The sequence below is a fragment of the Lissotriton helveticus genome, chromosome 11 (assembly GCF_964261635.1).
Source record: "Lissotriton helveticus chromosome 11, aLisHel1.1, whole genome shotgun sequence".
NCBI lineage: Eukaryota > Metazoa > Chordata > Amphibia > Caudata > Salamandridae > Lissotriton > Lissotriton helveticus.
The window spans coordinates 589,325,179-589,613,536 of record NC_136072.1 but is presented as its reverse complement, the minus strand read 5'-3'; the positions used below and the strand labels follow the sequence as shown (position 1 = coordinate 589,613,536).

General features: G+C 46.3%; 1 protein-coding gene across 5 annotated transcripts; it reads left to right on the top strand.

Moving 5' to 3' along the window:
• Window positions 1–111,231: 111,231 nt before the first annotated feature.
• On the top strand, window positions 111,232–279,081 carry LOC144790972 (outer mitochondrial transmembrane helix translocase-like). 5 transcript variants are annotated; one of them, XM_078665593.1, is made up of 14 exons: window positions 111,232–111,464; window positions 121,362–121,413; window positions 122,205–122,258; window positions 131,069–131,120; window positions 164,748–164,799; window positions 192,684–192,894; window positions 250,546–250,644; window positions 250,971–251,091; window positions 253,041–253,241; window positions 256,037–256,143; window positions 264,715–264,804; window positions 267,004–267,054; window positions 276,938–277,113; window positions 277,574–279,081. In XM_078665593.1, the coding sequence occupies exons 6-14, from the start codon at window positions 192,721–192,723 to the stop codon at window positions 277,689–277,691; spliced, it is 1,137 nt and encodes a 378-aa protein (XP_078521719.1). In that variant the 5' UTR covers window positions 111,232–111,464; window positions 121,362–121,413; window positions 122,205–122,258; window positions 131,069–131,120; window positions 164,748–164,799; window positions 192,684–192,720; the 3' UTR covers window positions 277,692–279,081. The 5 variants fall into 5 exon arrangements, with proteins under 5 accessions (XP_078521719.1, XP_078521717.1, XP_078521720.1 ...); XM_078665594.1 differs by lacking the exon at window positions 111,232–111,464 and adding an exon at window positions 111,698–111,825; XM_078665591.1 differs by lacking the exon at window positions 122,205–122,258.
• The last annotated feature ends 9,277 nt before the right edge of the window (window positions 279,082–288,358 follow it).

Here is a 288,358-nt window from a genome sequence, read left to right as displayed (position 1 = left end):
AGCCATGTCCACGCCTCATCAGGGGTCTGGAAGAATTGGGTCGTCCCGTCCAGGATCACCCGTAGTCTGGCCGGGAAGAGTAGCGAGTACTGGATACCTTCATTTCTGAGTTCTTTCTTCACAGCCAAAAAGGACGCCCTGTTCCTCTGGACCTCTTGGGTGTAGTCCGGGAAGAGCGTGACCGGGCTATTGTCTATTTTGAAGGGGCCCACCGAGCGTGCTCTCTGAATCAGGAAATCACGATCTTTGTAGTGCAGGAGTCTGATCACCATCGGGCGCGGAGGGCGCCCCAGCATGGGCGGGCGATTCGGGACTCTGTGTGCCCGCTCCAGGGAGAAGAACGGAGACAAGCCCTCCGGAGCCACAACTGTTTGCAGCCAGTTCTCCATGTAGGCCACGGCATCGTCCCCTTCAATTTTTTCCGGCAGGCCCACCACCCGGATGTTGTTCCTCCGGTTACGGCTTTCTGAATCCTCCGCCCGTTTCTCCAGCGTCTCCAGCCTTTCTAGGATATCAGTCAGTTTGCGTTCCGCAGTGACCACCGCCGGCTTCAGTTCCGAGAGCAGTTGTGCATTGTCCTTAACCTTGTCTGACAGTTTCACATGATCCGCCCTCAGCAATCCCAGTCCCGTAGCCACCTGGGCAATGTCCTGGTGAAGGGAGTCCTTGGTTGCTGCAATCGCTGCCAATATGCCATCCAGCCGCGCGTTCAATCGTTGTTCTTGCGCCGAAGTCTCCAGTGCCTCAGGCGGGCCTCCGACCGTTTCCGGCGTAGCTGGCTGGGCACCTCCCCTCTCCACACACACTGCACCGCCTTTGGTAGCCATCAGGGCTGCTGCAGTTTACACCCCTGGGCAGCCCCAGAGCGATCGGTCAAGCCAATGGTCCCTCCGCCGGGTGGCCGCCCCCAGAGTCTCTCCTCCGGTCTGGGAGCCCTGGTGTCCGTTTAGGGGATGAGCACCGCTTCTAGTGGGTGGGTCGGCTCTCTGTCCAGGGCTTCCCTCACACGATCTGGAGGGCTCCCCTCGGCCCAGTTGCACCGTCGTCCAATGCCTCCCCCCGCGCCAGGTCCAACAGGCGCTAGAGCAGGGCGTCGATTCCCTCTCCTCAGGCGCTCAGGGCAGGGCCCAGGTGTCCCTCCCCCACCATGCAGTGAGGTCTGCCCCGTCTGCCACCTCCGGGTCGGTTCTGCACAGGCCACGCAATCTTGCTAGTTCGTGTGCCGATCTGTGCTCAGCGACCCACTGGTCCTGCCCAGCCAAGCTGTGTCGACCCCCTCTAAGCTCCCGATCACCGCTCCTGGGCCGGGGTCCTCCTCGTGCTATCGCCGCCGCCGTGCTGCTGCCAGCCCCACTCCTCAGCACTCGGCCGAGCCCCAGGGTCCCAGTGCCGCTTCAGGTCTCCGGCACCGCAGTAGACTGCTCCCCGACGTCGCGGCCGCCAGCACCAGCCGCGGGGGGATGGGCTCTCCTCCAGCAACCCTCGGGACCGCCGGCTTCCTTTCCGTGCTCCCTCCGCAGCCTCTCCTTACCGCACAGCAATGGGCAGCGCCCGCCGGAGTCCTCCGTGCGCCTCCCACGCCGCACCTCAGCCGAGACCCTCCGCTCTCCGCAGCTCAGCTACCGCTGCTCGGGGTGATCGCCATCTTGGGTTCTTTGTCTGCCTTCCCGGTGGACGCTACGAGCCGGTCGCCTCTCCGTTCCTGGCGACCTGCTGATCCTCGGATCTCGCCCTCTTGTCGTCCGGTGACTGAGGCTCGGTGCTCGAGCTTTCTGCCCGCCCAGAAGCGCGGGGATCCAGGATAAATATGGGATCAGGCACGGAGCTGTGGGCTCACGCCGCCATCCCAGTCGGCGTCCAAGCCACGCCCCGTCCCCCACCTCCTGATATCATAACATTCCAGTCCATCGCATCCTCCTCCAGCTTTTCATCTCTCCTGACTCTCGTCATCCGAATTAACTCCACTACTGCCCACTCCCGCAGATATTTGGCCTAGCTCTATATTGCTGGGGGGTCTTGGACACATCCACCCGATTGCAATTCTTCGCTTGGCTAGTACTAACCCAGCTGCAAAAATTTCCTTGGGAGTTTTTTGCTTTAGGTCTAGGGAAGAGCCCAAGCAATATCTCCCTAACGGAGTTGGGTATCTGCCACCTAGTGATTGTAAGCTATCTGCCACTGCCCTCCAGTAAGTATGTAGTACTCGTGGAGTCAGATAGGTTTGGTGTACTATATTGTACTGTGTAAGCTTAAACCTGGCATTAGAGCTGATTAGCCTGACCTCTTCATGTACTCTCCCCCACTCATGTACCGTTAAGGGCACGTCCAATGTTGCGTCCCATTTAGCCTGAACTGGGAGGAGGTTGGCGGCAATGTCCCCACTGAGTGCCTAGTAAATGGGAGGGACTAATCTATGTTCTCCCGCCAAAGTTACAATAGCCTGCAATGTATTCGAAGTAGGCGGTTCCTGTGGAAACATTGGCCACAGGTCACAGGCCACCGCTGATATATTTGCGTATTGAAGGTACTGTCCCCTACCCAGCTCAAATGCGGATTCCACATCCTCCCTAGTAAGGAACTGTTGGGCAGAGTATAGGTCCCCCAACTCACGGCAGCCCCCTTCCGTCCATTTAATAATGGACATGTTACAACTTATCCTTTTAAATGTTACTACATGCCATAGTGGGGCATCGGGAGCATAAGTTGCCCCTTTCACCACTGTTTTTATTGCCACCTCCCAAATTGTGGTGACATGCCGGACGATGTAAGGAAGCCGGTCGGACACCTTTGACCCAGACATAAGAAGTTCAGGGAGGTGGTCCCCCAATGTGTACCCGTCAGTAATAGTTTCTCCCAATTATTGTGTTTGTCTAACCACTGCACAGCATACTGGAACTGCGCTGCCATATAATAAAGGCCAGTCGAGGTACCTCAAGTCCCCCCTGCTCCCACGTCCTCTGTAATGTGTCCAACTTCACCCTTTTCCTTTTAGTTCCCCACAACAGTTCCACCAACAGGCGGTCCAGGTGTCGAAAATACGGCTGAGGTATTTGATAGATTGGCATAACATAAAGACAGCGTGGACTTACCCATCAAGGAAATCGGCAGTTCATGCCAAAACGCAATCGAGTTTTGGATACCCTTCACACACATCCCCATGTTTCACTCCAGATAATCGTCCTCCATGTGCGCCAATCTGATCCCCAGATAGCGTACTTCATCCCTGACCCAGGTCATATTCAGCGGGAGCAATTCACATTCCTCCAACCCGGCCAGGCATCCCATAGGGAAGAGCTTAGACTTCCCCCGGTTGAGGCGCAACCCGAGATCTCCCCAAAACCGGTCAGCGTCCCCAGCAGCACAGGAACTGACTCTCCAGGATGTCTAATGTAAACCAACGTATCGTCTGGTGTACATGGACATCACATGCGTAGTATCCACCAACTGAATTCCTCAGTCCTGCATCTTAGGTCTAAGGGTGATCACCAGGGGCTCCATCGCAAGAGCGAATAAAAAGTGGCGACAAGGGACAGCCCTGTCGGGTACCCCTCCAGAGCTCAAAGCTGCTAGACACTTGGTTTTGCAGGCACACCCTAGCTGTAGGTCGAGTGTATGATATCTTCATCCATTTTATGTATTTCTCCCCTAAGCCCATCTTATTAAGGACCTCCCATATATAATTCCAATTGACAGAGTCGAAGGCAGGCTGAATATCCAGAAGACACAGGGCCCAATCCTCCTCCCCCAGGTGCGGTGCGTGCCATATGTGTGCAAGTCTACGCAAATTCTGTGTGGTGTTTTGTCCGTGGACAAAACCGGCTTGGTCCTGGTGGACCAATAGGGCCACATACGGCATAAGACGTGGTGCCAGTACGCTGCTCAGTATCTTTTCATCAATGTTCAGAAGAGAGATAGGCTTGTAAGAGGCAGGGGATGGGGCTCCCTATCCGGCCTGGTGATCATAGACACCAGCGCCTCCTTCATAGTATTTGGGAGTTCCCCCGGGCCAATCTGCAGATTTTAATAAGTTGAAAAGTTAGTAAAACGCAGCAATACATGTTGCTACACAGGGAAGGCACTTCTCAAAGGTTGACGGGTCACCTTTCGGTTGCTTTTTGCTGTATTTGGGTGTCAAACTGTTACTAATGAGGTAAAACCTTTGCCCTGAAAATGTTAAATGTCAAAATAAAATCAGGTAATATGATCACAAAATGTGCAGCCTAATTTTCCCTTTCTTGCTGCTTAATTTAGTCAAACATGATGTTTAATTTAGTCCTCCCTGACGCCTATTTCCAGTGGTCCAATACCTAATCTATCATACCTACATTACTATCATACATCCCAGTTTACCATGCCTAGTATGTCTAACCACCATACCTACCTCTTCTAGCATATTTAATCTCCTCCCATGCCTTTTATACCTATCATACCTCATCTGTCATACCTACACCATCTAACATTTCTAATCTAAAATACCTATCTGCTATACCCAGAAAGCCTACGTACCATACCTTCCATAACTACTGTAAATTTCTACAATACCTAATCAATCATAATGACCCTACCTCCCATACCTAACATTCCTACCTACCTTACATACCAAACCTACATACCGTACCTAATTACCTACAATATACATACCACCCATGCCATGCCTACTTACCTAAATATAAAACTATCTACCATACCTAACTTTCCATACTTACCACAGCTACCATGCTTATGTCCCCACCTTACCTATAATGAATTACCTACCATGTCTAGGCTACTTGCTATGCCTAACGTGCCACACCTAGCATACCAGAATTAAACCTGCCTCTACCTCTCCAGTGCTTATATCGCACATGTTCCCTTATCGATTGGTTTTGTGAGAAGACACATATTAAGCATATGGGACCTTTCCCAGTGTCCTAAGTTTCTGGAGCCTGCATCAAGAAATTGCTGAGTGCAGCTCTTTAGAGGCATGGAAATGTGAAAAACGTTCATTCAAAATATCGAGAGCTATTGCCTTTCCTAGCCCTTGTCAATTTGTAACTGGGTCTACTCACTTGGCCAGCCACACCATCATAGGGATTTTTGCACATTCTTCATTAGTCAAGGCTTCCGCTAGTTACACTCCACTTGTAAACAAAGGGTTGCTTACGTTCACTGAAAGATGCGATGCTGCCATAAAGAAGAAGTTGAGCCTCCATAATGCGTTTAAAAAATATTTTTGTATACAGAGCCTTCCGCCAAATATCTGGAATTCAGGTGGGATAAAAGGGACAAAAGCCTGGTGAACAAACAGCTATCTGCCTTTATTGCAGAACATCAGAAGTATGACAGGAGACCAGTCTTTCTCCTACCTGGAACGCCCTCTCCCAGGACTTCAGAGTAGCCACCATGCTCACATCGTTCCGCCAAAAAACGGAAGGCCTAGCTTTTCGACTGATGCCCCTGACCTCCCACACCTACTCAGTGCCTGGATACCCTCACAGGTGATCAGTTCGCACTCTACAAATACATTTGCATTACATTACATAATTTGCTTAATGCCCATCGATCTGGTTTCTTTCGCTGAATGGGTCCTGAAAGTGTGCCGGTTGGTACCACACATTACATTGGTTAAATACTAGATTCCAGAGGATCAGCAGCTCTTATTCTCTTAGATAGATCTTTTGTCTGCCTTCAACAAGGTGTCTCATGAAATCCTCTTTTCTTTTCAACAGATTTTATTGAAGGTTTTGAAAATAATGGAGAGGCTTACAATTAAGGTAGCATCACCTCATAGGCCTTCACAAAGGTCAGACATCTCCATGGTATGTAACATAATAGACTAGAACCTAAACAATCAACAAAAGCCCAATTCTCCCCCCCACCCCTTTCCCCCTATATGAGTCAGTTCTAACATATATCAAAATGGTATTTAGTGCAAGCGCATCTCAGGCTAGTGCTAGCTGCGCACCAAACGCAATTGGAGGGAGATGCTCATAATCTGGGGTCATCTGGAATAAAAGGATAACCAAGGTATTGAAGGCTGGGAGAGTCGGCAATGGCCCCCTGGGGTGTGATCTCTCATATCTAGATCTGGGTCCCTCAATGACTCCAATAATGTCTCCCAAGCATGCGCTATGTCCATGGAGTAGATACCCCTCTTAGCTACCCTCAGCAACATCTCCCCTCCGTATCCTGCCCATTTCTCTAGCTCCTTTCACCACTCTGTTATTCTAAACCTTCTAGGGGCTTTCCAATTTCTTGTGTGTGATCTCCCGTTTTGCCAGGACAAAGGCCAAGTCCTGAAACCTACTAGTCACCGTCATCCTGGCAGTATAAGGGAAACAATGTAGCATGGAATGTCCCACTGTGCAAGGGAACTCTCTGGAAATCATATTCGCTTCCACTTCTGTGACCTCTCCCCAATCAGGTTTTAATGTAGTGCAGTCCAAAACCATGTGTCGGAACTCTGCTCCTATCAATCTGCATCTCGGGCAGGCCGCCTCTAATGTATGAAAGTATTTATTGATATGGCCTGGGGTCATGTACGCTCTATGTAGGGAAAAATAGGGAATTCATTTAAATCGGGCATTCCTGAAGACTTTTGGTACCCTTGTTTAAAATGTTGCCTAATCTGTTTCTGGAATGGGGATCTCCAGGTCTTCCTCCCCCAGAGCCTTCAGGGCTTCCAGTGGCTGTAATGTAACTCCCCGAATCGCCTGTACAGGCAAGTGACTGCCTTCACAGTGCCTGCCGCCCTTATCATGTAATGACATGTATTGTAGAGGTGTGGTTCAGATATCTTGGATTTCCAATGTGTTCAAATCACTCCTGTCACCGCCCTATGCAGTAAAAAGTGGCCCTGGGAAAGATCAAATTCATTACCAAGTTTAGTTTATTCGGACCATTGGTCCACAAACAATACATATCTTAGTAAAAAATACATCTAAAAGAACATTTCATTAACACACATAAATACATCCTAAAAACATGTTCAATCTAAAAACCCACTGTTACCTAAATTGCAGGTAAACTATTTGCTAAAACTCATTAAAAGGTATAAAAATATGCCTTTACTCTTTGCATAAATTTCCCCATAGCCACGGCAATATCTAGATGGGTCATTTCAGTCATCAGGGTCACAGCTTGGGCCCTTGTTTTAATCTCATATTTCTTAAATATTGGTTTTAAGAACATAATACGTAAATCCAGGAACTTCAGGCAATCAAATAAAATATGTAGCAGATCACATTGGGTGCCCAAGGGACAGGTGCATCTTCCCGTCTTATCAATCATTGCACACTTTACCAATTTGTTTATATAACAAGGGTTTACCCCAATTCTTACCCTCAAAACCTCATTTCGTAATATGCAATCCAGTAGCCTATCAATGTAGGGGAAGCATTGATCATTTTTCCATGCAACAGTCATAAAACGAACGGAGGTTTTATTTGCAAGATAATTTTGGTCCTGTGCATGAGATAATTCCTTCCCCAACAACCTAAGTGTCTTCTTATCAGTGTTAACCACAGAGATAGTGGGGCACACATAAACCTCCTTCTTATTGCATAGCTTTGTCATAATCACCCTAATCTCTCTTGCCCATTTTAGTTCGCTATTCTGTATTTCGTTTTTACACCATTGAGATAATTTGGTGTTTAGGGGTTTTCCAATTTCTTGTGTATTATCTCCCGCTTTGCCAGGACGAAGGCCAAGTCCTGAAACCTACTAGTCACCGTCATCCTGGCAGTATAAGGGAAACAATGTAGTATGCAATGTCCCACTGTGCAAGGGAACTCCCTGGAAATCATATTCGCTTCCACTTCTGTGACCTCTCCCCAATCAGGTTTTAATGTAGTGCAGTCCAAAACCATGTGTCGGAACTCTGCTCCTATCAATCTGCATCTCGGGCAGGCCGCCTCTAATGTATGAAAGTATTTATTGATATGGCCTGGGGTCATGTACGCTCTATGTAGGGAAAAATAGGGAATCCATTTAAATCGGGCATTCCTGAAGACTTTTGGTACCCTTGTTTAAAATGTTGCCCGATCTGTTTCTGGAATGGGGATCTCCAGGTCTTCCTCCCCCCGAGCCTTCAGGGCTTCCAGTGGCTGTAATGTAGCTCCCTGAATCGCCTGTACAGGCAAGTGACTGCCTTCACAGTGCCCGCCGCCCTTATCATGTAATGACATGTATTGTTGGGGTGTGGTTCAGATATCTTGGATTTCCAATGCGTTCAAATCACTCCTGTCACCGCCCTATGCAGTAAAAAGTGGCCCTGGGAAAGATCAAATTCATTACCAAACTCTTCAATTGGAAGAAGTTCCCCAGCGCGAAAAAGATCACCCATCTTCTAAGCTCCCACCTCTACCCACTGGTTCAGGCCCTCCCAGCTCCCACCATGAGGTAGGCTGTGTAATATCTTCAAGGGGATGGCTGGTGAGTAGGGGATCCGAGTGAGTGTTTTTTGTAAGCATTGGGTGCAGCAACGCTGTACTACCTTAAATTCCTGCATACCATCGTTTGAGGATGGCAGGGTTCTCAGGAAGGTTCCTGTGTGCTTTGGGAGTACAGGGACAAATACTATGCTTCCCAGGCATTGTCTTCTTGCAAGCTATTATGTATACCATTGGAGTTGGGACACCAAATAATAGGACTTGAATTCTGGTGCCCATTGCGATGGCTGAACACTTGGTTTAGTAGGTCTGGCCTCTCCAGCATTTATGCAGTGCTACCCCTTCCTTTGCCGTAATGTGTCTCTCTTGTAATAGTACAATGTGTATCCCCGTTCGATTTAAATAAGAGAATACCTTGTAGCTCTTTGCCATCGACTGCATCCCCTTGATGTTCCAGGTTAGCAGTTTATAAGTTGCAAGCGCATTAGTTCAAGAATATTACGGTCACCCGGCCTTAATTGGCCTGTGTTGTAACTTCCTTTGGTTCCTCCCTTCCCCTGTTCTCCCCCCCTCCTTGTACACATAGTGGTTCATCCCAGCTGTCAACTGAGAGGCAGCCTCAGAACGTTGGTGAGAGAGACTGTCCGCCCAGCCGGGAGCACCTGATGCATTTTGTACTCATTAAACTGGTATAATTATTCACCGCTTTAAGTGTGTTTACTACACTTTTTCTGGCGACGAGGGTCAAGGAGCTGAGCCAGGGTCAGCGTGGTGACCCCCCCCTGGATGAGATTCTGCTGGGACGGATCGTACGTTCATCTTACCTGGTGATGGAACTTCGCTTTGAAACTCCCAATTGCTGTGCTGTCTTCTAGGCGCCACTGCTTCGACATTTTGAAGCACTTGACAGGAGAGAAGCAAAGGATTGGTGGATGCGGTACTACGGCTTTCTTCTGACTCTCTGAGGTGAGCCGTGTGTGCTGAGTTAATCCGGAGGCATTTTCTAACGCTCCTCTCAGTGTTCACGGAGCAGATTCAAGCGCTGATTCCTCTGGTACATTTCTGGCGTCCGCTGATTATTAGTGCCCTGTGTTTCCCTGTGAGGAGGAGGTCTTCGTGTTTCCAATGAGCCTTGTGACTGTGTTGGTGGGCGCTGGAAAGGAAGCGGAGCGCCCCGTGTGAGTAGCGCAGCCTCACCGCGCCTCTTCTTGACTGTTTGCTGGGATGGAAGCGGAGCGCCCCGGGTGAGCAGCGCAGCCCTATCGCGTCTCTCCTCTGCTGTTCGCTCCGAGTTTACAGCGGGAGTCCCTATGGTGCTGTTTCATTAATATGTACCCGCTTCAGCTGTTAAAGGTGAACTAACTATTTGAGAGACTTTTCCTTCATCGTTGGGTTTCGTTTCGATCCCTTCTGAGGTAACAAAGTTCCTCCCAGGAAGTTCCTGCCTACCTCCGAGCCTTGTGGGTATTGAAGAAGCAGAAAGAGGACTTGATTTGTTTTTGTGAAGGGACAGCCAGTAATTATATCCTTTGTGATCTCTCTGTGGGGTATTAATTTCCTATGTTTATATTTAAGACCTTTTACTTGAAAAATCCTTACTGGTCAAATTTAACTCTTTCCCTCCTCATTCATTTTCTGGTGGTTTTCAGTCATCTCTTTTACAATATTATTTAGTGTCATTTTGTGCATGGCCATGGCAGGGGCAGGAATGAGCCAACCTCCACCATTTCTAAATGACCTAGGGGAGCCCGAAATACCATGGAAGAGATGGGAAGGGATTTTCAAGTCCTATCTCATAGCAATAGGAGGGGGAAATTATAACAATGTCAGAAAACAGCACATTTTGTTACACAATTTAGGCATACATGGAAGAAAAGTGTTTGAGGATATAACTGGCAGATTAGTTGATGATGAACAGGAAGAAGTTGAAGGGGTAAATGTATATGATTATACCTTGATGAAATTAGAGGAACACTTTAAAATTAAAATAAATGTTGTTCTGGAGAGACACAAATTCTACAAAAGAGCACAGAAGAAAGATGAAAAAGTGATCAATTATGTAGCTGTTCTTAGGGGTTTAGCAGCTACGTGTGATTTTGGGGTGCTTACTGATTCTATGATAAGGGATCAGATTGTGAGGTGCACGAATGATCCTAGAATACAGGAGGAACTCCTTACTAGGAACCCTGATCTGGAGGAAACTTTGAGCATAGCTAAAGGGTTGGAGCATACAGCCATGTGTATGAAGGAGATGAAAATACATGAGGGGGCAATTAGAGAAAAAGGGGAAAGCAAAGTATCTAATGAAGGGGAAACTATTTGTAAGGTGGGAGAGAAGGCCAAGGGTGATCAGCGCAGCAACCCACCGGGATTACTTTGTTACAAATGTGGTAGCCCTAGTCATTTAGCGAATAACTGGAAATGTCCTGCCAGGAACACTCTGTGCAGGAAGTGTAATAAACGAGGGCATTTCTCCCAGGTGTGTAAAAACTTCAACCAGAAAGTACATATGGTGGAAAATGTTGAAATTGTAGATGAGAGAGAAAAAACGTATATATTCCAGGTGGGGGATGAGGAAGAAAATGAATGTAATGTTTATCCCACATGTGAAATTGTTTTAGATGGTAAGAAGTTTGTTGCTTATGCAGATTCATGCTCTCCTTACACTCTTATTGACAAAATGGAATTTGATGAGAAGTTTGCAGGTCAAGGAGTAGTATTAGAGAAGGCAGACATAAATCCCGTTGGATACTTCAAGGAGCGCATACCGCTTGAGGGTATGACAAAAATGATAATATCCTTTAAAGACAGGCACACGGTGGGGAAGGTGTATGTCTCCATGAGAGGCTCTAATCTGCTGGGATGGAAAGATCAGAAGAAACTGGGCATCAAGCTAGATCCCAACAACAAAGAACAAGTGCTTTTAGTGGAACCAACCAGTGTAGCAGAAGATGTCACTGAAGAATTTAAGGAGGTGTTTAGTGAGGACTTAGGGGTGTTAAAGAACTATGTGCATAAGATCACTCTCAAGGAGGACTCTAAACCAGTGATACACAAAACACGCTCCATACCTCTACGCATGAGAGAGCCATTGAAAATCGAGTTAGACAAATTGGTCAGACAAGGAGTGATTAAAGAAATAGAAACATCTTCATGGTTGGCCCCGATTGTTCTCACGACCAAGGATGGAGGAAAGAACATTAGGTTGTGTGTAGATCTAAGAGACTTGAATGCGAATATCCTGATTGACCGGTACCCACTCCCCAGAATAGGAGAAATGTTGACAACCATACAGGGTGCCAGGTACTTCAGTGTGTTGGATTTGTCTTCGGCATACTATCAGGTTGTGCTACATCCGGTATCACAGAACCTGACGGCGTTTACCACCCCATTTGGTAACTATAAATTTCTACGGATGCCTTTCGGTTTGGCCTCGGCGGCAGCAGCCTTTCAAAGGGTGATGCAACACGTCCTTAAGAATTGCTGTAAGACTATGTGTTTCCAGGATGATATACTGATCTATGGTTCTGACGTGGAAGAACATAATGAGAACTTAAGAGAGGTGCTAAAAAGACTTAAGGAGGTTGGATTCACCACCAGATTGAGTAAATGCAAACTGGGTGTGAGTTCAGTGGATTATCTGGGCCATACTATCTCTGAGGAAGGGATCAAACCAAAATGTGATTTGGTCAATGCTGTTAGAGATGCCCCTACACCCACAAACAAAGAGGAAGTGTTGTCATTTTTTGGACTAGCTGAATACATGGCCAAGTTCATTAAAGACTTTGCTGGCAGGACACATGCCATGAGAGAATTGGTCAAGAAGGACAACAACTTTGAGTGGGGTGACAAACAAGAAGTGGCTTTCAGAGATATAAAGAATGCCATAATTCAGGCACCTTTCATAGGCAAATTTGATCAGGAAAAAGAAATAATAATAACCACGGATGCGAGTAACAAGGGAATTGGAGCAACCCTATCACAAAGAGGAGATAAGCAACTTAGGGTAATTGCCTTTGCATCAAGAACACTCACATCTCCAGAAACTAACTATTCGACAGTGGAAAAGGAAGCTCTTGCCGTATACTGGGCAATCAAACATTTCAAATTTTATGTGTGGGGAGCACCATTCGAGGTGCACACGGATCACAAACCGTTGGTCCCTTCGTTTTCTAAGAAGAACATGGAAGAAATGACCCCGCGCATTGCCAAATGGGTTTTGGGTCTTCAGGGTTATAATTTCCGAGCGGTGTATATCCCTGGACAACAGAACAGAGCTCCAGTTAGTAGCGTGACAGAAGAGGAAAAAGTGGAAGACACAATCCTGGAGATAAGCGTAGCAGCTGTAATGAAGGAAGATTGGGACAATCATATGGAAAAAGATGAGACTTTGAAGAAAGTGAAGAAGCACATAACCATGGGCTGGCCGAAGAAGTGCAAAGAATTGGAAAGGGAGATCCAACCGTTTTGGAATGTGAGAGAAGATCTCTCGGTGGAGGCGAACTATATTCTGAAATCTGGAAAACTAGTTCCCCCGGTGGGAGTGAGACAGCATGTCATCGCTCTAGCCCATGAGGGTCATCTGGGCAGAAGCCTTTGCAAATCTCGATTAAGAGCAGACTATTGGTTCCCTGAGATGGACCGAGAAATGGAAGAGAAAGTGCGTGACTGTTATGCATGCAGCATCAGTGATAAATCCAAGGTTACCAAGCACTCACCCTTGATACCAGTGGAAGTACCCCTGGCCCCTTGGAGAAAACTGGGATTTGATATCACGGGACCCATTCATGGGAAAGGCCCACAAGACTGGTACCTATTAGTACTCATAGATTACTATTCCAACTGGATTACTCACAAGTTTGTAGTGAACATTAGTACAAAGTCCGTTATTGGTTTCTTGAAGGAGGTGTTCTCGAGAGAGGGGATACCAGCAACACTTGTAACGGACAATGGTGTCCAGCTGACATCTGACGAAATGAAGGAATTCTTGAGAGACTGTTCTATTTCCCATATCCGCACGCCGTTGTACTGTCCCAAAGCCAAGGGCAAGGTGGAAAGGGCGAACCGTCTACTTAAGGAGAGCATCAAATTAGCAGGAAAGTCGGGAAAAAATATAGAAGTTGCGGTAATGGAGACATTATGGGCTTATCATACTACCCCCAACTCCACCACAGAACGATCCCCTTTCGAGCTAATGAGAGGAAGAAAAGCAGGTTCCAAGTTGTCCCCGCAGTGGATGGGAAAAGACTCTCTCACAGAGGTGGATTTGGAAGAGATGAAGAGGAGAATTGAAGACAAGCAGGACAAGTACAAAGAGTGGTACGACAGGAAGTGGGGGGTGAAGGAAAAGAATCTTAGCAGAGGACAGTTGGTGTACATCAGGAGACCAGACAGAATGGGCAAAAGTGAGGACAGGTTCTTTGCCCCAGGAAGGATAAGGGAGGTCAAGAGTAATGTCGTAGTTATGCAGGATGGTAGAGTATGGAGTCAAGATAGAGTAGTTCCTGTCACCTCCAAGAGTGATCAGTCGAGGGTGGTTGGTGCTCAGCCAGGTGACAGAGCTGATATTCAGGGGCAACGTAGGGAAAGTCACAGGAAGAAGACCGCTCCGTCCTGGCATAGGCAGTATAGCATGAAATGATTCTATTTTTATTAGTAAAGTTCTATTCAGCATTGCTAGTGCCTATTCTTTGTACACAAATGTTTTGCCTCATGTTTCTATACCAAGCATGTTATTGTATTATTGTCCGCTCCTCGGATTAATGTTTCCCCTTGTTCCTTTCCCCTTCTCCTTTAGGGAGGAAGATGTGTTGTAACTTCCTTTGGTTCCTCCCTTCCCCTGTTCTCCCCCCCTCCTTGTACACATAGTGGTTCATCCCAGCTGTCAACTGAGAGGCAGCCTCAGAACGTTGGTGAGAGAGACTGTCGGCCCAGCCGGGAGCACCTGATGCATTTTGTACTCATTAAACTGGTATAATTATTCACCGCTTTAAGTGTGATTACTACAGCCTGCTCCAACACCTGGAGCGCAGTACCATGGCATCCTTTTGCCGCTTGCACCTTAATAAAAGGAAATAACACTTGACTCATGTAAACCTGTGTAATCAACTTAAAACATTCATCCCAACTCCCATTCCCCAGGACAAGTAGGCAACTACCTTTCATCCAAACAATCAGTCAAAAAATCACTTGCAGGAGAACCCACGTGTACCTCAAAAAGAGGGGTGTGACAAAGTTGTGGGTTCCATTAGGGTTCCCCGCCAAAGCTCAAAAAATCATAAAAATGTCACTCGACCTGAAGGTCTAGTCACTTTAATAATCAACTTGCCCTAACTGTAATGTACTTGACCCATGAACTACTCTGTCTTATGGAGCCCCTTTTTCTTTATTATCACATAAGTTAGCACCTTCAAATATGCTCATTATTTCTGCTGTACAAAAAAATATATTTTTATTTACTGGACCAAATGTTTGCGCCATGTATAACAAGAATTGAGCCCATAAAAATGGTACACATGGCCCCTGGCTTGCCTCTTAGTTCACTAACAGCATTGTCAGGGCAGGAGCTGTAATAATTCCCAGTTCATGTTTAAAAACTTACATTTCATAAATATATTACTAAAGCATGATGTTGTAGTGCAGTTGTTTACAGATAACATATTTTCCATTGAAATGGCCACAAAACCTTCCCACTAACATGTAGTTTTACTGATTATAGCGCATAAACAATGTTTGGAAATTGGGTTTCAGCAAAAATTAGTAAACTGTTTTAAATTGTTTTGATCCTATAAAAATATTTTTTTTACCACAGAATTACAAAATGGGTCTTCATAACCAGTTAAATATATTTGAAATGTTTGAGCAGTTCACTTAGCTGTTTCAGTGATGTGTTAGAAAAAAAGTCTGACATCTTACAGCCTTTCATTTAACATGCTTTGCACAGTTCAATTGTCCTACAGTTTATTTTACAAAATCCTTTAACTTCAGAAAGAGAAATAAATGTAGGAAGACAAACTGACTTTTGACCTCTGTCTCTGAAAGCCAGGAAATGTGACAGGATAACAAGATTTAAAGGCATTTTATTGCTCTTTAACTTTGTGAGCAATAAAGATGCCTATAAATCTTGTTATTTTGTTACATTTGCTATGCTTTGAGGTCAAAAGTCAGATTATTTTACTACATTTACTTTTTGTTCTGTAACTGAGATTAGGGGATTTTCAGCTGCCAGAAAGGGCGAGTAGTCTCTAAAAATATCTCACCCTGAATATTTCTTGCTTGCCCCCATCCAGCTTTCGTCCAGAATAAACGGAGTAAATTCCCGGGGCCCAGGCAATTGCATTAACACTCATTCAATTCTCAACGCAAACATCGTGGCAGATTATCACTTTCAGTCAGCAATGGAGCCAGTCTGATAGGATAAGATTATCTCATCTGATGTCCCCGATGTCACCTTTGGCATGCCATTGTCTGATTCACTACAGGAGCTGTGTTTGTGGTCTGAGTCCTGAATCTGAGTACCATTATCCTCATTGGTGTTAGACTGGGGGCTTCTCCCACCTCCACTGAACGATGCCACCACTTCCACTTTCCTCCGTCACTCCTGTTGATGGAGTAGCCATGCACTGTTTTCTGCATTTGAAAGAGACAATTAGTTGTAGCTTCTTTACCTTAGAATTACCCCGAGGCGTCAGACTGAATCCGGCGAATTGTTTTCGTCAACGGTACCTCTGCACGTCAAAAGGTGGCTTCGGTTGGCTACATGTTCGTATTTGGCGTCGGGATGGCGTCGCGGAAGCTACTTACACGCTGCCCTATCGCTCGGACGTCAGTTCTTTCTTTTTCCACGCCAGCCAGCGCAGATCCGGAGAGAGCGGTTCCTCCAGTCACTTTTTGACTGACTGTTTCTCGACTTTTGTCAACACCTTTTTTTAGTTCATCGACTCCTGCTGCATGAGGGATGCCCTGTTTCAAGGCTTGCGGTTCCTGCCGAAAGCTGAAGTCGGTGACGGATCCGCACCGCGTGTGCCTGTGGTGCCTGGAATGCGACCACGACCCAAAGTCGTGTTCAGACTGCAGGACCATGAATCCGTCTTTGTGGGAGCGATTACGAAAGCTTCTCGAGGTCCGGCAATCTGCTCCGTGCTATTCGAGGTCCCGGTCGTGTGGGAGGTTGAGGGACCGGTTGCGGAGCCACCACCACCACCACCACTCGTCCTCGAAGTCTTCGCAATCCTCCGGTAAGTCGAAGCACGAGAAGAAGTTGAACTTCGACTTCTCCCTATCCGTCGGCAAATGCAATGAGGGATGCGGCAGGTGCCCCTCCCGCGGCTCCGTGTTTGGAGCCCGAAGGGTCGCCTCCGAGTTTCGCTACCTTCCTGGGACCTGGAGCGACCCCTGCCTAGCTTTGAGCTTTTTACAAAGCGATGCATGCCATCTTTGGCCAGCCCGACTCTGCTCGCATGCCTCAGGACCCCGTGGACTCGGATGGGGGTCCTGGGCCTTTAATGGCGGCGGCTCTGGCCTCGGCACCACAGGGTCCCCTTGATCCAGGCCTAGATCCGGATCAGCGCCGGTCAACCTCATAACAACTCCCCTGGCGCCGAATCCATTGGCACCACGTCCGCTGCCGACGCCGGGTGTGTCCCCAGCTGGCTGCGACCCCGGCCTCCACCTTGATGTGGACACAGAGCCAGACCGGCGTCGACTGACGCTGGATCAGGCGCCGACGGGTACTTTTGTTCCCCAGTTCACCCCATGTGTGTTTAGGCCAGATTGGCAACCAGAGAAGGGTGAAGAGGACTGGGAGTGGTATGGTGACCCTTTAACTAACCAATTGGAGTACGACCCGGACTGGAGAGAGGAGTTTGGGGAAGCCAGTGGTCTGGATACCTCCCCAGACCTTTGCATGTTGTCTCCTCCAAACGTGGCTACGGAGGAGGGAGCTTTTTTCGCAGTGGTGTTGCGTAGGGCGGCCAAGGCTCTCAAACTCGAGCTACCTACGGTGTCAGTCAGGACTAACCGCCTGACAGAGGTGCTTCAACCGGCAGCAAGCTCTTCGGAGCCCCTGCTGCCGTTTAGTGAAGCCCTAATGGACATCCTTCTGGGCACCTGGTCCAGGCCTAGCACAGGGGCTTCTGTGGATAGGATGATTGCCTGACGCCACTGCCCGGCTCCGGGCGACCCCACTTTCCTTTCCCAACACCTCACCCCTGAGAGCTTGGTGGTCCAAGCCTCCACGTCCAAAGGCGCATTCCCTTCTGCACCACCTGATAGGGGATCCAAAAAGCTGGACCATCTTGGGAAGAAGATGTTTTCATCCTCCAGCCTGAGACTGTGGTCAGTAAACATGTCTGTTGGGCCATTACACACACTCTGGTTGGGATAGGGTAGCACAGGTGCTGCCCCAGTGCCCGGAGGAGGCCCGGGCCGCGCTCTCCCATGCAGTCGCTTAGGGGAGAGATGCAGCTAACTTTACTATATGCTGTGGACTGGACACCGCCGACTCGCTGGGCAGGACGATTTCAACGTCGGAAGCCTTCCGACGCTACGCCTGGCTGAGGGCGACTGGTTTTTCCGGGGATGTCCAAGCTACCCTGATGGACATGCCCTTTGATGGCCATCATCTCTTCGGTGACAAAGCAGACAATGCGCTAGAGCGCTTCAAGGACTCTCGGGCTTTGGCCTCTCCACCACTCGTCCTGCGCAGTCTTCTTTTAGCCCCTTTAGTGGCTATGGAAGGAGTGCCCCATCACGTCCCGCCCAGAGCCACACGCTGGCGCAAGCTGTCCAGCCCCTGGCAGCCGGAGACGTGGGGCCCACCGTCGTGGGTCTGGGAGCCAGCGAGCGGGCCAGTCCACCACCGCCCCCTCTGCAGCAGCCTTCAAACCCTCCTAGTCTGACCTTTCAGTGCCACAAATCGCCAGTGGGCGGCAGGATTCGCCATCACCTCTCCCACTGGTCAGACAGGTGAGTTTTGCAGATAGTCCGAAGGGACTACTCCCTCTCCTTTGAGACTACCGCCCCAGCCATGCCACCTCAGTACCATCGCATGTCGGAGGATCATCTGGCCTGTCTCCAACAGGAAGTTGCAGCTCTCCTGGCCAAGGGAGCCATCGAGCGAGTTCCTGCCTCAGAAGTTAGTCGTGGTTGCTATTCTCACTACTTTCTGGTGCCCAAGAAGGACAAAGGCCTGCGTCCTATCTTGGATCTCAGGAATGTCAACTGCTGCCTCCGGAAGGAGAAGTTAAAAATGTTGACGCTAGCTCAGGTTCTGACCGCCCTCTACTCTGGATGGTAGCGTTGGACTTGTAGGACGCTTATTTTCACATTCCCGTCCTGCTGACCCACCAGCGTTACCTGCGGTTCACGGTAGGCCACGAGCACTTACGTTTACAGTGCTCCCCTTTGGCCTTACCAGCGCCCCTTGGGAGATCACGGAGGTGATGGCGGTGGTCGCGGCTCATCTGCGCAGATCAGGGGTTCCAGGCTTCCCCTATCTCAACAACTGGTTGTTGAAGGCGGGCTCACCCCAGGTAGTCGTCTTCCAACTCCAGACTATGGCGGACCTCCTGCACTAGCTGGGGATCACTATAAACGTGCCAAAGTCACACCTGATTCCCTCTCAGAAGATCCTTTTCATCGGAGCGGTTCTGGACACGACGCAGTTTCTGGCTTATCCTCCTGAGCAGTGAGTCTGGTATATTCGTGCTATGATTCCGATCTTTCAGCCTCTATCCCGGATTTCGGTCAGAATGACCCTGAGGCTGCTGGGCCTCATGGCCTCCTGCATCCTGCTGGTGGATCATGCCAGGTGGCACATGCTGGGTCAGCAGTGTAACTGGAAGTTCCAGTGGGCACAGCATCAGGGGAATCTGTCCAATTGCATTCAGATCTCAGAGGGCACCGCACGTCAATTGTAGTGGTGGCTAACGAACCAGGATTGGGTCAACAGCAGATCCCTCACCCTTCCCACACCGGAGTTCACAGTGGTGACGGATGCATCACTGCTGGGGTGGAGAAGCCACTTGGGAGAGGTGGAGATCAGAGGCCCCTGGTCGAGTCTGGGCTCCATATCAACCTTCTGGAGCTTCGGGCGATTCGTCTTGCACTAAAGGCATTCCTTCCCTCTTTCCGGGGAAGAGTGGTGCAGGTGTTAATGGACAACACCTCCGCCATAGGGTACTGCAACAAGCAGGGCGTGGTGGGGTAGTGGACTCTATGTCAAGAGGCTCTCCGTCTCTGGACATGGCTGGGACATCAGGTTATATCCCTGGTGGTTCAACACCTGGGAGGTTCTTTGAACACCAGGGTGGACAAACTCAGCCTCTGGTGCATGATGGATCACGAATGGCATCTTCACTCGGAGGAGGCGCTAGGGCTTTTTCAGCAGTGGGGAGAGAGTTGGTTAGATCTATTTGCCACTGAAGAGAACGTGCAAGGTCGGCAATTCTGCACGTTGGAATTTCCAAGACCTCACTCGCTAGGCAACGCTTTTCGTCGCAAGTAGCGTTGCGGTCTTCTATACGCCTTTCCGCCTATACCACTTCTGCACATAGTACTGAAGATGATCAAGCGCAACTGGGCCCAAGTCAGCCTTGTGGCTCCAGATTGGGAACGAAGAGTCTGGTGTCCTGAGCTGTTACCCATAGCCATTGACTGTCCGTTGCCTCTTCGGGAGGATCTTCTGTCACAGCAGAAGTGGCCAGTCATCCACCCAAACCTGTTCAACCTTCACCTTCTTGCCTGGATATTGAGCAGCGACAGTTGACAGCCTTCGACCTTCCTCCCGAGGTCTGTGATGTTATCTTGGCAGCCAGGAGTCCCTCCATGAAGACGGTATACGCCGGCGGATGGAACAAATTTGTGGCATGTGCAAAGGTTGTGGATCCCCTTTCTGCCGCTCTTTCTTAGGTTCTCTTGTTCTTCCTGTCTTTGGCCCAGCATGGCTCTGCTCCGGGCACTCTAAAGGGCTACCTCACAGCCATTTCAGCCTTTCTTAGGCTTCTTGATCAGCCTTCTCTTTTCTAGTTCCCTGTTGTAACTCGCTTCCTTAAGGGCATTACTCATCTTTTCCCTCCTGTAATGCCTCAGTGGGACTTGAACTTGGTTCTTACTTACCTCATGTGCGCTCCCTTTGAGCCGCTTCATTACTGTCCTCTCAGACTTCTTACTTTAAAGACTGCCTTTCTGGTTGCGATCACTTCTGCTCGTAGGGTGGGTGAGCTCCAGCCTCTTTCTTCAAAACCTCCTCTTCTGGCGATTCGTCCGGACAAGGTTGGCTAAGAACTAGGCCTTCCTTTCTTCCCTAGGTGGTTACTTCTTTCCACATTGTTCAAACCTTCACTTTTACCCACCTTCTTTCCGCCTCCGCATCCTTGTAAGGAGGAAGAGAGGCTCCACTGTCTGGATCCAAAACGTGCGCTATCATTCTGTCTGGATTGCACTAAACAATTCGGGGTGGATGGCCAGCTCTTTGTCGGCTACGTTGGGCGCCAAAAAGGTCAGGCCGTGCACCATCTCTAGGTGGGTCATTTTGTGCATCAAAACTTGCTATTCCTTGGCAAAGAAGAAGCCTCCAGTGGGGCTTCGCGCCCATTCCACAAGGGTGACAGCAGCTACTACTGCGCTTTGGGACATGGTGTTCCTCTCAATGACATCTGTCAGGCAGCTACGTGGGCATCTCTGCACACATTTACAAAGCACTACTGCCTGGACAGCCAAGTCCGGAGGGACGGCTTCTTTGGCCATTCTGTTCTGCAGGACTTTCTGGTGTGAACTTGGTTTGCAGACCCACCTCCGGGGTTGGTATTGCTGAAGTATCCATTCTAAGGTAAGGAATCTATAACTAATTGTCTCTATCATGTGAACAAGTTACTTACCTTCGGTAACAATATATCTGTAAGAGATATAGATTAGTTATAGATTCCTTACCGCCTGCCCATCCTCCCGCTCTGCAAACTGACTTCTAGGGTTAAGGACTTCCTTTCAGGGCCCTAGTTCCAGTGGTCAGTGTCTTGCATGGCTTTGCGCTTCTGGTGTGGAATGTCGTGTATAAGAACTGATGCCAACATGCAAGGGCGGCGTCTAAGTAGCTGCCGCAACGTCATGCTGGCGACCACGACACCAACGATGAACGTGAAGCCGACCGACGCCACCTTTCAACGTGCAGAGGTACTACTGACAAAAAAATCTCTGGATCCAGTCTGACTCACCTTGAGTTAACACTAGTAGCCGAGCCGGGAACAACATTACATACGACACATTCATCTGCCTGAGTTTGGCTCTGGCTTCCCAAAATTTGCATCTGAGTTGCCGTTCCTCCCTAGAAAAATCAGGGAAAATCTGGACCACACTATTCTCCACTGTGAGTTTGTTATGCAGCCTGGCTTGGTGAGGGATAAGGTCCTGGTCTTTATAGTATAGCTGTCTGGCTACCACTGGGTGCGGTGGAGCCCCCGGGAGTGGAGGGCTTTCCGGAACTCTGTGTGTTAGTTCTAGGGCAAAGAATGGCGAGAGGCCCTCAGTTGCGACTTCTTCTCAGACCTACTTCTCCAGATAGTCCACCATGCTTTCCACTTTTTCTGGAAGACCCACAACACGTATATTGTTGTGGCTTGATCTGTTTTCAGCATTCTCCGTACAAGCCTCCAGGTTCTGAATTTTGGCCTCATTGTTGCCACTTGCCCGTCTAGTCGGCAAGTGCAGGAGGTATCTCCGTCAATGTGCGACGATGGGCCGCTCTCAGGAGACCCATATTTGCAACCATTGTGTCCATCTTGTCTTCTAGTGCTTCCCTAGAGGCAGTAATTACAAGCATAATGTCTTGAAGAGAGGGGCTCACCTGCAGGCAGGTCTGCCCTGTTGCTCTTTCTGGGGGTCAATTCCCTCTACTGTCACTGTCCCTCCCATTTCGGAGTCTCGCTACCTGGAGGACTTCCTCATCACAATCACTCAATAGACCAATGTATGTCTCTCAGATCACTGGACACTGGGTATGGTATCTGTGTAAGGCCCAGGTGGCCAATAAACCCAGTTTTGTGGTGCCTGCCAGGAGCCAGGGAGCCACCACCAGTCGGATATCCCCAGTCCAGACTATGAGGGGTGTGCAAGCCCGATCATAGTGCAAATCCCAGCCATCCACAGCCTCCCAAGTGGGGCCCCTCTTCTACGCTACATTCCAATAGGGATTCGTACTCACGGCTTGTGCACAATTTGTCTTGTCATCTGCCATCCTCAGTTCTCTCTCCTCCAGGCACCAGGCCGCCTTCTGTTCCTCCGCAGGCACGTATTCAGCAGGGCAGGAGGGGAAACAGATGGTGCCAAAGTCCAAAGAGCATGGCAGAGCGTGCAGTGCTCCGTAAGGCCACAACGAGGTCCCACAGCAAGCAGCCAGAGAACTTCATAAACACTCTGCACTGTTCTCAATGGGTGCCCCACTAGCTAGTTGGAGTTCATAGGGAGCCTCCCCCTGTCCCAAGCCATAGGCCCAGTCCGCAGGCCGTCTTTCTTGTGTTGCCTGTCTCCTCTGAGGAGGCTGTGACAGCTCTCTGCCCCTCTGCCACGCCAGTATTTCCCCTCGAAGGGAGTCACTCAGCAGCAGTGGATGTCTCCTTTAACAGTGCTGTACCCCCAGCAGTTCCCGCTGCCTCTTACTGTCTCAGCTGTTGCCCTGGGGCCCAGTCTCCGTGTCAGGCGGGCTCCGCCACGGGCGATGAGAATCTACTGGCCTCCCACTCCCAGATGCAAATGGAGCAGCTCTCCTTACCAGAGTATTGCAGGCGATCACAACTCCGATGCGCTCCCCTGTCCGGCCCGCATTGTTGCGACTCTGTCAACCCAGCTACCTCCACCGGCCCTCGGGTCCCAGTGTTGCGGCAGTGAAAACATAGTCTCCGGGCCCCAGCAAGGGTCCCGAGCAGGTCAGGAGTGGGTCTGCGCAGTGCTTAAAGGTGCCCAAGCCAGGCCTTCACTCAGTACTCCTTTTCAGAGCACCGCCGCTCTCAAGCACAGTTCCACAGCTGCAGCTGCCATTTTGTGTGCTGCCCTGCCGCTCCACAGGGCCGGGTGCAGGACAGGAATACACCCCCTGAGTGCTCAGCAAGCAAGACTTAAGGCGCTTGAGCGTACTCGCTTCTTGTTCATCCTTCTGCGGTCCCCAGGGTCTGGATTTCGGGCAGGATGATGCTGGATAGGGGTCAATTCCTGCAGGAGCACCTGATATTGCTGCCTATAAGCCATTGATGGTTGGCCACGCCCCCCTCCTGAAATCCTCTCAGATAGGCTCACGGATATCGACATAAAAGACATAACCTGGTCCTGGCTCTCCTGGCCAAAGTAGCCTTGTTGGCTTAATTTCGCTCATCCTTCAAGTCCAGTAACTACGGGGTCCCTCAAGGAGCATTACTGAGTCCTATGCTGTTCAATATTTATTTTTCCCTGTTAGCTGATCTTATTTTATTGACCTTTGGCTTTCTTTGGATTCTATGCAACAGCTCAATCTTTGATTTAACGGTACTCAAGACAATTTACAGGACCAGTCTAAAAAGCATACCTATGCTTAGTAGCTAATGGGATCAATTTTAATTCTCAGGCTGAACATACAGAAAAGTATAAAATGATTATCTTTGGGTACTCTTCAGCCTAGTCCTCAAACTGGGGACCTCACAGTCCAGTACCTACTTGGTTATCGTTTTTGATGAACATTAACTTTCAAGGCACACATAGAGAAGCTTGCCTAGACCTTTTTCTTTATGATGAAAATCATTTAAAAATCATCCCCTTTCTTCTTAACTCCTCTTGTAAATCTCAGTTTTCAGCTCTCATGATTGTAAGGGTGGAATAGAGCAACTCTCTTTTTGGCAGACTACCAACATATCTCACCAGAAGACTACAGCCAGCAGAAAGCGGCCACTCCCGTCATTCTCGGCCTCAAACAGTATCTCCTCCCATCTCAAACCATTACACTGGGTTCCTAACCACAAACAATGTCTCTTTAAAGCCTTGTGATTCTGTCACAAAACGTTGACTCTCTTTACTCTGTACACCTCTGTTGGGGTTCCTCGGTCCAGTTCCTTCCACCAGGTCTGTGTTTCTAAAATTTGGTAGGTTCACCTGGGAGGTTGCACCTTCTCTTTGGTGACTGTCAAGGCAATGAGCACCCTTACTCAGAACCTTTGTGCTGAAAGCCTTCTAATCAAATTCCAGAAACTATTCAAAATGTATCTGTTCCTGGTCATTTCCTTTTTCTTAGGTGTCGTATCGTATGGCAGTCTTTTTCTCCATTGGTGATAGTACCAGGACACCTTCTTCCTGGGTAATCACATGATTTATAAAACTCTCATCAATTCATTCATTCATTTTGCTGTGGTTTATTGTTATGAAAATGGTTACGTTTTCAGTACCAGCACACCTTCTTCCTGGGTAATCACATGATGAATAAAACTCTCATCCATTCATTTATTCATTTTGCTTTGGTTTATTGTTATGAAAATCCTTACTTTTTTTGCGTTGTCAGCTCTTGGTAGCCCTTTCAACACACGTGGCTCACTTACAGTGCTTTTTTCTCCTGCACAGTCATTAGATTCTGTAAATAATCTCTTTAAATAATGTTTTGGAATATTTTTTTTGAAATATGTTGATGGGGATCCAATGGGAAACTATAATCATTGTTTTCGCTTTCTGCACTGTCACTAAAGATAAAGAAAGATCTCTTTAAGAGATGTTTTTGGATAGCTTCATTGGGACATATTATTATATTTGAGGAAGAACAGTTCCTGCTGATCATTTAATCCCTGGTTTAAGGCTGCTTATAAATAAATTTAAAAAAGGGAGGAAGGATAAATAATTGTTTAGTAGATATACGCCTCAATTACAAGTGGCTTGTAAATTACAATGGGCCCAGTAACAGGGTTTTTGTGTTTTTTTCACATTGAGATTTCACCTGCAGAGAGCAGCCAATAACAAGGGGCAAACATGCTTGAATCAGCATGGAAAAGGATTCTCACATTTATTCCTTAAAAGTGTGTAAAAAATGTTATTACATCTACCCTGGATTTACTGGGACCTGCACCCTGTAATGGAAATTCCGGGGCAAGGAAATAACTAGGATCAGCCTGTAACATCTGTAATCCGTCATAGTCTGCACCCTTTGCACACACTTTGCACTGCTAGCAAATAGAGACAGTGTGCTGTGAGTGTTCGGCCATAAAATAGTGGCAAAAAGCAAGGTTTTTGTATATTTATTGAAAGACGTAGTATTGCTTGAACAGGAAAGTTAGGGAAAAATATATATAGAAAAAAGAATACAGTGTTCTCCTGCTCCTCCTCTTGTCTTTCTCGCGGTTACGATGAGAGGTGTATAGAGACAGAGAGAGACCTTCTAGTTCTGATTTCCAATTCTCTCTTCCTTTGCTGGTGTATGCGGCCAGACTGGTTCTTTGGCGACCCCACCTCAGAAGAAGAGGAAGTAATGGTTTGGTATGTTTTTTCCTCTTCCCTTTTATCTTTATATTGTTCTTATACCTCTTAATCAGTAAAAACCTTGGGCCGTTTCTGGGTTTGAAGATAGTTTAGGGCCCTACTTCCCCAAGCGTTCCCACTTTTCTGTATAATTTGGGCAAAGAAAGCAAACAACATAAAGAATAGCTATCTACTTACTCCTGCATACTCCTCAACACTCCCTCACTGAACATTCCATCGAAATTTGGTATCTGCTACGGGCACATACACTGGACCTCCTCTTCCTGACCAAAACCTGACGGACTACCTCGTCAGCCCCATCATTGCCATGGCAATCCCTCCCCATATACAACATTGGACAGGACAAACAGATCGCTTTCATCTTCAAAGAATCCATCTAATGGTCTACTACCTCAGAAAGCACCACTTGCAACATGGAACACGTGGCCTTCAAACTCCTCATCAGTACCAACTACACCCTAAGCGCTATTCTCGTCTACAACCAGCCCGCTTCTCACACAGCCAGCCGGGACATGCATGAACTTCGCCAGCATCATCACGTATTTCATCTCCCCCCTGATCCTCAACTCCAGCGCCTTCAGCCTCCTCAGCGACCTAGACTTCCACCAGGAAGACCTCACTGATTCCAACACAACCAAACTCCTCGAGGACCTGCCCTACCTTGGACCCACCCAGTGTGTGGATGGCCACGTACATGCCACTAGACACCTACTGCACCCCATCTTTACCAGTTTCTGAGACACCACAGTAGACAAGCCCACATGAATCACCTGGATGACCACGCCCTCGTCAACTTCAGCATATTCTTCCTACACCACTCCAGGAACACCATCACCAAATCTTCACAACTGGACTGGAACAAGATCCTAGAAGCATCCTAATCTTTCAATCTCCTACACCACTTACCTCCAAACTACAACAACCTTCCCAAATCCATCTGCAACTTTAATACCTGGTTCACCGCCTGCGTAGAAACGCTGGCTCCTCTGAAATTTACAAGAACCAGACCACAAGCAAGCTGGTACATGGAAGAGCTCAGGCTCACCAAATGCCACTGCAAGCAATTTGAAAGCAGATGGAAACAGAGTTAGGACAACACTGACATACTAATCCACCCTCAGATGAAATCATCAGCAAATCCAAGTCACCAATGTTCCACGCTCACTGACTGCATCAAAAGCAGCACCAAGGGTGCCAATGAAATCTTTGTCATAGTGAAAGGCTTCACCTTTCTGGCAGCAAGCTGCTCCAGAATATCCCCACCTCCTTCTCAGAACTTCTGCACCAAGCTGTCCGTTTTTTTCAGCAATAAGATCGTCAGCATCTACGATAACTTTGAGCCCTAGCCAGACCCTTCCACCCTTGCAGCCCTCCTGCTCAACTCAACCGTCACCCAGAGGACCACCCTGACTACCTAGCCCACCATCCCCACTCAAGAAACCGCAACAACTATGCAGTCAATGCCCTCTCCACATTTTTATCAAAACACAGGACCCCTTCAGTGCAAAACCCTCACTTCAATCCTGAATGACTCAGTCATCTCAGCCACCTACCCGGATGCCTGGAAATATGCCACACTTCTTCGCCTCCTCAAGCAGCCCTCAGTAGACCTGAAGATGCTAGCCAGTTACTAACCAATCTTTCTGCTTCCCTACCCAACAAAAGTCATGGAAAATATGATAAACAAATGTCACCCACCTTAACAACAGCCACCTCCTCAACATCACTCAATCAGATTTCAGGCACAACCACAGTACACAGGATGCCTTTGTCGCTACCATGGACGACATCCGGATGATCATGGATAGAGGTGACACCATAGCCCTCACCCGATGGATATTTCCGTAGCCTTTGACACAGTCTCCCACCCCATCCTTCTCCAACGACTGCCTATAGCCAGCATCCAAGGACCAACACTTTGATGGGTTTGTTTCTTTCTGATGGGATGTACCCAGTAGGTCACCCTGGCCCCCTTCACCTCAGGCACAATCATACTCCTCTGCGGAGGTCCACAAGGATCCTCATTCAGTCTCTGTTCAATGCCTACATGATCCTATTCGCCAGCATCATCTGCACCCATTGAATTAATATCATATCCCTATGCTGAAGACACCTAGCTCATATTCTCGCTCTCCACTAAAATGCCAAAGACTTGGACAGTTTCTCTACCTGCATCAACAAAGTCATTAGGTGGATGAAAACCAACTGCTTCAAGCTCAACACAGACAAGATGGAAGTAGTGATCACTATTAGATACACTTGCTCTCAAACTCCACCTGGAGGCCTGCTGAACTCAGACCCATATCCCTCCCAGCAACCCATGCAAAGAACCTTGGAATAACAATCGACAACCAACCTGCCATGACCCGTAAAGTGAATACAGTCTCCGTCTCCTGCTTTCACACACCCAAGATGCTCAAGAAGATCTTCAAATGGCTTTCCACCAACACTCACAGTACCATTACCCAAGCACATATCACCAGCAAGCTGGACTACGGCAACACACTCTGACGAAATCAACGCTCAACTGATCAGAAGACTCCAGACCATACAAAACTCAATAGACAGACTCTGCGTCAACTTCTCACCTCGCACTCTCATCACCCTGCACATCATAGAGCTCCACTGGCTCCCAATCCACAAACAAGCACTCATCAGAATCCACACGCATGTACAAAGCCTTACACAACATTGGCCCCACTTACCTCAACTGCATACATTTTTACAAACTAACCAAACACCTCAGTTCAGTCGGACTCCTACTCTCACACAACCCATAAATATGCAGAACCAGATTCAGCGGTTAGGCCTTCTCCTACCTCTCTCTTAAAATAATCTGCCCCTGCACATCATAGCTACCTCCTCAGTTCTTAAATTCCACAGGAAACTGAAGACCTGAGTCTTCATCTAGCCACAGCCCTGGCTTGACCTATACAGCTCCAGCTTCTGCACCAGGATACCCTACAGGGTGAATCATGCGCTATACAAATACACATAACATTCACAACACAACTATCACCTTGTCTCAGATTCTCAGTTAACAAGCAAAGAGTTACTCATTGTTCTCTCTGAGGTATTTGTAAATGTGTGTCCCTCTTCCCATGCCCTTCTCACTCACCACTCTCCCTCAGCATTTTATTTTAGCATCAGGGCTTAACTTTGCCAAGCATCTGTTGCTCCGTTGACCCCACCCCCAATTCCACCCCTCTGGGGTTTAACTGTAGGATAAAGGAAGTGGGACCAGCCGTGCACTCACGCATCCACCTGGCAAAACCATGCTCTTTCTGGAACGCAGTGGGAGACTGACCTCTCTGGTACTTTTTGCAGCTGGCAGGTGTTCTGCACTAATGGTTTGCTTCTGCCTTTATTCTCTTTCTCTGGCTTTACCCACCTCCACTTGGGCCATGCCACTCTCTTTTGCTCAGCTTTCTTTTTTTGTTCTGTACTTTGTCTTCCTGCTGTGTCCTCTGGTCGGTCCCTGCCTCCTCGGACTTCATGTACCTGTGAGGAAGTTGTTGCCTTTGTGTTAGACTCCCTATGTCCTTTGTATATTTCAGTTTCTCCATTTTCTTCTGCAGGTTGCATGTTGGTATAGGAGACAGGGTAAACCCTTACGGTAAGTTAGTGTTTCCTCACATTTCTCGCCCCTTAACCCCTTCCGTTCAGAAAGAGTGTTCGAATATCTTGAGAGGAAGTCCGCATTAGTGTGTTCCTTGCCTTTTCTATGTCTGACCTCAAACATTTAGGTTTGTAGGGACAAAACCCACCGTAATATTCTGCAATAGTTTCGTTTATTAAAAGTCATCCAATTAAGTCAGGCATGATTGGTGTACAATATGAAATTCTGTCCCTCTAAATACCATCATAGCTTTTCTTAAGCCCGCTTGAAACACTCTGTTCCAGTAGTGGGATATTTTTGTTCCCTTGTGTAAGAAGTTAGGTTATTGGTGGAAAGGGGTGGAAGCCCCACTCAGGCAACAACCACAATCCTTCTTAGAGTGAACCATAGAAGTCACTGAATTAACTTCTGCCTAACCCTCCGGTAGCTTGGCACAAAAGCAGTCAGGCTTCACTTAGAGGTAATGCATGTATGTAGCACACAAGCAGTAATAAAGTGAAAACACAACACAAGGAAAATTCCAGACCAATTTAGAAAAGTGGTGTAGATTTTAATAAATATGGTGGTACCAGAACAACTAAAATCCAATCAGTAGAATTAGAGACATGCATTCTCTCCCAGGTCTCACTGGAGCTTCAAATTTGTGGCCTTCACAGAGGGCAGAGTCTTGGCACGAAAGGGCTCGTTTGTGGTCATGGGGAGCCCAAACTTGAGGATTTTCACCTTTCCTTGCAGAGATGTACGTCTGATGTTAGCAAAGGGTCCAGGGCCTGGGGAGGTACCTGTTGAGAATCAGGGACTCACTCCAGAAGACACCAGCAGGGCTCAGGCAGCTCCATTTGCAGGTCCAGGTAGGTCCAGTGCAGTAGGCCGGTTGGGCAGTTGCATGGGAGGTCTCTGAAGCTTCTTGTGTTTCTGTAGTTCATACATGAGACTAGCCAACTGACCCTTGGAGCCACTCTGGGTTCGTCTAGTCTTCCTTTTCAGATTACAAGGATGTCCTCACGCAGCAGGGCAATCCTTTGGCAGCAAGGCTGGGCTTGTTCTGTAATGTCCACAGGTCCAGGAGTGTTCTGAAGAGGGACTCTGAAGGTTCAATATTTATATCTGCTGCTAGCCTTTGGAGGGGCTCCCGGTCCTACCCCCACATATGCTTCTGGAAAGTTCTTCCCCTGTGAAGGCTCCAAACTGTCTGGGGGTAACAAAAGGCCTGATGTCTTGTTCCTCACCCTTGTAAATATGAGAACCTCAGTAATCCTAAATAGCAGAAAACAGTGTTAAAATGGAAATAGGTCTTGACAACATGTACTTGTTCAGTAGCACATCCACCTCAATCGAAGCAACCCAAACTTCAGCCAGTTAGATGGAAGTTCCAGCTTTCCTACTGCACCCCCCTCCCAGAGGTCACCATAGTTCAGATTCTTATCACACATCATGTGTGAGGAAGCCCCCAAGCAGAGCTCTGCTTTAACCTCTCAGTGACTTTATCCTGTTAATATATCTGGTCTACCCTATGACTGAAGCAGCCCTTCCTTCAGCTTTCAGAGTAGTTGGTTGTTTCTTATTGTGAATCCCTTTTTTTCTGGGCCAGTGAGACCTTTCATTTTTTTGTTACCAGTTGTCCACCATGACTGAAAGAAACAATACATTCGTAATCAAATCCTGCTCTATCTATCTGGGGGAGGAGCCAAGCTCGCGTCCGAGATGGCCGCGTTTTAGCTCGGCTCCGTTTGCTTTCCTGTTTGGAGCATCTATCCTGTCTATATCCTGCCCCGGGAAGGATTCTTTGATACGCTGTGGATCTAAGGCGATTTACAGGCACTTACCATCTATTCCGGTTGTCTCTGGGTGCCGTGGATCCTGAACTGCACCCTTGCTCGCTTCGGGGCCTCCGGAGCGGGCTGGCCTGAGTCTCCTCGGCGGCGCCCGGACGGGGCGGAGCACTGTGGCCGGCCCTTGATGGCGCAGTGGGCTCGGTCGAAGAGGCCGTTGTGCAGATAGGCCGGTCGCGGCTTTCTGGCCTGGTCAGGCGGTCCCGCGGCCTGGGGTGGAAGCGCTGCCTTCCGTTGACGGGGCTGACCGTATATGTGGCTTGTCCCCCCTTTGTTCTCCGGTCCGGCCATTTTGAGTCCCTCCGCCCGGACTCGGAGAACGGGGCCGGTGGCATTGGGGAGCCCGCGACCCTCCTTCTTCTGGTGGCCCCCTTTCCTGCTTTGGACGTGCCTCTGCTGATGGTTGGCTGAACTCTGTTTGCCTTGCTGCGGCCCGGACGGGGGTCGAGGATCGCCGCGGCCCCGCCGGGCTTCCAAGATGGCGGCCGACCCTGTATATCTCAGCCGGGCCGAGACGGGCGGCGGTGGTCTGCCGCATGGCACGGAAGCCGGATACTGTAAAGGTGTTCCTACACTTGCCGACATCCTCACCGCCCTACGCTCCTGGGGTGATCCTGTGGCCGCACCCGCCGTTAACCTGGAGGAGGCTCGTTTTGCTGGGCCGTCTGAGCCCCCCCTGGCGTGTGCGGCTCCGTCGCTGCTGGGTGCGACTGGAACTGTCCTGGAAATCATGGGCCCGGTGGCTGCCGCCTCTGTGGATGTGCGGGGTTCCGCTGCCCTCCATCGTGCTGTGCTCTCTCCTGTGCTGTGGGTCAGTGGGCCGGATCCCGTCCGGACCGGTCTCGATGGTTCTTCCTGTCCTTCTTCGCCTCGGATGGCCGAACGTAGATCCTGTGCTGACTCCGCTGGGTCGGCTTTCCTTAGACTATCTTCGGAACTGTGCCTGCATTGTCTACGACGGTCTCTGACTTTTCCGGATCATCCGGGTTGTACTCGAAACATCTTATGCGGATTGACGTTTAACCTCCCTGTTATCTGCCTCCTGTTCCTCGTGGTCTGGTTCTTCGTGAGGCGGACTACTACAGAATTGGAAAAACAAGGACAGGGTTGAGACGAACTTGCCTTTGTGGACTGTTGTCTTGTAATGGTTGGATGATCTGCTTGTAACGGTATGACTATGTCTGATTTTTGTCGTGTTCCTGGTATATATCCTTAGAGTTTTTGTCTTCCCGAGGGCTCTGCATTTTTTCGGACGGGAGGGTGGGAGCTGACGATTCTGTTTTATGGCCCTCTCCCGTGTTTTTTCCTCCCTTATCCCTTCTTCTCCCCTTTTTGTCTTTATGGTTCCATCTTGCTTTAGTTCTTCTATATTTCGGGTTCTGATTAGGGCGAAAGGCACGCTGCTGGGGGGTAGGCCATAGCCTTCTGCAGGGGTGCAGGGTGGGCTTGCGGGGTGGGGGGGGGGGGTCTGTCACTTTGGGGGTTTTTCCCCCCCCCATTTTTCTCCCTTTTTTGGTTCTATGGCTCTTATGTATTCTCTTTTTCGGGACGCAGTCTCAGCATGTGTCCCCCTGGGGGGGGGGGGGTTTTATGCACGGGCCTTCCGGTCTTACGGTGACTATGGCTCACTACGTATTCTTGCTCCGGTTACCACTGGTTCCGTATACCGGTCTGTAGTTTCCTGTTTTGTTTGCCATGGGACGCATGCTTGAGGAGGCGTTCTTCTCTTCTCCTTTTGTCCCTCTCTCCCTCTTTTTTCCTTCCCTTCCTCCCCCTTTTGTGGGGGGGGGGTTTCCTTTTCCCCTGGGTTGTGGTGACGGAGGGCTTTATATGATAGGCTTTCTTCCAATTCTGTCTGTTATGATATGTTCCTGCTGTGGTGGGTGGGCGCTGAACGGCGAACGCAACTGCTTCTTACGGTGGGACTCCCGTTCTGCCTTTACCGATACGTATTTGTTCATATTGACTTATCCTGTATTTTATACTGCTGCTTGTTCGCGGCCCACCACGGCCCTCCGAGACTTACTGCCTGTCATTATCCTGTTATTCCCGTTCCTATATTAGAAAATCAACCTTCTCGTATCCTGCCCATGTTGGATGCTCTATGGCTTTTAGCCTTTGCTTCCTGTATAGTCTGTTGTGATATCCTGTTGGCGCTTCTGTACTATTGAATGTGTTCCTTACATGTGGTGGCCGGCCCGCTGGGTTGTGGGCCCGTATTTGTGAGCCCTATCTGTACAATAAAGGTTTTAAAAAAAAAAAATAAAAAAAAAGAAATCCTGCTCTATCTGAGGACTTAAAAAGATTTATGATGTATATTGATGATCCACTTGACCAGTAGATTTACTACCTTTAGCCTACTGACAAGGGTTTACACTGTGATATATGTAAGACTTTTCCTTCTACGACTCTGAAGCACAGGGAGAGGAGATTGGCAATATATCCCCTTGAGAGTAATAAAAAATACCCTTTTAAGGGGAATGCACCCTAATTATGGGATGATTCAGTGAAAAGTGCTCCACCAAGCAGTTCCACAAAGGCAGTGCAAAAAAAGAGACATGTAGAGTTCCCTGAGTTGGATATATTTAATAAAGCACCAGCAGATACCTCCTTACTGAAAGAACTCAAAATTTGGTGGAAAAGCACTCCAGGGGGGAACAACACTTCTCGGCCCTAAATAATGCACACAAATCTCATTACTCTGATGTAAAAACATTATTTAAGAAGAGAGGACCTATGCAGTTGACAGAAATCACCTTGTCGACAATAACCATGAAAACGGCATCAGCACTATCGACATCGACACTGGTGACGATGACACAGTGGACTACGACACCATATACGAACACTCCAAAAATATAACCCGCTTCCTCTTGTGACATCAGTACCATCGATGTGGACAGCAATTACGACGGTGTCTGCAGCCTGCTGTGAGGACCCGGTAGGGGCAACCGGGAGCAGAATTCTCCGCCCAGATGGCAGCCGATTAGAGGTGAGGGGCAGGCCCAACCGTGGAGATTAACTGCGGACAGAGCGGAAGAAGCTGCGCGCTGAGGCACTGCAAACCCCCTGCGCCACGAGCAGTGACGAGTGGTTGCTGATCTCCCCTTTCCAGCAAGGACCACCGAATCACAGAGCAAGTTCCCCGGAGTGCTGGTGAGTGGGGATCACAGGGCGCGGTACACATGGCGGAGTGATGAGCGCCATTATGAAAGAGGACCTGGGAGGGCAGCAAAGATCCCCTGAACAAGGCCAGAGGCAGCGCCACACCGGCAAAGAACACAGAATGTCTGGGCAGAGGACTGGGGGAAACTGGTAGGGGCCCAAAATGGCCTGCCAGCCACAAGCCTTCTGCCTGACCTTAAGATGGCACCTGCTGGAGACAAAGTAAAGCAAATAGAGGGCAGGGGCTGACCTGTGATCACGGAATAGAATCAGATTCACTACGAAGCAGCATAACACAGGCGAGAATAAATGCAGGGCATCTCCTCACTCACTCACTTGAAATAAATATTGGTCAGCATTCTCCTCCTGGGAAAGACAAGACCGTTCTGAGCCCTAGATGGGGACAATAGGACCTCATGGTGCAGGAGCGGGAGGTGCCGGATAACGGGAAGCCACAAAAGTGGGACAAATTCACGAGCCAGGGGGCGGAACAACCTTAATGCCAGGGAAATGTCCAGGAACAGGCCTTAGGCGATCATTCAAGACCTACCTAGAGGAACTCAAGGTGACAGCACGCAATACCCATAAGAGCAGGCAGAACAGCCCTGTGTAATGGCACCGTAAGGGGGCCACATAGCCAGTGGACACTAAACCGGCGGATAGGCCAGAACGCTGTTAAAGGCACATGGGTGCGATAGAGAGTTTCTCTATACCGCCCAAAAAACAACAGAGCAACAGAGTCTCCACATACTTCACCCCCACAGTCACTAAAGAGACACAGCCAACTACAGGAGGGGAGAATGACATGGCGCAATACAACAAAGACCTACTTGCCTCACTGAGGGAATTCAAACAGGAATTAAGGGAGGAACTCAGGGCGGACATGACCAAGTCCCTTGATTCGCTGAAGGCTGATCTCAGTGGAAGGCTAATCACACTTCAACAGGAAGTCGATTCGGTGGGCACCAGGGTGATGGACATAGAGACCAAAACTACAGACCTCGAACAACGTACGGACCAGATAGAAACTACCACGAAAGATCTACAAACCCAACTACAAGAGGTACTGCTGAAAAACGAAGACTTGGAGAACCGATCAAGACGCGACAACATCAGAATCCTCAACCTGGAAGAAGGAGGAGAAGGGCCCGATCTTGAGGCCTTCATAATGGGACTCTTCACTGAAACACTGGGAATAACATCAACGTAAAGCTGGAAAGAGTACATAGGGTGGGGAGGCCTAACCAAGGAGAGAAACGTCGAACACAAGATATCCTGGTGAAACTACACTCGTTTAAAACCAAAGAGGCCATACTGCAAGCTGCCAGAAAAGTGGACACTGTGAGGTTCTCCTGCGGTCTGTATCAAGATATAGCACCAGCGACCCTCATGCGCTGCCAACAATTCAAGCCCATCATGGAGAAACGTAGGCGCGATAATATTAGATATCGCTGGACCTATCCCTTTGGCCTGGGCTTTGATTACTGAAACAAGCCACGCCACATCATCGAGGTCAAGGAGGCACTCGCTCTTCTGGGTCTTCCGATGCTGGAGGATGACGCTGGAATGGACCACCAGGACCAACTAGGTAGTTCACAATCAGGTGCAGGGAAAAGCACTCCTTAGCAAACCCGCTGACCCCCCAGAGCACAGAGGAAACAAGGACTTTCCAAGGTACCCTGAGAGGCCTCACACTACTGGTTACCCATCAAGAGAAGACACGAACATTTCAAATCCCCAAGAAACACAGATGGCAACTGACACCGTTCCGTCAGCACAGAGATGCAAGGGATCGTTGACTCTACAATTCCCCAAGACCTGGTTAATACACGTACTGGCATAGTCTACGCTTAGCTAATTGAAACACATCAATGGAGGGTGCTAACAGGTCTCAATTCAGAGGAAAATAACTTATCTTCTTAATTAGCCTCTTTACAGGAACCTCAGCAGTGGACAGGGGTCCAACTCGCCTCAAATGTTTAATAGATACCACAATGGTGGACTGAACTGGGGACAAGTTAACTGTATTATGGTTTGATTTTCTTTTTTTTCCTTTTTTCAGGGGCCTGGGCGATAGGGGTGATACGGGGGAACGAAGAAGAGTAACAAACAATGGAGACACATGCCGGAGAATCCTGGAGGGGACAGAAGGGGTTGGGGGGGAAAGGGGGAGAACGGAAAGAAAGGGGCATACAAGCGCTAGCAAATAGTTTCATACCGTCACTATGGTGATCACTATGCTTTCATGGAACGTTAGAGATATGAATGCTCCCTCCAAATGTCAGAAAATCTGGAAATACCTCACAGACCAACACTACGATATAGTGGCCCTTCAAGAGACCCACCTCAAGAGATCCGAAGATCATAGGCTAAAGCACAAGGCACACCCGCTGGTATATAAATCCTTATCCTCCACAAAACACAACGGAGTGGCCCTCTTCTTCCACTCCTTTCTCCAGTTCCGACCGGAAGACTACAAAACTGATATGGACGGGAGGGTGGTACTAGTGAAGGGCCGTATTCGGGGAAAACTATGTACAAAAGCATTTGTATATGCGCCCAACACTAACCAGGCGACTTTCGTACACAACACCCTGTCCCTATTGGGGGGATTTTCAGCGGGAGACATAATCCACAATATCTCTTTTACTATTGAGATTACCATCCATCTCCTTTATCCACACCGCTGTATGTTCCATGCCCTTGGCTATCTGTATGGCCTCTTCTAGAGTGGGGTCCTTTATTAAAAGCTTCTACTTCACTCTTTTACTATTTGTGTATCTCACTATTTTATCTCTAATCAGAGAATCCATTAGCTGTTCAAATAGACATGATATAGCCCAGCCGCTGAACGCAGCTACATAAGAAAAATGTCTTCATCCATCCTTTGTGTCCTAGAAAAAAAGTATGGCTTTCAAGGACAACATTAGTCTTTGGGGTACATTGCAAATCTAACATCTGCAATGACATTTCATATACATTATTCAGCTGTCCATCACCCATCCCCAATGATATTTCTGACAAGTGTTCATACAACCTCATTCCCTCAGTTCCCAAGTGATGTAGCAAAATAGCTTGTCTTATAACTGGCCTATTCTTATCACAGCCTCTTGCTCAAATATAATCCAAAAATATGATTTTCCATTGTTTCCAGGGCACAGGATAATCACCTGGCAGTAGAAATTGTGGGGGAGATGCCATGCTTTGATCAGTCATTTTCCTGCAAGAAAATACTCAAATAATCTAAAATAATAATCTCATATAATAAGTTGAAACAACAAGCTACAATAACAATCTAACATAAAAACGTTGGATGGGTTCTCATGTAATCTTCTTTCTATTTCCCTTCATCTGTTGCTCATCAGGGCCATTCCTCTAATTTCCGAAAGAGGAAACAGTAATCAGAAGTAGGAGAAAAGCTTCAGCTTCACAAAAAGGAAACAGTCATCCACAGAAAGGCTTCAGTTTCACATGATTTATCACACGAGTACACCTCTTTTTTCCCTTTTATTTTCCTTTGTAGTGCCAGACGCATGTAATCGTTATTTAAATCAGCAGCCTTAGCCAGATGGATTGACACAGTCAGAGTGGTGGAGACCGCATGTGGCTTCCGTGCTTGGCTTACAGTTAATATTCTTGGGGCCTGCAGTCAGCCTTAGCAGTTGCTTTAATCAGCCACTGATGCGATGATGCACTCAGGGCAGCGGGGCAGGAATCAGGATGCGGCTTCCTAGCCCACTTACGCGGTGTATCTACGGGGCCTGCAGTACGTACCTCACTGGGGCCACGCATGCCTACTATTAAGCACAGCACTAAATGGAGCATCGCGGCTTAGAAACACGTGCTTGGCCATCAAATGTTCACAGGTCTTTTGTCATACTCTTGTGCGGCGCAAGGGTAACTTTATATTTTATCTTCTAGGCAGTGCCAATATAATATGATCTTTACCTTCTAAGTAAGTAGGATATTCAGCTTTCCTTCTCAGGCCTCCCATAACTGTAGCAGGTCGCCAGGTTGTAGTAATTTGTCCAAAACACATAGATTCTCCTACTTTTCATATTTATTCAACTCCAGGGTTGGAGATGTGGTACGTCTGCCCTCCTACACAGACTGCTTTTCATCCCCCTGTAAAGCTGCACACAGTTTCTTGGTGTACAATTTTGTTTAATATTCAACCCATCTCCAGCACATGATCAACCTCCTCTCCTCCCTCAGCTTTCTCCAACCAACTCCCCACCATTCCAAACGGTGTCACTATTACATGCCCATAGTTCTATCCACTATGTAGTCTTACAACTCTACATTGGTGTTTTCTTGTTCAAACCATTGAGGTTCTAATTCACAAAGGTAAACTTAGACCTGAACTAAGATGAATCTGAAGTCTAAGGGCCCTATTCACAAAGGTAAACTTAGGCGAGTTTTGGTGGTATGGGTAATATGGTATAGGCGCCAATAGGTGGTTTCACTCAATATTTGTAAGGTGAGGTTCCAAGTGGTGACGTTGATGTAAGAGAATGTGTCCATGAAGGTGGGTAAGGGCCCAGTTCCGGCCGACAATGTAGTCAAACAACCCAATCAACAACCAACTTCCCCCCTCCCCCAACCCCCCGCTCCCCTGCCTCCCGTACCCCTCCCCCGGTGTGGTCAATAGGTAGCTGTCAAGCGTTATGAGGTAGATATACAGTGTGAATTTTAGGTTGAGGTCTCTGTGTCCCGCCCGAGTTCACCTGCCAGGCGAAGCACCCTGAGGTATTTTGGGCATGTGAGTTCGTTAAATTCATCCGACAGGAGAGAGACCAAGGGCTGCCACGTGTCCAGGAAGGTGTCCCGTGTCTGAGTGAGGGAGGCTTGTATCCGCTCCATGCCCATTGTGTACCAAAGCCTGTGAAGCCACCCCGTGTGCGTGGGTGTTCTCTTGGTGCCCCATAGTGATGGGATATGTTGTGTGGCTGCCCCCATTGCCAACCCCATCTGCTTCCCTCTGAGTGACTTGAGGGGGAATGTGATTGCGTTGGGGAGACCTAACAGTGCATATGCTGGAAATTGGGGGACCTCCGTCTCAAAGTGCTTATCTATGTCACGTAGCACCTGTTTCCAGTACTCCTTCACGTCCGCATATTCCCACAGTATGTGAGTAAGGGTTCCTATTTGGCCGCACCCTCTCCAGCATGTCGGGTCCCTGCGCGGATTGCTTTGGTGTAATCGTGCAGGTGTCAGGTGCCAGTAATATGCTATCTTTACTGCTGATTCTTTGCTAGCCACGTTTCGGGCAGTGTGGTGGGCCCTGAAGTAAATGTCCTGCCACTCTTTGTCCGTAAAGGAGCGATTCAGTTCTCGCTCCCATCGCTTTTGGCCCGCGGAGCGCAAGGTTGATGGGGGCCGGCCGAGCAACTTGTAAAGGTCCGTGATCACCTGTTTATCCGTCCTTTTTGTGTGGAGCCATTTTTTATAAGCTGTGAGATGTCTGCTCACGTGGGGCAACACCTCTCTTGCGGTAAGCCAGTACCTGATCTGGAAGTATTGGAAATGCCGAATCTGGGGGAGCGTGTAGAAGTCTTGTAGGGTGTGTATTTGCATGAAGCCGTCAAGGTCGAAAAGATGACCAGCCGAATTGCACTCCGATGACCTCCATTGTGGGAACGATCCGGGGACCCTGCCTGGCCTAAAGGCCGGATTATCAAACAGGGGCGTCATCGGGGATGGAAAGGTGGTGAGGCCATGTGTAACCGCTACCTTGTCCCATACTTGCATCACTGTTCGGGTGATGGGCGATCTCTTAAGGTACGAGGGCCTGTCGGTGCGTTTTAAGAATGGAACCTTCCACAAGGACATTTGGCCCATTGCTCAGTCCTGAAATAGCCATCGTTTTTCTGATTCAGGTCGGCTCCACTCCAGAAGGTACCGGAGTTGCGTTGCTTGGAAGTAGCGAAGTAGGTCGGGAACCCCTAGGCCGCCCTCTGACGTGGCGCGCTTGATCAGGTCCCTGCGAAGACGCGGTCTTTTACCAGCCCAGACGAATTGTCTTATGCTGTCTTGTAGTTTCTTGAGTAGTCCTATCGGCGGTGTCACCGGGATGGTTTGAAACAAGTACAAGACTTTTGGTAAACAATGACATTTTGATTGCCGCTACTCGCCCCAGCCAAGAGAGTGTCTGCTGACGCCACCGCGTCAGATCATCCTGCAGTTCAGTGAGCAGTGTTGAGTAATTTTGTTCGACCGTTTGAGCCGTGCTTGGTGTCAGGGATATACCCAGGTATGGCAACGACATCCGGGATGATAGGCCTCCGTAACACCGCGGACAGCGCTTAGCCGTGCGGGCGTTCCGCCCCAAAGGTAGGATCACTGATTTCTGGACATTCATCTTGAAACCCGACACTTTTCCATCTCCGTCAGGAATGCCGGTACCGACCTCGCGGGATCCTCTACAGCCGCGAGGATATCGTCCGCGTAAAGACTTATGGTCTGCGGCTCCCCGCCAAACGGAATACCGACAATGGCCAGGCTATCCCTGACCTTCTGCGCGAAGGGTTCGATGTATAACGCAAACAGCAGGGGCGAGAGTGGGCACCCCTGCCTGGTGCCCCTTTGGATGTCAAATGGCCGAGAGCGCACCCCGTTAACTCTGATCGTCGCTTGGGGGGCCGCGTAGCAACTAGCGACCCATGTGCGGAATCAGGCCCCCATCCCGAACCGCGCCAATACTGCGTCAAGATACCCCAAATCCACCCTATCGAACGCTTTTTCCGCATCTACCGATAGGAGGGCTGCATCCGAGTCGTTGAAGTGGGCCTTGTCGATGACGTGGAGCAGGCGTTTGGTATTGTCCGCGCATTGCCTGTTTGAGATGAATCCCGCTTGGTCTGGCTCGATGATGCCTGGCAGACAGGGACCCAGTCGCGCCGCCAGTATGCCAGTGAATAGTTTGAGGTCCAGGTTAAGGAGCGAAATGTGCCTATAGGAATCGCAGTGAGACAAATCCATGCCCGGCTTGGGAAGGACCACGATGTCGGCCTCCAACATGTCCTGGGGAATAGAGCCTTTACCTTGGAAGGAGTTAAACAGTCTGGCTAATAGCGGTGCCAATAGGGGGCAGAAGGCTTTGTAAAAGCTCGCCGAGAAGCCATCAGGTCCCGGAGCTTTGAGCGGCTTAAGGCGCGCGATCACTGAGATAACTTCTTCCATTCTGATAGGCGCATCCAGAGAGCCCCGATTAGCATCATTGAGAGGTGTGATTGCCGCCTACTCTAGGTAGGCCTCTACAGCCCCCTGTTCGGGAGGGGCTCTGCCGCGTATAGGGAGGCATAAAATGCCCGAAACACCTCTGCGATCTGGTCGTCCCCCTGGGTTGTTTGCCCCTCTTGGGTTTGAATGGAGGAGACTTTGGAGCGTAGGGTCTTGGCCTTGAGTCGGGTTGCGAGCCCTGTTCTATCGCCACCTACGTAATACGTGTGGCGTAAGCGAAGAGCCGTATATTCTGCTCTGTCCAGGTCTAGGCTCACCAGCTGGGCACTAGCTGCTTTAAGCTGCCGCCAGATCCTGGGGGCCCCGGTTCTGCTGTGAGCCCGTTCCAACTCAAGCACCTGCGCAGAAAGGGACTGTCGCCTGTCTCTACGTTCCCTGGCTTACGATGCGGCCACTGTGATTAAGTCTCCCCGCACCACTGCCTTAAGCGCCCCCCACACCGCTGTCAGTGGGACCTCAGGGGTATCGTTCATGCGCAGGTATTCTGTAATGCGGTCGTGGAGCTGTTGCGTGACCCCTGTGCGCTGCAAGAGGGTTTCTTTGAGGCGCCATCTGCCTCTCTGCATCGCGATTCGTGGGACTCGCATGTGTGTCATGAGAGCGTCGTGGTGGGAGAGTGCTGCCGGAAGAACCTCGATGTCTTCAACCAGAGGGGCCAATTCTGTGATCCCAAAGAAGTGATAAAGTCAAGCATATGTGTGGTGTACGTCTGAATAAAAGGTGTAACCCGGAGTGGTGGGGTGATGTCTTCTCCATAGGTCTACAAACCCCCTATCCGCTAGCCACTGGCCCCCTTTCACAGAGATCGCACCTGTAAACCCAAATTGGTGGCCTGACCTGTCCCTGTTGGAGTCCATCACTAAGTTAGTGTCTCCACCCACCAGTGTGGATTTCGTATTGGATGCTAATGCGTCTGCTAGGGCTCCTTTAAGAAATGGTTCTTGTTTAGAGTTTGGAGCATAAAGTGACCCCACGACCACCGCTAACCCACCTATCTGGATGTTGTAAGCTAGGAATCTCCCTTTAATTTCAGCCACTTTGTCTCCTACCTGCCCCTTGTATTGTCGCGCCACTAGAAGGGCTACTCCAGCCCTTTTCTCAGGTGTTGAAGAGTAGTATTGGAACAGGAAGGCCCTGGAGCGCATCCTGTGCCAGTCTTTGGGGAGCAGGTGAGTTTCTTGAAGTAGGCACACTTCTGCCTCAGAATTCTCTAGGTAGGACAAGACGGCCCTGCGTTTGATGGGGTTGTTAAGCCCCTTAACATTCAAGGTAAGAACCCTTAGCGTGGAGTCCGCCATACGTGGAAGGTGTAAGGGTTGCAGTGTATGTCAGGAGGTCTCCGGACTCCCACTGTTACCCTGTCTCGGATGTACCACACCAGGAGTTCCCCCCTTTCCCCAGAACTGTCCCTCCCCGAACACCCTCCTCCCCCCCCAGTCCACCCCCCCAGCAACCCCCTTCCCCAACCCCAACTGATTGAATCCTAACCAAATCATAGTCCTAGGCCTATCCATTTACAGTTCAGGCCTCTGGAGTCCTTACGTGTTGGAGTATGTGGCGGTGGCAACCTTTGTCCCCCCCCTTGTCCCCTCCCAGACCCGTGGACCTTGAAACAAAGGATAAGAAACCCCTGCACTGACTTGCAGAGAGGTAAGCATCCAAGGCACACCGAGTGTCCTGTGTTCTCAGTCGGAGGGCGCCGTGTCCCTAGAGACCTCCACAATGGCCTCCGCCTGCGCTTGTGCCACTGTTGTTGGATCCGGCTTGAGGGACAGCTTCGGCGAGCGACGACGGCCCACCCGCTGCCATCCGCTGTTGGAGGACCTCGGCGAGTCCCTGTTCGAGGGGCGGTCTGTGGGATCTCCCAAATTCTTATTGTCTTCTTTGTCTATGCCCAGCACGGCGCAGGTGTCGCTGAAAGAGCGAAGAGGGAGATATCATTCCCCTCTGCCTGAAGTGGCACGCCCCGGACCCGTATGTTATTTCTTCGAGAGCGGTTCTCCAGGTCTTCTGCGTGCGCTTGTAAATCTACTTGTTGTTCTCGGAGACGCACCACCTCCTGCTGTAGCTGCTCTATCTCTTCACTCCTAGTGTGGTCAGCCTCCTCCACGGCGGCCACTCGTTCACCCAGGCCGTCCACCTCCTTCCGTATGTCCCAAAATTCGCTCGCCATGTCCTGCTTTAGGGTGTGGAAGTCGTCTCTCAGTGTGTTAAAGAGAGATTCTAAAAACAACTTAGTGATAGGGGCTTCATCCTCCTCATGCCCCGTGGCGCCCTTCGCCGTTGCCATGGTCCCTGGGCTCTTTTCACCTTTTTGGGCGCCTTTTGACAGCAGGTCCGTGATTGTTCGCCCCCCTTTTCGTGACCCTGAAGACATGTTGATTGGGTCCACCGGCCCCAAGGGCCGCAGGCACTTTCCACCACCAAGAGGCGATCCGTGCAGACACAGCCACCTAGCTGCGCATGGGAGCCAAAGAAGCTGCACACCTCCCGTCAGGCAAGAGAGGGACAAAAGTGTAGTCTCCTGATGCTTTTAGGGACCGGGCCCCGTCGCTTGCCTGCGCCGCAACATCCGTGATGACCAGAGAGTGGCGAGAGAGGCGTGCGACCAGAGAAACAGTCCCAGGCAACGTGGTCCCCGTGCGTTAGACCCGTGGCCCTGCGCCCGTTCCAGTGCTGCCGCGCCAGAAGCCACTGACCTGCGACCAACTGACCATTGGCACCTCTAGCTTCTGCACTATGCGTTAGTCACTTCCTGCAGGTCATGCGGCCCGGTGCTTTCCCTGTAGATGTGACTCAGCTCTGTCACAGCGAGGTCCTCCCCCGGCAGGCCGGGAAGCCTGGGGCTAGATTTCGGGACTCCAGTTGGGTGCCACGTGGTCTTCAAGATATCGCCCCACTGCCGGGCGCTAGTGCGTCATGCCCTCGCCCCCGGACGGGGCCCGCAGTGTTGAGCCGCCTCCTTGGGATGTCGGCGGGAGCCGGTCCGCTGGTGGTCGCAGCCCGTGTCTCTCTGGGCTGAAGACGGAGCTCCGCAGGTAGGCCTCCGAGCCTGGGGCTCGATTTTCGCTTCTCGGCTGCTATGCCTGACGCCTTCGCCGCCGCGGCTTACGGGCCTCCACGCCGGCCCCCCTCACCACACAGAGCTCTCCCGTCACCCCCCACGTGCAGCCGCAGGTCGTGGAGCAGCGGGGATCCGCTTATGGGGCAATGACTCACTGCGGGTCCGGGCGCCGGGTTCTCTGCCTTGCTCCCTCCGTGTGGGCGCTTCCACCCGGGTGCCGCGGGGACCTCCCGCCGATCGGCCGCTCCTCAGGCACAGCCGCCGCCGGTGTGTCTGGTGGCGGATCTCGCGTCCAGGCCTCGAGGCGTATCACAGTCCCCGTACCTCCGGCAGGGATCAACAACCGTTATTCGGGGACCTCGGCCGCCATTTTCCGAAGGGCAGGCCGCGGGGAGATGTTCCGAAGGGCAGGCCGCGGGGAGATCAAATGGTGTTCCGCGGCCGTAGGCAAGCTTTCACTTGCCTCTCCCGCCGGACCAGGCCAGGTAGTCCGGTTTCATAGGGCCCCGCTGATTCTGTTTGGGGGTTTTTAAGTGCTAATAAAGGGCCGGGGAGAGGAAACGGGACGGGAGCTTCACTAACACACGTCCATCCCGGTCACCAGCTTAGCCACGCCCCTCATTCTGCCATTTCTTAATGTGAGAATTACAAATAACAATTTTCGCTTTAAAATAAATTTTGTAATGCATGCATAAATACAAGGGCAGGCATATGAATGTTTCTTTTGCAGACATAAGCTTTTCGCCCGTTCAAACATGGAGTTTGTTTTTCCTACCGCTCACGTGATCACGCGCCTCAGAAGTGATCCAGCGGGACAATTTATCAGGACGCTCTCTAAGCAATGCCGGCACTCGCACTCGAGGAGACTGACGTGGGGCACGAGTACGCGGAACGGCGGCTAATTTTCAAAAGTAAGGACTGTGAGGTTTCGTTTTTGGTCATGCCATGTTAGTGCGCGGTTTTGTGGGTTTTGGCCATCAAATAGGGAGTATCTCGGGTGAGAAACCCCGTTTATAAGCCAGGTCGTTTTTGTTTTGTTTTCCCCTTATAGATTCGGGAGCATATATACAGAGCAACTGAAGCTATCCTGTATTTGCCCAGCAGAGTATATTGATAGTTTTGGAGTTCACCCCACGCCACAGGAGTAATGTGGCATGGAATTATCGCCACATTGGAAGTATGTATATAGGCAGTTTCGAAGGCTCATGTACAAAGTACAGCAGTTTGTGTGACCATGCGGAATTTGAGCAATAGAAAACGACACAAGCATATGTTTTTGTGTGTTTTGTTCACAGACTGCAATACAGTGAAACCGTCTGGTTGGTTTGTCTTAGATTGAGATACAACTACAAAAAAAATTCTCATTTAAGAGGTCTTTGAATTTGGAGAGTAAGGTGGTGTTTTTCATGTTTTGTCACTGGGTGACAGAGTGATGTTTTCTCTTGACAATGATACATATAGAACTACATTGCATCACATAACCTACCTATGTCAGGTGCACTGGGGATTTCGGACAAAAAATGGACGTAATTATATAATCCTTTTCCTACTTTATGTTGACACCTCAATTGAAATGTCACTACAATTACTGTATACATGTGATAGAGCGCGCAGGTCACCCGACTATAAATTTACCATACTCACCTGGGCCCATAATCAATTACACATTCCTTAAGTCAGGTAACCCACGCTCTACATACCAGATATTTTACCTACTAGGTCCTATACCATTGACTTACCAATCCTTGTCACTGGTACCTGTAACCTATTGGATCAGGGAGTTAGTTTAAATTAGGTAGCAAATAACATATGCACTCATATAATAACCACAGACTCGGGAAAGTTTTAAACTCTTTAAGAAATTAAGAAACCTCCAGCAGTGTCAGTTGATAACCGATCTACTACTGTTGACAATTTGCAGATTCTGTGTGTGTTCAGAAACCTCCAGCAGTGTCAGTTGATAACCGATCTACTACTGTTGACAATTTGCAGATTCTGTGTGTATTCAGAGCCACTCCCACTGTAGGTATCAATGCACTAAATATATCACCTACAATTTCACCAAAACTAGCTCTTTTACTACGCACTAATCCATTAGTTTCTTCATTGTTTCCAGTGATTTTATCCACATGATATATCTTTGGGAAGACTATTCCAAAATAACAACTCCCATACCAGTGATCTGGCAATTTGTAATAAGCCTTGTTCCCACATATAAAATAGACTCCAGGAAACACAGGTTCAGTTCCATCTTTGAAACCCCAACCCCCAATTACCTTATAATTGTGTTCACACTCACTGGAACCAATGAATATATTTTTATAACAACTAGTACTTTCTCTGTGGAGACAGAGTTTCCCCTTCCTTTCGAAATCCAGCATTAGCCCCACCATTTGAGGTGTTCCCTATACTTTCAGCCCATTTAGGAATTTTATGATTCTTGTAATTTGCGTTTCTTTGGAAATTCTCTCTCCTTTCTCAACCATATTTAAACATATTTTCTCTTTTTCTTGTAATAAACATAAACATGTTAGATTATTATTGTGTGCATCAGCTATATCTATTGCACCTATAGTTAGAAAATATTCACTCATGTAGCGTGCTACATTTCTAGTAGTATGTACAGGGTTCAGGTTTCTACGTATATGAAGTTCAGAAAATATCACATCTAAATTAGAATAATAACACTGTAAAGGTCCTTTCTTATAGAATAAACTAGCTAAAACACTACAGGAAATTCCATATGTTAGTGGCAAATGGTGATATGTAACACCTTCAGCTACCGAAGTAGGCCGTTTCATACAAACATAGCAATCTTCTATCTCCATAGCTTCTACATAATGTACTAATAGGTTTGCAAAAACATTCAAATATGTTCTGGTTTTAATTCTCGTATAATGCAGTCCTTCCTCATCTGGTGCTTCTAAGAATACCTTCTGTTGTCTAATGTTAAGTGCCTTTTCTTGTGTATCTACTCTTTTCGGTGTATCTTTTGTTTGTAACTCTTCTGTATCTAGTGGCAGTTGTTCCTTAGTGTTAACTTTTGTCTCTTTACTCATCATGTAAGGAATAGCTATTGTTAGTCCTATCCAAACTATAAGTACTATTGCTATACTACATAAACATACTCTACAGCATGTCTTTAAACAATTTCTTTTCGGTCTTCCATTAACAGCCATTTCTGACTAAAGGAGATTCAACCCCTCTTTGTAACTTTTACTCAGTTTCTTTACCCTGTGTGAATTTCAGGTTGGTCTCACTTCTTCGTCAGTTTGATCAGTAATCAATTCTTCATCACTTTCATCACTTATTTCCAGATTCTGAAAATCTTCCAAAACGATGTAGGTCCACTCTGGGCCTTTGTATTTATTATTCAGTCTCTTTAATCTGGGACTTCTCCTTCTGGGTTGTATTACAGTTTGATCAGCTTGACTTGACATTTCATTTACTTGTTCAGGTTCTTCATCAATTGTTTTAAACGCAGTCTCAGTCTTTTGACAAACCTAGGCCATTTGTCTCCTTTTCTGAGTCTTTTAGCTGGCACTGTGTCTTGGCTCTCTTCAAATGTTCTTTTATTTTCATTCAGTTGTGGCACATCTATTTCAATGCTGTCTTCTGTTTCCTTCTCTAATTGGCTAGGTCAAGGTCTTATTTCTGTTTCTTCTGCCTGGTCACTAATCTGACCTTGTTCAGGTAGCTGCTGAATTTGGCTTTTGTTTGTTTCACCTTCTTTGTCCTGAACACGATTTTCTACTCCCGTCTGGTCCTGCTCAAGCTCTTCGGACCCATGATTTTCTTCTGCTTGAGCCTCCGCCCTAATTTCTATCTGTCCCTTTTCAGGCTCAGGAGTTCTTGGTGGAGTGTCGATTACCTGATCTTTCCCTGTCTGGTCATCCTCAGAGTCACTTTGGACTTGGATTTCTATGATCTGAGTACCTTCTTCTACACCTGTCTCGTCCTCACTATCATTCTGTCTATCTAGATATGTTTGGCTTCTTGTTCTCACATATTCTGCAGGTATGTTGATTACTGGAATCCAATCATCTTGACTGGTGCTCGGTTGTTCCTCTTCAGCTACTTCAGGATCGATATCTTGAGACCCCTCAGCAGCACAACCTTCAGCCTCAGTTTCATCAGGTTCAGTCACCTTTTTCGTATGACTGGCATGAATCCAGTGTGGAACTCCTGCACACTTTACAGCTGTGGTGGTAACCAAAATTACTTGTCGTGGTTTTCCCCACCTCGGTGCAAGGCAAGTTTTTCGAGTATGTTTCTTTAACACTACCCAATCACCTGGGTTCAGGTCATGTGCTGGAGTTGTTGGTCTGGCGACAGCGTCTTCCACAACCTGGTGAGGGATAGAACGCACTTGGTCAGCCAGTTCTTTGCAGTACTCCAGTACTAGATCATCAGATATGCTTAGCAGTTTGTGTCCTGGCACCCATGCTTGCCGCATTGCTCTTCCCATCAGTATTTCATGGGCACTCAAGCCTGTGTTCCGGTCTGGAATACTTCTGAGTCCCATTAGAACAAGTGGCAAAGCATCTGGCCACTCCAATCGAGTTGACTCATACATCTTTCCCAATCTTGACTTGATAGTGCCATTCAATTGTTCTACCACTCCAGAAGCCTCTGGGCGATATGCACAGAGCAGTTTTTGCTTAATTTTGAATGCTTCACAAATTAGCACCATTATTTCACTATTAAAATGTTTTCCTCTGTCTGATTCAATTGTTACTGGAAAACCGAAACGTGGTATAAGCTCTCTAAGTAAAAGCTTAGCTACAGTGATGCTATCGTTCCTGCGTGTGGGGTAAGCTTCCACCCATTTTGAAAACAGGCAGACAATGACAAGTATGTATTTTAGTCCTCGACAAGGGGGTAACTGAATGAAATCAATCTCGAATAAAAGGACCTTCTGCCTTCCCAATTTTTCCTGCTAACACTACTGTTTTCTTCCCTGGGTTCATTTGTTGACAAACCAAACTCCTCTGGCAGAGTGCCTCTGCTATGTTCCTGAATTTCGCAATGAACCATGACTGTCTGAACAGTCGTATCATAGCATCTCTTCCCAAATGGGAATCTCCATGAATCAACCTAGCCATAAGAGCAAGCAGACAGTCGGGTAACACTGCCGTTTCATCAAGATAAACAATGACACCATCCTCAGCCCTTCTCTGACAACCTATTTTCCTCCATTGTTCCATTTCTTTCGGTTCTGCTGCATTCTGCAAATCTCTCACTTCTTCCCACGTATTCACACCTTCCAGCAACATAAGTTGGCAGCTGTTTCCGCCCACCTAAACCTTTTTATTAACAGCCATCTTATATTTTGCACGGATCACTGAAATATTATCGACGGTCACATTATCGACTAGCAAAAATATCGTTGAAAAATTATCGACTACAAAAATATCGACTTTGTATACTTATTACACCAACTACTAAAATATCGACTCAAAAATATCGAGTATTTACAATATCGAGTACATAAATATCGCCTTAATAAATATCGACTACAAATATATCGTTGTTCATGAAATTACCCCTAACACTACAAAAATATCGACTACTAAAATATAGAGTACTAAAATATCGTTACAAAAAAAATATCGAGTTCTTTTTTGTACCCTTTCATGTCTAAAATACCATATTAATCGTCTATAAAAGTCATTGCTCTATACAAAAAACATTTTACATATAATACCTGTTACTTTTATAACATTCCTATTTATCTACATTTGCTATACATTCTATTAAATGCGTTCTATCTTGTGGAAAATATTCTTTACATTTAACTAACATTTTCATTATTTTTTACCACTTACACATCTATTTTATTTAACAACTAACTTGCTTTAATGCGGAAATCACCACATACCACCATTCTCACATCAACAAACATACCAATTAACAAAAAAAAATTCAAACTAGCCTATACAATCCTTCCTTTCATCCTACAACCAATCAAATCAAAGCACACAAAATACACATACTATAAAAGGGATACATGCATTATACCATTTGCTGCTGCTAACTCTATAGAAAGAAGATGCCAACACTCTGAAGATTTTGTTCCTGAACAAACATCTTTAAAGATCCAGCTCACTAGCTAATTAATCAAGTAAGTTACAGTGCATTATGTAGAAATCTAAATTAGTAGTGTACTAATTTACTTATATCTCCTAACTCTTGCACTTATTTAATTTTTATCTCCTCCTACATTTCTGATAGAAACTACTACAAATAAATTCATAATACATGCTCCTATTTCTTCACCTGGAAAATCAGAAAGTAAGTATATATTAATGCTCTGTTATACACCAACTGCTGTTTTTAAACACTATTTCACAAGATTCATTCTTTATTTTAAACATTTTATTCACAGATATTCAGAGAATTTCCTATTTCAACACTACAAATGTATAAAACTAGACTAATTAAACATGTAAGTATATATGTTTTTGTTAGTAAACCCCCAATATTACAAATGCTATTTTCTAAACAACATATCTTGCATATTACATCTTCCCTACAGATCCAATAATAACATCCAACATCAACTATACCAAAAGACAAGACTACCCTTGTAAAAAATGTAAGTATACTTGTAATTGGTCTAAATCTTCAGAAAAAAACGAAAACTATGTTCTTAACACCATGTTATGTATTTTATATTTTCTCTACAGATATTCTGAATACATCATACATCTATTCTAACTACAGCAAACAAAACTACTTATTTAGAAGTTAGTATACTTTTAAATATTTCCAATTTCCCAACAGTTCCAAAAGATTTTAATAATATTTTACATTTATTTATTCTATCTTCTCTACAGATCTGAACTTTACTACCTTGATCTACTCCACCAAATACTACAAGTCAACTATTTAAACAAGTAAGTATATGTAATGTTCACATAAAATGTAGTACTAAGCAAAATTAAAAACTGCTTTTTCCTAGGAAAAACGTTTGATATGTGTAAACATTAACTTAGCATTTCTATATGTTCATACCAACAGTAAATAAAGAAATACATACAAGAAAATCCTTCAAAATACAGTTCTGCATTTGTGATTACTACTTTTAGTAACTGTAAGTATAAATACATCATTAATTATGTTAGCACCACAAAGTGAAATATATGTTTTTTGATTTTGTTTCTTTCTACTCTTTCCTAGAACAAGTAAAACAAAATGACAGAAGGTGCAGAATTTGTTATGTCACAGAAAAATAAATTACTGTTATGTTATATGGGTTATGTTTATAATCAGGAAAGACAAAGTGGTAGAAAAGTTTTCTGGAAATGTACAAAATATTACTCAAACAAATGTTATGGAAGGGCTACTACTGAGGAAACTAATGTGTTATTTACCAGGGAACACAATCATCCCCCCAATGTCACAGAAATTGAAATAAGAGATGCTTTAGAAAGTATAAAAACTGCTAGCACACAAAGTGATAAACCAACAACACAAATCCTTAAGGAAGAACTGTTAAAAGTCCCAGCCCATGCTTCCGGTCAACTACCCTCTATTGACTCCCTAAAACGCACAATTGCATACACTAAAAGACACACTTCCACAACCCCACCCAACCCTACTACTTTTAAGGAAATTATTATTTCACCAGAAATGTCCATCACACACAATAAAGACAAATTTATCCTTTTTGACAATGAAAGCAGTACAAACAGAATCATAATGTTTGCAACTGCAAGTAATTTAAGAAAAATCCAACAGTGTCCCCAATGGATGATGGATGGAACATTTAAACCATGTCCAAAACCTTTTTATCAACTATATTCCATCCACGGTTTATACCATAACTATAACATCCCTTTCATTTACTGTTTGCTACCAAACAAACAGCAAAACACTTACACAGAAATATTAAATGTTCTCAAAAATGAAATCAATAATTATTTTCCAGAAAAAATAATTATTGATTTCGAATTAGCTATGATTAATAGCATTTTGAGAACATTTCCCCACACAGCAATCCAGGGTTGCTACTATCATTTCAATCAAAGCATATGGAGACATCTCCAGAAATCAACTTTAAGTATTCTATACTCAACAGATAGCACCTTTGCCTATCAAATTAAAAAATTGATAGCACTGGCCTACGTTCCTGTTACCGATGTAGCGGAACACTACAATTTATTAATTGACAGCACATATTACAAGAGGAATGAAGAAAAACTAACCCCATTACTGGACTATTTCGAAGATACTTGGGTGGGAAGGTTGCACAGATCTGGACATCGACGCCAACCCAAATTCCAAATCCCTTGGTGGAATGTCTATCTTAGTACTTTAAACCAAGAGGCTAAAACAAACAACAGTGTAGAAGGGTGGCATAATGCTTTCCAAGCTACCACAAGCAAAGCCAGACCCACATTCCATAACCTACTAGAAGCTTTGAAAAAAGAACAAAGCTATCAAGAACTAAGAATGGAACAATCTGTGACCCAAATTGGTCCAAAACTAACAAAACAAACTAAACAAATGTTGCGACTACTGCAAAGTCAAGTCACACTATATCCTACAACTAGAGGATTAGAATACCTGTCAATAATAGCTAAAAGCCTACTATAAAAATGTCTACAAAAGATACTAATGTCTTCTTACAATAATGGTACATAAAAAATCATAATTTTTTTTAAATAATTATAAATAATACATATTTGTTTAACAAACTTATCAAAAATTTGGACATTATTTCTGAACAAATATGCAATATTTATAATTACATTACACATACACATTACATTAAGTTCAACATTTCCCACCCAATAAAAAAAGTACTTTAAATACTTACAATTTTTGTAGATGAAAAAGACGTAATGAAGCAAAATACAATCCATACAATCCATTGCAATGTAGGATAATTCCAATATGGGAAACCATCAAAAACCCGAAAATTATGTAAAAATGAAATAAACGCTCCAGGAAATCCCGAAAACAGTAGTGTGGACACTTTAGTATTTAAAGTGATATACACACAACTTTTAAAAAACGGTCACGCATATCAATGTATCAATCCAATACGAAACCCTCCAAAAACCCGAAAAAAGGTTAAAAAAATTAAAATCCGCTCCTGGCAAACACGAAATATAGGAGATACACGTCAAAATATAACCATAATAAGTCATACATTAGTATCTCAGGAAAAAAACACGCTTCCTTCCATGTAGTTTTCATGCGAGGAACCGGAACCTGTAAAAAAACATACATAACGAAACCCACCCACAAATAGCCCATAACATTTGTAAATACACTCACAATTAACATTAACCATGTAAGAAGACATTTCCTAACACTTAAAATAACACTAGAACTAAAACATACACGACGCATCTATAACGACGACATTTCACCTAAAAGCTACATAAACAATTCATACATACACACAAAAACACTACACAGTTCGATATATACCCTCAAACATTACCACTCAGTTATAAATTGTATGCAAAATTAACCTTACCTCTCTCCACACGAAGCAACTCCCAACCGCGAGCTTCTCCAGTCCTGAATGAAGCGCAATAACCTTACGCGGTAAAAAAGTAGTCCCCTTAAACCATTTTTGAAAAGGTATTATAGAAAATACAATGTTATAGTATAAAAATATAATACATACACATTGTTATTTTAACAAATTAATACACTAGACTCATTAAAATTTAAACAGTTTAAAAACTATAAATTTATTTAATATTAAATAATATATAGTAATTATTATATATTAATAATATTAAAAAATAATGTAACACTTGAAATGATATATGTAAATAATTTCCTATTGTGTACATTTATAGGAATAAGTTTGTGTTTGTTTATAACTAAACATTATAATTGTTTATGTTAATAATTAATAATAATAAATAATATAACTTATTTATTGTTATTAATAAAAATATATAACCATTTAGTATATAAATAATACCCTGAAATAATGTATTTTTATTTCTCTGAATGTATGTTTTTCTGAAAAGAAGAGATAAATGTTTACGTTTAATAATTAATATTAATAATAATAAATATATTTGTTATTATTTTTATTAATTATTAAAAAATGTTTTAGAATAATTTCTAAGTATTATAAAAGTATATAATTGCATAAATAATCTTTTGCCAATACCAGATATTATTATTAAACATATTATTCCCCTTTACAGTTACAAAGTTAACAACATAATATATTTATATTTTTGATTTAAAAAGAACATTGTCTGAAATATGTGCCAAAAAATGTCTTAATTTGTATTTCCATATCTTGAGCAAATATAATAATTGTCATGTTACTTTATAAAAATGTAAGTGTTTAAATTAAATATTTAATAATATTAATATATAATATTAACATTATTAAATATAAAAGGAAGAAGCAGAAAAAAAACTGGTTGTTTATTTATTTCAATATAAATACTTGTTACTCAAAGTTAATGATGATAAATATTTTTATTTACAGAAAAAATGTTGTTAAATATATGTTTGTGAAAAATTACAACATATACATCAATGTTAATGTGTTAATCTGCAAATACTACATTTCCAAAAAATGTTATGTTCTTTTTGATTGTGATTGTATTGTAGTACACATTAAAAAATTTAAAATTTGTAATAAAGTTTTGTGAAAACATCCATTTTGCATTGTTTTATAATATAATAACATGGTAATGTACAATTATATGCAAATGTGCTGGACACTGATCAATTAATATTTACTATTAATACTCCAGTCAAGCTAATATAATGTATGGTGCTGGACATTGACCAATAATTAATTACTATTCCTACTCCAGTCAAGCTAATATCAGGGAAGGTGCTGGATTCAGAAAAAAATTATTATACTATTCCAACTCCAGTGTAGCTAATATCAGGGAAGGTGCTGGACACTGACCATGTATAAATTAGAATAGCTACTTTAGTATAATGTAACTGTTTAACAAATTAAAAAAAAAATAGAAATTTTTAATAAATTTATTTACATATATTTTAATTATATTTTTAGCTGAGTAGTACAAAAATATTTTATTAGCATAAAAATGCTTAACTTTTTGTCACTACATTTTTTTCAAATATTTGTAATATTTTTAATATTTTTTAGCACACTTTATATACACAAAAGTAACCCTGAACCCTAAAAATACCCCTTTACCCAAGAACTGAAAACTGACCCTGAACCCTAAAAAAAACCCTTAACCCAAGAACTTAAAACTGACCCAGAACCCTAAAAAATACCACTTGACCCAAAAACCCAAAACTGACCCTGAACCCTAAAAATACCCCTTTAACCAAAAACTAAAAACTGACCCTGAACCCAGAAATACCCATTTACCCAAGAACCGAAAACTGACCCTGAACCCTAAAAAAAACCCTTAACCCAAGAACCTAAAACTGACCCTGAACCCTTTAAAAATACCCCTTCATCCAAAAACCCAAAACTGACCCTGAACCCTAAAAATACCCCTTTAACCAAAAACTGAAAACTGACCCTGAACCCAAAAAATATCCCTTAACCCAAGAACTGAAAACTGACCCTGAACCCTAAAAATACCCCTTTACCCAAGAACTGAAAACTGACCCTGAACCCTAAAAAAAAGCCTTAACCCAAGAACTTAAAACTGACCCTGAACCCTTTAAAAATACCCCTTTATCCAAAAACCCAAAACTGACCCTGAACCCTAAAAATACCCCTTTACCCAAAAACTGAAAACTGACCCTGAACCCAAAAAATATCCCTTTAGCCAAGAACTGAAAACTGACCCTGAACCCTAAAAAAAAACCCTTAACCCAAGAACCTAAAACTGACCCTGAACCCTTTAAAAATACCCCTTTATCCAAAAACCCAAAACTGACCCTGAACCCTAAAAATACCCCTTAACCGAAGAACTTAAAACTGACCCAGAACCCAAAAAAGACCCCTTTACCTAAAGACTAAAAACTGACCCAGAACACTAAAAATACCCCTTTACCCAAAAACCCAAAACTGACACTAAACCCAAAAAATATCCCTTTATCCAAAACATGAAAACTGTCCCAGAATCTAAAAAATACCCCTTTACCCAAGAACTGATAACTGACCCTGCACTAAAAAAAAACCCTTCACCCAAAAAGCCAAAACTGACCCTGAACCCTACAAATACTCCTTTACCAATAAATTATTAATATTATTTAATTACCAATTAATTATTAATTAACAATAACAAAGAGGTTAATATATTAGCACATTAGCTGTAATTAAATAATTGTAATAATTAATATGAATTTTTCCTAATTAATTAATTAACTATAACTAAAAATAAAAAATAGAAAAAAGACTCTCATTAATATAAATAACAAATTAATATTAATTAATTACCAATTAATTACTAATAAAACATATGTACAAAATTATATTAATTAATTAACTAATTTATATTAATTATTTACCAATTAATAAAAAATTAAAATTACAAACATATATTATTTAAATATTTATTTTAAATTACTCCCCACCCTTATCCCCTATTAACCCAACATCCCGCTCCTAAACATTAACTACAATTTATAACATTAAAAATAAAATTAATCTATTAGCACAATACCTGTAATTAATTTAATGTAATAATTATTAGTATTTTTCCAAAATAATTAACAATAACAAAATATAACATATATAAAAAACTCTAATTAATTAAATTAACTTATTAATATTAATTAATTACCAATTACTTACTAATAAAAAATATGTACAAAATTATCTAAATTAATTAACTAATTAATATTAATTAGTTAATTAATTAAATAATTAATATTAATTAATTACCAATTACTTACTAATAAAAAATATGTACAAAATTATATTAATTAATTAACTAATTAATAGTATTTAGTTAATTAATTAAGTAATTAATATTAATTAATTAACAATTAATTACTAATTAAAAATATGTACAAAATTATATTTATTAATTAACTAATTAATAAGTTAATTAATTAACTAATTAATGATAATTATTTACCAATTAATTAATAATAAAATAAATTTACAAACATATATTAATTAATTAATTAATTATTTTAAATTACTCCCCACCCTTATCCCCTATTAACCCAACATCCCGCTCCTAAACATAAACTACAATTTATATTACTATTAATAAAAATTTATTTTTTTTACATTTTTTCTACATATTATCGATATTTTTTACTTCCACTATATATCGATATTTTGTCTTGTCGATTTTTTTGAGTCGATATTTTTGTACTCGATATTTTTTATCATTATTTTAAACGATATTTTTACCAACGATATTTTTGTTATCGATATTTTTGTATTGTCGATATTTTTAACTCGATATTTTCTCCATTCGATATTGTGGAGTCGATATTATGTCTAGTTACCATTTTGCACAATGTTGGGCTAACTGGTCAGCATATCGATTACCAGCAGTCACTTTGTCGTTGCCAGATTTGTGAGCAGCACACTTGACCACAGCCACTTCTTTTGGTAACTGGATTGCTTCAAGCAAATCCTTTACATATTTTCCATTTCTAATCAGAGTATCTGAAGAAGTCAGAAACTCCCTTTGCATCCATAGTTGGCCATAGTCATGCACAACTCCATACTGGCTGTCAGTGTATATGGTTACTTTCCAATTTTTCCCAAATTTACAGGCTTTTGCCAAGGCAATCAATTCAGCCATTTGTGCAGACTTGACTCCAGGCAAATGGGATGCTTCAACTGGACCTCTCAATGTGCACACTGCGTAAGCAGCACTCAGCCCTCCTTCCTCATGTCTCATACAAGAGCATCTACAAATAGCTTATATTCTGAATAATTTAATGGCTCTTCTCTTATGTCTGGACGTGGCTTTGTACTGTACTCAGTCAGATCAATACAGTCATGTTCAACCTCTCCCTTCACTTCTGCAGTATGTGACTTAGGTAGCAGTGTTGCTGGGTTCAGGATATTACACCTAGCAATGGTTACATTTCCTGCACCTACAAGAATTCTCTCGTACTTAGTCAGCCGACTAGGTGTGAGATACTGGGTCTTAGTCCTTGTTAGCAAAATTACAACTGCATGTTGAACATACACAGTTACAGGATGCCCCATAATAATGGATTCACTCTGCTCAAGGCTCATGCAAGTTGCAGCTACTGCTTTCAGACATCCAGGTAACGCAGCTGCCACTGGGTCCAATGTGGAAGAAAAATATGCCACAGGACGTCTCACTAAACCATGAATTTGGGTCAAAACTGAAAGTGCACAATGATCTCGGGTGTCACAGAAAAGTGCAACATCTTTTAAATAGTCAAACATCCCTAATGCTGGAGCTGTACACAGACATTCTCGTAATTTTACAAAAGCAGACATGCTTTCGTCATCCCACTCTACTGGGTCCTTGGCTCCTTTCTTTGTCATTTATATTAATGGCTTGGCTAGTACTGCAAATCCCACAATCCATTGCCTGCAGTATCCTACAACTCCAATAAACATCCTGATCTCTTTCTGGGTATTAGGCAAGTCCATGTTTTTAATTATTCTGATTCTTTCTGAGGTAACTCTTCTGACACCCATTTCTATCTGGTGCCCCAGATATTTCACTGATGTGGTGCAGAATTGCAACTTGTCTGATGACACTTTATGTCCTCCTTCACCTAAATGGTTCAGTAAAGCAATGGTATCAACAACAAAGTCATTCCGGGTTTTAGACGCCACCAATAGGTCGTCTATGTACTGGACCAAGACTGACTGTCCAGGTAGTACTAATGACTCAAGGCACTTTTTCAAAATCTGATTAAAAATCGAGGGACTTTCTGTGTACCCCTGAGGGACACGATTCCAAACATAAACATGACTGTCAAATTCAAATGAGAAAAGACATTTGCTGTCTGGGTGTAATGGAATCGAGAAAAATGCGTGACACAGGTCAATGACAGTGAACCATCCAGCCTCCCACGGTATCTGATATAGAATTACTGCAGGATTTGGCACGACTGGAGGTCTTGTACGACTCTGTACTTTCCACTCGGTTTCTTTATACCAATTATAGGAGAATTACATGGACTGCTCATTATTTCTTGTAAAATGCTTGCTTCAACCAAACGTTTTATTTCTACTGCAACACCTGCTTTTATTTCTGAACTCATTTTATACTGTCGAGTATTTGGGTAAACTGCATCTTCTTTTATTGTCACTTTGACTGGGTCAACATTTGCCATTAATCCTACATCTTTTCCAGTAAAATCCCATACATCTGATTTTACCGTCTGCTGAAGCTATTCTGGTAAGTCTTCTATTGTCAGTCTTTTATTTTCTGTCTCTTGCTTCGCTAACATTAATTTGTAAATTCCGTCTTCATCTGGGGTTTGAATTTCCACACCACTTGGGGTACAGAAAATGGGGCCAATTCATTTTGCACAACAAGTCTCGTCCTAATAAATTTACAGGACTTGAATCACAGACAACAAATCTATGCATTTCTTTAAAATTGCCTATTCTAACTTCCATAGGTTCTGTAACTGGTGTACTAATTTGTTTATTGGAAACACCCACTACTTGGATCTCTTCTCCCGAGAGGGTAGGTTTGGAACGTCTGCTGTTCTCACAGTAGAACGGGTAGTACCAGTGTCCAACAGAAAGGTGACATCATTTCCTTCAACCTTTCCTTCAATGTATGGCCCTGACTGGTCTACCGGCAAGGAGGCGCCAATCACGCACTCCTCGTACTCCCCTCTCAGACACCGTCAGTAAGGTTCTTCACTGAAAAATGTATCACTCAGAAGAAATTGTGGGGTTGCTGTATCTCTCCTTTCACCTCCCTCCCAATTTGTGGTATCTACTCTCTGTTGTGCTTTGCTCCTGTAATTCGTATATCCTAAGGAGTTAGATCCGTTTTGGACGTGGTTAAGGCTGGACCCTTTTTAAATAAACAACAAGCAAATGCCTGAACCACACTTACTACAAAAAACACCTTTCTCAAGGTCAGAAAACTATTTATTGAATCCTAACAATGGCATCATTATTTCATACCATTTACTTTATATTTTTTTCAAAAACAATTTTTTCGCACATTGATTGGAAAAGGACAAGGCTGTACAATCAAATATTTACACTACTATACAAAAATCTTTTACATACATGATGACAAACATTGCCAATCAATGTGCGAAAAAATTGTTTTTGAAAAAAATATAAAGTAAATGGTATGAAATAATGATGCCATGGTTAGGATTCAATAAATAGTTTTCTGACCTTGAGAAAGGTGTTTTTTGTAGTAAGTGTGGTTCAGGCATTTGCTTGTTGTTTATTTGCTCCTGTAATTTGGCATAGGTGCTGGGGGTAACTGATTCTGTATTACCTGCGGCTGTGTCTTCCGTGGCACCTCATTCTGCGTCTGTGGATTCAAATCATTATTTTACACATTACCACTCTGTACAGCCTTACACTCGTTCTTCCAGTGCCCCAACTTGCCACACCCCTGACAAGGGCACTTTCGTTTCGCATCCTCTCTATTGAATTTTCCCCTTGGCCTTCCTCCATTTCCATCACCCTGATTCTGGTTACTACCTATCTGGTTCAACGGATGTTCTTGTTGCTCTGCTAGTTTTACTTGTGACTACATAACTTTTTCCTTTAACTCTTTTCGTTTATTGTCTAGCTCATCTTCACAATATTTAGCATATTTAAGGATCTTGTCAATTGGCTTGGCCTGCCAACAAATTTTATGATCTTTAATCCAGTGTGAAATTTCTGGTCTTAATCCTGACACAAATCGATAAATGAAATGCGTCATATGCTTCATATCTATGTTGTTCAATTCACTGTACTGTTTGAATACCTGCAATAAACATTCATAATATGCATGCACAGATTCATCTTTATTCTGAGTGGTTCTATCTATTCTAATCCAATCTGTCTCTTTTGCAGGCACCTTCCCTTAGAGGTAAAGTATTACCTGGCTGTTTTTTTCCATAACATCTTTGGAAGGTGCCCCTGTCTTTGGGTCTCTAGGGTACTCCTCACTAGGCCAATCAACAGCAATTTTACATTCTGTCCATAAATCTACTGGAACTTCAATGTCGAATAATCCATCTAAATCCTTCAAAAGACACTTCAAAACTTTTACAAATCTCTCGACTTGTCAGTACCATTCTAAAGGTTTTTCACGAAGTTTTGTGAAATCATTTGTAAATGACAAAATATCCTGTCGGGACCATGGAACATGCACATAACCTCCTCCTGGTACCTCTCGCATAGGACATCATTTTTCCACTTTTTCTGCTTCTTTTAAAACATATTCTGAAGTCATTTGTTTTGATCGAACCTCTTCCTTTTTCTTTGCCCACCTGGCTTTCCATTTTTCTAATTCTCCCCATTTTTGTAACAATGCTAGTAGCTCTCTTATCTGCACTTTTCTTCCGGACACATTCATGTTTTCTAAATCCTTGTCAAAGAATTCTGCTAGATATGGTTTTTGTAATACTTTAGATTTACCAATGTCAATTCCCATGCTAGCTGCTGTGTCCATTAATTTTTCATGAAACACCCTTGTATTTCTAGTAATGTTTTAGAAGAGTATTTAATCTGTTCAATCCCACATTTCCAGCCATCAGTTCCTCCAATTCAATTCTCAATTTGTATATATCCAATGGTTTCGGCTGTGTTTTTGGTTTCTCTATTTCTCGTGTCCATCTATCTATTTCTTCAGGAGTTACTACAGTTGCACTTCTCGTACCTGAGGATGTCTCCATCTGTACTTCTCTTAAATTTAAAGGAGTGATTTTTCTAAACGAACTACTCTCTGGTTCTCTTATTGGTAAATCCAATAAGGAGATTACTGACTCACATTCACTTGCCTGATCGTCTACTATCAAAGGTTCTTTTCTTGGCTGTACTACCGATGTAGTTATAACTGGAGCTTTTGGACTAGCTTGCTTATCTCCATACAAAGGAACAACTGGGCCAATAGCTACTGGAATTGTCAGAGCTTCGGGATTTGTATTTAATTGAGAAATGTTCTGAATCAATTCACGTCTTTGTTTATTTAATGCTTCTCTTTCTCTTTCTTGTAATAACCTCTCGATTGAGGTCTCATGTACCACTTGCGGAATTAAAGGTGGTTTTAAAAACGGGGCATTTAGATTTACAGTACTCGGTTCCTCATTATAAGGTGGTGGATTTTTCATTAACAAATCCTCCATATAATCATCGTCTGAATCACCACTAGTCATTAAATGTCTTGTTTTCTCCGTCCTTTTACTTAAAGTGGGATATTCTAAAGTTAATACAGGATATAACCCTTCCACTACCATGTTCTGTCTCCATTGTTTCATTTGTTTATCTCTGGTTTCTCGTGGGAATTTAGGGTAGAACGTACTTAATCCTTTGTCAGTTCTAGGTCTGTCTCGTTCAAAAGCCTCAATCTCCCATTCTTCTAGTGCCTCATTTTGCGTTAGTCTAGGTCTAGGATGTAAATCACTCATTCGTGTCCTTAAATTGAACAAAATTCTGCCATTAAACGTGCCATCTAAGGGAAATGCCAAAATTCCGTCATCTTTAGGGTATTCCACCCAATTCTCTAGCCATACACAAGTGTGGTAACCCCTGTCAAACATCATAAAGGATGCGGGAGTATTTGGTGGTGGAATAATAACTCCTTCTCTAGTTTTAATTGGTTTATCTTTTTTAAAGAAATTCTTAACTCTGTTTACAAATGACATTTTTCTTTCACCTCCATACATTTTGTAAGGTCTGCCTCTTAGCATCTGCTCTCTAGCAAACCCTAGGTATCTTCTATCAGGTCGAGTTTCTGGATGCCCTGGATTTAAATACCACATATATTTTGAGAAAATTTTGAAATCGTACGATAACTCTCAGATTTGTTTACAAAATACTTCCAATACTAGCGCGTCTTTTATTCTCTTCAACCAATCAACAATGTGGTTTCAAGTATTTTTAACCAATGATTACGCGGCTTTTCTCGTGAGATGGGTTCCCACGCTCCTGCGCTCACCCCTCCTTTACAATACTATCTCAGCTACACACCCGGTGTCTCAACAAATACCAGCGCTGCTCTGAGTGACGTCAGCGCAGCTCCACAACCGACTCCCTCCTTCACAAGGTAATGCAAAAACTCAATTCTTTTATTTTAAAGTGCAATTCTTATTTAATTAACAACGTAAAAACATTCGCCACTGTACTCGAGTGACTAGAAAGGAAAGATATATTTCACTGCAAGTAAATCCCTTCCGTTTACTTTTCATATACTACGAGTAGATCCCTTCTGCCTACCCTTCACACAAGCATTAGAGAACCTGCTACTCCTTCGGACTCATCCACTCCGGGATATATACTAAGGCCAAAGTTTCACCAGCGAACCCCTTTGCAATCAATCAAGCTCAGACGAACCTGCTACTCCTTCCGTGTGACCCTTTCTAGGTGATATCACACTAAAAGTTTTGCTAGCGAACTCTTTGCTATCATTTATTCATACAGAAAACCCTAAATAGTGCTTCCGGTTTTACCTAACCATGCACTAACTTCCTGCGAATAAGTGACCCCACTGCGATGTGGCTTACATTTACCACCCGCTATTCTACCCCCGGGGATTTCAAAAAAACATATAATAGGTACGAACGATTTTGGTTAATACATAAAATTCATACAGCATCAACAGAATCAATAAAATGTCAAAATATTTCAAATAATATCACATTTGATCGATCAATCATAATAATGTTTTCATAACCAACTAACTAACTACCTTTATTTAACTAAACCTTAACCTTTCCTCTGCTACCAAACAAATATACTGATAGAGCGCGCAGGTCACCCGACTATACATTTACCATACTCACCTGGGCCCATAATCAATTTCACATTCCTTAAGTCAGGTAACCCATGCTCTACATACCAGGGGCCAGATGTAGGACGGCAAATACCGGTCGCTAACGGCCGATTTTAGCCGTTACCGACCGGTATTTGGATTTTCAGATGTAGGGGGCTTATTTACCGATTCTGTAAATTTACCAAATCGGTAATTTGAAATGTAGGTGGCACTGAAAACAGTGCCACAGGGCCTTAGAAATTTGTTATTTACCATCAAATACTATTTGATGGTAAATAACGAATTCCTGTGTACATGCACATCTGTGCATGTTCACCTGTGCCATGTGGCACACATGCCTGAAACAGGGGTGCAACAGGGTGTCAAAGTGACACCCTGTCCCCCTTGTAAATTTGGTAATTTTACTGAATCGGTATTTACCGATTCGGTAATTGACATTGGTTCCTATGGGCCTCAAGGCCCATAGGAATTAATGGCAATTACCGAATCGGTAAATACCGATTCGGTAATTACCGAATGTTACAGATTCGGTAATAAAATCGGAAAAAATACCTACATAGCATTTACCGATTTGTAAATACTGAATCGGTAAAATTCGGTATTTACGAATCGGTAAATGCCTTTTACCTACATCGGGCCCCAGATATTTTACCTACTAGGTCCTATACCATTGACTTACCAATCCTTGTCACTGGTACGTGTAACCTATTGGATCAGGGAGATAGTTTAAATTAGGTAGCAAATAACATATGCACTCATATAATAACCACAGACTCAGGAAAGTTTTAAACTCTTTATCTAAACTTCATAAATGGTCATGATCCACAGATTGAACACGATAAGACTCTCAATAACGACAATCAGAAATAATTTATAAACTATGCAAAAGATATATTATGCCAATCATTTAGCAATGTAAAGGGAAGGTAAGAACAAGGAACATGCTATTTAAAATTTAAAACAGACTTGCACAATTTGTCTACGGGTGGGAGAAGAAGGGAACATGCTATATAACACATCTTTTAGCAATTACCAAAGGGTGGGTATGAAGAGGGAACATAATATGCAATCACGAAAACAATTGGAGCATATGACTATAGGGAAGGTAAGAAAATGGAACACACTATTAAATCAAATGACGAATTGATCATTACCAAGGGAAAGGTAAGAAAAAGGAACTTATGCAATCAAAACTTTTATCGATTTAGGGAAGGTAAAGAAAAGGACACACAGAAATATAATGACGATACCCACACAGAATTTATATTTACTTAGAATGGTGTGAAGACCAACCCTGGCCACAGGTCAGTTAAGGACAGAAACCTCAAAAGTTGCAGTCGCCAGTAGGCCAGCAGGTGCAGATCAGAATCAGGACAGGATAAACCAGATTTGGATCAGGACCGGACCACCAAAGGTTAAGACCAGCACCCGCTGTTCAGTTGCAACGCCTGCGCTACTCCCTCTTTGCGGCTAACAGTCAGAACCCCGATTGGGTTATCGAATTCACTGACAAAGTGCTCCGCCAGCACCTCAGCTTCCCGGACCCCGATTTGGTCAGCGAATCTTCTGACAGAGTGCTCCGCAGCCCTCTGCTCTTGGTCACCTATTGAGTGCGTTGGGTCAGTGACAGGTCAGCTATTCGGACAAGTCGGACAATTTCTCTGGCTAAACCTACGCTAGTTATACTATTTTCCAGGTCAGTGTACCACCCCCCAATGTTGCAAGTGTAAGGAGCCCCAATTTTGATTGGACAAAGGAGGAGAGGTCGTCACACCACACCAAATTTGAGACTTTTACCATCTCTTATTCAAATTTACGTTCCCGCCCATCAAATTTAGGTTCTCATGAGGTTTTATTCCACCCAACAATGGATGTTCTATTGACAAATACATTGTTTTAACATTGTATAAATTTGGGTTCATAAGTCCACGTTCCCATGAGCATCTTCTAGTCAGTCAGTTCCTTGGCCATAGTCCAAAGGTCACAGACTTGAGATTTTCGCGCAGTCGCAGTTTCAACAAATATGGAGTACAGCGTTACAAGACAGGCCAGTTTTCAAAGTGTGACATGAAATGGAAAAGAAACAGTTTTAGAACACAGAATAAATGAATACACTGTATACCATGTATTTCTACTCTATACCCATTATCTTAATTTTAACTATAGCATTAGGATTAGGCAGAACGAACAGCTTGGCGAAAGCGGCAGTGCAAGCTTCTCGCATGTGAGAATATAGAGCAGCCATATTAACACTAATGCGCAGAAGCGAAAAGTTTCCCTCCAAAGCAAAGAATACGTCATGTCACGTGAGTATGACAGACGCATGCGCAATAGAAACCCTTGCGTATCAGCAGCCATCTTAGATGCAAGCGTACTAGGATTAGTAAACACATAAGCAAGCTTCACTCGGACACCCCATGTTGATGTAAAATATGCAAAATTAGTAAGACAAACATGTTGGTTACTTTATTAACGTTATTCGAGGTTCATGAGTACAAGCAAGTCGCTTCATGTGCGAATCCTTGCTCCATCACATGCACAAGCACTTATTTGGACATTTCCCCTGGGAGCACATTTGTTTTTGTCTAAACAAATGGATGCTAATAACAAGTAATGTGAGTCTCATATTATTATCTTTTACCTAGCCGTGAACAAGTTGCATGTACAAACTTACTGAGGCGATGAAACACGTGTTGGCTTGGGAACAGTTTACTTACTGAAAGCTTGAAGACTTATTAAAGGAAGAGAAAATTCAAATGTTTGCTTTACTGTTTTATGTGAGAATAACATCTATAACTATCATTTTGAATTTACGTGTGCTGGGGTATACTAATCCTTAGACTTCAGGTTAAACTTAGACTTTGGGTCTAAGTTTATCATTTTGAATTGGGCCCTGTCACCTACATGCATCATTCATAGTTTTTGCGATTCTTAATTTGCGAAAATTACCGAATCGCAAATAAAGAATCGCAAAATGCTATGCATCATTTTTTTCGCTATTTTTTTTGCGATTCGGTAAAAATCGCAATTTTTACTGAATCGCAAGGAAAATGCGATTTCTGAATTGCGAATTCGCAATTTGCGATTTCGCAAATTGCGATTTCGCAATTTTTATGCATATCAATGAGGACACACCCAGGAAGCCTGTACACTGATTACACACACCTGAAGCCTAGTTCAAACTGCAGGAGTGGCTTTTGGCAGTTGGAGCTCTGCTTGCAGCAAGAGGAGGAGTGTTTTTGGTGTGCTCTTGAAGGAGTAATGGCTACAGAAAGTGCTGTTGAAGACCTGCATGGCAGAAAAAGGAAAATTAAGTTTAGTGACTAGGAGCTTGAGATTTTAATAGAAGAGGTCACTTTGAGGCATGAGCAGCTTTTTGGCAAAGATTCCCTTAAGGTCCCTGAAGGAGTGAAGAGAAGACTGTGGCTGGCTATACAATCTAAAGTGAATGCTGTGGGGGTTGCCCACAGAGACATTACAAATCTCCAAAAACGCTGGTATGATTTACGCAGCCGTGCCAAGGAGAAAATTGCTTGCAGGATTAAAAGTGGTGGAGGTGCCCCAAAGGACAAACCAAATACCCCACTGGAGGACATGGTTGAGGAGACCCTGGTCATTGAAGCAGTGATTGGAGTGATTGACATAGACACCTCTGAGCATGCTGGCACTTCGCAAGGTAAGTGTGTAATTGTCATCTGTTGTTTTGTAAATATGTTTCAGAGTGTAGTAGCCTTTTAAATCCTCTTCAGATGTTTAAAGTAATTCCCAGCATTTAACCTTAAACGCATACAAAGAGGTTGAAGCAATAGTCATATTTTAGCATTGAAGCAATGCATTATGGGAGATGTAGTTTTCACAAAATTTAAAAAATTGACTTTCTGGTGAATATGATTTTCAAATGCAAAGTAACTTATCACACCTGTGACTAAACTTTTTGAAACAAAGTAGTAGTTTATTTTGATTTCAAAATGCATACTTTCACAATTGATTCAAATAAACAGACATTTCGAAGTAAACATTGCATACATTTGTCTTTTATAGATATTGAAAAAGAAGGTGAAACAATTGATTTGGGCAACACTATGAATACTGATTTTGAGAACACACAGGTACAAAATGAAATGACATCCTCACCCACAGTTGCAAAGAAAAAAACAAGGAAAAGAGTGCAGCAACTGCAAGACTCAGACACTGATGAAGAGCCCAATCCACATGCACATACATAGCAAGCAGTTCAAATGAATGCAATTCAAAAGACAAAGATAAGTCGACGTAGTAGACTGCAGCAATTTTACAGAAGAAGGGCACGTCCAGCAAACCAGAGGTCATCCTCACAAGATGAGTGCCAGGCCAGTGTAGTTGAAAAAAACTCCTGAAAGTCCAAAGGCTGCAAGGCAAAGATATAAGGCAAATGAAGGGTAAACTCAATCTTACTAGTGAAGACATCAGTACCATCAGTAACAGTCTTTAAAATTGACAAATGTGATTGAAAATGCACATATGGCATCAAGTAATAAACTGGACCGCATGGCATCAGCCATGGAAACCATGTGTGAAGCAATAAAAGCACAGAACATTGCCAATTGCAATAGGCATTTGAGATTAATGTCTAGCATGCACACTTACACTAGAGCAATACATCGCTTGTGCAATAGCAATGCTAAAATGATAACAAATACACTGTGCATGCAAAAGGAATTATTTAAATGTTGTAATAAGCTTTCAGAAGGAATGATGTCCAACAAAACTAACAAGGATGTCATGCAGGAAGACATGAATGTGCTTTCAACAGTACATGGTGGCAATAATGATGAGAGTGCTAAACCCAGTCGTGAATCAAAATCAGATACAGTTGTTGGACGACGCAGCTCAAGACATGTTGAACAAAAAAATCACACATCTTCAGCTCAGAAAAATGCAAAAAGCAAAGCTTTAGGAGTGAGGGGGAGAAAATAAAGTCATGAATGGACTGCCTTCTAAATGACTGACTTCATGAAAATACTGGCCAGAGACTGCTGAAAGTCAAAAGCTACATGTTGATATCATTTACACTTTTCATGCAGTAATGTGACCTTTGTTTTTTATTACTTCCTTTATGATTTAAAATAAATTTCACTCAGATTTACTGAATATTAACAGGCTCCTTACCTCTATTAAAAATAATGCTCTGTGATTTCTGCTCTCCTTCGCCTTCCTTCTGCTGCATCTGCTCCATGAAGTCTTGCATGTGGTTGATGTGGCTGGTTGTCATTGTTTGGTAGCATGTCATCTAAATTCAGTTCCAAGCCTCTCCTTGTGGCAATGTTGTGCAGCATGGCACATGCTGCAACTATTTTGCAGCACACCTCAGGGCGATATTGCAGTGCTCCACCAGTTTTGTGCAGTATCCGAAACCTAGACTTCATGACCCCAAAGGTCCTCTCTACAACATTTCGGGTGGATATAGGGGCATGGTTGTACTGTTGTTCTTTACGGGTTGCTGGATTAAGGTATGGTGTAAGTATATATGACCTCACAGCATATGCACTGTCACCTATGGGGTCGTAAAATGGTACAATTGCAGTTAACATATGATGCAACTGAATGTGAGAAAAATGATGTTTAGCAAAGAGAACACTATTTACCAAGCAAATATCCATCTCCAAATTCACCTGACAACAGTCGCCCATGGATGGCACTATGTTTGAAAATGTAGGAGTCATGGGCACTCCGAGGGTACCTTGATACTAAGTCTGTGATGATTGATTTGGAATTACAAATAACTTGGATATTTAAAGAGTGATAATTCTTTCTGTTGCGAAAAATATACTCATTCACAGATGGGGGACAAATGGGAACATGTGTTCCATCTATGCAGCCTATGACATGAGGAAAATTAGCCATGTTATAGAAGTCCAACTTTGTTTCCATTAACTCTTGCAGAGTTTTAGGAAAATAAATGTGATGACGTATCCTTTGCAGCATTGCATTTAGGAAATCATTAAAAAATCTAGAAAGTGCACTCTGTGAAACCCCCCCAGCAACAGTTATGACTCCCTGGAAGGACCCTGAGGCTAGAAGGTGTAGAGAACATAACACCTGCACATGGGTGGGTATGGCTAGGGTCCTACGAGTTTCTCTACGCAAAATAGGGTCCAATTCAGCAATGAGATCTATTATGGAGTCAGCATTAAGCCTATACTTGTCATATATTTCAGCTTGTGTCTGGCCAACAAAGTGATGCGCAATCTAAATATCCTTTCACTGAGCATCCTCCTTCTCCTTCCTGCTGCTCTCAACCTCCAGCGACGCGCCAGGACAATGACTGCTGCCGTCCTCAAAGAGGTCTGGCTCAACTGTGAAAGCCCTTAAGTACCCTACAAATTGGTTTCACATGTTTTCCCAGAAAAAAAAAATACCACCTGCTCTCAGTACTTCTAAAATGAGGAATTCTTAAATGCGATTCCTTAAGAAATCGCTATTTGCGAATTTGGATGCATACACTTTTTTCATATTCTTTTGCGATTCCTTGATTTAGTGAATTCTTAAAGAATCGCAATTCCAATTGCGATTTCTAAAATTGCGAAAAATACATGTTATCATGATGCATCTCAAAAACAGAAATTGCATTCGCAAATTCGTAATTCTGCTTGATGCATGTGCCCGTTAGTGCCTTTAGCCTGCATCCTGAGTCACATGAATATGCATATTTGGTAGTTGTCTTTTGTGTATTCTTCTTAGACCAAGACATAAAGAGGGTCTGGGTTGTAGCTAGATGGGCCACCCTATTAGGATTGGAAGGGCCGGTGCTTTGCACGGCCTCACGAACATTTCAAAGGAGCTGCTGCAGCTCACATACACAAAGAACTTCACACTAGCCTTTTGTGACCCCGACACTTTGGAGCCTAGGCAGGGAGACAGGAAATTCCAGAACCATGTCTGGTGGAAAACACCAGACATTTCTTCAATTTCAAAGCCGGCACTAAATATACAATTAGGAGCCTCAGACCCACTCTTCAGTTCACTTCTGGACCTGCGGAAGACTCTCAAAGGAATGTTTAGCTGCTGATGCCTGCTGTTAAAAAGTGCTCTGACAACCGAGAAGAGACAGGCCTACTTGCTCGCTGAGCCGTCCAAGGTGCATCCCCATCTAAGCCTGACTTACTTGTAGCAAATCCTATTTAGCGGCTACTCTTAGGAAGCGTATCTGGCCTCTTGAAGCCCTCATCGGATACAGCCTCCAGGTTTGTCTTAATGGAGATTTTCGACTTCCAAAAAAGAGATCACATGTAGAAATCTTCACCATGACTTTCTCCAGCTGCTCCCAGACAACAAAGCTTCCTCCTTGGACACTGCCAGCTACCTTGCCCTGCTGAACTTTGGTTTCTCAAACATTTTCCTTCAAAATGTATTCTAAGTCCGAAGGTAAGCGGACACCATGCCCATCCCGGTCAGCCATAACTTTCAACTTTGCCCCGGTTTCGGACGACTAGATGTTCAAGGTTAGTGCTTTGCTCTTTTAGGCGCTAGATTATACTAAAAACTTTCAAATTCATTACTCCTTGTAGGAGGCTGGCTTAGTATATGGTGTACACTTATTTAAGTGAACCAACTTGCAGTAATCTAGGCAATCCTTATGGTGTTTTTAGTGGTCTTAGACAACAATAGAACCCTCTCTAAGTGGTAACTGTGGAGAGCAGCCTTCAGGCTTATCTTGAAGGAGTGCTAAGCAGCTTGTTTTACCAGATCTAATCATGCAGTGTACGTTAACTAAAAAAGAACCACACAGTGTATATTTAAAAATATGTCTGTTTATTACAGCACACACAATAACACATTGGTATATCTCCTACCCAGAGATATAGACACAAATACACAACAATACTACAATTCCAGTAGGTAAGTAAGCACAAAATACAGTGCTCTCCAGAGGGAGACCTAATCATATGTTAAAAAAGTGGAATGTGAACTGCGACCGAAGTCGGGACTTGGACCAGGAGACTCAGAGGAGCTGGGGACACCAGAAACCACCCAAGGTAAGTACCGAGGAACCCCAGAGAGGCTGCGTGCAGAGTGGAAACACAGCTGCGTGTCCAATAGCAGTCAACATGGAAGTTGCAGTTGCAGTTTTTAAGAAGAACTACCCTTCCCAGTGGACCCTAAAGAAACCCAGTGGAAGAAAGAAGGTAACGATCTATCTAACTTTTTTCAGGAGAAGATTCACACTATTTACTCCTCCTTTTCTGCTCCAGGGCCCTCAACCATGTCCTCGTGGCCCTCAGTTCACGATAGAGTTTGGGACAAATTTTCCCCTTTCAGTCCAGAGGTCTCCCTCTTTGATTTAAATAGGGCTAAGTCTGGTTCTCCTCTTGATCCCTGCCCAGCGAGTTTTTTTAAGATGCTGGCTACTGTGTTCAACCCGTGCCTAAACCTGATTTGGAATGCCTCTCTGGAAACGGGCTGCTATCCCTCCATCTGTAAAAAGGCCTATGTCCTGCCAATCCTTAAAAAAGAGGATGCGGGCCCGGCGGTACTTAAGAATTTTAGGCCAATCACTCTCCTGTCAGCACCCGCAAAAATCTTAGAAAAAGAAGTTCAAAGACAGTTATCTAACTATCTGGAAGTTAACAACTTTCTCCATGACTCGCAATCAGGATTTAGGTCCGGTTATAGTAACAAAACTGCCTTGCTAGAAGTGGCAGAAACTATACGCCAATCTTTAGATCCGGGTGGCTGTGTTATGTTGGTGCTGTTGGACTTGTCTGCAGCTTTTGACACGGTATCCCACCAGTTACTGTTAGAGAGACTGGCGTTTTTAGGAGTTACGGGTACCACCTTAGCTTGGTTCCACCTCAAGGCTCTTTTCCACCTCAAGTCCTCTGGTGTGTGGAGTCCCACAGGGATCAGCGTTGAGTCCTACGTTGTTTAACATCTATCTTGGCCCCCTTGCATCGCTAGTTGAGCATGGTGGGGTAAGAGTGGTCTCATACGCTGATGACACCCAGTTGGTGTTTTCTTTTTAAGATCATGCTGAGGCGGCATTTGATAGTTTCAAGCTCTGTCTGAACAATATCTCATCTTGGATGACGGACAGTTGCCTTAAATTAAATGCGAACAAAACGGAGGTACTGTTTTTTAATCAGCCTTCTCCACCACGGTCCTGTCTCTGGAGGCCATCGGAGTTAAACCCTCCACCCATCTTGGTCACCGTAGTTACAAATCTTGGCTTTAAGTTTAATTCCAATCTCTCACGCAAAGCTCAGATTGGTCAAGTCTCTGCTTCTTGTTTCTGGAAACTGAAAGCCCTGAGAAGATTCTGCTATTTTGTGCCTATGGACTGCCAGGAAACGGTGGTTAATGCACTGATTACATCCCAGATCGAATACGCCAATAGCATGTATATGGGTCTTCCTGCCTACTTGATTAAAAAACTGGAAACTATTCAGAATGCTGCGGCTAGGCTCATTAGGAATGTGCCGCTCTGCCATCCTATCTCCCCCCATTTGCGCAGCCTTCATTGGCTCCCGGTCAAAAGAAGAATAGAATTGAAGGCTCTGACCTTGGCCTTTAAAGCGTCAAGAGACAAGGGCCTTAGATATCGGAAGCAGAGACTGCAGAAGTATCAACAGACCAGGGCTTACGATCCAATCATCAGGAACTGCTCCAGATTCCCAGTTTCGGCAAAGTTAGGCTATGTGGGCGAGCTTTCTCAGTGAAAAGGGCCTCTTTATGGAATCCCTTGCCAACCCATCTTCGTAAAGCTGAGTCCGAAATCAAGTTCAGGAGGGCTCTGAAAACCTGGCTATTTGATCTTCCTTAGCTGTATTTTTTTCGCTTCCCTTCCCGATCAGTCATATCTACACTAGCGCTGGGACACCACTGTGGGTGGTAGCCGAGTGCTCTACAAATGCAATGGAATGGAATCAAATGGAAAGTCAGAGAGTCACCCCACCCATGGATACCCCAGGAACCAGGATACCTACACCAGGGAAGCCGGATGCATAGGTGCGAAGTGCCATCGGAAACTGCTGTAGACCACAATGGAGTACCTCCGGAAAGATGCAGCTGGGGAAGACTGTGCAAGAGTCCGGTGGAATCCATGGGTGATTTCTGGTAGTGAAGAACCTGTAAGCAGAGGGGACAGTGTCTGTGCCACACAGAGGTGACCAGGTGGCTCAGAAGAGCAATGCCCATCGATGACGGATGGTTCAAGTTGGTAGACAGTGACCTTGTCGCTGCAGCTGTGAGGACCAGGCGACACTGAGGAAGCCCAGGAGCCTTCCATGAGCTGTCTCACATTGGAAGTCGAGTGCCAGGTGTTCAGTGTCCAGCTGGAGCACCAACAAGCCTTGACAGCTGCAACAGGCGTGGAAAGCGATGAAGGAGCAATGTTGGGACCAGCGAGGTCCAAGGGACTCACCACATGCAGGAGAGTCAGAGCAGGCCCCAAGCAAGCAGGGGAGCCCACTGGAGCAGCAGCGGAGCTTCAAGATGACCCACATGCCGAAGCACAGGAGTCACAAGAGGACCTCAAGCTGCTCACCAACAAGGAGCTGCTCACCAACAAGGAAGGCCCACGATGCAGACGATGCAGTGAAGAGGCTGTACTTGGTAGGAAGAGATGCTGGAGGCTTCGGCTTCATGTAGCTCCAATATCTCTAAAGTGCAGAGCCAACAAGGCTTGGCAACGATAAGTCGACGCAGTGTGCAGGGGTTTGGTCTCAGCCCTTCTGACGAGGGATACTGGCCTTAAAGTTGCAGAGAGGACAGGGCAGATCTCAAGAGAGTTGCAGATCCACCACCTGTGATGCAGAGTCTTTCGAAGTCTGTGGGATGTCAGGAGCAGCAGACGGGTCCGTTTTTTTGCAGTGCCTGCAGATGCAGGGGAGTGACTCCTCCACTCCAAGGGAAATTACTTCGGTGTCCTTGATGCCCAAAGGTCTGTTGAAGATCCTTGACGAAGCACAGACACAGATGAAGAAGAAGATTTGCAGAACAGCGAGACCAGGAGCAGCAGGAGTCTTCCTTGATGCAATCTCGGTTCCAGGTGAAGTTCAAGTGTCCAGACGGTCGAAGAGTGACTTGGTTTCAGGCTTGAGTCTTATCCTATGGTGAATCTGAACAGGTAAGCCCTTAAATACCCTAGGAAAGGGTTTAGGACGACTCAGGGGTCCCTCCCAGAGTAGGGGCTGGGCAGAGGGAGGATACTCCCATGTCCTTTGTCCAGTTTTGCAACAGTTTGGGAAACAAGGGCTCTCTGAAATGGCTCAAGCTGGAGTATGCAAGGATGGCACCAAATGTGTGCTTCAAAGCAGTCTGGTGGTGTTGGCAAGCTCCCCAAGCCCAATACACTAAGTCCTGTCTGGGGAGGTGATTTCACCTCTCTGTGACAGAAAACCTATGGTTCTACCTTCCCATGCTCGAGCTTGGCTCAGCAGCAGGAGAGCAGAATTGTGTCTCTGGTCGGCAGCAGCACTAGCTTGCTGTTAGACCCTGAAAGGCTGTAGCCGGGAGTATGGGGGGGTACCCCAAAGGAGCCACCCAGTATGTGGGATCACACTTCCAACTCTGGAATTAGTGTTGGGGTATGATTCCAACATGTTTGATACCAAACATGACCGGTTCAGTGCAGCCACTATATAGTTAGACATCTTGTAATGACTGTTGTCCGCTATATGTATTCTAATGGCTGACCACACTTACAAAGCCTGGAGAATCGACTCCGGGGTTTGTAAGGGTGTCCTGCTCACACAACATGGTGCAGCCCATGGGAGACCCTTAGTGTACCTATGCCCTTGGTACCTTAATACCAAATACTAGAGACTTACAAGGATACACCAGTCACCAATTGTGGAGGTACAGAAGTCCTTAACATAGTAAATGTAGGGAGGAAGCACAGTGACTGGGGTCCTGATTAGCAGGATCCCAGTCAGACTAGTCAAAAACACAGACTGACACCAGCAAAAAGTGGGGGTAACCACGAAAACAGATCCTACTTTCCTACACTCCTATTCTACTGATTGCATTTGTGTTGTTTTAGTGTCAATTTATTACATTTTACCTATTTTTTTCTAAATTGGTGTGGGATTTTTGTTTCTGTGGTGTTTTCACTTTATTACTGTTTATGTGCTGCACAACTACTTTAAAACATAAAAAAGTGATGAGTAGAATGCTTGAATTAATCTCAGCCACTGGTAGTTACTCAGGACACATCCCAGTCCATCATTATTTTGCCCACCATGCCACCTCAGTTTGGACCCAGCTGAATGAAATTAAGTTTTTACCCTGCTACAATGGGAACAGTCCAGCCCGAACTGCCAAGCCAGGTCCTCTCTGAACTAGAACACAAGCAACCCAGCACTGGTTTCCCCCTTGTTATCATCAGCCATGTATAGCTTGGTTCCAACTAGGTTATTATTATACAGTTATTAATTCCAGGGCAAAAAGTCAAAGGCTAAAATACATGAAACAAAAGTATAGGACCCGTAATTCATAAAATATAAAGAACGCCAGATCCTGATCTCCATATTGGCAAGAAAAGACATACGAACCATTCGAAAAATGATTGGGGGGACGTTGGGATCAAGAGCGTGGGTTCTCAGATGTTGGTTGTATCCAATCAGGTGTTTAAATCCCCGTGGTACTTCTGTATAATTCATGTAGCTATAAATTATCCTCTTCAAGTAAATTAATCCCTCCAAAAATCGGGGGAGTCAATAGTCCTCCTCTGCATAAATTGTGGTTCTAAATAATAAATGAAAATTCTAACAATCTCCAAATTTAGACTGGATCGCCAACACAGTGAATGCGGTCCCCTTTTAGTAGTCCTCGGTTCTTTATCCCTGACACTTTGTGGCGTCCAGAGCTGATAAGGCCAAATACAGACCAATTTCCCTGCTGGGCGCTTCTTCTCAACATCGTTGCGCAGTTTGGAGCTACGATTTTCAACTAGTAAAAAAATCCACTGAGACAATCGAGATTTAGGGCCAGATGTAGGTAACTCCATTTTACCGACTCTAAAATAACCAATCATACCGATTCGGTATTTTAAATTCGGAAAATGGTATGTAGGTTAAAAATTACCGAATCTGTAAGATTCGGGCATGTATGTCTGCAACAGTGCCATGTTGCAGACTGTGATCGTGGGGTGTAGGCGGACCGGAATAACAGGCGTGGAGGCCGTATATAGTGGGCTATCTCTTAGCCGGTTTTATTGTCAATACACAGTTCAAAAGTGTGGGGAAGGAAAACAGTGTCCTGAAGCGATGCTTGGCCCGATGTCGAGACGATGGTTCTTCGCGGAGGGAAGGTGCTTGGTCGGAAGTTGTGTTGAGGGCTTCTTCCGGAGGGATTAGTCAGGTGGTCACCGGGATGGCGGCTCCTCTGAGGTATGGGAAGGAGAGAGAAGAAAGAGGGCCGTTAATCCGACTAGCTATACCAAGCTGATGCCGTATACCTTCACCAAGGGGGTGCGGGACTTCGAGCGAACGTGAGGAAGGTAGGGAACAGGCAAGAGGGGGAGAGAGGAAGAATGGGAGGGCAGAAGGGTGACTGAGTGCCGGGGAAGTGCGGGGCTTTTATATACAACTGTACCGGTGACTTCAAACGGGTAATATAAAGAGTTCTACAGTGCTGGGTGCAAGGTGGGGGTCTGACTACTGTACACGCTAATATTTACACTCTCTGTACAAGGGGAATCGGTACTCACTTGCCCCGCCGCAACTCCCCCGCGAGTTGCGGCCGCAATCCAGCCTCCTCCACCGGACTCCACCAGTCCTCGGTCCGGACTTCGTCTTCTTCTTCCGCTTCACCGCTCGTCTCCGTAGGTTCTCCGCATGCTGTCTCCTGCCACGAGTCCTCCTGCTTGAACACACTGCTCTCTTCGGTTCCGGCTTTTCCGCACTCCGCCTCTGGGTTGGGGGAGGGACTTCCGGGGTTACTGGCGAGTCCTTCCGGTTTTCTCCTTGTTGCTATTGGTTCCTGCAAAGAAGGAGAGAGGGGTGGAGTCCGGGTTGCTATGGACGCCACAGGGTTGTATGTCAAGGTCCGGGGCTTCGAGGGACGAGGTCGCCCCGACGAGGTCGCCCGGACGAGGTAAGGGACGTGGATCCGTCACATCCCCTTCCCCTAGCTGTCCTTCTTGATCGGGTTGAAGGGAGAGGGTAACGGGAGAGATAATCGGCATTACCCTGATCAACGCCTTTTCGATGTAAAGTCCTGAACCTATAGGGTTGTAGGGATAAGAACCAACAAAGGACGCGGTCGTTGTGCCCTTTGTTACGGGCCATCCATTCCAACGGGGCATGGTCGGTGTACAGGACAAATTCTCGTCCGTCCAGGTAGTAGTGGAGGCTTTCTACAGCCCATTTGATGGCCAGAGCCTCTTTTTCTATAAAGGCGTAGTTCATCTCCCTTGGAAACAACTTTCTGCTCAAAAAGAGGATGGGTCGTTCCTCCCCGTTGTGGTCCTTCTGGGATAGAACTGCCCCACAGCCCTGGTCTGATGCGTCAGTTTGGAGAATAAAGGGCAGGGAATAGTCCGGGCTGATAAGCACAGGACCAGACATCAGGGACTGCTTAAGAGTGTTAAATGCATGTAGCAAAAAGGGGTCAGGTTGTCTCAGAGCCTCTTCTGTCTTTGTAGACTTCTTTAAGAGATCGTTTAGGGGTGCTGCGTTCTGGGAAAATTGAGGGATGATTCGCCTATAGTATCCTAAGAGACCTAAAAAGGCGCGGAGCTCTTTTCGTGTTTGAGGGAAAGGGATCAACTGTATGGCGGTGATTTTATTGTTTTGGGGTTGGATAATTCCCTCGCCTAAAAGATAGCCCAGGTATTTGACTGTTTGGGCAGCTAAGGTGGTCTTTGAGGGGTTAATAGTGAACCCGAATGAATTCAGGGAGCTCATAACTTTTTGTAGGTGGAGCAGGTCTTGGTCCCAGTCGTCACTGTAGATGATTATGTCATCCAAATAGGCCCCCGCGTATTGAGAATGCGGCCGTAACACCTGATTCATGGCCCTCTGAAAAGTGGCGGGGGCGCCGTGAAGGCCGAAGGGCAACACGGTGAACTGATATAGGCCTTCGGGCGTAAAAAATGCAGTTTTCTTTTTGTCCTCGTCTCTCAATGGGATTTGCCAATAGCCCTTGCATAGGTCGAGCGTGCTGATATACTTGGCCTTCCCTATGCGCTCAATCATCTCATCAACACGGGGCAAAGGGTAGGTATCAAAGGACGAGATCTTATTGACCTTGCGGAAGTCGATGCAAAATCTGATCGACCCGTCAGGTTCTGGCACCAACACAATAGGCGAGTTCCAGCTGCTGATAGAAGGTTCTATGATCCCCATATGCAGCATCTGGGCTATTTCATCCTTAATGACGGCTCTGCGGGCCTCAGGGACCCAATAGGGACGTTGACGTACCGTTTTACCGGGTTCCGTTTGGATGGCATGCTTAATAATGGAGTTGTTACCCGGGTAGGATGAGAACACCTGTTGTAGTGGTCTCAAAGAGCAGCGGAGTTCTTGTTTCTGCTCCTCCGACAATTCCAGATCCATACAGACCTCATAAGATAGGACGGATTCTGGTTCCGTACTGGACAGAACGGGGCGAGGGCCTACCCATTCCTTTAGATGATTTACATGGTATATCTGGGAGGCCTGTCGGGTAGGGTCTGTTTCTATCTCATAAGTAACCGGCGTCACCTGCCGTAGGACCGAAAAAGGGCCCTGCCATTGCCCCAGCAACTTGTGGTCTGAGGAAGGCATGAGGAGGAGCACCAGGTCTCCAGGGTTAAAGGACCTTGGTTTTGTGCCCTTATCATATTGTTGCTTCTGGGCTGCTTGTGCAGTCACCATGTTCTGTCTCACGATGTCCCTTATTTGTCCCAGATGGGTTCTGAGGTTCTCCACGTACTCAGGGAGGGGTCTGGTTCGGTCGGGTTCGGCCTCCCAGGCTTCTCTGGCCATGTCTAACAGGGTTCGCGGGGAACGCCCATATAAAAGCTCATAGGGTGAAAACCCTGTACTGCTCTGCACCTTGCAGCGGATCGCAAATAGAGCCAGGGGCAACATCTCCTCCCACCTCTTGCTCTCAAGGGCCAATAATTTCTTCAAGGTGGTCTTTAGAGTGGCGTTGTATCGTTCAACAAGCCCATCCGTTTGGGGATGGTACGCAGAGGTTCTTATCTGCTTCACACCTAGATGGGAACACACCTGTCTCATGAGGGAGGAAACAAAGGGGGTCCCCTGGTCTGTCAAGATTTCTCTAGGGAAGCCTACCCTAGAGAAAATCGAGATCAATGCTTTGGCTATATTCTGGGTGGTGGGTTGTCGTAGGGGTATGGCTTCGGGGAAACGGGTGGCGAAGTCGCCTAGGACTAAGGTATATCGACACCCGCCCCTGGAGGGTAACATGGGGCCTATAATATCCATCCCTACCCTACTGAAGGGTATGTCTATAAGGGGAAGGGTTGAAGAGGCACTCGGGGGGTCGATATCTACTGTTCTTTTGGCAGATCGGACAAGCACGGCAGTACTGCTTCACTTGCTGGTAGACGCCTGGCCAATAGAACTTTTCCAGGATTGCTTGACCAGTCTTCTCATCGCTAAAATGGCCCCCCCAGTAAGTGACTGTGGGCGAGAAATAACACCTTATCGCGAAAGGGCCCCGGGATTATCAATTGGGGTGTTTGTTGGGCCCCTCCCTTTCTATAAAAAGTCCGTTCTTTTTATAGAAGTAAGGACCTACTTGTAGGGGGTCTTCATTGTCCAAGGCACGTCCCCACGCCTCTTGTAGGACGGGGTCCTCCTGATGTGCTGCGTAGAATTCCCTGTCTGTTTCCAAGGGGTGTTCTTCCAGACGAAGGGGGAAAGCTGTAGCATTTCTTTTCTCTTTCTTCTTTTGGGTTTTTGTTTTGTAGGATCTGGGTGTCGTTTCAGGGGACAGATGGCCCTGGGGAAACGGGGCTTCGGACCACCACTTCTTCAAGGAGTCTGTCGTATCATGGAGAAGACAGGGAAGACCGGCATAGTCACTACCCAGTATTACCTGTTCCAGGAGGGTAGGCACCAGACCAACAGTCAGCGTGCTTCAGAGGTCCAAGGGGTGTTGAACCCGTACTCGGGCGGTAGGGTACAGTTTTGTATCACCGTGTACGCACTGGATGGCTACTGTACCGGTCACTGGTCCCACCGGGTTTGGCAGCTCTTGTGGCCGGAGTACGCTCTGCCTGCAGCCCGTACCAGCAAGGGCTAGAACCGGGTGTCCATCAACTCTCACTGGGCAGTGGTATTTGGGAGGGGTAGCTCCTGCAGTGCGGCAAACATAGTTCCGGGCAAGACCCACCTCCATCGGTTCTTCTTTCTGGGGGCATACTCGGGCGATGTGTCCATATCCCCCGCAGTGATAACACCGAGGTCCGGGTGGAGGTGGTCGAGGCATGACAGGGTAAGGAAACAGAGGAACGGGCTCCGGTTTCTTGGCTATAAGGGGTCTCGGGGCCCGGTTGTGGCTATGAGTTTGGGGTCGGTGGGTATGTTCTTCTTTCGGTTTCTGGAAGTCTTGTGCCCGGCTGTAGGCACTGGCGATCTCTATCGCGTTCTCCAGTGTGAGGCGGGCGTGTTGACGAACCCATTTTTGTGTGGTAGGATGTAGAGACGCCAAAAACTGCTCCAGATATATTTTAGAGAGTATTTCTTCTTTTGTGGCCGTGGCGGGTCGCAGCCAGCGATCGGCCAGATCCTTGATGTGAAAAGACAGGGTCCGAGGGGTTTCTTGTGGTCCTTCTCTGGCCTGGCGCAGCCTCACCCTGTAAGTTTTGTCGTCTATACCCAGACGCTCTAGGATACATGTTTTGGTGTCAACATAAGGAGTCTGTCCCTGGATATTGGCCTGCTGGTAGGCTGCTTGTAGCTCGCCGGTCAATAGAGGACCCAGATAGTGACCCCAACGGTCAGGGGGCCAAGCAGCGGCTTGGGCCAGGCGTTCGAAATTAGTGAAGAAGAAGTCCGGGTCTTCTCCCGGTACATACCTTTGGAGGAGCACAGAGGGAAGAGAAGTGACCGGTCTTTGTTGACCAAGTACGTCGGTGAGCTTGCCTAATGCTTGGTCCTGGGCTACGCCCTGGCCTTTTAGGACGTCGTGTAACTGTCCCCGGTCGTCCTCGGCCGTCTTGAGGAACTGCTCCATCATCTTCCCCAGTTGCTCCTGGGTCTCCGCCAGTTTCTTAACAGCGGCCTCCATGCTTCCGGAATATCCCACTTCTGACACCAACTGTGATCGTGGGGTGTAGGCGGACCGGAATAACAGGTGTGGAGGCCGTATATAGTGGGCTATCTCTTAGCCGGTTTTATTGTCAATACACAGTTCAAAAAGGGGGGAAGGAAAACAGTGTCCTGAAGCGATGCTTGGCCCGATGTCTAGACGATGGTTCTTCGCGGAGGGAAGGTGCTTGGTCGGAAGTTGTGTTGAGGGCTTCTTCTGGAGGGATTAGTCAGGTGGTCACTGGGATGGCGGCTCCTCGGAGGTATGGGAAGGAGAGAGAAGAAAGAGGGCCGTTAATCCGACTGGCTATACCAAGCTGATGCCGTATACCTTCACCAAGGGGGTGCGGGACTTCGAGCGAACGTGAGGAAGGTAGGGAACGGGCAAGAGGGGGAGAGAGGAAGAATGGGAGGGCAGAAGGTTGACTGAGTGCCGGGGAAGTGCAGGGCTTTTATATACAACTGTGCCGGTGACTTCAAACGGGTAATATACAGAGTTCTACAGTGCTGGGTGCAAGGTGGGGGTCTGACTACTGTACACGCTAATATTTACACTCTCTGTACAAGGGGAATCGGTACTCACTTGCCCCGCCGCAACTCTCCCACGAGTTGCGGCAGCTCTCCGGCCTCCTCCACCGGACTCCACCAGTCCTCGGTCCAGACTTCGTCTTCTTCTTCCGCTTCACCGCTCGTCTCCGTAGGTTCGCCGCACACTGTCTACTGCCACGAGTCCTCCTGCTTGAACACACTGCTCTCTTTGGTTCCGGCTTTTCCGCACTCCGCCTCTGGGTTGGGGGAGGGACTTCCGGGGTTACTGGCGAGTCCTTCCGGTTTTCTGCTTGTTGCTATTGGTTCCTGCAAAGAAGTAGAGAGGGGTGGAGTCCGGGTTGCTATGGACGCCACAGGGTTGTATGTCGAGGTCTGGGGCTTCGAGGGACGAGGTGGCCCGGACGAGGTAAGGGACGTGGATCCGTCACATCCCCTTCCCCTAGCTGTCCTTCTTGATCGGGTTGAAGGGAGAGGGTAACGGGAGAGGTAATCGGCATTACCCTGATCAACGCCTTTCCGGTGTAAAGTCCTGAACCTATAGGGTTGTAGGGATAAGAACCAACGAAGGACGCGGTCGTTGTGCCCTTTGTTACGGGCCATCCATTCCAACGGGGCATGGTCGGTGTACAGGACAAATTCTCGTCCGTCCAGGTAGTAGCGGAGGCTTTCTACAGCCCATTTAATGGCCAGAGCCTCTTTTTCTACAACGGCGTAGTTCATCTCCCTTGGAAACAACTTTCTGCTCAAAAAGAGGATGGGTCGTTCCTCCCCGTTGTGGTCCTTCTGGGATAGAACTGCCCCCAAGCCCTGGTCTGATGCGTCAGTTTGGAGAATAAAGGGCAGGGAATAGTCCGGGCTGATAAGCACAGGACAAGACATCAGGGACTGCTTAAGAGTGTTAAATGCATGTAGCAAAAAGTGGTCAGGTTGTCTCAGAGCCTCTTCTGTCTTTGTAGACTTCTTTAAGAGATCGTTTAGGGGTGCTGTGTTCTGGGAAAATTGAGGGATGAATCGCCTATAGTATCCTAGGAGACCTAAAAAGGCGCAGAGCTCTTTTCGTGTTTGGGAGAAAGGGATCGACTGTATGGCTGTGATTTTATTGTTTTGGGGTCGGATAACTCCCTCGCCTAAAAGATAGCCCAGGTATTTGACTGTTTGGGCGGCTAAGGTGGTCTTTGAGGGGTTAATAGTGAACCCGAATGAATTCAGGGAGCTCATAACTTTTTGTAGGTGGAGCAGGTGTTGGTCCCAGTCGTCACTGTAGATGATTATGTCATCCAAATAGGCCCCCGCGTATCGAGAATGCGGCCGTAACACCTGATTCATGGCCCTCTGAAAAGTGGCGGGAGCGCCGTGAAGGCCGAAGGGCAACACGGTGAACTGATATAGGCCTTCGGGCGTAGAAAATGCAGTTTTCTTTTTGTCCTCGTCTCTCAATGGGATTTGCCAATAGCCCTTGCATAGGTCGAGCGTGCTGATATACTTGGCCTTCCCTATGCGCTCAATCATCTCATCAACACGGGGCAAACGGTAGGTATCAAAGCACGAGATCTTATTGACCTCGCGGAAGTCGATGCAAAATCTGATCGACCCGTCAGGTTTTGGCAACAACACAATAGGCGAGTTCCAGCTGCTGATAGAAGGTTATATGGTCCCCATACGCAGCATCTGGGCTATTTCATCCTTAATGACGGCTCTGCGGGCCTCAGGGACCCGATAGGGACGTTGACGTACCGTTTTACCGGGTTCCGTTTCGATGGCATGCTTAATAATGGAGTTGTTACCCGGGTAGGATGAGAACACCTGTTGTAGTGGTCTCAAAGAGCAGCGGAGTTCTTGTTTCTGCTCCTCCGACAATTCCAGATCCATACAGACCTCATAAGATAGGACGGATTCTGGTTCCGTACTGGACAGAACGGGGCGAGGGCCTACCCATTCCTTTAGATGATTTACATGGTATATCTGGGAGGCCTGTCGGGTAGGGTCTGTTTCTATCTCATAAGTAACCGGCGTCACCTGCCGTAGGACCGAAAAAGGGCCCTGCCATTGCCCCAGCAACTTGTGGTCTGAGGAAGGCATGAGGAGGAGCACCAGGTCTCCAGGGTTAAAGGACCTTGGTTTTGTGCCCTTATCATATTGTTGCTTCTGGGCTGCTTGTGCAGTCACCATGTTCTGTCTCACGATGTCCCTTATTTGTCCCAGATGGGTTCTGAGGTTCTCCACGTACTCAGGGAGGGGTCTGGTTCGGTCGGGTTCGGCCTCCCAGGCTTCTCTGGCCATGTCTAACAGGGTTCGCGGGGGACGCCCATATAAAAGCTCATAGGGCGAAAACCCCGTACTGCTCTGCACCTTGCAGCGGATCGCAAATAGAGCCAGGGGCAACATCTCCTCCCACCTCTTGCTCTCAAGGGCCAATAATTTCTTCAAGGTGGTCTTTAGAGTGGCGTTGTATCGTTTAACAAGCCCATCCGTTTGGGGATGGTACGCGGAGGTTCTTATCTGCTTCACACCTAGATGGGAACACACCGGTCTCATGAGGGAGGAAACAAAGGGGGTCCCCTGGTCTGTCAAGATTTCTCTAGGGAAGCCTACCCTAGAGAAAATCGAGATCAATGCTTTGGCTATGTTCTGGGTGGTGGGTTGTCGTAGGGGTATGGCTTCGGGGAAACGGGTGGCGTAGTCGACTAGGACTAAGGTATATCGACACCCGCCCCTGGAGGGTAACATGGGGCCTATAATATCCATCCCTACCCTACTGAAGGGTATGTCTATAAGGGGCAGGGGTTGAAGAGGCACTCGGGGGGTCGATATCTACTGTTCTTTTGGCAGATCGGACAAGCACGGCAGTACTGCTTCACTTGCTGGTAGACGCCTGGCCAACAGAACTTTTCCAGGATTGCTTGACCAGTCTTCTCATCGCTAAAATGCCCCCCCCCCCCAGTAAGTGACTGTGGGCCAGAAATAACACCTTATCGCGAAAGGGCCCCGGGATTATCAATTGGGGTGTTTGTTGGGCCCCTCCCTTTCTATACAAAAGTCCGTTCTTTTTATAGAAGTAGGGACCTACTTGTAGGGGGTCTTCATTGTCCAAGGCACGTCCCCACGCCTCTTGTAGGACGGGGTCCTCCTGTTGTGCTGAGCAGAATTCCCTGTCTGTTTCCCAGGGGTGTTCTTCCAGACGAAGGGGGAAAGCTGTAGCGTTTCTTTTCTCTTTCTTCTTTTGGGTTTTTGTTTTGTAGTCTCTGGTTGTCGTTTCGGGGGACGGATGGCCCTGAGGAAACGGGGCTTTGGACCACCACTTCTTCAAGGAGTCTGTCGTATCATGGAGAAGACGGGGAAGACCGGCATAGTCGCTACCCAGTATTACCTGTTCCGGGAGGGTAGGCACCAGACCAACAGTCAGCGTGCTTTCAAGGTCCAAGGGGTGTTGAACCCGTACTCGGGCGGTAGGGTACAGTTTCGTATCACCGTGTACGCACTGGATGGATACTGTACCAGTCACTGGTCCCACCGGGTTTGGCAGCTCTTGTGGCCGGAGTACGCTCTGCCTGCAGCCCGTATCAGCAAGGGCTAGAACCGGGTGTCCATCAACTCTCACTGGGCAGTGGTATTTGGGAGGGGTAGCTCCTGCAGTGCGGCAAACATAGTTCCGGGCAAGACCCACCTCCATCGGTTCTTCTTTCTGGGGGCATACACGGGCGATGTGTCCATATCCCCCGCAGTGATAACACTGAGGTCCGGGTGGAGGTGGTCGAGGCATGACAGGGTAAGGAAACAGAGGAACGGGCTCCGGTTTCTTGGGTATAAGGGGTCTCGGAGCCCGGTGGTGGCTATGGGTTTGGGGTCGGTGGGTATGTTCTTCTTTCGGTTTCTGGAAGTCTTGTGCCCGGCTGTAGGCACTGGTGATCTCTATCGCGTTCTCCAGTGTGAGGCGGGCGTGTTGACGAACCCATTTTTGTGTGGTAGGATGTAGAGATGCCAAAAACTGCTCCAGATATATTTTAGAGAGTATTTCTTCTTTTGTGGCTGTGGCGGGTCGCAGCAGCGATCGGCCAGATCCTTGATGCGAAAAGACAGGGCCCGAGGGGTTTCTTGTGGTCCTTCTCTGGCCTGGCGCAGCCTCACCCTGTAAGTTTCGTCGTCTATACCCAGACGCTCTAGGATACATGTTTTGATGTCAACATAAGGAGTCTGTCACTGGATATTGGCCTGTTGGTAGGCTGCTTGTAGCTCGCCGGTCAGTAGAGGACCCAGATAGTGACCCCAACGGTCAGGGGGCCAAGCAGCGGCTTGGGTCAGATGTTCGAAATTAGTGAAGAAGAAGTCTGGGTCTTCTCCCGGTACATACTTTTGGAGGACCACAGAGGGAAGAGAAGTGACCGGTCTTTGTTGACCAAGTACGTCGGTGAGCTTGCCTAATGCTTGGTCCTGGGCTATGCCCTGGCCTTTTAGGACGTCGTGTAACTGTCCCCGGTCGTCCTCGGCCGTCTTGAGGAACTGCTCCATCATCTTCCCCAGTTGCTCCTGGGTCTCCGCCAGTTTCTTAACAGCGGCCTCCATGCTTCCGGAATATCCCACTTCTGACACCAACTGTGATCGTGGGGTGTAAGCGGACCGGAATAACAGGCGTTGAGGCCGTATATAGTGGGCTATCTCTTAGCCGGTTTTATTGTCAATACACGGTTCAAAAAGGGGGAAAGGAAAACAGTGTCCTGAAGCGATGCTTGGCCCGACGTCGAGACGATGGTTCTTTGCGGAGGGAAGGTGCTTGGTCGGAAGTTGTGTTGAGGGCTTCTTCCGGAGGGATTAGTCAGGTGGTCACTGGGATGGCGGCTCCTCGGAGGTATGGGAAGGAGAGAGAAGAAAGAGGGCCGTTAATCCGACTAGCTATACCAAGCTGATGCCGTATACCTTCACCAAGGGGGTGCGGGACTTCGAGCGAACGTGAGGAAGGTAGGGTACGGGCAAGAGGGGGAGAGAGGAAGAATGGGAGGGCAGAAGGGTGACTGAGTGCCGGGGAAGTGCGGGGCTTTTATATACAACTGTGCCGGTGACTTCAAACGGGTAATATACAGAGTTCTACAGTGCTGGGTGCAAGGTGGGGGTCTGACTACTGTACACGCTAATATTTACACTCTCTGTACAAGGGGAATCGGTACTCACTTGCCCCGCCGCAACTCTCCCGCGAGTTGTGGCCGCTCTCCCGCCTCCTCCACCGGACTCCACCAGTCCTCGGTCCAGACTTCGTCTTCTTCTTCCGCTTCACCGCTCGTCTCCGTAGGTTCTCCGCACGCTGTCCCCTGCCACGAGTCCTCCTGCTTGAACACACTGCTCTCTTCGGTTCCGGCTTTTTCGCACTCCGCCTCTGGATTGGGGGAGGGACTTCCGGGGTTACTGGCGAGTCCTTCCGGTTTTCCGCTTGTTGCTATTGGTTCCTGCAAAGAAGGAGAGAGGGGTGGAGTCCGGATTGCTATGGACGCCGCAGGGTCGTATGTCGAGGTCCGGGGCTTCGAGGGGCGAGGTGGCCCGGACGAGGTAAGGGACGTGCATCCGTCACATCCCCTTCCCCTAGCTGTCCTTCTTGATCGGGTTGGAGGGAGAGGGTAACGGGAGTGGTAATCGGCATTACCCTGATCAACGCCTTTCCGGTGTAAAGTCCTGAACCTATAGGGTTGTAGGGATAAGAACCAACGAAGGACGCGGTCATTGTGCCCTTTGTTACGGGCCATCCATTCCAACGGGGCATGGTCGGTGTACAGGACAAATTCTCGTCCGTCCAGGTAGTAGCGGAGGCTTTCTACAGCCCATTTAATGGCCAGAGCCTCTTTTTCTACAACGGCATAGTTCATCTCCCTTGGAAACAACTTTCTGCTCAAAAAGAGGATGGGTCGTTCCTCCCCGTTGTGGTCCTTCTGGGATAGAACTGCCCCCAAGCCCTGGTCTGATGCGTCAGTTTGGAGAATAAAGGGCAGGGAATAGTCCGGGCTGATAAGCACAGGACCAGACATCAGGGACTGCTTAAGAGTGTTAAATGCATGTAGCAAAAAGGGGTCAGGTTGTCTCAGAGCCTCTTCTGTCTTTGTAGACTTCTTTAAGAGATTGGTTAGGGGTGCTGCGTTCTGGGAAAATTGAGGGATGAATCGCCTATAGTATCCTAAGAGACCTAAAAAGGCACGGAGCTCTTTTCGTGTTTGGGGGAAAGGGATCGACTGTATGGCAGTGATTTTATTGTTTTGGGGTCGGATAACTACCTCGCCTAAAAGATAGCCCAGGTATTTGACTGTTTGGGCGGCTAAGGTGGTCTTTGAGGGGTTAATAGTGAACCCGAATGAATTCAGGGAGCTCATAACTTTTTGTAGGTGGAGCAGGTGTTGGTCCCAGTCGTCACTGTAGATGATTATGTCATCCAAATAGGCCCCCGCGTATCGAGAATGCGGCCGTAACACCTGATTAATGGCCCTCTGAAAAGTGGCGGGGGCGCCGTGAAGGCCGAAGGGCAACACGGTGAACTGATATAGGCCTTCGGCGTAGAAAATGCAGTTTTCTTTTTGTCCTCGTCTCTCAATGGGATTTGCCAATAGCCCTTGCATAGGTCGAGCGTGCTGATATACTTGGCCTTCCCTATGCGCTCAATCATCTCATCAACACGGGGCAAAGGGTAGGTATCAAAGGACGAGATCTTATTGACCTTGCGGATGTCGATGCAAAATCTGATCGACCCGTCAGGTTTTGGCACCAACACAATAGGCGAGTTCCAGCTGCTGATAGAAGGTTCTATGATCCCCATACGCAGCATCTGGGCTATTTCATCCTTAAAGACGGCTCTGCGGGCCTCAGGGACCCGATAGGGACGTTGACGTACCGTTTTACCGGGTTCCGTTTGGATGGCATGCTTAATAATGGAGTTGTTACCCGGGTAGGATGAGAACACCTGTTGTAGTGGTCTCAAAGAGCAGCGGAGTTCTTGTTTCTGCTCCTCCGACAATTCCAGATCCATACAGACCTCATAAGATAGGACGGATTCTGGTTCCGTACTGGACAGAACGGGGCGAGGGCCTACCCATTCCTTTAGATGATTTACATGGTATATCTGGGAGGCCTGTTGGGTAGGGTCTGTTTCTATCTCATAAGTAACCGGCGCCACCTGCCGTAGGACCGAAAAAGGGCCCTGCCATTGCCCCAGCAACTTGTGGTCTGAGGAAGGCATGAGGAGGAGCACCAGGTCTCCAGGGTTAAAGGACCTTGGTTTTGTGCCCTTATCATATTGTTGCTTCTGGGCTGCTTGTGCAGTCACCATGTTCTGTCTCACGATGTCCCTTATTTGTCCCAGATGGGTTCTGAGGTTCTCCACGTACTCAGGAAGGGGTCTGGTTCGGTCGGGTTCGGCCTCCCAGGCTTCTCTGACCATGTCTAACAGGGTTCGCGGGGGACGCCCATATAAAAGCTCATAGGGCGAAAACCCCGTACTGCTCTGCACCTTGCAGCGGATCGCAAATAGAGCCAGGAGCAACATCTCCTCCCACCTCTTGCTCTCAAGGGCCAATAATTTCTTCAAGGTGGTCTTTAGAGTGGCGTTGTATCGTTCAACAAGCCCATCCGTTTGGGGATGGTACGCGGAGGTTCTTATCTGCTTCACACCTAGATGGGAACACACCTGTCTCATGAGGGAGGAAACAAAGCGGGTCCCCTGGTCTGTCAAGATTTCTCTAGGGAAGCCTACCCTAGAGAAAATCTAGATCAATGCTTTGGCTATGTTCTGGGTGGTGGGTTGTCGTAGGGGTATGGCTTCGGGGAAACGGGTGGCGTAGTCGACTAGGACTAAGGCATATCGACACCCGCCCCTGGAGGGTAACATGGGGCCTATAATATCCATCCCTACTCTACTGAAGAGTATGTCTATAAGGGGCAGGGGTTGAAGAGGCACTCGGCGGGGTCGATATTTACTGTTATTTTGGCAGATCGGACAAGCACGGCAGTACTGCTTCACTTGCTGGTAGACGCCTGGCCAATAGAACTTTTCCAGGATTGCTTGACCAGTCTTCTCATCGCTAAAATGGCCCCCCAGTAAGTGACTGTGGGCGAGAAATAACACCTTATTGCGAAAGGGCCCGGGGATTATCAATTGGGGTGTTTGTTGGGCCCCTCCCTTTCTATACAAAAGTCTGTTCTTTTTATAGAAGTAGGGACCTACTTGTAGGGGGTCTTCATTGTCCAAGGCACATCCCCACGCCTCTTGTAGGACGGGGTCCTCCTGTTGTGCTGCGCGGAATTCCCTGTCTGTTCTTCCAGACGAACGGGAAAAGTCGATGCAAAATCTGATCGACCCGTCAGGTTTTGGCAACAACACAATAGGCGAGTTCCAGCTGCTGATAGAAGGTTCTATGGTCCCCATACGCAGCATCTGGGCTATTTCATCCTTAATGACGGCTCTGCGGGCCTCAGGGACCCGATAGGGACGTTGACGTACCGTTTTACCGGGTTCCGTTTCGATGGCATGCTTAATAATGGAGTTGTTACCCGGGTAGGATGAGAACACCTGTTGTAGTGGTCTCAAAGAGCAGCGGAGTTCTTGTTTCTGCTCCTCCGACAATTCCAGATCCATACAGACCTCATAAGATAGGACGGATTCTGGTTCCGTACTGGACAGAACGGGGCGAGGGCCTACCCATTCCTTTAGATGATTTACATGGTATATCTGGGAGGCCTGTTGGGTAGGGTCTGTTTCTATCTCATAAGTAACCGGCGCCACCTGCCGTAGGACCGAAAAAGGGCCCTGCCATTGCCCCAGCAACTTGTGGTCTGAGGAAGGCATGAGGAGGAGCACCAGGTCTCCAGGGTTAAAGGACCTTGGTTTTGTGCCCTTATCATATTGTTGCTTCTGGGCTGCTTGTGCAGTCACCATGTTCTGTCTCACGATGTCCCTTATTTGTCCCAGATGGGTTCTGAGGTTCTCCACGTACTCAGGAAGGGGTCTGGTTCGGTCGGGTTCGGCCTCCCAGGCTTCTCTGACCATGTCTAACAGGGTTCGCGGGGGACGCCCATATAAAAGCTCATAGGGCGAAAACCCCGTACTGCTCTGCACCTTGCAGCGGATCGCAAATAGAGCCAGGAGCAACATCTCCTCCCACCTCTTGCTCTCAAGGGCCAATAATTTCTTCAAGGTGGTCTTTAGAGTGGCGTTGTATCGTTCAACAAGCCCATCCGTTTGGGGATGGTACGCAGAGGTTCTTATCTGCTTCACACCTAGATGGGAACACACCTGTCTCATGAGGGAGGAAACAAAGCGGGTCCCCTGGTCTGTCAAGATTTCTCTAGGGAAGCCTACCCTAGAGAAAATCTAGATCAATGCTTTGGCTATGTTCTGGGTGGTGGGTTGTCGTAGGGGTATGGCTTCGGGGAAACGGGTGGCGTAGTCGACTAGGACTAAGGCATATCGACACCCGCCCCTGGAGGGTAACATGGGGCCTATAATATCCATCCCTACTCTACTGAAGAGTATGTCTATAAGGGGCAGGGGTTGAAGAGGCACTCGGCGGGGTCGATATTTACTGTTATTTTGGCAGATCGGACAAGCACGGCAGTACTGCTTCACTTGCTGGTAGACGCCTGGCCAATAGAACTTTTCCAGGATTGCTTGACCAGTCTTCTCATCGCTAAAATGGCCCCCCAGTAAGTGACTGTGGGCGAGAAATAACACCTTATTGCGGAAGGGCCCGGGGATTATCAATTGGGGTGTTTGTTGGGCCCCTCCCTTTCTATTCAAAAGTCTGTTCTTTTTATAGAAGTAGGGACCTACTTGTAGGGGGTCTTCATTGTCCAAGGCACATCCCCACGCCTCTTGTAGGACGGGGTCCTCCTGTTGTGCTGCGCGGAATTCCCTGTCTGTTCTTGCAGACGAACGGGAAAAGCTGTAGCGTTTCTTTTCTCTTTCTTCTTTTGGGTTTTTGTTTTGTAGGATCTGGTTGTCGTTTCGGGGGACGAATGGCCCTGGGGAAACGGGGCTTCGGACCACCACTTCCTCAAGGAGTCTGTCGTATCATGGAGAAGACGGGGAAGACCGGCGTAGTCGCTACCCAGTATTACCTGTTCCGGGAGGGTAGGCACCAGACCAACAGTCAGCGTGCTTCCGAGGTCAAAGGGGTGTTGAACCCGTACTCGGGCAGTGGGGTACAGTTTCGTATCACCATGTACGCACTGGATGGCTACTGTACCGGTTACTGGTCCCACCGGGTTTGGCAGCTCTTGTGGCCGGAGTACGCTCTGCCTGCAGCCCGTATCAGCAAGGGCTAGAACCGGGTGTCCATCAACTCTCACTGGGCAGTGGTATTTGGGAGGGGTAGCTCCTGCAGTGCGGCAAACATAGTTCCGGGCAAGACCCACCTCCATCGGTTCTTCTTTCTGGGGGCATACTCGGGCGATGTGTCCATATCCCCCGCAGTGATAACACTGAGGTCCGGGTGGAGGTGGTCGAGGCATGACAGGGTAAGGAAACAGAGGAACGGGCTCCGGTTTCTTGGGTATAAGGGGTCTCGGGGCCCGTTGTGGCTATGGGTTTGGGGTCGGTGGGTATGTTCTTCTTTCAGTTTCTGGAAGTCTTGTGCCTGGCTGTAGGCACTGGCGATCTCTATCGCGTTCTCCAGTGTGAGGCGAGCGTGTTGACGAACCCATTTTTGTGTGGTAGGATGTAGAGATGCCAAAAACTGCTCCAGATATATTTTAGAGAGTATTTCTTCTTTTGTGGCTGTGGCGGGTCGCAGCAGCGATCGGCCAGATCCTTGATGCGAAAAGACAGGGCCCGAGGGGTTTCTTGTGGTCCTTCTCTGGCCTGGCGCAGCCTCACCCTGTAAGTTTCGTCGTCTATACCCAGACGCTCTAGGATACATGTTTTGATGTCAACATAAGGAGTCTGTCCCTGGATATTGGCCTGTTGGTAGGCTGCTTGTAGCTCGCCGGTCAGTAGAGGACCCAGATAGTGACCCCAACGGTCAGGGGGCCAAGCAGCGGCTTGGGTCAGATGTTCGAAATTAGTGAAGAAGAAGTCCGGGTCTTCTCCCGGTCCATACTTTTGGAGGACCACAGAGGGAAAAGAAGTGACCGGTCTTTGTTGACCAAGTACGTCGGTGAGCTTGCCTAATGCTTGGTCCTGGGCTACGCCCTGGCCTTTTAGGACGTCGTGTAACTGTCCCCGGTCGTCCTCGGCCGTCTTGAGGAACTGCTCCATCATCTTCCCCAGTTGCTCCTGGGTCTCCGCCAGTTTCTTAACAGCGGCCTCCATGCTTCCGGAATATTCCACTTCTGACACCAACTGTGATCGTGGGGTGTAGGTGGACCGGAATAACAGGCGTGGATGCCGTATATAGTGGGCTATCTCTTAGCCGGTTTTATTGTCAATACACAGTTCAAAAAGGGGGGAAGGAAAACAGTGTCCTGAAGCGATGCTTGGCCCGATGTCGAGACGATGGTTCTTCGCGGAGGGAAGGTGCTAGGTCGGACGTTGTGTTGAGGGCTTCTTCCAGAGGGATTAGTCAGAAGGTCACCGGGATGGCGGCTCCTCGGAGGTATGGGAGGGACAGAGAAGAAAGAGGGCCGTTAATCCGACTAGCTATACCAAGCTGATGTCGTATACCTTCACCAAGGGGGTGCGGGACTTCGAGTGAACGTGAGGAAGGTAGGGAACGGGCAAGAGAGGGAGAGAGGAAGAATGGGAGGGCAGAAGGGTGACTGAGTGCCGGGGAAGTGCGGGGCTTTTATATACAACTGTGCCGGTGACTTCAAACGGGTAATATACAGAGTTCTACAGTGCTGGGTGCAAGGTGGGGGTCTGACTACTGTACACGCTAATATTTACACTCTCTGCACAAGGGGAATCGGTACTCACTTGCCCCGCCGCAACTGTCCCGCCAGTTGCGGCCGCTCTCCAGCCTCCTCCATCGGACTCCACCAGTCCTCGGTCCAGACTTCGTCTTCTTCTTCCGCTTCACCGCTCGTCTCCGTAGGTTCTCCGCACGCTGTCCCCTGCCACGAGTCCTCCTGCTTGAACACACTGCTCTCTTCGGTTCCGGCTTTTCCGCACTCCGCCTCTGGGTTGGGGGAGGGACTTCCGAGGTTACGGGCGAGTCCTTCCGGTTTTCCGCTTGTTGCTAGTGGTTCCTGCAAAGAGGGAGAGAGGGGTGGAGTCCGGGTTGCTATGGACGCCACAGGGTCGTATGTCGAGGTCCGGGGCTTCGAGGGACGAGGTCGCCCGGACGAGGTAAGGGACGTGGTTCCGTCACACAGACATACATGCCCCAAGGGCATGTATGTCTGCAACATTGCACTGCTGGAAAAGCAAAAAAAATGCTTTTTCAAAGGTTTTCATTATTTACCACCAACTTGTAGTAAATACCGAATCCTAAAATGGGAAAATCACTCATTTGAGTGCTCACTACATATCAGGATTCGGTAATTTACCGAATCGGTATTTAAGAATTCGGTAATTTACCAATTCCTTAAATTATCGATTCGGTAAATTACCGAATCCTTAATTTAGGCCCCTACATATGAAATGCCTAATTCCGGTCGGTAACGGCCGAAATTCGGTAATTTCGGCCGTTACCGACCAGAATTAGGCTTCTTACATCTGGCCCTTAGTTACGTACACCAATGGGAAGCAGCTTTGAATGGCTGTTCTGTAGATTTTAGGGCAGCTTTGTATTCATTAGATCACTTACATTTCTGCAAGTAAGTGCAGGGGAATGCTCACATAAAAATACTTTTGTAGTTTTAAAGAGAAATATGCAGAACGTCAATGACAAAAAAAGTAATTACCGAGGAGATCACTGTTTCGATGATTCAAAAAGCACAGAAGGGGTGGTAACCATTCTTCCATTTCGCCCCCAAATCCTGCCCTGGTGCCACAGGAGGTTTGCGTTATTTTAATGACATTTCAGTGAAAAGCTCACAGGTTTGATCATTTTGAAGTTTAAGGGGCCAGGTAAAGAGTCTAACCTATAAGTCAAATGATAGAATCCTGGCAAAAGTGACGCAGCTTTTCACCCAATCGAGGATGAGTAAATGAACACCAGTAACATAGCTGGATAGCTTCAGCTGTTTTCTTGTGAATTTATCACAATTACACCAACAGTTTTTCTACCCCACCTGTTATAAAGTTCATCAGTGGGCAATTGCAGCAGCCTACAATATTGTGGTAGCAAATAAGTTGCCATATATCGGTGGTAACTAAACTAGATCGTATCTATTTCTGTAACATCATTTTATTAATTTTCCACTTATTGTATACTTTCATTAAAACTTCAGTTTTTCCCTTCCTGTGATGGCACGAGGGTTAAAGTTCATGTGACATCACTTCTCTGAAGTCTTCATACCCAGAGGTCATGGACGTCACTATATGTGTTGTCATCAGGGTTGTATGGTGCGTGCTGTCACTTCTGCTACCCCTCTGATTTTTGTGAATTGATGTCAAGGACAATAGCACACAAATATTTACCAGATTAGCACACTGCTGGTCAACATTTCGTTCTAGGCTATGACTTACTGCCTCACCATGTAAGGCATTGGGTAACTGGTCGAGGGGAGTGAAACCGTACTCAAGCAGCCATCACAATCCTTGTCAGGGTGAAGTCACAAGCAACCTCAAATAAAGCTGTGCTTAACCCTTATGAAAACTTAGCACAAAAGAAAATCCACACCAATTAAAAAAATAGAGTAACATTTAATAAATAATTTAAAACCAAAATGACAAAAATCCAATTAGTAGAACTGGAGTTTGAAATTTTAAAGATTTAGGTTAAAATATCTCTAAAAAGCACAAAGCGCCAACTGTGGTTATCTGGTCGTGCTAGACCCGAACAAAGTCACAAGCTCAGGCCCGCTGAACAAAGTACCTTAAAACCTGGTTGTGAAGGGATGCGGAGTCCTGCATTGAGGATATGTCACACAGTGGTGGTTACTAGGAGCTGCAACGCTGCAATGCGAAGTCCTTCATTGCCACTGAGGGGGGTTACGATGCGAAGTCCTGCGTCGAAGATGCATCGCACTCCGGCAAGTTCTGAATAGTTGTGCGGCTTGCGGTGTGGAATTGTCAATGATGCCGTCGGCAAGGGTCTTGGGATTTAAAGGCCTGCTTTAAGGATGGGACACACAGAGGCGGTTCCAGGGAGGCTGCGGGTAGCAATGTGAAGTCCTGCATTGGGGATGTGTTGCACAGGGGTCCCGATGCAGAGTTTTGTGAGGCGATGTGCTGTGCCTCTGATGAGGAGTTTTTGTGAGGTGATGTGTCGTGCTAATTTGGTTCTGTGGGGACCACAGATGGGCTGGCTGAGCACCTTCCGGTCCAGTTACAATGCTCCATGATTGGGGTGGCACCACTTGTGAGGGCAGGGCCCACAGCTGTAGAGTCCAGGTGATGAGTTCAGGATGGAGAAAGCCTGTTCTGTTCCTGAGGCTTCTGATCAAGAGGCCAGACAACTAGCCCCTGGAGTCACTCTGGTGGTCCAGGACTCAAGATGCAGGTCAGTCCTTCTCACTCAGGCATGAGAGCAGCACAGCAGGGCAGGAGAGTGGAAGTCCTTCTTTTGAGTCTTCCACTGGTTCATATGTGTACTGAAGAGGGGGTATAAGGGTCCAATATGTAAACCTGGTGCCCACTTTGAAATAGGAGACATTTCTATTTCTAGGGAGTTCCATTCCCCTGAAGTGTCAGGCATCCCCTTCCTCCCTGCCCTGGCACCTGCTTGTCTGGGGACACAAAAGATTAGTGACAAACCATTTGTGAGTGTGTTCAGGCGGGGCCTTTGTGATGTGCGTGTGTGGTAGGTTTGTTTGTAATACTTTATTCGACAAAAAGATTTATCATACAAGTAGATACAATTTCATCATAAAAGAATACAATTCATATTAATCATATATCATAATATAGAGACAAAGGAACGTGTTGCAATACAGAATCAATATATACAATCAAAAAACCATAGGACATAAAGTGCAGTGGTATTCGTTTCTTGAACAGCCAAATTAATTAATCTTAATTTTCTACCCCATTCTCAATTGCATAAGCTTTGAGCGTATCTGCCAGGCTTTCCCCAGATACTTTGCGACTCCGCAAACGACCATCATAGATGTTGTGTCCGTTGTCAGAATGCGAAGGGCCATCATGTGGTGCCTCACTCCCAGTTCTCTGCATACTGGTTTTAACCATCATTTCCTGACCCCCCTATAGGCACTGCAGGCAAACAGGAAGTCGATGGGGTTTGCACATCCCGGACAGGTAGCTTGGTGGGACAGGGAAAGTTTCCAGCGCTTAGTAAATTCATTCAAAGGAAGTGTCCCGTACCTCAGTTTTAAAAAGAGAGTTCTATCTCTGAGTATTTTAATAAAATCTAAAAAGGTTTCCAGCTTCCTCACTGGTTTCTGCTCTAAAAACTGATCAGTTAAAATACCCCACCTAGTATCTTTTAGTTCCTTAGCCTGCACCCATTCCCAGTAAATTTTCTTAACCGTTTCTTTCGGGGGGGGGAACTGGGATAACCACAATTCACTCAACCCCAGATTGTTGACCAACTGCCTCAATTTGTTCAGCCATACAATCTTCTTTGAACTGTTCAAAGTGATAAGTTCGTCAAAGACTGCTGCATAGTTTGCCAACTCTGGTGTCCTTCTCAGGCGCACCCAATTTAATAATGGGCGAAGGCAAACTATGTCTTTGATTGATCGTCGACCCATGTCGTGAAGAAGTGGTTTTAAAGGGGTAGAGAGGGGGAGACCAACTAGGTCTCTAAAAAACGTATTCTCAGCTTTAACTAGCTCTTTATTGTTGTCAAAACCCCATAATTCTGACCCATAAACTGCAGCGGCCAATGCCTTTCCATCGTAGACGGCTAGGGCAGGGGCGATGGGTCTACTAAAAGAGGCTCGATGATCTCTTTAAATGGCTCCCGACACTCTTTTATGGTTTAAAAGCATTTTGAACATAGCTATGGGGAGCGCGAAAGTCACGCTCCACTCCAAAATGCACTGCAATTTTAGGATACTCGATCCAAACTCATATTACTCCATTTGTCCATCTTAAGTATTAATCCATGCTTTAATCAGAAATGTTTTATCTTGTTTTCAATTTTTCTTTCGCTTATTATCCACATATGCAACCAATTGCGTTTTTAGGAAACTTTACGTATCAACATGCGCCAATCCAGGCTTCTTTGTAAATACGAATCCAACACAACAAGTAGTTCCAAGCAGCTTCTTTATTCATAACCCAATGCATTTCGGGCAATTTTTTGCCCTTCGTCTGGGGTAACTGAAAATTACAAAAAAGTCCATTAATATTAATAACCTCCCCTCAATTTAAGTTAATACATGTATCATAGCTCGACAACATCAAATTATTTATAAATGCATCGTATCATTTGGGCTTACAAGTTCACATCCTTCACTGACTGAGGTTACTTCTTTGTATCAAGAAACACGATTAAAACCAAGGTGAATTTAAACGCCAATGTACCATACAAAGCTCTGTTCTTCGGTTAAATATTCATACTTGAACAAAAGATATTGCAAGGTGCTTAACGAAGAGTATTATACTCTCTCTACTTCTAGCTGTTCACATATTCATATGTTGAGTGCAAGCCAAATGCTTTTTTCATCATTACGCGCTTAATATTTATCTATCACACTTCTATCATTGCGCCGAGCGTACCTGCTCTCGTGTTCTTATCCTCCCAAGGCAGGAATGAAACCAAGCTTCAAAAACAAGCTCTCACACTAGTAATTTAACCGTTAGCCTAATGAATGCTCCACCCCTCACGTGCTACCAATAAAAAGTGTGTTGAAAACACCCTGTACTTCTTATGAACTACTAATCCCAAACTGCATTTGTTAATTTATATGTGGCATTTACTCGCGGTATAAATTAACAGCAAGTTCCTGACAGTGTGGAATAAAGGAGGTCGCTTGAAAGGACAAACACATGAAGTTCAGAAGATTGTATACACTAAATTAAAATAGGTTCATATCTTGAATGCATATATTGCGATTGAGAAGAAGAAATGCAGTTTGGGATTAGTAGTTCATAAGAAGTACAGGGTGTTTTCAACACACTTTTTATTGGTAGCACGTGAGGGGTGGAGCATTCATTAGGCTAACGGTTAAATTACTAGTGTGAGAGCTTGTTTTTGAAGCTTGGTTTCATTCCTGCCTTGGGAGGATAAGAACACGAGAGCAGGTACGCTCGGCGCAATGATAGAAGTGTGATAGATAAATATTAAGCGCGTAATGATGAAAAAAGCATTTGGCTTGCACTCAACATATGAATATGTGAACAGCTAGAAGTAGAGAGAGTATAATACTCTTCGTTAAGCACCTTGCAATATCTTTTGTTCAAGTATGAATATTTAACCGAAGAACAGAGCTTTGTATGGTACATTGGCGTTTAAATTCACCTTGGTTTTAATCGTGTTTCTTGATACAAAGAAGTAACCTCAGTCAGTGAAGGATGTGAACTTGTAAGCCCAAATGATACGATGCATTTATAAATAATTTGATGTTGTCGAGCTATGATACATGTATTAACTTAAATTGAGGGGAGGTTATTAATATTAATGGACTTTTTTGTAATTTTCAGTTACCCCAGACGAAGGGCAAAAAATTGCCCGAAATGCATTGGGTTATGAATAAAGAAGCTGCTTGGAACTACTTGTTGTGTTGGATTCGTATTTACAAAGAAGCCTGGATTGGCGCATGTTGATACGTAAAGTTTCCTAAAAACGCAATTGGTTGCATATGTGGATAATAAGCGAAAGAAAAATTGAAAACAAGATAAAACATTTCTGATTAAAGCATGGATTAATACTTAAGATGGACAAATGGAGTAATATGAGTTTGGATCGAGTATCCTAAAATTGCAGTGCATTTTGGAGTGGAGCGTGACTTTCGCGCTCCCCATAGCTATGTTCATGTAAAGTGCATGATGGCGAGGCACAATCCAGTTTGCACGCAAAGGCAAAAGTAAATGGAATAAATTCGGATGCAATTGAATAGTATGAAATAAATGGTGTGCAGACCACCTCATTCATTGTTTAAAAGCATTTTGGCCACATGGGTTTCCCATTTCATTCTATAATTGACCCTTACTCCAAGTAGTCAAAAGCATCCACCTCCTCTAGCATTGATCCATTGAGGGCAACATTAATCTTCCGGGATTTTTTGGTCTGGGACAGTACCATCAGTTTTGGTGGTATTGATGATTAGTCCACGTTCTTCACAGAACAGGCTAAACCTGTCTAGAAGTTTTGTGTGTGGTAGGTATAACGCTAGGTGTGGCGCACCTCACGTCCCCAAATTACACTCAGGAGGGTTACACAACCCTGTCAAAAAATGTAAACCAAATGTAATCCGAAAATAATTAATTGTTGTGCTTTCAGACTTCAATGATTTATTGATTGTTTAATGCACAATGTTTAATCTCCACATGTGCTTTCAAACATTTCTCATCTTAATCGATCAATTTCTTTTGGCGCTCAATTGAAACTTTGTCATGTTTGAAGTTCCCAATGCATTTCGGGATTAACTCTTCATCAGGGGAGTCATTACTCTGAAAAGAATAAATAGAGTGCTATCAGTAGCTGAACGTGCAAGTGAAAAGATAAAGAATCAAGAGTTGAACGTTTGTTACCATCGCCGTGAATAGTTAGACAGGTAGCCATCACCGAAAATTGTGACACTGATCTGTTGATTAATGTGCACAAAACGTGCTAGCGGAGTGCTGGCGTGAACCGAGCGTGAACGGCTGGCTGAAAACGTAAAAACAGACCATGTCAAAATGCACTAAATCAAAGAAGGATCAACGCAAGGTAGTACACATACTGTTGAGTATAACCAGAAACAAACCGAGTTCTACCGCGTTCGCGTGATCCCAAATGTGAAGTGATCGTGCAGTTAGGGACTTATATTGTGATCTTACAAGTAGGTGAGTACACAAAGACATACCTAGTCAATGCAATTAGATAAAATAACTTGTTGTAGATCGGCAGTCAGCCAAGTAATAATCGTCTCTGCCTGCTCAGCGCAGGTGTACAAATTACCAATTCTGAAATGACAAGAACATCACGCAACCAAAGTTATAATAAGTGCCTTACTTAAAAAAAAACGAAATGGCGTATAACTGTCCCTTCTAACTAGGGTTACCTCAGCAGTCTGTGTAATTCATTCCAGTGAAAAACTCGAATGCTGTCATCCGCATTCAAAGTTCGGTTAACCCGGACTTATGGGAAAGGTGATGAAAAGTGAAAAAAGACTGTGAAATCGGGTCAACAATGCGCGTTAATTTCGGCGGCGCCATCTTGGAACGGGTGAAAAATGGGGTGCAAGAACCCGAAATAGCCGGTGTGCAGAGAAATGTGGGTATCGTGAGCCACTCAATTTACCCAAAGGGAAAGTGAAGTGAGTGAATGAAGATGTCCTGTGTATACATAATAAACTATAAGATATCAAACCAAGCAAATAATGTTCAAATGATATTCAAAATCGAATTTACACGTAGTTCGTAGGTGACAGCTCTTCTCCTCATTAAGTCCGAGTGGCTTATCATGCCAACACCTAGCTTCCTTTGTCTCACTGTCTGGGAGCAATCTACAAAGACCAACTGCCATGTGACCCAGGAAAGGTGCAGGTGTTGGAATGGGTAAATACGATGTCAGTTAGTACTATGATATGTGAAGGCCCGACAACGGCAATACCAATAAATGTGATGTTAACGTATGCCACAGCCTGTGCCCATATAACAATGTCAATGCACATAAATGCAATGTCAATATATGCCATAATCTTTGCCTGCACAAAAGTGACAATACCGGCAGTAGCAATGTCAAAGTATGCCATAATCTATGCCCGAATGGCAATGTTGTTGTCAGTAAAAGTGATACCGATGTACGCCATGATTTAGGAATGCATAAATATGTGAATATCAATAAAGACAATATCAATGTACGTTGTGACTACTGTGCGCACAATGTTGAGACTGTCGATAAAAATGATGCCAGTGACTGCCATATTATTTTTAGGAGTTCCAGTGAACTTGCATCATTGCTGTCAAATTTACCCAAGGTGACCTCCCCATCAACCCCGAGTCAGAGATATGTGGTCAGACAGGTCCTGTGACCCACACCCACGCCTATCAAATAATAGGTCACAGGTGGGGCCTCTCTGAACCCAAAGACAAACACACGCCCAAGGAAACCCTAATCGATCCCACAGATAGATAGTTGCACCACAAACAGGACTGAGGCAATTTGCCCCAATAAAACACATTTGGCCAAAGGCTTGGTTCCCCAAAAATACCACAAAGCTAGATACCACACGTAGATCCTTGTGACTGGGGTGAATGTTTGCATTGTCCAGCATTCTATCCATCAATTGTTTCTTTTGCATATGTCGCCCTAAGTGGGAAGGGTATGCTCAGACGTGGGTCCCATGCTCACTACACCACTTGGGTCCAGTTAGTATGGCTAATGAAGGGTGATGCCCAGAATCCGATCCCAGGATGCTTGTTTCCGGTCCACGGAGGACCTGGCTTGACAGTTCTGGCTGGACTGTTCCCACAAGGAACAGGGTCAAGACTGATTTGCATATGGCTGGGTCCAAACTGGGGTGGTGTGGTGAGCAAAAGAATGATGGATTAAACCCAGATCCTTGTGATTGGGGGTGAATGTTTGCATTGTTCAGTATTCCGTCCATCAATTGCTTCTTTTGCAACTTTCCAAAAGTGGCATTTTACGAACTCTGACTTAAAATTCGACTTTACCACTAAAGAGAGTTTTTATTCTGAATTCCATGGACATCAAACTCATTGTTGCTCTCTGCTCCTAATTGAAAGTTATTACTTATTAAATGCAATGAAAAACGAATTAAGGAGTTTTTCACTACCAAGGCATGTGAAGCTTAACGTGTTAATACACTGCACCCTTCCCTCTGGGCTATGTAGGTCCTACTCTAGGGGTGACATATATATTAACAAGCATGAAAAATGCAATAGGTCTCGCCTTTGATTAAGTTAAAGCCATTTGCTTTGCTTATGGTATTGCATAGCAAAGCAAATGGCTTTAACTTAATAAAAGACGAGACCTACTGCATTTTAAATGCTTGTTCTCATTTGTTCCGTGGGTGGCACTGAAGCCACTTCTTGCAGGCCAGGCCACAGCAGCTCTTCTCCACTAGGGGCTGTGAGTGATGGCGCTGCAGGCTTCCTTGCAGTCCTCTCTGCATGCGCTGCTTCTGGTGAGGTTGTGGGGGTGCATCGCAGGCTCTGTATACATTTTAAGCAGGCTTATCCTCAGGCTGCTTGATGTCTTTTTTTTTCTTTGCCTGGTGCGGTGTGGTGAAGCGGCAGCTATGATAGCTTAGCTGCTTCTTTTCACAAGGCTGCAGCAGCTTTCCTGATGCTGCGGGCCTCTGGAGATGCCGGTGCGGGGCTCTTGGCGCTGGTGCAGGAGTTCTTGTGCCCGTGACAGGCTTTACTCATGGTCTTGCAGCAGTCCCACAGCGGAGCTGCAGGCGTTTGGGCTGCCGCTGCGAGGCTCTGCTCTCCTGCAAGATACAGTCAAACTTGTTTTGGAATTACCATTTATTTAAGTACCCACATAGGATGATGAACACTCCTCTACCTACTATGGTATGCTACATTACTGTGTTCTAGATCTTACGCTGGGAAACGAAACATTCAATAGTACTATTGTTCACTGGTTGTACAGTTTACCAGCTATGGATTCTCTAATTTGGGGGAGGTTATGTAATTTATGTTCTCCCTTTGTTAAATTGTCATACCTATATTAAAATTGCATGCAGGTGTGTTAAGAAGGTGCTTTACTGGCGTTTCTACCACAAGATTAAATGTAGGAGGGCAGAACAGACCAGACTCCTCTTTTCCATCAACAGGTTTTGGTGCTTGAATATACCCCTATGGGCTCAGGCAGAATCCCCAACAATACAACCTTACATCAAATATTATAAAATAGTCCCTGCTTCATAGGGCATGTTAACCCGCCTTTGAAAGTAGGGGGGGGGGGGAAGTCTGAGGACCCACTTCTTGAAGAAGTCATGCAACTTGCTATTGATGAGGCTGCACGTTTCACATGCAAGTCACTAATCGCAGCCTGTGCTACGAACAGGCCATGCCCAAGTTGCAACTTACTGGGTGTGGGCAGCGAGAGTGCATAGGCCTTGATACTGTGAGCTACGCACCCAACACCAAATGATCTCCTACCTTATTATCAGTGCCAGACCAGCAATGGAACTGAGAGAGTGACTGCCAAGTATTATAATTTTCTGCTGCCCTATCCATGTTGAAGCGTGTCTGGAAAAGCAGTTCTGAGTTCATAGGTGACTGCTATTTTATTTACAAGTCTTCCATAAAAAGTGATTTTTTGTTTCACTTTAGCACCTTAGATTATATTATTGCACTGAATGGCCTACATTAAAATGAAACAACTCACACCCCTTCTGCTGTGAAAGTTTTATTAATGACTCAAGCTGCTGTGTTTCTTCTAAATCAGGCTTTTTTTGTATGAACGGAGCAACATTAAATGATCTACTAACCATACACAAGAGAGGTTGCTGTACAGAATACATCCTGAAATATTTCAAGGTGCTCTCAAATGTGAAAAACACTGAAAAGGCGGTGCAGTGCTTAAGAGTAATGTTCTAGTGTCACGCTGCTTGCTCAAGATTGGAAGCTGGAATGGAAACCAGGTTTCCTGATTACATTGCACAATTGAGATTCTGATTGGATATCACATTCTTTCCCCTTAATCCTGGACGACAATTTTATTAGAGACCCAAGAGACAAGTGGGATATCTTGTGCCTCGTATACAAGGCCATTACTATTATAGAAGGAGCAACATTGCAGTATATCAAACTCACAAGAGGTTTCTGTAAAATGCACATCTTGAATTTAATGATTTTAAGACGCTGTCAAATGTGATAACTCTGAAAAGGAAGCACAGGAAATAAAAATAATTGCCCAGAGTCACAGCTTGGTCGTTGCAAAGCTGCGATTAAAACAAGCTTCTGTATCGGGACCCCACTGCTTGTCTTGTTTGCCCTGTGTCCAATAAAAGCTTCTGACTGGCCTGGGTAGGTAATGCAAGTCTATTTGCTTTTCTAGGTGATGGGGCAACACCTGTGGAAATATCCCTATTCTTAGAACAGCTACACCATTGGGCAGAAACACTGCAAGTTGCCCTCCTTCAGAGGACAAATACAGCTACGGTAGCATCAGCATAAGCTTTTCCATTTACTGGGCAGTTACAAATTGGGCAGTAGCAGTGTAAGCTTCACTACGTTACAGGATAGGGACAGAATGGCAGTAGCAAAGTAAGCTTCACTCTGTCTCAGAAGACCGTAAGTGCTATCTTTCATTTCCCAGCAACACAGATCCAACAGGGCAGAGTTGTACAAGCTTTCATCATTCACAGAACATGTACACTTAAGGAGTGATAAGTAACTTACATGCAGAGCTCTAGAGCAAGTGCTTAACTCACTGAGAGGAATATTTAGGAGGACTTTTGAGTGAAAATGTGAGTTCTGACACTATTCTCTCTTAGATGATATTTCACGCAGCACTCAGACCGGCAACAAAGTGACAACCTCTTCAAAAAAGTTTTGAGTGGGGTAAATCAGACTCTGTACGATCCCAGCCTGTTCAAAATGTAGAGGGCCGCCAGAGAGATACTGAATTTAACGTGTGAGGATTCAGTGTATTGCTGAGCTGTAGAGTAGCCCTTGAACTTTTGTAATAAAAGCACCCACAGGAGGACGAGATACGTCAAACAGCCAACACCATGAGGTGAGAGGAAAAACGTTGAGGGGAGGCAAAGCCAACTCTAATAAATCGATAAAACTATGTAGCATGTGGCTGGCTACCTGTCACACAATGCCAATAAAAAGTGCACCACTAGGAACGTATATAACTTGGAAACCAGACAGCTTTCTGTGACAACTACACTAGGTCTCCTTACCCCCACTCGCGATTGAATCCCGAACTGCTGCATTCGGGGTACCTCAATCCGGGAATTTAAGTAAACGTCCACCGGAAATCGTCTCCCAACTGAACCCGTTTAGTACGTTTCCCATAGCAGCATGTCTGCGAACACAGTGATTTCTCTGGATCCAAAAGCTACCACATCACCTCCAACGACCCTGGGCCAAAAGGCAAATACTCAGAGCACCCCACCCCTCATTTTAAAAGCCCCAAATATTTTAGAGCAATCTGTGGTCCAGGAACACCCAACCCTCTGTACCCGAGTCCGGGCTGTCTCCATTACGCCACCATCTTTGCTACCGGTGCTGGAACTGAAGTATCTGCTTGTGTGATGGCGGACAGGCAGGGGGCGGGACGTGGCCAAGGGTAAAAGGAGAAAAGCCCTGCAATCAGCCAATTAGACAGCGCGCCGGTCGGCATGAACATAAACAAAATAATGCAGAATCCGGCGGAAAAACAGGTCAGAGTGAAAGGCAAATCATATTACAGTAAAAATAAAAGAAGGTGTTAATACAGCTGCATTTCCAACAGAAGAGATACTAGCGGGTGACTTTATTTGTGCCTGCCGAAAGGAAGAGACAAGCACAGTCCGCTTTCACTTTCATCCGTCGCAGAAAGCTTTCTTGTCTTTATGGGCCCCATAAAGATAAAAAATCTTTTGCAACGAACGGAAATCAGACGAGCCCGTCCAAGTGGGCCGACTGTTAAAGAGAAAAGTCTACGTAACAGAAAGCTCTTTCCCAATGGCTGGACACCGTTTAGCATAAACGGTGACGCCGGCAAATGGGAAAGAGGGGAGGGGCTTAAAGCCAGTTACTGAAAGCTCCTCAAAATCATTAAATCTCGCCAGCGAGACTGCGCATGTGCGCAGCCCACTAAGCCGAGACCTAAAAAAGGGAGGTATGGGCCTGGTAAGAGGTTTATCTTTCCAGGTCGAACTGGCAGTTCAAAACTGCACACACAGTCTGCAATAGCAGGCCTGGGATATGTTTAGAGGACTACTTACATGGCCGGACTGGGAACCACAACCGGCCCTGGCAAAGTGCTCGCCCCTCCCTCCCCACTTGGGGGTGGGGGGGTAGGGGGTGCCGCCAAGCTCTTTGCCCGGGCCGGTTTTCAGCCGATTTTGGTACACGCCCGATTTTGCAGCTATGCTGCAAAAACGGCCCTGTAACAAAAACGGTCCCCCGGGGCCCAAAACCGGCCTCCCCGTGCGGCGCGCCAGGGGATTGCCCGGTGCCCGCTATGGCCAGTCCGGCCCTGACTACTTAAGTAGATGGCACAATAAGCGCTGCCAGCCCATTAGTAGCATTTAATTTACAGGGATTGAGTACATGTTGTACCACTTTTCTAGGAACTTACAAGTAAATTAAATATGCCAATTGAGCGTAAGCCAATTTTACCATGTTTAGGGGAGAGAGCACAAGCACATTAGAACTGTTTAGCAGTGGTAAAGTGCACATAGTCCTAAGGCCAACAAAAATGCGTTCAACAAAAATAGGATGGGTGATGCCAAAAATGTTTGTAGGAAAACCATCCTCAGGCTGATAGTTCTAACACGCCCTACCTTGAAAGCATGAGAATACAGTTTTAAGAGGTCATGGCTTCTGACCAGAAGGACAAAAGTGAGGCCTAGGTTAGCTTGTGATTAAATTGACTTGAGCAAGTGAGCTGCTGGAAAGCCATGAGGATCTTGCAACCCAGCTGACTTCAACCCTAGCAGCATATATGTGACCAAGAGTCAAGTACCTGCAGAGAAACATTCCCTTATTGTAAGTGTGGTCAGCCTGCATTGCCCTACTGTGATCTTTCAGACCATCATTTTAAACTGATGTTAGGCAGGGCTTAACCCCTTCGACGCTCATGACGAGCTGGGCTCGTCATGCAGTAGCCTCCTGCTACGCTGATGACGAGCCCAGCTCGTCATGAATAGTGGTATCTGCAAAATTCCAGCACAGGAGAAAAATCCCCATAGCGTTCAAGGTGTTAAAAAATAAACAATTAGCTTGCCTCCGTGAGCTGGACCACATGCAAAAGATTCTCAGAAAAACAAGTGTGCAAGAAGACAAGCTGTAAATCACAGATAAAAAAAAAAGTGTTTCATTATTTTATTTTAGCAAATGTTTTTTGAGAAATATATATTTTTATAATATATTTAAAGACAATATGATATGTAGATTGTTTCTCTCTTGGACTAATCAAATTAGTGCTTACAGAAAATCATGGGGGGCAATTTTACAAAAAATTCAAGCGGTGCAGCTAGCAAAGTTCCTACCCTGTGCTTCATAAAAGGGAGAAAACATGACAGTCCCATTTTGGTTAAGATATGGTGCTTTTTTTTCTTTCGTCCTTTGCTGGCCCACTTTAGGCTGCCTTAGTGCAAGGGTATGTGCATGATGTCAAACACAGGTTTTATACTGGAAGGGTACTCTTCCAGAACGAAATAATATGCTGTGACATAGTTTAACATGGTTGTGACGTTATATATGTGCTGTACAGTACAGCACATGTTCAACATTAGAAAAACGTTATGAGAAATATATTTCTCTAACGTTCACCTGCTTCTGGGCTGGTAGCATGCAGTGCTTGTAATGAAAACGTAAAAGTGTAGGTGCTCTACGATCTAGAGTACTTGCATGCTACTGAGAAGTACAGGTACTTTCCCATTAAAAGTAGTGCAATAGTGCTGAGAAGTGCAGGTACTCTCCCTTTAACATTTTTGAAGTGCAGACACACAATACCACACAGCACCTGTCCATTTAAAGAACTGGTAGGATGGGAATTCCCATTGCCCACCCATGGTACACCCTATGACCTTAAGTAGCGCAAAGCGCAAGTTGTTCTTAACACTGCTTCCAAAAGAATATTCCGGATTACAAACTGTAGAAGACAAATGAAGATGCTGAGGGCTTTCTAACTGAAAATAATACCTTCTTTGACTATCTCCCTCTTTACTGCCTGGCAGGCAGGAGACACTCGGGTGGAAATAGAAACTCTTTAGCATCTCATTAAAAATTAACATAATGGCGAGTGGAGGAGAGAAGCACAGTGTGATGAATCATGCTGACCCCTCAATCTCGAGAAGAGTTAGCTATTAGGAGGGTACCATATCAGGGGCAGCTCTGAAAACCCCAAATTACTGGCAGCTCTACGGAACTGACTGTTATCATTAATGACAACTGTTGAAAAAATGCCTGGAAGGTAAGGAATTTAAAATGTAAGGAGGCTAGGCGCTGCTGTGTTTCATCATTGCCACCTGCTTGACTGCAGCATTCCAGGAGGCTGTGCCGGGCTAATATTATTTCCAGTGTGTTACCCTCTGCAGGAGTGCCTAAAATGCATACAGGATATTCTGGTAAATAAGGTGGGAGACGAAAATGACATCCCATGTGAATGATAAATACATTGTAAAAAATGCATGCATTTGAACATAATTTAGACTCTGTTATAGACAAGTATATAATCTGCAGATTGACATGTAAAATTGACCAGTTTAGGGCTTTCATTCCCTCATATGACTCGTTTTTACAGTACCTGGCTCCCGAATTTGGCATTAATGAAAATAACATGCTGGACAGATTAAACGTTGTGGATTTATTTTTCCGATTGAGCGTTCGAGATGAATATTTGGCTCTGTCCATGTTTAGGAATATGCAGTGTAACCGTTTGCAGCAAAGCGCTATAAAGAAACATCGTTTGGCCTGGTATTGTTGTTATTTTATAATATCGGGCATGATCACAGCCCTCCGCGCCTCATCGAGGTGCAGTGTGAAGAGAATGCGATGCGCGCGCCTTCTGTCCTCCCCTCTGGAAGATGCATTAGGGGTCGAAAAGATGGTTAGCGTGTCGGAGAGCGAGAGCAGACACAGTCCTCAGGTGACGGTGCCGCTGTTCGGGTGCTCGAGGCGACTCCTGGGATAGGGCAAGATTCTGCCCGCCAGAGAGGACGGCGCCCGGCTCAGACTACTCCGGGGATAATAGGGCGAGATTCTGCCCGCCAGAGAGGACGGCGCCCGGCTCAGACTGAGGTAAAGATGTCCCTGAGGGGGAAGGGGTGGGGGCTGGTGTACCGAGGCCGCTCCGATGAAGGAGCTACCCCAACGATGCAGCGCTGCCCCCGCCTCCTCTCCAATGCACTCGCAATATCGTATTCGTACGACTCCCAACCCAAGACGTGACAGGCGGGTCCCTGAATACAGCAGTCCCCACCTCCCACCGTTTTGGCGACCTGGATGTAGACCCCGGCCCTCGCTTCCGGTGTGCCTGCTTTCCAGTGTGGACGACTGTCTCTCCCCTCCCCATGGAGCCCTCAAGCCACACTGACTTCTTCGAAGAATCGAGGAGCGCGTCCCTCCTCCAAACCGTGTGACGACGCTGCATTATTAGCAGGTGCGCGGTTGCTGCGTAACCGTAGATATGCTCCGGCTCCCCAGCACGCAGCAAGTTGGGTGACTGGGAACCGTAGGTAGAGCATGGGAGCTGCACTGGGGAGGAGAGGGTTCGTGCACCAGGCGCAGTGTAGGGCCTGCTGGGAGAAAGGGGATAGCCTGCACAAGGGACGGGGAGAGACGGCATAGAAAAACAAGCATTGGCATAGCCAATAGGTCTCACCTTTGGGACCTTATAAGTGTTTAGCCATGCAACACTTGATGTTGTTGCACCAAGGATATTTTGCTGGATAAATAAACACTTATAAGGTCCCAAAGGCGAGACCTATTGGCTATGCCAATGCTTGTTTTAAATGTTTCTTCAAGATTGGGTACAGACAATGCTCATTCAAGTGCAATACACATGTAATCATTTGGTCATGCGTTCATCCATTCATCTATTTCCTTACTCACAAATCAATTCTTAAATAAATGTATACCTATCTTCATATATACCTTTGATCGTTCATTCTCCCAAAACAGTCATTAATGTATTCATCCATTCATGCTTTTATTTATCTATTCATCTTTGCCCAGTAATGCATCTATTCATGCAAGAATCAATTCGATAATCCATATTAATTCCTGCAGTCATGTAATCAGTTGGGTTGCCATCCCTCAGGTAGGAAGACATGGTGGCATTTTACACATATATGGAAATACCTTATAACCCTTTCCCCACCACAATCTCTCCATTGCACTCCCACACCTTCGCCACCTCTTTTGGGCGCACAGAGCACTGATATTTCAGCAGTCGAGGCGCTCGCTGGAAAAAACATAATAGTAATGACAACTGAGTGATAACAAGTCAAGAGCCCAAGCGCTCCCCACCCCCAAAAAAATATCTTCATCGCAACACTTTGAAAGTACGTGTGAAACGACGACGGCTCGTGCGAGGCTCTCGAAATGATGCGTTGCAGGCGGAAACTGCTCCGAGAGAGATGCGAACCTCAAAAGCAACAGCCGGAAGTCGAGACGTAATCTGGGTTTACTAAACCACGAGTTCGGATCAGCGATGCACGAGATAACGTTGTTGGTGTTTGCTTTTTTCCCAAAGCCCTGAGCTGGAGCAAACAAGTTGTATTTGAGAACTCCACCCGAGGTGCTGACGCACAAAAAAAAAACAGACCCACAAAGCCTTTCCCTTGCGGGAGCGAGCAGGGGCACCATCTGTTTGCAAGTTAATTACAAACAGATGTCGCCAAAGCTCGCTCCCCAAGGGAATCGCCAAACATGCACGCGTTGCCGTTGAAAGCAATGCAAAGCGTGCACGTTTTGGGCGAAAAAGCGAATAAATTCCAAGAGGTCTCCCCCTATGCATGCGCGCTGCGTTGGCAAGACCTAAAAAGGTAGGAGGCAGTCTGCCCATGAGTGAGAAGGACGTCTGTATAGGGAGAAATGGTAAATCTGCCCCAAGGAGACGAGGATACCTGCAGGGTTAGGAGAGTCGAGCCCGCAATAGAGAAAGAAGGAAGATGGCAGGGAGAAATAATTACTTACCGGTAATCTCCATTACTCAGAGTCCTGCTTCCTCTTCACAATCTTTACTTAGTGAGAAGTTTAAAGCTAAACACAAAAGTTCCCACCCCCAAGATGTCTTCCGTTTCCTGTCCTTTCTCTTATGATACCTAAAGAGTGGAAATCATTGTTCTCCACTTTCTGTTGTTCCAAACCTTCCACCAGTTTTTAATGCAAAATCGAATTCCACAGCCCAAGGGATGGGTGAGGTGGAAAGCGTTAACTGTGACAAGGAAGACCACCACTCAGAGCAATGAAGATTATTCATAAGAAACCAGGTCATTACTGGGCTATTACCTTCTTGTATGTCTTCCTCATACCATTCCTTACTTACTGGGCGTGTACCCAAACCAGGATCTCTGCTTCAACCAAGTTAATAACATATTTATCAGATCTGATTGTGAACCAGATTGAAGTTTATTCACTCCACAATGGTACCCAACACCATGCTACCAAAAGATGCTGACATTTACTCCATGGCTAGGAGAGCAGACAAGAGATTAGAGTAGCTTCTCTTTTTTTGCTTTCCACAGAAAACATTCACCCTAAATGTCCTGAAGTACACCCCTATGAAGGTCAAATCCTGTGACTTCTTGAGGTGTATCAAACATCTGTGCTCTTCCAGCAGTTCACAGACTACTTTTACACGCTGGCCAGCTTTAAAACAAGAAGAGTAAGACATCAGCCAGACTATCCAAATAAAGAAAGACTCGATTACCTCTTGCACGAATTACCCCTACCAAAGATGGCAATATCTGAAAACTCTAAGCGAGGTAGTCAATTCAAAGGAGAGAACTTGGAACTAGTAGTATTTGTTTGCGAAGCAGAGTCGCAGGAACCTCTGAAAAGTTCTGTGAACTGGGACGTACAAATATGCATCTAGGAGGTACAACAACACACGAAAATCTCCAGTCTTTGTGTATTGTAAGATTATCTGCAGGGACGTAATCTTGAATGTCATATGCAGGATGTGAGTGTTTACTTCTTTGAAGTCTAACACTGTCCTCTATATGTTCATCAACATATGCACCAGTAGTAAAATTAAATAGAATCATTTCTCCCTTTTGACCTGTATTACTGCTCCTTTGTCCAAAAGTTTTTGTATCCCTTCCAACAATGCCTGGCTTTCTGAAGGTTTTTGGGAAGAGGGGTAGGGCAGAAAAAGTCACCTGGAATTATTTGAAATTATACTCAATAACCTTTACAAACAATCTCCAGGACCCACTGGTCCAATATTGATGACTGCCACCTTTCCAGGAATTAGATCGATCTTCCTCCCACTGGTAGAAGATGTTGCTGCTCAGCATATTTGTGCCTTTGGAGGGGATGGAGGAGGACTGGAAACACCCACTGACATAGACCAGGACTTCTCTGTTGAAAGTAATGCCTGACCTTGTCCTCTCTCACGAAAGGGCTGGTTCTCAAGTCTGGGTCAAAAAATGAACCAGAACACTTTGGCCTGAAAATTACTTTCTTCTGGACAGGGCTCTAACTGGAGCCATCAGCTGTCGGCCCTCCTATGATTTCACCAGTCTCCAGCTGGGATCCAAAAAGCCTCAAAACTGTGAATGGTTGGTGCATTAGTAAAGTTTTCGGGGAAATGTCTACCTTTTTGGCTTTTATCTTCATCTGCCTTTCTGGCAGCTATCGCTGACCGTGCTGTAGCGCCCCCCAGTGAGTAGTTCAATATGTCCAGTGAAAATCAGATGTATCGCTCCATCACTGAGAGTACAGCACTAAAGTCTAAACCTTGATCAATTTGGTTCCATCAACTTCTGAAAATCCTTTACTAGGAATTAAACAATATTACTGTAGGTCGATGCTGTTAGTGGCGAGGACCTTTTGAGAGCCAGATTCACCTGCTTATGCACTGGGTCAGTTGCTGCAGCATTCTCTGAAACGATTGTACCATGTGATGAGAATCCCGTCGTCAAAGAGCCAGCTTACACCACTAGTGGAAATTACTCTGTGAAACTCTCAAGCAGATTTCTTTTTGACAGAAAACAAAGAAATGTGATCTTTTCTACCTCCTTCCATACACTAGACAGAATCTTTATTGCGCCACATACAGGGACAAAGACTCTTGCTCCCTCCTCTGATACTGGAGAAATAAATCCTTCTCCACCTGCACAGGAACTCCTCAAAAAACAAGTTCTAAGGTGCTGCAGGACCTTTTTTAACTTGTTCTTCGTCTTCCAGAGCCTGGTTTGGGTCAGGAGAACAAGCTCTAGGATGCTTAAGAGACAAAGGTGCACATCCATTAAAACTAAAAAAAAAAGCAATTCCTTATTTGCGATAAATAAGGAATCGCAAATAAAAATTCGCTAACCAGAATGCATCATGAGATTCGCTAAAAATGTGCCATTCGCAATAAATCGAGAAATTGGAACCGAGTTCACAATTGCGATTCGCTAACACATGAAATCGCAAAAAAAGCGATTTCGGTATTAGCGAAATCGCAAAACAACGGGTCACACCGGAAGCAGGCTGATGACATCACAACCAGGAAGTCATCCAGTCCACGCTTCATTTAGTGCCCTGAGGAGCTCAGAGTAGGAGGTAGAGACCTGAAGCTGAGCTGAGACACCTCACACTCTGTATCCAGCTACTGTTCCCAGACCCAGGATGGACAAAAACGGTGCAGGGAAGAGTGCCACGCCTAGGAAGAGGAAGCAAAGTTCTCTGAGAGGGAACTTGAACACCTGATTGAAGTTGTCAGCAGTAGTCACGACAAACTGTTTGGGAAATTATTCCTTAAGGTGCCAGAGCCTGTGAAGCGCAAAATATGGCTGCGCATAAAGGAAAAAGTGAATGCTGTGGGAGTCACACACCGCAGCATTGAGGAATTGAAGAAAAGGTGGTATGACCTTAGGAAACGTGCAAAGGAGCGCATAGCAGAAAGGGTGAAGGAAGCAGCTGGCATAAGAGGGGGTCCATCGAATGCACCTGCAAACACAGCCCTGGAGGACCTTGTTGAGGGGACAATAGAGCCTGAGGCAGTCTTCGGAGTGACACAATTTGACACATCCGGCGCAGCAGGAACATCACAAGGTAAGATGCATGCATGCGCTAATCCTCTGCGTACTGAATAACCGTGCACAATCCCCCAGGCAAATTACTGTGTACAGGTAAAACCCCATGCCACGTTTCACCTCATACACAAAATGTATCATGGGAGTTGTAGTTATGCCAGACAAGTGGTCATTCAAAAGCTAACATGGTTAATTAAACATACCAATACGGCATACCAGCCAGCGTGTTTAAGTCTGTGATGTATTTTGGAATAAGATTGCCAAATGATAAACAGAAATAGGATAATACAAGACTAACACTGCACTGTTTCACATCACAGATGCAGCAGAGGCAGACTCCGAGGATAGTGACCAGCTCGTCATCTCTGAAACACCTGCAGAGACGGATGCAGAGACTCCTGTGGTCCCAGTAAACACACCACCCAATCACCAAAACGCAGGGCACATGTACCCTCACTGGTAGAAATGGAATCAGATCAGACTCCAGCACCCACTACATCCTCCAGTCAGCCACGTGTATCTTCACCAACTCCAACACAGGCACAGCTCCAAACAGGACGGCGCCGCAGGTCCATGGCCCGTATTACGACTCATGATGATCAGGTCCCAAATGTATATGGCGGCGTGGAGTCTCAGATGCTACGTGTGCAGCGCCTGCAGGGAAGACACATGGGCACAATGAATATGCAGATCATGAAGCTGGCCAAAAACATGAGCACAATGGAAGACAATGTGCGCAAACTAACATCAGTGGTTGCTGAGGGGAATCGCCAGACAAACTTGAGCTTACAGGAGCTCACCCGTGCAGTGCTTGCAGGACAACGCACGAAGCAGAGAAGGTATCACCAGAGCCTGATCCGCATGTCAGCGAATACCAGGGCCATCAACAAGCTGTGTAATACCACCACACTATTGGCACGGCGCTCCGCGTCAATGCAGATTGATCTAGGCCATTTCTGTGGGAATGTTGCCAGGTCCTTAGGACAAGTCAGCACTGCTGTGGAACACATCCAGTCCCGGACTGTGAGTGCCATCAACTTGGAAGATGAGGAGGAGAGTGAGGCGGCCTCTAGCCTGAGTAGCCTATCGGTCCCAGTGACCACGAACAGGAGGAGCAGTTCGCGCACCTCAACATTCACTGGATCACGTCAGGGTGATGGTGCAGAGGCAGGCGACAGGACGCTGGGGGTACATGGCAAGAGGCGCTAGCCAGGCATATACTCCTTTTTGGCCATGGTGGGGTAACCATGGGCAATTTCTACTGGTGATTGCCCTCCAGTGCTGAGTACAAATGTATTTTGACTTTACAGACTAATGCAATCACCTTCCAAAATTACTAAACGCACTTCTCAAGTTTGACATGTGCTCATGTTAATAAATATTTACGTTCAGCATTTGTTTGTCATGGCTCATTCTTACCTACCTCAAATGTTGTGTGACGTGGTCACATCTCCTCTGACCCTCTGCAGTGTTTGCCACATGCGCCTGTCGGTGTTGTGCAGGTGGTTGCTCGTCACCATCCGAGTCACTGTTCTCCATCTCAATGAGAATGCACCTTCTGGTGGCAATGTTGTGCAGCATGTCACATACAGCTACAATCCTGCAGCACATCTCGGGGCTATATTGCAATGCACCACCAGTTCTTTGAAGGATGCGAAAACGACTTTTGAGTATGCCGAATGTCCGTTCTACCACATTCCTTGTGCTTATGTGTGCTGCGTTGTACCTCTGTTCCTGTGGTGTGGCTGGGTTGAAGTATGGTGTCAGGATATATTTGTGCAAGGCATATGCGCTGTCACCTACAGGGTGGAAAGCAAAGGGTTACCCACAGTAATGCTATTAAATATTTTTTCATGATATAGCAACTAGATATATGTATGTACCAAGTAGGTGTCCTTCGCCAAATTCACCCCTGAGCAGATGCCTGTGGATGCCACTGTGGCGGAATATATACGAGTCATGTGTGCTCCCTGGAAATTGTGCCACGATGTCCGTTATTATATGTTTTGCATTGCACACAACCTGCACATTGATGGAGTGGTACGACTTCCTGTTCCGGAAGATGTACTTGTTGGCTGCTGGTGGACAGATGGGGACATGCGTGCAGTCAATGCATCCGAAGACATGTGGAAAATGTGCCACCTGGTAGAACTCCAGAGTTGTCTGGTTCAACTCCTGTGGAGTTGTGGGGAAGGTGATGTGGGTGTGAATCATTGTCAACATGGCGTAAAGGAATTTTCGGAAGAAGCGTGAGAATGCTCTTTGGGATACACCTCCGGCTACGGCTACTACCCCCTGGAAACTGCCTGACGCCAGTAGGTGCAGGCTGCATAGGACCTGTACGCGTGCTGGGATGGCATTGGTCCTACGGGTCTGGTGCTGCAGCAGGGGTTCCAAATCTGCAATGAAGCGCATTATCATTGCTCGGTTCAGCCGGTACTTATCATATATTTTGTCTTCATTTTGGTCCCATCAATGTTATGCGCACTCCGAATACCCTCTCCTGCATCCTCCTCCTGCGCTGGGCTGCTGCATTGATCCTCATCCTCCTTGTCAGCACGTAGAGGGCTGCCATTGTGAAAGGCTTTCGGGGTCTCCTGATGCATTTTTAAAGGGTTTCTAATTGTTTGCACCTGTTTTTTTTGTAACTTTTTGTTGTAACTTTACCTCCTGGTTGAGATTCCCCTTATTCTGCTCTTGCAAAATAGCGAATTTCATGGAAATCGCTAATTGCGATTTTTGATGCATTGCTTTGCGATTCTTTATTTGCTAATCGCTATTTGCAGTAGAAGTTCTATGTTTCGCTATTATGGTTTCACTATTTTGCTACTCGCTAAATTTGTGAGAGCTTTTTTTGCGAATCTGTTGTGTTTTTGGTATTTTGGTTGATGCATTGGAAAGTTTTGTTTTGCAGTCGCTAACTGCCTATTTTGCATTTTCACAATTTTTGCCAGTGCAATTATGCTTGATGCATGTGCCAGAAAGAGTCTCTGTCTCTCATCCCATTCTGCATTGGAGCATACATCATTTTGCCTTATGCCACTGCCGGAAGAATAACATGAATCTTGCAGTGTTGAGAGCAGGAGAGCTGTATTGGCAAGAGGATGGAGCATCCTAATGCTGAACATGTCAGACCATCTGCACAAGAGACAGGCAGGAGTCTGCACCACGGAGAACCAGAAACAAACTGTCTACAATAAGAAAGCAGAGTGAGGCAGTTCAAGAGGACGTAATTACTCTGCGCTGCGTAGATCATTGAGTTTGTTAGGCCCGGCACACATGGAGGCCAGAGGGGCTATTAATCTCCAGTCCCTGTGCTTTTTGAGTGCAACACACTCTTGCTGAAAATTTTCTTTACCGTTCTTAAAGCAAAGCTGCCTGCTTCTCTTTCCATGAAGGACAACTTCTAGGTCTGGCTGGATTTACTTTATGGGAAAACAAAAAGACATCATCAAAAATCTGTGCTCAGGGAGGGGCTTTGAATCTACATCCCCGTGTTCTCTTGGCTTGCACAGGCTAAGCTAAAATGCAATGAGGGGAAATCGGAAGTCCTTCTATACGGCCAATTTCCGCCTAACTTTGTGGAGGCCCTGTGGCCCTCTGATTTTCCCCGGCCACTGTCAGAGGGTGGCCCGGGAAAAAATCTAGGGGTTTGGTTCGGGGAGGATCTCAGATTCTCTGATCACATCAAGAGACTTACTGGTGTCTGCTTCGGCACACTCAAGTCACTTAGTCGATTTTTCCCTCTGGTTCCTCAGCCAGCCAAGCAAATGGTGGCCCGGCACTTATTTTGTCCCGCTTAGATTATGCTAATGTGCTCTTTTTGGGCATTCCGGGCTACTTAACGAACAAACTCCAAATGATTCAAAATGCGGCGGCCAGACTCTTATTTAACATCTCTAAGAGAAACAGCATAAGGGCACGCCTCCGTGACCTCCACTGGCTGCCTGTGGCCCAGAGAGTGCAGTTTAAGGCCCTTACTCTAGCGCACAGAGCCCTGCACGACTCTGGACCTTCGTATATTAGGAAAAGGTTGTCCTTCTATACTCCCCAACGCACTTTGCGTTCTGCTTCACACCGTTTGATGACCACTCCCCGCTTCCGACGCTCTAGATTGGGGGGTCAGTCACTCTCGGTTAAGGTAGCTGTTCTTTGGAACAGTCTTCCAGTCTTTTTACACCACACGCAGGATCTCGGTGTCTTCAAGAAACTTCTCAAAACCTACGTATTTAGGCAAGCTTTCTTATAAATTCTCCCTTTCACACGTTTGAGTCAGTTTCGCGGCAGGATACTCCTGAGTAGTTGTGCGCGTTATAAGTCTCTTATAACATAAAATAACATAACATGTTGATTTTCTTGAGTTTAAGTAATGGATTTGTTTAGGCAAAAGTTGTGTGCTTCAGCCGACAAACAGTGCTTGTATTGAACTTTTTGCCATGTGGGAAAGCTTATGCTCAATATTTCAGCATTGAAATGCTTATGATGCCAATTCAACCATCAAGCATATGGGCCGTAACAGTTATTTTTAACTTTACAAAAAAAGTGGTAGGCTTGGGGATTGTGTTGTGAAAGACATGTTATAGCCATCAGCCATTTTTGGATGAATTTTTGTACACTGTATAGAAGTATTTTACATGGACTCTCTTAGATTATAGTAGTAGAAAAGAGGTTGAGTATTGACTACTCAGATAACCCTGGGGGTAGAAGATTTAAACTATGATAATCCTTGTTAAGCCCTTGTAGGCAGGGGTTTCGGGTATATCGGAAAAAGATTCAAGACTCATAGACTCTTTAATTGATCTTTGTTTCTTCTTAGTATTATTTATGCCACTGTGATGACCCAGCCCTCTTTTGGCTGATGTCTGTTTTTGTAACAATTGGGGTTATTTCCTTAGGGGAGGGTTGAGTTTCTCGCCTTCATTTTCACTGACTTTGTCCTTCTTTTTAGGTGCAGAGGTGTCCCATCCGGAGCCCCTGGGGAAAGAACAAACACAGCACAGGTACAGTATACTCCATTAGAATAGTTGTCTCCTTCCTTACTTCTAATGTTTTTCTACACTATTCTTTTTATCTTCCTTACTCTTTTCTGTCTGGCTATCTAGTTCACTGCCTGACCAGCTATCTTTATGGGCTTCTGTCCTGGTTCTCACAAGGTTATCAATAGTGGGTTTACTTAGTCTCTCTGCTCCTTGTATTATGAATGGATTTTTCTGTCATGGGTGAAAACCTAAAATGACTTATTTGCACCAAAACACTTAACTCTCCTGGGATATTACTCCCTATTCTGTTATGTCTTCTGTGTCGCAGCACTCTCGTCGTAGAATATGGACATTGGTGGGAACACCAACCTCTAGTTTACCTGTGGCAGAATTAGTTGTTATAGGGCTGGTTGTGACCTGCAATCCCCATCCCCATGCCCGCCAACACCATACTTGAGTTCTCATCTATGCTAGCCACGCACCTCCAGAAGCGTTGCGGGACCGACTGCCTTTCCGGAAGGATCACTTTTCAAGAGGCACATGAGTATTAATGTGGGCCTCCTGTCCTTCTAGCGGGATCCCTGGTCCATCACTTCTCTTCCAACTGTTCGTTTCTGCTCTCGTCTCGCCTTCCTCTCTCTGTCCATACTCTCTTTCTCCAGCTTTTTCCTCTTCTGGCCACATGTCCCCTGTTCTGTGCCCATCTTCTTTCTTTATGTCTGTCTCGGGCAGATACTGTTGGAGGGGAAACAAAAGTCTTTCCTATGTGTTTGTTGTATTTCTATGCTGTAGTCTTATTTTCCTTTTAACAGCTTTATTTCAGTTTTTGAGGTGTTGGCGGCTTGTTTTTCCAAACAGGAGTTCAGGTAAGTCTTTGTATAATTCTCCTCCCAAGTCCCTTGTTATACAACAGCCCTCAGAATTTTCTGAGTACCCTGTGCGCGACTCTGTCTATGGCGAACCTCAAATTGAAAGGGTCGCAGTTAGAGAAAAGCAATATAATAACTTGGTATTTGAACCCTTATTCTGGCTTAACCAAGTTAAACAGGCATGGGTAATTTAGAGAATGGAAGGACAGCCTTTCAAAGAACACCGCCGTTTCTCAATGATCCATTTGATTGCCAGGTATTCTTTCTCGATCACCGGATAATGGCTTTCCCTAGGGAATAACTTCAGACTGATGAAGAGAATGGGATTCTCGTTCCCTTCATCGATTTGAGAAAGAACTGCTCTTTTTCAATGTCGGAGGCATCAGTTTGCAGCAAGAACAGTTTTTTAAACTCAGAAGTTCGTAAAATCGATTTAGAAGTGATTAGGTTCTTTAAGAGGTCAAAGGCTTCAAGATCATTTTTAGAGAGAGATTCAAAGGACTTGGCTAAAGCAGTTTTTTCCAGGAACTTTAAAATATTGGGGAATAAACTTCCTATAATAGCCTAGCAAGCCTAAAAATGCTATCATGTCTCTTTTGGTTCAGGGAAAGGTACAGCCGTGATGGCTTGTACCATTTCCTCTTAAGGTGCAATAAGACCCTTTCCGAGAAGGTAACCCAAATACATGACCTTATTTTCTGCCAATTTGCATTTTTTTTTTCATTTATATGGAGGCTGACAGCTTGTCAGTCTGTTAGAAATGCCCTTAAATGGGCAAGATGATACTCCCAGGTCTTTCTAAAAACAACATCATCATCTCTGTTTGCTAAGTACTTCTAGTGTTGCGCTAGGATTTGATTAATCAGCCTTTGGATGGTGGCAGAAGCCCCATGTAACCCGAAAAAGAGAAGAAATTGGAAAAGGTCATATGGTGTCCAAAATGCTGTCTTTTCTTTATCCTCTTGGCAAAGGGGAATATACCAATATAGCTTCATTAGGTAAATGGTGGATATGTAACAGACCACACCTAGCTGCTCAATCAGTTAATCAATTCTCAGATAATGGAAAGTTATCTAATTTCAACATTTTAATCACTGCCCTAAAATCTATAAAAAACTGAATGGTTCCATCTGGTTTAGGAACAAGAACGATAGGAGAGCATGACAATCTCCCCTATTTTAAACAATGTCACTTTGTATAGCTCTCCTCCTGGCCTCCGGGATTCAATAGGGTTGTAGTTGTGAGATGGGTCTTGCCAGGAAGATCATAGAAGATTTTGGAAAAGGATAACAAACATTGGCATTACTGCCTTAGGGTAATCTCTCTCATGGTGCTTTCCTCCAGTTTTATTGTAGCTGTTGTTTGCACATTTTTGGAGGTGGACCCAACCATTTAAAAAATATATTTATGTGGTAAATCTGAGTGCGTCCTCATGGGAGTCCTAATTTATAGGTCTCAGCCGATCTTTCTTATGACTTCATGAGGTCCTTGCCATTCAGATTTTAACTTATCAGATGTAGGTAATAATACTAGTGTCCAGTCACTTATTTTTAATTTTCTCAATTTTTTCCCTTTTGATTATAAAAATGTGCTTGTAATTGTTGGATTTCCTCTAAATGGGTTTGTACCCGTTCCCTGAGTTTACCTAACCTAGCTTTCAACTGTAGAGTATAATCTAATAAACTCCTTTCCTCCTGGGAATCCTTTTCCCATGCCTCCTCAGTGATTTCCAGTAAAGTTTGGGGTTTTCACCAAAAGAGTAATTTGATTTTGGACCACATATAAAGTTAAAGGAAGTAGTAGGTCCCATTTTCTTCCATCTCCAGTAAGCCTTAGCTTTAGGGTTAGTTTTAGGATCCCATTATAGCTTTCTACCCGGTCTAGCAGAGCTCTTTCAAAGGGTTTCCCTATGATAGAACTCCGTTGTAGGAGAAGATGTGGAGGTTGATAGGGGTTTTTCTTTTGGCGTACTTCAGATTCTTGGCTGTATTTCTTGATTTGTGCTATAATATATAGGCAATACAATTGAGCTAATATTGCTTGGGAGGTTTTCTCTGCCCTGAAATGGCCTGCTTTGAGATGGAAATGGGCAAAATTCCAAATTTGGTCACAGAACGAGTTGGGAACCAGCAACTGGAAGACATAATGCCACATGCATCGACAGAAGGAATCGTGATTCCCAAATAGCGATTTTGAAGGAATCGCTAATTAGGAATCGCAATTCCGTATGCATGTAGGAATCGCATTAAATTACCTAATAGCGATTCACAAATTGCGAATCGCTATTAGGTAATGGCCATAGGAATGAATGGGAATGCATTCGCAAATTGTGATTACCAAATTGGTAATCGCAAATTGCAAATGCAATTCCAAGAGTGCCAGGGGGCATAAGACCCCCTGATTCAACCCCCAAAAAGGTAAGTATGCACATGTGCAGCACATATGTGCCTTAAAGGCATGTGTGTGCTGTACACCACTTTGAAAAATGCACTTTTGTGCATTTTTCAAAGCATGCGCAAATTACCATCAACTTCAAGTTGATGGTAATTAGCGTTTCCTAAATGCACATTTTGCATTTATGAAAAGCTTGATGCATCGCAATTAGGGAATTGCAAACTGCGATTCCTTAATTGCATTTGCACATTAGGTAATCGAAAAAAATTGTGCTTACCTAATTTGCTAATTCAAAGCCTTTGATGCATCAGAAAATGCCTTTTTGCCCTTGCAAATGGGTCGATTCTGTGAATCGGCCTGTGTGGAAGGGCAAAAATGTTTGATGCATGTGGCCCTAAGTCTGTTTTTTCCAATATGATATACCAACCGGTTATTTTTTCATATGAAACAACGGAAATACCTGTAAGGGGTTCCCTCCCTCCTATTTGGTTTCATGCCAACCATATTGAAGAGTAGGATTGTGTATCTGGGTGGGCCAAAACTTTTGGTCCTGATTCCAAGGTGCCTGAACAACTAAAGCGGTTTGAGAAGTCCCCTTGAGTTTTAGCTTATGTCTCTCCTTACTAGATTTTGTGACTTTTATAGGTTCCGGGCCCCCTAAGGTATCTTGTGATCCTAGTATTTCCCTTAGCCACGCGTGTTCCATACTGCTTGTCTTTCTAAGAAGTGTGAGGAATTGAGGGTTATCAGAGTCTAGAATGACTTCTTCTGGAAGACTATGAAGCACGCCGAACCCTATCCAGGCTTCTTGACCATCTACCACTTTACATGGAGTTTTGCTATGAGATACGTTTTTTGAGCCCCATGAACACATTGGATGCAGGTCTGTTTATTGAAAATAACCTGTTGGGGAAGAAGCAAACTTTCTTTGATTACAGATTGTCTACAACCAGAGTCCAATAAAACAATACCCCACTTGTGGTTCATCTGTAGGCTCACGTGGTAGCTAGGTCTCATCTCTTTAGTGTAATAAATGGGTTGGGGCAGATTGTTCAGTTCCAGGGGCTCTTTCTCCGTTTTTTTATTTCTGTAGAATTGGGCAATGTGCGCCCATTTTTCGCATTCATAACATTGGGGTCCTGAAGGAGAGGGGCCGTCTGCTTTTACTGCTTCATTTATCTCTTATTGGGGAGCCATGTTTTCTTCTGGAATTTTCCCACATTACCTGTCGTGGGCTTAGGGCCTTTAACACAGTCTAGTATAAACTTTTGTGGTTGTGCCCTGGAAAAAGTAGTTGCTATTTCAATAGCAAGTTCCAAATTTAGTCCAGGATGCTACTTTAACCATTTCTGTGTCGTAAATGGTAGGGCTTCCAAGTATTGTTCCAGGTACATTTTTGCCATTTTCTCTTTGTTAGACCTGAACCATTCAAGCAGCGTTTCCTCAGACTTTTTGCTTCCTCCTCCCGGGTTTTACTGCTTCTCTTGTGGTGGCCGTAGGGATTGGGGCACTTTCCCACTATAGATGCAGTAGGAAAGTGCACACACATCCCTCCCAGCCCTTTTACGAAGTGGTGCACATTGGTACCAATGGTGTTTTTTTACATACGAGACAGCCTGCCATTGCAGACTGGTGTGTGTTTTGCCCCGCTAGTGTTTCTGAACACATGTCCAGCCTGCCATTGCAGGCTGAGGTGCGCTTTGCACCGATGGTGTCTCTGCATACGTGACCAGCTGCCATTGCAGACTGGGGTGTGCGTTGCGCTGTTGATATTTCTAACTACGTGTCCAGCCTGCCATTGCAGGCTGGTGAGCACTTTGCATCAATGGTGTCTCTACATATGTGGCCAGCCTGCCAGTGCAGACTGGTGTGCTTGTTGCGCCAATAGTGTGCCTAAACCTGTGTCTAGCTTCCCATTGCGAACTGGTAAGCGCACTGGCACCGATGGTGCCTCTGAATATGTGTCCCGCCTGCCTTGCATACTGGTACTTCGGGCTGCAACAGTGGATTGCAGTGGCGCAGCCTCATCATGTGTACTATCATTGGATTCGCCATGACGACCCCTTTCCAGTGGTAAAGGTGATTTGTCATGTTTCGCATAGAAATGTCACTATTACAACCTGTGCATTTCTCTGTTCTAAAACTTTTTGGTGTGTTTTTTGTTTGGCTCTAGTCCACACTGGAGGTTGGGGGAGCACACCTGGGCATGCAACAGCTATAAAACATTGGGCATGCAACTGGAATGACAGACCGCTACCATTTTATGGCCTAGATGGAGAGTTTGGAGGAAGAGGTTTGGACACTTGGCATCTGGAGCCAGATCATGACCCCACTAAAGATTAGGATCTGCATTCCACGGACTCATGACAGACAGGACTGAAATTCAAGGGAGACATACGTGGTTCAAAGGGAGACCCTTTAAACCACCCCCAACTTGAAAGACACTCTGTAGGATAAATAATCGACCACATTTTCCATGATCCAGGCCATATATCGGGGGTAGCAAGCAGTCGAACTAAAAAGCCATGAAGAACGTCACCCCGTTATCCAAAGGACGTGAATGTTGAAACACGCCTCTGATGCTTAAACGGGAGTTCAAAAACCCTTGAGACACATTATGGGGGAATCCAATTGAAACGAATTCTGATTGCATCATTCAAGTATAAAATACTTTAGGACAGAACTGAAATATTACCTCTTGGAGTGAATAGAACATTGTCTTCTTTTAACCCCAACCCTAATAAGCGGATCACGTTCTCCACTGTACATTGGGAGTACGCTCACTGAAGTGCTGTAGCACCAATGAAATTAAAGATGTGTTAAGGGGAATATACCTGTACTTGTCTTGATGAAGGTGGTCTTATTGATAACTTACCACTGAAACGCTTCAGCGCCCTACTTTGTTGTTAAATTTGGACAATTTAGCAGTTAACAGTGACAGGGAATCAAGACCCCTGCCCTCCGCTGTATATAATGGATCCTAATTAACACGTATATTACAGAGTTTATTGTCTATGTTTACTCTCCTTTAGGAACATTGTGTTCATTGAGAATTGTGTCACTTGATATGTGTTTTTTTTAAGTATTTTTAATATTTCTGCTATGATATAAATTGTATGATTGAACTGCTTTTGAAAATATTTTTTTATTAATTAAAATACATATATTTTGTATAATTTGGATTTTATAAGTGCTTTAATACGTTCTGAGTGATGGATGATATATGTTGGTTGGTTGAGTATTTGTGAAACGTGAATGGCATAATATAGAATTTGACCAAAGGGAACCCTTTTTTTAAACTTCATGGGTAAATAATCGTGCCACACTGCAGCAAAGGGTGATACACTTGTAGGGATGTGGGACCAGAGAACCTGGAACTACTTGGTTTACACTACCTGAGGATTCTGTTGTGCACAAGCAGAATTACTGCCACTGAAAGAGACCACGTGCCCTTCCTGAATAATGGGTGGTTCGGGGCAACTACCTGCTGCTGTGTGGCACCCAGAAGTGAGCTCTCCAAGGGCTTGTTGAGCTTGCTCCCTGTTCTTTGGAGATCTCAGGGATATCAAGATCTCCTACAAGTGACCCCACCGTCTACCTGGGTCACCTGGAGAGCTATGCCCTCTCAAGTGCCCACATCGCCGGCTGAAATCCAAATGGTGTGCGGCGTAGACATCGAAGTCTTGTCCTCATCGAAGGTGTGTGGCCCCTGGATCGTGGGGACCTTGGCATGCATAATTCTCTTTATGGTGGTAAGCGGATTCGCCAAGTGCGGGATCCAAAGGGTCCCGCTTTGTCAGCCGTGCTGCATCTCTCTCGTGCAACACTCTGACAGCATGCTTATTACGTGTGGTGTCCGATTCACAGGTTTCAACCCTCAGAGGTGAGGGTGTAACAGTAGTAGTATCTTATTCTACCTCGTGAGGCATTGCTAAACTTGCACCAATGTATGTGACCGAAACTGTTTGATGTGACCAATACAACGTGTTACTCCTAACGTCGCGCATCCGACATTGTGCCCGGATTGTCCGGTGCAACCAATATCACCATGCACTGGACGTTGTGCCTCATTTCCAGGGAGGTGTGATTTTATAACACTTCATTGTGTGTGACCGATAAGGTTTGGTGCGAACCACATCATCGCGAACCAGACGTTGTGCCCGGATTGCCTGGGTGCAACTAATCATCGAATACGCAACAGGGTGCCTCTTTCTTCCGAGAGGCCCCCCTCCCCTGCTTCAGTCTTCATTACTCAATTGTTCCCTTTATAGCTCTCACCTCGGCGGACCAACTGCCCTCTCCGCACCCAGCCTTCCCTGACAACATTGTGGTGCCAGGTGGTATTGCCTGGCTAGGTTGCGGGTGGTGAGATTGATTGATTGAGTTGGAGTAGCGCTTCCGGGAATGATTTGAAGCGGTCAAGAGACTGTGTGACCCCCCTGCGCTTTGCAGCATTGCGCTGGTGCCGGAAGACCCTTGTGAACCCCTTTAGTGTGACCGACTATTGCCCTCAGCCCGTTCCTGCGCTGCATACTGTGGATGCAATACTCGAGTGGCTGCCAAACCCCTTTTGCTGACTACCTCCTTATCGAACGTACTGGCCACCCCACCTGCTTCCCTGGGACCACGATTAGGAGTGACTTCGGCTACTTGCGGCCCAGTGCATTGGAGGGAGGATGGGGTGTTTCCAATCAGGGGGTTGTAGGATAGTCAGGGTAAGTTGGAGGGTGGAGGGAGGCTTGGGGCCACAGGGACTGCTGCATGTTACCAATTGACCTGCTGGGTATCAGCAGCACCGCAATAGGGGACTGGGTGCGTATGTGTGCGAGCATGTTACATACGGACCTGGCTGTTATCCATTGCACTGGAGAGAGAGAGAGAGAAAGAGAGAGAGAGAGAAAGAGAAAGGGAGAGAGAGAAATAGAGAGAGAGTGTGTAGGTAGGAGAGACAGTTGGTGAGCCACCTGTAATTCACAACACTGGCCAGTTTGGCAAATACATTGATTTCTTGCTAGGAAAGCATTACATTTGTTATTGGTTTTATCCGCGCGGCCTCGGCCTGCTGTGCTGATAAAAAGTGGTATAATTCAGTACATGTACATATTTTTGATATCGTTGCGACCCAGGGTGCACCGCGTAACTGGGTGGTATTGCCTTATTATAATTGCTGGCGTGGACCTGGGGTTCACAACGTATTACATCGCATGAGGGTGCTGGGGGGTGTAGCATCGGATCTTTCCCAAGTGTGTATATTGCTGATGTCATTCGAACATGACTTTGCTTAGTACAGCTAGAAATAATTCCAAATGTTATTTTACACCCAGATGTACATGATGTTCATTTCATGTTGAATATTATGTGTAAGTTGAATACAAACCTCGTTTACACATCATGTATGAAATTTCTTTTGTGACGCTCACGGTATTTATTGTGGGTGAGTGCTGTGCTAATGCTTTAAACATTGCATGTGTGGTAAGCCTGACTGCTTAGTGCCAAGCTACCCAGGGGTGAGTGCAGGTTATAAAGTGTGTGTAATCACGCAACCCTGGAGGGAGTGGTAGGTTCAGCCTCGCTGGGCATTGCCTCAGCCAACCACAAAGTGCCAGTTCTAACACTGTACCGTAGCTACTTCTTGAGGTATAAGCCACCGGCCGGCCGCTTCTTTCATTTTAAAGAACAGTGTTCCAGGAGTGTCACCAGGTGAACCCCTTTCCTTCAGAAACCTTATTCGATGGGTATCAATCCCAAGCCTGCCAAGTATAATCTTCTTGATTTCTGTATATTGTGTGGTTCCTGACACATTGGTGGCTAGATACGGTGCATGAGCTTCTCCTACCAATGAAGGAGCTAGGTAGTGTGGCCATCTCCCAATGGGCCTTGAGCTAGCCCGTGCTGCTCTCTCAAAATTAAGGAAAAAAGCATTGGGATCTGCACCGCAACTGAAGCTTTGCAAAGAAACTGTGGGTCCTGTTGGCACCAAACCTTTACTTTGTGCAATTGCTGTGGCCAATTGAAGTTGACCTTCTGACACGTTATGTAATTTTTCTGCCTGATTTTACGAGGAGACGTTACACTCAGTTGCTGAGGGTTTCATGTAGCACCCGGGGCCCTTCTAGTTATGCCTGTCCTTTTCCTAATTGATGAATAACGTTCTCCATCTTTTATCAGCTACAGTATCTCACTTCTGAGACCAAGTGTTGGAGGGTGTTTCAGGTATATCAGAATAATATTCAAGAAAGACTCATGGGTTCTTTTATTGATCTTAATTTTTCCTTAGTCTCATTTATGCACTATTATGACCCAGGCCTCTTTTGGCTGAGGTCCGTTTTTTCTACCAATTAGGGTTATTTCCTTCGGGGACGGTTGAGTTTCTCCTCTTCTTAATTTTCATAGTCATTTCTCCCTCTTTTTAGGTACTGAAGTAGCCAGTCCGGAGTTCCTTGAGGAAGAACAAACACAGCACAAGTGAGTATACTGCTTTACATTCGTGATTTCCTTCCTCACTCTTTTATTCTACACACTATTCCTTTTTATCTTCCTTGCTCTTTTACGCATGATTTTCCTGTCTAGCTATCTATTTTTCTTTATGACCGCTATCTTTACGGGCTTCCACCCAGGTCTTACAAGGTTATCAATGCTGGATTTTACTCAGTCTCTCAGCTCCTTTTCCTATGTAGGAATTCTATTTTAATTATCTGGTTCTGACCTCATAGCAATCTTTTCTTTCTTGGGTGAAAACGTAAAACGACTTTACTGCACCAGATAAACAAAAACAACCTGCTCTTACATCTCATGGGATATGTCCCCCTATTCCGTTATGTCTTCTGTTTCTGGGTGTTCTCATCATAGAATATGGATATTGTGATGAAGAAGAAGCCAAGAGAAAATGTGTTCTACAGAACCTTCCTAGGTGAGAGTTCTACCCAGGTTGACGTAACCATGCCAATACACCCACACCCGCTTTCCTCACCCCTCGCCTGCCAACCCTGTACTCGAGCACTCACCTGTGATAGCCACGCTGTCTAGAAGCATGGTGGGACTGAGTGCCTCTCCAGAAGAATCCCTCTTCAGGAGGCACGTAAGCGCTCATGGAGGCCTCCTCTTCCACAGGCATTGTCTATGGTCCAGCACTTCTCTTCCAACTACTCGTTTCTGCTCTTGTCTTGCCTCTCTCTTGCAGTCCGTGCGCTCTCTCACCAACTTTTTTGTCTTTTGGCCAAGCTTCTCCTTTTCTGTGTCCTTCTCCTTTCTTTATGTCCATCTTGGGTAGATACTGTGTGAGAGGAAACAAAAGTCTTTCCTTTGTGTTTGTTTTATTTCTATGCTGTAGTCCTTCTTTCCTTTTTCCCGCTTTCCTTTCCTTTTCAGGTGTCGCTGGGCCATTGTCCTCCCCCTCTCCCCCAGGCCTAGTGTTAAAGCCCTTTTAGGTCGATTGTTTGCTGTTTGCTGACTGTAAATTCCTATATATTTGTAATTGTATGTCTGCATGCCTTGTTGGAAAACTAATGCTTAATAAAGTAGCTCTGAGGTAGTTATGGTGGCAAGCGTATGATAAAAACTAATAGGCCTTATTGGGTAACTAGGAAACCTTTTGTTCCGATGCCATGGGTCTGATCTATGTATTATGACAAGTTATGACAGAAGTGGTAGCATATTCATTGTGAAAAGCATTTGTTAAATCCAATAGGCCTGTAAGAGTGAATGGTTATCACACTGTGTGAAAAGATATAGACAGGTATTTTATTATTTGGAATCTCACAGAGTACCATGGTGGGCAAGTGTTTTCTTGTTAGCAACCCGCTCCTGAAAAACCCTAGGGCTAGGTGACTGTCATTGTGATAATCTTTGTTAACCCCGCTGTAGTAAGGTGGAAGCAATTAATGATAAAACACCTTGTAGTGTTTAAAAGGAAGGTTTATTCCAGTGCAGCAGACCCAAGACAGCTCGCCAAGGCAGCAGGGCAATCAATTAGTGGGATCTCTTAACAATCTAGAATCCCTGTAACAGTGACCTTATACATTCCAATAAGAACATAACTTTATATCATACACCTAACAAAGCACAGTCCTAAACAACATATACAACTCACATACTACTTTTGTCAACTGCAATTATATATATTTGTAGTTTTATCCTTGTATGCCTGATTGCTGCCTTGAGGGAAAGTTTATGCTGATAAATTCAGATTTTCCACAGTCCAGTGGGTAGAAAATCATAATTTTATTAAAGACACGGAGGCCGATATTATGCAAGTTTCTTTGTTGCTGCTCACAGCCCAGATAAGTTGACCTGACCTGTTTATCTCTATTTTCTTAAATTTATACATGATTAAGACTATTTAACGCTATTATGGGATGTTTGATTGTGTTGAGTCTACTACTTAGCCTTATCTTTTGATAACTGGTTGTGTCTACCTCTTTTATTAACGTTTTTTGGGTCATGGTCGTGTTTACTATATTTTAGTACTATTTAAAGGGGTTTGCTGGCTTTGGGATTTGGACTTGATATCCTTGTTGCCTTTGCGCTCCCTTTCCGGCTTCTGTTTTTTCCAATATGATATACCAACCGGTTATTTTTTTATATGAAACAACGGATATACCTGTAAGGGGTTCCCTCCCTCCTATTTGGCTTTATGCCACCCATATTGAAGAGTAGGATTGTTTATCTGGGTGGGCCAAAACGTTTGGTCCAGATCCCAAGGTGCCTGAACAACTAAAGCTGTTTGAGAAGTCCTCTTGCGTTTTGGCTTATGTCTCTCCTTACTAGATTTTGTGTCATTTATAGGTTCCGGGCCCCCTAAGGTATCTTGTGATCCTAGTATTTCCCTTAGCCACGCGTGTTCCATACTGCTTGTCTTTCTAAGAAGTGTGAGGAATTGAGGGTTATCAGCGTCTAGAATGACTTCTTCTGAAGAATATGAAGCACGCCGAACCCTATCCAGGATTCTTGGCCATCTACCACTTTACATGGACTTTTGCTATGAGATACGTTTTTGAGCCCCATGAACACATTGGATGCAGGTCTGTTTATTGAAAATAACCTGTTGGGGAAGAAGCAAACTTTCTTTGATTACAGATTGCCTACAACCTGAGTCTAATAAAACATTACCCCACTTGTGGTTCATCTATAGGCTCACATGGTAGCTAGGTCTCATCTCTTTAGTGTAATAAATGGGTTGGGGTAGATTGTTCAGTTCCAGGGGCTCTTTCTCCGTTTTTTAATATCTGTAGAATTGGGCAATGTGCCCCCATTTTTCGCATTCATAACATTGGGGTCCTGAAGGAGAGGGGCCGTCTGCTTTTACTGCTCCATTTATTTATTTTTTTGTTATTATTTCGTGTGACCCCTCTGAGCCGGAAAGCCGGAGGATTGTGACTTTTAACTTTTAAAAAAAACTGTTTAAACTTTTAAAATTTGTTATCTTGTGCACTTGTGTGTGAATTACAACCTCGAGTGCTCACCTGCTCATAGCGCTAATCCCCTCGCGCTGATACAGCCCTCCTTGCTCTTCCCTGAGACAGCGACCCGCGCTGAGACAGGGAAACGCCCAAAACGCCCAAGGTGGTAGCCACGCCCACTGCGAGGCCACGCCCACCCTCAAGCACTACAAATGTGCCGGCCATACCAGCGCAGCGGACGAGCGCAGCGGGAGCGCCTAAGGCAAGCCCATCTGCGCCCGTCCGCGCACGGCCGGGCCCAGGGCCAGAACCCCTGCTTAAAACAGCCAACCCAAAGGTAAGCTACTCACGCAGAGAGCTATTAAGCCTTAGACCCCCAACCTCTTCATGTGATTACATCCATGATCTAAATGGACCTTTCACTCGCTGCTCTTTATGTAAGCCAGCCCAGCTCACACTCCCTACAAAATCTCACACACCCGCCTCTCTCAAACTCGCTTCACTAAACTGTCGCTCACTTCCTAAACACGCGACACAGATTAACCATCTCATAGAAGACCTGGAGATAGATATCCTTTTTCTCACGGAAACGTGGCTTGCCCCACACTCACAATCAGACATGGCACTTGCAACTCCACCGGGCTATCTCATTCAGTCCCTACCCCGCCCCTTAGGCAGAGGTGGTGGTGTCGCCATTATCCACCGGGACTATCTCCACTGTAAAACCAGTGATGCGCAGATTACCGACTCAGAAAGTCTTCACTTTACTATCAAGCTAAACCCAACCAATTCATTAACGGGATTACTTGTGTACCGTCCCCCCGGTCTCCCAGGTCCCTTCGCCAGTTCCCTCCTGGACTCAGTTACAACCCTGGCCCACTCTCTATCAAACTTTATGATAGTAGGTGACCTGAACATTCACCTCGAAGACCCGACAGAACCGGTAGCAAAAGATCTGATTTTAGATCTGGCGGCACTGGACATTTGCCTCCTCAACTCCGGAGCCACCCACATCAAGGGTCATCTATTGGACCCGGTGTTCACTAGTTCTCCCTCGATGCAAGCAAAAGAGGCTCTTCCCCTTCCCTGGACAGACCACTTCTTAGTCTCCTTCCAACTACCTGGAACTTTCAGGAAACCCCAAAAACCGCCCACCTACAGCAGGGACAGGACCTGGTCCAGACTCCCCACTGAAGAATGGGCCAAAACCCTAGAAAGGACCACCCCGGCATACGCGGAAGACCCGGCTATCGCCGACAAAAAATTCAGAGAGTGGATCACCTCCTCCCTGGACTCAGTGCTCCCACTTAGAACGAGGGAGGACAAAAACGGCAAACCTGGTTCGGCCCCGTGGTATACCGAGGACCTCCGACTATTTCGCAAAAACTGCAAAAAAGCCGAACGGCTTTGGAGGAGAAACTGGCAGCATGCCAACAAAGAAGCTTACCAGATCACAGTCAGACTCTATAAAGAGGCCATCAGACAAGCCAAAGCCTCACACTACGACACGCGGATACAAGAATCATCCAACTCAGCCAGGGAATCCTTCTTAATTGTAAAGGAGCTGCTCAAAGTCCCCAACACTCCCCCCCCACCCCCCCCAAAGTTGACCGAAGTAATGAACTAGCTAATTACTTTAATGACAAAATCACCCGTATCCTGGCCTCCCTCCCACCCCCCGGCCCCCTTAGTCACATGGAAAGCCGTCTATCCCTCGACCAGGCCGAAAGCAATCTGCGGCCCACACTGCCGACATTTCGGCCAGTAACTTGCCTAGAGGTAGAACGAACCTTGACGAAAATGAAAAGCGGATCACCTCGGGACCCAGCACCGATCAGGTTCCTCAAAACAGTAGCCTCAGTCATCGTGCCCACGGTCACGGAACTTATTAACAGCTCGCTCGCCCACGGATCTGTCCCCGACAGCTGGAAGAGTGCTGTGGTGAAGGCACTTCAAAAAAAAAACCAGCTAGATCCAGCAGACATGTCTAACTACCGACCAATATCTCTCCTCCCTGGTATCAGCAAAGTAGCAGAGAAATTGGTAAACATACAATTATCTCAGTTTTTTGAGACCAACAATGTACTCAGGCAATCCCAAACTGGATTCCGCCCGGGCCATGGCACAGACACCGCACTCCTTGCCGTCATTGAAGAAGCAAGGCGCATACTGGATTCAGGAGGATCAGTGGCAGTGATCCTCCTGGATCTAAGCGCAGCTTTCGACACAGTCAACCACCGTGTCCTTCTTCATAGACTGGTGAATGCAGGACTTACCGGGACGGCACTCAGTTGGATTGAATCCTTTCTCACAGGGCGCACGTTCCAAGTGTGGGACGACAATCACCACTCATCCACCCTTCCACTCACAAACGGTGTCCCTCAGGGCTCCTCCCTGAGCCCGACGCTTTTTAATGCATATATGGCCCCCCTTGAGGACGTGGCGACACCATTTAACATAAAAATGGTAAGCTATGCTGACGACACTCAGCTGGTCGTCTCCCTGTCCCAACTCATCGACCACCCAGAAAACCTGACCAATTGTCTTACAGAAATTCACAACTGGATGAATAATTCATCATTAAAACTTAATGGGTCAAAGACGGAGGTGATGCTCCTAGGGAAACAATGGACGGCCATCCCCCCAGCACTCTGGCCCGACGTGTTCGGGGAAATCCCCCCCCGAAGCGTGAAATTAAGACACTCGGTGTGTGGCTCGAACCAGAGCTGTCTATGAAGACACAAGCAGCTAAAATTTCGGGCACCTGCTTCGGGCTCATGCGCACGACCCGCAAGATTCTCCCCTTACTGCCACCTGCTTCCAGGAAACTGCTCATCCAGGGACTAGTACTGTCTCGCCTGGACTACAGTAATTTGGTCTACCTGGGAGCCCCTGAGGCCACCCTAACGAAGCTCCAGCGGACACAGAACGCCGCGGCACGCCTGCTCACCAACCTCCCCTCCAGAATGTCCGCCAAGCCGGCCCTCAAAGCTCTGCACTGGCTCCCTGTGCGCCAAAGGGTGCAATTCAAAGCGATGTGCACGACACATAAGCTGATCAACGGATCTGGCCCGGCGATCCTCAGTAAAATGATCACCCCCTACACAGCAACCAGATCCCTACGATCCCAGAATGAGAACCTAGCCAACATTCCTAGATTCAAAAGGACTCGCACAGGAGGACGACAATTCTCCGTTCAAGCAGCTGCTGGATGGAACGCCCTTCCCCGCTCCCTCAGACTTGAACCTAACTACCTGGCATTTCGCAAGAAATTAAAGACACACCTATTCCCTAAATAGAGTTCCCTCTATAAGTATCTCTCCTCTCTCCCTCCCCCTCAACAGGATCACTAACCTTATAGCGCGGGGATGCCCTTGGGTCACCAGGCGCTTTAGAAATCGTTATTAAATTAAATTAAATTAAATCTCTTATTGGGGAGCCATGTTTTCTTCTGGAATTTTCCCACATTACCTGTCATGGGCTTAGGGCCTTTAACACAGTCTAGTATAAACGTTTGTGGTTGTGCCCTGGAAAACGTAGTTGCTATTTCAGTAGCAAGTTCTAAATTTAGTCCAGGATGCTACTTTAACCATTTTTTGTGTCGTAAATGGTAGGGCTTCCAAGTATTCTTCCAGGTAAATTTTTGGCATTTTCTCTTTGTTAGACCTGAACCATTCAAGCAGCGTTTCCCCAGACTTTTTGCTTCCTCCTCCCGGGTTTTACTGCTTCTCTTGTGGTGGCCGTAGGGATTGGGGCACTTTCCCACTATAGATGCAGTAGGAAAGTGCACACACATCCCTCCCAGCCCTTTTACGAAGTGGTGCACATTGGTACCAATGGTGTTTTTTTACATACGAGACAGCCTGCCATTGCAGACTGGTGTGTGTTTTGCCCCGCTAGTGTTTCTGAACACATGTCCAGCCTGCCATTGCAGGCTGAGGTGCGCTTTGCACCGAGGGTGTCTCTGCATACGTGACCAGCTGCTTTTGCAGACTGGGGTGTGCATTGCACTGTTGATATTTCTAACTACGTGTCCAGCCTGCCATCGCAGGCTGGTGAGCACTTTGCACCGATGGTGTCTCTACATATGTGGCCAGCCTGCCAGTGACGACTGGTGTGCATGTTGCGCCAATAGCGTGCCTAAACCTGTGTCTAGCTTCCCATTGCGAACTGGTAAGCGCACTGGCACCGATGGTGCCTCTGAATATGTGTCCCGCCTGCCTTGCATACTGGTACTTCGGGCTGCAACAGTGGATTGCAGTGGTGCAACCTCATCATGTTTCCTATCATTGGATTCGCCATGACAATCCCTTTCCAGTGTTAAAGGTGATTTGTCATGTTTCGCATAGAAATGTCACTACTAGAACTTGGGCATTTCTCTGTTCTAAAACTCTTTGGTGTGTTTTTTGCTTGGCTCTAGTCCACACTGGAGGTTGGGGGAGCACACCTGGGCATGCAACAGCTATAAAACACTGGGCATGCAACTGGAATGACAGACCGCTACCATTTTCTGGCCTAGATGGAGAGTTTGGTGGAAGAGATTTTGACACTTGGTATCTGGAGCCAGATCATGACCCCATTAAAGATTAGGATCTGCATCCCACGGACTCATGACAGACAGGAATGAAATTCAAGGGAGACATATGTGGTTCAAAGGGAGAGCCTTTAAACCACCCCCAACTTGAAAGACACTCTGAAGGATAAATTATCTACCACATTTTCCATGATCCAGGCCATATATTGGGGGTGGCAAGCCATCGGTCTAAAAAGCCATGAAGAACGTCACCCCGTTATCAAAAGGACGTGAATGTTGAAACACTCCTCTGATGCTTAAACGGGAGTTCAAAAATCCTTGAGACACATTATGGGGGAATCCAATTGAAATGGATTCTGATTGCACCATCCAAGTATAAAATACTTTAGGACAGAACTGAAATATTACCTCTTGGAGTGAATAGAACATCGTCTTCTTTTAACCCCAACCCTAATAAGGGGATCACGTTCTCCACTGTACATTGGGAGTACGCTAACTGAAGTGCTGTGGCACCGGTGAAATTAAATCTGTGTTAAGGGGAATATACCTATACTTGTCCTGATGAAGGTGGTCTTATTGAGAACTTAACACTGAAACGTGTCAACACCGTACTTTGTTGTTAAATCTGGACGATTCAGCATTTAAGTGACAGCGAATCAAGATCATGTATATTACGGTTTATTGTCTATGTTTACTCTCCTTTAGGAACATTGTGTTCATGGAGAATTGTGTCACTTGATATGTGTTTTTTAAAGTATTTTTAATATTTGTGCTATGATATAAATTGTATGATTGAACTGCTTTTTAAAATATTTTTTTATTAATTCAAATACATATATTTTGTATAATTTGGTTTTTATAAGTGCTTTAATACGTTCTGAGTGAAGGATGATATATGTTGGTTGGTTGAGTATTTGTGAAACGTGAATGGCATAATGTAGAATTTGACCAAAGGGAACCCTTTTTTCAAACTTCATGGATAAATAATCGTGCCACACTGCAGCAAAGGGTTATACACTTGTAGGGATGTGGGACCAGAGAACCTGGAGCTACTTGGTTTACACTGCCTGAGGATTCTGTTGCGCACAAGCAGAATTACTGCCACTGAAAGAGACCACATGCCCTTCCTGAATAGTGGGTGGCCTGGGCAACTACCTGCTGCTGTGTGGCACCCAGAAGTGAGCTCGCCAAGGGCTTGCTGAGCTTGCTCCCTGTTCTTTGGAGATCTCAGGGATATCAAGATCTCCTACGAGTGACCCCACCGTCTACCTGGGTCACCTGGAGAGCTGTGCCCTCTCAAGGGCCCACATCGCCGGCTGAAATCCAAATGGTAGCGCGGCGTGGACATCGAAGTCTTGTCCTCATCGAAGTTGTGTGGCCCCTGGATTGTGGGGACCCTGGCACGCATAATTGTCTTTATGGTGGTAAGCGGATTCGCCAGTTGCGGGATCCAAAGGGTCCTGCTTTGGCAGCCGTGCTGCATCTCTCTCGTGCAACACGCTGATTGCATGTGGTGTCCGATTCACAGGTTTCAACCCTCAGAGGTGAGGGCGTAACGGTAGTAGTATCTTATTCTACCTCGTGAGGCATTGCTAAACTTGCACCAATGTGTGTGACCGAAACTGTTTGATGTGACCAATACATCGTATTACTCCTATCGTCTTGCATGTGACATTGTGCCCGGATTGTCCGGTGCAACCAATATCACCGTGCACTGGACGTTGTGCCTCATTTCCAGGGAGGTGTGATTTTACAACACTTCAATGTGTGTGACCGATAAGGTTTGGTGCAAACCACATCATCGCGAACCAGACGTTGTGCCCGGATTGCCTGGGTGCAGCTAATCATCGAATACGCAGCAGGGTGCCTCTTCCTTCCGAGAGGCCCCCCTACCCTGCTTCAGTCTTCATTCCTCAATTGTTCCCTTTCTAGCTCTCAGCGCGGCGGACCAACTGCCCTCTCCGCACCCGGCCTTCCCTGACAACATTGTGGTGCCAGGTGGTATTGCCTGGCTGGGGCGCGGGTGGTGAGATTGATTGATTGGGCTGGAGGAGCGCTTCCGAAAATGATTTGAAGCGGTCAAGAGACTGTGTGACCCCCCTGTGCTTTGCAGCATTGCGCTGGTGCCGGAAGACCCTTGTGAACCCCTTTGGTGTGATTGTCTATTGCCGTCAGCCCGTTCCTGCGCTGCATACTGTGGATGCGCTTCTCGAGTGGCTGCCAAACCCCTTTTTCTGACTACCTCCTAATCGAACTTACTGCCCACCCCACCTGCTTCCCTGGGACCACGCTTAGGAGTGACTTCGGCTTCGTGCGGCCTAGTGCATTGGGGGGAGGATGGGGTGTTTCCAACCAGGGGGTTGTAGGATAGTCAAGGTAAGTTAGAGGGTGGAGGGAGGCTTAGGGCCACAGGGGCTGCAGCATGTTACAAATTGACCTGCTGGGTATCAGCAGCACAGCAATAGGGGACCGGGTGGGTATGTGTGTGAGCATGTTACATATGGACCTGGCTGATATCCATTGCACGGCATAGCGGTGGAGAGAGAGAGGGAGGGAGAGAGAGAGAGAGAGAGACGGAGAGAGAGAGAGAGAGAGAGAGAGAGAGAGAGAGAGAGAGAGAGAGAGACGGAGAGACAGTAGTTGAACCGCCTGTAATTCACAACACTGGCCAGTTTGCCAAATACATTGATTTCTTGCTAGGAAAGCATTACATTTGTTATTGGTATTATCCGCGTGGCCTCGGCCTGCCGTGCTGATAAAAAGTGGTATAATTCAATACATGTACATATTTTTTATATCATTGCGACCCAGTGTGCACCGTTTAACTGTGTGGTATTGCCTTATTATAATTGCTGGCGTGGACCTGGGGTACACAACGTATTACATCGCATGAGGATGCTGGGGGGTGTAGCATCGGATCTTTCCCAAATGTGTATATTGCTGATGTCATTCGAACACGACTTGGCTTATTGCAGCTAGAAATAATTCCAAATGTTATTTTACGCCCAGAAGTACATGTTGTTCATTTCATGTTGATTATTATGTGTAAGTTGAATACAAACTTCGTTTACACATCATGTATACAATTTATTTTGTGACGCTCACGGTATTTATTGTGGGTGAGTGCTGTGCTAATGCTTTAAACATTGCATGTGTGGTAAGCCTGACTGCTCAGTGCCAAGCTACCGAAGGGTGAGTGCAGGTTATAAAGTGTGTGTAATCACGCAACCCTGGAGGGAGTGGTAGGTTCAGCCTCGCTGGGGATTGCCTCAGCCAACCAGAAAGTGCCAGTTCCAACACTCTACCGTAGATACTTCTTGAGGTATAAGCCACCGATCGGCCCCTTTTTTTCATTTTAAAGAACAGTGTTCTAGGAGTGTCACCAGGTGAACCCCTTTCCTTCAGAAACCTTATTCGATGGGTATCTTCATCAATCCCAAGCCTGCCAAGTATAATCTTCTTGATTTCTGTATATGGTGTGGTTCCTGACACATTGGTGGCTAGATACGCTGCATGAGCTTCTCCTACCAATGAAGGAGCTAGGTAGTGTGGCCATCTCCCAATGGGCCTTGAGCTAGCCCCTGCTGTGGCCAATTGAAGTTGACCTTCCGACACTTTATGTAATTTTTCTGCCTGATTTTTCGAGGAGACGTTACACTCAGTTGCTGACAGCCGCGGTGCGTCCATTGGGGCGTAGGGGCGTGGCCCCACCAGCCCCATGGACCCGCCGCTGCACGTTTAATTAAATTTGTGACTGTGTATAAATTAAATTTAAATGTCAGGATTTATGCCGGGAATCCCGGCAGCACCCGACGGAAAGGGGAGTGCAGGGGGCTGGCTGGGCCGGGAGGCGGGGCTGGGCTGGGCTGGGGGCTGCTCTAACTGTGACAGACAGTACTGACTGACAGGGTCCACAATAGTCCACCGAGACACTGCATACTGGCTGCGCAACTACTGCTCAGGGCGGAAACTTGCCCGAGCATGCGCATGTATGTTCCCCCCATGCTGGCAATAATGACACGGGGAGGGTGCTGGTTAACAGGAGCCCCGGAGTTATCAAAGGCGACAGGGCGAGCAGTTAGTGTGCCCCCCAAGCCAATGGCTTGGGGGGCACACTAACTGAAGCCAATCCTGGCGCTGTATGCAGCGCCAGGATTGTCCGGTCACCGCGCAACCCGGCAGGGCAATCCATCATTGGATGCCGCGCGTGGGTTGCTCACAGTTACTGCACAATGGCCAATCACTGTGCCTGACTTCTTGTAGTCTGGCAGTGTTTGGCCATTTGCGGCGCTGCTGGTGACGACGAGGTTGGTTTAGCCCCTGCGACTCGCCTCGTGGTGTTCTGCTGTGTGGAGAGTGGTAGCATTCTATCTTGAGCTCAGCTTTGCTCCGACTCTCATCGTCACTGCCACAGTGCACTACCGTAGTACACTGACTGTACACACTGTACAGAGAGTACTCTCGTCTCGACCAGGGCTGGTCTCGACGACTTCTCTTCGAATCTGACTTCTTTTTTTAGTGAGTAATATTTGAGTTATTATGTATCGATTGAATCGATTATTGTGGAGCGGAGGACATATTGTTAAATTAATGTCATGATGAAGTGTTCTTCTGTCTCTGGTGTGCTAAGGCGCGCATAATCATTGCCAAAACTTACATAGCAGCACGAGAAGCACCATAACTGTTGGGCCTGCTGAGAGAGGCCTTCCCTCCCCCTGTTGGCTGCTGTAGGCTGGACTGACTCAGGGTGGGATGGGGCTGCAGGTTTAAGGCCTGGCCTACCCTGCATTACGAGACTCCCAGTTTGGCAACGGAGTCTCGTAATGCAACGGACCGCGTTGCTATTTTTTGGAAGTGTCCGCTCTCCCAGCAGGTGCGGGGGAAGATAGCTTTGAAGAGATACTGCTGGCCTGAGTCTGCTTAACACCTGCACCAACAAACCAGCACCCCTGCACTGCAGGTGTTAAGCAGCACGAACCTCGTGTGTGCCTATGACTATTTTATACTTCATGCTGCTCGGTATTAATAACATTGGACATTTGCAACATTTGCGTAATTGTACCCTTGACTTTGGATTTCAGTCCTCTTTTGTGAACAATTACCTGGTTTATGGCACAGACTATCAGTTTAAGGAGCACCTTCATTTTAAACTCCCACATAAAATACTCGTCAACCAAATTAAAACACGCAAGGCTGCCAAAGGGGATTATGGGTTTTGCAGTCCCGCTGGGAGGAGTAGCAATTACAGGAACCTATGTCAAAATTAAGCACAGCCTGTGCGATCAGAGCCCCGTGGCTTTGTTACAAGCCCACTGTTTTACCCCTTGTCTGTGTCTGTTCCTGCGAGCATTTGGGAGCACAATTTAAATTTCGCTCTGTGTGCCATCAATGTTTAAACTGGACAGATTTTGTTCTGTTCAAATACGAGGCAATGTGGTAGATGAAAACAAGTATTAACGATGTTGGCAGCACGATTTGTATGCAAAACAGTTTTAACTTTTGCAGTTCTTTTTTATATTGTCGGATTTATCACCAAGAAGGCAGCATGTTCTGAGAGTTTTTGCGCCATAATGTAGACAAATATTTATGCACCTCGGCTGGTCATTACGACATTCATACATTGAGCAGATGGCTTACAAATATTATTTTTACTGTGTATATGTTATGAAAGTGATTTGTTTTGCATTGTGTCAGTCAGTCATGTTTTTTATGGCTCTTCACCACGCGACGCTTTTATCGTTTTCCGGAAGGAGAGGTGTCACGAAGCAAGGACATCTGAGCACTGCGCAATCTCCCCCCCCCCCCCCCCCCTGAGGTACTGGGTTTTTCAGAACCGGTGCTTAACCGGTAACCCAGCGGTGTCAGGGAATACACACCCAAAGACCTCGAGTCCTTTTCCTGATTCAGACCACAGAAACTCAGAGTCTTCTAGGTGAAGTCAAAGATCGGTTTATTGGCTGCAACCAAGGTAACACGTGTCCTAGAAGTACAACACATGGAAGTATGTTCTCAGGAGACTGCTTCAACATCACGAAGTCAGGCTTCTCTTCTTATACAAAATAATAAGCTTCAGGCAAACATTCCTAGATTTTCAGGATACTATTCACATATTTCGACCACAAATAAGTAACAGAGTTATGATGACAAGCTCACATTTCGTTTGTCTGGTACATAATAAATTACTCGGCAAGGTCCGGTATTTCAATCAGATATCGGTGTTCCCCAATAGAATGAGCACGTTCTCATCATAAAACAAGTAGGAAAGAAGGAGCGGGGTCAGGTGTGGGCAAGATTCGGCAGGGTGAGAATGTGATGAAGGGGCTTTATGGCCGGGTGCGCCTAGATGCTATCTTGACCGGCCACTGGGAGAGGAACTGACCAAATGGGTTGGCCTGGGGCGATGGTTTAAACCTGCCCAGGTCACGAAAAAGTCAATCAAGGAGTGCTTGTCCTTATGATATTGGATTAAGCCTATGTGAAGGGCAACATACAAAATGGCTGCCGTATACAAAATGGAAGCCAGGGGTTCAGGGTATAAGTGATGATTTCGAGGTGAAAGCAACCTTCGAATGCGATGAAAATGTTTGTGCATAATGTACTCGCCATTCTCGGTCTTTTGATACTAAATTTATCGTGGTACGATGAAGTTTTATTCTTGCGTCTGAATGGTTATACGAGTTTGGATTTTCAGTACTACAAACCCTCCTTTTGCCCTTACATAGGCAATTTAACCTACTCTCATGCTAATCTGAGTTTAGGTCGATATTCCTAAAGTCTATGAGGTGTTGCTGTAACATCATCCTAGTACTTAGCTCGTCTCTTGATACAGGTTTCCTTATACATGATGTGACACAAAGGCCACCTATTACAGGAGCACACTGTACACACAGACAGAACAGGAAAAGGATGGCTAAGACCATCCCAATGACCATCAGGATTTTCCATCCCCAGCTGGATATTAGTTCCCAGAACCATCCCATTAATGACCAATCTCCTTTATCCACATGAATAGATTCGGAAATCTTATGCAGTTTGGAGATGGCTTGGTACACCGTCGGAGCGTTATCTGGGATAAAAATGCAGCAACTAGATTGGATCAATCTGCATACCCCACCTCGGTCTGCAAGTATGACGTCTAAAGCAACCCTGTTCTGAAGGGTCATAAGACGATCCGACTGGAGCTCAGCAGTCAGGTTACTAAGGGCACCAGTAGTTTCAATCACGGTAGCCTCAACTACCCTTGTCAATTGCCTTATGTCCCTGCTGTTTACCATGGGTCCCCAGAACGGCAGAAAACCTCTTGCAAAGTCCCCAAATTCTTGACCTGCAGTGTCTTCTTTACTCAAGACACCTCTAACTACCCTTGTCCTGTGGTAATCCGCCGCTGCTGTGTAGGTGGGAGGTAACAGGAATGAAACGAAACATGAGCCCGAGAAGTCAGGGGGCAACCATGTATAGGCTCTATCATGACAGATGAAATAAGTACCCTTAGCTGCTAAAAACGCTGGGGAAGTCTGAGACCCAAAAATATATGTTTCTGTACAGATACTTCTTCCTAACTGAGCTCTGGGATCTCTACCAATGCCTTGCAGACACAAGTTACCTTGATGGGGTACAATCCAGATCGGGGAAGATTTCTTCGCTTGCTGTTTCTCACTTAAAGTAGCTCCATATCCGGTCACGTTCCAACCTACATATGCAAGTATCTCGTCGTTAGGGGTATTTTCATAAGAAGTTACTTCCTTAATCATGTCAACTATGCCTTTTACTAGGGCGCTAGTCTTGAGGTTGTCTTTTACAGACAGTAGGGGTTGGATTTCTCGTGCATATATGAACATCGTTCTGTATGCCCACACGGAACCATTATGACTGAAAGGTAGAACTAGATAAGGGATACCTTTATCCGTCGTGTGAGGCATAAGTCCACATACCCAACAGTTAGTTGTGTTCATTACTAACTGGTGCTGGTGCAGGAGCTGAATGAAGGAGTTATTAATGAATTCTAATCTCCTGTGGGATTCATGGCCAGGAAGGGAGTGGAAAGAATGAGGGGAAACAGTAGTAGGAGGAGGTGTAGGGGATGCAGGTGGTGCGAGTGACACATGAAGAGAGAATCCTATCAGAAATATAATCATACTGGATATCATACAAATGCACATTATTAGAAAACTTTTTCTTGTCGTCACTGTACACAACTGGCGTCTAGAGTTCGTTTGTTTGGCAGGCCTCTCCATTTCAGAAAACTCCATCCTCTCTAGAGTGCTGCCCGCGGTGGTAGGTCGATTCTGCTAAAAGATGCTTCTGTCAGTCCAGGGTAACTCCCTTAGACCAACCAGAACTCCCGACCTAACGTCGTTAGCTGCACCCAAAAGACTTTTTAGGCAACCGCGGCCCTAGAAGCGGAACCCGGATGGCGGTTCGAAAAACAAAAATGAGCAAGTTTTCTTCTGATGGAGGAGCTGCCTTTTCAAAAATAGTACTTGGAGGGAAAAAATTATCTTTTATTAGTCCATAGGTTTTTTTCTCTTAAAGTGGAAAAAGAAGTTTAATTTATTAGTTCGTATTTCTTGGTCTCAAATCGTATCTTTGTCTTCCCGGTACTGTGTTGTCCTGGAACAACAGTTCAGGCTCTGAAGTGTTCAATCGTTTTGACGGTGGCACACCTTCCTTAAGAATGTTCTCGTTTTCGCGCTCAGAGTTAGTTCCTTTTACTTGTGCATCACTGAAAGGTATGAACCGAGGTACTGTGTCTGTTTCTGAGTCGCCGACACCTTCCTGGACCCACTGGTCATATGGCAGAGGAAGAGGTACCTTCTTGCAGTGGACCCCGTGGATCCAGGCCTTTTTCCCTTCCACTCGCACTGCCGATCTTGTAGAGAGAAGGACAAGGTGTGGCCCTGTCCACCTGGGCTGGTCGTTTCTGTTCCTCTGGAAGTTTCGCACCAGTACCCAGGATCCAGGGTCAATGTTGTGTCCCGGAGTCTCAGAGACCGGAGGCAGGGTGTCGTTGACCTGTTGATGTAAAACACGCAATTTAGCCGTCAATTCATACAGATAGTCAAGTAGAACGGGGTGCTCGAGCTCGCTAAACTTTTTGGGCCTAGGCACTCCCCATATGTTGGCCGTGCGGCCGAAAATAATTTCGTAGGGGCTGAGTTTCACTCGCGAATGCACAGTCATTCTGGTGGATAGGAGTGCTAAGGGTAGAGCGTCAGGCCATTTAAGACCTGTGCTCGCTTGAATTTTGGCCAATTTTAACTTAAGAGTGCCGTTGTAGCATTCTACTAATCCAGCTGATTGGGGGTGATTTGCAGCGTGGAACTTCTGCCGGATACCTAATCCTTCACACACTCTCTTCATCACACGACCCACAAATTCACTCCCATTATCAGACCAGACCATTCTGGGCATTCCGAATCTAGGGAAGTACTCTTTCACAAGGGCTTTCGCTGTGGACAGGGCAGTATTGTCTTTCAGGGGGTATGCTTCTATCCATCTCGAGAAGGCACAAACAACAACGAGCACATATTTTAAACTGTTGCACCTTTCCATATGGATGAAATCTAGCTGCAAAACCTCGAACGGATACGTAGGAGGTGCAAAATGACCAGCTGGAGTTGGGGTTCCCCTACCAGGATTGTGTCGCAGACACACCATGCAATTCTTGACCACGTTTTCTGCACACTTGGGAATCCCTGAATTCTCCCGTACTGGAGCCAGCAACTTGCAAATCCCTTTCACGCTGATATGAGCCATACCATGAGCCATTGTGACTACTGCAAGCACATATGCATTGGGTAACAACCATCTCTGATGCTTTGATAATTCAATCCAGCAACCACTTGCATCCATTCTACCCGAACTTTCTCTCCACGTACTCAACTCTTTCTCTGTAGCTTCAGCTTGAATAGACTTCACACTCTCTATCGTGTCTTCACACATTCCTATGTCACCAACCCATCTTGCAGGTCCTGTAACATACATTTGGCTCATCACATTCTTCGCAGTTTCTTTAGCCGTTTCATCAGCGAACGCATTTCCACGACCAACATCATCAGTCACTTTCTTGTGAGCGCTACCTTTCACAATCGCTACTTGTAAGGGCAAAGTCAGTGATTCTAGAAGCTCATTTATCAACTGACCATGCTTAATTTTAGTTCCATGCGAAGTCAGAAATCCACGTTCTTTCCACAATCGTCCAAAACTATGGGCCACGCCGAACGCGTACTGGCTGTCGGTGTAGACAGTTACTTTCATTCCTTTCGACAACACACATGCTCTTGTGAGTGCAATTAGCTCCGCTGCCTGAGCTGAATTGTGTGGGATGCGTGTAGCTTCAATAATCGTGTGCAAAGTCGTGACAGCATATGCTGCAGTCGTATCGCCATTCGGAAGCTTGAAACATGAACCATCCACCCACAATGTACCATCACATTCAGCAAGAGGAGTGTCGAAAAGGTCTACTCTTCCTTTCGTCTCTTCCTCTGTTCTATAAAGACAATCATGCTGTTCTGAAACATCTGATTCTTCTATGAATGGTAATAACGTGGCTGGGTTAAGGGTGTTGCACCTTTGAATGTGCACATGACTTGCTAGCAAAGTCAGTTCGTACCCTGACAATCGAGCACTGGTTAAATGCTGTGTCTTGGTTCTATTTAACAATGTGTCTACTGCATGTGGGACCATCACGATTAGTGTATTATTCATGACCAGGCCAGCAGACTGTCGAATAGAAGCAGCTGCTGCTGCTGTGGCTCTTAAACAACTAGGCAATGCTCTAGCCACTGGATCCAGAGTCGAGGAAAAGTAAGCACATGGACGCTGTTTGTTCCCAAATAACTGAGTCAGGACTGACAATGCACAACCATCCTTCTCATGGACATACAGTGTAAAAGGCTTACTGTAGTTGGGGTTACCCAACACAGGAGCCGAACATAAGGCTGTGCGTAATTCGGAAAAACTCGTTTGACACTCTTCAGACCAAGGGACGGGATTGGGTGTATCTTTACACGTTAACGCCACCAAGGGTTTGGCTAATAACGACAAATTAGGGATCCATTGTCTGCAATATGATGTAATGCCCAAGAAAGCACGCACTTCTTTCTGTGTTCTTGGCACACTCAATTTCGCTATTGCCTGAATTCTTTCTGGGGTCAGTTTCCTTCCCTCCTTCGATAAGAGAGGACCTAAGTAGGTCACTTCTTGTCGACAGTATTGAATCTTGGAGAGTGACACCTTATGATGCAAATCGCACAGATGGTGTAACAGTGATATGGTTGCTTTCTTGCAAATTCCCTCAGTATCCGCAGCTATAAGCAAATCGTCGACGTACTGTACAAGAGTAGTACCTTTTGGCAAAACAATTGTATCAAGCTGCGTTTTTAGAGCTTGACTGTATATTGACGGACTTTCACAGTAGCCCTGAGGAGCGCGTTTAAAGCGGAAACTTCGTCCTCCTAAACTGAAGGAAAAAATATCCCTGCTCTCCTCGGCGATCCGGATGCTGAAGAAAGCATTCTTCAGGTCAATCACCGAAAACCACGTGGCAGAAACTGGAATCATAGTCAATAATGTAGTGATGTCGGGGACAACTGGAAATTGTGGCACAACTATTTTATTCACCTCTCTGAGATCGATCACGAATCTGTACACCGGTGGCTGAGATGGGTCAGTTCGTTTTAAAACAGGTAGAACGGGACTATTGCAAACGTTACCTCTTGTTTCTTCAATCACATCTTTTTCAATTAACTCGTGAACGATCGCTAGCAAAGCTTTTTCACCCTCACTAGATATTCGGTATTGCGGAATTCGTGGCATTTTAACATTGGCTTTCAATGTTACAACATATGGTGGTATTTCTAAGAGTCCCACATCATTGGGACCAACTGCCCAAAGTATGTCTGGAAGAAGCGACAATTCTGTTGGAAGTTTATCTCTCGCTAAGTACATTGGAGAAACCGCTTTCTCACCTAGGGTAAGTTGTACTCCTGATGGAGAACAGTACAAAGTTGCATACAATCTTTTTAGCAAATGTAATCCTAGCAAATTTTCGCCACAACCTGTTGTCAGAATAAGGGGTGCTTCGAATTCGCAAGGACCAACAGAAAGAGACAACGGCTCAGAAATCGGGTTCCTAACCGGGGCGCCAGAAAAACCTACAGAAACGTTCGTTTCGCCAGACAAAGGTGCGCCAGGGAGTTTGGAGTGCATAATAGAACTCTTTGTAGCACCAGTATCCAAGAGAAAAGGTTCTGACACACCTGATGTGATCACCTCAACGTATGGTCCACTCTGATCTACTGGAACTGAAACAACTCCCTCTCTTTGTCTATGGCTGTCCTAGCAATCATTACTGCTCCATCGCTCGCCTTCTGTATAGTGATCATCTGTATAGTACTGAGCTGTCCTACCAGCTGCGTGGTTCTGCTGATCGAATTTATTCATAGAATTCTGTGGTGGAAGAGACTGCGCATTCTGGGGGACGTTTCCACGTCCTCTACCTCTAGGTGCTTGCTGAACGCCTTTACCTCTTGCGTTCGAAACACCATTCGCACGTTGTAACAAGATAGGGCAACTATACTTAAAATGACCTTCCTCCTTGCAATTTGAACACTGGTTGGGACCTATATTGACACATGGCTGATTATACTCGACTCTTTGTGAGTTCCCTTGATACTGTTGTGGCTGCTGATAGTTATTCTGATAGGTGTTCTGACCACCGTTATTCTGGCCATTACCACCACCACGTGGCGGATAGGCTTGCTGCAGTAAAACCTTCGTCTTTAGTTCTCTAGTTTTCTTTTCTACTCTATCTTTCTCATCTTTGTCTCTATTCTCGTAATATTGCGCAGTGGCTAATATCTGTGCTGAAGAGGAGATAGCCCAAGAACTCTCCGAATCTTTTAACTTTTTACACAATTCTGGAAGCAGATTGTGCACGAACTTATCGACAAATAATCGCTGACCACCTTCTGTGGTCATGTCTTGGCCACTGTGATCGACAAACGTTTCTTCGAACCTGGTGAAGAAATCTGAGACCGTCTCGTCTTTCTTCTGTTTACATGCAGATAACTTATCCCAATTCACACGTATTGCAGGCATTATCGTTTTCATGTAATCAACTATTTTACCAGGAAGTTCTGCTATCAATGGCTCAGGTTTAGCACCACCAACTTGTCGGGCATCTACAGCAGCGATATTGGCCCATGAATCGCCTAATTCCTGATCATGATCTGAATGACGAATCTTACTCCATAAAGGCTGTGGAACAACGTTCCCAAATAACATATCGATATCGGCTAAGTTCATTATACATGACCCAGCAGTCTGCGACAATTCCTTGTAATACCCTGCAGGATTCTTACGCGGATCTGGTAATGTCTGTTTAAGTGCTAAAACTTCAGCACGCTTCCATGGGACATGTACCCATACACGCTGAAAGTGTGGCGGAATAGGAGGTTCAACAGATGTGTCACCCTCCCTCCATTGCGGAGGGACTTCTCTCATGGGATACTGTCGTGCCTTTTTCCTAGGTGTATCGCGCTTAGACTGTGAACCAGAAGTGTTCCCTTTACTCCGATAAGACAACAATACCTCAACCGCTTTTTGGACATCGGGACCTACGATCATTCCTTCTCCAAACTTGAACCGTACATGACACAACTCCTGCGGGTTACTTTCTAAATCATTATCTTCCAAATCCTCACCGAGAAAAACGCACATTTGTTCAAAAACATATCTTTGTGTCGGTGCTTCCCACTGAAGGAAGACTTTCGTGACAGATTCAACGTCATACTTTACAGTATCTATGATCCATTTATGAGCTAAACGATTCAATACATCTCTCTCTTGGTAGTCAGGCAGTTGACTTCGCAACTGTCTTCGTTCCGTGTTAGGGGTCGTTTTAGGCGACCGAAAAAGGGGTGAAGGAATGTTAGTGACAATGCTGGCCATTTTATGCCAAACGGAAGGTGAAAGTGAGGGAGGAACGGGTGGAAAAACAGTGTGAGATAAGGCTGAAGTAGAGGCAATAGCAGAGGGGGCATTATGAGAGATCGAAGATGCATTAGGCAAAGTCATAGAAGGTGTAAGCGAAGTAGATGTAGCCGGTGTGCCTTGAGGAGGCTGCACCGGAGGAGCGGAAGCCAGCTGAAGAACAGCTGGTGGGTGCTGAAGAAAGGCAGGCATAACGACCATGGGCGGCGCAACTAAGGGTTGCGGAGGCGCCGTGGCTGTTTGCGCATAGGGGGGTGGTGAACTTAATAAATGCGACATTAATGGGTCTTTTTCATGTTCTTTGGCTGTCTCTTGCTGAAGAGACGGCAAAACTGGATAGCATTTATCTATTGCCATTTTGCGCTGCCTGTGCAACTGCTCACTCATCTGTACCTCTTCTTTGTCTTTAAACCGCATAGCAGCTTGTATTACTGAAATATTCCCTTCTCTCTTATTTTTCTTCTCTAATTTAATTTCCTTCTGTTTGGCCTCTTTACGCCATAGGCGGAAAGAGTCAAACATCGCCGGCCGGGCTTTCTTTTTAAAGAGTTTAACTTCAAGGTTATCTAGGATTTCGGTTTCAAAGCTACCATATTGGGGCCATTTTAAAACACCATCTTTCCTGGTGTATTTAATCCATATTTCGTTGTAGGTGATGGGGCCTACCCCATGTTTCACATATAACTCGTAAGTTGGAGTTCCAACCGGAGGAACCGGACATGAGTCCTCCAATCGGGAGTCCCTATTATTATAACCAAGGCAAAACAAATTTCCAAGTCTAAGACCAGGCATCTTTGCTCTCTAGTCTAGTTCCAAACGTCAAAGGATTATCGATTACGATATTTCTCATGAATACACGAGTCCTTCGGTTTTGGTGCTTGCAAGTACCAACACAAAACTTTCCCAAAGGATACCCAAAACTAAGACCAACTAAGGACTGGGAGACGCTCCACTTATACTTAACTGAAATGTCGATGACGTCACTAGAAGACTCGTCTTAGTGTTTCGCTCTACCAAACTTCAAGGGTCCAAATCAGGGCGATAGCCAGGGCAGCAGTCTTTTGTAGCCATCGGGAAGCGGGGAACCTCGCAGCAAAGACCTTCGGACCACGTCGACATGCAGGGGTCGTTGAAGTGGCGGCCTTCCTCCGGAATTTTCACACAAAGCTCCTCACGAACCTCTGGCTGGACCGGTACAGCTGGAATCGCCCTACGTTGGGCGCCAACTGAGGTACTGGGTTTTTCAGAACCGGTGCTTAACCGGTAACCCAGCGGTGTCAGGGAATACACACCCAAAGACCTCGAGTCCTTTTCCTGATTCAGACCACAGAAACTCAGAGTCTTCTAGGTGAAGTCAAAGATCGGTTTATTGGCTGCAACCAAGGTAACAAGTGTCCTAGAAGTACAACACATGGAAGTATGTTCTCAGGAGACTGCTTCAACATCACGAAGTCAGGCTTCTCTTCTTATACAAAATAATAAGCTTCAGGCAAACATTCCTAGATTTTCAGGATACTATTCACATATTTTGACCACAAATAAGTAACAGAGTTATGATGACAAGCTCACATTTCGTTTGTCTGGTACATAATAAATTACTCGGCAAGGTCCGGTATTTCAATCAGATATCGGTGTTCCCCAATAGAATGAGCACGTTCTCATCATAAAACAAGTAGGAAAGAAGGAGCAGGGTCAGGTGTGGGCAAGATTCGGCAGGGTGAGAATGTGATGAAGGGGCTTTATGGCCGGGTGCGCCTAGATGCTATCTTGACCGGCCACTGGGAGAGGAACTGACCAAATGGGTTGGCCTGGGGCGATGGTTTAAACCTGCCCAGGTCACGAAAAAGTCAATCAAGGAGTGCTTGTCCTTATGATATTGGATTAAGCCTATGTGAAGGGCAACATACAAAATGGCTGCCGTATACAAAATGGAAGCCAGGGGTTCAGGGTATAAGTGATGATTTCGAGGTGAAAGCAACCTTCGAATGCGATGAAAATGTTTGTGCATAATGTACTCGCCATTCTTGGTCTTTTGATACTAAATTTATCGTGGTACGATGAAGTTTTATTCTTGCGTCTGAATGGTTATACGAGTTTGGATTTTCAGTACTACACCCCCGTTCTTGTTTTGAATATGGTGGGTTCAAGGGTGGTCTCTCCATGGGAACGTCGGTACTCGGGACGCTTGTTGTTGTGAAGAAATTCTGGCCTCTGTGCGGTATAGTTTGTGTGTGATGCATAAGGTTTTGACGAAGTTCATTTTCAAATAAATAAATTAAGCACAAAAACACTACCATGCTCTCACTACAGTGCTGAAAGAAGACATATCTGTGTCCCCAAATGAAAACACAATGTTCGAGGCATGTGGGCTGCTGAATTCATATCTATAGCATAGATCGTCGCCTAGTGTTGGGTCCGGATGATTGCACATTGTTGTCCTGGAAGACAGTTCTGCCAAGCGTCACGCAACAGGTGTGACACTCACGCATTTCAGTGCGGTGAAGCGGATCACCGCACTGAAATGCGTACGCATGTTACGCATATTTCCACCACCTGCCAGGCTCTCTGCTGCTCGGACGTGCTGCTTGCTGCGCCAGAGTTCCTAAATAGTTGACCGATCTGCTCTCAGCCGTGTAGTGGCTGAGAGCGCTACAGTGTATCTCTGCCCAGGCCCAGCTGCTGTGTTGCCCTGGTCCGGAAACAAATAAATGCGGCGCCGGCGGTTCGGGGCTTACTCATCACACTGTCTGCAGGGGGAGAGAGGGGCTGCCCTCTCAGCGTTCGATAGTGCTGTCAATCACGGAGGCACCGGAATTAATAATCTGGATGTGCCGGTGGTACTGTGCCGTCAGGAAGTAGGCAGAAGCGGCGGGGGAATCTAGGTGCAGGCACTGGGAGACTCGAGTCTCTATGTGGCGTGGCGTGGCACTCACTCCTCGGCCACGAGGCAGGCCTGGTGGAGTCAGGTATTGTCTGTTTTTCTTAAATCGCTTAGTTTTTAATAGCCCGCGCTGACAGAGGTGCTGTGGTCTTACCTCTCTGGGTCAAGGGAGAGGAACAATGTTAGAAAATAAAATAAAGTAACAACCGCACCAGCCTCTAATGAAACCGATCTCCCGGTCCAGGCTGCGTTTTCGACGGCACGCTGCAGAGAAAATGAATTCTAAGCACTGCAAATTTTATTTAACTTCCTCTGATTGTACAGTATGCTTTTTCAGTATATTGAAGGCTTACGTAGAGTACATTCCTCTTTTCAGCCTCTCGTCGCAGCTAGGTTAAGTAAAGCCAACCGGGTGTGATTTTGAATGGTTTCTCTCGACTAGAGAGCGGGTTCTTTCATAGAAGCCACAGAATCCAAATCGCCCGTGTCAGGGCGCACATTTATGGATGACAGACAAGTGTGCTGTATAACTAAATGTATTGCATAATTCCATTTTGTTCATTTCGTAGTTTTCCACTTTCCCTTCTCCTTTATTCTTTTTTGGCTATCTATGCTCTCGTCCTCTGTCTCAACTTCCAGCCTCCACCCCTCCCCCACACGTTTCTCATGGCTGTAACAACAGCACCAGCCTCCCGTGAAACCGATGCCCTTTGTGCTCGTGGCTGTACTAATCATTTCATACTCTCTGCCCCGCGTCTCAAATAAGCTGGGGGCAAACAAACTCTGTGCTAATGGAGGGGCTCGTAGCGAGTGCGCGCACTGGATGTTTTTGGTCTTTAGAGGTGTCAGAGCACCATCTCACATTGCGAGCTCCACCCTCTATCCTGGGCCCCAGCCCCCCTCACCCGAGACACTTTAAACTTGCAGATCGATTTACAATTTATGTTGTTGACTCTGGAGGGTCACCAACATTCCAATTAGCTTGCCATCTCGGCATTACCTCGTTTAAAGTGTACAGTGCGACAGGGGTGCCTGTACTCTTGGCACATGTGCACACTTAAAAGGGCCGGGCAGCGGTGGTCTGCCAGTTCGGATGCACGACAAAGTGATAATCAGCGGCCATACTCGGAGGCTGCCCAACGTCAGACACACCTCACACTGGCCCTCTTGTAACCAAACAGTTCTAGTTCAGCGCCAGAATCAGCTTCAGTGACTGTGCAGCACCTGCCTGTACAATACGAATGTTTCTTTGTAAATTGTTACAGGTGCAGAGTTCTCAACCAGTGTAAGGTCTGTCTGACATGTCGGTTAGGACCCTTCCATTTCTGGTGCTCAGCTGCAGTTTTAGAAGCTCCCCAGTTTCTCATTCCTCGAACGGGTGTAATTTCTAATATTCATATGTTTTCCTCGTCTTCATTGCTTGATTTTTGCTTGCAAGAAAGTGTCACTCATACTCATTGAATGTCACTCATAATTATACTGAAATTATGAAAATGTCACAAATAAGCGATCTGAAACCTTGGCAGCTATGGGAAGAGTCTTCGAAGTATCACGAGATAGGTGGCTCCTCCCCTGGACTACAGTGCGCATGGGCATCGACTCCATCCCCAGATTGTTTTTTTCCGCCATTGGGTTCGGATGTATATTCGTTATCTCCAGTTCGGAATCGATATAGACTTTTCTTAAGGCCTGAAGGCCTTTTCCTATACCGTCGGTATTGTTTTGCGCTCGGTGCCCAGCTCTGCTCCGGCTCAGTTCCCGAGTCGGACATCCCGAGGAGTCGCGTGGCTCTTCGGTGCTCGAGGCTCAGTCAACGCAACAAGACTTTCGACGACACATCATGGAAAGGAGCCCGTTCAAGAAATGTCCCGTGTGTGGATCGAAGTATCCCCACATCGACGTCCACCCGGTGTGCAACAAGTGCCTGTCGCCAGACCACGATGAAGCCAACTGTATGGCTTGTTCCCGGTTTTGATAGAAGAAGACGATTCGACTTCGGCGCGTGGCTCGCCTGGAGGCCCAGCAGTCGGCCCCGGCACCGGTGGACATCTTCGAGAGAGAAGAAGCAGACGAACAAGAAGTTCATATGCAGATTCCACCTCCAGCGGAGGAGATCGACTACGACTACAATGCAGACGTCGAAGCGCTCGATGCAGAAGAAGTCGTCGACGAGGTAGGAGACGACAATGAGGCCTGTGGGGCCATGGAAGATAGCTCAGGCAAAGAGCTATGCCCCGTTCGAACAATCACTAAGGCTCAGGTCGCGGGATTGCCACACGGCCTTACCCAAGACCTTACACCCAGATCCACGGCCTCGCCTACGGGCCCGGCTACGGACACTTCTGCGGAGCCGCCGTTGGTCAAAACAAAACCGAAAGTGAAACCTTCGGTGTCGATGAAAACGAAAGTGATGGAGACGCCGTCAAAACAGAAGACGTCTGTCCCGCTGGCCGCCTCCTCGTCTTTCGATATGTCGGGGCAGCCGAAGCCGACGAAGGCTGTCGACCCGGTGAAGTCGACCAAAGGCGTCGAGCCAAAGTCGGTCAAGGGCGTCGATCCAAAATCGATCAAGGCCGTCGAGCCGAAGACTGGGGCCCCAAACCCGGGAGTCAAAGCCGCCAATCCGAAGTCGTCGGCGCCGAAGGCCGTCGACGCGGAAGGAGGACACGGCGCACCTAAGAAAGCTGCTCCTGTGCCTCGGCCGGAGAAGACCAAGACATCGACGCTCGAGTCTTCACACGCTGGTGGACCGAGGACGGCTGTCGGGTCGACGAAACCGTCCGCTTCCTTTACGAAGCAGGTGTCAGACTCACTGCAACGCATCAAGAACAAGGCTTCCGCGGTCGATCCGAAGGATGCTTCCACCCCGAAGCAGGCTGCCAAAACGCCAAAGTCTTCGACGCCACTCCTGTTTACGTTGCCGCCGAAGGTGGCGCCGAAGGCCTTCGCACCAAGGTCGGTCGCCAACGCGCCCGTGCAAGGGTCTGCAGGGTCGAAGCCTTCTCAGCAGCTTGGGAGCTTGAAGCATCGACAACCCTTGATGGAGAAGCAGTCGGAACACTTTATCGACGCCGACACCGGTAAACTTACCCTCTACAAGAGAAAGATCACGGCGTCACAGCCTCTGGAGTCCTACACGATTCCTTTGAAGCGCAAGAAGCCTTCAACGGATTCCCCGGTTCTGGTTGAGCCACTTGCTCCACGGACTCCAAGAGTTGCTACACCCTCACCCACTTATTCAGATGAGGAGGCTGGGGAAGGTGATGACGAGGAGTATAACTTTCCTGCCAACACTGATCCTGAGGATCACCAGGACTCTTGGGCAGATACAGGGGACCCAGGGGATCCGCAAGCTGCCCCGGACACTCAGGTGTACAATGTCAAAACCTCTCCTACTGAGGATTCTGCGGCATTTAATGCTCTAATTGAGAGGGCGGCTAAAAACCACGACGTCCAGCTGCACGCTGACACTATTGACGTGAACTTCCTTTTTGATACCTTTTCCACGGCAGAAAAGACTGTCAAAACTCTCCCAATGTTGAAAGGGGTTCTAAAACATGCTGCAGACATCTTTAAAGAACCCACACGTGCCAGGGTGATCAACCCTAGAATTGAAAAAAAATATAAGCCGGCACCTGGCGACCCTACCTACATCAAGGGCCAGTTGCCATTGGACTCTCTGGTCGTTTCTAATGCCCGGAAGAGGGTGAATTCGCAAACCACTGGTGATGCTCCTCCCCCTGACAAGGAATCTAAAGTGCTGGAGGCATCAGGGAAGAGGGGGGCGGCTCAAGCAGCCAATATCTGGCGTATCTCAAACACTCAGGCACTCTTGGCCAGATATGACAGGGCGCACTATGACACACTAGAGACCCTGTTACAACATCTACCAGATCAGTATAAAGAGGCGGCGGAGATGCTCATTCAGGAAGGGAAGCTCATCTCCAACGCTTCTATTAAATGTGCACTGGACGTGGCTGACACCGCGGCCAGGGCCATTAACACCAGTGTGATGTTGAGACGTCAGGCATGGCTCAGAATCTCCGGTTTCAAGCCAGAGATACAAACCACCATCCTCAATCAGCCGGTAAACCCTGATAGTTTATTTGGTCCTGAGGTGGATACCACACTGGAAAAAATAAAAAAGGATACCGAGACTGCAAAGTCCATGGGAGCTCTCCAGTCCCAACAGTTTAGGGGCAGTACTTTTCGTCGCTCAGGCAATAGAGGTGTTTCCAGAGGCCAGATGTCCCAGCAAACGCAATACACTAAAGGTAGGGCGCAGTCCTCTTACACCAAGCAGAGTAGAGGCGGCTATCGGGGCAACAGAGCCAAGGGCAGAGGCCGTGGAAATAACAACTCCCGTTCCTCTGCCACCAACAAACAGTGACGCCCTGCCACTGCCCCCCGACCATACCACACCTGTCGGGGGGAGACTCCAGCAGTTCCTGCCAGTCTGGAAATCCATCACCACAGACAGGTGGGTCAGGAAACTTATCTAGTTCGGTTATTGTCTGGAGTTAACATCCACTCCACCCAACATGCCACCAAAACACCGTCCCATGTCCACAGAGCATTTGCACTTATTGCAGCAGGAGGTACTTGTCATGCTGCAAAAAGGGGCAATCAAGCTCGTGCCGGTGGAGGAAGAAGGCACAGGAGTGTATTCCCTGTACTTCTTAATCCCAAAGAAGGACGGGTCCCTCAGACCCATACTGGACCTCAGACCCCTAAACCAGTATATTCTCTCAGAACACTTTCACATGCTGACGCTGCAGCAAGTTCTTCCGTTGCTCAACCAGGGAGACTTCCTCGCAACCTTGGATCTCAAGGATGCATATTTTCACATTCCACTACATCCATCACACCGAAAATACCTCAGATTCACCATTCAGAGTCGGCATTATCAGTTCAAGGTCCTACCTTTCGGAGTGACCACGGCGCCCAGGGTGTTCACAAAATGCCTGGCGACAGTGGCTGCGCACCTCAGGAGGCAGAACGTTCACGTTTACCCTTATCTGGACGACTGGCTTGTCCAAGCAAAGTCGTCCCAGCTGTGCGCCGCCAACATGTCCCACACCATTCACCTTCTTCACAGTCTGGGATTCTCACTAAATTATCCCAAATCGCACCTTCAGCCAGCCCACGTGCGGCAGTATCTGGGCGGACCATAGATACTCTGGCAGCCACGGCTCAGCCGAATTCTGTGAGGATCGACAGCATTCAGTCGCTCATCCGGAAGTTCAGACCGCAACACTCGCTTCCAGCAAGAGTGTTCATGCAGTTGATAGGCATGATGGCCTCCTGCATCTTCATAGTCCCGCACGGGAGGCTACATATGCGTCCGCTTCAAGAGTGCTTGGCACGTCAGTGGAACCAGGCTCACGGACAGTTAAAAAACCTAGTGTTGGTGACCGGTCGGGCATACAACTCTCTGCATTAGTGGAATCCACACAACCTTTGCAAGGGCCGACCGTTCCAGGAGCCTGTGCCACAAATTGTCCTGACGACGGACGCATCTCTCCAGTGTTGGGGAGCTTATGTACTCCACTACACGGTGCAGGGACTATGGACAACACAGCAAAAGAAGATGCACATCAACTACCTAGAACTGATGGCAATCTTCATGGCGATGAAGGCATTCAAAGTACATCTGTGCAACAAAGTCGCGTTGATCCGGACGGACAACATGACAGCCATGTACTACATTCAGAAGCAGGGAGGTACACTCTCTCCACAGTTGTCTCATCTGGCTCAGAGCATGTGGAAGTGGGCCATTCAAAGGAACATCTTCCTCATGGCGGAACACCTCCCGGGCAAGGACAATCAGATGGCGGATCTGCTCAGCAGGTACAGCCACCAAATGCACGAGTGGGAGATACATCCATCAGTACTCCACCCGTACTTCCAGCAGTGGGGTCATCCAGAGATAGACCTGTTTGCCACAAGGGAAAACGCAAAATGCCAACACTTTGCCGCCAGGTTCCCTCACCCGCAGTCGCAGGGCAATGCGATATGGATGAACTGGTCAAACAGATTTGCGTACGCTTTTCCCCCAGCACCTCTCATACCGCTGGTGGCACGAAAGCTAAAGCAACACTCGATAACACTCATCCTGGTTGCTCCAACGTGGGCAAGCCAACCATGGTACACCACGTTTCTAGAACTCTCCGTGGTACCGCATCAAAGGCTGCACCTCACGCCCAGACTTTTGACGCAGAGCCATCGCGACATTCAGCACCCAAACCCGCAACAGCTCAACCTGGCGATCTGGCTCTTGAAGTCTTAGAATTTGGCTACCTTAACTTGCCTCCCGACTGCATGGATATCATACGGGAGGCAAGAAAGCCCACCACCAGAGCTTGCTATGCAGCAAAGTGGAAGCGGTTTGTCATTTACTGTACAGAACACAACATCAACCCGCTAGATGCATCCACTCACAACATCATCTGTTATTTGTTACATCTTTACAAATGCAAGCTGGCATATGCTTCCATTCGGATACACTTATCCGCCATAGCAGATTATCTCCAAAACAGGCAGCATCTCTCCGTTTTCAGAGTGCCTGCCATTAAAGCCTTCCTAGAAGGACTGAAACGGGTCATCCCTCCCAGGACCCCGCCAGCTCCTGTATGGAACCTTAATGTGGTCCTCACCAGGCTGATGGGCCCACCTTTTGAGCCTCTGCATTCATGTGAGGTTCAGTCTTTAACATGGAAAGTGGCTTTTCTAATAGCCATTACGTCTCTGCGACGTGTTAGTGAGCTCCAGGCGCTCACTGTACAAGAGCCATTCATACAAATTTACTCGAACAGGGTGGTGCTGCGCACTAACCCTAAATTTCTTCCTAAGGTGGTTTCACAGTTCCATGTCAATCAGACCATTGAACTGCCCGCGTTCTTTCAAAACCCAGAGACAGTAGCCGAAAGAATGCTCCACACTCTTGACGTCAAACGAGCTTTGATGTACTACATCGATAGGACCAAGGATTTTAGGAAAACACAACAACTCTTTGTTGCCTTTTCAGCCCAGCACAAAGGCAACCCCATTTCCAAAGCAGGTATAGCCAGGTGGATCGTTAAGTGTATTCAAATTTGCTATCACAAGGCTAAGCGCACTTTAACGGTCCCCCCCAGAGCCCACTCCACCCGCAAGTTGGGGGCCTCCATGGCTTTCCTTGGTAATATCCCTTTGGAAGACATTTGTAGAGCAGCCACATGGTCTACACCACACACATTTACTAAACACTACTGTGTAGATGTGCACTCCAAGCAGCAAGCAGCTGTAGGGCAGGCTGTTCTTCAGACACTTTTTCAAACGTCCGCAGCTGGCACAGGCGGCCGCCGTTAATGGAGGGACTGCTATATATTCTATGCTATAGATATGAATTCAGCAGCCCACATGCCTCGAACTGAATATGCTACTTACCAGTATGCATCTGTTCTTGGCATGTAGGGCTGCTGACGTTCATATCGCCCGCCCTCCTCCTCGGCGCCTGTAGCGGCTGCAGAATTCAAACTTACTCTTAGCATGGTCATCGCTCACACTGTTACACTCCATCTTCGCCACAATGGCTAAAAACAATCTGGGGATGGAGTCAATGCCCATGCGCACTGTAGTCCAGAGGAAGGAGCCACCTATCTCGTGATACTTCGAAGACTCTTCCAGGACAACAATGTGCAATCATCCGGACCCAACACTAGGCGGCGATCTATGCTATACATATGAATGTCAGCAGCCCTACATGCCAAGAACAGATGCATACTGGTAAGTAGCATATTCAATTTGTTTTTCTGTTACTCGCACAGCACAGGTTGGCCGAAAGACGCGCTGTAAAAGTATATTAGGTGCTACAAACGAAGGGGCATAAATGTCATACTGTATGCAGTTTGTGCTGGGGTCCTTGGGGTTTGGTGAGTGTCAGGGGGCTAGTGGATTTGCAATTTCTCATGGAAGGTGGATGGTGCATTGTGTTTTGGGTCAGTGGGGTTTGCAGAATGCTGTGTGGGTTGGTGTTTGCTGAGTATGTGAGGGGGTTAGTTGGTTTGCAGTTTGTCAGAGGTATGGGGCTTTACTGGATATGTTGAGTTTGCCGTGTATGTGTGTAAGGTGTCAGAGGCGTCCACAGAGTGAGCCGTGGTCAGCAAGGTTTACAAAGTGTGCCAGGCAGTGCTTAATTTGTAAAATAATAAGTGCCGGGGCCCAACGTTTTGCTGAGAAGCTCACTACTGGTATTATTGAATTTCGGGGGATGCCAAATACCAAGGCAGCTTCCTCTTGATCTCACCTCATGCCTCTTTCATCCACTGCCAGGCACTCTCTGCACCTTTATCTTACTATTTAAGGTTCTTTTTCATCCCTGCTTTCTTTCTTTGTCATTTTCCACCTTTTTCTCTCTTTTCAGCCGAGGATTCCTCACATCCTCCGCAGACAGTCTGTATTTTCATTCAGTTTATGTTAGGAGCTTACAATGAACACACACACATCATGATCAGTCTGTCTGGGGTTTACAAATGATTGTCAGAGAAATCCTTTTGTTACTTGCAGTTTGTAAGTTATAATCCTAACATACAACAGCGAGCTATTAACAGTCATCTAGAGCTGAGATTTCCATGAAAGTCTTATAGTCTGAATTCAGCACCTGTGCATAATAGGACGGAATGTATGAAGCTCTGTGGTTATACTGAATAAGCAGCTACCTATGTTATGCCATCTATTCATGTAATAACTGCACTTCCACAATTGCTTTATTAACCTTCCTGCTTTCTCAAATTTGCTTGAAAATGCACGATTTTTCTTCTTTTTTTTCAAAATTTTCTTGGGGGGGGGGGTTAGCCCCCCAAACCCACCTTTTGGGGTTCGGGATCGCTCGCTGCGCTCGCTCGCTACGGTGCTGTATGCAAATCACTTTGTGCCCCACCACTTTCAAATGTCACCCACCACCCCTGGTTGCTGAGGGTTTCATGTAGCGCCCGGGGCCCTTCTAGTTACGCCGGTCCTTCTCCTAATTGATGAATAACGTTCTCCATCTTTTATCAGCTACAGTATCTCACTTCTGACACCAAGTGTTGGAGGGTGTTTCAGGTATATCAGAATAATATTCAAGAAAGACTCATGGGTTCTTTTATTGATCTTAATTTTTCCTTAGTCTCATTTATGCACTATTATGACCCAGGCTTCTTTTGGCTGAAGTCCGTTTTTTCTACCAATTAAGGTTATTTCCTTCGGGGATGGTTGAGTTTCTCCTCTTCTTAATTTTCATAGTCATTTCTCCCTCTTTTTAGGTACTGAAGTAGCCAGTCCGGAGTTCCTTGAGGAAGAACAAACACAGCACAAGTGAGTATACTGCTTTAGATTTGTGATTTCCTTCCTCACTTCTTTATTCTACACACTATTCTTTTTTATCTTCCTTGCTCTTTTACGCATGTTTTTCCTGTCTAGCTATCTATTTTTCTTTATGACCGCTATCTTTACGGTCTCCCCACCAGGTCTTACAAGATTATCAATGCTGGATTTTACTCAGTCTCTCAGCTCCTTTTCTTATGTAGGAATTCTATTTTAATTATCTGGTTCTGACCTCATAGCAATCTTTTCTTTCTTGGGTGAAAACGTAAAACGACTTTACTGCACCAGATAAACAAAAACAACCTGCTCTTAAATCTCCTGGGATATGTCCCCCTATTTCGTTATGTCTTCTGTTTCTGGGTGTTCTCATCATAGAATATGGATATTGTGATGAAGAAGAAGCCAAGAGAAAATGTGATCTTCCTCTCACCAGTCGCAGCTCAACTCGTGAGAGTAGAATCACCACACAATACATTTGTTCTACAGAACCTTCCTAGGTGAGAGTTCTACCCAGGTTGACGTAACCATGCCAACACACCCACTCCTGCTTTCCCCACCCCTCGCCTTCCAACCATGTACTCGAGCACTCACCTGTGATAGCCACGCTGTCTAGAAGCATGGTGGGACTGAGTGCCTCTCCAGAAGAATCCCTCTACAGGAGTCACGTAAGCGCTCATGGAGGCCTCCTCTTCCACAGGCAGTGTCTGTGGTCCAGCACTTCTCTTCCAACTACTCGTTTCTGCTCTTGTCTTGCCTTTCTCTTGCAGTCCGTGCGCTCTCTCACCAACTTTTCTGTGTTTTGGCCAAGCTTCTCCTTTTCTGTGTCCTTCTCCTTTCTTTATGTCCATCTTGGGTAGATACTGTGTGAGAGGAAACAAAAGTCTTTCCTTTGTGTTTGTTTTATTTCTATGCTGTAGTCCTTCTTTCCTTTTTACCGCTTTACTTTCCTTTTCAGGTGTCGCTGGGCCATTGTCCTCCCCCTCTCCCCCAGGCCTAGTGTTAAAGCCCTTTTAGTTCGATTGTTTGCTTTTTGCTGACTGTAAATTCCTATATATTTGTAATTTCATGACTGCATGCCTTGTTGGAAAACTAATGATCAATATAGTAGCTCTGAGGTAGTTATGGTGGCAAGCATATGATAAAAACTAATAAGCCTTATTGGGTAACTAGGAAACCTTTTGGTCCCATGCCCTGGGTCTGATCTATCTATTATGAAAAGTTATGACAGAAGTGGTAGCATATTCATTGTGAAAAGCATTTGTTAAATCCAATAGGCCTGTAAGAGTAAATGGTTATCACACTGTGTGAAAAGATATAGACAGGTATTTTATTATTTGGAATCTCACAGAGTACTATGGTGGGCAAGTGTTTTCTTGTTAGCAACCCGCTCCTGAAAAACCCTAGGGCTAGGTGACTGTCATTGTGATAATCTTTGTTAACCCCGCTGTAGTAAGGTGGAAGCAATTCATGATAAAACACCTTGTAGTGTTTAAAAGGAAGGTTTATTCCACTTCAGCAGACCCACGACAGCTCGCCAAGGCAGCAGGGCAATCAATTAGTGGGATCTCTTAACAATCTAGAATCCCTGTAACAGTGTACATTCCAATAAGAACATAACTTTATATCATACACCTAACAAAGCACAGTGCTAAACAACATATACAACTCACATACTACTTATGTCAACTGCAATTATATATATTTGTAGTTTTATCCTTGTATGCCTGATTGCTGCCTTGAGGGAAAGTGTATGCTGATAAATTGAGTCTGAGCCTTTTATGGTAAGACAATAATAAAGGCAGGAGACCTCATTGGTTCACTGAGAAAAGTTATGTTAGATGTTTTGGGCCTGATCTTCTAAAATTATGGACTGCTATCAAAATGTGATAGTCCTGCCTGGATTATTTGTGGTGGAAAGTGTTTGTTTTAGCCGTATTCATCTTTAAGCATTATTTGTAATTAAAGTGTGTTAAAAGCTGTAGATTGGTGTTTTGATACATGGAAAGCCACAGATCACTATAGTAGATAAGTGTTTTGGAGTTTGCAAACCCCACTGACAAACCTTGGAGGTAGCGATTGTCACTGTGCTAATTCTGTTAACCTTCTGATGAAGGGTTGTACTTTGTTTTGTCAACTGTAATTGTATATATCTGTAATGTTGTGGCTGGTTGCCTGATGGTTGTCATGTGTCAGTGTATCCTCAGTTCTATGGGCCAAAGTTAGTTACAGTGACAAGCCAATTTTAAAAGTTATATGGAATGATTGGTTCATGGTGAAAGTTAAGATCTTTTATGAAACATTGCAACAAAGGCAGTAGGTCCGACCTATTTATTATGAGAGGGATATGTTGAAGACAATAAGACTTTAACAGTTGGTTGTTCCTGCACCTTGCTAAAACCTGCAGGCAGGTGTTTTGTTACATGGAATCCTACTCATAACCCTGCCAGGCAAGAGCTTTGGTGTAAACGATTTGCACTGCAGGAGTTCTTGCTAGACCCTGTTAGGCGCACCTGAAAGGTTTAGTGGTCTGCCAGGCTCTTGTAATGCAAACAACTCAATAAACAATACACACTTACATATAAATACATGCATGTACGTGCATAGAGGGACTTCTCCCGTAGCCAAGATATCACACCTGCGTTTGGACATGAAGTCAAGTATATGATACTTGAGGTACTGAAATCATTGTTACAATCCTCAATTCTGCAAGGGTGTGACGAAACTGCATTCATCGTCTGGGTGATTTTCTTCCAAATATGGGTGCATATCTTCACACTGTTTTTTGCAAGAAGATGTCCTGTGAGCCCGGGTTCTTCCTATAATATCTCTTCAGTAAATATATGTAGTTTACTCTCACTCAATGTGCATTCCCTAAGTATACCCATAGTCATGCTGTCCAATTACACTGATAGTTTTGCTGGATGGCTGTTAATTGGTGAGGGTAGCACCAAATTGTGTTTCACAGAATTACTGCCACACAGACAGCACATAAAAAAGTATCACAAGTAAAACAAAGCAGTGGCACAGACGCCAGTTCCTTACTGCTTGTCTTTCTAAGATGTGGGAGAAATTGAGGGTCATCAGTGCCTAGAAGGACCTCTTCTGGAAGACTATGAAGCACTCCGAACTCTATCCAGGCTTCTTGGCCATATAACCCTTTAACGTGGACTTTTTCTATTGGATACGTTTTTTGATCCCCTGAACACATTGGATGCAGACTTGTTTATTGGAACTAATGTGTTGGGGAAGGACTCAAACTATATTTGATTACAGATTGTCTACACCCTAAATCCAATTAAGCGGTAACCCACCTGTGGCTAATCCGTGGGCTCACGTGGTAACTAAGTCCCATCTCTTAAGTGTAATAAATGGGTCGGGGTAGATTGTTCACTTCTCTAGACTCTCTTCTGTTCTTTTATTTCTACAGTATCGGGTAATGTGCCCCCATTTTCTCCATTCATAACTTTGGAGTCCTGAAGGAGGGGGGCCGTCTATCTTTACGGCTTGTGCTCCATTCATCTGCTTGTTAAAATCACGACAGTCCCACAATGGTGTGCTAAGTGAAATATAGTGTTCAGAAAGTACTCACATGAATGCAGCATGTTCTTAATGACCTAAGACGATCGAGAGACAGCACAAACAAAGTGCATTACAAACATAATTTTCAAAGTGCAATAATCATTGTTAAAAAAGCAGAAGTAATAATCAATTAATGAATTACATCAATTGAGGCATGGCAGTAATCATATAAACATATTAAAGTGGCGCGTTCCATTGCCTAAAAGTGCAAGGTAGACAGTGGCCATATCTGATTGACCCTGTGGATTCCCTCTAGTGCGGTCCTCGGCAGCAGAGGTCAACATGGCCCATAGTGTAGCCTTCAGCTGAGCAGTTTTTAGTGCATCAGATGGAACCTGGGAGAATAAAAAACTGGGTAAGGCTAGAACAATTGTGTCATTCATATTATGATTAATTAGGCAAGTCACCGAAACATAAAACCTACTCCTCTGACAGGGCAGTAGTCATGACTGTGAGGGAACAGGAGAACTAAACGTAGATTAGCCATACGCCCCTAGGCCATTACTAAGGGTACAGAAATATGGTAAAGTGGCAAGTGCTTAATTTAAAAACTGAGTCAATAAACAATTGGTACTTCAACTTTACCCAAGGTTTCCTCTATGGCGACCTGCTGTCAAGGTAGGACATAGATCTTAAGCATATAATAGCCAAACTCCGGTGAAGCAGTGCAAGAATCATGAATACAATAAAAGGTGACTTGTGCACAAAGGACAGTAGAGCTAATGCTGCCAAGGCCTTCAAATTCCCACGATTTTAGCTTCCGGCATCTTCTGTGTGCATGTGCAAATAAAGACTTATTACTTGAGGGTTCTAGACCTTATGTACCATGCCCAATTTAGGAACCTCGATGATGTGAATACTATTAATTCTTTTGTGTCATATTTGAGTAGACGCAGCGCCTCAACAAAATGTCTGTCACCCAAGAGGTGCAATGAGGAATAATCCACTTAGACCGTGGTAGGTTATGCCTGAAGCAACTAAATAAAGTGCTCTTCAGTTTCCCTTATTCCGGTACAAGAGAGACATTTGGCTGCAGCACCTCGCTCCTGGCTACAAGCGTATTTAGGGGCAGCGTTCCAATTCTAAAACAAATGTACAGGTTTGTAGCTGCAGGTGGAATGGTCTTGGCCTTGAATAATTTAAACCAGGGAGAGCATTTATGAGAAAGAAATGTATGGACCATACTATCCATGCGTTGTTCATGCCACACTTCTGAGAGGATGTAATCCCAATAAACACTCTTAATAAGAGTACCAGCTTTTTTTTTCAGATTTGCCTGATCTTTCCATACGTTCTTTATTTTTAGCTTACCACAGAGATCTTTCACAGACTTTTACCAGGGGGTGCAGCAATTGTTGTGTCTATTGCAATTAGATCCTTCAGGGCTGTACTATAGGGGCCCAACTCCAGCGTTGCCATATTCCAAACCAGTAATATAAGACTCTAAGGCGGGCATTGTGGTCTATTCTTTGGATGTTCAGATCCCCCCTTAACGATAGTAGGGGGTGGGTGCTATTTGGGAGGTTAAACAAAGATCTTAAACATTTCTTTTCAGTACAAGCTATCTGACTAGCATCCCCGTATCACCATAATTCGGCCCGATACAGGTCCCCACCCTGGGCAACCACTCTATAGACCTCAAGAACTTGGGAGACATCTCTGCTTGATGTTTGTACTTTTTCAGGGTCGCTGCTGATCTGTGCGGTAGGGTGGTTTTGCTTTTATCAAACTGGGGCTTCCAGGACAAATTGTCAGAAAGTCTAATTCCCAAGTAGTCGAAACTCTTCACCCTCCCAATAAGCGACTCACCCACCAACTTTTTATTTTTGAATGAGCGGTGGGGATTTATGACCATAAACTTAGATTTTTCAGCATTTAATTCTGGACCCGAGCTTATATAGAAGTTGACAAACTTATCTAGTAGTGCGCTTATGCCCATTTATTTATTTACTTATTTTGACGGTTTTGTATAGCGCGAACAAGACTCTTGTGGATATCAGAGCGCTTTACAGGGCAAATATAGGTGAATGACATAGCCATATAAAATCACAGAATTATGAGAATACAGTACTGATAACTATTAGAGGTTAGCATATATCTACAAGAATGTATAAGAAAAAGTTCAAGTGAATTTAGACAAACAGCAGCACCAGAGCGCTGATGTTTGCTAGCTACACACCAGAGTTTATATAACAGTTTTCACATCTTTAATATCCTGATTTGATGAAGGCTGATTATGGAAGAATACCCGGCGGCTGGAGTCTTGGATATCACAATCCATTTCAATCCTCAGACCCTGAGAGCCACCCTGCACTCCAAACCAACACCATTTGATAGCATGGCCCCTGAACGTATGAGTAAGGTGAAGTTCAGTGATTGTGAACTTCTTATACTTGCTGAAGAGGTAGTGAAAGAGAATCTTAGGCTCAGAGGCTGCCTCAAGCAGAAAACAAGTGCAAAAATCATACATCAGATCTGGCATAGTATTACATAATAAGTCTGCACAGTTTCTTCACAACCTCATAGCAATACACCACCGCCGTAGGATTCCTTGTGGCAAGCAGACATATAGAACAGTTTTATGTGCCTTAAAGGCACAAGTTGTTCCATCACTCTTGTATGCCAATTTCAATGGCATACACGCCAACAAGAATCTTTCAAGATTTAGCAATGAGAACATTGTTTGCAATATGAAGTTCCACATTAGTGTTAATTAAAAAAATATTTATTAAAGTTAAGCACCATCCCATAACTCAGAGAGACCCTGTCTGCTCCTCAACTAACACCAGGAAGAAATATTTATTATGTAAAACAACTAGGCCCGATCTAGTACATCTTACCACTACTCACTCATAAACCAAACCGTATAATTACCATTAACTATTATCAGTGAACCTCACAACAGTCCTTACATTGTTTAAGTGTGTTTTTGCATGGATTTGGCCTGCATGTGTTTGTTGCCCAGCACATCCCAACTGCTGACAAGGTCTGATAAAGGTGACTTGCAACAGGAATGAGATGGGAAGGAATTGAAAGCTGATATTACTGCTACCTTGAGGACATCCTGAAAACTGTTTTGTAGCAATTCTACCAGCACTGAGTAATTGTCTAGGCCTCCACCATCAACATCATTGCAACATAGATGTCTACCACCTGCCTGGTGAAGTTAGTGATAGCATGGGTGAGGTGCCAAATGACCGTTCTGTTTGCACTCCATTTTTTATTAAATCCAAGCTACAATGTTTGTCACACTCACGGCAAAGAGCCACAAGGTCGATACAGGCTACTGGGCAATGCCCTAGTGGGTTGGGTTGTTTGCCTCTGGTGTCCTTTCGTCTTTTCTACTGTGGTTCTTGGCCAAGTATTTCTATCTGCACTTCACTCTCAGGGTTTTGAGGGCAAGCTGTAACAAGTCTTCTCAGGGAGACCTTGTGTAGACAAGAGGTCAGAAGTTAACAGTCAATCAACAGGCACAATAATGTATTGTCTTGCCCAGTGCTTATCCTTTAGTTAAAAAGAAAGTACTTTAATCTTACAGCAAAAGAGAATACTACACACTTCAATGGGGGTTACAGTTACCGGGTTGCAACCTCATCTATAGGTTTTCGTGAATATTTGGGGGAATTATAAGGTTCTGCCTTCCTGTACTGTGCCTCGCCCCACACTTGGAAGTTCTTCTGTGTCTATCGTAACAGACAAATGTTCTGGAATAGACGTTGATTAGGCACTGGCGCTGTTCACTAGCGATTATCTCACTGTAGAGTTCATAGGTAGGGTGTTCAGTTATCAGTTTAAACCATTTTCGAATGGTAGAAACCCTCCAGATTGTCATCTTCCTTGCTTGGTTTAAACTGTAAACCACAGATGTCCCCACTAGATGGCGGCATTGCCATATCTATATTTCAAATACTTTATTTGTGAGTTTTTAACTACTATTTAATTATGTTTTTCTCATAGTTTCGGGCTATTTGTCTCTCGTGAGCATGTAGTGCACTGGCTACTGATTCAATTTAGCTGCTGTAATGCAGCATTATGATTTAGCACTATCGGTCATTAGCACCTCCTAAGGTGTGCCCCAAAAGCTGCATTTAGCAGCATATTTTATATGCTACACCTGCTCCCTTCCATCTGTCTGATTGTAATCCCCATGATCAGCTATATAAATCCAAGCATGTTCTCCCAATTGTGTTCTGCTGTTCCACCCACCTCTGTCCTCTTCCCAAAAAGAGAAAATGGGAAGATTAGTAACCTCCCTCCACTCCACCTCCTTACATCAACAAAGATGTTTAGTGATTGCCCTCAAAGGAGCTTTTTTGGAGAGAAAAAAAGAGAAAAAAAACTCGTATGCACACTACTGCCTGTTATAGATGGTCTACTACAATAAAATTACTATATATAAATATATTTTGAAGACACTGGAAGAGCACTGCTTCTGGCAGATAATTAAGGTTGGCAAAGTGCATAAACCTTGCTAACAACTGATTTTCACTATTTGGAAAAACACTGGAGAATACCCATTGTAATCGTAAACAATAAACACTGAAAAAGGACAACATATTCATAGGTCAGTTTGGCAGTTCTTGAATTCAAAAGAGTTTGCAGTAGCAAATACTATCTTTCTAACAGCAGGTTAATATTTGCTAAATTAAGAACAGTCTACCAGTTTTTTTTATAATTCTTTTTATTTTCAAATCAGGCAATATAAAACAGCAGAGAGCACATACATTCAGGGCATTACAGCATCATTAGTTTACATTGTCAGGAGTACACATGAAGTAGAGAAAGGCATTCGGTGTTACAATATTCATCGTTAATGTAGGACCAATTCATACAGTATTATATCCAGTCTACCAGTTTTAGCAAGTTTGTGTCCCTTATTACCTCCTCAGCAGAGATGTGGTTTGGGCGGTGCTGGGTGGTGCAGTGAGAGTTCTTGAAATAAAAAGTAAAACAAAGCAGTGGCACAGACGCCAGTTCCTTACTGCTTGTCTTTCTAAGATGTGGGAGAAATTGAGGGTCATCAGTGCCTAGAAGGACCTCTTCTGGAAGACTATGAAGCACTCCGAACTCTATCCAGGCTTCTTGGCCATATAACCCTTTAACGTGGACTTTTTCTATTGGATACGTTTTTTGATCCCCTGAACACATTGGATGCAGACTTGTTTATTGGAACTAATGTGTTGGGGAAGGACTCCTACTATATTTGATTACAGATTGTCTACACCCTAAATCCAATTAAGCGGTAACCCACCTGTGGCTAATCCGTGGGCTCACGTGGTAACTAAGTCCCATCTCTTAAGTGTAATAAATGGGTCGGGGTAGATTGTTCACTTCTCTAGACTCTCTTCTGTTCTTTTATTTCTACAGTATCGGGTAATGTGCCCCCATTTTCTCCATTCATAACTTTGGAGTCCTGAAGGAGGGGGGCCGTCTATCTTTACGGCTTGTGCTCCATTCATCTGCTTGTTAAAATCACGACAGTCCCACAATGGTGTGCTAAGTGAAATATAGTGTTCAGAAAGTACTCACATGAATGCAGCATGTTCTTAATGACCTAAGACGATCGAGAGACAGCACAAACAAAGTGCATTACAAACATAATTTTCAAAGTGCAATAATCATTGTTAAAAAAGCAGAAGTAATAATCAATTAATGAATTACATCAATTGAGGCATGGCAGTAATCATATAAACATATTAAAGTGGCGCGTTCCATTGCCTAAAAGTGCAAGGTAGACAGTGGCCATATCTGATTGACCCTGTGGATTCCCTCTAGTGCGGTCCTCGGCAGCAGAGGTCAACATGGCCCATAGTGTAGCCTTCAGCTGAGCAGTTTTTAGTGCATCAGATGGAACCTGGGATAATAAAAAACTGGGTAAGGCTAGAACAATTGTGTCATTCATATTATGATTAATTAGGCAAGTCACCGAAACATAAAACCTACTCCTCTGACAGGGCAGTAGTCATGACTGTGAGGGAACAGGAGAACTAAACGTAGATTAGCCATACGCCCCTAGGCCATTACTAAGGGTACAGAAATATGGTAAAGTGGCAAGTGCTTAATTTAAAAACTGAGTCAATAAACAATTGGTACTTCAACTTTACCCAAGGTTTCCTCTATGGCGACCTGCTGTCAAGGTAGGACATAGATCTTAAGCATATAATAGCCAAACTCCGGTGAAGCAGTGCAAGAATCATGAATACAATAAAAGGTGACTTGTGCACAAAGGACAGTAGAGCTAATGCTGCCAAGGCCTTCAAATTCCCACGATTTTAGCTTCCGGCATCTTCTGTGTGCATGTGCAAATAAAGACTTATTACTTGAGGGTTCTAGACCTTATGTACCATGCCCAATTTAGGAACCTCGATGATGTGAATACTATTAATTCTTTTGTGTCATATTTGAGTAGACGCAGCGCCTCAACAAAATGTCTGTCACCCAAGAGGTGCAATGAGGAATAATCCACTTAGACCGTGGTAGGTTATGCCTGAAGCAACTAAATAAAGTGCTCTTCAGTTTCCCTTATTCCGGTACAAGAGAGACATTTGGCTGCAGCACCTCGCTCCTGGCTACAAGCGTATTTAGGGGCAGCGTTCCAATTCTAAAACAAATGTACAGGTTTGTAGCTGCAGGTGGAATGGTCTTGGCCTTGAATAATTTAAACCAGGGAGAGCATTTATGAGAAAGAAATGTATGGACCATACTATCCATGCGTTGTTCATGCCACACTTCTGAGAGGATGTAATCCCAATAAACACTCTTAATAAGAGTACCAGCTTTTTTTTTCAGATTTGCCTGATCTTTCCATACGTTCTTTATTTTTAGCTTACCACAGAGATCTTTCACAGACTTTTACCAGGGGGTGCAGCAATTTTTGTGTCTATTGCAATTAGATCCTTCAGGGCTGTACTATAGGGGCCCAACTACAGCGTTGCCATATTCCAAACCAGTAATATAAGACTCTAAGGCGGGCATTGTGGTCTATTCTTTGGATGTTCAGATCCCCCCTTAACGATAGTAGGGGGTGGGTGCTATTTGGGAGGTTAAACAAAGATCTTAAACATTTCTTTTCAGTACAAGCTATCTGACTAGCATCCCCGTATCACCATAATTCGGCCCGATACAGGTCCCCACCCTGGGCAACCACTCTATAGACCTCAAGAACTTGGGAGACATCTCTGCTTGATGTTTGTACTTTTTCAGGGTCGCTGCTGATCTGTGCGGTAGGGTGGTTTTGCTTTTATCAAACTGGGGCTTCCAGGACAAATTGTCAGAAAGTCTAATTCCCAAGTAGTCGAAACTCTTCACCCTCCCAATAAGCGACTCACCCACCAACTTTTTATTTTTGAATGAGCGGTGGGGATTTATGACCATAAACTTAGATTTTTCAGCATTTAATTCTGGACCCGAGCTTATATAGAAGTTGACAAACTTATCTAGTAGTGCGCTTATGCCCATTTATTTATTTACTTATTTTGACGGTTTTGTATAGCGCGAACAAGACTCTTGTGGATATCAGAGCGCTTTACAGGGCAAATATAGGTGAATGACATAGCCATATAAAATCACAGAATTATGAGAATACAGTACTGATAACTATTAGAGGTTAGCATATATCTACAAGAATGTATAAGAAAAAGTTCAAGTGAATTTAGACAAACAGCAGCACCAGAGCGCTGATGTTTGCTAGCTACACACCAGAGTTTATATAACAGTTTTCACATCTTTAATATCCTGATTTGATGAAGGCTGATTATGGAAGAATACCCGGCGGCTGGAGTCTTGGATATCACAATCCATTTCAATCCTCAGACCCTGAGAGCCACCCTGCACTCCAAACCAACACCATTTGATAGCATGGCCCCTGAACGTATGAGTAAGGTGAAGTTCAGTGATTGTGAACTTCTTATACTTGCTGAAGAGGTAGTGAAAGAGAATCTTAGGCTCAGAGGCTGCCTCAAGCAGAAAACAAGTGCAAAAATCATACATCAGATCTGGCATAGTATTACATAATAAGTCTGCACAGTTTCTTCACAACCTCATAGCAATACACCACCGCCGTAGGATTCCTTGTGGCAAGCAGACATATAGAACAGTTTTATGTGCCTTAAAGGCACAAGTTGTTCCATCACTCTTGTATGCCAATTTCAATGGCATACACGCCAACAAGAATCTTTCAAGATTTAGCAATGAGAACATTGTTTGCAATATGAAGTTCCACATTAGTGTTAATTAAAAAAATATTTATTAAAGTTAAGCACCATCCCATAACTCAGAGAGACCCTGTCTGCTCCTCAACTAACACCAGGAAGAAATATTTATTATGTAAAACAACTAGGCCCGATCTAGTACATCTTACCACTACTCACTCATAAACCAAACCGTATAATTACCATTAACTATTATCAGTGAACCTCACAACAGTCCTTACATTGTTTAAGTGTGTTTTTGCATGGATTTGGCCTGCATGTGTTTGTTGCCCAGCACATCCCAACTGCTGACAAGGTCTGATAAAGGTGACTTGCAACAGGAATGAGATGGGAAGGAATTGAAAGCTGATATTACTGCTACCTTGAGGACATCCTGAAAACTGTTTTGTAGCAATTCTACCAGCACTGAGTAATTGTCTAGGCCTCCACCATCAACATCATTGCAACATAGATGTCTACCACCTGCCTGGTGAAGTTAGTGATAGCATGGGTGAGGTGCCAAATGACCGTTCTGTTTGCACTCCATTTTTTATTAAATCCAAGCTACAATGTTTGTCACACTCACGGCAAAGAGCCACAAGGTCGATACAGGCTACTGGGCAATGCCCTAGTGGGTTGGGTTGTTTGCCTCTGGTGTCCTTTCGTCTTTTCTACTGTGGTTCTTGGCCAAGTATTTCTATCTGCACTTCACTCTCAGGGTTTTGAGGGCAAGCTGTAACAAGTCTTCTCAGGGAGACCTTGTGTAGACAAGAGGTCAGAAGTTAACAGTCAATCAACAGGCACAATAATGTATTGTCTTGCCCAGTGCTTATCCTTTAGTTAAAAAGAAAGTACTTTAATCTTACAGCAAAAGGGAATACTACACACTTCAATGGGGGTTACAGTTACCGGGTTGCAACCTCATCTATAGGTTTTCGTGAATATTTGGGGGAATTATAAGGTTCTGCCTTCCTGTACTGTGCCTCGCCCCACACTTGGAAGTTCTTCTGTGTCTATCGTAACAGACAAATGTTCTGGAATAGACGTTGATTAGGCACTGGCGCTGTTCACTAGCGATTATCTCACTGTAGAGTTCATAGGTAGGGTGTTCAGTTATCAGTTTAAACCATTTTCGAATGGTAGAAACCCTCCAGATTGTCATCTTCCTTGCTTGGTTTAAACTGTAAACCACAGATGTCCCCACTAGATGGCGGCATTGCCATATCTATATTTCAAATACTTTATTTGTGAGTTTTTAACTACTATTTAATTATGTTTTTCTCATAGTTTCGGGCTATTTGTCTCTCGTGAGCATGTAGTGCACTGGCTACTGATTCAATTTAGCTGCTGTAATGCAGCATTATGATTTAGCACTATCGGTCATTAGCACCTCCTAAGGTGTGCCCCAAAAGCTGCATTTAGCAGCATATTTTATATGCTACACCTGCTCCCTTCCATCTGTCTGATTGTAATCCCCATGATCAGCTATATAAATCCAAGCATGTTCTCCCAATTGTGTTCTGCTGTTCCACCCACCTCTGTCCTCTTCCCAAAAAGAGAAAATGGGAAGATTAGTAACCTCCCTCCACTCCACCTCCTTACATCAACAAAGATGTTTAGTGATTGCCCTCAAAGGAGCTTTTTTGGAGAGAAAAAAGAGAAAAAAAACTCGTATGCACACTACTGCCTGTTATAGATGGTCTACTACAATAAAATTACTATATATAAATATATTTTGAAGACACTGGAAGAGCACTGCTTCTGGCAGATAATTAAGGTTGGCAAAGTGCATAAACCTTGCTAACAACTGATTTTCACTATTTGGAAAAACACTGGAGAATACCCATTGTAATCGTAAACAATAAACACTGAAAAAGGACAACATATTCATAGGTCAGTTTGGCAGTTCTTGAATTCAAAAGAGTTTGCAGTAGCAAATACTATCTTTCTAACAGCAGGTTAATATTTGCTAAATTAAGAACAGTCTACCAGTTTTTTTTATAATTCTTTTTATTTTCAAATCAGGCAATATAAAACAGCAGAGAGCACATACATTCAGGGCATTACAGCATCATTAGTTTACATTGTCAGGAGTACACATGAAGTAGAGAAAGGCATTCGGTGTTACAATATTCATCGTTAATGTAGGACCAATTCATACAGTATTATATCCAGTCTACCAGTTTTAGCAAGTTTGTGTCCCTTATTACCTCCTCAGCAGAGATGTGGTTTGGGCGGTGCTGGGTGGTGCAGTGAGAGTTCTTGAAATAGAATAGATGACCCAATGCCTGGAACACCAAACCTCAGGTGCAGAGCAATTGAACAGGCCCTTAGGCCAATGTGATTCCATTACTCTACTACTGAACATTTTTCTTCTCATTTTTTAAAAACATTTTCATCCATTTATAGTCCAAGTTTAAGCCAGTTCAAAAAGATGAAACGTGATATTCAGATCTTCTGTGTTTTATTCGCCATACAATGATTCCAACAAGCGACAATCCACTATGCCTTTTTGTTCACAATTAAAATCCAAAATTTCATCCATGATGTAAAACACACAATGCATTTCGAGAACAACATCAATAACAACAACATCGAGATAAACTAAAATCGGAAAAGTAGAAACAAAATATAGTCAGAGTCAAAGTAAAATATCATGTTTCACCCAACAACGCACCCACTGTGATTCTGTGATGCTTAAAACTGGGGTAAATGTACGAGGAAATGGCGGAGTGAGGCCACTTCAGAAACGCAAGGCTGCGCCATATTTACAAGGATATGGTGCAGCCTTGCGTCCCCCTGCGCTGGCGCTACACTTAGCAGTGTAGTTCCAACACAGGCACCCTTGCACCATAGTGCAAGGGTGTCTTCGTGCAGGGGAGGATTGTTTATGTACTGGAAGGTGTCCCTTACTTCACATAAACAATCCTAAAATGCCATTTTGTCACTTTTATGTGTGCTGCTTCATGCAGCACACATGAAAGTCACAAAATGGGATTTTTGTTAAAAAGATTGTTTATGTATCGGAAGGGGGACCTTCCTGTACATAAACAATCCATGGCAGTTTGCTTTTTCCATGTGTGCTGCACAAGGCAGCACACATGGAAAAAGCAAAAATGAGGATAAATAATGCATTTCTCCTCGTTTCTCCAAGTTAGGACCATGTTTTCTCTGGTCTTAATTTTGGCACTGCCTCCCTTTTACGCTGCCCTTGTACATAGGGGAGCAGCGTCAAAATCAATGGGTTTTGCTTTTTCCATGTGTGCTGTACAAGGCAGCACACATGGAAAAAGCAAAAACGAGGATAAATAATGCTTTTCTCCCTTTTTCTCGAAGTTAAGAACCTGTTTTCCCTGTCTTAATTTTGGCGCTGCCTCCCTTGTATGCTGCCCTTGTACATAGGGGGCCGCATCAAAATCAATGGGAGTTGTGGTGGAACGCCTACCACAACACCCACTGCCCACCCCTTTCACGCTAACTTTCACGCGAGATTGGTTGTCAGGTAGATCTTAGCCCTTTTCACGTAGCAGAACACCACCTTTCTTGGTCAAGAAGAACTTGGAACCAGAACTAAGTGAGGTGGTTTGGGTTCTACATTTATATTCATTTTCCTAAGTGAGGAAGTGGATCCATTGCCAGTCTAAGGTCCTGCATCGAGTTTGGGATGTTCCCTTTCAAATGTAATTTTCTGGCTGTAGTGTACACACAGCCTTCGTGCAAGATGTTGGCTTATACAGCAGGTAGTGATGATGCTGGTTCCAAGTAAGGGTATTCAAAACATGAGCACATTGAAGCATTAAGACTCCGCACCTAGTTGTCATCAGCTTTCCTGAAGTAGAAATCAGGGACACACAAAATGTTCAGTCCTGCCAAGAAACTGCCCACCTTTAACAGCAGAATGTAATTACGCTTCCCTCTCTCCTCTTCCATCCACCAAATGGCACTGCTCAAGAAAATCTACTATCAATTCCTTGCTAGAAGGTCTTCATAGAGTTTCTAAAGGTAGCCCTATGTCCATCCTCCCTCACTTCAGTGTCTGGGTCTCCAGCCACAAGAAACCAAGTAATACCCTTCCACTTTCTGGGGAAGCTGTATCCATCCTCCATTTTTGCCATGCTAAGCGTGGGTCCTTCTAAAATCGACCTCGCTGCTCCCAGCGAAAATGACCACATTGTAGGCACATATAGTATTTACACACTTATGCAACACGCACACAGACTGTGCACGGTTCTGGTTCCCACACTGAAAGGGAATGTTTGACAAAGTGGGGCCAGTAGGTCGCACTTCTGTCTGAAACAGAAAAAAGATCTGTTTAGGAGTATTAATTTGGAAACGTTTGGTATACTGCCACATCACCTCCAGACAACAAATAGGGACAGTAGAATCATATCAGAATAAAGGACACTCTTTTTGCACCACCCCAAGGCACAGAACTCATTCTGAAGCTTGCCATTACCATGGACAGGCCTAGGCTGCTAATTCCATGCTAGATTAGTACGTTAGATGGGCTGGTAAAAAGTGAGGATAACAGTATCACATGCAGTTGGGTCACTCAGGGCAGCCATGCATGTCTGTATACCATGCAGGGGACATTCTTGCTCCAATAATACAGTTGGATACATCTCTGGTGGTGTTGCTGGAGTGTCCTGAAACCTCCCCCATTGCTTCATAGTCTGGGTACACAACTACAGTGAGATGATGATTGACACATTAATTATATTTTTTGCCAAATTTCTTTATGCAATTGGATGAGACTGGAGAATGACAAAAAGGTTATGGACATTATCTTACTACGGGGCCTTTTATTACTTTGGCAAAACAATATCCCGTGGTGAGATAACACTCAATGCATTTGCAACTGGCCAAGTGTTAACTGCACCCCAAATTACTAGCTGAATAAACATCAGGTATCTTCAGTGCCCACACCCGTATCTCCCTAAAGATAAAAATATACACAACTTTTACTGTGCAATATGTAAAAATGTAAGAGTTTTCAGCACTCACCTACCTCTTGGGCATGTCTCTTTTACACTTTCTGCATACCCTCAATGCTTGTGGGGTAAATAATTGACCTGACCGTCTCCTCCCAAGGCTGCAGCTCCAGTACAGGAATCGGCCCTCCACCAGCTTTGCATGACTGTGCCCTGCAACTAATTCCCTCACACGGCGTAGGAGATGCTGCCTTCCATAGCGTGCTGATGGTTGGAGACCGCATTGACCTTGTTTATGGTTCCCTGACAGATTTTGTCTCTGAAAGTGGTGCTTATTTTATTTACCAGGTCTCCAGTGAACCTGGGTTCCTTCTTTACAGCCTTCACCACCAGCAGCAAGCATATGCCGCTGCTTCTCGCCAAGTTTTCACTTTATGCAGTCGCCCAGAGGCCATGGCGTACAATGCCATTGAATTCAAGTCTGGATGGCTTTCTGCTGGTGATGATGGCAATCCACTGAAAATGCATAAATAGCTGCTCCAGACAGCATTGGAGCGCAGATATCATACAATCTTCCTTTATGTGGCTCACTGGGATTGTTAACTAGGAGCTACATGGACTGGCATTGATGCTATGTTTTATATACTTCCTGCCTCTTATAATGTAATTAATTGTATTTTTGCAATTACTCAGATGGGCAAAATTAACAGTCATTAATACTGGGTAGAAAAGTCACACCTGATAATACCAACTGGTAAATCTAGGTTCTTAAACACCGGGTAAAGTATTTCACACTGTAAATCCAATCCCGCAGTACCCATTAAAAGCTTGGAATTGCAGGTCCTGCATCTAAATTTACCTTAAATGATTGGTAATACCTGGAGCCACGTAAAGATACTATGTGACTCGTAATGGAGGGTGAGATAGCTTCATCAGTACAGGCAGTTCTGCATGCTTTTTACACACCAAGTATAGGTACAGAGTTGCAGTGCACATGTTCCGCCACTGTTCCAATTATGCTGATATAAATGGGATATCAGGCGTGAAGGTGCAAATTAATTAAGCAGAAGGGCAATCTGTTCACAAAGATACATTTAGTCATAAGCTCAAGTTTGCTACCAAATGTACCTTTTTAGGTCTTGTCCTACGCAGCGCGCATGCGCTGCATAGAGGGAGACCTAATGCCATCGGCAGAGCTTTTTCAGCAAAGAAGTGCACGTGTTGCATTGCTTGCAATGCAATGCGTGTACATCTTGGCGATTTCCTTTCGGGAGTGCACGGCGCCATATGGTGGCACCATATGGTCGCACGCTATCGAAAGGAAATCGCCCATGCCCCCTCCCCTGCTGCCACTTTCACTGCCGCGCCGCCAATGCTTGTTTCTTTTCTATCCGCCCTTTCCCCGCTCTCCTCTACCCTCCGATGCTGCTGGCTCGGCACTCTGACAGGACAGCTCCTCATCCTGGCCCTGCATTACACCCTGGGGGTGGGGCCTTTCGCTGTTAATGGAGGGGGGGGGGCATGAGCGTGGAGGGGAAAGGTGGTGACTGAAGAGACAGCAGTTTCTGCCATATCTGGTTTCTTCCTGAAATATCATATCTGTGTGTCTTGTGTCACAAGCGTTCCCTGGGGAGGGCGATGGAGATAGCAACCAGACACATACCCCATCCCCCCCCCCACACACACACACACACTCTTTTACTATCTGTGTCCTTGTCTTCCCCTGATAGGAGTTTTGGGGAATATAACTGGGGGGGAGGATATGCTGGAGCCATGAGACTCAATCGGTCATTGAAGGAACTGAACAGTCTCGTTAGGCATCTCTCCGTCTATGGCTGATTTCTAGCCCAGAAGCGCCTTAAAAAACGCCCGGCAGGGTCACGCAGCGCCATAGAGATCCAGTTCAAAAAGCACAAGACCATATGCAGACCCCTGACCCCGCCATTCGAAATCCATAGTCCAGGAGGCGTACAGGCACGAAAACGGAGACCGTTGCTGAGCCCCCACCTGACCGCCCCACCCTACACGGCGAAGGCCTGTCACGTTTAACGCACCACAGGGGGTGGGACCTTGTAGGCACCGCTGTTTCCTTTCACACCATCTCCTGCTTAATCCCTTGCGGGACTCTGTGTCACCGATAATCCTCTAAAACAGCCGCTGGTACCCAGACTCTAGGGCAGGGGGAAGAGGAATCCGAGGTTGGGGAGGAGGTAAAGAATGCCAGGGTGGAGCGGAGGTGGAGCTGGAGTGGCACGTCTTGTCAGGTGCCTCCAAAGTGAATTAATTTGAGCAAGCGAATCACTATAAAAACTACCAGCTAGTGTATTGTCTTTCTAATCTTTTTTCCTACTCTATCAAATAAATCTTCACACGGGTTGTGCAAACACCTGCGGCTTGTGCTGGAGGTATGTCGCAGATTTGAAGAGCCCTATATTGCCCTGCCTGTATTTCCGATAAGACCTTTGTTCCTTGGCTGTGTCACCCAGTGGGTCCTCTATAACCGTAGGCATGTCTCCTCTTGCTTGTTTATCTTTGCCAGGAATTCACAACTAGCTGACAATCACCCTTATCATTTGGGACTAGTTAGGTCTCGCGTGGCGTACTGCGCACATGCGCAGTTTAGCTCGCGAGATTTTAAGTTTTAGGTCTCGCGTGGCATACTGTGCACATGCGCAGTCGAGCTCGCGAGATTTTATGTTTTTAGGAGTACTTCACTAGCAAGGGTTAAGCCCCGCCCCTCTTCTCCATTGGCTGGCCTCCTAAAAGGTGGCCAGCCATTGGAGAAGATGTCCTAGTGACGTTCTCCTTTCTCGCTAAGCCCCGTCCTTTTCAGACTGGGCTCCTTGACTTACTGCTGAAGTAAAAGGATTCTTATCTTCTTTATGGGTCCAGATGGCCCCATAAAGAAGATAAGAAACCTTTTAAGTCAGCAGTAAGTCCGGGCGCCCAGTCTGAAAAGGACGGGGGCTTAGAGACAAAAGGCTGTGTCATGGCAAGCGCTTGTTTTTTGAGTCATTGAACGGTGTGTTTGACGTGAAGTAGAGGAGCGGCAGGGGCTCGTACAAGCGAAGTGAGGTGCTGTGGAAGAACATCACGTGCAAAGTACTTAAAGGCTTGTTCGCGGCTACGGACATCTTGGAATGACCCGCTTACCGGTTAAACCTATGAGAAACATGGCAAGATTAAAGAGCTGTAGAAGCAAATTCATCAAAAGTAATACATTAAAGTTGTATCATTAGATTGTTTTGAAACATTTGAACATCTGAATTATGTTGAAACATTTTCTACTGTATAAATCAGCATTATATTTAAAGCGTTGGATAAAAATGGCTCCTATTCAGTTCACATTTTTGAAACATGGATAATTGTACCTATTGTAGCAAATTTCCCGCCCTCTTGATAAATTTCCTTTCTGCTCAAGACGGCTATGGTGCTCTGAGTCTTTTGCTCTTTTTGGGCCAGCGATGCCAGACTCGATTCCACAACTCTGCCCCACCCAGGCTCTCACCCGCCCCTTGCTTCATCCCCTCCTCCTCCTCCCCTTTTGAGCGTAAAGTTTATTGTGAATGGAGCGCTGGCGGGGGTGACGTCACCCTGCGAATGTCAACAATGTAGCAATTGAGGAGCGGGCGGAAGGCGTGTTCAGCCACCGCCGGGGGAGGGCTGCAGCTAGAGTAACAATCAGAGAGGATCCGCACGTGCTGCTGGAGGAGCGGCTGCGCGAGCCACCATTTACACACAACAACAAGCGCCCTGCAGCAGCAGCAGCCGCCGCCGCAGCCCTTCCATGAGTGAGAGCTGCCGGGGAGAAGCAAAAACAACAACAGGGGAGGAGTACCAGCCGCACCTCTGCAGCCTCCCTCTCTCGCCGGCTGGGAGGGGGCATCTGAGGGCACAGCATGCACCCTGAGGTTGTGGAGGGCATGCACACGCACAGACACACACTGCCACGTGACCAGGTCTTTCTCTTATTATTGATAACCAAAAACAATAAAAATATAAACCGCCGCCGGCCATCACCAGCCCCGCGGACTCAGAAACAGAGACGTTTTAATGCATGGGCAAAGTGGGCTCTGGCCCAGGGCCCAGCCTTTCAGGGGCCCCCTGACAGAGTCAGCTCCGTTCTCCAGAGATTTGCCCTAATGACCTTGAATATTTCTCAAACAGATTTTTTTAAATACGGTTTTCCTTTAATGTATTTTTTATGTACCTGATGTGTGAGTCTAGTACAGGTTTTTTGCAGAGAAATGTTGTGTTTATGTTTCATGCAATATTCATAAAAAAAGTTTCTTTTAGAGCAAACCAAAGCCTAAGATATAAGAAATGGGAGGGTGTCACAGATATTATTTGCAGTAATATTGGTGAACAGCTGCCGTGCTACTATATTGAAAACACACATAATTATCCCTGAATATTAGATGTAAACACATGTAGGGCCTTATTTATGAGAAGTGATGCATCGCTGTGTGAAAACAGGGATGTGTCACTTCTTAGTGCGCCCTCCTTGCAACATGATGGATGCGCCATATTTACTGTATGACGCATCATGTCGCAAGGAGTTACAGATACGTCGGTATTTCTGACGTATCTGTAGGCTCAAAAGTGATGCATTGCTGGGGTGTGTCTGAAAATAGACGCAACTCCAGCAATGTGTCCTTTCACATGGGGCAAGCCCCATGTGAAAGGGCCGGCATCAGTCTTACACCTGCTGTGAGGCAGGTGTAAGATATTGACGCAATGGCGCACTGAGTTCTCATAGATTTCAATGTGCCACTTCTACGAGGCTTTTTGCGGGGCAAAATCCACCCTGCATACATTATACCTAGTGCAGGTATAATGTGGTGCAGGGGTTTACAAAGTGACACATCTGCCTAGATGCGTCATTTTGTAAATAGGGTGCAACATGGCACATTTTTTACGCTGCCGGTGTATCACAAAAAGGGACGCATCTGCGGCATCAAAGTGAAGCAAGGCCTCATAAATAAGGCCCTTAGAATTTGAACGAGTGTTCCTTTGCACTGTCAGGGACCTAATGAAATGAAATAGTGTATTTAATAAAGCGCGTAGCTACTCAGACTAGAGTGTCCTGGCGCATGACAGCGGGAGTAAAATGTGAGTAAAAGCCCCATCAGATATTAAAAAGCCAGGTTTTTAAATTGTTCCTGAAAGAGAGTAGTAGTGTGGTTTGTCTCAGAGACTCACGGAGGCTATTCCACAATTTTGCGCCTAGAAAGCAGAGGAATCTTCCTTCAGTGTGGGCACAGCACATTTTAGGCACAATGCCCAGGTTGGCATTGGAAGATCTTAGGGGTCTAGATGTTGTGTAGTGATTAACGCGCTTATTTAGGTATCCGACTCTTAAGTTGTGGAAAGCTTTAAAGAAGATGGTCATCGCTTTGAAGTCGATCTATTCTTTTATGCAAAGCCAATGTAGAGACTTAAAAATAGGGGCCATACTAGATTTGGGTTTCGCTCTCAGGATGGCTCTGGCCGCCGCATTTTGTACCACTTGTAGGTGCTGGATAAGGGATTTTGGAAGACCGAGGAACAAGCTGTTGAAATAGTCAAGCTTTGATGTCACCAGAGCCTGTACCACGATCTTTCTGCTCTCAAGTGGTAACAGTGGCAGAAATTGTTTTAGCATCCGGAGTATGCCAAAGCAAGCACCAGTTAGATTTTGGATTTGAAATCGCATGGAGAGTGTCTTGTCTATAACAATTGCTAAGTTTTTTACTTTCTCCTTTTCCGCGGGCGGGGGCGGCAGATCTTTTGGCAACCAAGAGCTCCTGGCAGACGTTTCTGGATTACCAAGGAAAACAACTTCAGTTTTGTCAGGATTGCACTTCAGCTGATAGATCTTAAGCTAGTTAAAAACCTTTGTGAGCAAGACCTAATCATTGCCCCGTCAAAGTCGGTTCCTTTTTCACACATAAAAATCAGCTGAGTGTCATCAGCATAGGAAACCATTTTGGCGCCCTCTTCCTCTACCAGAAATGCAAGGGGGGATTGCTATAAATTAAAAAGGGTAGGACTGAGAATGGAGCCCTGAGGGACACCTACATTCATGGCCAGAACCGGGATGAGAAAGGGGGCAGCCAGATGTCTTGAGATCTATTTGCCTAGAAGGAAGACATCCATGTTCAGGCAGTCGGGGGGACTGATGTTAGCAAGTCTCTCCAGGAGCCTCTCATGTGGGACCGTGAAGGCCGCCGACAGATCGAGTAGTATCAGAACAGCCTTGCCTCCCTGGTCCAGCTTACCCTTGAGAAATTCATTCACTTCCAGCAGAGCGGACTCTGTACTGTAGTTAGCCCTAACACTGGATTGGGACTCATGAAGGAGATTCCCATCTTCAATGTGTTTTTGGAGGGCCTCTTCTACATGCTTCTCTAATAATTTGGAGAGGGCCGGAAGAAGGGAGATTGGCCTGTAGTTGGCAGGGTCCATCGGTTTGGCGTTAGCCTTTTTAATCAGTAGAAGAATCTTAGCATTCTTCCATCATTTTGGCATGTTGTCTGAGGAGAGGGAAGCATTATAGAGCTGGTTTACTGTGGGGTTTATGGTGGGAGCTAATGAGTTCAGGATATTCGCTGGACATGGGTCGGTAGGAGAGCCAGACTTAATGCTCTGGAGAAGGGTCAGTGACTCTTCATGCGGAAACTCAAGGAAAGCTAGTAAAGATGGAGGATCCAAGAGATGAAATTTGCTATTAGAGCTAAGGTAGGAGGTCAGTTCTTCCTCTGAGATGTTAGTGAAGGCTTGTTGGACCATGCAGATCTTTTTGTGGAAGAGTTGAGCTATTTGCTTAGACCATTCTTCCGTGCATGGCCCTTCCTTTGTGCCTGCTTTTGAGTGGTAAAGGATTTAACTATGCTAAAGATTTCCTTACTCTTAGTTTGGCCATTTTCTATCTTGATTTGAAAGAAGTTTTCTTGGCTGCCTTCACGAGAATATAATGAGCTTTTAAGTTGTCTTTATACACCTTCCTGTCCTCAGGTAGATAGGATTTATGCCATTTCCGTTCCATTTTTCTACAATTTCTTTTGCTAGATCTAAGGGAATTGTTAAACCATGGAGCTGGTGGGGCTGAACTCTTTGAGGAGCGGGAAACAACCGGTACTGCTGCATCAATGTTGGTTCGGAGCCTTGAATCTATTGAGAGGGCATCCAAGGCAGCCAGACCGCTCCAGTGGGAAACAACCGAGGGCGTCTGCTAACATCGGGATGGATATTTTATGGAACATCCTGTAATATTAGACCCTCTGCCCTGCATTAGCCCAAGGGGCTGTGGCAGAGTTTGGAATGACAAATTTTAATAGGAGGTGGTCAGACCAGATAATGGGAGGAGGTAGGCTTACTGATATGTCGAAGTTGTGAAAGATTTAGTCTAGGGTATGGCCCTTCTCATGGGTGGCCAAAGAAATAGATAGAAACATGTTGCAGGGCTGCAGCGTCTCCAACAAAGAAATTGTTTTGAGGGTCTTTTCCATTGTACATATGTATATTAAAATCTCACAGAATAAGGCAGTTGTTGTATTTTAAGGCCAGTGAGGTGGTGGCTGCATTAAGCATGGAAATAAAATTTCCAATTGCACTGGAAGGTCTGTAAATCAGAAAAACAGCTATACAGGGATGCGGGGGGGGATAAGGTACAGAGGAAGCCTAAGGACTCTGCGCTCTCAATGTTTTCTCTTGGAATGGGAGAGCAGTCTAGTTTTTGATTGTAAATGATGGCGACACCGTCCCCCTTCCCACTTGGTCAGTCCATCCTAAGGATTTTATTACCCGTAGGGATGGACGAGGTGATATTAGGGTTGGAAGCTTCATACAGCCAGGTCTCAGTGAGAAATAAAAGATCAGGATGTTCGTCTAAAAGTAGGCCATAAATGTGCTTGCTTTTGCATAGAGGGACAATTTAAAAGGGTGGCCTTTAAGTCCTCTGTTTTCTCATTGTTTTTACACTTATTGTTGCATGGGAGGATCTTGGGTGCGAGTTTCCTGGATTGAGGAAGAGACAAGTTGCACATATTGCATCGAAAGTCTACCTCCAAGCCGCTGTACAATGCCATAATGGTAGCCGCCTAAAGCGAAGCAGTTTTTCCCTATTGTAATATAGTGGAAGAAACTCACCGAAGGGGAACGGGGCAGCATGGCCGGCGCCGGACGCCTCCGGGCGCAGACGGGCTTGCCTTTGGTGCGCCTTCGGGGCGCCCGCTGCGCGCGTTTGCATCGGGAATATATAGGCTAATACCTATGATGCAAACTGGATCACTAAAGCAGCTGAAGAAGCGGAAACTGCGTGGGCGCAAGTGAGGAGCCCGATAGTTGCCCTAGACCTCCGCACAATCGGTGTATCAGCCGCAGCGGATCAGGACTGGAGGAAAAGCAAGATGCGAATCGGAGCAGCTAAGGAGGTGTAGGCAAGCAGAATCAAGTAAAGTGCAAGTGCGCGTAGGTAGGCGAAATTGTTAAAAAGCACAGAGTAATTCAGCCGCACATATACAGTTTAAAAAGTATTAAAAACCTAGTAGCAGGGCAGGAAACACTAAATCCTACCGCTGTCAGCTGCGCACGTCAATTTACATCGGGAATATATAGGCTAATGCCTATGATGCAAACTGGATCTTTAACGCAGCTGAGAAAGCGTAAACTGCATGGGAAACAGGGGCTCAAATTGGATCATAAATTTAAAGCTGTTCTGAACAGGGGCCCCCAAAATATGTTTGGCCCAGGGCCCCCAAAATCCTTAAGATGTCCCTGAACAGAAAGTGAAATCAGGATGTGTCGCTGGTAAGTACCGCCTGCCTCCTTTTATTTTTAATTGCAGTGTTTTGTGCTGAAATGTGGGGCATGGGAATGTTGGGTTGTTTTCTGCGCGAGTAGCCGCTAGAAGACAGATTTCATGTATAAATTTGACACTGCTGAGCGCTGCCTTCTGGTCTCGGTGTATTCTTCATGTGGGCCCTTGTAGGGGAATTATGCAAGTTTCGCGGTCACTCCTCTCGGTGTGCAGGGCAGCTGCTAAATATAAATACGCCCAGCTGTTTGGATGTTTATACTCCTATGTATTTGGGTTGTACCCCCAACACTCTCCCCTCAGCCTCCCCGGTCTGTGGTTGGTGCCGGTGCTTGTTTGTGTGCGGGGTCGCGGTGGTGCCCCAGCGTCGGGCAGGTCTTCGGAGCGCTGCTCGGGCCAGGCCTGCGGGTATGGGGGCGGCAAGGGATACCCTGGATGCTGTGCTGCATGCTGATGGATGCTTTCTTGAGCAGCAGCAGGGGGGAGGGGCGACGCATTAATAACTCGGGCGTGCTCCTGCCTCCTGTTGTGTGCTTCTGGTGCAAGCAGCTCTCAGATCGAGAGACCATAGGCAGAATTGCCCCCACCTCCCCGCCCCTAGGAGTTCATTACCACCCTACCTGCACTACATACAGTATGCTGATCGATCATGCTGGCTATTCATAGTCTGGGGCAGCTGTCTGACCTGTCACAACCGGGCTTGCACGGGAGCTCGTGACGGGACGGACATCTGGTGTGACAAATCACGGTTAGCAAACAGGTTGTTTCTTTGGTTTTTATATGTCAGTTTGCAAGGGAATAGACTGCTCCGTTTTTGCCTGGAGCAGCCTCGCGCTGCTTTGTTTACATCACCGTGCAGGTCATGTGTAAAATGGATCTCTGAACAACAGCCCTTCTTCGGGTCACGCTTGCATTGTGTGTGTGGCTCTGTGTGTGTGTGTGTGGCTCTGTGTGTGGCTCTGTGTGTGTGGCTCTGTGTGTGTGTGGCTCTGTGTGTGTGTGGCTCTGTGTGTGTGTGTATGTGTGGCTGTGTGTGTGTGTCTCTCTGTGTATGTGTGTGTGTGTGGCTCTGTGTGTGTGGCTCAAAGTGTGTGTGTGGCTCTGTGTATGTGTGGCTCTGTGTGTGTGTGGCTGTGTGTATGTGTGTGGCTGTGTGTGGGTGGCTCTGTGTGTGTGTGGCTCTGTGTGTGTGTGTGTGTGCACATCCAATAGATCTCACATTTGCGAGAGATTAAGCTATTGGCATTGTAAATGACAATGCCATTTATTTATCTATTTTCAAAACCAACACATAAATAAAAAGTTTGTCATTTACAATGCCAATAGCCCTAACTTTTGCAAAGGCGAGACCGTTGCATTGTAAATGCTTGTTTTTCGCTAACATCCAGGCCCAGCAGGGCCTCATAAGAAACAAGGGCCCTGTCTGCAGCCTCAGTTCCCAAGCAGACAAAAGGGGGAAACATCCTTTACAACGCAACTTTTACCACGCAGTGCCTTTACGACGCAACTTTTACAATGCAAACCATTACAACGCATTGCGCTGGGGGGCGCTCTAGGATAGGGAATAAGTTTAATTTACTATCCAACACCTTCCCTAGTGTCCACGGGGACTGGAGTTGGAATAGTAAATTAAACTATTCACTATCCAGCACCCCAAAGCGCTATGCGTTGTAAAGGTTTTCCTTGTAAAAACCGCGTTGTAAAGGCATGCGATGTAAAAGCCTGCGTTGTAATGTCATACATCCGACAAAAGGCGATGGGTGCGTAGCTGTAAACTTGCCCCATGTCTTGATGGGGTTTTGCAACCAGTCCTGGATTTTCAGCCATTTACACCCACACACAAACAACAGCAAAAAAACAAGCAACAGTGCCATCGTCCATCACACACAACATGAACAGATCTGGACCAGGCATACACTTTTCCCTTCATACACAAACCGTGTACCGAACATGCATTATCCATGTAATTCAACCTTGCACATGGTAACGTTACAGGGCAAGCAGCAGCCATACAGGAACTTGTCACACACACAGCAGGAACAGCCTAGAAAGCTGCCATGAAGGAATCTCTTTTATACATAAATGAACAATACTGGCAGCACATCACAAGCAGGAGTCCCACATACTTGAAGTAGTAGTGCAAGTTACCATTTCACATATTTAGTTGGTACATGGTAAACCACAACAGTGCACGCTTTTTCAGATAGAATACAAGTGTAACAAAGGCAAAAGTAGGGTACGTGTATTTTACACAGATTTGGTGCATCATGGTAGTTCTGTTCTTGTCTCTTCCTTGACAGCTCTAGGATACTCTAGGATGATTTAATATCTACAGCTGCTACCTTAGAAACAGAATCTGATAATGCTTTTTGGGTCCAGTCCTCAGGCACCTACCCTCGAGCAGGTCGTGGGAAACATGATCCTAGGAGAGACCCCTCGAGACCTCCTACTCCGGCCCCTGACAAGAAGCCAGGCCGTTGGGCTGCTGCTCCGCCTATCCATCTTTGGAGCTGTCACCTACTTCAGCATCAAGTGGGTGTGTGATGCTCTGGACCCCTCGCGGGAGGAACGACAACGCCTAAAAAAGAAGGTATGGACCCTTGGGCCGCGGGGCAAGTGGCAGACTTTATGGGGCATTTAGATCCCATCAGGAGGTAGGACAAGTGAGAGTAAGGTGAGAAACTGAGTGAGCAAAAAGTAATGTAATTTAATGTAAGTTGCATTTATATAGCGCGGCTGTCACCCAACGGGCATCCTGACGCTGGGATTACCTAAAGACACTGTGCGGCTGTAATTTTGAGATCACGACGGACAGGTCTCTCAAGCTTTCTCTTGGGAAGAGCCTTGTCTTTAGCTTCTTTCTAAATTGCAGCAAATCGTCAATTTTGTCTGTGCTCACTTGGTAGTTCATTCCACAGTCATGAGGCTGCATAACTAAATTATCTGCCTCCCAGCCGGGTTTCCTTAAATCGTGGGGTACATACTAAGTAGGCTGTGGAAGAGAGAAGATTTCTGGCTGGGGAGTACCAATTAAACATTCTTTGTTATGGTTTAAGCCCCATTATGTGTACCGCATTATGAACAATGCAAAGTGCTTTAAATTGAATCCTTTTGCAGGATAGGCAGCCAATGGAGATCCCTTAAAGCTAGCGACGCAGAGGATCTGCGTTGTCTATTTAATGCTAGCTTAGCCGCAATTATTTGTATTCTTTGCAACTTTTTTGTTAGAGACGCCGGTGCTCCAAGAAGCAGGGCATTACAGTAATGCAATCTGCTTGCGATGATACTCCTTACCACCTGTGGTCTGGCCGAGATTATACAGAGAGTTTTCACCATGTTGCCCTTGGCCCCCCTGCTCAGTCTGTCATTCACACTCCTTCCTCAAGCTTCATCACCCCTAGACCTTATCTTGCTGATATAGCCTTTCTTAGGTCTCCCTGTCAACCTGCAATTCACAGACCTACTCACACTACTAGACTCACTACACGTCGGCCTTCTCGTGAGCCAACCATTCATTGTTTGAAATATGTTTATTGCAAGCACCAGGCACAATACAGCATTTCCTTCATTGAAAAAGAAACCAATCATCAGAAAATGAATAGCAATTGCAATACAGAGAAACTGTATCGACTGAACTCCATGTATTCTATAATGAGCACTCTGAAGCGGTTTACTAAGTAGCATAGCAGGTTGGCAATTAACAAATGCATTGGCCTAAGAAACTGTGTGTGTGGGTGAGTGGGTAGGGGGGAGAAGTGAGTAGACTTCTAGTAGGAATACATGTTACGAGTGTTAATTCTACCCTAGCGTATGTATCACAACAGGCTGAATTCATATTTGGCATACCTAGCCCCAGGAATTATCAGAGCGATGAAGTAAAACAAGTCACATCAGGCCATTTCATGCCACCTTAGCTTCACTATAATTATGTCACCCTATTAACTCTCTGGCAGCCTAAGGGTTAGTAAAGCTATAGCTTTTCCGTTCATAATGTACCTCTAACCATGTGAGAAACCACAATGATGTTGCAATCCCTTAGCTATGAGTGCTTGTTTTAACATTCATTTCCTGCTTCTTCAGCATAGTTGTCTTACTCAGGTCTGTTACACTTTTTGGGTTCCTGCTCTGTAGGGAGCCTAATGACTATGATTACTTCCACCCGGCAGGAGGCACAAGAACCCACACCCTGCTCCTGCAGAAAACCCTGAACAAGAGCTTACATGTTACCACTGCGACTTGGGAGACTGAGTATCCCCATCATGGCGTTGAGCTAAATTTGACTATCCAGTCAGGAAAATACCCCCTTTGGGTTTCTAGAACAAATCTCACATACAATTCATACTCTTATCATAATCTCACTCATCATTTCTTATACTCCCCTGGAAACATCAAGGTTAGACCCCCCCACTGTATTATAAAAAGTTCTGCACTTTATTTATAGGAAAACCAATGTTTCTATACTGAAAGATGATTTGGTTACAGTTGGATATTAAAACTATTATAAAATCAGACATAATGGTTTAAAAAGTAATTAAATACAAGTAAAAACTCATCATACTATTCCCCTTCAATGTAGTAAGAACATCTCTTTAACTTTTTTTTATCAAAAACAACAATTCTTTATACGAAAACAGTTCATTGCTCAAATGCAAAACATAGACAGTCACGTGTCTTTAGGCCACTAATCTGTTTCGGTCATTGTTCATAGCACCGAGTATCTTTGAATCAGTTATATCTGCTGAATCACTTAATGCTTGTCCGATTCAGTGTTAGAATTGCATCAAAGCGTTTCAGTGGACTCGCAATATTTAGAGCCACCTTCCTCATGATGAGTAGATTTCTCCCACAATCCTAATAAAAATAATAATATGTTGTATTATACATTGTACCTCCTAACTGATCATAAACCCGATATTATGTTCATAACCGAAACTTGGCTTAACAACGTCTCTAACCCTACCATTGCTAACGCAATTCCTCCTGGTTACCTGATCATACGGAAGGATAGGCCTGGGGGCAGGGGCGGAGGTGTGGCTATAATATTCAAGGGTAGTTTTTCCTGAGCACCACTTCCTATTGCAGAGTTAGAGGGGGCAGAGGCCCTCAAATTCTTTCTGACTGTGTCAGCCCACCAATCTATTGCTGGCATAGCAATTTATCGACCGCCAGGGCCGGCAGGATTGTTCTTGGAGTCGCTCGGTCATGCCATCTCCCCAATTATATCCAAATACAGGCATTGTTTGGTACTTGGGCATCTCAATATCCACATGGACCAACCGACTGACCCTGAGCCTCGGAAGTTGTGTGAGCCTCTAAGCATCCTCAATCTGACCCCCTATGTTTTACTCCCAACCCACGAAAGCGGCCACATTCTGGACCAGATTTTTTCGACGGCCAGGATTGAAATGGATGCTCCCCTCACCATTATTTGGTCAGACTACTTCTTGCTTACCTTTAGATTGCACAAGGAGTTGGGTAGATCTCAGTCTTATTGCAAACCGCGTGCCAGTAATTTTAGGCCGTTTGATCGGCTTACTTCAGAGACACTGGCTGGAGCACTTAGGCATTCTCCTATTCCTTTCAGTGGAAATTTGGAGAGTGATGTGCTTTCCCTAGAGAGCTGGCTTCAGGATCGTGCTATGGAATTAACCCCCCGCAAAACTCGAGCAGAAAAAGCTTGCAGAGTTTCAGCCCCATGGTTCACGGAAGCCCTTAGAAAAAGCAAAAGTGCTTGCAAATGCCTGGAGAGGGCATGGAGGAAGAACTTCAATCCCATGGACAAAATTGCCTATAAATTGGCTCTGAAAGCCTATTACACCAATGTCCGTGAGGAAAAGAAGCTTTTTCTGGCGGCGAAAATTGAACAAGCTGGGCATCGCAGAAAGGAACTTTTCAAGAATGTATAAGATTTCTCCTCTCCTAACGCAATAGATAGCCCATTTACCCATACCAGTGAATGGACCAACAATTTTGTGGGCTATTTTTTCGATAAAATTAAAACCCTACAAGACTCTTTTAGGGAGCTACCCTCAGCAATGGAAGGGAATACAAGCCCACCCCTGTGCCACTCCCATTTCAGATGGGACCCTCCTGCAGTTTCCGCCTATCCCATGGCCAATTCACTTAAGATAATGAAAGCCACTAAATCCGGCTCTCCCTCTGATCCTTGCCCAGCGAAAGTACTGGTGTCCATCGCTGAGGTGATCAACTCAGCAGTTAATTTGGTTTTGAACACCTCTTTGTCCGAGGGATTAATGCCTGAAAGCTATCGGGTACTCTCGTCAAACTAAACATGCAGTACAACCCGTGCCGTGGGCGTATGTTGTCAATGGATAGACATTACTCAATGATCGATTGATGTATGATTCATGATACTATCTGCAATGCACTGATAATTTTTCTATGCATGGCTGTATTCATTCTGTTTTTAACAAATTTAATAAAGTATGTTATATAAAAAAAATGCCTGAAAGCTGGAAGCACGGGAAAATTCTCCCGCTTTTAAAGAAACCTTCAGTAGACCCTTTGGTAGCCAGCAATTATAGGCCAATATCGCTGCTGCCTTTCTTCTCCAAGGTCCTGGAGAAATATGCAATTACTATCATCACAGATTTTGTAGAGGCTAATCATGCACTGCACCCTAGTCAATCAGGTTTCAGAGCAAACTTCAGTACAGAGACAACCTTATTGGAAGTCTCAGAAACCATAAAAACAACACTGGATAAATGGGGCAAAGTGGTACAGATACTATTGGATCTTTCCGCGTCCTTTGACACTGTGCCCCATTCGCGACTCCTGCAAAGACTCCAGGACTGCGGTATTGGTGGCACAGTCCTCAGCCGGTTCACCTCCTTTCTGGATAATCGCCAACAAACTGTATGGTTGTAGCGTGGGGTTAGGGATAGACTGGAGACTTTGTCTGCTTAGAGAAGGTTTTATTCTTAGAAGTGCTTTACGGCTATGGAAGGTCAGTCTCTCCCTCGCAAACTCCGCCCGGTCCGTGATTGCAGCAGCTCTATTTTTCAGCCTGGATGTTCTTGCCCTCTTCGCCGGTCCGCGACCTCTTGTTCCCAGCGTTGCTCCACTCCTCAAAGAAAACCAACAGAGGGAGGCCGTCAGTTTCGCTATCAGTCTAACCGTTGCCCATGGGGAGACCGGGGTGAATGGGGACACCAGTGTTGACTATATACAGTGCGCGGGGTTTGTGAGGCACGAGTGTGAGGGGAGGGGAGGGTTGGACGGCGCGGGAAAGATATGGAAGGAGTATTTACAAATCTATACAGCTCAGACACGAGGACCTCCTCCCCTTCTCCCGACCCAGCCTGCCAAACGCCGCCGTACTTGTGAAAGCCACACTCCTCCCTCGGGAGTGTGGCACGGCGGTTCAACGGGTCGTTGGCCTCCTGGCACGCCTCCACGAACTTCTCTCCCGTCTTCTCCGCTCTCCTCGCTCTCCTTCTTCAGCTCCTCGTCTCCTCCGCTTTCACTCCCGACCTCTATGGCTTCGCTCCTCTTCCTCCTGGGTAACGCCGCACACCGAGTAGAGGGCTTCCGGACTCTTGACCATTCCGGACCCTCTGTCGTCATGTAGGGGCGTGGTCTCGTCTTCGTCGTCGTACGCCCCGTTAGAGGCGCCCTCCTCCCTTTCTTCGATGTTGAGAAGCGGCGGATCGCTGGACCAGTCCGTCTGAGGGGAAGGAGGGGAGGTTGAGTCAGGGACCCACCAGGGACTCTGGGACGCCTCCGTTACCACCACCCTGCTACATTCCTTCCCCCCTGGTTTCTCCCGATTGGGGAGAACTGGTGTTCTGGACAGGTAGTCCGCATTACCGTTCTCTGCCCCCTTTCTATGTTTTACAGTGAAGGCAAAGGGCTGTAAGAACAGGAACCACCGCAGGACAAGGGGGTTTTGGGATTTGTTCCTCTGCATCCATTGGAGGGGTGCATGATCCGTGTACAACGTGAAAGGTTGTCCTTCTAAATAGTACCTCAGTTTGTCGATAGCCCAGCGAAACGCTAGACACTCCTTTTCCACCGTAGGGTAATTGCGTTCTCTTGGGTGTAGTTTTCTGCTAATAAAAAGGAGTGGGTGTTCTATCCCGTCCTCCCCCTCTTGTGATAATACCGCCACAAGGCCTGTGTCAGAGGCGTCGGTGGCTAAGGAGAAGGGTTTACTAAAGTCTGGGGGTATCAACACTGGGCTAGAAGTGATGGCTTCTTTTAAGTGTAGGAACGCCTGTCTGGCTTCTTCTGGGGGAGGGGAGATAAGGCTGTTCTTGACATTTTTCTTGAGGAGTTCCGTTAAGGGGGCTGCTGTGTGTGCAAAATTTTCAATAAATCTCCTGTAATATCCTATGAGGCCCAGGAATGCTCTCAGCTCCCTTTTTGTAGAGGGGAAAGGGGCATGTTTTATCGCCATGACCTTTTCCTCTTGTGGAGCTATTACTCCCTCTCCCAACATAAAACCCAGATATTTCACTTTAGGGAATGCAGCTCTCGATTTTTTTTAATTGACATGTACATCCGCCAGCTGTAATGCAGTCAGGACCCTGACTATGTGGTCTAAATGTTCCTTCCATGTGGAACTAAAGATGACGATATCGTCTAGGTAGACGGAGCTGTATTTTGTATGAGGAGCCAAAACCTCGTTCATCATCCTCTGGAAGGTTGCCGGGGCCCCATGAAGGCCGAAGGGCAGGACATTAAACTCGAAGAGGCCGTCGTCGGTGGCGAAGGCCGTCTTTCGCTTATCCTCTTCCCTTAGGGGCACCTGCCAGTAGCCCTTGGTCAGGTCCAATGTAGTGATGTAACGGGCTTCTCCTATTCGTTCTATGAGTTCGTCCACCCGGGGAATGGGGAAAGCATCAAATGATGAGATAGCGTTCAGGGCCCTGAAATCCATACAAAATCTAGTGAACCCGTCCGGTTTAGGGACCATCACAATGGGCGAGGACCAATTACTTTTAGATGGCCGTATGACCCCAAGTTTGAGCATTTCCTGTACTTCTCTTTTTACGTCCCTTCTTCTAGCTGCTGGTATCCTATGGGCTCTTTGCTTTACTACCTTCCCTTCCTCAGTGTCGATGCAGTGTTCAGCCATATGGGTGCGACCTGGAGTGTCCGAAAAGAGACCTGAAAAGGGACGTAAGGTTTCTAGGAGTTCCCCCCGTTCTGTCTCGGATAGTCCGAGATTCATGGGTAGCTGGTCTAGCGTTGTGCTCTCATCCCAGGAAGGCAAACCAAAATGGGTTGCTTTGGGAAGAGGCCCGATCCATTTTTTTAACTGATTTATGTGAAACGTCTGTTGTCGAGCGGGGAGATTTGCAACCGATAAGTTGTTCTGCCTATGGTTTCAACAACCTGGTAGGGCCCCATCCACTCGCTTTTGAACTTCTGTGTTGAAGAAGGGAGGAGCACTAAGCCCCACTCGCCTTTCTCCATGGTTCTCCACTTCTTGCCCTTATCATAGTGATGTTTTTGCTTTTGTTGGGTTTTCTCGAAGTTGGCATAGGCCAGCTCTCTTAGTTTACCTAGCCTGGATTTAAGCTGCTGGGTATATTCTAACAAGGATTTTTGGTCTGATGCCTCCTCCCGTTCCCATGCTTCCTTGGTTATATCTAGGAGGGATCGGGGCAGACGTCCATAAAGCAATTCAAATGCTGAGTATCCCAAGCTGCTCTGCACCTGTGCTCGTATGACATACTGAGCCAAAGGTAGCAGTCGGTCCCAATCCTTGTTCTCAGTGGACAACATTTTTTTAAGAGTGGCTTTCAGTGTCCGATTATACCTCCCTACAATCCCATCTGTCTGGGGGTGGTAGGCAGAAGTTCGTATGTAGTGGAGGTCTAATGTCTTGCATACTTCCTTCATCAACTTCGATACTAAGGGTGTCCCTTGATCTGTTAAGATTTCGCGGGGGAACCCTACTCTTGAAAACAGCTCTATTAACTTCTCTGCCACATTCTTGGTGGTCGGGGAGCTAATCACGAACGCCTCGGGAAACCTGGTATTGTAGTCCACCACTACCAGCGCATAGGTATGCCCCCTGGCCGTACGTGGGAGGGGCCCGATTAGGTCCATTCCACCCTTTCGAAGGGATACCCTATAATAGGTAGAGGTTGGAGGGGGACTGCTGGGGGTCTTTACATGTTCTTTTTTTGACACACCTCACATTGTTTGCAATAGGTTTCGGCTTCTTTGTAGATGCCGGGCCAAAAGAAAAGTTTAACGATGTTTTGCGTGGTCTTTTCTGCTCCGGAGTGCCCTGCGGTCAAGTGGTTGTGTGCATAGAAGAGGATTTGTTCCCCTGAATACCGTTGGAACTACCAGTTGCTTTCCCTTCCCTATACAACAGGTCATTCTCAATCTTGAAACGGGGGTAGGTTGTAGTAGGGAATGTCTGGGAGACGTGCGCTGCTTCCCATGCATTAAGGAGGGTGGGGTCGTTCGCTTGAGCAAACTTAAAACTACGGTCCAATACCCAGGGCTCGGCTGTCATATAAGTACCCTGAGGCTGCTTCCCTAGGTGTTCCATAACTTCTCTCTGGAACATGGACAGAAAGTCCGGGTTGTCTACCCCTATTATAAGATCTTCTGGCAGGGACTCCACCACCCCCACCTTAACTGAACAAGGGATTCTGCCTACAGGATGTAGTGTGATGTGGGCTACCGGATATGGTTTTACGTCCCCGTGCACACATCTTATGTGTACCAATACACCAGAACCCAGTTGTGAGGGAAGCACTAGCCTTTTCTGAATCACGGATTGTCTGCATCCTAAGTCTAGGAGTGCCCCTATGTATTTCTGATTCACGAGTACCCGTACATAAAAGGAAGGCCCCATCTCTGCTGTGTACATCACCGCTTTGGGGATGTATCCGACCTCCATAGGTTCTTCAGCGTTTCTTTTTCGGGGGCAAAGTCGGGCTATGTGCCCCCATTCCCCGCACTCGAAGCACTTGGGTCCCTTCGTTGGGGTTATCTCCATCCTGTAGGGTCTGGCCTTCGGGGGCTCTGGCCCCATTTTGTTCCTTCTTTCTTGTTTTACTGCAGTAATCGGTTTGGGTCCTCTGTCGGTGTCCCATGGGAAGGAGCGTGGTTGGGCCCTCGCATAATTGGAAGCCATCTCTATGGCCTGTGCAGCAGTGAGGCCAGCGTGCTGTCTCAACCAACGTTGGGTTCCATATGGTAAGGCCTCCATAAACTGCTCGAGATAAATACTTGACATAATGTCCTCCTTACTACGGCTCTCGGGCTTCAATCACTTATCAGCTGCCATTTTCAGCCGCAGAAATAGTGTCTTAGGGTTCTCCCCGGTTGTCCGTTTTTCTTTTCTAAATCGCAGTCGGTAGGCCTCTGCGTCTAGTCCCAAATGATCCAAGATCACCTCTTTTATGTCAGGATAAGATGAGGTACCGGAATGATTCGCAACTTGGTACGCTTCTTGGGCTTCCCCAGTCAGCAACGGAGCCAGGAAGAAAGGCCACTTGTCCTCTGGCCACCCGCAGGCGCGGGCTGCTCCTTCAAAGTTTGTGAGGAACGCATCGGGGTCCACTCCAGGCACATATTTTTGGAGTGCAACCCCAGCGGGGTGAGGCGCTAGACTTCTTCTCTCCAGGGGTGCTAGGGCGATGGGGTTCTGTACAACCTTTTGCAGTCCTTCTATCTGTGAGCTGATGGTGTTCTTGAAGAGGGTCCTATCAGCGTCGGCGGTGTTTATCTGCTGACTGATAGCCCATTCCAGCTTTTGTTGCCCCTCAATCAAGTGCTGAATAACTTGATCCATCTGGGATGACTGGATGGAGGGGGCGGATCCTACTTCTGACACCAACTGTAGCGTGGGGTTAGGGATAGACTGGAGACTTTCAGCCTGATTCATGTACGGGCCGTTTTGCGTGTCCCTAATAGCGATCAATAGCGACTCGCTATTGAGGAAACGCAAAACGGCATTCATGTACTTTTCGGAGAAAAAATAGCGACTCGCATGCGGGCGCTAAAGCCGTTAGCGACCCACAAAAAACGCAGAATAATCGCTATTTCCGGCTACCTGCGATCGGGATTGCGACTCGCAATCCCGATCGCACGAGAATGCGCTCGCAATCCCGATTGCACGGGATTGCGAGTCGCATTCTCGCGGGATCTGGAAAACGGGAAGACGCATTCCGAGCACCGTGATGACATCACAACCAGGAAGCAGCCAAATCCCACCCCCAAACACCACAGTGACGCTATCAGTCGACTGTCCACGACGGAAAGCTGCCACCAACCCGCCGTTTGCGCATCCCGACCCCGCCGAAATAGCGACCGCTATGTCAGACGAACCGCAGCCCGGACCCAGCAACAGCGCTGGCCGCAAGCGCAAACTGAAATTCTCCGAACAGGAGCTGGAGAACCTCATAGAGGGTGTGGTGGCCAACCACGACCAGCTGTTTGGTGCAAACTCCCGGAGGGTCCCAGAGCAGGAGAAGAGGAGGATCTGGGTGGGGATTGCCGCAAGCGTGAACTCTGTGGGCGTTGCGGACAGGTCCCTGGAGGAATTAAAAAAGCGGTGGTACGACCTCCGAGGGCGTGCCAAGGAGAGGGTGGCGGAGCGCCTTGGTGAGGCATCAGGCACCGGAGGTGGTGGACCGACTGTCCCACCCAACACCCCCCTGGAGGACCGGGTAGAGGACACGTTGGAGAGGGAGGCGTGTGTTGGCGTGACCCCTCTGGACTCCTCCCGCCCCACCCAAGACACCCAAGGTAAGTGGCATGCGACTGCGACCCTGTCCCCTATGACCGCCCCTGACCAAATAGGCTCACTCATTGGCCCTTAGTCATGCCGTGCATCAGGAAATGCCCTGAAGCATTGTGGGAGACGTAGTATGTCCACAATGTAGTAGTACCACAATGCGGCCCGAAAGGTTCCAAAGTGCGCAAATACACAGCCACCCAGGGAATGACACCCAGCATGCATGTAACATCTGCACGTTTGACAGTCACATGCACCTAATGAGTATCCACTTACCCTCACAGGTGCGGGAGATAGCAGCGACAGTGAGAGGCTGCTGATCGACGAGGAGGCCCAGGAGGAGGAATCCCTACCTGCTACCCAGCCACCAGCCCCTGCGGCAGCGCCAACACCAGCAGCCAGGCCACCCACCTTGCCTGCTGCATCCGCCTCAGGCCCACCGGCTGCCAAGGCCAGGCCACCCACCTTGCCTGCTGCATCCGCCTCAGGCCCACCGGCTGCCAAGGCCAGGCCACCCACCTTGCCTGCTGCATCCGCCTCAGGCCCACCGGCTGCCAAGGCCAGGCCACCCACCTTGCCTTCTGCATCCGCCTCAGGCCCACCGGCTGCCAAGGCCAGGCCACCCACCACACCTGCCGCACCTGCAACACCAGCTGCTGCAAGACCTGCAGCTCGTCCACCACCATCTGGGCCAGCCACATCCGCTACACAGCGGCCTACCACCAGGAGGGGCAATGGCCATTTCCACGCCTGCATGAGTGTGGAGCGGCGCATGCTGCGTTTACACCAGCGCCAGTCGCAGCAGCAAGGAGCCATCCAGCTCCAGCTGCAGAAGATCGGCCGCAATGTGGCGGGAGTGGGCGAGAGGGTGGACCGCATGACGGCGGCCATTGACCGCATGGCGACGGCTATGGAACACAACACTGCAGCGCTGGTGAAGCACCGAAGTGTTGCTAGCAGGCGCCACCACCAGTTGCTGAGCCGGCTGTCCACCTATAGCCGCTCCAATTATGCCTCGGCAAATGCCACCACCCTGCTTGCGCGGCGCTCGTTAACCCAGCAGCACCAACTCGTCCAGTGCTGCGAGGATATTACCCGGGTGCTGGAGCATTTGACAACCGCCGTCACCGCACTGCACGCACCTGTGATTCCGGCAATTGTGGGGGGTGATGATGCTAGTGAGGGTGCCTCTAGTGTCAGCAGCCACTCTGCCACGCAGGCCCCCCCACCTAGGCGCAGCACAAGGGCTGCCCCAGCTCCAGCTGCCCAGGAAGAGGAAGAGGCTCCCAGGCGCCTGGGAATTGTGCGCCGGAGGCGCCAATGACATTGTGTCAGGGACACAGGCGCAGGCTGAACTTAAGCCTGCCATGGAGCGTCTCATGCAGTATGCATGAATACTGCATTTTGTAAATAGTTGTTACGGAGACCCATATATTTTTTTGTGATTCAAACAAATACATTTATTTTGGTGCACACATACGCCTTGTGTAATCATTACAGTTTGCATGCAATTGTGATATGTGGGGTGGGGGAAGGGGGTGGGCTAGAAATTGTTAGCTGTGATGTGGTTGCGACGTCTGTGGCCTTCAGCTGGGTTCTCCCCGCGTGCATGGTGCGCATGTGCTGGTGGCCGGTCGTCCCCCTCAGATTCACTGCCTGAGATGTCAACTGGTATCCGGCGCTTGGTTGCAATGTTATGAAGCATTGCACAGACAGCCACAATGCGGCAGCACGCTGCAGGACTGTAATACATGGCCCCACCTGTCTTGTGCAGTATACGGAACCTGCTCTTGAGCAGGCCAAATGTCCTTTCAATACAGTTCCTTGTCCGGATGTGCGCAACATTGTAGCGGCGTTGCTGAGGTGTGGCAGGGTTGAGGTAAGGGGTCAGGAGGTATTCCCGTAGGGCGTAGCCACTGTCACCTGAATGAGAGGAGCAGATGTTGATTGCCTGTGCAGCGCAGTTACTTCATAGCAATGTGACATTGTCGACAAAGTGTACTTACCAAGTAGGTGTCCTTCCCCAAACTCTCCCCTGATCAGTCGTGTGTGGAGTCCGCTGTGCCTGAAGATAAAGGAGTCATGGGTACTCCCTGGGTACTGGGCCACAATGTCAGTGATGATGGTCTTGGCATTGCAGACCATCTGTATGTTGAGGGAGTGGTACGACTTCCTGTTGCGGTACATATACTCCGTGCCAGCTGGTGGGCAGATGGCGACGTGGGTACAGTCTATGCAGCCAAGGACATGGGGAAAATGGGCAACATTATAAAATTGTAGTTTTGTGAGGTCCAAATCCTGTTGGCTCGTGGGAAATGTGATGTGCCGGTGGAGCTGGGTGAGCATGGCGTCAACAAAAGTGTGGAGGCAGCGTGACATGGTGGGCTGGGAAATCCCCCCAGCAGCGGCTACTATGCCCTGGAAACTGCCGGATGCCAGGAGGTGCAGGCTGCACAATACCTGCACATGTGTGGGCACAGAATTGTTTCGCCTTGTTGGGTGCTGCATGATGGGGTCGAGTTCTTGTATCAGCCAGGTGATCATTTCCCCATTCAGCCTGTATTTAGCATAAATCTGTTCTCTGGTTTGCCCCAGCAAGGTGACCCGCTGCCGGTAAATCCTTGCCTGCCTCATGCGTCTCCTCCGTGCTGCTCGCTGTAGCCTTCGCCGCCTCACCACCATGTACATCCCAGGCATTGTGGAACGCCTATTGCTGCTGCTGAATGTCCTTATGTGTGATTGGTCAGGCCTGGACCTGTTGGTGATTGGCTAACAGTTTTTCAAATTTTGGTTAATCATGGCTTTTATGGTTACCACCTGCTTTGAGTTGTCCTTAAATTGCGCCGCGCTAATGTGCGATTTAGCGATTTTTCGCTAATGTATTTCTTTCATGAATGCCGATTGAGACAATATTGCGTTTCGCTATTCAATTCGCAGATTCCGTGGTTGGTCGCTATTTCATTATCGCTAATGCTCGACTTCCCGGAGTCTGCGACTTTTACAGCGTAATCGCTATTCCGCTCGCTATTATTTTTTTGCGATTTCGCTATTTCGTACTTGAATGCCGATTCCGTGTTTTGCACCCGCAATTGCGTTTTCGCAGCCATTGCGGGCGCTATTTCGCTTCATGAATCAGGCTGTTTGTCTGCTTAGAGAAGGTTTTATCCTTAGAAGTGCTTTACGGCTACGGGAGATCAGTCTCTCCCTCGCAAACTCCGCCCGGTCCGTGATTGCAGCAGCTCTATTTTTCAGCCTGGATGTTCTTGCCCTCTTCGCTGGTCCGCGACCTCTCGTTCCCAGAGATGCTCCGCCCCTCAAAGAAAACCAACAGATGGAGGCCGTCAGTTTCGCTATCAATCTACACGTTGCCCATGGGGAGACCGGGGTGAATGGGGACACCAGTGTTGACTATATACAGTGCTCGGGGTTTGTGAGGCACGAGTGTGAGGGGAGGGGAGGGTTGGATGGCGCGGGAAAGATATGGAAGGAGTATTTACAAATCTATACAGCTCAGACACGGGGACCCGCTCCCATTCTCCCGACCCAGCCTGCCAAACGCCGCCGTACCTGTGAAAGCCACACTCCTCCCTCGGGAGTGTGGCTCGGCAGTTCACCGGGTCGTTGTCCTCCTGGCACGCCTCCACGAACTTCTCTCCCGTCTTCTCCGCTCTCCTCGCTCCTCTTGTTCAGCTCCTCGTCTCCTCCGCTTTCACTCCCGACCTCCTTGCTTCGCTCGTCTTCCTCCTGGGTGACACCGCACACCGAGTAGAGGGCTTCCGGACTCTTGACCATTCCGGACCCTCTGTCATCATGTAGGGGCGTGGTCTCGTCTTCGTCGTCGTACGCCCAGTTAATGGCGCCCTCCTCCCTTTCTTCGATGTTGAGAAGCGGCGGATCGCTGGACCAGTCCGTCTGAGGGGAAGGAGGGGAGGTAGAGTCAGGGACCCACCAGGGACTCTGGGACGCCTCCGTTACCACCACGCTGCTACATTGGTCCCCTCCTTTCTCGGTCCTCATGCCCCCTATGAAAGTAGGAGTTCCATTGGGATCAATTTTGAGCCCGACTCTGTTTAACGTGTATATGGCTCCCCTTGCGCTCCTTGCAGAAGAACATGGCGCAAAAATAATATCCTACGTGGATGACACACAATGGCTGTTTACCTGCGTGAAGGAGAGCGCATTTAGAAAAAATGAGATAAATGCGTGCCTGACGAAGGTGTTCGCTTGGTTCATCAATACAAAAAAGGCCTGACTGTTAAAGAGAGCAAGTAACTTTACTTTCTTAGGGGGGGCGTGGCTTCGGCGCGAAGCGGAATGGCTGCCTGGGGAAGGAGCTCCGCTAGCCGATTCTTTCATCCTGCGATCCCATCCTGTTACAGAGCCCCCACCCGCAGTTAAAACATAGCGCAACTGTGGCTCTTATGTTGGGGGCCGCGTTGATGGTCATAAGGCAGGAGTAGTGGCCAAACAGGGAAGATACTGCGGTTACGAAGCTGGAGTAGGCCTGAGGAAAATGGCGGCGCTGAACCGGTAACGGCTGAACTCCGGAGCCGACCTCCCTGGGAGTGGGCGATCTACTGACAGTGCTCTGTGGCGGCGCACCGGGAGAAGTAGGAGTGCTGAACTGAGTGCCCGGACGACGAGGACGGCTGAGGTGTCTGCGCCGCCCTGGCCTTGCACAGCGGCGGGACGCTGAGTGGTAGCTGGCGGCGGGAAATCGAGCAGCGAGGCACGGCCCAGGAGGGGTACGGCTCCCTTGCTGCAAAGATCCGAGACGGTGCTGAGACACGGCTGACCGTGGCGAAGACGGGGCTTGGCTGGAAGGTGAGGTCGGAGGAGCCCGGCAGGGGTGAGTGAGACAACTGTGTGGGCCGGGGCTGGACTGCTGGGTGGCGGGGCTGGCACCGGGCGCCATTTTACTGGGGCGTGGTGCAGAGCGGGTCGCTGAGTGGTAAGGACCGTAGGTGCATAGTTGCGCTCACAGGGACCTGGGGAGGGCTGGGGGTTCTCCCTCGGAAACTGGGGGGCTCTGACTGCGGACGTCGGGATCAGCCCTGACTCGTTTTCGGGTTAGGGGGGCTGGACGGCTGCGGGGAGCTGCCGGGTGAACGGGGGGGGATCGCTGGCCTGACCTTGGGATCCATAGAGTGGTGGACAGTGTCGCTCTCTGCCTGGGCTCCGAGGCCGGCCGACTGGGGTGCGCACTTCTTCCGCGCACAGTGGAGACCTCACCCGTGATACATTGGAGACAAAGCAGAGGAGAAGGCATCCTCGTCCGAGAATAGCGACACCTGCGCTGGGACCATACGTAGAGTCATTCCGGGCACGATTCTAGAGGGGTGCCTACCATGGGGAAGACGGAACCGCGGCAAGCTAAGCTACAATTTGAAAATAAGCGCAGCACGCGTGCGGCGGAAGGCACGGGCGATGGTGGAGCGCAGAGTGGTAACATGGGCTCAGAGGAAGATGCGGCTGATGACACGCGATCTATACTGTTGGAACTCAGAGCTGGTATGAAAACTATTGACGGCAAAATAGACGCTCTAGCTGCTGGGTTGGATGTGGTTAAGAAAAAGGTTGAGAAACATGAACAGCGGTTGGACACTCTCGAAAATCGAGTCTCGAACACTCATGACGCGCAGGCTGAATCCAGAACGCAGATCCTACAGATGGAAAAAATATTAGCGGTCATAAGCGCCAAAAATGAGGATCTAGAAGCGCGCTCTCGACGCAACAACCTGCGCATTGTAGGCCTATCGGAGACCACACCCATATCCAAAATGGAGACGTTCGTAGCGGAAATGCTGCGTGAACTGTCTGGTCCGGCCTTGTCAGCTGTTATGATAGTGGAACGGGCGCACAGATCTTTGGGCCCCAGACCCAAGCCCGGGGCACCACCACGGCCTATAATAGCGCGCCTCTTGAACTATGCAGACAGGGATGTGGTGTTGCGTGAGGCCAGGACAAAAGAACCGGTGATGTATAAAGGTGACAAGTTATCATTCTTCCCAGACTACACTCCAGGAGTACAGGCGGCGAGGAAGGAGTTTGTGCCGGTGAAACGACTGTTGCGGGAGGCCTCCGTACCGTACTCCATGTTCTACCCAGCCAAGCTAAAGATCACACATGAGGAACAGGCACACTTCTTTACTGATGCAAAATCAGCGCTGAAATTTACAAAACATATTTGCAAGGGCAGGAAGACGACTCCATCAAATGACCAGACGCTTGCAGAATCTGGACTGAATGATACGGACTAAGTGGATGAAAACTCGAACTGATCAAGCTGGAAAAGTGCACTGACAGGAGAGAATTTGGGCGGGGGGATGGATGCGGTGCAGATGTTCTAACCTGCTCAGACTAGAAGGTGGACACCTCGCAATGCACCGATTACGTACACTGTTGAACTGGTTGATAAACTGAGATAGCCACTATGTTCATAGTTTGGAAAAAGCGGGGGGGGGAGACCAATTTGATTGACGGTCGGCAACCACACCACGGTGTGGGGGTTCGCTGCTGGCCCACTTCCCCTAGCGGGAGGTCCCCGATTGGTGGATTACATGGAGTTCCATGACTATTTTTGGGAGGGTGAAGGGACAACATCTCAACCTGATTGGGAGGTTGGAGTGGGTGGAGGGCGGGAGGGACGGGAAAGGGGTTCAATGTATGTTGTATATTTTTTGCTTTCTTCTTTGTTGATCCACATGAGCACTTCGATGCACTTGGAAAATGGCTGGATAAATGGAGGCCTGAGCTGGCATGAGAGGCACCCAGCCTGGGGTTACCAATGTAGAATTAAATGTTATAGCATGGCAAGGCATGGCGGATGCATGTAGGTTATTGACCTGGAATGTCCGAGGTCTGAACTCTTTGAAGAAAGTCAGGCAGGTGCTGACATATCTGGATAGGCACGCAATTCACATAGCTCTTTTACAGGAGACACAGCTCACTAAATATACAGAGGGGGGAGTAGCTGGCAAATGGGTGGGCTTTAGACTATCAGCTTCGTACTCTGCTTATGCCAGAGGGTCATGATCCTGATAAAAAGGGGAGTGGATTTTCAACCTCTGCACACGTATGTGGATGAGGACTGAAGATGTGCGATGGTATGTGGCAAACGGAAAGGAAGAGTGATTACTATTGTTAATATGTATGGCCCCATTTCAGACGATGTGGCGTATGTCCAGAAAATGCGTGGGGTGTTGAGAGAGTGGCCTGAGGTCCCAGTGTTCCTCGGCGGTGATCTCAATACCTATTTGGATGCGGAGCTAGACAAGTCTAACCCCCTGATGCATGGTACCCCCAAGGTGGCCCAGGCGTTGAGATGTGTGATGGAGGAATTCGGGATGTTGGATGCATGGCGGGTTCGGAACCCGCAGGTGAGAGCGGGCACGCATGCGAAACCAGCCCATGGCAGCTGGTCGAGATTTGACTATTGGCTAGTAGGGGAGGATATAATGGACTGGGTAAGAGAGATTCAACCGCTAGCACGCACATTGTCAGACCATAATCCCATCAAACTAGAAGTGATACTCCCCGCAATGCACCGTCCCCCGTTCACGTGGCGCTTAAGTTCTGAAGCCCTGCTAGACCCGGTGTATGAGTCAAAGGTCAGAACTGCCATTACACAGTTTTTCCAACTGAACAAGGGGTCTGTTGCAGAGGCTGCCACACAGTGGGAGGCCTTCAAAGTTACTATACGGGGGGTCTGCATAAGTACAGCGGCGGGAATATTACGAGATATACGCACGCAACTAGGAAATAAGGAGGCAGCTTTGCGCGAGCTGGAGCGTGAATACGAGAAAACCCCAGAACGGATACACTAGGTGAGATCCAGAGAGTGCTGGGGGAATTTGAGGAACTAGCAGACACGGAAGTGAAATACTTATCGCGTAGGCACACAGCTCGAAGATATGGTGAAGGGGGCAGGCCAGGGCGGAACCTGGCACCTAGAATCAAGACACGTCTGGAACAGCCGAGAATAGACAGGATAGTGGATGATCGGGGAGGTGAACATGTTGAACAAGTAGCTGTACTGGAGCAATTTCGTAGGTTTTATGCAGAGTTATATAAGTCCCGTGGAACGGCGTCAGAAGCAGACATGGATACATACCTGGAGGACGTGGCGTGTGCCTGGCTATCTGATACTCCTAGAGAATATCTATGCTTACCAATAGACGAACAAGATGTGAAAACTGCGATTGCAGCCTTAGCTAACGGGAATTCACCCAGTCCAGATGGACTGACGGTGGAATTTTACAAAAAATATGCGGACCTACTGGCGCCCCATCTTCTTGAAATTTATGCAGAGGCTCATGAGTCTGGGGAACTGCCCCCCTCGTTGCGGGAAGCGATGGTGATAGCATTGCTCAAAAAAGATAAACCGATAGAAAGATGTGATTCATATCGCCCGTTATCATTACTCAATATAGATACTAAAATTCTGGCTAAGATCCTAGCGACCAGTCTTCAACCGCTAATGCAGAAACTGGTTCTGCCTGATCAATCAGGTTTCATACCCGAGCGATCTACATCCTATAATTTGCGCACGGTCTTCTCCATGTTCCATGTACTAGAGCCGGAACTGCAGGCGGCGGCTGTGTTTTTGGACGCGGCCAAGGCGTTTGACTCGGTCGAATGGAACTACCTGCATTATATACTACGACGTATGGGGTTCCCGCCGCTCTTTCTGCAGTGGATTGTGGTATTGTACTCCAAACCAAGTGCGAGGGTGAGAATGGGTGGTCTCACGTCGGATCTGTTTCCAATTACACGGGGCACGCAACAGGGATGTCCTTTATGGCCATTAATTTTTGCATTAATCTTAGAACCTCTGGCGTGTGTGATCAGACAGAGGCACCGTGAGGCAGCACTTAACTTCAACCACTGCCCGGTAGGTATATCACTTTATGCGGACGACATGGTTCTCTTTGTTCGAGACCCGTCCAGATACTTAGCGCAACTGCTTAGAGAATATGTCAGATTTGGTCATCTCTCAGGGCTCATCATAAATTGGGACAAGGCCTTTATAATACCACTAACCACCTTGACCCCCTGTCCAGACTTGGAGTTCCCGTTGATATGGAAAGTGGACCCGGTCAAACACTTGGGGGTCTGGATTCACAGAGACCCGCAGATTGTGATCCGGGAAAACTAAGGCAGGGCTTACACGGTGTTGGAGACACAAGTAGATAATTGGATAACGCTACCATTGTCGTTAGCAGATCGTATTGCATTGATAAAGATGGTGGTGCTGCCAAGATTTCTTTATTTGTTTCTTAAAGTTCCCATAACAATTACACAACAATTTTTCAAGATGCTAAGGGGACAGCTGATTCGGTTGGCATGGGGGAGTAAGCATGCTAGGATACAGTGGACGACTCTGACTAAGAGTTATGAGAGAGGCGGGTTCGAAGCTCCAGATTTTTCTGTGTATTATTTAAGCGCACAAGCACAGTATCTGTATTATTGGTACAGGGAACACGCCTTCACGCCACATGTCGCGGTAGAGGAAGGTGATGCGGCCCGATCCCGCTGCACAGCGTGATCACACATCGCAGACGAGATACTCCGAGGGAGGAAATTAACTCGGTGGATACTACCATAGCTGCCTGGGGAAAAATTGGGCAGTTGGCTTAGAAACTGCCGCTATACGCACCAGCATTATACCTGCAGTATCCTGCCGAGTTGTCAGTAACACAGGAAAAGCCGTTGCTTCGATTGTTAGCTGAGGCGACACTCAGAGTGATGGCGGATGTTTATGTGAATGGCACAGTAGTGGTGGACGAAGATCTGACCTACATTCACAACCAGTCGCTGATGTTTCGATTTGCGGTACATAGATTGCGTCAGGCACTCAGGGTTCACTATCCCACATATCCACAAGAACCGCCCACACTGACCTCCTTACAGTACGTGCTCACTGCCCCCAGCAATAGAGGTCTAGTTTCAAAACTATACAAACTGATAAAGCTTGAGAATGTGGAGGGCCAAGATCGCAGCTGGGAGAAGTGGTCTGCGTGTCTACCTGAACCCATTACGGAAGCAAACTGGCAACACATATGTGGGCTAATGGGAACGTTATGTATGAATGGCAACTTAAGAATCATTCACTTTAAATACATACACCAGGTTTACTATACCCCGCTGAGACTGCAGAGATATGGACTGAGTACGACTGCGGAATGTAAGCGCTGTGGCCATGACGCTGCGGATTTCATGCATCTGGCCTGGGACTGCCAGGCGGTGTGGGAATTCTGAGAACGAGTGGTAACACATCTGAACGAAATGGTGAATGTGGGGCTGCGATGTGAGCCACGTGCCTGTTTACTGTGCTGTGTGCCGCACATTAAGGGAGCGGTCGGCAAGTTTGTGCGCCTTGCACTATTGATGGCGGCCCGCTATTCTGAGGAACTACCCGAGATCTCGAGGCCCAGGGACATTTGGGAGCCGTTAAGAATGTATCTGCTTAATCAAGAAAACACCTCAGATGTTTAAAAAGACTGAGGGAGGGGTGCACCTACTCAACACGCGGGGCTTGGCCTACAGGTCTGATGGACTTATAATATTAGATGAAGTGCATGGACGCTGATGTGGATAGCTTTCTTCCTTTACTTTTAATTTACCTTTTTTGTTTTCCTTTTTGGTTTAAAGGCTTCTCCCCGGTTCTGTGGGAGACTGTGATTTCATTGTTGGAATTCGTTCCTATCCTGTTACGATGTTCAGAATATGCGATATACGATACATATGCTGTTTAAAACATTTGATAATGTGGACATGTATTGTATACATGTGGTACAGGAACATGAAAATGATGTACTTGCCCTTTCATTTCATCAATAAAAATAAAAAAAATAAAAAATAAAACTTGACTTTCTCAGGAGAGGCTTCTGATGTGGGGATATCTACCTCCAACCAGTCTCTAGCACCATGTCTAGTTCAGGACAATCCTAGAGCCCCCAATTCCAACATCTTAAAAGTGAACTGCAATCAGTCAATCCGCAAATGAATGTCCTCCCCCACAACGTGAGAGTAAAGAACACTTACAAAAATAAGTTTAAGAGTAAGTGGGCACCTCATGTACGCAACTCCAGGGAGGCTACCGGCCGGTTCTCACCAGTATGCCCACGTATATCATCATTGATTGCCCACTCACTAAAAAGAGATAAGTGTGTCCAGTAGAGAGATAAAAAAAGCAGAGCAAAAAAAGTAACTGCGCCTGAGCAAAACCCCGTGATTTACAAAGAACAATGTGTTCCATCAAATTAAAATTGAGATGACTCACAGTTAGATTTGCCCTCTTTATTCACAATCGTGAGCTTACTCACATTAAAAGCACTGCATGTTGCAAACCTTGTCAAAGTAGGCTAACATGTTTCATTGCCATTGCTTTGTCGTGGCAAATTCGTCAGGGCGCGAGGTTCTTTATTCGCCTCACTGGACAATAATTTTTGAGATGCGGATTGGCTGATAAAAACAAGCAAAACAGCAGTTCTGCGTTAACAAAACTGACCAACCAGATGTAGTATCAATCAATGCGCTTTCAATCAAAATGTACAGCGCACAGCCAAGGACTTATTCAATCTGTATTTACCAGGTGAGAGCTGAGGGCATTCGCACCAGCTTCCACCATACCACACAGGGTTGTGTTCGCTTGGTTCAGACAGAACCAACAGTTGTGCAACTCAGAAAAATCAGAAATGATCTCCTTTTGGCCACAACCCAGGCGAGGAATGGCGCCAATGGTGGCCTCAGATTATGTCAATGCTTTGTACCTTGGCCTCCCAGACTATCTACTCGGCCGCCTGCATGTGGTACAGAATGTGGCAGCCAGAGCCATACTTATGGTAGGCCCCAGGACGCATATGACCCCCCATCTGAGGTCCTTTCACCGGCTCCCGGTGAGTAAGAGAATACACTTTAAAGCTTTAGTTTAGGCTTTCAAGGCCCTTCACAACACAGGTGCTCCCTACATCAGGAATAGAATTCAGCACTATGCCCCACTAAGGACCTTGAGATCCTCTGCCCAGCGTCTGTCGACCTTTCCAAAGTTTTCCAGCTCACGCGTGGGGTGGCCTTGCAATTATGGAATAGCCTGCCTCCTTTAAGACAGGCGCAGGATCTCCTTGCTTTCAGAAAAAAATCTAAAACCTGGCTTTTCCAACTTTAAATGAGGTCTACCTGTTTGTGTGCCCACTGTCAGTCTCAGGGTCCTTACAGCGTCGGAACAGTCTGTGGAGTGGCCGTGGGCTTTATAAGTGCCCAGTAACATAACATAACATAACACTGTAGTGTAGTTAGAACTCCAACATTTTACTTTGTGTACGCCTGTGGCCCCAGAATATGTGGGCCAACAGATTTTCTTATAATGTTTTGTGAGCTGGATTGATACAGTTGCTCCTTAAAGTGCAGGGTAGTTCAGTCACCCTGTAATTCTTCTTCCCAGGCAATACATCTTGTGTCCTGGATTTATCTTTTGCTCTTAGTAGCAGGATAGAGGGCTCTTTTGTGTGTCAGTGTGTGCTTGTGTATATATATATATATATATATATATATATATATGTATATATATTGCAAACTCACACTCCCGGTGTCCGGCCAGTACCTGCTCGCGAGCGGGTCGTCGTTGGGGCTCCGGCGGCCCAAATATCAAATGCAAAGAATCTCCCATGTACCAGTAAATACGCGACGACACTCCAAGGGTTGCTGTGCTTCAAAAGTTTATTCTGGCAGCAAAAACAAACAACGCGTTTCACCAACAGGCTTGATCACGTTTGTAATGGATTCCAAAATGATAGTCCTATTTACAACAAACAAGGTATTAACATAGAAAAAGGACTACTGTGCACTCACCCCCTAGTGTATAATACATGGCAGACATCTTGGAATGGTGTTAAATTTAGAACATATTCGACATGATGTACAATAGTTGCCTCAATAAAGATAAATGAAACAAATCATATATTTGTTATCATTAGCAAAGCATATTTAGCCACATATGAGTGTAGAATCAAATTCAAAAATAATAACAACTCCAAGTGGACAAATGGACAAACCCTGTTCATATGTATTCACAGAGTAAAGGATAATTATCTTGGTGTCACTCAATACCGCCCAAGTGGGCATGTTTATCATTAGCAAAGCATATTTAGCCACATGTGAGTGTAGAATCAAATTCAAAAATAATAACAATAACTCCAAGTGGACAAGCCCTGGTCATATGTATTCACAGAGTAAAAGATAATTATCTAGGTGTCACTCAATACCGCCCAAGTGGGCATGTTTTCAATCCTAAAACCAAAATATTATATCATCCAATTCTCAGCTAAATATAAATGATACCAGTATATTCATGATAGAAAGTGTCTTCAAAAATTCATATTGGGCATATATCATATCGACAGTTCATCTTAGTTTTCTAGTGTTGAATCCTATCCAGGAATGCATGATATCCATTAGTCCCCAAGTGCAAAGCATCTGTGAATTAATTAAAAACAAAATGTTTTAAAAACAAGGCGTAATATTTTGACGGACTAAGCAGACATAATCTAGTTCAACATGCAGAAATAGTACCTATTCCTTATACCAGTACTAATCAAATGACCTACTTCTTTGACACATATCGGGTTACTCTGATTACTTCTCTAAATGAACAGACAATTCTTCATGATTGTTGAGCCCCTGAGGGAATGTACATTCAAAATCAATAATCAATCTTGATTCTAATTTACGTAGACATGTGGTTCTGTCTCCTCCTCGAGGACCTAGATCTACTTTGTCTAGCACCACCATTTTGAGAAGATTCTCATTTTGGTAGTGCTGCTCGAAGAAATGCCTGGCAACAGGGTATTGTGTATTGTGATTTTTTATAGCCCTCATGTGCTGAAGCACCCTCTCCTTTGCTTTTAGAGTCGTGCTCCCCACATACCATTTATTGCACGGGCAGATTAACAGATACACACAGTACATGTACTGTGTGTATCTGTTAATCTGCCCGTGCAATAAATGGTATGTGGGGAGCACGACTCTAAAAGCAAAGGAGAGGGTGCTTCAGCACATGAGGGCTATAAAAAATCACAATACACAATACCCTGTTGCCAGTCATTTCTTCGAGCAGCACTACCAAAATGAGAATCGTCTCAAAATGGTGGTGCTAGACAAAGTAGATCTAGGTCCTCGAGGAGGAGACAGAACCACATGTCTACGTAAATTAGAATCAAGATTGATTATTGATTTTGAATGTACATTCCCTCAGGGGCTCAACAATCATGAAGAATTGTCTGTTCATTTAGAGAAGTAATCAGAGTAACCCTATATGTGTCAAAGAAGTAGGTCATTTGATTAGTACTGGTATAAGGAATAGGTACTATTTCTGCATGTTGAACTAGATTATGTCTGCTTAGTCCGTCAAAATATTACGCCTTGTTTTTAAAACATTTTGTTTTTAATTAATTCACAGATGCTTTGCACTTGGGGACTAATGGATATCATGCATTCCTGGATAGGATTCAACACTAGAAAACTAAGATGAACTGTCGATATGATATATGCCCAATATGAATTTTTGAAGACACTTTCTATCATGAATATACTGGTATCATTTATATTTAGCTGAGAATTGGATGATATAATATTTTGGTTTTAGGATTGAAAACATGCCCACTTGGGCGGTATTGAGTGACACCTAGATAATTATCTTTTACTCTGTGAATACATATGACCAGGGCTTGTCCACTTGGAGTTATTGTTATTATTTTTGAATTTGATTCTACACTCACATGTGGCTAAATATGCTTTGCTAATGATAAACATGCCCACTTGGGCGGTATTGAGTGACACCAAGATAATTATCCTTTACTCTGTGAATACATATGAACAGGGTTTGTCCATTTGTCCACTTGGAGTTGTTATTATTTTTGAATTTGATTCTACACTCATATGTGGCTAAATATGCTTTGCTAATGATAACAAATATATGATTTGTTTCATTTATCTTTATTGAGGCAACTATTGTACATCATGTCGAATATGTTCTAAATTTAACACCATTCCAAGATGTCTGCCATGTATTATACACTAGGGGGTGAGTACACAGTAGTCCTTTTTCTATGTTAATACCTTGTTTGTTGTAAATAGGACTATCATTTTGGAATCCATTACAAACGTGATCAAGCCTGTTGGTGAAACGCGTTGTTTGTTTTTGCTGCCAGAATAAACTTTTGAAGCACAGCAACCCTTGGAGTGTCGTCGCGTATTTCCTGGTACATGGGAGATTCTTGGCATTTGATATGTATATATATATATATATATATATATATATATATATATATATATATATATATATATATATTCACTGAAAAAAACCATAGGTTTGAGGGGCGTTATAGTTAGCTGGACATTTCACTCGTACAAAACCATTCAAATTCCCCCTTTATAGTTAGTTCAGCTAACTATAACTCGCGCGCCCGCAATGCACTGCTGATGACGTCACATATTACATCACTCATGACATGGTCAGTGACATCACTCATGACATCACTGATGACATCTCAAATGACATCACTGATGACATCATCCAGTGAATGTGTGTTTTTCTGAAAATTAAATATGTTTTATATATGTAAATCTCAAGGTCGATGGAAGAATACATGGATATATAAGTGTCTAAATGGATGAATTGTTTGTGTAAAATTGATTGTATAACACACTGATTAAGTGTATCTTAGTGAATACATGGGTTAGTGAGTAATGTTTAAATATGTAAATATCTGTATCAGTCTCTCACTTTGTGTATACATGACTGCATAGGTTGGTGAGTAGCTACATGAGTGTCTATATGGGTTATTACTAGGTTTTTCGAGTATCAGTATGAGTGTCTGAGTGTATGTATGGTTCAGTGGGGGGTATTACTTAGTGCATAGATGCATTAATGAGTGAGTCACTGTTTGTATGTGTTGAAGACAGTATGTGTGCAGGACTTTATGGGTGGATGAGTGTGTGTATGGGTGTGTTAGTGAGTGAATGACTGTCTCAATAGTGTCTTTATGAGTAACTACATATGTTTTAAATTAGTATATGGGAGTATTGGTGTATATAAGTGAGTATATGTGAGAGTGAGAGATTGGAAGAATTCCTGTATGAATAAGTATGTGTTTCTATAAGTGATTGTTTAAAAGAGTATGTGTATGTTTCTATAGAAGTAAGTGTGGTGGTGTGTGTATAACTGTATATGCAAGTAAATGGATGTTTGCTTCTTTATTAGCATGAGTGACTATGTGTGCGACTAACTCTATGGATGTGTGGCGGTGTGTAACAGAATGTATAGGTACATATGATGAGTGAGTACATGTATAAGGGACTGTATAGGACTGTTGGTGAATGAGGGGATGTGTATGTAGATCTTGAAATTACTGAATAGGTTGTTGTAACTGGTATTGGTATGTCCATTGTTTTGAAAAGTTTACTTTCTATTTTTGAATGTGTGTATCTAAGGTTATATTAGGGTGAGAGGAGGTCTGTCACTCTATCACAAGGATGATGTCATCAGTGATGTCATTTGAGATGTCATCAGTGATGTCATGAGTGATGTCACTGACCATGTCATGAGTGATGTAATATGTGACGTCATCGGCAGTGCATTGCGGGAGCGCGAGTTATAGTTAGCTGAACTAACTATAACAGGGGAATTTGAATGGTTTTGTACGAGTGAAATGTCCAGGTAACTATAACGCCCCTGAAACCTATGGTTTTTTTCAGTGAATTTCTAAGGTTTTTTAAATGCTAATTCCTAACTATAACGTGCCTGAAACCTATGGTTTTTTCAGTGAATTTCAAAGGTTTTTTAAATGCTAATTTCTAACTTTAACTTGACTGAAACCTATGGTTTTTTAAGTGAATTTCAAAGGTTTTTTAAATGCTAGTATCTAACTATGCCTACAGAGGTAGGACATGTGAAGAAAGAAGAAAAACCGCACAGAAAGAAGAAAAAGAAATGCAGAAAGAAGCAACAGAAGTCCTCAAAGACGAAGAAAAGTGCAGGAAGAAGGAAGACACGCAGAAAGAACAAACAGAGGAGCAGAAAGAGGCCTTGTTGCCAAATCATCCTGTACCCTCAACTTTTTCAGATGTGCACTGGTGGTAACTGACTCTGACTAACCAGTCCTAGAGCCAGTGCTATGCTAAAAGACACTTAGAATACAGTTAAAACACCTACATACAGTAGGGAACACTATGCGTCGGGATACCCCTGTGATTACCATGGCCTCCTCTGTAAGCCCCTAGTACATAATAGGGCAGGGAGATTAAAACTACCTCTTAAAACGCGCCACAGGGCGCGTTTGTCCACTGGTAAAGGGAGGGGGGTGCTGAGGTGACGTGTGCAAACACACCCTGTGGCCGTGTTAATTTGGAGGATAAAGTCCCCTTGAATCCTGAGTGTCCCTTGGGTCCAACTAGCCCACCAGGTATCTCCAGGTAGCGCCACAGAGCTGCGTTGCAGAGAGGTGTACAAAGGGGCACGGCCTGGACCACCTCTCTGCAACGCAGTGCAGTAGCGCTTACTGGAAGCACCTGGTGGGCTAAATGGCCCCCATGGGCCCTCAGGATTGAAGGGGAATCATTTCCCCAACTTAAAACGCGCCACAGGGCATGTTTGCACATGTCACCTCAGGCCACGCACCCTTCCTTCACCATTGTGCAAACTGTAGTTGCTGTAGTTTGCTATGGCAGGGCGGGAAAGGGAGAGCAGGGAAATGCAAATCAAATAGCTTTTCCACGCGGGGAGCTGCATCTTAGCAGCTCCCCATGTGGAAAAGCAATGCCGGCTCCCGAGGGACGCGGGGAGCCGGCGGGACCATTGGGGGATTGGGGACCCCCACGGTCCCCAACAGAGAGGGCTAGCCCCGGGAGATGGGGTCCCCAGGGCTACATGTGGCCCGGGAGGGGGGCCACGCGGACCCCCTCCCCAAATTATTATTTTTTTTTAAATTAATAAAAAAACAAAGGCCAGCCCCGGGGGATGGGTTCCCCGGGGCCCCAACTAGCCCACCAGGTACCTCCAGTATGCGCCAGAAAGCTGCGTTACAGAGAGGTGTTCAGAGGCAATGCCCCTTTTTACAACACTCTGCACGCAGCTCTGTGGCGCTTACTGGGGGCACCTGGTGGGCTAGTTGGCCCCCAGGGACCATCAGGATTCAAGGGGAGTTAATCCCCCAACTTGAAACGCGCCACGGGTCGCGTTTGCACAGTGGTGAAGTGAGGGGGCGGGGCCTGAGGTGACATGTGTGCAAACACGCCCTGTGTCGCGTTTTAAGTTGGGGAATTCATTCCTATTCAATCCTGGTGGTCGCCAGTAGGTAGTTGTAGTTAGGACTTATTTCCCATTGGAAATCCGCAACATTCTATTCCCAATAACTTTGGTGCTTTTTCCATAGGAAAAGCATTTTTTGATTTGCTTATAACTTTGGCGTAGTTTAACAAATCTTTATGAAAGTTTTCAAAAAGTTGCACTTTTTAGGTCAGCTCCTATCTTGAAAGTTTGGGGGTGATTCATCAAGCGGGGGCTGAGAAAAAAGGGGGGTCCCAAAACACGTTTCCCCATGTTAATTTCCATAGGAAATTTTGCGAAGAGCTACAGCGCGAACTGCTGAACGGAATTACCCCAAATTTTGCAGAAAGGTAGAGTTTAGTTCAGAAAGCGACCTTTTTTGAATGGTGTAAATCCATTCAGTAGTTTTTGAGAAGTTAAAAAAAAAAGAGTAAAAACATCTATTTCCCATAGGAAACTTTGTACAAGGCTACAGCCGAAACTACTGAACGGAATTACCCCAAATTTGGCACAAAGGTAATGCATGGGTCAGAAAGCGACTTTTTTTTTAATGTTGTAAATCCGTTTGGTAGTTGCTGAGAAATTAGGAAAATAAAAGTTTTGATATCTGGGCGGAGCCAAAGTCCCGTGTACGAGCTTCACTGTGATTGGCTGCCAACATTCCAAACCAGGAAGTGTTAGCAGCCATCTTGTGTCTCAGTAGAAGCGAGTCGTTAGAAAACAGAGAAACAATGGTAGAAAAGAAGAGAAGGGGGCAGAGTAGAAACACCTTGACCCCCTAGGCCTGTTCAGGGGTTCCCCAAAATTATTATTATTTTTTTTTAATTGGCATAATTCGCGCTGGGGTCGCGGGTTCCCGTGTTTTATTTTAATGAGACCCCGGGGTGGGTAGGTCCCGGGGGCATTTCTTAAAAAATAATAGCGAGGATCGCTGGGGCTGCGGGTGCCAGCTGGGGTCCCCGTAATCTAGGGGGTTCACTCATGTTGGGAGGAGGGTTGCACGGCCCCCCCTCCTGGAGCTCTCATCTGCTTATAACTTGGCGTTGTTTAACGATTCTTTACGAAATTTTCAAAAAAGTTTCTCTTTTTTGATTAGCTCTTATCTTGAAAGTTTAGGGGTGATTGGTCAATGGAATTTCCATGGGAAACTTTAAACAAGGCTACAGGTCAAACTGCTTAACAGAATTATGCCACATTTGGTAGGGAGAAAGGTCTTGGTCCAGAAAGCGCAGTTTTGTTGAAATGGTGTAAATCCGTTCAGTAGTTTTTGAGATAGTCAAGGGAACAAAAATATATATATCTGGTTGGTGCCTTACTCCCGAGCAGGAGCTTGCCTCTGATTGGCTGCTAACTCTTCAAAGCAGGAAGTGTCCTCTGTTTGGCTGCTGACAACTGAAACCAGGAAGTTTTAGCAGCCATCTTGTGCCTTGCAATGAGTGAAAATATAAACGAAAGGTTCCGGGGCAATTTAATATAGCGGAGCTCTGTGTAATAATGATTTGGACGCAGTGAAGGTTTAAGATTTATTAACAATAAAGGAGAAATAGGTGAGCGCCAGGCAGCACGACTTCCACTCCAGGACACTAGTAGGAAGATAACCCTTTCACGCTCCCTGTGCCCAACATCACCACTTCGGAGGTATGTCTTTAGAAGCCAGTCCGTCGGCTCGCAGCTGTCTACCTTTGCAAGCTAGTACGCTTCTGTGCCTGTACCTCTGCAAGCTACTACGCTGCTGTTTCTTTGGGGGCAGACGGCTAGTACTTCTGCCTTTATGAGCCTGGGTACAAACTGTTCATAAGTCTTACTATATGAGCATTGAAAAGCCATTTTGTGATTCAGTCCGTTAGATGGCATCTGTCCGAGGTATTTCTGAAAACATACCTGAAAACTGTCTGTGAGAGATACCCCTTTCATGCAGCTCACAACCAGCACCGACAACACCCTGACCACTGCCGAACACCTGCATTTCCAGATCCACACCGACCCGAAGACCACCCTCAGAGGCACCCTGATCTACCGACCCCCGGGACCACGCACACAATTCAGCGAGGACATCGCCGACTTCGTCAGCCCGCACGCCCTCCCCTCCGCCGACTACATCCTCCTGGGGGACCTCAACTTCCACCTGGAGAACAACAACGACCGCAACACCAGCTCCCTGCTCGACAACCTCGCCAATCTTGGACTCAAGCAGCTGGTGTCCACCCCCACCCACCTCGCCGGACACACACTCGACGCAGTCTTCTCCTCCAGCCCAGACATCGACTTCAGCCACGCCACAGAGCTTCAATGGACGGACCACAGCTGCGTCCACTTCACCTTCAAGAGAACGACGACCCACCACCACCAGCAACAGACCGCCCGCAGAAGCTGGAACAAGATCACAGCAGACCAGCTCGCCACCTCCCTGAGCCAGCACCCTCCTGCCAGCTCAGCGAACCCCAGCCAGGCTGCCGACAACCTCACGAAGTGGATCAGCATCTGCGCGGACGAGCTCGCCCCGCTAAGGACCCCGCCCAGCAGACCCGGCAGCAAGAAAGCCCCGTGGTTCACCGACGAACTCAAGAGCTCCAAGAAGAACTGCCGAGCCCTCGAGAAAGTCTGGAGAAGGGAACCTACACCGGACAACAGGACCACCCTCAAGCTGGCCACCCGGAAGCACCACCAGCTGATCCGCGCCGCCAAGAAAACCGCATTCAAGGACCGGTTGGACAACAACGCACACAACTGCAAGGAACTCTTCAACATCGTGAAAGAGCTATCCAACCCCAGCGCAGGAAACAACGACATCACCCCATCGCAAGACCTCTGCAACTCCCTCGCTACATACTTCCACAACAAGATCGCAGACATACACAACAGCTTCAACAACCAACAAACGCACACCAGGACCGAACAACCACCCCCCACCACCACCCTCCACGCCTGGACCCCGATCAGCACCGAAGACACCATCCAAACGATGAACTCCATCCACTCCGGATCTCCGACAGACCCCTGCCCTCACTACGTCTTCAATAAGGCCGACGCTGTCATCGCACCCCACCTGCGAGACATCATCAACACATCCTTCGACACCGCCACCTTCCCTGAGTGCTGGAAGCACGCCGAACTCAGCGCTCTACTCAAGAAACCCACAGCGGACCCCACCGAACTCAAGAATTACCGCCCCATCTCGCTCCTCCCATTTCCAGCCAAAGTCATCGAGAAGACCGTCAACAAGCAGATGGCCGCCTTCCTCGAGACGAATGGATCCCTCGACCCCTCACAGACCGGCTTCCGAGCCAATCACAGCACCGAGACCGCCCTCATCGCCGCCACCGATGACATCCGAACCCTGATGGACAACGGAGAAACAGCGGCCCTCATCCTCCTAGACCTCTCCGCGGCTTTCGACACTGTCTGCCACCGCACCCTAGTACAGCGCCTCAGCAACGTCGGAATCCAGGACAAGGCGCTGGAATGGATCATCTCCTTCCTCGACGGAAGAACACAGAGAGTCCGCCTCCCACCGTACAAGTCAGAGGCATCCGAAGTCATCTGCGGCGTCCCTCAAGGATCCTCTCTGAGCCCCACCCTCTTCAACGTCTACATGAGCCCACTCGCGGCCATCGCACGCCAACACAACCTCAGCATAATCTCCTACGCCGACGACACCCAGCTGATCCTCTCCCTGACCAACGACCCAGCCGCCGCCAGAGCCGACCTGCACGAAGGGATGAAAGAGGTAGCCGAGTGGATGACGACCAGCCGCCTGAAACTGAACTCCGACAAGACGGAGGTCCTCATCCTGGGCTCTTCACCCTCCGCCTGGGACGACTCCTGGTGGCCTCCCGCCCTGGGCACCGCACCCAAACCGACAGACCATGCACGCAACCTGGGCTTCATCCTGGACTCCTCCCTCTCCATGACCAGGCAAGTCAACAACGTCTCCTCGGCGTGCTTCAACATCCTACGCATGCTACGGAAGATCTTCTGGTGGATCCCCACCGAGACCAGGAAGACCGTCACCCAGGCCCTCGTCACCAGCCGACTGGACTACGGCAACGCCCTCTACGCCGGTACCACCGCCAAACTCCAGAAAAGACTCCAGCGGATCCAGAACGCCTCTGCCAGACTCATCCTCGACATCCCACGAACCAGCCACATCTCCGGACACCTGAGAGACCTTCACTGGCTCCCCGTCAACAAAAGAATCACCTTCCGCCTCCTCACCCACGCACACAAAGCCCTACACGACCAAGGCCCGAGCTACCTCAACAGCCGAATCAACTTCTACGCTCCCAAACGCCACCTCCGATCAGCCAACCACGCACTCGCCGCCGTCCCCCGCATCCGAAGAGCGACTACAGGAGGAAGGTCCTTCTCCTACCTGGCCGCCAAGACCTGGAACTCCCTCCCAACCGACCTGCGCCTGACCCAAGACCACCTCTCCTTCAGGAAGAAGCTGAAGACCTGGCTGTTCGAGCAGTAGCGGCACCCCCACTCCCCCAGCGCCTTGAGACCCTACGGGTATGTAGTGCGCTCTATAAATGTCATTGATTGATTGATTGTCATTGATTGATCTCTCCTCACATCAGCAGGTAACGAACCCTCTTCCCACATCACTAGCATACCGTCATCAACCTTCTTGGGCTCGCAAGTCTCCCTCTGCGAACCACTGGTGGGCTCGCAGCTCTTCCCGTGCGAATTCTCGGGCCCGCACTTTTACGAACCAGGCCACCGGTTTGCAGGTCTCTGAGAAGAGATGCAATGGAGGCAACAATGATGCAGGCCGGACACCCAACACTACTCCGACATCCCCCAGAAGCACCTGCTTGTCCGCCATCCCCGCTCAACCCCCACAAACAAATGTGACAGGAACATTTTTAAATGTGCAGCCTAACAAATCGGCTGGTGTTGTAATTTTAATAAAAAAAATGTTTGAGAGGTTGGACAAATAAGAATCTAGGGGCCCGATGTAGGTCGGTCGGTAACGGCCGAAAATCGGTATTTTCGGCCGTTACCGATCGGAATAGAGAGAACGGGATGTAGGAGGCCGAAATCCTGCGAAATCGGCGATTTTACCGAATCGGAAAGTCACCGAGTCGGTCGGATTCCGAATCGGAAAAAAAGTAGTAATCGGAGAAATTCTCCGATTCGGTAGATTACCTAATCGGAGATTTTTCCGATTCCTACTTTTTTCCGAATCGGAATCCGACCGACTCGGTGACTTTCCGATTCGGTAAAATCGCCGATTTGGTATATATTCCGAATCGGTGAAAATCCGATTCCATGCGAAAACCCTAAGATTGAGATGTAGGTAAGCACAGAAATACCGATTTTGCTCCAAAGTCGGTATTTCAGAGTCGGAAATTACCATGGATTGGAATCAGGTGGTAACCAGGTGCAACTCATAAAAAAGGACCCAAAATGCAGTTCTACTTGCAACATGGCAGCTTTCTATGTCATAGCAAGACGGCTACGGCTACAGCAGGAAGGAGAGAGGGAATGGCAGAGAGAGGAGCAGGTGTACAGGCAGAGGGTGACCCTGTGCATGCTGACAGATCCAGAGATCCTACAGAGGTACAGGCTGGAGGCAGACACCATCAGAGACCTCATCAGGGACCTCCAACCCCTCTTGCAGCACCCCACCCCAAGGGCACATGCAATCCCTGTGCAGGTGCAGGTGCTATGCTGCCTACACCTGCTGGCGTCTGGCAGCTATCAAAGTGTAGTTGCTGTGGCAGGAGGGGTGACCCAGAGCAGCCTGTCAAGGTTCTTCCACAAGTTCCTTGATGCCATGATCCAGAGGATGGCCCACTACATTTCCTTCCCTTCCACCCATGCAGAACTGGCACAGACAAAAGCTGAATTCTATCAGATGGCAAGATTCCCCCACATCATTGGCTGCATAGATGGCACACACATACCGATTTGCCCCCCTGCTGACACCGAATACGTATACCGCAATCGGAAGTCACGGCACACCATAAATGTGCAAGTGATATGCAATGCCAAGTGTGTGATCACTGACCTGGTTGCAAAGTTTCCGGGGAGTACCCATGACTCCTATATCTTCCAGAGTAGCGGAATTTATGCACGGCTGATGGCAGGGGAATTTGGCGAAGGATACCTCCTAGGTAAGACACAGTGTCAGACCCCCATAACCAAAATTGCAGTGTGAAATACATGTATGCATGTGAGTAATGTTACCCCTTCTCCTTCTAGGCGACAGTGCATATGCCCTACGCTCGTTCATTCTCACACCTTACCTCAACCCCTCAACACCCAGCCAAAGGAGGTACAACCGTGCCCACAAAAGCACGAGGAACGTAGTGGAAAGGACCTTTGGCATCTGGAAGAGCAGGTTCAGATGTCTGCACAAGAGCGGAGGTGCAAGGCAATATACCCCCATCACCTGCTGCAAGATTATTGCTGTCTGTGCAATGTTGCACAACCTTGCAGTCAGGAAAGGCACTGAGGTAGAGTTATCCGACTACGAGGACCCTGACGATGACAATGCTGTCCCACTACCACTACCTGCTGGAGTCTCTGCACCATCTGACGGCAGATACAGGCGTCAGGAGATCACAGACAACTATTTCTGAGTGAGTACAGATGCACAAACAGGTCAATGTATGTGTTCAGAAATCAAATTTAATAATGTTGCATCAACGTTACTGCACTGATGTGCAACAAAAGAAAAGTTAAACAACAAGGGGTAGGAATGTCCAATGTCCGGGTTGCCTCACCCGCAGTGGCTGTCCTATTTTTTGCTGCGCTTAGCAGGCCCACTGGGATGAACCTCACCCCCTTCAGAATGCCCTGCAGCCTCAGCTGAGCGCCTGCTGCTCCGGCGCGGCTCTGACGCAGCGCTGGCCGGGCTGCTGCGGCTGCTGCTGTCCCCAGCCTCGCCCAGGACGGGATTCACTACGGTGTTGGAGATGAGTAGTGTCTCCATGGCTGTTGTTATACGGCCCATGCCCCTAGTGACCTCGGACATGTTCTGTGTGAGGCTGGCCTCCATGTTTGCCCCACGTTGGCATAGCTGGGCAGTGGCAGCCGCAAGGCGGTTGAGTGACCTGTTGGTGACGCGTGCATCCCTGCGACGACTCAGCTCATGGTCATCCAACCTGTTGCAGAGCTGGGTGATGGCAGTGGTCATTCGACCAAGTGATGTCGCTATTTCTTTGTTGCTGTCAACGAAGGTCTTGAAGCCTTGTGTCATCTCACCCATCTGCAGGTTGTGCAGGCGCAACTGGCGATGGCAGGCCAGGATGGATTTCGCCTGCATCCTCTGTATTGTGACCATGCTGGTCTCCAGCCCTGCGAAGACGCTGCCTCCCGGTGCTGGTATTGGGCTGCTGGTAGCACGTGGCCTACGTGGTATTCTGCTGCCCTGCTGTGTGTGCTCTGGTGTCGCTGGTGTCACGGGGTCTTGTGCAGGAGCCTGACCCGCTGCCCCCTCCATGATGACTAATGGAGCTACTATTCTCCTCCGGGCCGGGGAAGTGGCAGGTGCAGGGTGGCTCTGTGGTGGTGTGTTTTCCGGGGAGAATACCAATGAGGGCGACTGAGACTGAGACAGTCGGGGGGAGTGTGGAGTTGTGAGGGAATGTCCTGTGTCCTCCTCATTTGCCAGGGCACAGCTGTTGTCCTCCTCCTCCTGTGCTGCTGCACTGGTGCTTGCCACTGCCGCACTGGCTGTTGGTGCTGGAGCTGGTGCTGGAGCTGATGCTGCTCCCCCGCCTGATGGTGCCCCTAGGTACAAAGAAGCATTTGTCAAGGTGGTGCTAATGTGTTCCAGTCACAACTATTAAAGCATTGCACATCTCATTACAAACACGTTGATGCTGTATTACAGTTATTTATCTCATGCTTCTGCTGTGGCATTTTTGGTAACTTTTGCTGAGTACATTTAGCACGATGCATTGCTCATGTCTGTTGCTAGCTGTACTGGCCTGGGGTTTGGCTGTGCATTGGGTCTGTAGGGGAGGTGTCTGGTATGGTGTGTCAAGTTGCGCATGCTTCTTACCTGTAGCTGTAGCTCGGGATGAGCTATCCAGGTCCCCAATGCCCACGACACTGGCCCTCTCGATGGTCGTCGCCACTAGTTCCTCCAGCTGAGTGAGGGGTGGCGCACGGTTTGTTCCTCCTCCAGTGAGTCCAGCCTGCTTGTGCAGGTCGGCCAGTTTGCGCTTGGTCACGCCACGGATGTCATAAAACCTCTTCTTGAGGTCGTCTAGGCTCCTGTGGGTGACACCAACTGCATTCACTTTCTCCCCGATGTCGATCCACAGCCTCCTCTTGGTGCTCTCCGGGACAGTCAGGGACTGCCTGCCATATAGCTGGGTGTGCACCCTCACCACCTCCTCCACCAAAGTTTGTAGCTCCATGGTGCTGAATTTAGGATTGCGTTTACGCCCTGCCTTCTGGCTCTCTGTGCTGGTGTCCATGTCTCTCAGGGATCCTGCTCACAATGCTGCTCTCTCTGTGTTTGCTCAGCTCAGGCAGCTTTCCAGAAAGTTCTGATGAGTTGCACCTGCCTGGGTTGCCACACCCTGTGGGGGAGGGTGCTTACAGCTCATTGGCTGATGTCTTCAGTGTCACTCATCCTGCTCGGCAAAACGGCATTCTCCGAATCGGTATTTTCCGATTCGGTATTTTCCGAATGTATTCGGTAAATACCGATTCGGAATGTATAATGCCTTCCTATTGGCCTTTCGGCTCATGGGGCGTATTTATTATTCCGATTCGGCGTTTACCGAATCGGTTGGTTCCGCATTTTTTTTTTCCGATTCGGTCTTGTCCGACCCGGCCTATACCGAATCGGTAGTTGGCGATTCGGTACGTATCGACTCTCGATACCGAATGCTACCGATTCGGTATTTTTCCGACTATTTTTTCCTACATATCATTTTCCGATTTTGAAATACCGATTCGGTACGGATCGGTATTTTAAAATCGGTAAATGCGTTTTACCTACATCGGGCCCTAAGTCATGTATGGATTTACATATAAAACATTTTATTAAAACAAAACAACAACAAATAAAACTATGTGTGTAAAATATTTTATTAAAAGAAAACAACAGCAAATAAAACTATGTATAGCCATGGTGTGTCATCCCTCGACAATTTGTGAATTACAGCCTGCAAGACAAAAAGAAAAATAAGATGGTGTGTTATGCGTCCAGCGAAGGAGAGAGGAAGAGTGAGATACAAGGAATATAGAAAGAGAGAAACAGTGTGAGAGAGAGGAAGAGACAGAAAGAGTGAGGGAGAGGAAGAGAGAGCGAAAGAGAGAGAGGAAGACAGAAAGAAAGAGTAAGACGGAGAGGAAGACAGAGCGTGAGAGAGAAATACAAGGAAGAGAGAAAGAGAGAAACAGTGTGAGAAAGAAGAAAGAGAGAGAGAGAGAGGAAGACAGAGAGAGAAAGAGGGGAGAGACAGAAAGAGTGAGAGAGAGGAAGAGAGAAAGTGTGAAACTGTGAGAGAGAGGAAGAGAGAGAGGAAGGAAGAGGGCCAAAGAGAGAGAGAGAGAAGAAGAGAGAGAGACAGAGTGAGAGAGAGGAAGAGAGAAATATTAGGAAAGAAAGAGTGAGATACAAGGAACAGAGAAAGAAACAGAGTGAGAGAGAGGAAAAAAGAGGCAAACAGTGTAAGAGAGAGGAAGAGATAGAGAAGAAGTGAGAGAAAGAAAGAATGATAGAGAGAGGAAGAGACAGTGAAAGAGAGAAAGTGTGAGAGAAAGAGAAAGGAAGAGATGGAGAGGGAGTGTTGACACTGGAGAAAATCTTCGCAGCTCACCTTTGTGTCACTGGTGTGTCTCCAACCACGTGCCGGGACATACTGCACCCTCAAGTTTAGTTATCTGAAAGATAGTATAGAATTAGTAATTGCAGACTATATACAACTGCACACAAGTAATTCTGTGTTTCGGCTCTGCGCACCCAGGCTGCTGCATCCCATCCACTTCCACTGCCCAGAGGTGTCTAACAGCCGCTGCGCACCCAGGGCCGTATTATCAAGAACGGCAATAACATTATCGCCGCTTTAGCGGCAGGAAACTGCTGCAAAAATGGCGATAAGGGGCTTGATAATATACCCTTGTGAATTCCCATAGAAGCCCTTCTGTGGGTATTCTCAAGGGCATATTCTCAAGCCACTTATAGCCGCGATAGCAGCAGTTTCCTGCTGCTAAAGTGGTGATTATGTTATCACCAGTCTGTTATACAGTCTGCTGTAGCCCATACACTGCACTGCCCAGAGGTGTATAACAGTCACTGCGCACCCAGGCTGCTGCACCCCAGGCACTCCCACTATCCGGAGCTGACTGCCTGCCGCTGCGCATCCAGGCAGCTGCACCCCATCCACTCCCCCTGGCCGGAAGTGAGTGCCTGCTCCTGCACAAATAAGCCTCTCGGCTCACCTTCCGCCACCGGCGTGTGTCGAAGAGAGTCGACTAGGTGCCGAAGGAACCTCCTTAGCCTCAGTACATGTGGTCAAAGGAGCTCACAATTCAATCTGGGTGTTGATTGCCAGGATGGTCGCGCATCATCGCAGGTTCTACACGTGTACAGCTCTGGTGGTGTTGGGGGGGCGTCAATTGGTGAATCGGAGCCTGTTAGATAAAACGCAAGATAAGATTGTGCGTCATGCGTCCATCAAAGGAGCGAGGAAGAGAGAGAGAGAGAGAAAGAGTGAGAGAGTGACACTGGAGAAAATCTTCGCAGCTCACCTTTGTGTCACCAGTGTGTCTCCAACCACGTGCCAGGACATAGTGCACCCTCAAGCTCCCACATCTGAAAGATAGTACAGAACTAGTAATTGTAGGAAAGACCAGTGTGCAGGAATGAAAAGACAGAGATGGTAATTCTCTTGATGTGGTTTAATCCTCAGAACATGTTTTGTAAGCAGCAAGTATAAAGCAACAATGACTGAAAGCCATTCCCAAAGCGACGCAAGGCAGACACGAGCTGTGAGAGGAATGTCATGCTTGTGTCTGCATGCTTCGATGCTCACAAACACACCTTACCTCTTTAAAAAAAATCAGAGAAAGGAAAGTTTGTCAAAATTTGATGGTAAATCTAAGGGTACAAAGTATGAAAAAAGAAATACTCAACTACTTTGCTACAGATGTGGGAGCGACGGACATTTGTCCGACTGTAAAAACTGTCTTGCTATTGGAAAACTTGTTCAAAATGCAATAAGAAAGGGTAATGGCAGGGTATATATGACTGCGTATGCCTAAATTGTTGTGCAGTCTTTCTGCATCCAGGCTGCTGCACCCCATCCACTCCCGCCGCCCAGAGGTATCTGCCCGCCGCTGCGCACCCAGGCCTCACTGCTCACCTTTTCGCGGTCACGGCACCCTCCACATCATGCAGCTCCGTTCTGCAAGGTAATAGGTCTCACATTGGGTACTGAATCTTGATATGGCCATGGCAGAGGTGCACCTATCATCATTGCAGGTTGTACACCCGCTCAGTGCTTGTGGTGCTACTAACTCAGTGAGAAGTGAGGCCACGTACTCTAAACTCTAAAATGGCATAGTGCACGTGCACCTGGTCTTTTACATTAGCAGGGTCACGTGTCCTGTGACGCCTGTGCTGGATGGGTGGGTGTGGTGTGGGTGTATATCAGCCGAGAGGGAGTGGCTGTGGCAATCAAGCGGGTGTCCATGTTGGAGTGCTGCCGTCACCTGGGTTGCAAAAGTCAAAGTGTCACTCTGTGAGCCAAGTCCCACAATACGGCCAACATGGAAGGGACGGGGAATTACTGACCCTGTATTCATCCATAGGTCCACACAAGAAAGATGGTGGACATGAGATATCTGTGTAGATATGCTGCCCAAGGCACTCTTATAGCTTTGGGGCCCTGTAATAGTCTGAATTGTCAGACTTGTAGGAGTGTGATGGTTAGTAGTTGTGTTGTTACTATCATTAGCACCATGGCAGAGGCAATGTGTGGTGCAAGCTGTAGTGGCATGCTGGCAAGAACACTGGCACTAATTGTTGTACAAATTAAGCACTGGTCTGTCAAGTCTATCATCCGCCGAGCTGGGCCCGATCAGCGTCAAGGTCCCAGCTCTCTAAACGGACCACCCATGCCTGTCTCTGCCTAGACTGCCACTCACTGACTGCCTAAGATTTTACACATCTTTAAGTGATCAGTTTGTGATGCACAAATATCTATCTATCTATCTATCTATCTATCTATCTATCTATCTATCTATCTATCTATCTATCTATCTATCTATCTGTATATTTATTTGTGTGCCTTCAAGAATATGAGTCTTTACTGTTACATATGTTGCAGCTGTCAGTGGGTGAATTGTGTGAATGTGTGTCTGTGAGTGTACAGCCAAGGGAATAGCCAGAAAAATACAATACCTCCCATTTTGAATCATATATTGCACGGAATGAGAGAGCAAAATGAGCGATCTTGAAAGTTTCTATAAAGGTTTGTAAGAATTGTTTCCGAGGAAAAAAATGGTGCAAACTAATGTATCCACAGCTCTATTTTAAAATATGTCCAAAGAAGAGCAGCGGCATATTTACTAACCTTTCCTTCTTGCTTTTTTTTTTCATTAAGTCTTTTCTTTTTTCTTTCCATCATTTGTTTGCTTTTATTCTTTATGTTTCGTCCTCTACTTCTGCAATTAATTATTTCTTTTTATCTTTCTTCCTTTCTTTATGTGAATTTTTCTTCTCTTTCCATTCTCCTTTTATTTCTTCTTTATTTATTTCTGTCAATTTTCTTCCATGCCATTTCTCATCCTTGCTATCTATCTGTCTTTCTTTATATTTCTGTTATCTTTCTTTCCTTTTTCCCATTGATCTTCAATTATTATTTTTTCCTACTTATAATTTCCCTTCCCTTCCTTCTGCTTGTCTTTTCATATGTCTTCTTATCTTGAAATATTTATGTTTCTCTTCTTTCCTTCCTTTCATTGTCTGTCCTTTGCATCTGATTCCTGCCTTCCATATTTCTTTATTCTGTTATTTAATTTTGTTATCCTGCTTTCCTTCTTTCTTTTCCTCCTTCCAATTTCCTTTTTTTCTTTGTTTCTATTTTCTTTCTTTCTCACCATCCTTCTTTCTTTCTTCCTTCCTTTCTCCTTCCCACCTACTTTCCTTCTTTTTCGTTTAATTCGTGTTTTGTTTCATCTTACTTTTCCAGTCCTGCTTCCTTTCTTTCTGACCATCATATTTATTTGTGTGCAATTTCATTTTCTTTTGTATTTCTCTTTCTGTCACTTCATTATCCTATCTATTTTATCTTTGTGTGATTTTCTCATTCTTCCTGTCAAGTGTTTGCCCGACACACAGCTTTGTCATGGTATCTTCTTTCCTGTAGTATGTAATTGTTTCTATCTGGTGACCTGCAAATCACAGGTAACATGTAATAACCCATAAAGAACAAGTTAGTCTGACCCCCGATGCAGCTGGTAAAGCGGTTGCATCACTAGGCAGGCCCTTGTGTACGGCTGTGTTTATGTGTTGTGACTACACATACCTTTTCCTCTGTACTTGTCTGTATGTGTGCTTTTGGTTTATGTTTACATGTCTGTGGCTGCTCATTTGTGTTTATTCATGTTTGTATGTGTGTACCTTTGTCTATTCATGTTGCCCCTCCTGTATCTTTATCTGTGCATTTTTGTTTCTCTGTGGTCGTATATGTGTGTGTTTAACCTTTCACACAGAAGTACATTAATTCTACGTCTCTGTGTTTGGATCCCATTGGCTCATAGTGTCGGTTTCCCATATAAGAAGGGGTTGCAATTGTAATCATGGCATTGAAATGAGTAGTGCCAGGTCTACCATCAGTGAGCTAGGACTGGCATGACTTGCAGCATCCACTCTGTGCAAGAGCTTGCTTACATCCATTACACTTTTATCCCCATACTCAGATTGCTGATAATCCATATCAGTGGTTTCTAACCTTTTGACTTCTGCGACCTTAACTTCATCAGTACTGGAATCAGGGGACTTCCACTGAATCGTTGGAAATCAGTGCTTACTTTAAGCCGATAATTGGCACCGGCACATAATTGTCAGCACCTGTACTTTTGACAGTCTGCCACATGGCGGCGCTGTATGTCTCCTTTAGAGATCAGGACAAGAACAGTTGGTTTATTCGTTCAATATGACGTAAAAATGACTAATACCTGCCACCCAAGCTATTCTTATAACATTGGGGGCATGGAAGAGTCTGAATTGTCACACTTGTAGCTGTGTGATTGTTATTAGTTATGTTGGTACTGTCATTGACGGTGCTGGCAAGGACAATAGGTGTACAAAATGCAGTCAAGAGCCCAGGCGCTTAATTTATTTTACAAATTAAGCACTGGTTAAAATCCGGGGACCCCAGCCTAAGCAATTTCGGTTCTATGAACAGCATAACAATACACAAATAATAGAAACATATGCACCCATCAAACACATACACAAATGTTGAAATATTTTATTTAGTTCAAAAACAAATTTAAAAAACAATATTTTAAGTTTAATGAGAAGGTTAGAGCTTTTCTAAATTCAATTTATACTGTTTTATGCACTTGCACTACACAGAAATCAATCTGAGGATACCAACTTATTTTTTAGCTTCCAATTTCAAATTCCTTCAGATTTACAGAACATTAAAAAAAAATCCATGTATTTATTTATATATTTATTTATTTATATACACTTTATTATTCTGTTAATACTATTTTTATTTTCTAAGCAGGTGCGACTCCCTGAGTAGGCATGGCGACCCCCAAGGGGTCTCCGGACTACATGTTAAGAGCCGCTGCCCTATCTTTGTCCACTTGATTATGTGTGTGAAGCAGTGCGAAGAAGCCTTGTAAGTGACAGACGAGCGCTGTGAAACCTGGCAAAAACAATATGGAACATTCCTTGGCTCTGTGTGTACATTGTTGTCTATTTTAAACAGTGGTGGTGTCAAAGTAGACTCTGGAGATGCAGACTTCATGCAGTTAGTAGAAACATTACCTGGTGAATCTGCCTATGTCATTACAGAATCAATAAAAAGTGTGGTTGAATTAAATGTATGTTACATTTACTAGTTTGATCTAAGGAGGATTCATCTCTTTGCTTTGCTTCCAGATTAGACTGTTCCCATTTCAGATGCATTCCTGGTTGCTCGTAAAAGTTAATGGGACTGTCTTGCTGGAATAGCTGCAGGGTTGCTGTGTCAGAGCAGGGTTCTGCTACTTAGTAACAATGTGTAGTGCAGGTTGCAACTGTGCAGCACAATCCCCTGTTGGGTTTCGGGGGCCAATTCCACCAGGACATCACATTGGCAGTCACATGGATTGGTTCTCGATTTTTTTTTGTAGTGAAGAGGGCTGCAGTATTAATCTTCCTTGTTCCACTCAAAGTGTCACATGAGGCATGAAATGTCACACATAAGTACACAGCAAATATGGAAGTGTCATTGTCACCAGTGATCAAACTAAAACTTGACAGCTGCACATGGTTGCTGTTCATTACAAATCAACATTAGGTTTTGAGGAGAATTTCAAATCATTTAATTGTAATATTCCTTGCATGTGCATGTCACAAAACTAGGAATGTATTCCATTGTTTCTGGCAATGATGCAGTTGCCATAAACTAAGTTGAAAGCGTGCGCAGAAGTAAACATCGTGCCCCACAACAAGGGGTATTTGCAGTCATTCTGTGTAAAGCACAGCCTGTCCACACTGCCTGAGCAAAACATAAATTTCCACGCATGAATGATCCTTCCAGAAGTGGCAGAACAAAAAGCGAGTGATTTTTAGTCATTCACAATACACATAGCAAAAAGCACCCTTACCACTTCAACTTCATTTCTACACTCACGGTGGTAGAAGATTGGTTGGCGAGCCTGACTGGAAAGACAGGACATACATATTTGCTCTAGTGATAAAAAATGATTTTTACTAACTTTCAGTGATGCCAAAAACTCAAGTCATTTAATCTAAAAACATGTTTATTGTACAAAAAAGAAAGAGACTTCAAACGTGTAGTGCAGTTATCTTTATCTGCTAAATGCAAAAATATTTAGCGTGCAAATGAAAGAGAATTAACAAGTGGTCTGGGGTCCTGTTTTGTTTAACTTAGCTTTTACATCCAGAGCAGCACATATATATGTCTTTCTGGTGGAAAAAATCCCAGTGTGGGTGTTTTGGGAGTCTTAGTTTGTTTCAGCCCACCACCGCATACAGCATTGTGAAATGGGGCAGAACACTTCAGCCATCATGTCTCTTGCTCAGTGGCGAATGGCAGTTTCCTTGATCATATGTGCACATCTGCCTAAAAAGAAGTCCAATGCAGAGCTAGGGCTGTTTTTTTATTTTTGAGTCACTCATATATGTTTAAACTATGTCTTCAGGTTACAGTAATTACAAGCCAATGGTAACTTTATTTTGAGCCAAAAAGAATCGTATTTTCCTAAGATGTGCTTTAAAAGTAAAAAGGCTTTCTAAAGCATCTGTACTATTCAATTAAAATGATTTATTATGGTTAATGCTTCTTAAATTTTCAATTGTCATTTCAATTGACATTTAGACAGTGGCATGTTTACTTTTTTTCTTTTTAATTATGTGGCATATGCTTGCAATAAAAAAATATTGTAAAAAATCCAGTACAACTTGTGGCCATGGCTAGTCGTATTGGCTTTACCAATGTGTGTTTCTTTAGTCATTTAAGTTCCAGGTGTTTGGTCCTCTATGCACCATGTTTTCTTATTGTGTTCCATAGCCCCCTCAAATACCCGCCCACCACTGATAGTCCGTGTTGCTCGCTCCTCCATCCATGGCTTCCCCATTGCAGTTATTGATTGATTTATTAACACCCGTGGTATGGGTGTCAAGGCACCACAATGCCAGGAGTAGCGGTTGTGACATATACTCAATCACCCTTTGACCCAATGACATTCTAGCAAGTGACTGGCATCATAGCAAGTGACATCATATGATTTTTGGCAATGAATTCGCCGATAAAGGGTTGTCACATTACCTTAATACCGATGACATCACACTTACTGACATTGCCTCTTGAGTGGCAATGTGGACGGTCGTCTGAGTCCGCTGGCTCCGCACCCCTGAGGCAAACTAAGGCCAGAACTACCCGCCAAACAAGTTTGTGCAACCACAGCGAACAAGCTTCATGTAGGGGAAGAGCAAGGCCACAAACGGGTCGAGGATTTGCCAGACAGAATCAGTGCAGGGCGAAGATATTGGACTTCGAGGCTCCCGGGACCCAGCCTAGGTGCAGACCCCAAAATGGCGCCCATCGAGTAAGGAGGAGAAGCCACTACAGCCCAACGTGGAGAAGGGAAGGAGGAAACCGCGCATGAAACACCCCCCGCAGGCTCCCTGACACAGCGACCGGTGAGTGAGACCGGTGTGTGCGGCAGCAGAGAAACCGGAGGAGAACGGGGGAGTGGAGCGACGCAGGGCTGCAGGGCTTTAAAGAGGACGCAATGGTAAACAAAAGGAGGGGTCCGCAGAGGGAGCCGGCAAGCAGCAAAGCGGCAAACGGCAACAATCTCTGACACTTACCGGTAGCACCCCCACTACAACGAAGTCCGATGAGAGAAACGGAAACGAAACCATCCCCGCTCATGGGGGCCGCCATCACCGGAAGCGGAGCTGGGAGTAAACAACAAACGCCGGAAGCGGTGAACGCCCAGTAGGACGCACCAGGAGCAAAGACCGAGACCCCGATCAGAGATCCGAGACCCAAGCTACGAGGCTACTCTAAGCAGCGGCAGGTGCGCAGGTAGAGCAGGACACACCGCGACAATACTTGAGAGCGGTGGCTGGCCAAAAGCGGGGCGCAGAGGAGCTGAGGCACGAACGCGAGGCGAGCTCAAGATCTCGACAAACTGCCGACGTGAGTGCACAAGTGCGGAAAAGCAGCAAGAACACAAGGGAACGCAGGAGGGCATAAACGCCGCGACCGTGACTGCCCCACAGGCAAAGAGGCGCAGGAAGGAAGAGGGAGACGCAAGAGTACGAGCACACACACAAGAAGGGAAACAGAAGCGGTCAACCTCTCGGCGACATCAACCCACCTACGGGGGGGGGAAGCAAGGCGGAAAGCGTATAGCCACATCACACATGATTTAATGGTTTCAATTGTGAATAACACCAGCATAATCTGTACTGGTAAATCATAGAAAGATGAACAAAGAGAATTAAAACACAATATTGGTTTTGGTGTATGACTTCATGTATACCATATATTGAATGTGAACTATTTTTTAGTCTTAAAATATTCCTTAGCATTGTTGATATATTTTTATTAGCATCACTTGTAAGGAGTTATCACTCCATAAAACAAAGAGTAGAGATTTTTTTTCCAAACACATCATTTTCCATGTGTTCTCTATACTAAAAATCAGCAAATCTTGTTTAAAAATAAGTATTTTCTTAATTTAATTAGAATTTTTTTTTTATTAAACTGTTGCTCAGTAAACAAGAAGCATGAATACATATTACATCCATTAAGGACTGCATTGTAAAGCAAAACATCCTAGACATGACTTTGTCACAGTGAAACATGAAGAAACATTGTGCAAATAGGATCATACCTACACATACATAGAAATGCAATTCTTGAGTCTAAAAATTTCTGAGAATGAAATCCTGCCCCTGCCCTATCCCTCCAACGCATCTCTATATCTGCACCAATTGTCCCATATTTTCTCCAATTTCTCTGTGAAGTCCCATCTCTGGTAGGCCACCTGCTCAGTTCTTTGGCACCAATCTACATCTGCCTCCCAGTCTTCGACCAGTGGCGTTCCCTCTGCCTCCCATGCTCGGGCTCTGTTTCTTTTAGCGATCCCAGATGCTAACTTAAGCCATAACTTCTGGTATTTAGGCCACTCCTTGTCTCCGGATATAACCAGAATGTACCACCTGGCTGCCAGAGGCACCTATTGGCCCGCGACCCTAGTCATAATGTGGGTCACCCTACTCCAAATACTATGTATTTCTGGGCACCCCCAGAGTATATTATAAAACAATCATGCTTACCCACATCCCCTAATACAGAGAGCACTATCTCCCCTTCCCAGGCAATGAAGTAATATGCTACAATAGTACAACCTATGAAGTATGTGTTACTGGACGAGTCAGAACTGGTCTCGTATTGCCAGCTCTCTGGGGCTTTGTATTGCAATTTCATTTTTTATTATTCAGTAGAGTATACCTTACACCACTTTATTTATTTGTTTTACAGAACTTGGAGTTTAGTGCCTCAGGTCACAGTCAGAGCTGCAGAAAGTAAGCAGTGCACATCACAGCAGTGTTTGCCTTCTGCTCTTCGCATTGCCTCAATCACCATAGAGGGCAGGCGTAGCAAAGGCAGTCCTTCAAAACTCAGAAGGAGTGAGAAGACTTTTATAGGTAGGGATGGGCCCTCTGCTTGCCATACTGTAATCTAGAACTTATTTAAGGGAGGGTACACCCAATTATCATATTTTCAACCTACTGTAGAGTAGTACGCGTGAATGTTCACAATATCACAAGCCAGTGTGCAGATGGCACCCGGGTTAGTAAGTGTGTGTGTGTGTTTCTGTGTTTCTCCTCACCCACAGGTACCACCTCTGTGGCTTGCTACATCATTGGACAAACACCAAGAACTCCTAATGTGCAGGAGGGGTGGGCTCTATGCATTTTTAAGTGGAACTCTTTAGAAGTGAGTGCAGGGGATTATGTTAGTGCGATAAAAATGTCAGTAGAACCGCTAGTGCTTTTTTTAGTGAGTGAGGTCTAGGGCAAGATTAAAAACGGTGAGATGTCATAAGGGTCAATGATCCTTGACATCAATAGGCCGACATGTTTCAGGAGTGTAATTGCACATAAAGGTCAATCGGCTTTCTTCAGGACCCAAATCCGTTCTTACCCTGTGTGATATGGTTGATTTTCAACCTACTTTAATGCATTCATTTTATTCAAAGAAGTATGCATGCAAAATACAGACCATACTACTTGGACCTTTTCCCGGTATGGCCATGGATGCTTAGCTATTCATAACACAACATCAATGATCCTTGAGGAATCATTCACCTTTAACTTATTATTTAGGAGTTGTCACACTAGTGAACACAATTTCTCAGAACTCGAAGAGTTTCCATCAATAAATAGTTCTTTTTATCTTGAAATCAATCAATCTTGACATACAATCAATTTTATCAAAAGAACAATAAAAAATTATTCATTAATTATATCACATATGGCAACACACTAACTACTGTCTTAATTCATATAACATACACCGTAGTGTCTTACACCTTTTGTTCACCAGTATGGACAGTACTTGTAATCAGCCATACATTACAATCGAAGAGAACTAGGATTACAGGTAAGTAACTAATCCTTCTCTTCCAGGGGATCCTCATCAATAGTCATAAGCATTAGAATAGAATAGCGAGCCTCTCCTCATCCCTGCGGGCAAAGGAATGACAAGACAGTAATCTCATCAACAAGCCTGAGCAGGCTATAGGCTACCCAAACAGATTTCTCAAGGAGGCTTGCCTTACTTGAGTATCGGCCCTGGAATCAGATTCGAGACAGTAATGCCTCGTAAAGGTATGAACCGATTTCAAGGTTGCAGCCTTGCATATTTCTGACATTGGAATGTCATGTAAGAAAGGTACTGTAGCGGCTTTCCCTCTGGTGGAATGCGCTTTGGGTGACTCCAATAAAGGCTTGCCTGCAAGCTGATAGGCCAATTTAATGGAAGAGACAATCCATCTGGAGATGGACCTCTTGGCCGCTGGAAAGCCCGTCCTCATTGAACCATAGTTCACAAACAGTTGATCCGTTTTCCTGATCCCTTTAGTATTTTCCAAATAGAACTTGAGCACTCTCTTAAGATCCAAGGAGTGCAGTGACCGCTCGGCTGGGGTCGTAGGATTTGGAAAAAATGAAGGGAGGGAAATGGACTGATTTATATGAAAATCAGAAACCACTTGAGGCAAGAAAGATGGATGAGCCCTCAGGACTACTCTATTGTGGTGGAAAACAGTATATGGTTCCTTCGCACAGAGAGCTTGTATCTCGCTCACTCTGCGCGCATAGGTAATCGCCACCAAAAAGGCCGCTTTCCAAGAGAGATGTTGCAAGGAGGCCTTGTGGATGGGCTCGAAAGGAGGTGACATTAACCTGGATAGAACCAGGTTCAATTCCCAAGGAGGAGAAGGATTTCGCACAGGGGGAAACACTTTTTTTAACCCTTGGAGGAAGTCCTTAACCACCGGAACCTGAAAGAAAGAAATCTGATTTGGTGATTTCCTGTACGCTACTATGGCTGACAAATGCACTCTAATGGAAGCATATTTCCAACCAGAAGTTGCCAAGGAAAGGAGGTATGGCAGGATTACCTCCTCCTGCCCTTTAGTCGGATCTAAGTGATGATCCCTACACCATATGTAGAACCTTTTCCACTTGAACGCATAAGACGCTCTCGTGGAAGGTCTCTTAGCCTCCTTTAAAATGTGCATACATTCGGGAGGCAGATTCAAATGCCCATATTGCAGGACCTCAGGTGCCATGCTGTCAGGTTCAGTGATGAGAGGTTGGGATGTAGTATCCTCCCGTTCATCTTGCTCAACAGGTCCGGTTTGCAAGGAAGTCGTCTGTGTGGACACACAGAGAGATGCTGTCGTGGCCAATCCGGAGCTATCAAGATCATTTCCATGTCTGACCTGAGGAGCTTGGAAACTACCTTCGGAATCAGAGGCAGGGGAGGAAACGCGTAGGCAAACGTTCCCGACCAATCCATCAGGAGAGCGTTCCCCTGCGTCCCTGGCCGGTGGAATCTGCACGCGAAGGCGTGGCATTTTGCGTTTTCTTCGTCCGCAAACAAGTCTATGGCTGGACGACCCCAACAATGAAAAAGCTCTTCTACCACTTCGTCGTTTAGCACCCAGTCTGGCTGATCTTCGAAGTGCCTGCTCAGTGCGTCTGCTTTGATGTTTAACTCGCCTGGAAGGTGCACCGCCACCACTGAAAGGTTTCGAGAGAGAAGCCAGTGCCAGATGGTTTGAGCCTCCTGGGAGAGAGGGCGAGATCGTGTGCCTCCTTGTTTGTTCAGATAGAACATGGTGGTTGTATTGTCTGTCTGAACTAAGACTGAGTTGGACTCGATCGCTGGAAGAAAAGCTTTGAGAGCTAGAAACACCGCTCTGAGCTCCAGCATGTTTATGTGGTACGTCCGCTCCTGTGCAGACCACTGACCCTGAATCTGAAGAGGACCCATGTGCGCTTCCCAGCCTTGTAGAGAGGCATCTATCACTATAGACTGGGTGGGTAGTGGCTGGTGAAAAGGTACCACCACCAGCACATTCCTCGGTCGAGTCCACCATTTGATGGCATCCTTCGCTGTTTGGGAAAGAGTGATACGATCTTCCCAACGCCCTGTCGCCTGGTCCCACTGGTCTTTGAGAGCCTGTAGTAGAGGGCGCATTCTCAGCCTGGCGTTCGGGATGAGAAAAATGCAGGACGCCATGGATGGGTTCTACCTGTCGGACTGTTGGAAGCCGAAACTCTAATAGAATCCCACACTTCTGCCTCATGGAAAAAAGTCTCTCCTCCGAAGGAAACGCTTTTCCCAATTTTGTGTCCAGAACGGAGCCTAGGTAGTGGATGGACTGTGTCGGCCGCTGGACTGACTTCTCCAGGTTCACATGGAGACCGAGCCTGTGCAACTGGTGTAGGCAAAGTTGCAGATCGTGCGTCACCTGTACCGGAGACGGGCCCTTTAGGAGCCAGTCGTCCAAGTATGGGTAGATGAGTCCCTTTTTGTGAAGAAAAGCCGCCACCACTGCCATTCATTTGGTGAAGACTCGTGGTGCGGACTTGAGTCCGAAGGGTAGCACCTTGTACAGGTAGTGTTTGCTTCCTACGACAAACCTCAAGTACTTGCGATGCTGCAGAGCAATCGGAATGTGAAAGTATGCATCTTGCAGATCCACCGAACACATCCAATCTCCGGTTTGAAGATGTGGGCATATTTGGTGAAGAGCTAACATGCGGAACTTTTCTCTGACGATGACTTTGTTTAGGAGACGCAGATCTAGTATAGGCCTGAACTTGTCCTCCTGATCTTTTTTGGGGACAAGAAAGTATCTTGAGTAGACTCCCTTTCCTCTTTGAGAGGGAGGAACTTCCTCTATAGCTCTTTTTTGTAGTAGGACTGTCACTTCTCTGCGGAGCAAGCTCAGCTGGTGAGGACAAGAGGTCTTTGGAGGAATGCTTTTCGGGAGCGCACGGAAACGTAGCCTGTATCCATTGCGCAGTATATTCAGCACCCACTGATCTTTTGTGATGCTGACCCACTCTGCCAGGTGTTGTGAAGCACTTCCTCCCACTGGAGTGGGCAACGGCGCCAGAGGAAGCCACTGATCAAGCCTTTCCTCCTCTCGTGGTGGTAGAGGACTGCTGGTGACCTCCTCTACCTCTGTTGGATTTGCCTCGGAACTGGGATTTTCCTTGGTTCTTATTCTGGGACCACTAAGGGGTTTACACCCTCTGTTGAGCCCCTCTCCCCCTGTTGGTCTTAAAGTGGCGTTTGAATCCTTTTTACTTCTCCAAACCCACCGCTTTTACCGTATCCAGTTCAGTCTTCATACGGTCATCTCTTTGTCAGCATGTTCTCCGAAGAGAGAGGAACCCGAAAAGGGAAGATTAAGGATGCGATGCTGAGCATCCGGCTTAAGCCCTATGAGGCGCAACCAAGCCGACCTCCTGGCACAAACGCCATGTGAGTAGGAATGTGCCGCAAGCACTGCACCATCCGCTGCTGTGCTTATCAACTGGTTCGCCACCAGACATCCTTCTGTCATAGTTTCTTCGAAGTCCTTCTGGTCTTCCTTTGGCAGTTTGGAGTTGAACCTCTCCATGGAGTCCCATAAGGCTCTGTCGTATTTACCCAGCAGTGCGGCCGCACTGGAGACCTTCAGCGTGGAGGCAGCTGAATTGCAAACTTTGCGACCCCACGAATCTTGAGATTTGCTGTCCTTATCTGGTGGGACTGAAGAGGAAGCAGCAACTGCATGCGTCTTCCTCGCCGCTGCCACTATCACAGAGTCTGCTGGAGGGTCAGATTTTACAAAAACGGGGTCAGAAGAAGCCGGTTTATATTTCTTCTGTATGCGGGCTGGCACCGCTCTGATGGCTGCTGGGGTTAGGAAAACGTCCTTGACCGGATCCATAATCTCCGGGACTAAAGGCAGCAGTGGACGAGAAATAGATTTTTTGTGCAAAGTTTCAAAAATCACTGTCGTAGTAACCTGGGGGACAGACATTTCAATGCTCAGCTTCTGAGCTCCTCTTTGCAGGACATCCAGATAAGTGCCGATGTCATCCACTGGAGAGGATCTGGAAGTAGGACTATCCGTCAATGTGGGAGAGTAATCCCTCTTGGAAGACCTGGTCGACGAGGTAGAGGAAGAAGACGGAGTTCTTCGATGACCGTGCCTCCTCTCACGTGATCTTCTTGGGTGCTCCTCCCTTCTAGGAGAGCGAGATCTGACCGGATCCTGTCTTCTTGGTGAACGAGATCTGACAGGATCTTCTCTGGGAGATCGGGATCTCACCGGATTTTCCCTTCTGGGAGAGTGAGATCTGGCTGGTCTTCTCACAGGTGATTTGTCTGCTTGGCGCCTGGAAGGACTACGCCTGTCCACTTCATCCACCAGTCTCTGGAGAGGAGATCTGTGCTGCGGACTGACGTACTCGTGCATCCGGTTGGTAGCCCCTGAATCTCGCCAATGGTCCAATGATTTGTACCATCTGGGTGACAGTCTGACCTCCGCAGCCGAAGGATCTGGCTGACGCACAGGAGATCTGAGGACAGGACTTCTGGACCTTGAGGATGTTGTTGAGGAGCCAGAAGACTGTGAAGTAGAATGACGAGAAGCTGACTCCGTAACCATGATCACAGAGTTTCTCGACGACGATCGAGCCCTTTCTGAATGTCTCGACGTCGAGCGTTCTGGCGTCATATGTTTTTCTCTCGACGTCGAACGCCTCTTGGGAGTCGGCGGGTCCAACAATCTCGACTTCGAATGCCTCGACGGCGATCGATGCGAGGATCTATGGTCTCTCGACGTCGAGTGGCGATGACCTGCCGTCGACGGAGCCCTCTCTCTCGACGCCGAACGGCGATGACCAGCCGTTGACGGAGCCTTCTCTCTCGACGTCGAACGGCGATGACCAGCTGTCGACGGAGCACTCTGTCTCGACGTCGAATGTCTGTGCAACGACGGCGGAGGGGTATTGGTCACCCTCGACGCAGAGTGTCGACGAAACGCCGACGGAGACTGCGTCCTCGACGCCGATCGATGTTTTTCTGTCGACCGCGGAGGGGTCTTGGTCCTCGACACCGAACGTCGTTTCTTAGACGACGGCGGAGGGGTCACACTTCTCGACGCCGGTCGTCGCCTGGATGACGACGGCGGAGGAGTGACCTCCCTCGACGCCAATCGTCGCCTGGTTGAAGACGGCGGAGGGGCCTTGGATCTCGACGCCGACCGTCGCCCGGTTGACGGCGGCGGAGTTACATTCCTCGACGCCGATCGTCGCCCGGTTGACGACGGCGGAGGGGATTTCGATGATGGAGCTGGATCCTTCGACGTCGTCGACGTACCTGTTCTTCTTTTCGATGGCGAGCCCGCCGTCGACGGTAGTTTTGAAGACAAACGACCTACCGGTGGTTCTTTCCTCAGCGCCAAGCCTGACGCTGAAGCTGAAGGGTGGGAAGACTTATCTTTTGAAGATGTTCTAGCCTTCTTGGAACCCTTCTTCACCGGAGATCTTCCTCTGGGTGACCTGTGAGCCAGGCCATAGATGCAAATTCTCTCCCTGTCTTTGAGAGTTCTTCCTGACAGGTGCTCGCAGTGAGGACAGGTGCCTGGATCATGTTCTTCAGGCAGACACAGGATACAAACGTCGTGGTTGTCTGATTTTGCTTTCTTGTTTCCACAAGAAGGACATTTGTCAAAAAGTGAAGGCATTCTCAGCTGAAAATGCTCACTAAACTGACTTAAAAAGACAGTTTCTTACTTGACTAGATGTAAAATGTCAAAGTAAGCAGAAAAAGTTGTTCAAAATGAAGTAATTTTCTGTCAGAAAACATAAATTAGTGGAGCTGTGTTACCAGGATCCTTCCTGAAGGAGCCGGAAAGAACAACTGACCTAACTGTCACCCCTGAGGCATGATGGGATACCGGGGGTCATGGGTGCCTTAAAGGCACGGTGTCAGTTTTTTGTATACAGCTACAGGTTAGCTTTTCAGTCTTTTTAGACTGTGTGTTTGCAATGCAGCCTGGGAGCTTTCTATGCTTTCAGGGTGTTATAAGAATTTCTACTGCTGCCTAAGCATTAAAACAGTTTCTAAACAATCTTTGGTGTTGTTTCTCATGTTTCTAATGCATATTATTCATGTATGGTGGAAATTCTTCACAGCATATTTCAGCTCCGGTGTGATTTGGCTGCTATTGCACGTTTTTATATATATATATGTATATATATATATATGAGTATATATATGTGGGGCACATATAATATAGTGTTTCCGAGGTCCCGCGCATGGGCGGGAATATTCTAATGCTTATGACTTTGATGAGGATACCCCTGGAAGAGAACTAGGATTACAGGTAAGTAACTAATCCTTATAGGTCATGATAGACAACCCGTACTCGCTCGGTCTTGTTGTCGAGTGTTGGACGGATTTATTCAAGTTCCCGAAATAGTAAGTGAATAGGTTTCAGAAAGGAAATTGGGAATGTGATTCTAATTACTTTGCGGTACTTTGGTCTGTAGGAAAAAGAGTTGCGGAGTGACACACAAATCTCTCTGTGAGTATAATGAAATTATACAAGTTTGGAGTGGCTATATCATCGCTGCCCTGGAAAGTGCATTTTTGTAATCATATGTATTATGGTTGTTTATTGAATGAAAAGTATATTGAAGGTAAGAGAAGGAGTTTATTTTTACTAGTGGTGATTGGCGATAGGGAGTGCGAGTCACTCACAAATAGACATTGTTTTTAAAGGTTTGGTTATCTTTTAGGATAAAGTGACCGAGAGGCATCTGGCGCTTCAGTCAGTAAGCCTGGGGCTTATGTGGTATTGAGGTTTGTGTCACTTTTTGGTGCTGGGCCAAAGCATGTGTTTTCATGTTTTTGGTTTCTGGTGTTCTGCATGAGTACACAGAGGGTTGGTTCACCAGTTTAATAAGTCCCGGCATATTTTTGTATATAAAAGGTGCTCTCTAATTTCTTATTGAGGTATAAGCAGACGATACTCTTTTTGAACTCAAGCTTTTTTCTAAATAGGTTTATCTAAATGTATTGATATTGTATGTTTTATGTTATATTGATGGTGCAACGATTATCGTCCTGAGGATGGTCTCGTGGATTTGACCTTATTTGAGACCGAAACGTCGACGCTACTACACCGTTTTTGTTTACATAGTTATCAGTGAAAACATAATGAAGTGAACAAAAACTATGAATTGATTGTAATGTATGGCTGATTACATGTACTGTCCATACTGGAGAAGAAAAGGTGTAAGACACTACTATGTATGTTATATGAATTAAGACAGTAGTTAGTGTGTTGCCATATGTGATATAATTAATGAATAATTTCCATGTCCTTTTGATAAAATTGATTGTATGTCAAGATTGATGGATTTCAAGATAAAAAGAACTATTTATTGATGGAAACTCTACGAGTTCTGAGAAATTTTGTTCACTAGTGTGACGACTCCTCAATAATAAGTTAATGGTGAATGATTCCTGAAGGATCATTGATGTTGTGTTATTGATTATTCCCAGTTCCTTGGGGAACAGTGGGTTGCCCTATTGTTGTTAGCTATTCATATGGCACATAGGGTCTGCGGGGTAGCACAGTCCTTATAGTTACACATTCATCAAGGGAGCACGTCTGCGGTCATGACCTATGTCTCCTCGCTTGCCTGAATGAGACACTTTGTTCATGATTTAGAAGGGGGTCCCCTACTACTGGAGCTTACTAATCCCCTATGAACCACCACCTCCCAGGGGCTTATAATTTTGTAAATGCGGGGGCCTCTTGGACCCCTCCAGCCCCGGGGACCGCTACCTCCCCAGGGCTTTACTTGAAAATAATGGAGTGGGCAGGCACCCCCCTGCACCATCTCCCTGAGGCAAATTTTAACAAAGGAGGGGTTCCGCGCGGCCCCCTGCAGCCCATTAGACCACAACCTCCGCAGGCTATATCCTGTAATGGAGGGGGGCAGTGCAGCCCACCTCCTGGAGTCATGTATGGCCCTGGGAACCACCACTCCCCAGGGCCGGCTCCTGCAGAATCCCTGGGTCCCCACCTCAAGGAAACAGCAGTTTGCTATGGCTTGGCGGTAGCGGTAGCCATAGCAAACTCTGCGCCTCCTCGTACAAGCAAGAGCCTGTAAAATGTTCTTGCTTGCACGGATCAGAATTACTTTATGACAGAGAGTACTACATGTTCAGCAGCTCCTTCTGTCCAAAAGCAATTCCGGCTCTCGCAGGACAACGTGAGAAACTGGTGCCCTGTCCCTGGGTGCCCTGGGTTAGACCAGGGCACCCAGTATTGTGGTCCAGCCCCAGCCCCAGGGAATGGGGCCCCCGGGCTGAAACCAGCCCGGGATGGGGGCTGCGCGCCCCCTCCCATGTTTTAAATAAAAGGCAGGCCCTAGGGATGGGGTCCCCGGGCCCAAAATCGGCCCACGGAAGGGGGGGCCCATGTTGTCCCCCTTCCTATATAAAAAAAATAAGTAAAAAAAATGAAAAAGCCATGACTCGAGATATTGGGTCCCGTGGTCTCTGAAGACCTCTTTGCAAACCTGCTGGGTGGGACTTACTGGAGGTTACAGGAGGGGCTATTTGACCCCAAGGAACCTCAGCAGCCAAGGGGACTTCATTCCCAACTAGTAGTGCGCCAGGATTTTACAACACACAATTATAACACCTACTGGAAGGCTGGCTCCATGGGCATCAGTGGTCTTTTACCCTCCTTTGGGTATGGCCCTGGCCAGGATTGGCAGTGTTTAAGGCAATTTAGAAATACTTATTGACACAGGGCTGACCATGGTTGCCCCGGAGGCTGTGATCCCTTTTCCTTTGTTGCACAGTACTTGACATGTCAAGAGTATGTATGATGCTCTACCTCTGTGTTCACAGGCTCAACGATTGATGAAGAAGGTAGGCGTTGAAGGTCTTATACTAACAGAGCATGAGATGAACATCGCAGCCCATCTAGTGAACCCCAGAGACATCAAGGTAAGAGGTGAGGGACGAGGAAGAATCAGTCGTCCTAAGTCAGGCAAGCACAGTGGTCACATTTACTTTTAGGAAGTCAGAGGTTGGGGATAACTGGCACTCAGGGAGAAGGTGGTGAGGGAACTGACAGCCAGACAACAGGGGCATGTTGTGACTGATTGTTAGGTTGAGAGTAGTCCTAGAGCCAAATAATAAACATATGCAATATCCAAGAATCTTTCAGAGATCTTTGACCTCACTGTTTGTTTGTAGGTGTGAAATGGTTCTTCACTTTTGGGGAGCCTACACTGAACATGACATGGGCTTAAATTCCATCTCTTTTTCAGGTGACTTGGAATGACATTGCAGGACTTGATGATGTCATCACTGAGCTGCAAGACACAGTTATCCTTCCTTTCCAGAAGAGGCACCTGTTCAAGCACTCAAAGCTCTGTCAGCCCCCAAAAGGTAACCAAGGACTCCAGTGTACCTTAACAGAAACATATGGAGTGATAAAATATTGAAAGGAAAACATGAATTCTTAAATGCTGAAAATGTTATGTATAGCTTTTAATCACATAAAAGAGAAACCTAGAGCTCTCCCTCCCTGAATTGACTCCTCCAGCCTCCTAAATTCAAGGAAGTTAGCCCAGTCACTTCTGAACTTCAAAGGAAACTTAGGGCGTATGAACCTTCATAAGGAAACCTATTGTGAAGCAATATGGAGATGTCATTTAAACCCTGTAGAGAAAATGTATGGCCACAGAATTCATGTAAAGATACTTTATAGTCTCACAGCCAGAAAACAACCCTGTGGATAGATTCTGCATTCCGTACAATGTTCTTCCAGATGGTTCATTAACTGTCACTGTTATGTATTGTGGTCTTCCCCACCCCTTCCTCCTGCCCTCTTGTTCTCCTTCTTATTTTATTGTTTTTGCCACTCCGAGTGTGTCACTTCTGTCTCCTGAAGAAGTCTGCATTAATGATACTGCTTTTTGTTATTTGGGTATTTATCATTTATGCATTCATTGCATAGATTTTTTCCACATAAAAGAGTAATGAATCTTAAGTACGAAACCTACTGTTTTCTGCACCCTAAACAGTCATCATAACCCCGATTATTACTGTGTACTAAGAGGAGAAAAGGTAAACTTAGACGACTTGACCTCCAAAAAGGTTTAACACCGCATCTGCCTCCAACATGCCGGCTATGCCCTACTACCACAATAGGTATACTATGCCTTCGCTTTGTTTAAAGGCACTTTTTGGCCTCCTAATTCCTAAAAGGAATCTTATGCCTTCGTAACCAAGAGAAATAATCTCTGACCTTTCTGCCTCCAACAGGAACCCCACAGGCTCATATATCCTGAAATCAAACCCTAAGTCCTCACCCCTGAAAAGTTTATACCCTCTATAGCACCGATAAAAATACTAAAAAAAATAAAATCCTTATTCTTGAAAATAAACTTATGGTGATCTACAGCTTGGTAACCCACAACATGAAATCTATGTCCTCTGAAACCTATAAAAACATCTGTCTTCTAAACCCTGAAAGCAATCTTCCTGCATCCTACACACTGAAAGACAACCTAAGCCCTCATCCAGCCTGAGCAAAACCTACAGCTCACTATCTTGCCAAAAAGTAACTTGTATTCTCCCAAAGAAAAACATGGAGTCTTCCAAACCATGAAGAATCCCATGACCTCACATTTCCAATATAAACCCATGGTCTTGTTATCCCTGTGAGTAAAATATACTGCTTCCTCCACATTAATTGTTAATCTTTAGCTTCAACCACAAAATAAATGTTTACACCTTAAAAGATAATCTATTGACCCTTGCCCAAAAAAGTACACCTGGTTCTCACCGAACTCCAAAAGAACCCTTTCACCTCCCATATGCTAAAAGGAAACCAATAGCCTCCTGACCCCATAGTGTAACCTACTTCTTATCTGCTCTCAGAGAGACGTATTAGGACCAACCTGCTTGCAAAGTGAATGGGGCTAGGAGAACACGATGTGGGCTAACGTACTTGCATGGAGTCATGTTTGATGGACTAAGTATCCTAAATATATTTGTCAGCAAAGTACGAGAGCTAAAAACGTTGTCACTTCCAAATTTCATTTCCTCTTTGCACATTAAAATTAAGACAGATCTCTGGCTTCTGATGGAGGGTTCTCCTGAACTTTCTCTTCTCAACACAAATAATAAAGTGCAATCGAACCGTCTGTTTCCAAAAACTCCCACCTGTGATTCGTTCTTGTCCAGTACGATGCACAATGATAGCTCAAAATACAAATCACTAATTTAGCATCTTTGAAATTATTTATGTATGGGTTTGGGGTAGAGGTACATGATGCCCTCTGAATTTATGTAATGATTCAATGCATGCTCTGCTGTCTGTCCTGCTTCAGGAGTCTTGTTGCATGGACCTCCGGGCTGTGGAAAGACCCTCCTGGCCAAGGCGATCGCACGGGCATCTGGATGCCAGTTCATCAACCTGCAGCCTGCAGCTCTCACAGACAAGTGGTATGGAGAGTCGCAGAAGCTCACCGCCTCAGTCTTCTCACTAGCAACCAAGCTGCAGCCCTGCATCATCTTCATCGATGAGATAGGTACGTGGAAGGGACGGAGTAGACATCATGGTGGGACCGTGGGGGCGGAGCTAGACGGAGAGTAAATCCAATATTCTACTCAGATGAATGAGGCAGAAAGAACCAAGGGTAGATATTGTATCCTTCTAGTTCGTAAGTGGAACAAGCCCTCAAGGGCATATTATACAAGCCCAATATGCTACAGAGCATGTGTTGTTTAAACAGCAGTCCAACAGGAATAATTCCCTCCTTCACTATCAAAACATCTGTGGGGCGATCAGTGCACAACGACTTATCACAGAGAGGAGGTGGCCTGATGACTTAATGCCATCGTTCACCTTAGTGCAATAATATCTTATTCCTCCAACAGTCTTATGCCTCATCGATGCATACTCCTGCAATCCTTTCCCCATCTGTTTCAACCGTTGCAGTGGGGTGATGCATCTTCAAATTATCATGCCATATTGTATATGAACTGCATCCTTTCTGCCCATTTTTGTTGTCAGTATTTAATTTCACTGACAGCCACCTCACGAAGTTCTTAAACCTAAACTCAAATTCTGGAGCTGGTTTTCAAATCGAGTATTTGGAAAGGAATCTTTTACAGAGCACAAGTGCCAAAGCGAAGTATTTGCTTGCAAGTGCATCCTTCTTTCTGTGTGGTGTTAACCCTAGCAAACATATTTTAATAGTGTTCAAGTTCTACAACCTTTGTTCCCCATCAGGAACAGTGTTACCTTAATACTAACAAACTGAATAGTAGACTGTGTCAAGAACTTGAAAGAAAGTAGATTGGATATCATCTGTGTTTTGGACAGTTTGCAGCCCTCTCTGTGGCTATTTTATGTTTTGTATGGAGCGTGGAATACGTTTGTTAGTACCACAGAGTAAATGAGTTTGAAGCAGTGATTAGACCAAACTGCATATGAGTTGACCATCTGCTTCTGTTGCTGCATCAAAGTAATGTCCCAATGCTTAACTCATGTGGATCTCAACCTTGCACATTTTGTTGAGGAGCAGCCAACCACACAACTGTGCACAATTGTGACCTATCTCCCGCATCCATGTGAGCTCATCAAACATCAAATAAGAAGTGGAGATTCCAGAGTATCTTGTAGTAGAACCTCCAAACACTTTCACAATACCATCCATATCTTAATAATGACCATAAAGTGGCTCAGCTTGAAAGTGAAGAGTTCTCACAATTGACAGCATTCCTTCATCCTTCCATCTGAGACAAGTTCCTAACCAATTAACATTTAAGTGCACATTATGAGCGTTCCGGGACTCACGATAGAGGAATACCGCAGCCAGAAATCTCAACATCCTAGGTTGATGTAAGTTCTACGTTCAGCATCAACGCACTATTACAAGCTTTCCCTTGAGAAATGAGGAATAACTGTGGGAATCAGTGTTTAGAAACTGCTTCTCACATTTTTTTCCTTAGTTAATGCCTTATTCCCAATGCTGGGTTTTCCTGGTAAAATGAAGATGACGAAAAATATCAGGAGTGGTGCACTCTGGAACAACTTGTACACCTGATTCGAATGATAAGGTCTGTTACTGGCTCAGTTCAGATTTCCACAATTCTTGTAATAAGTGTTCCTGCATTTTGCAATCTTTCAGGCCCTAGGGGGATATCTATTTCCTTAGTACTGTCTGTGACTGCTAATATTCCCTCACTTGAGAAGTATCGATGTTTTATGCCTAGTTTCTTACAGGTCCTCTTCTATCATTCACCCGACATTAAGATATATTGAGGCATATTCTAACCTTTATTTCGTGACAAGCTGGTTGGAATCTCCCAAGCAAGTTAGCTAAGTAGTGCTTACTTCTCTATGAAAGTACATACACCCAGACAGTCCACTTCATGATGTACAAGGAACACATGGCAGTAAAGTTTAAAATCTGATGCCTCTTACACCCAGCTTTATATGAAAACTTTAGTACGTCCAGTGCTCCTCTAGGTCTCTTGTGACCTCTACACCAGCGGACTGACCTAGAATTCCACTGGGAGGATCCCCGTGAATATTTTGTAATCTCTTATCTGGGTATTATTTCAGACTCTGTGGGTTGTTGTTTAACACATCTCTGGGGAGTGATTCGCGAGTGGTGTGTCGTTGTTCTACCTGCTTCTGAGTAAATATTCCAACCCTGTGAGTGTGCTGTGAACCCATGTCTCAAGATATTAATTTCCATCCTGTGAACCCATGTCTCAAGATATGAATTTCCATCCGTGGCTTTGTTACCACTATGTCTTTGAATATTAATTCACCTCTGAAGGTTTGTTGAGCCAATGCCTCAGGTACTTATTTACACTAGATTGGTTGGTAAACCAGGAGCTGGGTGTGCAAAGGGAATTTGAGTGTGCAATGCCTGTGCAAGGTTGTGTATCAAAAAATAAATGTAATTCTGAAATACCTTTCCAAATTTTAGTTTGAGATTGTAAGTCCTTGCGAGGCTCAAAGAGCAAGGTGTTGAAAGGGTGCTTTCCCCCACCCTTGGGACTCGCAAAGGAAACGTATCAATGCACGGTGACAGTTTCTGTGCTTTCAGAGATATGACGGGTTACTGGCTGCTGAGCACAGACAGTAACCATTCACAAAGAAAAAGGGGTGCCGTTTTGGATATGGGACAATTGGTGACATTACGGGGAGAAGATATTGGTCCTTAGGAGCATGCTGCTCCCCGGATGCGTCAATGTGTTCACTTTCTAGGGCAATGGGTATTATTGCACACTTTGTGGGTGTGTTGGCAACAACACTGAGAATTTTCTCCTGCTAAAGTTTTCGAAACATTTCTTTTGATTTGTGCAGATTCCTTCCTGCGGAGTCGTTCCTCTCTGGACCACGAAGCAACTGCCATGATGAAAGCTCAATTCATGAGCCTGTGGGACGGGTTGGATACTTTACCAGATTGTCAGGTACCTGTGTGCGTGTGGGATCTGTGTTAGACTGTCATACACCTCTGAGTGTACTGTGTCGTGTGTCTGATTTCTGAGTTAAACTGTTGGGTATTTCTTAGTAGGGTTTGTATGAATGCTGGCCTTTTTGTCTGGTGGTGCGGTAACTCTGGGCATCGTATGTGGGTGTGTGTGTTTTGTGTGTCCGTATTTGTTTTGTGTGTGTGTGCATGTACTGCTACCAACTGTGGAGTACATCTGAGAATAGAGCTTGGACTGGCTGAACTCTATTAGGTATCAGTGAACATATAGTCAGTGAGGGCTTTATCATGGGGCATCATTTATGTGAGCGATCAACACTGTCACAGACTGCTACCTCTGCATATAGTGTGTGATGGATGGTCTTTGACACGCAGGCAGTTTTCACACAGTGTGTGAGCGTGGAGTCTGCCCATCAGTCAGGTGCCCCATAGCATACATTGGTTAAGGCCTAGACATTATCAGAATGCCAGGTATAAATTGGCACACACTTTGCAAGGTTAAAATGATTGTTCGGTATCCCTGAACATATAGTTTGTGAGAGATGATCTCTGTATAAGACTATCATTTAGCACAGAATGGGTGCGAGTTGGACACTGGCAGGTGAATTGTATGTCAGATTGTTAGGTACTTGTCAGCTGATACTGTATAGGGGGTTAGACACTGTCTGACTGTAAGGTACCTCAGAGCAGAAAGCATTGGATGGCTGGACACTGAGAACATCAGGTATCCCTGAATACATATGGCTCGGTTAATGAAAATAAACAGAAAAGGCTGGACGGAGATTTATGTCTCCAACTGAGTGTACTTTTCTGATTATTTTCAATTCACTAATTTCCACAGTGGCCCAGGAGCGAGCAGCTCAGCCGATAGCAGCCTTTGGGGGCCATGGTCACTTCCTGTGCCGCTCAACTCATTGGGAAGGGGAAAGGTTTGGAGGAGTACAAAGGCAGAATCCAGCAACCATGACACAGCAAGAACCCTGGCTCAGGCTTCGCTTCTTCGCCTGCAATGGAAGTGACTAAAACGGGTTCAGCTTTTGCTATGGGTTACTTCCCAGGTAAACATATGCCATCTGCTTGTGTTTGTTTACTAAAGACCCATACAGTTCTGTCTAACATGAAAAAGGTATTGCACTGCTCACGGTCTTATCACATGTTCACACCGTTATTTTGTCTTCCTTGCGTTATTAGCAGAAAAGGGTTGAGCAAGAGGGTAAATGATACATAAAACCCAACTCTCGTCGCATAAAGGATGGGGCTTCACAACACTGGGCGAATTCGCCAGCAGTAATATTCATTATTGCAAAAGACATTTCTAACTATTGTTCGTGTTTATTCACCGGTTTTGTAAATTTACAACGTATTAGCTCCAGCGTTGGTGTCAGAGATGGATTAGACTGTAGAGCGCATTTTACCGCTCCAGTGCTGTAAGGAACAAGAAATCTGAAACATTGGACCGTGTTCTTGCTTTCAAGTATTGGCTCGTCTATGTTAAGCGTAGGCTGACCCCTGTCTGTCCTATTAAACATAAAGGGGTGGGTCTTCCCTTGAACTGTGTCCAACGTGACAAAGAGTGCGTACGCAGCCTGGCTTAGTTTGGTTCGTAAGGATGTTGTCTCGGGCTTCGCCCTGTTGCTATGAGACTTTTTTTTATATAGCGCGAACCTGACCCGAAGGTATTTTACATGAGCACCGGTTATGTTACACAAGGACACGTTCATTTTTAGGTCGAGCCTAGCGTTGCAGCGTGCATGCACTGCTCGTTCTGCGAGGCATGATGTAATAGGTTATGTTGTGGAAGGGCTGTGGAAGCCTTGCCCACTCTCCGCCCATATTTGTAATTGGCTGGTGTCAATGTCCTTGGTAAACGCTGGCTTCTGATTCATTATTAGGCTTGTTAGTCCCATCTCAGTAACACCCTGTCTCCATTTGTTGTCACCCATAAGGACTGGACCTTTAACTACGCTCCTAACACTGCATGCTTTATCTAGTGGGTGAGCACTATTTACTTTATTGACAATGGCGGCTGTCCTACTGCAAGCACAACATGCTTTGGTGCCTTCTTTACTCCCCCCCCCCCACCTCCAGTTATTCATGCCTTCTCCCCTCCTCCCGTTGCCAGTGCCTTCAAATAACCCCACCCGGCAGTCCCCCCCGTTGTCGTTATGCCTACCAGACCTTCACATTCACGTTGTCCGTGCTGCCCCCCCCATTGTCTGTGATCACTACCATTTGCAAAGCAATAGGTCTCACGTAAATGCGAGTCCTATTGCATTGCAAATGCTTGTTTTTTGGTAGGTGCAGGGAGATTAAGTGATTTGCCCAGAACCACAGGATGTAGAGTCGACCCAAGGCTCGAACCTTGGTTTCCCAGCTCCGAAGTCAGCAGTCTAGCCGTGAGACCACATCCGGGCCTGTTCAGCATAGAAAATAGGGAAGGACACCGATGAGCCTCAAGATGACTTAGCACTATTAGTCTGAGGAGGACTTTTCTTAAATTTGTAAAATATTGATGATTGTATTCCGAGCAGGCTAGCTGTAATTTGCATTACACCTCTTTCACCTGGATTGAGGGTAGGGTAGCAAACAGCTGTGCATTTTGAGGCTCCGTGTCAAGAGACGAGATACAGGGTGAAGGAATCAAGTGAAAGGGCACGGTGCATGTCAGAGCCATATTTTACTTTCAAGAGCAACTTATATTTGTTGTCAGGGATGTAGTTTCAGGAGTGTATTGTAAATGTAAATGGTTTAGCAATTGCATTTATACAGCGCCTACCACCCTAACGAGGCGCTTTAACGCCTCTCTGCGAGCAGCACGCTAATCAGGAACACAGAAAAGAATAGTGGTGAATTAATATAGGGAAATATGAATTAATTTGAACAGTGGACATGTGAGGCTGTTAGTTGTATTGAAAAGGGTAAAGGAGGGATAGAAAAGGTAAGGATCTAGAAAGTGTTTATTTGGAGATCAAAGTTGTAGAAGGAGGTTTGGGCTAGAGGAAAACTATGTCCCGGATGAGTCTAAGGAGGGATACATGAGGGAAGAGTTTAGAAAGGCATGTTTGGGAGATCTTAATAGTAAAATGAGGTTTGAGATGATGCAAGAAGGCATCAAGGGGGGAACAATCTAGGCAGGGGTATTTGTGAGATCATAGTAGTAGAATTAGGTTTGGGATGTGCCAGAGAGTGGAGGTAGAAGATATATTGAGATAGGTATAGGGTGAGATATAGGGTAGTGCATTGGAGAGGTTCAATTTTTGTTGTTGTTACAGTAAGAGTAAGCTAATAAATATATAGATTCATAAGCACATGGAAGAAATATATATATATATATATATATATGTATATATATATATATATATATATATATATATATATATATATATATATATATATATATATATATATATGAGGATGGTAATATATCATATGTAAATATTTAAGTTGTATTTAATAAACTCAAACTTTCAAGTTTTGCTGTACTTTAAGGTAATTTATTTGTGTGTTTAGTTAATTTGTTTCTTTCAATACATTTCTTTAAATACATCAGTGGTGAAGAAATTGTATATAAATAGTTAAGATAAAAATGTACACATTGTGATAGATAAAGGGAGAACTGTCAGTAAGCGCAAAATATTTTTAACCATAAGTAATTTGTACATTTGTTAAGCAGACCTTAATAATATCTCATATATTTATAAACATAATTATTATACACAAGTATACAAAAGAATACACATATCTAGGTACATACATGTTATCAAATTAAATGCTTATATACACAGGGATACGGTGTACATATATGCTTGAGTATTGTGGTTATGTAAGGAAGAGCCAACTCTGGAGTAGTCTTCTGAAGATAAGATAGTTATCTGTGGGTCGTATGTTTGGGGGTAATGAGTTCCATAGTTTGGCTGCCTGTACAGCGAAGGATGTGCCACTTAGGGTTTTTTTCTTTGTATGATGGGATTTTGAGACGTGGTGCCAATCTGGAGCGGAGGTTCCTTTGTTGAATGTATTTTGTGATTTTACTCCTGATGAAGAGTAGCCGGTAACAAATATAGGGCCTTCAAGGCAGGGAAGATGTGTGCTTGTGGCTTTACATGTAGGAGTAATCTGGCAGTAGAGTTCTGAATCCATTGTAGTCTTTTCATAGTTGATTAAGATGATCTGTGGTAGTGGCCATTGGCGTATTCAAGTTTAGACAGTATAAGAGAGATAGTAGACTGGACCTTGTGTGGAAATCCCAGGTGGGGGAAGATGTGTCGCAGACTTTTCATAGTAATGAATCTTGATCTTGCTAATTTGTCCACTTGGGCATTCATTGATAGCTTGGAGTCCATGGTAATTCCAAGGTTTCTTACTTCCTCAGATGCTTTAGGCGATATTCCCAGACCGTCAGGCCAGGCGGCAAGTGGGTCATAATTAAAGCTTCCAGTGTTCCGTTTTTACTGATTTTTACAGTTAAATACAGACAGAAAGCAGTCTATTTCATGTCTGTATTTATTTTTAAAAGCAGAAAAATACAGAAAATTATACTTCCTGTAAGTGACTGTCATTGTTGTCCTTCATGAATTCCAGACTAACTGCTAGGCAGATAGACACCATGTGGATTTAAAAACAGGATCAGATTCCCTTAAATACAGACATATGTTAACATATATTTGTACATAATGTTAATATTACATGTTGGTGTAGTGTTTTGTTATTGTTAGCTACTTAATTTGCTAAAACGCGACATGCATCAAAGTATGAGTGCATCTTTATCAGTTAAATAAATGTTGACATGTACTATTTTATGACTCCATTTATTCTCAAAACATAAAATAAATATGGATAAATTCCAATAAAATGAGCAAAAAATAAATGTGAGTAAATACGGACAGAAATGTTTAAAAAAAAAAATACCATAAAACAGGGAGCCTTAGTCATAATATTTCCATTCGCCACATGTGAGTATTTCTGTTTTGGAAGCATTCCATTCAAGATGGCTCCATGCCATCCACTGATCAACGGCTCTGAGGCAACTGAAAATTTGTAATTTTCCAATGTCATTGGGCTTTCCAGTTAAGCAGTATTTGTGTGTCATTTGCATAGTATATAGCATGTGAGGTGAAAATCATTGACGGTAATTACTTCATGTAGATGTTGAAGAGCATGGGTGAGATGTTAGAGCCCTGAGAAACCCCTGCCGTTTGTGAAGTGCGATTTGGATGAGAAAGGGGGAGAATGGATGATATTTGTTCTGTTTTGAAGGTAGGATGTTATCCAGTCGAGAGCAGTCCCTTCTATGCCGGCGTTGTAGAGTCTTTGTATTATAGTATGATGATCAACTGTGTCAAAGGCAGCAGAGAGGTCCAAGAGAAGTAGTACAGCAACCCCTTTCCGGTCGACTATATACTTAAGGTCATTCCAGATGGTGAGGAGGGCAGATTCTGTACCTCTTCCTGGAGAGAACTCTGTTTGGAAGTCGGTAAGTATGGAGTTACCTTCCATGAATGGTGACATCTGGGCGAATTCTGCTCTTTCTATCAGTTTGCCCAGGAGAGGTCCATTTGTAATTGATTTATAGTTGTTGGGGTTAAGCGGGTCCAGGTTTGTTTTCTTTAATATTGGGGGTATGTATGGCTTTTGTAGGTCTTCTGGAAATATTACAGTAGTTAAGAAATAGAGATGATTCTTCTTACTGGTATGGCAGCAGAGGTAGTTAGAAGAATGTTCTTGAAGGTTTGTGGTGTACATGGGTCAGAAGGGCTGCTTTGATCAGCTTCATAAATTCACTTTCTGAAATTCTTTTAAAGGAATGCAGAAGGTGGGTTAACCTACTATTTGGAGAGGGGTTGCTACTAGTGGTTTTCCTTTGTTTCAAATGGGAATCTAACGTGTCAGCTTTGGTTGTGTAATGATTTGCGAGTTTGTCTGTGAATTCTTGAATAATGGGACGAATTCCTTCTAGGCAATTTGGTTTACTAAATTCTTTGAGAATTTTTTATAAAATTCTTTATTTGCACATTTAGCATTTTGAATTATGTCTGAATAGTACCTTTTTTTAGCCTTATTTGATTGCTGCCTTGTATAATCTGTTTAGTTTCTGTAGGTGAAGTTTGTTTTTATTGGTGCAGCTTTTTAATTTGCTGTTTTAACTCTTTTAATTCTGTATTTCTTCAAGGTGCTTGTTTTCTTTTGTCCTGTTTTGTTGTTCTGAGTGGTATTAGGAAATCAAAAGCTGCCTATAGCCACTCGGGTAATTTTTTTATGGAATTTATTATGTCAAGATGTGTGTTGGATGTTAGTTGTGTTTCAAAGTGTTCAAAATTGAGTTTGTTCCACGGACGATATGTGAATGCATGTAAGGTGGTTTTAGTTGTGTTACTTTGTGTTTTTTTATTTAGGAAAGCTACCAAATGATGGTCTGACCATATGACTGGAGTAATCGTTTGAAAGATAACTAGTTCTGGATTAGCAAAAATGACATCTAGGATGTGTCCAGCGATTTGTGTGGTTTTGGGACGATCTGATGTAGGTTCAGTGTGTCTAGGCCAGGGATGATGGTTTTTGGATGGGGCATATTGGGTTTGTTAAACCAAGGGAGAGGAGTTGGCTTAATGGCTAGGGCGCTCGACCTCGGAACCTGGGTTCGAGTCTCGGTACCGACGCCAAAACCTCCTGTGATTCTGGGCAAATCACTTAATCTCCCCGTGCCTAAAAAATGAATGTTTGTCCGTCCTCATGTAACGTAACTGGTGCTATGTAAAGCGCTCTGATACCTGATTCAGTTCGGGTCTAGTTCGCGCTATATAAAACTCTGCAAAAAAAAAAAAGTGTTTAGGTCACTAATAATGCATAGGTTGGATTGTAGTGTTATGAGGTTTGAAACTGCGTCTAGAAATATGTCTAGGAATGTTGCATTGCTAGATGGAGGTCTGTAAGGGAGTAGAAAGTTACAGGAGGAAGATGGTGTAGGGTTGCATCTGGTGAGGAGGGCCGCACAACCTTGTATGGAGACGATGTCAGCTTTAGTGATATTTAATGCTTTCTTGAATATAACAGAAGGGTCACCTCCTATTTAGCCTTTACGATTTTGTGTGATGGTTTGATTGCCTAGACGTTTGGCTTCATGCAACCCTGGAGCCATGTCATCTCCCAACCATGATTCAGTTATGAAGAGTAAGTCAGTTTGTGTGTCAGTGAGAAGGTCGTAGATGTTATGTTTATTTTTAGAGTGATCGAGAATGTATTATTAGGCAGTTTAGAGATTGGCTTTTGGTGATTGAGTGACTTTGTTTTTTTGTAGAGGAGTTAGCAGTATTTTGTGAACTTATGGCAGGTGTGTCATTAATGCTGGTATTAGCAGCTGAATGAGGATCGAAAACGTGTGGATTTCTCTATCATATTCCTCGTCCAGCAGGCTTAGAAGGCATTTTGATGGGTTTGCATGTGTTGGTGGTGGAGAGGGTGGTTGGGAGTTAGTTGGTGTTCTGTGTTGTTTTAGTAGAATAGCCTTGTTTTGCAATAGTCATGGAGATGCGAAGTTTCGAAGAGTGGCATTTGTTTATTTTGTTTGCGTCTTTTTAGGGAGGAAGGTATATGAGTTAGGAATGGTGGTGCAGCATGTGGGTCATGTTGTAATGCTCTAAATTGTCCAATGGATGAGAGGCGGTTGAAAGAGAGTTGTTGTCTTGGTGTAATTGTGTTAGGTGTGGGGTAAGAGAGAAAGCTAGGCAGTAGAGATGGTTTAGGATGTTTATTATGTGTGTAGTCAGGTGGGTGAGAGTGGGTGTATGTTTCTTATGTAAGTGATCTGGCTAAGGAGTATGGTTGTTTTTGATGCCCTATGAAGCTTAGAGATGCCTTTGAACACATAACATTAATGTTCTACACAAGTTATATAGCGTTCTTGAATAATATTCCAGTGGCCTGCATTGAAGGGTACATTTTCAGTCTGAAATTTAATCTAGAAAAGACTAAGATGTTCTGTTGTGGACGCAGAAACATTAGGCCTCAGTGGACTCTGAGATCAATGAAATAGGGTACTGTCAATTCCAATAAATATGTGGGTCTGATAATTGGCCATAAAACTGGGGTTCCATGTTTAATGCTAGGAGGTTTTAAGTTGTAGTCTTAGCTGGAAGTCTTCCTATATTTAGCCTGAGCCTGGAGGCATATGTGAATATGGCTTGTAGAAGGCCTGTTTGGCTGTCAGGGTCAGCTTCATGCAATTGAAGCATGGATTTATTTGTATTGTGGTGAGATGAAAGGCTGTTGTGAGGTATGCTAATAGAAGCAGAAGGATAATGAGTGGTTCCGAAGAGTGCCTGGTTGTATCAAAGAATGCTGAGCAATAGCTAAGGATGCAGATTGATGCTGAGCAGTGTGGAGCGAGTTCAAGTGTTGGCAAGATGGGGGAAGCTATGTAGATTGTTGTAAATCATTGCAGAATGACGGCTAACAGCAATGAGTTGTGCCAAGCAATTATAAGCCTTTTTCAACAATGCTGAGGGTTACTGAGTGGTGCAATTGGTAAATGGAAGTTTGTTATCTTGTGTCTTAGGTGATGATTCTGGGAGCCAGCAACAGACCACAGGATGTGGACTCTGCCATCTTACGAAGAATGCCCGTAACTTTCCAGATCTGCCAACCTGTAAGGTCTTTGATTGTTTTTTTGTCTCAGCTATCATAAATGCAGTGGCGGCTCCTCCACTAAGGCGGAGTTGCGTCGCCCAACTGCTTTTAAGCAGGGGAGGGAGGAGTGGTGTGACCACTCCAAGTGCGCATGAATGCTTGGCCGTCCCTCTGGGGCCAGCCAAACAGTCACGTGCATTTGCATGTTCTCCACGCAGGCTGCATTACAGCCTGCGTGGAGAAAATGCCCAGGCCCCCAGTCTCCGTCTGAGCGCCGAACCATGGCACTCAGACCAATTACAATGCTGCATTGCGGCATTGTGATTGGTAAGCACCCAGGCTCCCCCGACCAATCACAATGCTGCATTGTAGCGTTGATTGGTATGGGGAACCTAGGAGTGGTTCCCAGTTGCTGTTCGGCCCGAGTCTGATGGATCAGAGTCACGGGACTCGGCAATAAGGTACGGGGTTTTTTTTTGCACCCCCCCCCCCCTCATCCAACCCCTCCCTGCCCCCCGCCTCGCCACCCCGGATCCGTGCCGGCTGCCACTGCATAAATAGGCAATGGGGATTGGTACCTGGAAAGAGAGATAACAAGGCCTTTATCAGGAAAATAAATCAATACTGTAAGAAGCAGTAGGCACATGCAATTTCAAACATGGCTCCTCTTTTTAGGTCTCACCTACAGACAGCTTTTGCCTGTATGTTGTAGAAGATCAGTTGTGTAAAAACACCAATACTTACAGAGTCTTTCGGTCAGTCTTTTGCTTTCGATTGGTTGCCCTTCTTGTCAATTTCATTTGCTTTCTTCTTATTTGATGACTGCTTCCTCTTCCTGTGTTGTGCCTCCCTGTATCATTGCCTCTTTACCGTTCTTTTGATTAGCTGACCTTCCACTGCTTACATTCACATTCAGGAAGATACGTTTTTCTTTTTATTTCAGCTCATTATAGAAGTACATGTGTTTTCATGTGGTTCTTTGTGTGCTGCTTTCCTCTTCAAATTCCTGGCCCACTGAGTTTTCTGTGTTGTTCCTGCCCCCCATCAGCCTGTCTGTTGCTTCCCCCACTGCTGCTCATCTAGCATTTAAAATGTTTTAAATACCTCAGGCCCTCCTACCACGCTCCTCCATTGTTGTCCACCCTCCTGGTCGAGGATGCCCTCTGAGTTGTTGACTTCTCCTCCAACCTCGCACTTACTCCTTTATTGCTCCTCCCATTGCCACTGTGTCCAAAAGAAGGCATTGACTCTTTAAGTTCCCACTCCTACCTGTTCCACCATTGCTACCCAATCACTCTGCATCGCATTCTTTTTAATTTTTATTTTTGGAATGGCCCAGCAGCTGCAATCTGCTGCCAGGTTACTCCTTTTTGAAAAAAGAAATCCGCTTTGGTGCACTTTTTGATTTACCGCTCAAGGATGGGCATCCACCTACATGTGCATGCTTGGTGATGCATGCACACTTTTATGGCATCATGCTCGGCCACCCTAGTGTGATGACGCATACGTGTGCATACGCAATGATGCATCTGTCGTTCTTTTTCTCTTTAGCATCAGCAATTAAAAAAGTTTTCTTTGCTAAACCAAAGTCAAAAGGCAAGACCTTCTTTTGCTTTGCCAATGCCTATTTTTAAACAGGGACCCATGTGTTCCTTGAAACATAGTCAAACAAGCCATGTCTTCACTTCTGTTGTCGGCCTGGCTCAAGGTGTTGCCTCAACTCCTCTTTCCTCTTATGTCGCACAAAGTACAAGTAGTTAAGGATCATTGATTAGTTGTCTTCTCTCTGACCCTTAAAAACATCAGAAGAGAACCGACAATTGAATTCCCATCCTCCATGCATTTCATTGGCATACACTTTGTAGGGTCCTTTAATCCAGGCTCAACTTCTAGAGCAATTACTCATTCAGGCTCATTTTATTTTCTCCATCAGTGCCTCCTGCTGGTGGTGGTGTACAGTCAGCTCCCCAAAGTCCTTGAGTCCCTGTGGATTTTACTGTTTTTCTCTCACGACCCTTGATTTTTCACACTCTTGTTTTCCTGAGATTGCATCATTTTTCTCTGTGTGGCTGCCTCATCCTTGGGTCTCTGTTAAGCCTCATAATGAAAGCTCATTCTCTTACACCCTGCTACCAGATTTGAATTCCTTGCTCGGTTACACTGTCTGTTCCTTTCGTCCTTGCTAATCTGTGCACCCTTTACCCTCTTTTTTCCTCAGACCCAACAGCAACGAAAGGAGATCCTGCAGCTGATACTCACAGGAGAAGAGGTAAGTGTTTTTTCTGTCCTGTGAACGTCAAGAGACCATTACACTTGAAATAGTCACCACACTAAAAGTCAATATGGAGGGAGACATAAATACCAAGTGGAGGAGCTGTAAGGGTGACATTACTGGTTAAATGAGGGGCGTAATCTGCTGTTCATGGACAAACATACACATTAAGCATGATGAATTCAGAGACTTAAGTGTCATTGTCCACTACAAAGGATGATTTGCGTACACCAAATGTGTGACTGCAGACGAATCATACCCAACATCTCTGTAGAAATGGAGAGACAGAAGGAATTGTAACTCAATCTCTTCCATTATGGAATTATAGCTACAGAACCATAACTCCATCATCTTTTGCACTGCTTACAGCCTTAAACATGATCTCAGAAAAAAACTTAATCGATGGAATCACTGAGGATACCACTAGCCACGTCACCCGTAATAATATCAATGGCTCAGGCACTAAGCTGACGGTATGACCAGTGGGTATGCCCTCTATCCACTTATTGTGCCCACAGGGCACAAATACATTGTATGTTCTGTGCTCACTGCCAACTATATTTATTTTTGAGTCTGCAGAGACTAATTTCCTGTAGAATGTTTAATGCTTGCACAGCCCCCCACTATTGGTAAAATGATTTTGTACTGTTCATAGGGAATTTAGAAATTGTGTCCTACCACAAAATATAGACCAGCCTCTTGGCCATCACATGTCTTACCCATGTGAATTTTGGTGCAGACCCTTTATGATTTCATAGTTTAAAAATATGTTTGAGCATGTTTCTGAATATTTTCAAGCGTGAAATCCTCAACACATAAAATGTTAACTACTCAAAACTGCCATCATCCAATTTTTCTAAATCTGGCCCACACATAGAACAAGTAGAGTCACACCTGGTCTGGCAGGTATTTTTGTGTGAAGGGTAGCAGCAAAGTTAAGAAAATAAGCTACAACTAGTGCATGTCCCCCTTAAAATGTAAAGATAAAAGAGAAAATAAAAAAATAAATTTCTTTCAATGTATTTCATAGCAGTCTAAACTATTATGGTTAACAAACAAATTCAGAATTCTCATTTTAAAAGAGACTACTTAGGATTTCACTCAAAATGTTATTCAAATAGGTGTCTTTTTCTTTGAGGAAGTTGACAACCCTTGGAACATAAATGGGCCAGCGCTTGTGAAAATATGAGCAAGCTATTTTAGAGGAGAGAGTTTAAGCATGGTCCCGATGTACTCATAATTTGCCAGTGAATATTAGTTGCTGACCTAACATCCTTTCGTACCTTATCCTTTATTGGAGGATAGTAAGAGCAGCTCTTCTCTGATTCTATTGTGTCCTGTCTTGTTGAACACTTGGCAACGCAGTGGAACACAGTATAAGGTGCCAAAAGAAATCAAACAGTGACCATGTTACAGGAGAATGTGTTGGGAGTTGCACCTCACTGAAAGGAAAAAGTCAACACATTCCGAAAGAAACTCTTACAAAAAAATGAAGAAGCAAAAACAATGCAACAAATGAAAATGAACAGAACTCGAATAATGAAGCAAAGCATTTGTAAATAAAAAGAGTGAATAATGAAGACTAAGTATCCCCAAGCATTGCAACCCAGAGAGGACACAAAATACTCGCCTTAAATAGGATCCATGGACTACTGTTCCTCTTCTGACCTGTAAGTAGTCAGGCACCATATTGAATTAGGAAAAACTAATTCAACCTAAAGTAACCTTTGGTAAAACATGCATGAAAGCCACCTGCAAGTTTGTGTCAATATCTTCAAGTGAGACCAAGACCATATACAGAACTAGGATTGTTTTTCTCTATGTCCTGTTTACTACAGCCTACAAAAAGAACTGCTGGTAATTGGCTACCCGCTGCCCGATGATCCGACCATGACTGTCCTGGGCCTCCGGCCGGCGAACCCACGTGCCATGACCTGTCGAGACTGGCCCTTAAGCCTCCACATACTGGGCGCTGCCAAGCAAATCATTGCTCTTTACTGGAAAAAAAATGAAACGCCACGATCAGCGTTTGGTTCACCCACCTGTGGCACACAATGGCAATTGAGTTGCTCACGGCGCGACTGCAGTTTCGAGACACTAAGTTCACCAAAGTATGGCAGCCGCTTGTAGACTACTACTGCAAACTGGAGCAAACACATCTCCAACCTCAGAGGCTGCGGGCCTTGCGCCTCTTTGAGGATGCTGTATACCCTTTGGCTGATGACAGCCTCTGGAGAAACACTGCTGATGTTGCCCTCACACACCCCCAGGCGGTGCCATCACCGCAGGCCCCGGACACCTCGCCCTCCCCCCTGGTCTAGGCAACCCCGTCCAACATCTGTATGCAACCCAGACCAACCATTATCTTCGGATACCGGAACATCCTTGACCTGTTGGCCTGTGCCCCTGGCACTAAGGACCTACTGCTCACCCCTCGCCCTATCTCCTCTTGGTCTCTTTCTCTCTTCTTTCATGTTCTTTCTTCTCTTCCTTTCTTTCGAATTTCTCATTTACTATGTTGGATACCCTGTTCATAATTGAAACGTGACCCCAGTGTGCAGATATGAAAAGCGTATTCCCCAGCTCACGACCGCTTCGTTAGAGATTAGAACTGGGTCGCAGTAGATACACCTGCATCTTTGGCTGTTCACGGCACTGGGATTGAGACTGTAATAGGCCTATCTGTGCCTTCATATGTGCCCATCATTCCTTACTATCTCTACTGCTTATGGCACTATATTAGTTGAGCAATATAGATGATATCTCTGCATAATATCTACTGATTCCCGCCCTCTGGCCGTGGTGATGTAATGCAGTACTGTGGGAAAATGGCTGTGTTCACTGCCTATGCCTGTCTACACATGATTGATTAAAAATGCCAATAAAAACAAGTTTAAACAACAACAAAAAAACTCCACTTTGGGTGTTTCTTGAAAACAAATCTCCTTTGCCAAGCAGTTGCCCATTCTGCAAAGTTCACTGCCTTCAGTGAAGCCGTCGCACCAATATTCTCCTTGAAAATACAGATCTCTAAATTTGATGGGCAGCCTTTTGCTGCCCAACATGGTCTAAATGACCCTGAAAGACTTTATTGCATTGTGTGTAATGGATGGTACAAATGTATGACCTATGGTTTATTTTTAAAGGGGCCATCTGCTGAATGATGTCACAGTACTCCTCAAAATCCTAGCTGATGTCAAAGCAACATTGTGGAATTGTTATTGTTAGTGGTGCACAAGTTACTACTTGTGTTACGATATATCTGTAAGAGACATTAGTTAGGGATAGATTCCTTACATTAGAATATCCCAAGGCGTCAGACTGGATCCGGAAAGTTTTTCGTCAGCAGTACCCCTGCGGGTCGGAAGATGGCATTGTGCGGCTCCGCGTCTGTCGCTGGCATTGTAGGCGCCTAGATGACGTCACAGAGACTACTTAGGCGCCACTCATGCACGCTTACGTCAGTTCTGTACACGACTTTCCGCGCCAGGAACGCAGAGCCATGCGAGAAACTGACCACTGGTGCCATGAAACTAGGGCCCTGAAACATATGACCTTAACCCTAGAAATCGGTTTGCAGAAAGGGGAGGACAGATGGGGTGGTAAGGAATCTATCACTAACTAATTTCTCTTACAGATATATCGTTACACAAGTAGTAACTTGTGCATCTGAAAGAGACACTTTAGTGATAGATTCCTTTCCTTAGAATAGAGACCCCAGCAATACCAACCCCGGTGGTGGGTCTGTGAACAAGATTACACCAGAAAGTCACGGAGAACTGAACGGCCAAAGTAGCCGTCTCTCCGGACTTGACTGTCAAGGCAATAATGCTTGGTAAACGTGTGCAGCGAGGCCCACATACGTGCCTGACAGATATCTTGCAAGGGAACGCCATGTCCCAAAGCGTTAGTGTCTGCCGTTGCCCTGGTAGAATGGGCACGCAGCCCCACAGGAGGCTCCAACGAGTAACATGCTTTATTGCACAGAACGACCCACCGAGAGATGGTTCGTTTGTGCATGGCCCGACCTTTTTTGGCACTCACGTAGCCAACAAAAAGTTGGTCATCTACCTGGAACTGTTGTGTGCGCTTCAGATAGAACGAGAGCGCACGTTTTGGGTCCAGACGGTGGAGCCTCTCTTCCTCTTTTGAAGGATGCAGAGGTGGAAAGAAGCTGGGCAAAGTAATGGTCTGCCGATGTAGAAGGGTATGACAACCTTTGGCAAGAAAGAAGGACGAGTCCTTTAAAACCACTTTGTCCGAATGAACAGAAAGAAAAGGAAGTTTAGAAGAAAGAGCGTGGAGCTCACTCACTCTTCTGGCAGAGGTGATAGCTACCAGGAAAGCTGTCTTAAGAGTGTGAAGACATAAGAGACAGTTATGAAGTGGCTAAAAGGGAGCGCACATCACATAGGTAAAGACAAGATTCAAGTCCCATTGAGGCATTATGAAAGGCACGGGAGGAAACGTGTGTGTAATGCCTTTGAGGAAGCGATTAACAAACAGGGACTTAAAAAGAGAAGGCTGATCTGGAAGCCGTAGAAAGGCAGAGATGGCCGAAAGATAACCTTTGATAGTGCCCAGAGAAGAGCCCTGCGGGGCCAAAGAGAAGGAACAGAAGGACTTTGGGCAGAGAGGAGATCCACAGCCTTTGCTGTGCACCCTGCCACAAATTTGTTCCACCTGCAGGCGTATAATGTCTTAGTGGAGGGATGCCTTACTTCCAGAATGATATCCAGACTTCGGGAGGAAGGTCAAAAGCTGCTCAATCTCCACGCATGGAGGTGGAGACTGGACAGGTTCGGGTGGAGGACCGTCCCATGCTTCTGCGACAGAAGATCCTCCCGAAGAGGCAGTCGGATCGGGGGAGAGATGGCCATGCTGAGTAGCTCGGGATATCAGTATCTTCATGCCAATCCAGAGCCACAAGGATGACTTGGGCCCGGTCGCGCTGAATCTTCTTCAGCACTCTGGGCAGAAATGGTATAGGCGGAAAGGCGTACAACAGACCGAAGCTCCACTCGTGACAAAAAGCGTCACCAAGCGAGTGCCGCCTTGGAAATTCCAACGCGCAGAACTGATGACATTGTGCGTTCTCTTCCGTGGCGAATAGATCTAACCAAGGCTCTCCACTCTGCAGAAAGAGACCTTGCGCCACGTCCGAGTTCAGACACCATTCGTGATCCATCATGCACCGGCGGCTGAGTTTGTCCGCCCTGGCGTTCAGAGAACCAGCCAGGTGTTGAACCACCAAGGTAATGCCTTGATGTTCCAGCCATGTGCAGAGGCGGAGAGCCTCCTGACATCGGGTCCATGACCCCACCCCACCCTGTTTGTTGCAGTACCACATGGAGTGGTTTTGTCTGTGAACACCTGCACTACACTTTCCCAGACAGAGGGAAGGAATGCCTTCAGTGCAAGCAATTGTCGTGCAGTGCCCTCCGAAATCTGGACGTGATCACACAGGTTGTCCTGATGCTGTGCCCACTGGAAGTTCAGGTCCCACTGCAGAGCCCGCATATGCCATCTGGTGTGTTGCACTAGCAGGATTCAGGAGGCCATGAGGCCCAGGAGCCAGAGGGTCATCCTGCCTGAAACCCAGGATTGAGGCTGAAAGATCGGAATCATAGCCTGAATATCCCAGACTCGCTGCTCGGGAATATAAACCCGAAACTGCGTCGAATCCAGAACCGCTCCGATGAAGGGGAGCTTCTAAGAGGGACTCAGGTGCGACTTTGGCACGTTGTTGGAGAACCCCAGCAAATGCAGGAGGTTGGCCGTAGTGTGGAGGTGGTAGACAAATACCTGGGGCGAGCCCGCCTTCAACAACCAGTCGTCGAGATAGGAGAAGACTGGAACCCCTGATCTGCGCAGATGAGCCGCGACCACCGCCATCACTTTCGTAAACACCCAAGGGGCACTGGTAAGGCAGAAGGGGAGCACGGAAAACTGAAAGTGCTCTTTGCCTACCGTGAACCGCAGGTAGCGCCGGTAGGCCGGCAGGACGGGGATATGAAAATATGCGTCCTACAAGTCCAACGCTACCATCCAGTGTCCAGGGTGGAGGGCAGCCAAGACCTGAGCTAGAGTCAACATCTCGAAAGTCTCCTTCCGGAGGAAGCGTTTGACGTTCCTGAGGTGCAAGATTGGACGCAGGCCCCCTTTCTCCTTCTTGGAGACCAGAAAGTAGTGGGAATAACAACCACATCCAACTTCTGGCCCAGGAACGCGCTCGATGGCCCCCTTGGCTAAGAGGGCCGTGACTTCCTGCTTCGAGAAGCGCAAAATGGTCCCCCAACATGCAGTGGAACTGAGGTGGCATGGCTGGAGGGGAAGCCATGAAAGGAACGAAAAGCAGACGTGGCTGGCCGCGTGGCAGAGAGACCTAAGGACTTGGCCGTAGCCCCGGGAGTTCTTAAAACGTTCCAGCGCACTATCTGCCTTATCACCAAACAGGCGAGTACCATCAAAGGGCATGTCCATAAGCGAACTTTGTACATCCCCTGAAAAAGCAGTGGACCGCAACCAAGCATGGCGAAGGTGGGCCACTGTTGTGGAAATCGCCCTACCCAGTGAGTCCGCAGGATCCAGTCCACACCTGATGGTGAACTTTGCTGCATCTTTCCCCTTTCCAACAGCTTGGGAAAGCACTGTCCGAACCTCCTACGGACACTGAGGCTGCACCTGCGCAACCGTGTCCCACACAGCGTGGGAATAGTGGCCCAAAAGGCATGCGGTGTTCACGGACCGCATACCTAAGCTGACAGATGAAAACAATTTCTTGCCGAACTGTTCCAGCTTCTTGGATTCCTTATCCGACGGAGCGGTAGGGAATGCGCTTTGGGAAGTGGAGTCCTGGATGACCAGGATCTCCGGTGTGGGGTGGGGTGAGCAGACAGAAAAGCAAGGTCACTCGGGGCCCCTGTGGCTGGTCTTGACATGGTGGCCATCAAGACATCAGTTAGGGCCTCATTGAATGGCAGCAGGGGCTCCAAAGAGCTTGCTGCTGGCTGAAGCACCTCAGTGAGGAGATTCGTCTTGAGGGTCACTGTAGGCAGATCAAGGTCAAGGGCCTCCTCTGCTCTACGGAGCACCACAGTGTAGGTAGCGCCCTCCTCCGCCACAGCAGGAGGAGAAAGAAACCCAGGGTCAGAGGAGAGGTCAAGGCCACCGGCATCCTCTAGCCCTTCTGTCCATTCCTGTTCTGACCTGCACTGCCGTGCGAGAGGGTCCTCAGACCCCTCCCAGTCGTCCCCTTCCTCCACCGCCCGTGGAACAGGCTGCGAAGGTGGGGGAGGGACAGAGGAATACAAATTGTCGAACGGTGCCAGTCGACGCTGGTCCTGCTCCATGTCCCAGTTAGGGTCCCAACCAGGAGCAAAATTGTCCGGGAACCCAGGCAAAGGCGGTGGTGGAACAAACGGAACCCACTGCGGCGCCAGGATCGAGCCACGGGTCGCTCCGGGACGGAGCCTGGCGGCGGAGGGCCCTGCAGCGCCTGGGTCTTCAGCGGGGGGCCATGCGTCCCCGGGGAGGCCGGCGTCGCCAGCAGCGGAGCCGTCAGCACGAGAGGGCCCTCTTCTGGGACCGCAGGGCCCGAAGGTGCACCGGCGGGAGCCTGAGCCCTGAAAAGGCGGTCCATGGTTGCAAGAAAATCTTGCACTTGGGCAGGAGTCGCTGACAGACCCGGATAAGGTGGGTAGGCCGCAGAACTCACAGGCTCAAAAGGAGCTGCGGGGTTGGGACCCCCGGCCCCCTCGTCCGCGTCCGGAGACCGGCGGGGGAACGTCGGAGAGCGGGAACGCTTCTTCGACTTCTTATGACGTCTCTTACCCGATTCAGAGTGTGAAGACTTCGACCCCGAGGAGCAATGATGATGGCTCCGCGATCGGGCCCTCGATCGACCCCTGGACCTCGAACGGCGCGGAGACGACTGCCAGGCCTCCAGCAGCTTATGGGACCGCTCACGTAAGGCCTTCGGAGCCATGGCTTGACAGTCGGAACATGACCGGGAGTCATGGTCGCGCTCCAGACAGGAGAGACAGACGCCATGGGGGTCGGCCACCGACATCGTACAGCGACAAGCCCGCAGGATTTAAACCCAGGCATCCTTACGTGGCACCAGGAGTCAAAGACTCAAAAAAGCAGAAGACAAAAAGTCTCAAAAGTATAGTCAAAAAGTGACTAGGGTACGTGCTGTAACCGGATCTGCGCTTGCTGGCGCGGAAAAAGAAAGAACTGACGTAAGCTAAGTAGTTTCCATGACGTTATCTTGGCTCCCACGAAGCCAGAGACGGACGCGAAGCCGCACTACGCCACCTGCCAACGCACAGGGGTACTGCTGACGAAAAACTTTCCGGATCTAGTCTGACGGCTGGGGATATTCTAAGGTAAGGAATCTATCACTAACGTGTCTCTTTCAGATTGTTAGAAATGCTGCACTGGACAAATGGAACTGAGTGTTTTCTTTACACTGGATAGGCCCTTTAAAAAGTCACAAAAAAAACAAACTCAGTTGTTTTTTTGCTATGTCTGTGTTCTCTTTTTTCTTCCTTGTTCTCTTGCTGTTATTCTTTACCTCTTTCTGCCACTGTCATATTTCACTTTCATTACATCTTTCTGAATTGTTCCACTTTCACTTCCTCAGTTGTGTTTGATCTTGCTTTATCACTTTCTCTTTGTATCAGTCCTAAAATTCCTCATTACCTTTCTCCCCCATTCCACTCCTCCATCTTACCTTAAGATTATAGTTCTTCCTTTTTCTAGATCTCTTTTTCTTTCTTTCACAAACTTAGGGGTCCATTAGGATGGCGGACAGATCGCCACCGCCATGCAGGCGGTGGCGATCCGTCCGCCATCCCTGCCCATCTGCCACCTATCTTCCCCCCGCAATATTACGATGGCGGGTGGGACCGTGGCAGAGGGGAAGACCGTCCGCCGCTTTTCCGCCGCGGTCCGCTTGCGACTGCGGCAGAAAAGGCCTGATATGGTGGCGGTGTCTATCAGACACCGCCAGCCATATTAGGATAGCCGGTGAGGAATGCGCCACGGAAAGGCATACAGTCTTTGCTTTGGGGGCCCGTTGTGGGCCCCCAGGGTGAAGGGGGCGTGGGGGGTGCACATGGGGGGTACCTATGGTACCCCCCAGCATTTCAATGTACAACGTGCATTTTTTGCATTGCGGCGGCTGGTGTTTCAAGCACCGTCCGCCGCAATGTAAAAAATGCGGGATGCACCCGCCACTGTGGCGGATGCATCCTTATTGGGGGCACGGTTCCTCCGCCCTTGTGGCGTACGGTACCGGCCCCCGACAGGATGGCGGACTGACTTTTTCCGCCATCCTAATGGACCTCTATGTCTCCATTTCTTTCCAGCTGCTATGCTTCCCTGTGTGTAGACTGACTAGATAAGCCATCAGTTTGCCATCCTTTGCTCACCTTTCCTTTACCTTGCCTTGACTCAAGAAGCTGGAAAGAATGTTGATATAAGAAGCTAAGGGGGACCCATGGGACTAGCTCCTTAATCCTATGCATGTTATATGTGGTGATAGTCATTAACATTGAAAGATGACTAACAGTGTTTTTCCCATAAACTAGGACTTATGACTTTCAACATGAATTCTATGGTGGGACTAAAGTCTCCCTTCTAAAACACACACATACTACATTTAGTTAAGGCAAATGAGTGGTTGTTGCCTAGTTCAACAGCGTACATATATAGTATGATACCTGCCTGTAAGTGATGCAGGCCGTTGGATGTAATACATTGTTCACTATTAGTCACTACCAAATAAAATTTACCAACGACTTTGCCCACTCTTGGCTTCATGCACCAGTGTGACTTGTGTTTACTCTTTCTTGCCCCAACCACCCCCGAACAGATGAGCAACGTGGTGAACCTAAAAGAACTGGCAGAGAGGACAGAGGGATATTCAGGCAGTGACTTGCGTGAGCTATGCCGCGATGCTGCCCTGTACCGTGTGCGGGACTATGTCCGGAAGCAGCAAATGTGGCTCGTCATGCGGCCATTGAAGGTGGCTGATGACACAGACGACAAGTAAGACTTTAGGGGATAAATGGAGGATATAACATCAAGAAAAATTATGTCTTATCAGAAAAAAAGTTAATATTGGTACGTGATGAAAGACTAATTACTACTACAAAGATGTTGACCCTAGAAGTGGCAGTCCACAAGTGAAAATTTGTTCTTGACCCATTTCTTTATAATTTTTTCATATGTAAATAATGGTGACATTTCAGGCAGTTTCGACTTCATTGAGGACAGATGTAGCAAACAAACTTCAAATTTGTGCTTAGTTTTTCTTGTCATATTATGATAATCATCTTTACATTAAGTGTTGTTACCCATTGCTGGAACCAGGAAATTGTGTGAGTTTGTTTTCTAGTTGGCTAACTATTTTGGTTGTCTACTGGTGATGATATACGGAGTTGATGAGCACTCCTCCCAGAGTCCAATAACAGATTTTAAATCAACCCATCTATTTTTCTTGCTTCAGGCCCAGAGACAGACTGCGGCCTATGACCCAGTTGGATCTTCTGCTCGCACTGGACAAGATGAACGAGTCGAAGGGAGCAACAGCAGCGGCAGCCATGCAGCATCCTTCCCTGGACTGAATACTTGATCACTTTTAGCCACTGGTGCCAACCCATATCCCCTGAAGAATATTCAGGTCATGTAAGCAAGAAAATCTGAGACACACCAGCATCGACCCTGAATGTTCAAATGGCCCCACATACCTCAGAAGAGGCAGGAAGAAACTGATGTGCATCAGGTGGGGTGAGACTTCCAAAGTTGGGCTGGGTTAAGAAAACTTAGCGGTGAGGCATGGATGCAGAGACATGTTTCTAAATCCTGTTGAGGAACTGATCACATTTTGGGAGTCTTTGGAAAGGAGGGTATACATGAAGTACAACGTACAGAATTTGGATAGATCTATTGGGCTGTTCACAAACCGTGATGAATACCCAGGTGAGTTATCATGCACTGTATTCAGCTGTTGTGTTCTCCTACTCTGTGTAATTCCTCAGAGGAGCAATGTGAATGTTTAGCATTTTGGACACTATATACCAATAAAGTGGTCACATTTACCTCACTGATTTCTTGTTTGTTCCAATAGCACTTCTGTGGCTGCTCCTTGGGTAAATATGTGGAGATGTTAGTAGACAACTGAACTTTAATGACGTGCTGGCAGTGAGGGGGTCCATACTTTTGTGATCCTCCGTCAGCTTCTATAGCTCTACGCGAACTTCGCTGGCTGCCCATATTAAAGAGAATTACATTTAAGGCCTTATGCATTGCTTATAAAGCCCTGCATAATTCTGGACCAGAATTTTTTATCCAGAATTTTAGATGGTATTGGCCCTCTAGATCACTTCGTTCTTCGAACGCAAAATACACAATAGTTCCAACGTTCAAGGTAGCACTTTGGGGTGGAAAAAGCTTTGTGACCACCACTGCAAAGATCTGGAATTCCCTTCCTCTTAACCTCAAAGAAGCCCAAATTCTTCAATTTAGAAAGACCCTGAAAACTTGGCTCTTCAATCACTAGTCTTCTCCCTTCCTAGACTCATCTGACTCTGACTCCTTGCAGCGCCAAGACACCCTTGGGTATTTGAGCGCTATACAAAATCTACTAACATAACATACTTTTGCACATGGGTAGATGTGTGACAATGTCTCAACCTTGGCCACTAAAGTGCTACAATCATTAAACAACAAAGTTCTGTAGAGGCTAAAAGTTTTTTTTAAAAGCATTAGTTCTGGTTGGAAGAGAGGAGCGACAGACCCAAGACAGGTTTAGAACATAGTATCTTCACTTTCCCGGATCCTCTCATATAATGAATCAAGTTAGTTTCCGCTTCTTTGCAATTGTTGTAATATTGTATGTTTGATGTTTTTTTCTTCTTTTTTTTTAGCTTGTATTTTTATGGTATGAGGATTTTATTGTTTTTTATCGTATCTTTTATGGCCTTGATGTCCGAAATAAAGAACTTTTGGATTGGATTGGATTGGTTTAGAACATTAGACTGTTGAGGGCTCCATTGAAGACAATGGAGTAGCTCTGGGCTTATAATGGCTGGTAAAAGCCTGGAGCTCCAGCATTCCAATGTTTGTCTTTGTGTTTCTCCATTTTTAATTTAGAACGTTCTACCCTTAGTGGGTGGAATGTTCTAATAACCTTGTGGCCCTTGTTCCTCAGGCTATACCGGCAGTTACATTTATGCTTAGGGTATAAATGTAAAAGCTAGTTACCTACAATATCTCTGACACCACAGGCTCAAGTATATTGCAGACTCACATGAGCCTCACACTAATCTGTGAGAAGACCGGCTCAAATAGGAACCTCCAAACTGAAATATTAATGTAGGAGGTGTAGGAAGGTGGATACCTGACCATGGTTACCCCCAACTTTTTGCCTTGTGTTTAGCTGGTTTTCAACTTAGTTGGCCTGGGATCCTGCTAATCGGGGCCCCAGGCTATCTGCTCTCACTGTAAAATGGACTCCATGTACTCTAGGTACATCTCCAATTGGATATTGGGTCACCCTTGTGAATCCCTGTATAGTGTACCCTAGGTACCCAGGGCATAGGTGCACCCAAGGCCTACCAGGGGCTGCAGCATATATTATGCCACCCCTGGCTGGCCACCTAAATTGACACAACTGGCTGATCACTCAGCTGGGGCAAGGTCGTGTAATCACCCCTTGCTTAGGTATAGTATTCCTATATCTACCCTTATATATAGACACACAGTCACCTATAAGTCACTCCTATGGCAGGCCTTAACAATCCTGGAGGCAGAGTGCTTGGTTATGTGTGAGATGGTGCTCTAGCATGAGCTGAGCCTGTCTGCAGCTTTCGGAACCATGTCCTTATAGCTGTTCTATGATATTGCCATACCATATACTCTTAAGTGCATTATAATCCTCGCGGTTAAATGCTAACTTTGGTTTGTCTTTATCCAAACATGTCGTGTAAGGTTTCATACGCTTTGGAATACTACCCCCTCGCTAATTCTGGCGACGGGGGTAGCATTCCACCCTTCTAGAGGGAGAAGACATGTTAAAACGACTGTACCCGATTAAAGTTAACCAGAGCCCCAGCATCACAAAATGGATGCTGCTGCCACAGACACAAGTCTGACCTCGTACTGCTGGGAGTCCTTCCAGTCAGGGAGGCTTGGACAATAGGTTTCCTGTCTGGGGCCGTGCGAGCACACAGGACTTTGTGTATTGGGACAGGGAGGGCTGAATAGATGGAGACACTGCCTAAGGCACACTAGGTGCTTCATGCATACCCCAGTTCAAACCGGTTGCTGAGGCACTCCAGCCCCAGCTCTGGCGCGAAACTAGACAAAGGAGAGGGGGTGTAACCCCCCTTCCTGGTCCCACCCACAGGAAGGACCTAGAAAGTAATCCAGCCCCTTTTAGTAGTATAAAGGTAGGAGCTGAGTGCTGAGACTTTAGGTTTGATCCTGAACTGAAACTTGAAACGAAACTCTGGACCTTCGATGTTCTGCTGAAGCTGAAGACTGAAGAATCTTCCTTGTGGCCAAGGAGTGTCCACCCTGGGCAACCAGGCACCATCCAGCAAATCAACGGCTTGCTTTGTCGACGTTCCTGCCGGAACCCGAGCACAGAGCCTGACAAGACCCAGACTTCCAGACCTCTCTGACCCTCTCTTCACGACTGCAGCATAGCTGAGATCCGTGGAGGCAACGAGACACGTGGGACCGGACATCTTGAAAGGCCTGCAACTTGCTAACTGTGCAGCTCCTGAGGTATCCTCGCAGCTGTGCACTGGGGATTGAGAAGCCCTGAATCCGAGCTCCACCGGCACCGAAGATCAGCCCTCCACACTCCACGAGTTCTGCGTGGGGCCCTTCTGCTTGTGTTCTGCTCGACGCGTTGTCCGGTTGCTGGCCCGTTGGCTAGTAGCCTCTGTGACGACAATCCTTTTGAATCAACTCGCTGGTCTGGTTGCTCAAGACTGGCCCTTGCCTCCCTGCAAAGGTGAGGCACCTCAGACCTTGCTGGTCTGCACCAGAAGCCTTCTTTGAATCCTGCTTGGGTTGGCTTTGCCAAGGCTTGTTAACTCCAATCCGGCAGTCGACCCCTCCATCTGCGAGAACCTTCGTGGGACAGCTCGCCTCCAGCACCTGGTCCGCGTGGCTGAAGAGAAAAGCTTCACGACAGCACCTGATTGCTCCACGTCGTCGTCTGGTTCCATCCTGGTTCCACCCGGTCACTGGCTAGTGACCCAGACTCTGTCCCCTCTGCTTTCAGGTCCTCTTCATCATCGATCCACCCTTGGATCCACCCGGACATCTTCCTCCTGGTCGCCTGCAGCATCTTTCTCCAGGTTTCCATAGGCTTCAACGACGAAACCCGACACATCTTCACACCTATGCACCCGCCGTCCGTGGGTGAGGTAACGCGAGTACTCCGGTGCTCCCAAGGGTATTGACTATCCAAGTGTCTAGGTTTTTAGTTGTTTCCTCCTAGCTAGACCGGAAGTGTCCTGAATCCTTCTTTTTCTAACTTCTATGTATCTTGTTATGTGTTTTTGCCTCTGATCTCATAAATATATATTTTATATATATCCTGTGTGGTGTCCTTTCATTTGATATTCAAGGGGTTACATATGGTAAAACAGCTGGCTTTACACGCCCTCTAGAGTCTTTTAGCCTAAGACTTTTCTGTCCACGCTACCACTAGGATAGCTGGTCTATAAGGTTGACTTACAACCATCACCGTAAGGGTTGTTTGGACTGGTGCAAGGTGTTCACTAGAATAGTGAACATCATATACCAGGCCAACTTCTCACATTGGTGTGCAGCGGTTGGGATTAGAGCTTGTAGTTGTTTTACCACTTGTAATCTTGAGATATCATTTGAAAGATCACATAGGTACCTATAGGTACATATAAAAACAAGTCTTATTATACTTAAGTTCTACTGAACTTAGCTATTGTAGAACCTGGGTCTAGCACACCCTGACTACACCTCCTAGAAAGGTTCTGTAGGAAAACAAATAGTGTAGGTAGGTGCAACACCACACCTCACTAGAAAACATGTCTCAGACAGTGAACCCCAGTGGTTCCCTGCTGCAGAGGTAGATCCCTTGAGGACTGCTTCGAGATATGAAGCCTTAGCCTTCCAAGAATTGAGACAATTGTGTACTTCTAGAAGGCTAAAACAGGGTTCAAACCCTACCCTCAAATTCCTGGTTGAGCTCTTAGAAGAGTATGATGCTCAACAGCCACATGAGACAGGTGATACAGGTAGTGCAGATGAAGTCTTTCCCTCCTCAGATGATAATGCTGATACTCCAGTACCAGATGAGGAAGAAGAGGGGGGTGGAGGAGGATGATTCTGATCTTGAGGTAAACAGCCAGGTACCAGTCAGAAGACTTAGCCAGGCTAACCTAAGCATGCATGGGAGTCAGTATGGGCAGCCCCCATACAGGCCCTCAAGTGGGCTTATCCAGAGGCAGAGGAGAGGAAGATCCTACTCTAGGGAATCTCTCCAATCTCATGCTTCAAATAGCTCTCATGGCCCTGCCCAGAGAGGGATGACCTCCCCTCAGAGAAGGGAACATGAGGCAAAAATGAGAGAGGCTGCTCTAAGGATTGAGAGGCAAGAACTTGAAGTTGCCTTGGCCAAAGAGAAGCTTGCTGGTGCTAGAGAGCATAGAGAGAGTGGGTTAGAACCCACTGCTGGCAGCAATATCCCTAAGGATAAAGACAGGTCCTATGACAATAGACACCTGAGTAAGATTGTGCCCCCCTACAAAGAAGGGGATGACATCCACAAATGGATAACTGCTTTGGAGAGGGCCTGCCAAGTACAGCAGGTACCCCAAAGTCAGTGGGCAGCAATCTTATGGCTCTCCTTTTCAGAAAAATATAGAGATAAGCTCCTCACAGTTAGTGATGGGGATGCTAACAACTACTCTGTCCTGAAGAGTGCTCTGATGGATGGGTTTGGCTTAACCACTGAACAGTACAGGTTGATGTTCAGGGATACCCAGAAGACACAGACTCAGGACTAGACTGATTTTGTAAATTGTGCTACTAAGGCTCTGCAGGGCTGGTTATTGGGCAGCAAAGTACAGGACTTTAAAGGGTTGTATAATTTGATTATGAGGGAGAAGATCCTTAGTAATTGTCACAACCAGCTTCTACACCAGCACCTGGTGGACTCAGATCTGACCTCTCCACAATAATTGGGTAAGAGGGCAGACAAATGGGTCAGAACCAGGATTAGGCCTAAAATCAGGGTGGTGACCAGAAGAAAGATTCTACCAAGCCTCAAGAGAAAGGTGGGGATAAATCAAAAGACAAGTCCTCCACAGGGCCCCAAAACTCCAATGGTGGGGATGGGTCCCAAAACACTTACTCTAATCAAAAGAAGCCTTATTGCCATGTCTGTAAACAGCCTGGCCACTGGAAGACTGACAGCAGTTGCCCAAGGGCCAACAATAAGGAAAACATTCGCCCAAGTAATACTGCCAGACCTCCTGTTACTATTAGTAGTAATCCCCCAGGTGGTGGGAGTGCCCCCAAGAATTTGGCTGGGTTTACTTTGGGAACTCAGGTGGACTCTGGCCTAACCAGGTCCCCTACCACAGCTACTCTTGTCAGCGAGAATGGCATGGGGTTTGCCAACTTCACTGCTTGTCCCAACACTTTGGGAAAGTACAGCCAAGAGCCCCTCATCAATGGCCAGAAAGTTAAAGCCTATAGAGACACAGGGGCTAGCATCACTATGGTGACTAACAGTCTAGTCCCCTCAGGACAACTTTTACCTGGGTTCACCTATCAGGTGACCAACATTGATGGAGTGCAGACAGATCATCCCATGGCAGTAGTAAATATCAGCTGGGGAGGTGTCACTGGCCCCAAGAGAGTGGCAGTGTCTACAAACTTGCCTGTAGATTGTCTACTGGGAAATGATCTAGAGATCTCAGCCTGGGCTGAGGTAGAACAGGAAACCCATTCCAAAATGGTAGGACTTCTCCAAAAGGTTAGTGGGCCTGTGATAGTCGCAGCCCCCACCCAAACAGAGTTCCTTCCTGAAAAGGTTGGTAGGGCAATCAATCAATCAATCAATCAGGAGTATTTGTAAAGTGCACTACTCACCCGCTAGGGTCTCAAGGCGCGGGGAAGAGGGGGGGGCTGCTACTGCTCGAAAAGCCAGGACTTGAGTTGCTTCCTGAAGGAGAGATGGTCCTGGGTGAGTCGTAGGTGGGTGGGGAGGGTGTTCCAGGTCTTGGCCGCCAGGTAGGTGAAGGATCTTCCTCCGGTGGTGGTTCTGCGGATCCGTGGGACATTGGCGAGGGCGAGGCTGGCGGAGCGGAGCTGGCAGGTTGGCGTGTAGAACGTGAGGCGGTTGTTGAGGTATTCGGGGCCCAAGTCGTGGAGAGCCTTGTGTGCGTGGGTGAGGAGTCTGAACGTGATCCTCTTGCTGACGGGGAGCCAGTGCAGGTCCCTCAGGTGGGCGGAGATGTGGCTGTGTCGGGGGATGTCCAAGACGAGTCGTGCTGAGGCGTTCTGGATGCGCTGGTGTCTTTTCTGTAGTTTGGCGGTGGTCCCAGCGTAGAGGGCGTTCCCGTAGTCCAGACGGCTGGTGACGAGGGCCTGGGTGACCGTTTTCCTGGTTCCAGTGGGGATCCAGCGGAAGATCTTACGGAGCATGCGGATTGTGTTAAAGCAGGAGGAGGTAACGGCGTTAACTTGCATGGCCATCGTGAGAGAGGAGTCAAGGATGAAGCCCAGGTTGCGTGCGTGGTCCGTGGGCTTGGGTGGGGGGCCCAGAGCAGGGGGCCACCAGGAGTCGTCCCAGGCAGAGATGGATGGGCCGAGGATGAGGACTTCCGTCTTGTCTGAGTTCAGTTTCAGGAGGCTGAGCTTCATCCAGTCTGCGATGTCTTTCATTCCGTCCTGGAAGCTGGCTCTGGCGGAGGTGGGGTCGTTGGTGAGGGAGAGGGTCAGTTGGGTATCGTCGGCGTAGGAGATGATGTTGAGGTTGTGCTTGCGTGCGATGGCTGCGAGGGGGCTCATGTAGACGTTGAAGAGGGTGGGGCTGAGCGAGGAGCCTTGAGGTACGCCGCAGATTATCTTGGTGGCTTCTGCGAGGAAGGGCGGGAGACGGACTCTTTGGGTTCTGTCGGAGAGGAAGGAGGTGATCCATTCCAGGGCCTTTCCTTGGATCCCGGCGTGGCGGAGGCGGGTTGTCAGGGTGCGGTGGCAGACCGTGTCGAACGCAGCCGAAAGGTCGAGCAGGATGAGGGTGGCGGTTTCTCCGTTGTCCAGCAGGGTCCGGATGTCGTCGCAGCCCAAACTCAAACAGATTTTTGTGTTGTGAAGCCTGAAACAATGGATCACTCCACTCAGACAAAGAGTATTGGGGAGGAAGAAAAGTCTCCCTCCCTCCAGACATTAGGTGAGAGTCAGCCTCCTCAGGGAACTGACCCTCCCCCTTGTGAAGGAACTGCCCCAGAGGTAGTCAGGCCTAGCCTGGCAGAGCCCCTGATGTCAGTGGACCCTTCCAAGGTGGGACCCAGTCTGGAGCAGGTAACCTGCCCCTCTCTACCCTGCCTCAGTCAGCCCAGGGCTGTAGAGGTCAGGGAGGCCAGTGGACCCCAAAGGGCCCCCTGTCCACAGGAACTCCCCATCAGCAGAGTAGGGGCACCAAAGCTAGAAACCCTAGCCAGGTGAAAATTCCAAGAACTCCTGAGGAATCTCCCTTACACCTCGTTAGGAACCTCCCCCAGATGGACTCTGTTGGGCACAGCCAAACCTGGGACCTAAGGGCCCCAATCCTGACCTATCCCTCCAGTAAGCCAACAGAAGGGACCCAGCCTCCAGCTGTAGGTAGCCAGAGGTTGACCCTGAGAGCACAGTGCAACTCAGTCATGGAAAGAAAGGCATATATGGTGGATAGTGATTTGAGGAAGCTGAGCCCAACATTAGTGGAGCCTCACTTCAATACTCCATTCCCACACCAGCCTTTTACTTTGCCAAAACACACCACAGGTAGAGATTCCTTATGGTGGAGACCCTCTGATACCCTCAGGGTGAGGGATTGCTTAGTGGACCATGAGACAGGGGGTAACCATGCCAGTACAGGTACTTCCTTATATGGCCACTTAGGCAATATAGGCTTACCTGGTCAAGGATAGCCTTATCTCCTTTCGATTGGGGGGGGAGGGGGGAGGAAGTTGAATACCTGACTATGGTTACCCCCAACTTTTTGCCTTGTGTTTAGCTGGTTTTCGACTTAGTTGGCCTTGGATCCTGCTAATCAGGGCCCCAGGCTATCTGCTCTCACTGTAAAATGGACTCCATGTACTCTAGGTACATCTCCAATTGGATATTGGGTCACCCTTGTGAGTCCCTGTATAGTGTACCCTAGGTACCCAGGGCATAGGTGCACCCAAGGCCTACAGCATATATTATGCCACCCCTGGCTGACCACCTAAATTGACACAACTGGCTGATCACTCAGCTGGGGCAAGGTCGTGAAATCACCCCTTGCTTAGGTATACTATTCCTATATCTACCCTTATATATAGACACACAGTCACCTATAAGTCACTCCTATGGCAGGCCTTAACAATCCTGGAGGCAGAGTGCTTAGTTATGTGTGAGATGGTGCTCTAGCATGAGCTGAGCCTGTCTGCAGCTTTCGGAAACTTGTCATTATAGCTGTTCTATGATATTGCCATACCATATACTCTTAAGTGCATTATAATCCTCGCGGTTAAATTCTAACTTTGGTTTGGCTTTATCCAAACATGTCGTGTAAGGTGTCATACTCTTTGGAATACTACCCCTTCGCCAATTCTGGTGCCGGGGGTAGCATTCCACCCTTCTAGAGGGAGAAGACATGTTAAAACGACTGTACCCGGTTAAAGTTAACCAGAGCCCCAGCATCACAAAATGGATGCTGCTGCCACAGACACAAGTCTGACCTCCTGCTGCTGGGAGTCCTTCAAGTCAGGGAGGCTTGGACACTAGGTTTCCTGCCTGGGGAGGTGCGAGCACCACCCCAGACAGGACTTTGTGTATTGGTACAGGGAGGGCTGAATAGATTGAGAAACTGCCTGAGGCACACCAGGTGCTTCATGCATACCCCAGTTCAAACCGGTTGCTGGGGCACTCCAGCCCCAGCTCTGGCGCGAAACTGGACAAAGGAGAGGGGGTGTAACCACCCCCCTTCCTGGTCCCACCCATAGGAGGGACCAAAAAAGTAATCCAGCCCCTTTTAGTAGTATAAAGGTAGGAGCTGAGTCCTGAGACTTTAGATTTGATCCTGAACTGAAACTTGAAACGAAACTCTGGACCTTCGACGTTTTGCTGAAGCTGAAGACTGAAGATTCGCCCTTGTGGCCAAGGAGTGACCACCCTGGGCAACCAGGCACCATCCAGCAAGTCAATAGCTTGCTTTGTCGACGTTCCCGCCGGAATCCGAGCACAGAGCCTGACAAGACCCAGACTTCCAGACCTCTCTGACCCTCTCTTCACGACTGCAGCATAGCTGAGATCCGTGGAGGCAACGAGACACGTGGGACCGGACATCTTGAAAGGCCTGCAACTTGCTAACTGTGCAGCTCCTGAGGTATCCTCGCAGCTGTGCACTGGGGATGGAGAAGCCCTGAATCCGAGCTCCACCGGCACCGAAGATCAGCCCTCCACACTCCACGAGTTCTGCGTGGGGCCCTTCTGCTTGTGTTCTGCTCGACGCGTTGTCCGGTTGCTGGCCCGTTGGCTAGTAGCCTCTGTGACGACAATCCTTTTGAATCAACTCGCTGGTCTGGTTGCTCAAGACTGGCCCTTGCCTCCCTGCAAAGGTGAGGCACCTCAGACCTTGCTGGTCTGCACCAGAAGCCTTCTTTGAATCCTGCGTGGGTTGCCTTTGCCAAGGCTTCTTGACTCCAATCCGGCAGTCGACCCCTCCATTTGCGAGAACCTTCGTGTGACAGCTCGCCTCTGTGAGAAGTTGGCCTGATATATGATGTTCACTGGTTCTAGTGATCACCTTGTATCAGTCCAAACAACCCTTATGGTGATTGGTTGTAAGTCAACCTTATAGACCAGCTATCCTAATGGTAGCATGGACAAAGCAGTCTTAGGCTAAACTCTTTTGGCATGTGAAGCCAGCTGTTTTACCACATATAACCCCTTGAATACCAGATGAAAGGACACCACACAGGTTGTCATGAAAATAAACAATATATTTATTAATAACAAACACCTCTGAACTCTTTATGAGATC

What these genes read in the sequence shown, in the direction of transcription:
- LOC144790972 (XM_078665591.1), top strand. Translation starts at nt 192,721, where the DNA reads ATGATCCTAGGAGAGACCCCTCGAGACCTCCTACTCCGGCCCCTGACA. An exon ending in TGAACCCCAGAGACATCAAG is followed by an intron (nt 250,645 to 250,970) that starts GTAAGAGGTGAG and finishes TCTCTTTTTCAG; the next exon opens with GTGACTTGGAATGACATTGC. An exon ending in CTTTCCAGATCTGCCAACCT is followed by an intron (nt 264,805 to 267,003) that starts GTAAGGTCTTTG and finishes TTTTTTCCTCAG; the next exon opens with ACCCAACAGCAACGAAAGGA.